This window comes from Capricornis sumatraensis, chromosome 7 (genome assembly GCF_032405125.1).
Source record: "Capricornis sumatraensis isolate serow.1 chromosome 7, serow.2, whole genome shotgun sequence".
In the NCBI taxonomy this organism is placed as follows: Eukaryota; Metazoa; Chordata; class Mammalia; order Artiodactyla; family Bovidae; genus Capricornis; species Capricornis sumatraensis.
Window position 1 is genome coordinate 75,196,786 of NC_091075.1, and position 288,358 is coordinate 75,485,143.

At 41.7% G+C, this 288,358-nt stretch overlaps 4 protein-coding genes and 2 pseudogenes across 4 annotated transcripts; 3 read left to right on the forward strand and 3 right to left on the reverse strand.

Annotated features, from left to right (window-relative positions):
- The first annotated feature begins 43,556 nt into the window (after nucleotides 1-43,556).
- On the forward strand, nucleotides 43,557-53,565 carry LOC138082134 (RE1-silencing transcription factor-like). Its single transcript, XM_068975419.1, has 3 exons — nucleotides 43,557-44,460; nucleotides 47,733-47,816; nucleotides 51,554-53,565. Exons 1-3 carry the CDS (start codon nucleotides 43,566-43,568, stop codon nucleotides 53,563-53,565), a joined length of 2,991 nt encoding a protein of 996 aa, XP_068831520.1. The 5' UTR covers nucleotides 43,557-43,565.
- A 14,816-nt stretch (nucleotides 53,566-68,381) lies between these two features.
- Nucleotides 68,382-78,983, reverse strand: LOC138082082 (nitric oxide-associated protein 1). Its single transcript, XM_068975322.1, has 7 exons — nucleotides 77,748-78,983; nucleotides 76,677-76,841; nucleotides 75,795-76,000; nucleotides 72,902-73,033; nucleotides 71,537-71,653; nucleotides 68,921-69,041; nucleotides 68,382-68,646 (listed from the first exon to the last, which is right to left on the reverse strand). The coding sequence occupies exons 1-7, from the start codon at nucleotides 78,892-78,894 to the stop codon at nucleotides 68,450-68,452; spliced, it is 2,085 nt and encodes a 694-aa protein (XP_068831423.1). The 5' UTR covers nucleotides 78,895-78,983; the 3' UTR covers nucleotides 68,382-68,449.
- A 1,006-nt stretch (nucleotides 78,984-79,989) lies between these two features.
- On the forward strand, nucleotides 79,990-129,478 carry POLR2B (RNA polymerase II subunit B). Its single transcript, XM_068975321.1, has 25 exons — nucleotides 79,990-80,071; nucleotides 83,237-83,309; nucleotides 86,985-87,135; nucleotides 92,378-92,490; nucleotides 92,617-92,836; nucleotides 93,186-93,344; nucleotides 100,814-100,978; nucleotides 102,719-102,915; nucleotides 103,067-103,186; nucleotides 103,951-104,137; nucleotides 107,575-107,718; nucleotides 107,958-108,097; nucleotides 108,192-108,303; nucleotides 111,650-111,804; nucleotides 112,908-113,106; nucleotides 113,403-113,571; nucleotides 120,472-120,568; nucleotides 121,708-121,802; nucleotides 122,799-123,049; nucleotides 123,130-123,219; nucleotides 123,691-123,798; nucleotides 124,837-124,950; nucleotides 125,363-125,523; nucleotides 128,345-128,540; nucleotides 129,045-129,478. The coding sequence occupies exons 1-25, from the start codon at nucleotides 80,053-80,055 to the stop codon at nucleotides 129,132-129,134; spliced, it is 3,525 nt and encodes a 1,174-aa protein (XP_068831422.1). The 5' UTR covers nucleotides 79,990-80,052; the 3' UTR covers nucleotides 129,135-129,478.
- LOC138082216 (vesicle transport protein SFT2A pseudogene) lies at nucleotides 80,256-81,556 on the forward strand (annotated as a pseudogene).
- LOC138082217 (coatomer subunit zeta-1 pseudogene) lies at nucleotides 91,104-91,602 on the reverse strand (annotated as a pseudogene).
- IGFBP7 (insulin like growth factor binding protein 7) lies at nucleotides 129,194-210,433 on the reverse strand. The gene is made up of 5 exons (XM_068975323.1): nucleotides 209,959-210,433; nucleotides 143,658-143,767; nucleotides 131,666-131,782; nucleotides 130,884-131,010; nucleotides 129,194-129,482 (listed from the first exon to the last, which is right to left on the reverse strand). Exons 1-5 carry the CDS (start codon nucleotides 210,431-210,433, stop codon nucleotides 129,463-129,465), a joined length of 849 nt encoding a protein of 282 aa, XP_068831424.1. The 3' UTR covers nucleotides 129,194-129,462.
- Nucleotides 210,434-288,358: the final 77,925 nt, after the last annotated feature.

Below are 288,358 nucleotides of genomic sequence, written 5' to 3' on the forward strand. Positions count from 1 at the left end.
ATGTATGGCAAAACCAATACAGTATTGTAAAGTAAAATAAAGTAAAAATAAAAAAAAAATAAATAAATAATAAAATGTCAGACAGTGAAAAAAAAATAAAAGGCATCCATAACTTAGAAAAAGGAAGTCTTGTTACACTAAAATTAACTCAAAATGGAATGTGAATTTAAATGTAAAAGTGAAACTTTAAAATTTTAGAGATACGTAGAAAATCTTCAGAACCTAAGCAAGGAGTTCATAGACTTGACGCAAAGGTATAGTTCATGAAAAGACAAACATAAATTGGACTTCATCAAAGGTAAAAAATTTTGCTCTGCAAAAAACCTTGTAAAGGGAATGAAAAGACAAACTACAGATTGGCCAAAAATATTTGCAAACCACGTATCCAACAAAGGACTTGTATCTAGAATATGTAAAGAGATCTCAAAAATCACAGATGCTTCTAGTTAGCTGGAAAACAGAGAGATATAGGGGTCAAAACTGAGAATTTATTGAAAACATTTTTGCGAGCTTATTACATGCATGGTTCTCAGAACTTTTAAAAACTATCAGTAAATGTAAATTGTACATCTTTGAAAAGAATTCTCAAGCACTTATGACTCTTACCACAAAGGTGTTTTTAGAGTCCCTACCCCGACCTTTTTAAAAGTAGATACTCTGCATAATCACATTTGGAAATTACAAAAAAGAAAAATTTAAGATAATTACTTTTGAATAAAACCATCCCTACTATCCAGAAGGAAGTACAGTCCTAGAAATATCACATTAATTTCGTTCATTCATTCATTCCACAAATATTTACAAAATATTTACATGTGTACTGTCCTAGGAACCAGATTTAGCAGTGGATAAAACATACATCAGAATCAATACCCCTACCCTCAAGGAGCTTACATTATAATGATTTTACTGTGATAAAAAGCCCAGTTAAAACAGCAACAAACTGTTCAAATACTGTTCACAATCAATGTATGCTGCTGCTGCTAAGTCGCTTCAGTCATGTCTGACTCTGTGCAACCCCATAGATGGCAGCCCACCAGGCTCCCCTGTCCCTGGAATTCTCCCGGCAAGAACACTGGAGTGGGTTGCCATTTCCTTCTCCAACGCATGAAAGTGAAAAGTGAAAGTGAAGTCACTCAGTCGTGTCTGACTCCTAGCGACCCCATGGACTGCAGCCCATCAGGCTCCTCCGTCCATGGGATTTGTCAGGTAAGAGTATTGGAGTGGGTTGCCATTGCCTTCTCCCAATCAATGTATACCTACTCTTAATCGATTACACAAGACCTATGGATCAGAGAACTCTTTTTTCTTTTAACTTTTTGGACATTTCCTATAGCATGTGGGATCCTAGTTCCCTGACCAGGGATTGAACCTGCAACCCTCTGAATTGGAAGGTGGAGCCTTAGTCATGGGACTACAGGGGAAGTCCCCTAGAGAATTAAAAAAAATTTTTTTTAATTTAATGAGGGACTTCTCTGGTGGTCTAGTGCCTAAGATTCTGTACTACCAATTCAGGGGGCCCAGGTTAAAGCCCTTGTCAGGTAACTAGATCCCACTTGCTGCAACTGGAAATCATGTAGGCTACCGATAAGAGCCGGCACAGCCAAATAAACAAATATTTTTTAAAAACATAAAGTAAAAATAAAAATTTAATCGGTGTAGTAAATCAGGCAATATAAATACCAAAATGTATATGATCACTCCTAGGCCCCTCTTGGACCACCATGTTATCAAATCTCATCTAAACAGAAGTTGCAGAAGCACCAAAGGCACTGTGGAAAACTTTAACTGGCTCCCCCTGAATCAAATCCAAACCTTTGTGGGGTTTTGGAATATGTAGTTCCTTTTCACAAAAATTTTGTTGTCTATATTAAATAATGAATATTATTATTCTAATGAGTTAATAAATATTTTCTAAATTCCTTAGTTTAATGCTAATAACACTAAATATTGATAGCCATAACAGGAAACACTCTTTAGGATCTTCAATAATTTTTTAAAATGTTAAAAATGTATTTGGACTCCAAGACCAAATTTTGAAGATCAGTTGCCAAATGAAATAAATGCTATTCCCAGTTTATATTTAATGTAAGTAGGGCCAAAATGGTCAGGAAGATGTAAAGGATAAGGCTAATTTGATCTTGTTTTCCTTTCTATTCAGCTCTAGAATGTAATAGATATTCATTTCATACTCTGAAACTAACATAAGTAGAATTCTACTGTATAAGTGAACTTTGGCAACCTAGCATGTATATTCCTATTGCCTCTGTTGTTCAGTCACTAAGTCATGTCTGACTCTTTGGGACCTTGTGGACTGCAGCATGCCAGGCTTCCCTGTCCTTCACTATCTCCTAGAGTTTGCTCAATCTCATGGCCATTGAGTTGGCGATGCCATCCAACCATTTCATCCTCGGTTGCCCCCTTCTCTTGCCCTCAATCTTTCCCAGCATCAGCCTCTTTTTTAATAAGTCGGCTCTTCGAATCAAGTGGCCAAAGTATTGGAGCTTCAGCTTCGGCATCAGTCCTTCCAATGAATATTCACTGTTGATTTCCTTTAGGACTGACTAGTTTGATCTCCTTGGATCCAAGAACTTAAGAGTTTTCTCCAGCACCGTCAAATTTAAACTTTTAAGAAAAATTATCCCAAATTTGGAAATAAAGCAAAATATTACTATCTGCTTTTGGTAAAGTCATACTAGAGCATTCTCTAAGAAGCCTGAAGGGGATCATCAGATTCTAGGGCTGTCATCTTATATGGCTTATTATTTACCCAGTAGAGCCTAGAGCCTGTAAAATTAGATCTTAACTTGTAGAAGATCAGTTATAAATGACTTTGTCAAGTAGGAAAGATTATGCTAAATGTTATTGTGTTCCTAATGTGTCAACAGTTAGTAGCAATAGTAGTGTCAATAGTGATTCCCTGGTAGCTCAGCTGGTAAAGAATCTGCCTGCAATGCAGGAGACCCTGGTTCGACTCCTGGGTCAGGAAGATCCCCTGGAGAAGAAATAGGCTATCCACTCCAGTATTCTTGGGCTTCCTTGGAGGCTCAGATGGTAAAGAATCTGTCTGCAATGCAGAAGACCTGTGTTTGATCCCTGGATTGGGAAAATCCCCTGGAGGAGGACATGACAACTCATTCCAGTATTCTTGCCTGGAGAATCCCAATGGACAGAGGAGCCTGGTGGGCTACAGTCCATGGGGTCACAAAGAGCTGGACATGACTGAGTGACTAAGCACAATGTGTCAATAAAATACAGTGTTGTATTTAATTTTCAATCTTACTCCAGCAATCTTTTTTCCATAGACTGTGTTTACCAGTCTCCTCCATCCTCCTTGAACTGGACTTACCATCTTGCTGGTTTCCCTCACTAATTATATAAGAAGACTAAATAAGACTCCAGTTTTCCTAGCATATGGGGAAGAGGGTCTTTCCCACTGGGGAAGACCAGCATGTGCAAAGGCTTCATGACTCCTTTAGAGAATTTTAAGAAGTTCAATGTGACTAGAACTATGCTTCTCAGACTTTGATATGCATGCAAATCACTTAGATACAATAAGTCAAGCTAAGGCCTAAGAGTCTACATTTCTACAGGCTTCCAGCTGAAGCTCTTGCTGCTGATGCACTAACCACAAGGGACTAGGCCAGAGCACAGGAGTATGTGAGAATCTCCAGAGCTGAATATGGAAACTGAAGATGCAAGTGGATCTAGAATAGGTGCTCTAATAAAAAATAATCTTTTTTTTTTTTACAATCTACATCAAACAAAAGACTCCTAAGGCCAAATAGGAAGTTCACTCATTTGAAATAATATATGTGCTCCAGCCCCATTTCAGTGTAATTACAGAAGTGGGACTAGGCCTAGTGAGTAACTGCATGAAAACTGTCCTATTTTTTTTGTTTATTGCTTTTTGTTTTGGCCACTCAACTTGTGGGCTCTTATCCTACTCCTGATCGAGAGTTGAGCCTAGCCTGTGGCAGTGAAGTGAAGTGAAAATCACTTAGTCGCTCAGTCGTGTCCAACTCTTTGTGACCCCATGGACTAGGATTGAACCCTGGTCTCCCGCATTGCAGGCGGATTCTTTACTAGCTGAGCCACAAGGGAAGCCCAACTATTGGACCACAAGGAATTCACAACTCCCTTAGCTCTTTGTTGAGTTGAGCTCAGCTGTATTTGCTGATGTCTACTGCCATCCTGGAAGGAAAGTTATGACCAACCTAGATAGCATATTAAAAAGCAGAGATATTACTTTGCCAACAAAGGTCCTTCTAGTCAAGGCTATGGTTTTTCCAGTGGTCATGTATGGATGTGATAGTTGGACTGTGAAGAAAGCTGAGCACTGAAGAATTGATGCTTTTGAACTGTGGTGTTGGAGAAGACTCTTGAGAGTCCCCTGGACTGCAAGGAGATCCAACCAGTCCATCCTAAAGGAGATCAGTCCTGAATGTTCCTTCCCTGGGTGTTCATTGGAAGGACTGATGCTGAAACTCCAATACTTTGGCCACCTCATGTGAAGAGTTGACTCATTGAAAAAGACCCTGATGCTGGGAGGGATTGGGGGCAGGAGGAGAAGGGGACGATCGAGGATGAGATGGCTGGATGGCATCATCGACTCGATGGACATGAGTTTGAGTGAACTCAGGAGTTGGTGATGGACAGGGAGGCCTGGCGTGCTGCAATTCATGGGGTCACAAGAAGTCGGACATGACTGAGTGACTGAACTGAACTGAACTGACTGCCATCTAGGGATTCCCTGGTAGCTCAGCTGGTAAAGAATCCGCCTGCAATGCAGGAAACCCTGGTTCGATTCCTGGGGTTGGAAGATCCCCTCGAGAATGGAAGGGCTACCCACTCCAGTATTCTGGCCTCCAGGTTGTAAAGAGTCAGCCACGACTGAGTGACTTTCAATAAGCAACTGCCATCTAGTGGAAATGAATTGGCATTTTAACTATGCTGTGCTGTGCTCAGTCGTGTCCCACTCTTTGCCACCCCATGGACTGTAGCCTGCCAGTCTCCTCTGTCCATAGGGATTCTCCAGGCAAGAATACTGTAGTAGATAGCTGTTCCCTTCTCTAGGGGATCTTCCCAACCCTGGGATTGAACCCAGGTCTCCCACATTGCAGGTAGATTCTTTACTGACTGAGCCACCAGGGAAGCCAGACATTTTTTTTTTTTTTGGCTGTGCACATAGGGTGCTTTATTCTCCTCAGAGTGATACACGCTAAGGTGGGTTGGGTTTGGGCCGATGTTCCCATATGTACGGAACTGAATAAAGTGAGTCTCTGAGAAGTCTGATTTGCCTTGATGTGGAGGGGAGCCAGGGAGGATGAAGGTGGATGTGACCACCAGAATGTGTTCAGTCTTGTACTGTTCCGTCCCTGCCTGGAATACAGGGAGGTAAGGCCGCTCTCAGGGTAGTCACTTCTAGGCAGGGGTGGCCTGCTGGCCTTGGAGGGCCTTCTGTACCACATCTTCCCACTGGGCATCTGATATCTCACGAGCCCAGGCCTGAACCCCTGGTGCAGGCAGGCGTAAGCCAGCCACCGTCCTTTTCACCAGCTCTGCGTGTTCTGGGTCCATGGGAACAGAGCTGTGGCTGTTCCGTGCGGTAGCTCCCTCCTCATTCATCCTCACTTTCTAATGGTGGGTCTGGCAAATGAAGCCCCAGGGCCTGGGTTTGATCCCAGGTGAGGAAACTAGATCCCACATGCCACAGCTAAAAACCCAGCACAGCCAAATGAATAAATATTTTTTTAAAAAAAGAAGAATTCAAACCCAGGAGAGGCAGTCATCATTGACACAAACTTTCTCCTCCTTCTCACCCTCCCCTTCCTCCTCCCTCACCATCATCCTCATTATCACAAACCATTATGATTATCTGCCAGGCATTTTCCTAAGCCCTTTACAGGTATTATATAATTTAATTCTCACAACTGCTGTGAGTTAAATATAATTATTATTCCTGTTTCATAGATGAAGAAATCAAGGCCCAGAGCAGTTAAGCAACTTATACAAAGTCATTAACTAGGGAAAGCATAGCCAGGATTGGGACTTGGAGAATTTGGGGTTTCGTTTTAATATTTTTAAAAATTTAAATAAAAATTTGTGTCTTTGAAGTCTATGAAGTGAATTTTTTTCTCATTTCTTATTTTTTTTTTACTTCCAATATTTTTTTTTAATTTTAAAATATTTAATTCTTACATGTGTTCCCAAACATGAACCCCCCTCCCACCTCCCTCCCCATAACATCTCAGTGGGTCATCCCCATGCACCAACCCCAAGCATGCTGTATCCTGCGTCAGACATGGACTGGCGATTCAATTCTTACATGATAGTATACATGATAGAATGCCATTCTCCAAAATCATCCCACCCTCTCCCTCTCCCTCTGAGTCCAAAAGTCCTTTATACACAGCTGTGTCTTTTTTCCTGTCTTGCATACAGGGTCGTCATTGCCATCTTTCTAGATTCCATATATATGTGTTAGTATACTGTATTGGTGTTTTTCTTTCTGGCTTACTTCACTCTGTATAATCGGCTCCAGTTTCATCCATCTCATCAGAACTGATTCAAATGAATTCTTTTTAACGGCTGAGTAATACTCCATTGTGTATATGTACCACAGCTTTCTTATCCATTCATCTGCTGATGGACATCTAGGTTGTTTCCATGTCCTGGCTATTATAAACAGTGCTGCGATGAACATTGGGGTACATGTGTCTCTTTCCATTCTGGTTTCCTCGGTGTGTATGCCCAGCAGTGGGTTTGCTGGGTCATAAGGTAGTTCTATTTGCAATTTTTTAAGGAATCTCCACACTGTTCTCCATAGCGGCTGTACTAGTTTGCATTCCCACCAACAGTGTAGGAGGGTTCCCTTTTCTCCACACCCTCTCCAGCATTTATTGCTTGCAGATTTTTGGATCGCTGCCATTCTGACTGGTGTGAAGTGGTACCTCATTGTGGTTTTGATTTGCATTTCTCTGATAATGAGTGATGTTGATCATCTTTTCATGTGTTTGTTAGCCATCTGTATGTCTTCTTTGGAGAAATGTCTATTTAGTTCTTTGGCCCATTTTTTGATTGGGTCATTTATTTTTCTGGAATTGAGCTGCATAAGTTGCTTGTATATTTTTGAGATTAGTTGTTTGTCAGTTGCTTCATTTGCTATTATTTTCTCCCATTCAGAAGGCTGTCTTTTCACCTTGCTTATAGTTTCCTTTGTTGTGCAGAAGCTTTTAATTTTAATTAGATCCCATTTGTTTATTTTTGCTTTTATTTCCAGAATTCTGGGAGGTGGATCATAGAGGATCCTGCTGTGATTTATGTCTGAGAGTGTTTTGCCTATGTTCTCCTCTAGGAGTTTTATAGTTTCTGGTCTTACATTTAGATCTTTAATCCATTTTGAGTTTATTTTTGTGTGCAGTGTTAGAAAGTGATCTAGTTTCATTCTTTTACAAGTGATTGACCAGTTTTCCCAGCACCACTTGTTAAAGAGATTGTCTTTACTCCATTGTATATTCTTGCCTCCTTTGTCAAAGATAAGGTGTCCATATGTGTGTGGATTTATCTCTGGGCTTTCTATTTTGTTCCATTGATCTATATGTCTGTCTTTGTGCCAGTACCATACTGTTTTGATGACTGTGGCTTTGTAGTAGAGCCTGAAGTCAGGCAAGTTGATTCCTCCAGTTCCATTCTTCTTTCTCAAGATTGCTTTGGCAATTTGAGGTTTTTTGTATTTGCATACAAATCTTGAAATTATTTGTTCTAGTTCTGTGAAAAATATGGCTGGTAGCTTGATAGGGATTGCATTGAATTTGTAAATTGCTTTGGGTAGTATACTCATTTTCACTATATTGATTCTTCCGATCCATGAACATGGTATATTTCTCCATCTATTAGTGTCCTCTTTGATTTCTTTCATCAGTGTTTTATAGTTTTCTATATATAGGTCTTTAGTTTCTTTGGGTAGATATATTCCTAAGTATTTTATTCTTTTCGTTGCAATGGTGAATGGAATTGTTTCCTTAATTTCTTTTTCTACTTTCTCATTATTAGTGTATAGGAATGCAAGGGATTTCTGTGTGTTGATTTTATATCCTGCAACTTTACTATATTCATTGATGAGCTCTAGTAATTTTCTGGTGGAGTCTTTAGGGTTTTCCATGTAGAGGATCATGTCGTCTGCAAACAGTGAGAGTTTTACTTCTTCTTTTCCAATTTGGATTCCTTTTATTTCTTTTTCTGCTCTGATTGCTGTGGCCAAAACTTCCAGAACTATGTTGAATAGTAGCGGTGAAAGTGGACACCCTTGTCTTGTTCCTGACTTTAGGGGAAATGCTTTCAATTTTTCACCATTGAGGATAATGTTTGCTGTGGGTTTGTCATATATAGCTTTTATTTCATTTCTTATTTTGTTCTCCAGATTTATTGAGATATTGCTGACATGTAACATTGTTAAAGTTTAAGTATACTATATGATGATTTAATACATAAAATATATGTAAAATTATTACCACAATAAGGCTAATTAACATATTCATCACCTCATGTAATCATAAATTGTGTATGTGTAGGATGAAAATATTTAAAATCTACTCTCTCAGAAATTTAAAAATACATAATACAGCATTATAGTCAGCATGCTGTTCCCCAGAACTTGCTGGTGCAGCTAAAAAAAAAAAAAAAGGTTTGTATATAATGGACTACTACTCAGCCCTAAAAAGAATGAAATAATGCCATTTGCAGCAACATGGATAGATTTAGAGATTATCAATGCTAAGTGAAGTAAGTCAGAAAGAAAGATACAAGTACTGTATGATATCACTTATATGTGAAATCTAAAATATGACACAAATGAACTTATTTATGAAACAGACTCAGAGACATAGAAAACAAACTTTGGTTACCAAAAGGGAAAGGGGATGGGGGAGGGATAAATTAGAATTTGGGATTAGCAGATACAAACTGCTATATATAAAATAGATAAGCAACAGGGTGCTACTGTATAGCACAGGGAACTATATTCTATGTCCTATAAAAATCAGTGATGGAAAAATATGAAAAAGAATGTATATATATATATATATATATATATAACTGAATTACTTTGCTGTACACCAGAAACTACACAACATTGTAAATCAACTATAATGTTTTTAAAGGTGTATAATTCTTTTCATGTATTGTTGAATTTGGTTAGCTAATATTTTGTTGAGGATTTTTGCACTTATACTCATCAATGACATTAGCCTGTTATTTTCTTTTTTTGTGTTGTTTTTGTCTGGTTTTGATATCAGGGTCATGCTGGCCTTATAGGATGATTTCAAGAGGTTTTTTGGGTTTCTTTTTCCGCTTTCATCTTTTGGAATAGCTTGAGAAGGATAGATATAAACTGTTCTTTAGATGTTTGGTAGAATACACCTATGAAGCTGTCTGGCAATGGACTTTTGCTTGTTGGGAGTTTTTTAAATTACTGATTCAGTTTCATTACAGGTAATGAGTCTGTTCACATTTTGAATTTCTGACTGAATCTTAGACAATTGTACGTTTCTAGGAATTTATTCATTTCTTCTAGGTTATCCATTTGGTTGATCTAATTGTTTATGCTGCTGCTAAGTTGCTTCAGTCATGTCCGACTCTGTGCCACCCCAGAGACGGCAGCCCACCAGGCTCCCCCGTCCCTGGGATTCTCCAGGCAAGAATACTGGAGTAGGTTGCCATTTCCTTCTCCAATGCATGAAAGTGAAAAGTGAAAGTGAAGTCGCTCAGTCGTGTCCGACTCTTAGCGACCCCATGGACTGCAGCCCACCAGGCTCCTCCATCCATGGGACTCTCCAGGCAAGAGTACTGGAGTGGGGTGCCATTGCCTTCTCTGTAATTGTTCATAGTAACCATTTATGTATCTGTAATGTTGATTATAACTTCTCTCATTTGGGATTTTATTTATTTGGGCCCACTCTTTTTTGCTTAATGAACATTGCTAAAAGCTTTATCAATTTTGTCTAATTTTCAAAGAACTCACATCTCCTGCATTGGAAGGCAGATTCTTTACCACTGAGCCTCCAGGGAAGCTCTATAATAAGGTATAGGGATCTCAATTTTAGGCATATGTAGGAGTACTACCAAAAAAAAGAAGTTGAGAAGTATATACAAGAAAATATAAGCATATAAAATACTAAAAAAAAATGTGGGATCTATTCCCCAATATTAAGATAAGGAAAATAAGGGGAGCTGAATTTTCTGGGGGTCTTCAAAACATTAGATTTATCAGATTTTATAGCCACCTGGAGAGGAAGTTTTCCTGGTGGCCTGGAGCCATTATTGGCAAAAATAATTGACAGGGTGATAATTTGTGTAAGATCTCTGGTTTGAATTAATGTGCCCATCTGCCCACCGCTATGGTCAAATTGTCATTTACCTGAAGCAATGCCTTGCACATAGTAGGTACTGCATAACTATTTGCTGCAAGCAAGAGAGGAGTATAAGAACTCACTGTGGAATGGAAAACAGATGTCACAACCTTGGAAATCTAATCTAACAGCTTCTGAGGTACAGGGAGGCATGCATTTGCAAATCAGGAAATATTCAACCCCAGGAAGCAGATGTGGTCAAAACTCCAGGGTCATATTTTTACTCTAGTGACTATCAAAACATTTAATCTGCCCAGGGAATTCATTTCCAAATGACATTCTGAGTGACTGCTTCCATTCACTACAAGCTGGGTTTTGCAATAATTGCCTTTGATGTCTGTTTTGTAGTCTTCCTTCCTCTCCTAACCCCTGCCACTGTCAATTACTCTGGGAGGCTGCCCACAACAATGGAGACTATTGCCTCAGTAAAGGTAGTGTCCATAGTGCCAGAGGTTACAGGCTCTGCTGAAAGCTATACTGAGAGCAAAGGGAACTTCTAAGGGTTTGTTTTTACTGATATATATTATTTTCCTTTCTAAAATGTATGCCCTTCATCACATGGGCAAAACGTGCCATTTGCAGCAGCAGTTTCATCTCAGATCTTCACTGGATTTACCGCCTCTGCTGTGGGCAAAGTGATTCTTAACATTGCAAGACTGTAGCTGGGGAATTCTGAGGGCAGGTAGAGAAAAGAGGAGATGCTTTCTAGGCCAATAACAGTACCTTAGTGCCCTAAGGGCTTCCATAAACTATTTCTACCTTCTACACCCAGCATTCTTGAAGGATTAAGACATTTCAGGCAATGCCATAGAAAGGAACTAACATTTCTTGGTTCATGATTATAGGTGAAAGTTTGTACAGATCCATCTTAGTCCTAGAATATTATCAGACCCAATTTACAGATGAGGAAAAATGAAGCTACCTTGGGATCTAAACTCAGATCCCTAGACTCTAAAATCATGTTCTTTCTCATACAGGCAAAGAGGGGAATGGGAGTGGGAGTCAAGATTACTGGCTTGTTTGGGACAGTATCTCAGTAAATACACCAGGACAGTGGCGTTCACAGGAATGGGCATAAAATAGTCTCATCCAATATATAAATTTAGTTATATTGGAACAAAATGCTCACCTTTAATTCATCCTGATTTGGGGGAAATAACTGAAAATTTAAGACTATTTAAAGTACCTGATTATAAATTATTTTAAGTTTAATAGGTCCTGATCCCTAGCCCATCATACCGCAACAGCTAATCAAGGACCAGACGCTCCTTTTTCAGATCCTAACTCTCCAGGTTTCCGCTGTTGGCCATTTCCTAGTCTAGATGCCTGTCATACTGGATAAAGTTGTACTTTGGGTTCCCACTACCTTCCACAATTCATTACATTTCAAATATGCCCAAGTAATATAAGCTACACTCATCATAAAATTCATAATGTCTTTTTGAGCTCACTCTTAACATTATTAAAAATTGACAATCTATACTTGCAAACATGGTGACTAGAGTTGCAAGTAGATGTGTTTAAAAAAAATCTTTGAAACTAAGAAGTTCACAGAAAGGAAATTTTAAAATTATCAAATTCTTCTGTGGAATAATACAAGAAACAAATTGTCATAGAGAACGCCGGGTTGTCTACAAGCAGTAAAATTTGAGTCCTTTAGAAATAGGAAAAGAAGATTTTTTAAAGTGGCTACCATTGACTCTGGAAGGGGAAAATAAAAAAGAAGCTATGGCAAAGAAACCCATTTGACCTCTTCTATTTGACTTATGTTCTTAGAGATGACTTTGTCCCAGGGCCAAGTCTAAAATAATGTGTCCTTTCTGTTATCATTATTTAAGTCCTACTTATCAATAAGAAAGGCCAACTCTCAAAAAAAGTTGAATACTTAACTTAAAAAGGAGTTTAAACATTCAGGTGTGGCAAGTCACTGGAATGAGTAGACAAAATGTCACAAGTCTTATTCTGAACTTGTACACCTGATTTTGGAAACATTTACATGGTAGGTTTAGTTTTAATTTGTCCTACTTCAGTGCAAACATTCTTGGATCCTGGAAGTCTTCCTAAGTTCCTTTTACCTCCTTTGTAACAGTGCCTCTTAAATTTTAATGTGCACAGACAGCTTGTCAAAATGCAAATTCTGATTCACTAGGTCTGGGTTGGGCTTCAGATTCTGCACTTTTACTAAGCTCTCAGGTGATGACAGTATTTCTGATTGATGGGCTACACTCTGTGAACTAAGACTTTAGATCAGAGAATTCTTAAAACTCACTGGAATAATATCTGAAAAGCAGGAACTAAATTGTTGTTGTTTAGTCACTAAGTCATGTCTGGCTCTTTTGCAACCTCATGGACTGTAGCCCACCAGGCTCCTCGGTCCATGGGATTTCCCAGGTAAGAATACTGGAGTGGGTTGCTGCTCCAGATCTTCTGGACCCGGGGATTAAACCCAAGTCTCCTGCATTGGCCAGTGGGTTCTTTACCACAGAGGCACCAGGGAAGCCCAAATGGATTAACAGAGGAAGAGTTTTTCTAAGGGGACATTTAAGAGTGAAAAGAATATGAATAGGACTTCCCTGGTGGCCCAGTGGTTAAGAATCCACCTGCCAGTGTAGGGGACACGGGTTCAATCCCTGGTCCAGGAAGATTCCACATGCCACAGGGCAACTAAACCCATGTGCCGCAACTACTAAGCCTGCATGCCTAGAGCCTGTACTCTGCAACAAGAGAAGACATCACAATGAGAGTAGCCCCGAGTTCACTGCAACTCGAGAAAGCCCACAAGCAGCAATGAAGACCCAGCATACCAAAAATAAAATTAAATTAAATTTGAAAAAAATATGAATAGAAACTATCTTAAACCAGACATGCTTTACTATGGAGAGATACTGGTAGATTTAAAACAAAAAGGAACTTGATCAGATTGACTTATTATTAAATATCACTCCTTTCTTCCTAAGTAGGGATCTATCAGCAAGAGATAGACAACACACAAGCCACTACTGAGGAAAATAGCTAGATAATTGCAACAAAGCCCTAACCAAGTCTTTATCTTATCTCGACCTCCCTCTGTCCTTCATGGCAGTTATGTGCAAATTGAGAGATTTTAAGCATAGGATGACAGACATGGTCTTTATTTAACATATTATCTCTATAAAGGAGTCATGAACCAGCGTCTACTAACTACCCTTTTTTCACAGATGAGGAAACCAAGACTCAGAGTTGTGGTAATTGCGGAACGTCATTGAGCCTAGTTAGTGAAATAGCTGGAATTGGAGCCCAGGTGGTCAGGGTCTAGAATCCACATTTGAAACTTCCTAAAGTATTGCTCTCAGTATTTCAATATCATAGCACGGTAGGGTGTGTACTAGGCATCCAAACTTGTAGGTGAAATCATCAGGATTCCTCTAGGAATGTAATTAATGTTTGTAGAGTATAAATCTCTTCCAGAAGTCTCAGGTGCTGCTAAGTCGCTTCAGTCGTGTCCGACTCTGTGCGACCCCAGAGACGGCAGCCCACCAGGCTCCTCCGTCCCTGGGATTCTCCAGGCAAGAACACTGGAGTGGGTTGCCATTTCCTTCTCCAATGCATGAAAGTGAAAAGTGAAAGTGAAGTTGCTCAGTCGTGTCTGACTCTAGCGACCCCATGGACTGCAGCCTACCAGGCTCCCCTGCCCATGGGGTTTTCCAGGCAAGAGTACTGGAGTGGGTTGCCATTGCCTTCTCCGAAGTCTCAGGTACATCTCCATTATAAGTTTTCTACTTTCACTATCTCCACATCTTTAACTTTCATTTACCCTTCAATCCATTCAGATTCAACCAGGTATCTGACTTCATCACTCACATGAAGTGACCTTTTTTTTGGCTGCAACATGCGGCATGCAGAATCTTACTTGCTGGGCCAGGGATCCAAGCCATGTTCCCTGCAGTGGAAGCACTGATTCCTAACCATTGGATCACAAAGTAAGTCCCCTAAGTGACCTTTTTAAAGCCCTGGCTGTCTCCTATGTTGCCAAATCTAATATATACCTTCCACTCCTAATCTGTCACTGCCTCTCAACAGCATTTGACACAGCCCTCTGGTTTCTCTGACACTGTACCATTTTGTTCTCTGATATCTCTGTTCCCTCTCCAGTCTCCTTTTGCTACCTCTTCATCCTCCATTCCAGCTTGATGTTGTATCACAACAAACTGTGGAAAATTCTTAAAAGAGCTAGGAATACCAGACTACCTTACCTGTCTGCAAAGAAACCTGAAAGCAGGTCAAGAAGCAACAGAACTGGACATGAAACAATGAACTTGTTCAAAATTGGGAAAGGAGTACATCAAGGCTGTATATTGTCACCCTGCTTATTTAATTTCTGTGCAGAGTACATCATGTGAAATGCCAGGCTGAATGAATCACAAGCTGGAATCAAGATTGCTGGGAGAAATATCAATAACCTCAGATATGCAAATGATACCACTCTAATAGCAGAAAGTGAAGAGGAACCAAAGAGCTTCTTGATGAGGATGAAAGAGGAGAGTGAAAAAGCTGGCTTAAAACTCAGCATTCAAGAAACTAAGATCATGGCACCCAGTCCCATCACTTCATGGCAAATAGATGGGGAAAAAGCTGAAACAGTAACAGACTTTATTTTCCTGGGCTCCAAAATGACTATGGACAGGGACTGCAGCCATGAAATTAAAAGACACTTGCTCCTTGAAAGAAAAACTATGACAAACCCAGACAGAGTAATAAAAAAGCAGAGACACTGCTTTGTGGACAAAGGTCCATATGTCAAAGTAATGGTTTTGCCTGTAGTCATGTCTGATCATTGGAGAAGGCAATGGCAACCCACTCTAGTACTCTTGCCTGGAAAATCCCATGGTCAGAGGAGCCTGGTAGGCTGCCGTCCATGGGATCACGAAGAGTCGGACAGGACTGAGTGACTTCACTTTCATTTTTCACTTTCATGCATTGGAGAAGGAAATGGCAACCCACTCTAGTGTTCTTGCCTGGAGAATCCCAGGGACAGAAGAGCCTGGTAGGCTGCTGTCTATGGGATTGCACAGAGTCAGACATGACTGAAGCTACTTAGCAGCAGCAGCAGCATGTCCGGCTGTGACAGTTGGATCGTAAAGAAGGCTTAGGGCTGAAGAATTGATATTTTCGGACTGAGGTACTAGGGAAGACTCTTGAGAGTCCCTTGGACTGCAAAGATATCAAACCAGTCAATCCTAAAGGAAATCAACCCTAAATATTATTGGAAGGACTGATGCTGAAGCTCCAATACTTTGGCCACCTGATGCAAAGAGCCAACTCATTGGAAAAGACCCTGATGCTGGGAAAGATTGCAAGCAGGAGAAGGAGGTGACAGAAGATGAGATGGTTGGATGGCATCACTGATTCAATGGACATGAGTTTGAGCAAACTCCGGGATACAGGGAAGGACAGGGAAGCCTGGCGTGCTGCAGTCCAATGCGATCACAAAGAGTCAGACATGACTTAAGGAATGAGGTCAATTAATCTCTGTTGGTCTTTATTTCTTCTCTCATCTTTTCCCTTCCTTCATCCCTCCCTGTTTATCCTCATGACTTTAAATATCTTCTTAATGATGCAAATGACTCCCAAATTTGCGTTGTCAGCCCAGGTCTCTTCCCTTAACTCTAAACATAGAACTTTTACTTTGACTTCTCCACTGGCTTGTTTCATGGGCATTTAAACTTGCATTCAAAGCTAAGTGTTTAGCAGAGCTTCACATACTGGTTATTGAGTACATGGTTCTTTGGTTTCAGGATAATTTTAAAAATTCTTAACCTGGTATCCAAGGCCAATTTGGGGCAGTCTTTGCCCAGGGACCTTTCTGTGGTCATACTAGGATTTCCCTGTTGGTCTAGTGGTTAAGACTCCATGATTCCAATGCAGGGGGTACAGGTTTGATTCCTGGTCAAGGAACTAAGACTCTACATGCTGCATGATTCGGTCAAAACGAAAAAAAAAGGCTTACCCAGTTCCCACTCATTTGCTAATTCAGCCTAACTTGGTACTGACCAATAGTTGCTCTGCTTACCACTCATTCTATAAGTGAGAAAAATGGATGGTACCTGACCACAGGGTATGTTAGTCTGGCAGGCTATCAATGTCAGTATCTGAATATTCCTGAAAGGTCATTGAGACAGTTCCCCTCCCTCAGTGAACCCCTTCCCACATATAAAACTGTGTGAGGCTTGTTGGATGGATTTCCTCCACAAAGTTGTTACCCAGAAACTGGGTTTGCCTTTTGGTGGGTGTCGAGCCAAAAGATTCAACCAAGCCAAAGATTGGAAGAAGTAAGGATTTGTGAAATAAAAGTCATATTTTTGTGGTAAAACAGGAGAAGTTTAAACAAGAAATCTTTTCAGCCCCTTGGACTCCTCTCTCCCTGCACTGTGCATTGCGTATCTGCATTATACATTACCAAACCTCCTCTCCTTCCTGCCTCTGTGAAGGGGGGAGGAGTACCTGCTCAACCTTAGAGAGCAACTTCTTCTAGCATCACAAAGAAGACTCCTTAAAAGATAACATTCTTTCTCGATGTTGTAAGGGGTCATATGACCTTCTACAGTGACTCATTCGATATCTAGCCCTCTGTCTCAAAAAAGCTTATATAACTATGCCTTTACTTCTAAAGGATGTAATAGTTCTTGGAGCTGAGATGCTCTTCCCAGGTTGTAATCCTCCAATTTGGCTCAGATAACATTTTCCATTTCTTTCTTAGATTAACTGATTAATTTTCCATCAACAACTTTATTACTTGTAGCAAGTAAGGAGAACACCAGAGAGCCTTCCCAAAGCAGTGTCTCCCCAGACAGCAAAATGTGGAAGTTTTAAGTGAAGGGTACATGTATACTCATGAAAGGGCTTGGGCGGTATGTGTATATTCATGAAGGGAGAATTGAGTAAGAGAGATTTCAGCCTAGAATTGATGCAAAATCGACAGAGTCCAAACTTTAGTGGAATGAAGTTGGAAAAGGTTGACATCATCATTTGATCCTCCACCTGGGTGGGGGCGTTAGTTCCTGCAGAACTCAAAGATATGTATCAGATTGCTATGTATACTCCCTGAGGAGGAACTAGAGTTCTGTTTTATTGCAGAACTGTTGTTTCCTGACTGCTTTTCCTTTGTTCCTTCATTCACTCACTTCCCTTAAAACCATTAATTACTGAGACCCATTCAAGGGCAGTTATTTTGGCCAGGCTTAGATTACAAAATGGCTTATACCAAAGATGACTTCTCTTATGTCAAGAAAACCATGCCTGGTTCTCTTTGGGGATCCCCACCCTTATCTGTTTACAGAGTCACTGTCTCCTTCAGTTACTCTGTCCTGGTCCAGATTAGGTTACGCATATCATTAATGGATGTCATTGGCTGCCATGCATAATTAAATAAATGATGCTTATGACCACGACATCCAAGTACCAGATGCTAACAGAGCTCATAGAGGCATAGTAAGACTTGATGTAATTCAGGTAAAGTTTTTCTGGAAGACATGACATCTAAGCAAATTCCTGAAATGAGGTCAAGCTACCCAAGTCAAGTGGGTCCCTGTTGGAATGCGGATAGGTTCCCAGAAGTACCATCCAGGTAGTTGGAACAGCATGTGGAGATGGTTTGAGATTGGAAATGGCCAATGTGGAGGAGCTGGTGGCAGGAGAGGTAGCAGCCTAGGCCAGGCAGCTCCTTCCTGAACTTGTTAAGCAGCTCAAACATTGCCCTAAAAGAAATGAGAAAGCTCGGAGGGGATTTTAGCACAGGAATGATGTGATCAGATGATCTGATTTGCATTTTTTAAAGCTGACCTTATAAAGTCTTCTAGGTGAAGAATGGAATGTAGAGAAGCAGGAATGGGCAAGGGACATTAATGAAGGCAAGAGATAATGGTGGCTTAATGCTTGTATATGGGCTTCCCCGGTGGCTCAGATGGAAAAAGAATCTGCCTGCAATGCAGGAGACCTGGGTTTGACCCCTGGGTTGGGGAGATCCCCTAGAGAAGAAAAAGGCAACCCACTCCAGTATTTGTGCCTGGAGAATCCTATGGACAGAGGAGCCTGGTGGGCTAGAGTCCATGGAGTTACAGAGAGTCGGATGCAACTGAGCAACGAACACACCAGTGCTTGTATACACAGTGAATGACAGAACTTTCTAATCAAAGAATAGGATACAAAGTCTGGAAAGTCCCCACATGTATCTTTCAGGTTCCAGGTTTTATATCTCAGTGAACAAGTCATCATGATTTTTTCAATACTAGCTTATTCATCCTAGCTTGCTCATTCAATACTAGCTTGCTCAAAATCCTCCTAGCCAGACTTCAACAGTATGTGAACCGTGAACTTCCAGATGTTCAAACTGGATTTAGAAAAGGCAGAGGAACCAGAGTTCAAATTGCCAACATCCGTTGGATCATTGATAAAGCGAGAGAGTTCCAGAAAAACATCTACTTCTGCTTTATTGACTATGCCAAAGCATTTGACTGTGTGGATCACAATAAACTGTGGAAAATTTTTAAAGAGATGGGAATACCAGACCACATTACCTGCCTCCTGAGAAATCTGTATGCAGGTCAGGAAGCAACAGTTAGAACTGGACATGGAACAACAGACTGGTTTCAAATTGGGAAAGGAGTATGTCAAGGCTGTATATTGTCACCCTGCTTATTTAACTTATATGCAGAGTACATCATGAGAAATGCCGGGCTGGATGAAGCACAAGCTAGAATCAAGATTGCTGGGAAAAATATCGATAACCTCAGATATGCAGATGACACTAGCCTTATGGCAGAAAACGAAGAACTAAAGAGCTTCTTGATGAAAGTGAAAGAGGAGAGTGAAAAAGTTGGCTTAAAGCTCAATATTCAGAAAACTAAGATCATGGCCTCTGGTCCCATCACTTCGTGGCAAATAGAAGGGGAAACAATGGAAACAGTGAGAGACTTTATTTTGGGGGGCTCCAAAATCACTGCAGATGGTGACTGCAGCCATGAAATTAAAGGACACTGATTCTTTGAAGAAAAGCTATGACCAACCTAGATAGCATATTAAAAAAGCAGAGACATTACTTTGCCAACAAAGGTCTGTCTAGTCAAAGCTGTAGTTTTTCCAGTAGTCACGTATGGATGTGAGAGTTGGACTATAAAGAAAGTTGAGCGCTGAAGAATTGATGCTTTTGAACTGTGGTGTTAGAGAAGACTCTTGAGAGTCCCTTGGACTGCAAAGAGAGCAAACCAGTCCATCCTAAAGGAAATCAGTCCTGAATATTCATTAGAAGGACTGATGCTGAAGCTGAAACTCCAATCCTTTGGCCACCTGATGTGAAGAACTGACTCATTGGAGAAGACCCTGATGATGAAAACCTTGAAAGATTGAAGGTGGGAGGAGATGGGTACAACAGAGGATTAGATGGTTGGATGGCATCACAGACTCAATGGACATGAGTTTGAGTAAGCTCTGGGAGTTGGTGATGGACAGGGAGGCCTGGTGTGCTGCAGTCCATGAGGTCACAAAGAGTCAGACCAACTGAGTGACTGAACTGAACTGAACTGAGCTTATTTATAGCAGAGCTAGGACTATAAACCAATTGTGTATTTTTCTCTTGCTACCTTTTATCATGGACCTCCTCATATGACTCAGTGAGTTTTCAAATTTTAAAAAAGCTGTGCCATACTAAATTACAGATATAGTCTCTCTACTTTGAGGTGTTTGAGAATGTTATAATAGACAGTTTTATTTAAACAGTACTTTAAAACTGTTGGCATACAGGTATGAATTCAAGGCCTTTGAAATCAGTTTAGCTATGGAAACCTGTCCAGAGCTTCCTGGGGCTCTCATACTCACACAACACCCTCTGGGTCCCAGCCTGGTAGACTCAGCAGGGTGGTATCTGGACTGATTGCTATAGTCATAGATAATGTCAGATTTCTGGATTCCATAGCATTTACCAAGGGCAAGACGTGGAACCTCCCTTTGAATCTTTTGTAAATTGGGAGTCCATACTGTCAAATGACAAAAATAATACAATTTAGTCATGAGCTTGACATCCCTTATCCATGAGAAAACCATCCACGGATTGAGGAGTACACTGCCTCATAGACAATAGAGCACTCTTCCTGAGGGAGTCTGGGCAAGAGCAAGTTTATAGACCTTCAAAGAGGAAACAGAAAAGAGGGCAAGATGACCTAGGAGGTCAGCCATTTCCTTATAAGCTTGTTTTTGTTGTTCAGTTGTTAAGTCGTGTCTGACTCTTTTGTGACCCTGTGGACTGCAGCATGCCAGGTTTCCCTGTCCTTCACCATCTCCCAGAGTTTGCTCAAACTCATGTCCATTGAGTCAGTGATGCCATCCAACCATCTCGGCCTCTGCCATCCCCTACTCCTCCTGCCCTCAGTCTTTCCAAGCACATCAGGGTTTTTTCCAATGAGTCGGCTCTTGGCATCAGGTGGCCACAGTATTGGAGCTTCAGCTTGTAAGCTTAGCAGGTCCTATTTTCCAGGGTGAGGTGAGCTGGCTAAAGCTGTGCTAGGGGATTGTGATGGGTGTAGGTTAGTTTTCCTCTACAGTGGGGCATTTTCTGGAAGTGCAGCCTGGCTTAGGTTTAGATTTGTGACCTTGGGCCGGCTGCTGCAGTGGCCTCCATTTTCTGGGTCCCATATATGAATTATATTTATCTATCTAGTTAAGGCTATGGTTTTTCCAGTGGTCATGTATGGATGTGAGAGTTGGACTGTGAAGAAGGCTGAGCGCTGAAGAATTGATGCTTTTGAACTGTGGTGTTGGAGAAGACTCTGGAGAGTTCCTTGGAAGGAGATCCAACTGCAAGGAGATCCAACCAGTCCATTCTGAAGATCAGCCCTGGGATTTCTTTGGAAGGAATGATGCTAAAGCTGAAACTCCAGTACTTTGGCCACCTTATGCGAAGAGTTGACTCATTGGAAAAGACTGTGATGCTGGGAGGGATTGGGGGCAGGAGGAGAAGGGGATGACAGAGGATGAGATGGCTGGATGGCATCACTGACTCGATGGATGTGAGTCTGAGTGAACTTCGGGAGTTGGTGATGGACAAGGAGGCCTGGCGTGCTGCGATTCATGGGGTCGTAAAGAGTCAGACACGACTGAGCGACTGAAATGAACTGAACTGAACTGATGCTTTTTATACAGGGGATGTTGTGAGAACAAAGTGAGTCTATTTGGTCCCACATTCCTGATCACTGATTGTTTCTTTTTTTCTTAACTCTTACTTGACATTGAGTCATCAATGTCACCACAGCTGTCTACATAAACTACCGAGTGGCCATATAGTGACCTATTTATGGTTTATATTACATGTGAAAATAAGCTTGAAGAAGGCCTGTGTTGGTTTATTTAAGCGGGGGACTGTTACTCATTTAATAGCTTCTAAATATAGAAAGCAAAGGTTATCATTTATATTCACTAAAACAATTATATGGAAGGTAGGCTGTGATCCTATACTGGTTAGTACTCTGCATTGTGGAAGGTGGGTGAGTGGTGAGGTAATTCTATTGATTTTCAGTCTGAGGTCTCTAGATCTTGGAGGGTGACAGTTGACGGTTAAAGGCATTAGCTCTAGCTATTAGTTTCTTTTCTGAAGCGACTGCTGTGGCAAGTGTTTCTTATGACTGTGATCAAGGAACTCTTCAAATAGCATCCTCTATTTTATCTTCTGGGCTTCCTTGGTGGCTCAATGGTAAAGAATCTACCTGCCAGTTCAGAAGATGCAGGATTCATCCCTGGGTCAGGAAGATCCCCTGGAGAAGGAAATGGCAGTAGTCTTGCCTGGGAAATCTCATGGACAGAGGAGCTTGGTGGGCTGCATTCTGTGGGGTCAGAAAAAAGTCAGATGTGATATAGCGACTAAACAACAACATTTAATCCTCTACCTAGACTTTCTGCATCAGGCAGATTCCTTGGTACAAGAAAGCATTCAGTTAGTCATCTGCTTATTTGCATTGATGAGGGAAGATTCAAAAGACACATCATAATTAATGAATAATTCTCAAATGAATGAAATAATTCATAAGCAAATTTGAGTCCTTTAGTTTAAATATAACATTATAAGCTGCATAAAAGAAATGTATATTGTAGAAAGTGAAAGTACCCTGCCATAAGCCTATTCCACAAAATAATCTTGGTTAATATTCCGACCACTAATTTTACTAAAAAAACTGGATTGAATATTCTTGTATATCAATGTACACTGTAGGAGGTTTTGTTGGGTCAGAAGCCTTGTGAGTTTATGTGTATGTGTGTGTTTATTTTGGCAGTGCCAACTTATTCTCTAAAAAAGTTGTAAGATTTTCACTCCCTCAAACATTCTGTTGTAAGAAATTCCAAGATTGTTTTATTTTACTTTAAAAATGTTTATTTTCCCAACTTTCCTGGTGGTGCAGTGGATAAAAAGCTGTCTGCCAGTGCAGAGGACATGGATTTGATCCCTAGTGTGGGAAGATTCCACATGCTGTGGGGCAACTAAGCCCATGTACCACAACTAGTCTAGACCCCACGAGCCACAGCTGCTGAGCCAGCAGCTGCAGCTACTGAAGCTTGTGTGCCTAGAGCCTGTGCTCTACAAGAGAAGCCGCCACAAGGAGAAGCCCGGGCACCGCAATGAAGAGTAGCCCCTGCTCACTGCAATGAGAGAAAGCCTGCACACAGCAGTGAAGACCCAGAGCAGCAAAAAACGAAAAGGAGAGAGAAGCCAATGAAATTATCTATCTGTTTAAAAAAATTCTTGTTTTCCATATTATAAAAGTATACATCCTTTTGAGACAAATTAGAACAACTCGGGAGCATACAAAGTAAGAAATTCTGGTATTTTCCACCCTCCATCCAATTTTTAGGGTTATTTTAGAACGAGATGATAATATGCTTTCAATATAGAAACATTTCAAAATCAATTTTAGTTTATTTGTTTCTTCTTTTTCCTCTAGCATATGTAAACATCCTGTGTCACTACTAAGGAATTCTGGGAGAGAACTGCCTAGGCTTCTGGAGCCTCAGGCACTTTTGTTTTTCAAGGCTCTTCCTTATATCCTACCAATCAACTTTGAATGCCCCCATATCAAATACTATATATATATATATATATATATATATATATATATACACACATATATATGTACACACACAAAATGGAAATAATTTAATATTTTTTCTCTTTAAAATATTTGGATTTTAAGTAACCGATTTAACCTATCAGCCATGATTTCCCAGTAATCATTCTGCATACTCAGCAGGATTTCTTGGAAAGTGAGAAAATGTAGTCTATAGTTTTAAAAAATACATAATATTTGGGACTTCCCTGGTGGTCCGGTGGCTAGGAATCTGCACTCTGAATGCAAGGGGACCAGATTTGATCCCTGGTCAGGCAACTAGATCCCACATGCTGCAAATAGGAATTCCCATGCTGCAACTAAAGATCCTGCATGCCAAACTAAGACCTGATGCAGCCAAACAAACAGAAAGTATGGTATAAAAAGTGTGGTATGTTAGTAGCTACTAAGTCACTTTGTGAGCACGGGGTTAATGTCAGAAGAAATAATTTTTATATCTAGGGACTTCCCTGATGACCCAGTGGTTAAGACTCCATCCTTCCAACACAGAGGGCATGGGTGCAAACCCTGGTTGAGGAACTAAGATCCCACATGCCGAGCAGCATATATGTGGATAATCTTTGCACCTATTCTGAGTCAAAAAAAATCCTATGCTTGTTCTAAGCCTAGATTATGCACCTCTGTCAGTTTGTGTCTCAGTGCTCTGTGGACAGTGTTAGGTAAATAGCCAATTTTCCCCCCTTCATTTTTCTCTTTTCTAGATTACTTGCAAACTAGTTTCTTCTGGAAACATTCTGTTTTCTGAGCACAATATGGGAATTTAGATTTCATTTTTGTCTAGATCAATACACTTGATTTAGTTAAGGTTTCATGGTGTTGATGCTGAAAACGTGTTCTCTATGCACCTAGTGCTGAATTGAATCTCAGAGGCAGAGTTTTGGATGAAGTAGAAAAGAATAGTTTTCTTGAATTGCCAGGCAAAGAGGAACATAGCAGGTTTCTGCTTCTGAAAACTATGTGTTCCAACTTAAGAGGATTTAATGAGGAGTTTTATAGCAGTAGTTCAAGGGTGGAGTTGTTAATAAGATCAAGGTGTGTGCAGGTTCTGCACTCCTCTAATCTGGTCTCAGGTAATCTTGTTGAGCCTTTCTGCTTTCTTTAATCTGGCCTCAGGTGATCTTCTCTGACACAATCCATTTGTTGGGTTTTATTCTATAGTGAAAGTGAAGTTGCACAGTCGTGTCCCACTCTTTGCAACCCATGGACTGTAGTCCACCAAACTCCTCCAAACTCCTCCGTCCATGGGATTCTCCAGACAAGAATACTGGAGTGGGTTGCCATTTCCTTCTCCAGGGGATATTCCTGACCCAGGGATTGAACCCAGATCTCCCACATTGGAGGCAGACGCTTTAACCTCTGCGCCACCAGGGAAACCATTAAATACAAGAATACAGTCTCTCAGAAAACCTCCTATAAAGACATAGAACTTCAGATCCAAGTACTAACATCAAAGATTTCAAGGGAGGAAAGGAAGCCATGTTGAAAGAAGAATGGGGAGGAGGCGGGAAGTGGGGGGGCGAAAGGGGTGGCCTTACAGATGTCTCCTGCCACCTACAGATACCCAGCATTATGGGACTTTTCCCCGGGCCTCTAGAGAAGGGAGGACTGGGAACTTGGCCCTACCAGAAATCAGACCAGACCAGAACCAGAATTCGAGTTCTCTGCCAAGAGGAGGTGATCGGTCTCCAATCCTCAGCTCAGGCTGAGGGCCCTTCGACCTCCTGCGTCCAGGACTGGGGGACTAGAAAAATGGGGAAGGATAGGAAGGGTTAAGGAGAGGAAAGAGAGGGGAAAGGGGAGAGAGGTCAATAAAGTCTCTTATTCCTTACCTGTCAGGGCACTCTGGCCAGTTGTCCGCGTCAGGAGGAGACCAGGGACAAAAGGGTCCCAGTTACGGCCGCTGGGTCTGATCCATTGGCAGGCAAGCTGGCCCCTGAGTACCCCCAGTGGTCAGGATGTCAGTCTCAGTGAAGGAGAGTCCCCGCCAGAGTCGCCATTTGTTGCAGGAAGAGGGACCCCTTCCAGGGCCCGAAACTGGGCTCTTGTCTAACACTTGGAAATGAATTGTCCGAGGAGACACGTGTGCTGACAAAGCAAAGATTTTGTTGGGAAAGGGCACCCAGGTGGAGAGCAGTAGGGTAAGGAAACCCAGGAGAACTGCTTTATTCTATATTCTATTCTCTATTCTATAAAGCGCTTAAATATATTGTTATATGTATTCCTTGAAGTGGAACCAGGACCCTGCCCCAAGGCTGCACTACTTACTGTTCCTTGACTGCTCCTCCTTTGTCTCTGCATCCGCTCCCTTTCCTGATTAGCAGCTGTTTGTACCTGCCCTTTGGAATTCAGGGAAACTGAAGCCTATTCCCTATAAACAAGAAACAGGGGACACAGAAAGGTTTCTAGTTCTACCAGTACCACTAGGTCCTGCCTGGTTTCATTACTGAAAGGGTCAGTAAAACCCACTCACTGTGACATAGAAAATTATGTTTATTAAAAGACATTTGAGTTTGTAAAATCTCGTATAGTCTTAAAAGCGGAACTAGGAACCAATCGTCATAAACCCCTCCACTAGAGGCGATCCCTGGAATCTACCAGGGATGACTGATTCTTATCATGAGCAAAGACAAGTCTTCACACCACATGTAAACAGACATTGTCACAAATCGATCCTATCTCCCATCTATTCTCCTGAGGCACATTTATCTTTCCAAAATGTCATTTGTTTTTGAATAAGCTCCCTTTTCCCTCCCCTTCCCTAATTGAGAACTCACTTATTTTCCCATTAGTGTCTTTCTCTTCCTCTTCTTCCCCTATAAAGATGTTATATAAGCCCTCCATATAAAAATTCTAACTGCCCTTGTGTCACATTCTTTCTGTGCACTCTATATACCTTAATGAAAATATGATGATTAAATGTTATCTTTTGTTAATCTGTCTTTTGTCAGTTGAATTCAAAAGACTCCAATCAAGAAAGTACAGGAAAAGTTTTTGTTGTGGTGGTTTTTAAAATTGAAGTATAGTTGATTTACAATGTTGTGTTAATTTTTGCTGTATAGCAAAGTGATTCCGTTATGGATATAAATATATATGTATATTTAAATATTTTTCCCATTATGGTTTATTATAGGATATTAAAGTTCCCTGTGCTATAGAGTAGGAAGGACCTTGCTGTTTATCAATTTTATATATGATAGCTTACATCTGCTAAACCCAATCTCCCACTCCATCCTTTCCCCAACCTCCTCCCCTTTAGCAAGTCTGTTCTCTATGTCTCTGAGTCTGTAACTGTTTTGCAGATAGGTTCATTCATGTCATATATGAAGGATATCATATGGCATGTTTTACTTTCTCTTTCTGACTTCATTTAGTATGCTAACCTCTAGATCCATTCATGTTGCTGTAAATGGCATTATTTTATTCTTTTTTAGGGCTGAGTAGTATTCCATTGTATATATGTACCACATCGTCTTTATCCATTTATCTGTCTAGGGACCATGTCTTGGCTATTGTGAATAGTGCTGCTATGAACATAGGGATACATGTATCTTTTTGAACTAGAGTTTTGTCTGGATATATGTCCAAGAGTGGGATTGCTGGATCATATGGTAATTCTATTCTTAGTTTTCTGAGGAGTTTCCATACTGTTTTCCATAGTGGCTGTGCTAACTAACATTCCCACCAACAGTGTAGGGCAGTTATCCAGGAAAAGTTTTAACTCCTGAACACTTTATTGTATGAGTGTATTAAAATTTGTTTATCCCTTCATCAGTTGGGTTTTAGGGTTGTTTCATTTTTTGGACAATAATCTCCAGGGTTTTTTGTTTTTGTTTTTAGCATGGCATAAGTTTTCAATTCTTCTCAGTTAATACCTAGAATTGGATACCTATATTATATTCTATGTGTCTCTATAAGAAACTTCAAGACTGTTTTCCAAAATGGTTGTTTTGAGAGATGTTGCACCAAAAGACACAAACCAAAGCTTGGGAGAAGTAAGGATTTATTACTTGCAGTAAGTAAGGAGAACACCTGGGGTCTTTTCCAAAGCAGTGTCTCCACAAACAGCAAAATGGGAAACTTTTAAGCTAAGGGTATATGCATATTCTTGAAGGGGTTAGAGCAGAAAATTCCACATAGAATTGGGGCAGAGGTAGACAGAGTCCAAGCTTTAGCTGATAGAATTCAGAAGAGGTAAAAATCATCATTTCATCCTCCACCTGGGTGGGGGGATTGGTTCCTACAGAACTCAAAGATGCATAACAGAGTGTTATGTATATTCCTCATTGCTTAGTTTCTAAGTCATGTTCAACTCTTTGTGACCTGCGTGGACTGTAGCCCACCAGGCTCCTCTGTCCATGGGATTTTCCAGGCAAGAATACAGGAATGGGTTGCCATTTCCTTCTCCTGGGGATCTTCCTGACCCTGGGATTGAACCCACAGCTCCTGCATTGACAGAAGGATACTTTACCACTCAGCCAACAAGGAACCCCAAGGGGCAGGAGCTAAAACTCTGTTTTATCTCTGAACTATTGTTTCTTGACTGCTTTTCCTTTGTTCCCGCTTCCCCTAACTTCCCTTAAGATCACTGATTATTGAGGCAAGCATGGGGCCAGCTTAGATGCAAAAAGCTTAGGGCAAATTGGTTTCTCTTATGTCAAGAAAACCATGCCTGGTTCTCTTTCTCTGAGGATCCCCTATCCTATTACTTGTACCAGTTTTCATTTTCATTATCAGTAGATGAGAGTTCTAGTTGCTCAGTGTCCTCATTAGCACCTTATATGGTTAGCTGTTTTACTTTCAGTTATTCTGGTGGATAAAGTGATTATTTGAAGACAAATAAGGAAATGTCCTTTGAAGAAACATTTATTTATAAGACCAGCACTGTGTGTTAGCTTTGACTAGGTTGATACACTCTGTGGCAAGTTTAATTTTACTGACCAGTGTCAGAAATAAGAACACAATTCCTTATCTCTTCAGGTCCTTGTAGTCAGGTCAGAAACAGGAATGAAAGCATGTACAACAGTATACCTTTCATGGTACTCTGGACGCTTTTGCCTCTTTCTGGAAGGAAGGAGAAGACTGCCACAAGTTGTATTTTGAATCAAGTCCCATTTCCCCTAAATTGACAATTAGCTCTATAGGTTAAAATGTCAATGCTGTGGCTGGAGTATTTTAAATCAATGGAGGAAAATAAGGGTTTCCCTTGCCAGGAGATAACTAATCTTAACCTTAAAATAGGGTCAAGAGTTAAGGAAATGTGGATCTGAAGAGTATTTTAACCTCAGATATATACTGTCTGTATATCCATTGAACATAGTAGCTCATCAGGTCCAAAAAAGTAAAAGATGTTTTAGGTAAGGGTGAGCTGCTGCCAGCGATTAGAGTTTAAGGCACACTGGAAGAGCACTGGGCCAGTTGGAAATCTGTGTCCCTGGGTCCAAGTTCTGGCTGTGACCTAACTAGGTGAGCAAACCTGGACAAGTCAAATGCTTGCAGGCCTGTCTTTTCTTCTATAAAACAGAGCCTGGATCCCTAAGATTTCTTTCAGGTGTGACATTTTGTGGCCTGCATATGACTTGGAGAATTCTGGGAACAAGGACAATAGGGAAGGCCAGAGCAAAGAGACAGAATGCAGGGGAGGGGCAGGGCTGTGCAGGGAGAGAGGTGTGGCTTATATGTAAAAAGTGAAAGCGAAAGTGAAGTCTCTCAGTCCTTTCCGACTCTTTGTGACCCCATGGACTGTAGCCTACCAGGCTCCTCTGTCCATGGGATTTTCCAGGCAATAGTCTTGGAGTGGATTGCCATTTCCTTCTCCAGGGGATCTTCCCAACCCAGGGATTGAACCTGGGTTTCCTGGATTGTCGATAGACGCTTTACCGTCTGAGCCACCAGGGAAGTTCATTTGTAGAAAGGGGCAGGGAATTCCCTGATGGCCCAGTGGTTAGGACTCCATGCTTTCACTGCTGGGAGGCTGGGTTCAGTCCCTGGTCTGGGAACTATGATCCTGCAAGCCAAATGGTGGTAAAGCTAAGAAAACAAACAAACAACAACAAAAACAGGGGCAAATAGAGGGGCCCTTGAGGCCCAAACAGACTCTTAAATTCTACCTAGGAAAATTCAAGCAAAGACTGGTATGTGGAACTAGGAGTGTGCTAGGAGTACCTACCATATGCAGAAGAGCAGGAATGGAGGTTTTCAACAGGAAGGCAGTGCAGAGGAACCAGTTACCTAAGAGCATTTTTTTACCCATTCAACAAATAGCTATTGAAAGGAAATATTTTAGGGGACAAAGAGCTAGGCCAGCATTCAGCATGAGGGAAGTCTGTGATGGGTGTTGAACTGGGGGTACGAGGGCCCCCACTGTGAGAAATTGTGACACCAAGCTGGGATCCTGTAAATTTAACAAACACATGTTGAGCAACTACCACGTTATAGGCATTGGAGATAAGGACTAATTTCTTTGTCTTTTTGGACGTTAAGTTCTGTTCCCAAAATCTTGGCTCCCTGTTCACCAGTGTTGAATAAAGAATATGGAAACAGAATTCAGAGGAAATAGGAAAATGACTCTATCTTTGCCTGGCACAGAGGAATACACAGCAGGCTAGCACCTCAAGAACTGAGCCCCTCTCCCCTGGGGAATAAGGAGATGTTTTATACCCTCATGAAGGTCTTGTGTGTGTGTGTGTGTGTGTATAATTTTTTTTTCTGCAAGTTTATAGCCAAAAGCTGGAGTCAGGCGGCTCAGCGACCTGATCTGTTATCCCTGAAGTTATAGGCCAAGAACTTCTTCCTTTTGAGATGCAGAATCCTACTAGAGAGTGTAGGGGGAGAAAAATGCCAGGTGCAGAGTATAATTTATGTGGAATCAGATAGTAATTAGCTTTGTGAAGGACAAATCCAGCTACAAGTATTTGTCAGTGGTAACACCTAAAGAATAACTAAGATTATTTAACTCTTGCAGACATGTTTGGCTGGTATGTGCCAAAGGCTGTCCACTCTTTTTTGTTTTTGCTGCAACAGTTTTAGTAAGGAAAGAGAAACAATAAATGGTAAATAAATAAAATACATGGCATGTTTGTTAGCAATAAATGCTAATAGCAGGGAAGGACAGTAGGATTGGGTGCAAAGGGAAGGAGCTGTAATTCTAAAGATTGTGGCTGCTGAGAAAAAGCTGCCATCTGACCCAGGAGGGGAGGGAATGAGCTTGCATGGACACAGACGTATTGGATAGTCTTTCAGATAAAGAACAGCAAGTTCTAGTAGCCAGGGTTCAGGAGGCCAGGGAGTTGAGGGGAAGAGGAACAAGGGGAGAGGAGTGCAAAATGTCATCTGGGCTGCCTGAGACAGCAGGAGGAGAAGCAGGAGGAGCCCACCTCCTTCCAGAGCTCCCTGGCTCACCTCCTTCCCTTCTCTCAGCATTTTTAGATACTGTCATGGATAAGACTATATTCTGATTACCAGAACCATAACAAAAGTTTGGGGCTCAACTGGCAGCAAGGGTAGATGAAGTTGCTGTCACCAGTGCTAGACCTGACCTTAAATCTGTCTTCAGACACCATTAGTCTTTTTTTTTTTTTTTTTCATTCTGGCTGTGCCACATGGCAAGTGACATCTTAGTTCCCTGACCAGGTGTCGAACCTGCATCGCTGTGGAATCTAACCACTGGACTGCCAGGGAAGTCCCTAGACATCAACAGTCTTAAAGCGAGTGTGGCTCAAGGCCTACACTGGTGGGTTTCCTCACAGAGTGCAAAAGAAGCTGCAGAGAAGAAACAAGGGCTGCGAGGTATATTGAACTGAAAAAAATATATATATATGATTGTTTTAGGAAATACCTGCACTAGATTCAAAATTTAACAGAATAAAAAGCATTTTAGGGATTTGCCTAGTGTTCCAGTGGTTAGAACTCTGTGCTGGTTCAATTCCTGATCAGGGAGTTAAGATCCTACATACTGTGAGTCAGCCAAAAAAATTTAAAAAACAACAACTCAGTCACAGTTCAAAGTCTCTTTTTTTTTTTTTTCCTCAAAAGATTTTAAATTTTGGATACAGCAAAGTAAAATACAGCCTCTTGAAAAGCAATTAGTAGGCTGATTCATGTCAATGTGTGGGAAAAACCACTACAATATTGTAATGTAATTAACCTCAAATTAAAATAAATAAATAATTTAAAAAAAAAAAGAAAAGCAATTAGTAATTAGTTTATAGAACCAGCTTCCCCCAAGGAGAATTCCTATTGATTTATAAATTTGGCCTTAAATTTGACCTGTGGCCTTCACGTCATGATGATTTGGGTCACTCTGAATATGACATCTCTGAAACAAGGACCTCTGCTAATTTTAAATGAATGCAGCTTCCTATTCGTCATTCATTTATTTGCATCACAATATGTTGGGATAAATTCCCAATTAATAAAATATTTCCAGTAAGCAGTCAGACTGAGGAAATGAAGGACATTTATCTAGTAAGTTTAAAAAGAAATGTTTCATTTTTGTCTTTTTTGGACATGAAAAAGGGAAAAAAGTTTATATTTTTGCAGGCTGTGACAGAGGCCAGATTTGTTCCCAGGGCTACAGCATCTAAAAAATCCATATAAGCTCAAATTAGATTTTAGTGAAAAAAAAATTTTTTTTTATTTTAAAGTGAATAAAGGTAGAAAAGTTTAGGGAATTCCCTGACTGTCCAGTGCTTCGAACCTGGCACTTTCACTGCCAGAGGCCGGGTTCGATCCCTGGATCTAGAGGCTGCGTGAAAGTGGTAGTCGTCGCTTGTGTCCGACTCTTTGTGACCCCATGGACTGGTGTTTACTAGGCTCTGCTGTCCATGGAATTCTCCAGGCAAGAGTACTGGAGTGGGTTGCCATGCCCTCCTCTACAGGATCTTCCCTACCCAGGGATCGAATCCAGGTCTCCAGAATCGCAGATTCTTTACCGTTAAAGCTACCCAAGAAGCCGCCTAGAGTGGCCAATGAAAAAAGCAAAGAAAGAAAAAGTTTGCACCAGGCCTACAAAGGTTTTTTTTCTTCCTACCCCAACTCTCTCTTTTTTCTTTTTCATCATTCCCTCCTGCATTTTTTTCTTTCTCTTTCGGATCAATGAAATGAATGTGTCTTAAGTTTGATTCATGGGGGGATTTTGCATTTGAACAGCAAGGAGATCAAACCAGTCAATCCTAAAGGAAATCAACCCTGCATATTCATTGGAAGGACTGATGCTGTAGCTGAAGTGCCAATACTGTGTCCATCTCATCCGAAGAGTCGACTCATTAGAAAAGACCCTTATGCTGGGAAAGACTGAAGGCAACGGAAGGGGATGACAGAGAATGAGATGGTTGGCACATCATTGACTCAATGGACTTGAGTTTGAGCAAACTCTGGAAGACAGTGGAGGACAGGGAGGGAAGTCTGGCATTCTGCAGTCCATGGGGTCGCAAAGATTTGGACACCACTGAGCGACTGAACAACAACAAATTAAAACCTTTGGTAGTTAAGCATGGAGGACCTTTATTCCATTTTCCATTTGATCCTGTATGTTATTTAATAATGTACTGTCAACAATTAGAGAGACAGGGCTCCTAAGGAGTAGACCAGGAACATAGAGTGTGGCAGCTCTCTCATAAAGAAAAAATTAAAGGAACTTGAAAGAGAAGGAACTGGGTAAACTGAGTAGGAGGTAGGGAAGTCTCAGGTGTTTTTTGAGCTTGCTGTTTTTACTGTGTATTATGTTCCTTCCCCTATTTTCCACCTGTTGAAATCTTCCCAATTCTCAAGAACAGATCAGATAATCATCTACTGTGACTGTTTCTAGATCCTATTAGAAACTAGCTAAAGCGTCTGCCTACAGTGTGGGAGACCTGGGTTTGATCCCTGGGTCAGGAAGATCCTCTGGAGAAGGAAATGGCAACCCACTCCAGTACTCTTGCCTGGAAAATCCTATGGACGGAGGAGCGAAGTAGACTACTGTCAATGGGGTCGCAAAGAGTTGGATACCACTGAGCGACTTCACTTCACTTCCTGCTCTAAACCCCCAAAGCACTTGCTGCTTCCTCCTTTATAACATTAGTGATAGTCCAACTTATCTTGATCTGGGTAGTCAGGGCTTTGAATGCCATACTAAGGAGTTTAAGAGAGTCATTAAATTTCTGAGGATAGCTGTGAATTACAATACTTAGGCATTTTGGGGGCAAAAAGAAACTTTTTTCTCTCTCTCTCCTTCCCTCCCTCTTTCTAGCCTATTACTGTGTGCCAAGTAGCAGGCTTGGTTACTCCACTTTATAAACATGGACGCAGGTTACTCTCCAAAACTGGCTCAGGAAGCTGCCTCGAAGTCCTCACCACCCTCTTTACCCTCTATAATCTGAGGGTAACTGCTACACTGAAACGGTGCTTTGAAGACTCCTCAATGACTTGATACCTTCCACGTCTAGGGACTTGTCCCCTCTGTCCTCATTCTCACAATTTTGAATCCACTTCCTTCCTGAAAGTACGTTTTCACAGCTTACTGCGTTTGTTGTTGTTGTTGTTGCTTTGTTTTCCTGGCTTATAGCTTAAAATTTGGAAAGCTTTTTTTTTTTTTTTTTAGTGTAGACTCAAAACGAAGCTTAATCAGTTAAGGGTGGCTATGGGTGGAGATTAGAAGAGATTCTGAAAAGTATTTTTCAAGCATTTTAGACTTGTAAGGGGGGTGACAAAGCCTAAAAGAGCGCTCCTTTTAAGAGCGCTAGTCTCTTGCGTGCATTCCAGAGCTGGGGGATAACTTTTCTGTTGTTAGTTTATGAAGGAAATCAACAAAGGAAGCGGGGCTGGCTTCTTTACTGACCTCAGAGCCCGAGTTCGAGACACTGGGGGAATTAGGTGCTGCTACGTCTAGGCGCTGCCCCATCCAAAGCCCGGGCCCCCAACAGACTCCTTCGCCCAGGGGCGGGGCGCGCCAGGCGGCTACGCGCGAGGGCAGCGGCGGGGGCGTGTCCGGCGGGCGCGCGCGGGCGGTGAGGGGGCGTGTCCCGGGAGTGGCGGCGGCGGCGCGGGTTGGGTGCGCGGCGCAGCCTCCTGTGTTGGAATGTGCGGCTCCCGCGAGCTCAGGGCGCAGGAGCAGAGTAAGCGCCACCGAGGCCTGGGGCCGCAGAGCCTGCTGTGGGTGGCGGCGGCGGCCCGGACCGCAGGGCGAGAGCCAGCGGCCTGAACACTCTGTGCAGCCCCGCTGGGTCTTCGCGGGCTTCGACGGGCCCAGCGTCCAACTTTTCCACCCTTACCCTCCCCTCCCCCGAAACTCCTGCAACAAAGAAAAGTAGTCCGTGAAGGAGCGGCGACGCGGGTCGTCGCCCCTCCTCGCCCAGGAAGGCCGGTAAGCGCGGCGCGGTCTGAGGCACGGTCGGGTGGGGGCGGCGGGTCGGCCGGGCGGCGGTGGCCACGAGAAGGGGAGGGCGCGGAAGGACGCGGAGCGAGGCGCTGTCCAGGGCTGATTTGCAGATACTGTGGCTCGGGCGGCGGCGACCGCCGCGTCGGGCGGGGGCGGGCGGCCGGGCGGGATCGGGTTACATCGTCGCTGCCGGGGGGCTGGGCCGGGGGCGTCGGGGAGGGGCGGCGCGGCGCCTGGACCCCCTCCCCAGTCGAGGCCGGGCCGCCGTTCGGGCGCAGGCGCCGGGGATGTCTTGTCCTGAGGCCAGGAGCGGAGCTGCTTGGGGCCCTAGTCCTGAAACTAACTTCCTCTCGTGCTCCTCCTGCTCCGGGTCCCGCCGCAGCCCCTCGCCTGCCGGAGGCCCTCGCGTCTTCCTCCCTCCCCGGCCTCTCCCTTTCGCCGGAAGGCGCCGTTGAGTGCGGCCGGGCTGGTTGAGTCAGCCCGGGACCCGGGCGGTTCCGCCAATGGGGCTGGACAGCGATTTCTGCGCTCGGGCCGCCAGGCCGCCCAGGCCCTGCGTGCGGGGTCGTCTGGCCGCCGGAGTCGGCGGGGCCGGGGCGCGCGTCCCGCGGGGCGCCGTGGCGGAGTGAGCCTCAGACTTCCGGGGCGCAGGGGGCCCCCTCTGGCGCTCGGGGCCGGGCGCCTCGGGAGGGCGCGCGGAGGCTCCCGGCCCCCTGCGGAGGGCGAGCCCTGGGCGGGCGAGGAGCGGGGACCACGACGACGCGGCAACTTTGCTCACTCTTCCCGGACTGGGGCGCGCGGGCCGGGAGGGGGCACCCTGGACTGAGAAGACTCAACGGCGCCCCGAATTTGCCCGTCTCTCCGTCTTCAGTGGTGGGGAGCCCAGGAAACGCTTCAGGACGACTTGGTGTGTCGGTGGTGTAGTGAGCGGGCCGAGGCGAGGGGAAGCGAGGGCGCCGGAGTTTGCGAAGAGCTGCTTTGTGTTTGGTACGTATTTTGAGAAAATGGCCGAATGCCTATTTCAGTCAGGAATGCCGCGGCCGAGGCCGGCGCTGGTGAAGGCAGCACGTAGGATCCGAGCTGCACGTTGGGCTTTCGGGCTGTGCGCCGACGGCCTTCCTGAGCAACCTGGAAATGCCTGTGGGGATGGTAGTTAGGGTTTGGGGAGAATTAGGAATTAGGAGTCGCCTGGGCTGTTTCGTTAAGGCCTTGGACAGCCTTTGCTGTGTGATGGCATTTGATTCCAACTTTCGTTGGTACCTATGACTCAACGAGTTTGTCTTTATGCGCTTGGGTGAAACTGATTACTTTCGGTATTTTGGGTGTAAAATTTTTTGAGTCTTTGCCACTTTGCTTTTTCTAATTCGCAAAAGAACATCTAATTTGAGAATTAACACCTTTTAGGCTGCCGTCTATGGGGTTGTACGGAGTCGGACACGACTGTAGCGACTTAGCAGCAGCAGCAGCAGCAGGTTGGAAAGTAATGAGGTTAAGACACTTTATTAAGCCCAACGTTTTTTCAAAGTGATTTTATTATGGCTCCTCGAGGCAGTTGAGTCAGATCAAACACAAGGCAAGAATGTTGCTGATTTGAGTTATTCAGTTATGGGTGTTTGAAAGCTCTTGTGTTTTCATTTGTGTATATTTGAATACACTAAACTTCCCTTTTCACAGGAAAAAAGATCTTTAATTTTTGTGTACTTTTAAACAGATCATCAAGAAAAGAAACTTAAGTAATACTTTAGGGGCATTATGTACTTTTCAAAGTACATTGGACCCTTGAACAACAGGAATTTGAACTGCGTGGGTTCACTTATATGTGAATTTTTTTCAAGAAATATATTGGAAAATTTCTCATAGATCTGCAACATTTTGCAGAAGTCTACAGATGATACACATAGCCTAGAAATATGAAAAATTTAGAAAAAGGTACATCATGAATGCATAAAGTATACATAGATAATAGTGTATTTTATCATTTACTACCATAAAATGTATACAAATCTAATAAAAGTTATCAACAATTACAGACCACGATGGCACCATTCCTGTCCAGAGAGATGTAAACAAATGTAAAGATCAATCATTCATCCATAACTGCATATTAACTGTGGTCCATACTATAGGTCTGTAATCATTTCATAGCTACTTGTTGCTATTTTGGTGAGCCTCAAGTGTTGGAGGTATCCACTTAAAACGTCTTGTAAGTCTAATCATATCTGGGTGAGCAGTTCTCTCCAGTAAATTGTGCTTACAGAAAAAAAGCCACCTCTCCCATTTCCTGAGTGTTTTTCATTGTGTTTAGTGGGATACCAGAAACCTTGAATGACTCCATGGGACCCATATGAAGTGCCATTGGTGATGCTGGAAATGCTCCCAAGCAGTAAAGTCATGACATTAGAAGAAAAAGTTAAATTGCTTGATATTGACCGTATCAAGTTCTGCAATTTCCATTACCCACCACTTCCAAGATCAGTGAATCTAGTGTAAGGGTTATTGCAAAAAAAAGAAAAGGAAATTTGGAGATTATCTCTGCATTTTTGCCAGCAGATATGAAAGCCTTATACTTTTTGTAAAATGCCTTCTGTCTGATATTAAAAATGCCTTTTTGGGAATTCCCTGGTTGTCCAGTAGTTGGGACACCTTTCACTGCTTGAGGGTTCAGGTTTAATCCCTGGTTGGGAAACTAAGATACCACAAGCCACCAAGCTTCGTGATGTAACCTTACAAAAAAAAAAAAAATTTTTTTATGTGGGTATAGTTGTGAAAGGCATACCTATGGAGTAAATTGATTAGAGAAAAAGTGAAGTTATTGTATGACAACTTAAAGCAAAAGGAACATGAAGTTTCTAAATCTAGAGACTTTAATGCTGGCAGAGAATGGTTTGGTAATTTTAAAAAGAGTTTTGGCTGAAAAAATATCAAGATAGCAGAACCAGCTTTGAGTTCCCAGATGCTGTTAACAAAATTATTGAAGAGAAAGGCTGTCTGCCTAAACAGGTTTTTAATACAGAGTAATGTGCCCTAGTCTGGAAGAAGTTGCAGAAAGCTCATTCATTACTAAAGAAGAGAAGTGAGCATTAATTCGAATTTAAGGCTGTTGAAGACTAACTTGTTTTGTGCAAATTGAGTTTTTGATCAGGACTGTTCTTATCTATAAAGCTGCCAAGCCCACTTTTTTTTTTTTTTAAATGGAATTGTTTTTCTTTCATTCTTTGTCTTCCTTTCTTTTTTTGGCTTGCACGATCTCAGTTCCCCCACCTCGGACTGAACCTTGGCCACTGCAGTGAAAGCCCAGAATCCTAACCATTAGGCCACCAGGGAACTTCATAAGCCCACTATCCTTAAAGATAAACACCAGTTACTATTCTTTTGGTTGTATAACAAGAAGGCCAGGGCAGTGAGAATACTTATCTAAATTGGGTCCACTGATGCTTTATCCCTGATTATGAAGTACTTCGCAGTAACGGGACTGCATTTGAAGGTTCTTTGGTATTGGACAGTGACCCTGGCCACCTTAACCCCATGAGTTCAACATTGAAGGTGTCAAAGTGGTATTCATGTATATGTGCTAAGTTGCTTCAGTTGTGTCCCACTCTTTGCGACCCTATGGACTGCAGTCTGTCAGGCTCTTCTGTCCATGGGATTCTTCAGGTAGAATACTGGACTGGTTTGCCGTTTCCTCTTCCAGGGGATCTTTCCAACCCAGGGATCGAACCCAGGTCTCTTATATCTACATTGGCAGGGAGGTTCTTTACCACTAGCACCACCTGGGAAGTCTGTCAAATTGGTTCCCAAACACAGTGTCTTTGAGTAAAGCCTATATTAAGGTATCATAAAGACCTTGAAGTCTCATTACACATGGTACTCTGTAGAAAGGATTGTTGGTGCTATGGAAGACAACCCCGATAGAACATCATGAAAGTCTAGAAGGACCATACTGTTGAAGATGTTATCATTGTGATAGAAAAAACTTTGAAGGTCATCAAGCCTAATAGAAATTTCTGCCCGAAGAGACTGTCCACGTGTTGTACATGAATTCACAGGATTTACAAGAGCCAATCAAGGAAGTCATGAAAGAGATAGTGGATATTGGAAAAAGGTTGCAGGTGGGGTGGATGAAAGGCTTCAAGATACATATTTTGGGAATATTCAAGAGTTAATAGATAGCATACCAGAGAAATTAATGGAAGTTAATTGGGAGGTGAGTCCTTTTGAACCAGTGCAAGACTGTAAGGAAAAAGACACGGAAGAAGCAGTGCCAGAAAACAAATTGACATTAGACAGTCTGGCAGCAAGGTTCCTTTTATTGAAGACTACTTTTGATTTCTTTTACAACTTGTCCCCTTGTATGATACAAACACTAAAACTAAAGCCCGTGATAGAAGGATTAGTACCAAATAGAAACATATTTAGAGAAGTAGAAAAGCCAAATTTGGACAGAAATTTAAGATATATTTCTCTCAAGTTACACCTCTTTCCACTTCCTCCACCTCTTCTCTCTCTGCACCTCCTTCTGCCTTCCCTTATACTTCCTCTGCCTCGTCTCACTGCTACTCCTGACTCAGCAAGAGCAACCCTTCCTCCCCCCACCCCCCTACTCAACAGAAGACAGGATGATGAAGACCTTGATGATGATCCACTTCTCTGCTTAATGAATGTTAATCACACCATTCAGTTAATAAACTTATCTGTCATGTATGTGTATGAATGTCTTGTGAAAATCTAGTAATCGTACACCAAGAGCTGGAAGACGTTGTGTCATCACCATTGTTACCTAAGAATTCATTGTGTACAAGACTTGAGAAAGGTTTAAAGTGATATTTAATATGAAATTTATAATGTATTAGTTTTTCTACTGTTGTATAATTTTCCTTTTAAATAATTACATTACCTGGAACTTCCTTGGTGGTCCAGTTGTTAAGAATCCATGTGCCATAGCAGGGGATATAAGTTCATTCCCTGGTCTGGGAGGATCCAACCCACATGCCGAGCAGCAATTAAGCCTATGGGCTTCAACTACTAAAGCCTGGGCTCTAGAGCCCCAGCACTGCAACAAGAGAAGCCACTGCAACTATAGAGCAGCCTCTGCTTGTCGAAACTAGAGAAAGTCAACACGCTGCAACGAAGACTCAGTATAGTCAAAAATAAATTTTCAGTCTAGTTCAGTCGCTCAGTCGTGTCCAACTCTGTGACCCCATGGACTGTAGCATGCCAGGCTTCCCTGTCCATCACCAACTCCTGGAGCTTACTCAAACCCATAGAATCGGTGATGCCATCCAACCATCTCAGGCTCTGTTGTCCCCTTCTCCTACTGCTTTCAATCCTTCCCAGCGTCAGGGTCTTTTCCAGTGAGTCAGTTCTTCACATAAGGTGGCCAGAGGATTGGAGTTTCAGCTTCAGCGTCAGTCTTTCCAATGACCATTCAGGACTGATTTCCTTTAGGATTCACTGGTTAGATCTCCTTGCAATACAAGGGGACTCTCAAGAGTCTTCTCCAACACCATTGTTCAAAAGCACCAATTCTTCAGCACTCAGCTTTCTTTATAGTCCAACTCTCACATCCATACATGACTACTGGAAAAACCATAGCCTTGACTAGAGGGACCTTTGTTGGCAAAGTAATGTTTCTGCTTTTTAATATGCTCTCTAGGTTGGTCATAGCTTTTCTTCCAAGGAGTAAGCGTCTTTGAATTTCATGGCTGCAGTCACCATCTGCAGTGATTTTGGAGCCCCCCAAAATATAAAGTCTGACACTGTTTCCACGTCTATTTGACATGAAGTGATGGGTCTGGATGCCATGATCTTAGTTTTCTGAATGTTGAGCGATAAGCCAACTTTTTCACTCTCCTCTCTCACTTTCATCAAGAGGCTCTTCCAGTTCTTCATTTTCTGCCATAAGGGTGGTGTCATCTGCCTATCTGAGGTTATTGATGTTTTTCCCGATTCCAGCTTGTGGTTCATCTAGCCTGGCATTTCTCATGATGTACTCTGCATATGTTAAATAAGCAGGGTGACATTATATAGCCTTGATGTATTCCTTTCCCGATTTGGAACCAGTCTGTTGTTCCATGTCCAGTTGTAACTGTTGTTTTCTGACCTACATACAGATTTCTCAGGAGGCAGGTCAGTTGGTCTGGTATTCCCATCTCTTTCAGAATCTTCCGCAATTTGTTGTGATCCACATAGTCAAAGGCTTTGGCATAGTCAATAAAGCAGTAGATGTTTTTCTGGAACTTTGCTTTTTCGATGATCCAGCAGATGTTAGCAATTTGATCTCTGGTTCCTCTGCCTTTTCTAAATCCAGTTTGAACATCAGGAAGTTCACGGTTCATGTACAGTTGAAGCCTGGCTTGGAGAATTTTGAGCATTACTTGACTAGCATGTGAGATGAGTGCAATTGTGCAGTAGTTTGAGCATTCTTTGGTATTGCCTTTCTTTTGGATTGAAATGAAAACTGACCTTTTCCAGTCCTGTGGCCACTGCTGAGTTTTCCAAATTTGCTGGCATATTGAGTGCAGCACTTTCACAGCATCATCTTTCAGGATTTGAAATAGCTCTACTGGAATTCCATCACCTCCACTAGCTTTGTTGGTAGTGATGCTTCCTAATAAGGCCTGCTTGACTTCGCACTCCAGGATTCACTCTAGGTGAGTGATCACATCGTCATTATCTGGGTCATGAAGATCTTTTTTGTATAATTCTTTGTATTCTTGCCAGCTCTTCTTAATATCTTTTGCTTCTGTTAGGTCCTTACCATTTCTGTCCTTTATTGTGCCCATCTTTGCTCGAAATGTTCCCTTGGTATCTAATTTTCTTGAAGAGATCTCTAGACCTCCCATTATATTGTTTTCCTCTATTTCTTTGCACTGATCACTGAAGAAGTCTTTCTTATCTCCTTGCTATCTTTGGAACTCTGCATTCAAATGGATGTATGTTTCCTTTTCTCCTTTGCCTTTGGCATATTTTCTTTCCTCAGCTATTTGTAAGGCCTCCTCAGACAATGACTTTGCTTTTTTGCATTTCCTTTTCTTGGAGGATAGTCTTGATCACTGCTTCCTATACAATGTTAGGAACCTCTGTCCATAGTTCTTCAGGCACTCTGTGTATCAGGTCGAATCCCTTGAATCTACTTCCACTGTATAATCATAAGGGATTTGATTTAGGTCATACCTGAATGGTCTAGTGGTTTTCCCTACTTTCTTCAATTTAAGTCTGAATTTGGCAATAAGGAGTTCATGATCTAAGCCACAGTCAGCTCCCAGTCTTGTTTTTGCTGACTGTATAAAGCTTCTCCATCTTTGGTTGCAAAGAATATAATCAGTCTGATTTTGGTGTTGGACATCTAATGATGTCCATGTGTAGAGTCTTCTCTTGTGTTGTTGAAAGAGGGTGTTTGCTATGACCAGTGCGTTCTCTTGGCAAATCTCCTGTTAGCCTTTGACCTGCTTCGTTTTGTACTCCAAGGCCAAATTTGCCTGTTACTCCAGGTATCTCTTGACTTGTAACTTTTGTATTCTAGTCCCCTATAATGAAAAGGACATCTTTTTTGTGTGTTAGTTCTAGAAGGTTTTGTAGGTCTTCATAGAAAAATAAATTTAAAAAAATATATAATAATTACATTACTATATGCTGTCTGAGAAACAGCATATCAGCCCATGATATATACATGCAGTTAAAAAAAAACTATTTCTAATACTGTGTTATGAAAATGCCGTATACTATATGCTAAATAAAAATTTTATGACTCATTTATTTGCATATCGGCTTGGCTACTGGGAAGCAGTCCTATCGATTGCAGTAGATTCTAGTAAAGCAGTCATATCGTTGCTTCAGTGTTACCAGTGCTTTGTTATAACTGTAAATGAGTATGAATTTCTTTTTCACAATATCTTTTCTCTGAATTCCAGGCAGACGCTTTAACCTCTGAGCCACCAGGGAAGCCCCTTCTAATGACTAGTGTTAGTAATATGTATAATATCTGCAGTATTTTATATCATACAGTATTGGTAAAGGTATGACAGGTGTAATTCATCTGGTACACAGGGGATGTATACTTACTGTATTTATGAATACAGTACTGGAAATGTAGTCCTTATGATTTTCACAACTTTTTTATGTATCTATTATATAAATGCGTGTAACATGCAAAATACATGTTTACTGACTTATCTTTAAGGCTTCTGGTCAACAGTAGACTATTGGTACTCTTAGTTTTTGTAGAGCCAAAAAGAAGCGATTTTTAACTGTACTGGGGGTTGGTGCCTCTAACCCATTTGTACAAAGGTATATTTAATTTTAATTAGCACTAAAAATGAAGGTTACATTTTTCCACCAGAAAAAGTAAAAGTGCTTGAGGGAAGGCACACCGTTGGCAGACTTAGTTGATGGATGAGTTGTGTCACACTTGATAGAATTTCTTATAGCAGATAGAGAAAATTTTTTGATAACTGCAGTAAAGAGAGTTTGGACTTAGAAAATGATTTTAAAGACTGACTTTCAGTAGTTAATGAAGCTGATTGAGTTAAAAGGTTATGTGGGAAAATGTATTAAGTTACAAAGAACCACAGTGATGTTTTAGTTTTACACTGGTAAATGTTGTGCTTAAACTGGTGCTTTTGTGTGTTTTTTGTTTTGTTTTGAATGCAGAGCACAGATATGGCCACCCAGGTAATGGGGCAGTCTTCCGGAGGAGGAGGGCTGTTCACCGGCAGTGGCACCATGGGCATGGCCTTGCCAAATGACATGTATGACTTGCCTGATCTCTCTCGAGCTGAACTGGCTGCGCCTCAGCTCATCATGTTGGCAAACGTGGCCTTAACTGGGGAGGTAAATGGCGGCTGCTGTGATTACGTGGTTGGCGAAGAAAGACAGATGGCAGAATTGATGCCTGTTGGGGATAGCAACTTCTCAGATAGTGATGGAGAAGCACTTGAGGAGTCTCCTGAGGTGAAAGGCCAACCCAATGGGCTGGAGAACATGGAACTGGAAAGTTTGGAACTCAACGTTGTGCAGCCACAGCCTGTGTTTGAGGTAGCAGCTGCCTCAGAAACGTACAGCTCAAATAAAGACCTTCCTCAGGAAACACCCGTAGCAGAGGACAAGTGCAAGAACTTGAAGACCAAACCCTTCCGCTGTAAACCATGCCAGTATGAAGCAGAATCTGAAGAGCAGTTTGTGCATCACATCCGAGTTCATAGCGCCAAGAAATTTTTTGTGGAAGAAAGTGCAGAGAAGCAAGCAAAAGCCAGGGAATCCGGCTCTTCTGCTGGGGAAGAGGGCGATTTCTCCAAGGGCCCCATCCGCTGTGACCGCTGTGGCTACAATACCAATCGCTATGATCACTATACTGCTCACCTGAAACATCACACCCGAGCCGGGGACAATGAGCGAGTCTACAAGTGTATCATATGCACGTACACCACAGTGAGTGAATATCACTGGAGGAAACACCTGAGAAACCATTTTCCAAGGAAAGTTTACACATGTGGGAAATGCAACTATTTTTCAGACAGAAAAAACAATTATGTTCAGCATGTTCGAACTCATACAGGTAAGAGTACCTTTCTTATTAAGTGTACTGTACACCCCAAAATGGAGTGGTCTTAAAAATGTGAAAAATTTCAAATATCTCAGAAGTAAAGAGAATTAAAGATGGGTAAATCTCATCTCAGAAGTAAATTACATCTCAAAAGTAAAAAGTAAACATGGGTACCCACAGGTACCCATCACCTCTACCCAACAGTTATTAGTTATTAATATTTTATCACATTTGACAATTCATATTTTAAAATAACTATACTCCACTTCCACACAGTTCATCCATTTAATGTTAGAATGCATTGGCTTTAGTATGTTTGCAGAATTGTGCAGCCCATACCACAGTCAATTTTAGGACATCTTCACCCCAAAGGAAGCACCTCTCATTGGTTGTTCCGAATACCCCTTATTTATTCACTTGTAAATTGACTTTCAAATCTTTGTAATTAACGGGTCTTATTTTTTGAAAGCAATGTTTATAATATTGATAGTTGCTGTACATTTTCCGGGTAAGAATTGGTACCTTTAAGGACTGATTGCTGGTCTGAATAATACGGATAGGGTAACTAATACTGTGCTCCTCCCATCAGCAGTGAGAAGGGCTCTGGAATGCTGTTTGCATCAGATCCCATTTGCAGTAGTTGTCACTCTGCAGCACTGAACCCTAGAGTGAGTCCTAGAGAGGAGAGGAATTGATGTTGAAGTGGTAGACATAAACAAGAAGACTTGCAGATGAAATTCCATTACAAGAAAGACATGTGTAGCAAGATTTATAAACTCCAACAGATGGCTTCTGTGTAATTTAAAGCTTAAAATCTAGTTATATAAAAGAATTTGAAATCTCTTTGGAATTTGTTATAATCTGTGATTGTCTCTAGGCTTTGCAACCATTTTATCTCAAAAGTAAAAAAGTCTCAAAGTCACATGGCATAGGAAATGACAGTAACTGGAGAATCCTACACCATTAATCACTTAAGAGTTTTAATTAAACAAACTGTTAGAAAACAAACTGTTAGACTGAGGTTAGACTAAACTAACCTCACTTGCAGTGTCATAAAACAAATCTCAAATACCATATACACTTTAGCCATAAGTACTTCATGTTCCTTTAACAGTCTTGTGAAAACTTTGGGGCCTAATTTATCATAGAATTGGCCATAAGCTGTAGAGCTTTTAGGTAATTAGTGTGATATTCAGTGAAGTGCATGACTTTTACATATATACATTTATGAATTTTTAAAAATTGAGGTATTATTGACAATGATGAATTTTTACAAATATATATACTTAACAACCGCCATGCAAGTCACCATAAAAAATAATACCAGTGTGTTTATCTTATTAAATTTTTTTGGGGTGTCAGTTATATGTTTGAAAAGGAAACAGTTAAGTGTTTATTGAAAGCCTAAAGTATTGTACCCAGGGTCACATACAGCTAAGATTGAAACTTCTATATCTTTTTTATAGATTCTTATTATGGTAAGGGGCTGAGGATTTTCATTTGAGTCTTCAGTAGATTTTTCATTTTGTGGTTTTGCTATCTAACCAGTTCACAAATTCTACTTTGAAAGATGACATTTTTGCCTATACGTGTGAATGAAAAATAATTAGTGTTTCTAGAGTATTTATGCCTATTTTGGTGAGTTGCACAGATAGATGCAATCTATTTTGTTAGGAAGAATTTAAAAGTAAAGTATCTGTAGTTGATCCTTCATGTTAATCTTCATGGTATTAAATTTTTCTTAGCTTTTTTGGTAACAACTTTACTGATACACAATTGATATACCATACAGTTCACTGTGAACTGAACTGTTCGGAACACTTCATATCAATGGAATCAGATAATACGTGGCCCTCAGTGGCTACCTTCTTTCACTTACGTTTTCAAGGTTCATCCACATCAAACGTACAGTACTTGTTTTCCTTTTGTTGCCAAATACTTCTCTAAAATGGGTAAGCAACATTTTGTTTTTCTATTAGTTAATGGATTTTTGGATTATTTCCACTTTTTGGCTATTGTGAGTAATGCTGCTATTGCCATTCTTCTGCAAGGTTTTGTGTAGACATACGTTTTTATTTTCCTTAGGTAAATATACACCTAGGAGTGGAATTGCTTAGCCATATGGTAATTATGTTTAATCATTTGAGGGACTGACAAGCTGTTTTCCAAAGTGGCTGCACTATTTTACAGTCCCACCAGCACTGTATTAGGGTTCTAAATTCTCCACAACCTAACAAATAAATGTTAATATCTGTTATTTTGATTATAGCCATCCTGGTGGGTGTGAAATCATCTCACTGTGGTTTTGATTTACATTTCTGTTGTGACTAATGATATTGTGCATCTTTTCAAGTGCTTGTTGGCAATTATGTATCTTTTTACATAAATACATTTCAGCATTTTTTAATCTCCGAATTCTTTTAGGCTAAAGTAGGCATCCTGTTGCCATGAGCTATTTATGTCTAATCTACAGGTATCGGCTAATAATAGCTGGATAGTTACTAGGAACACATTTCACACTTATCGCCACATTCTTTCTTCTTTTTTTCTCTTTGTCTTTCCTTTCCTTGTTCCATGGGTTTTTTGTTTTTGGCCAAGCCACATGACATGTGGGATCTTTAGTTCCCCTACCAGATATTGAACCTGTGCCCCCTGCAGTGGAAGTATGGAGTCTTAACCAATTGACTGCCGGGAAAGTCCCTCGTTGTCCCTTGTTATGAGGTACCTCTGCTGCTGTAATGCATAATATAGACAGAATAATAACGTATTTATTGAAGGCTCTATGTGTCAGGCACAGGGCTGAAGGCTATCCATATATTATCTTAATTTAAATTCTCACAATTCTAGAAAGTGGAGATACTGTTACTTTTATAGATGAGGACGCTTGCCTGAGGTCCTAATTGTTATGTGGCCCAAAAATAGACAAATGTCAAGATTTTTTTTAGTATATTTTGTGGTCGACAGCCCATGTCCAAAATGCACAAATTTTCTGCCTTTGAGGCTTAAATTCCTTAGTAGTAAATCACTGTTCCCTTGAGTTGCTGTCAGTCCCTGTAGCTTTATGTAGCTGGGACTTCCCTGGTGGTGGAGTGGTTAACTCCATGCTCCTAGTGCCAAGGGCATGGGTTCGATCCTTGGTCTGGGAACTAAGGTCTCACATGCTGAACTGAGCAGCCAAAAAACCCCCCCAAAACTCAGTATTAAATAATGTATGTATGTATTGTTAGTGAGAATTGTAATTGTCTTATTTTATCATTTGAACATTAATCACTGTATTTTTGTAGGTGAACGTCCATACAAATGTGAACTTTGTCCTTACTCAAGTTCTCAGAAGACTCATTTAACCAGGCATATGCGTACTCATTCAGGTTGGTAAGAAATGGGAACTTTTTAAATCATTTTTAGTAAACTACCATTATAAAGAAGTTGTTCTATACTTGGAACTGGATCATTACTTATGATTTATTTTTAATGTAATTTGGATATTTATGTATATTTTTAATATAATTTCAGTGTGTGGTTGCTGGGTTCCAGGGATTCCTTGTTAGTTGCTTAGTTCCTGACATTTGGTTTTGTTCTCTTGAGAATTGTTAAGGTTTCCAAAGACTGATTTACAAAAGCCAAACTTTAAAGAGTGATTGATAATCTATGATCCCAATTTATTCACTTATAATAAATAAAATATAGGACTATAACACCTGGGAGAATTGTCCACCCTAGAACTGAAATGACCATGATCACCATCCAGAATTGGCCCCCATTATGAAGGTATGAAGATGGCAAAGTTAAAAAGTCAGTATTTGTGTAGGTGGTCTTGAATGGATAATTGTTTCATTTTTGCCACACTGACCCTTTGGAGGTCCTGATATGATCCACAACTCTTCTCTTCTAATTCTCAGTAGATATGTTACCATTTCATCTTGGATGAAATGTTTAGAACTGGAGGGAATGCATCTGATTTACATGTCCCTTTGTAATATTTTTGTAGGTATCTTACTGGGTAGTTCTTCCATCCTGCTAGCATAGGAATGCATTTTGAATATTTTCCATTTATGAGCACAGTGACTGTTTGTTAAAGGGAATTAACATCTTACTGAATTCTGTCATGGACTACTTATGTTTAAGATGGAAAAATAATTTTTTCAGCATAAACTATTTTCCTTCCACTGAGTACTTGGTGATTATTATGGAGGCACTGTTTTTTTTTTTTTCTCTTGGCCAAGTGGCTTTCAGGATCTTAGTTCTCCAATCAGGGATCAAACCTGTGCCCACTGCAGTGGAAGCATGTAGTCCTAACCACTGGGCCACCAGTGAATTCCCTGAAGGCACTATTTTTAATAGCTGAGTCATTTGAAACATATTATGGTTTGAGAGTCTTTTTGTGAAGTTTGAATAATTTTTTTTAAGATTTATTGATTCATTTTATTTATTTATGTTTCTTGGCTGCGGTGGGTCTTTGTGGCTGCACTTGTGCTTTCCCTAGTTGCAGCGAGCAGGGGCTACTCTTTGTTATGGCGCATGGACTTCAGTAGTTGTGGCACATGAGCTGAGTAGCGCTGCGGCATGTGGGATCATCCCAGACCCGGGGATCAAACTGGTGTCCTTTGTGTGTTGCAAGACAGATTCTTAACCACTTGACCACCAGGGAAGCCCTAGAATAACTTTTTAAAAATATTTTATTAAGGTTTTATTTACCCACACGAAAATGCACGTGTTAGGCATATAGGTCAGTGATTTTATGTATGCTTTCTCTTGTTTGACTGCCATTTTGGTGTAGACATGAAATGTTTCTACTACCCTTAGAAAAATTCCCTCCTTACCCTTTCTAGTCAATACTGCCATATTCTTCCATCAAGTGATACTCTGATTTCTATTAAAGATTTAACATCTTTCTGTAAAATGTTTTTGAGAGTCATTCCATGCTGCGTTAACAGAATGTTGTGTTTATTGCTGAGTAGTACACCCTTATTACTCTTGAATTAGAAGTTCCTTTGTTATTCTGTCTGGACTCTACTTGATAAGAATGTATATAGCTTGTAAAACTCCCTTTTTGAATTTGCTTTACATTTATAAATTAATTTGGGAATGATAAAACAGATACCTGGCACATTTATAAAGATGAAAAACAGGTAAAAATTTTACTAGAACTGGAAAAGGAAGTTAAGTTAAAACTGTTGGTACAGGGCAAAAGAATTTTCATTCAGCTAGATATTAATAAACTAATCAACTTGATGAATTGATCTTCCAATGCAACAGAGTTAATGGCAGTAAAGCAAAAATATGTGTGGGGTAAATGAAGCAAATAAATGATGCCATTGGAGTTTAAAACAGAGTACTAGGAACTCCATTTCTTGATCATTTCACAGGTGGATGCTTGCATCTTGCTTGATGCTGGCTATGAAAATGCTCTCATTCATTAGGGCTTATAAAGTGGTGACATTTTCTTTATAATTCTTTGAAGAGCACAAATATTTTCCTAACGAGAGCGACTTCATTCATCAGCTCTTTGTTTACTCAAAGGTAAGGTTTATATAGTAAGGCAGGATAAGCCCCTGAAATCTTCCTTTGTGTTTACCTGTTCTATAATACACCAGTTCATTCCAAAAGTCATAAATTACAGGTAATATGTATTGACTGTTTGGCCATCTGTTCTACACTTAAGTGCTTTATATGGATTAGATTATTTATAGCTTACAACACATAAGAATAGTTTACACATGAAGAAATTGAGCCTTATTAGAGAGTTTTCAGTACCTTGCTCAAGACCTCACAGTAAGTTGCAGAGCCCGTACTTGATCTCTGTAGTATTCTTACTGTAGAACAAGTTCTTAATCGTTATGTCACATATCTTGTTTCCCCCATTCTGTTTCTGTATATATTAAGTAGATGTTTGTCTCCACTGAAGTCATTCAATGGAAAGGACAAAAAAGGGGCCAAGTGGAGAGTAATGTAGCATGTTGTTAGAAACCTCTCTTTATGAATCTGTTACTGGACTAATGTGGAAAAGAGCTTATAGTTTGACATACTTGGATAAGTTTTTGTTTTTGTGGTCAAGTATTCTGTAATCAGATATCTTCTGATCATGTAAAGCTTATTATCTATGGTTTTACTTAATGTCTGAGTAGTTTGGCTTTACGAAAAAATTTAAAAGATTTTATGTGAATTTGAGAATGTTGAGAGATGAATTTTCATAAATGTCAATTTCCATTTTTCTGCTATGCATTCCATTGGACCAGTGGGGTATGGATACCGTTTGGTAATATTTGCTAGAGTGTGATCTAGATGGGTATGTATTCAGGTAGAATGAGTTAAATCTTATGCCTTTAATTTGGGGGTGGGAGGGCTTCTGGTCTTGTATATGCCTGTGATTATAACTTGTGCTTATTTTATATGCCATATCTATTTGTATGCCCCTGGTTTGTTTGCTCATTTGTTAGAAGAAAGTGGGAGAAAATCTAGAAAGGATTTCTGACTTGTTATATTTTGCTGTAGAATAGCAGCTCTGGCAGTGGAAAAATTTGCTGAGTGAAATCTGATTCAACTCTGCTATGATAGACAAAGGGTCAAAGCATTGTTTTAACGCTTTCACATAAAGGTCTGGGAGTGTGGCCTAGAGTATGAAGTATTTCTTTTGAAGTCTCAAGGTTTATCTTAAATGTATGGGAATTTTATGTTCTGTCCCTTTTATACATTTGTTTTAACTACATAAAAACGTTAAAAGTATGTTACCTTTTTGAGTGCCTTTGCCCAAAAATTAGCATCAAGAGCCTAAGTCACCTTTTCAGTAATTGTATATTTCTTCATGTATCTGTGTTCTTTAAGAGTGTTTGAGAGCCCTAACTTGATGAACTTTTTAGAAGATGATTAAGATAATTATTCCTTTGTTTAGGATGAGAATCAGAAGTCAAGGGATAGAGGAAAGATATACAAATAAATACGAAAGATATACAAATAAATATGGTAAATTGCATGATCAAGTCTTCATGAAATAGTTTTGGTGGTTTTTGTTTTATATCTATCCACACTTCTTGATGAACATATTTGAATAAATCTTGAATTCATTTCTTAATGTGTGCCTTCTGTAACATCTCTTGTCTACCTTCAGGTGAGAAGCCATTTAAGTGTGACCAGTGCAGTTATGTGGCCTCTAATCAACATGAAGTGACCCGCCACGCGAGACAGGTTCACAACGGGCCTAAACCTCTTAACTGCCCACACTGTGACTACAAAACAGCAGACAGAAGTAACTTCAAAAAACACGTGGAGCTACATGTTAATCCACGGCAGTTCAACTGCCCTGTATGTGACTATGCAGCTTCCAAGAAGTGTAATCTGCAGTATCATTTCAAATCTAAGCATCCTACTTGTCCTAATAAAACCATGGATGTCTCAAAGGTGAAACTAAAGAAAACCAAGAAGCGAGAGGCTGACTTGCCTGATAACAAAATCACCAGTGAGAAAACAGAAACAGAGCAGACAAAGGTAAAGGGGGATGTGACTGGGAAGAAAAACGAGAGACCTGTAAAAGTGGAGAAGAAAGAGAATGTTTCAAAAGAGAAGAAGCCTTGTAGTAATGCCTCAAGCCAAGTGACCACCAGAACGCGCAAATCTGCCATGGAAGCTAAGGAAGTGGATGTGTCCCCGGGAAACAATTCAGAAAAAAGCTGCAAAAGCAAGAAAAGCAAAAGGAAGGTGGAAGCTGAAGCCCATTCCTTACAAGAGCCTGTTAATGATGAGGAACCTGTGACAAAAAAGAAAAAGAAGGCAGAAAGCAAATCCAGAAATAGTCAGGAAGTGCCAAAGGGTGACAGCAAAGTAGAGGAGAATAAAAAGCAAAACATTTGCTTGAAAAACAGTACAAAGAAGAAAACTGTGAGAAGTAAATCCTGTAAGAAAAGCAGCCAGCCTGCTCCGAGGAGGCCCACTCAGATGGAGTCTGCTCAGGTGGGGTGTGTTCAGACGGAGCCGCTGCCGCCTCCTTCTCCTCCCCCTCCCCCTCCCATGGGGTGTGGTGAAGTTGAGGCTGTCCAGAAGGGGCCTGTTCACATGGAGCCATCTCCTCCCATGGAGCCTGTTCAGGTGACCCCTGTTCAGATGGAGCCTTCTCTTCCTCCTCCTCCCCCAGAGCCTGCTCAGGTGGGGTCTGTTCAGATAGAGCCTCCTCCACCCCCTCCCCCTGTGGGGGATGCTGAGATCGAGGTTGTTCAGAAGGAGCCTGTTCAGACAGAGCCGCCTCCTCCCACAGAGCCGGTCCCCAGAAGGTCTCCTCGAAAAGATAACAGAAAGGAAAAGTCCAGCATGCTGAGTGAAATGGCACGGAAGGAGCAAGTGCTTATTGAGGTTGGCTTAGTGCCTGTTAAAGACAAGCAGCTTCTAGAAGAAAGTGCGAGTGCACAGGATCTCTTCCCACCATCACCACCCCTGCCAAAGGAAAAGTTAAAAGGGGAAGACTCGGAAGACCAAAATGTGTTCCCTGCAGGCGAAGGCAATAAGGAAGCCCCTCTTGAAAAAGTGGGAGCAGAAGAGGCAGATAAGAGTCTGGCTGGTGTTGCTGCTGTTATCAAGGAATCTGCCAACGCTTCATCCTCTGAACAAAACTTGAATATGCCAGAGGGTGAAACTTCAGAGGATAAACCTCAGGCTGAAGCTATGCTGTGTGCAATGGAGACGGACACTGATGAGAAGCAAGCAGAGAATTTCCCCAGCAGAGACTTGGCAGTTGAAGAACCAGTTTCACCCCCACTGCCTTCTCTACCGCTAGAAAAACATGAAGCCGTGTCCACAACTGCTGTGGCATCACCTCCTGTCACCGTGGCAGTAAATGAGTCTCAGGAAATGGATGAAGACGAAGGCATCCACAGTCATGATGGAAGTGACCTAAGTGACAACACGTCAGAGGATAGTGATGATTCTGGATTGAACGGGGCTCGGCCAGTTCCACAGGAGACCAGTGGGAAAGATGGAAAGGATGCCTTGGCTGTCAAAGTGGCCGAAGGAGATTTTGTTTGTATCTTCTGTGATCGTTCTTTTCGAAAGGAAAAAGATTACAGCAAACACCTCAATCGCCATTTGGTTAATGTATACTTCCTTGAAAAGGCAGCTCAAGGGCAGGAGTAATGAAACTCTGGTCAAGGCTTCAGTTCTTAGTGTATAAGGTCTCTGACATTTTATATTCATTTGGAGTAGTAGACAGCCTTTTGTTTTTAAAATTAATTACTGTCCAATCCTGATTTTTAAGTGGCACTCTTTTTCTTAGGACTCCGTGTACCTATTGATGTACACATTTTAGTAAATCCAAGGGAGTTACTGTAGCAGACATCTAAATCTGTAAGCTTTTTTCTTTTTTTATCTCTTTTGCTTTTAATTGAACTAAGGTGGCCAAGGTGGTATTAGAGCATTTTGTCTATTTGTTCAGCTATATAACTTACCAGTTTTTTTCTCATGTCTGTCTTCCTATTTCACTTTAGTTTATTCTTTGTTTATAGCCCTATAAAAATTGGCTTACTTAAACAGCAAATGACTGGAAGAATTTGCCTGCTTTATATAAAGTTAGCACTTTAAAATTGTTCTAGCGATAAGAAGACAGACATTGAATTTGAAGAGAAATTCTCCCAACAATGGATGTTCTATCATTCCAGGTATTTACCTTTCTGAATTTTGATCAGTATGTATGTTTATTTGTGTATGTGTTAATTGTCATAAAAACAATGATTTTGGTGGGTTTTTTGTTTTTGTTTTGGTGCTTTAATGCCTTAAGATGTTGCACATTGTTTTTTTTTAACCTATGCATTTAAGTTTTTTCTAGAAATAGCATTTGCATTGGAATACTTTATATATGCATGTTTATTTTGATCTCTCTGGAGGGATGCTTTTTAGTCTTGTTTGCAAAAGGAGCAGTTTTCTTTTTCCTGCCACAGTTGTCTTTTTTGCAGAATAGTAGTCTGTGCAAATTTGTGAGCAAATGAAAGATGCAGATTTAGTCCATTGATTTTGATTTTAACATCTATGCCAGAATCTGTATTTCATATAAGTTATTTATTTTAAATTGATGTAGTGAGTTCACACCTTTCAGTTTGAACTTTGCAGTAAATAAACCACTAGATCTATGTTGAATGGATTTTTATCTCAAATACCAACCATAAGTAAACTTTTTGGCCTGTCTTAGTACATCTACTTCCTCAATGTGTGGTGTTAAGTTGTATCTTATAGGAAACCGCTTTTCCTGTATGGTTGGTGTTTGTTTATATGCCTGCTCCGCTGAATAAAGAACTATAATTTTAATTTGGAAACTGCAAATCTGGAACTAGGAGGCATAATTACTCCTTCAAGTTATACAGAGTATCAGTTTGTGAGATTCCAAAGCCATAGCAATTACACAGAAAACCTAGGATGAGAAAGGTAGTATGAGTGCTGGTAAACCAGCTGCTACTTCCTGTGAATATAGTGATAAAGGCTGGCGAAAACTGAAGTTCAGTCCAGATTGAAAAATCACACTTTCTCAGGGATCTCCTCCAACTAGTGGATGTCCTGGCTGTTATTGGGACAGCCTTTTGCTACAGGTGAGGCCTCAAATGAATAGCTATTTTGGTGTTCCTACGGGACCACTTTGTATGGAAAAGAGTATGTGCCCCAAACTTGCTGGTAGGTTCTTTGGCCAGTCACCAAAGAATATGAAAGAATCTAACATAGGTTTTTTTTTTTTTCCTTGTAAAATAAAGTATGATTCCAGTAAGGAACCTTGATTCTTACCCTCCCAGGTTCTATTCTGAAGTAATCACTTTATATATTGTTTGTTTTCTTTTGTCTGGTGGATCTCTGAGGCAGGTTTCAGGGTTTGGCAATGCAACATGAAAAATTAGGAAAAAGTATTAAACTGTGTGTGGAAAACTAGTTATTCTGAGAGTGAGTGTTTAAGGTAAAGGACATTTGAACTTGGAATTGACTGGGAGGCCAAAGATTTAAAGAAGCAGAAAAATTTCTCAAGATATGAGTAAGTTGTGTATTTTTGTTGTGTGTTTTCTGTACATAATAGGGATTTGTAAATGATGTTGAATTCTAGGTGAATTCTCAGCTCCGACAATCACTGTCAAACAGATCAAGCTGCAGATATTTATGTTTTAAAACTTAAATTATAAAGCTAGTTAAACCTTTTTAACAACTAGATTTAATGTTCATGAGTACATTTTATATTAAAACGTTACCTTTTCCAGTACATACAAAAATATTCATATTAAGTACAAATTGGAGATTGGGAATCAGTTTGGATTCTTTGATACCTCAAAAGAAAAAAAAATTGACTTCTGGGGAATTGGATGTATTTTCTTATCTAGATTTTAAGACTACAATGCCAAAACTAAAAATATGAAAGAAATTAAAACCCCTCGTTAAAGTGATTTGTGAAAACATTGTACTGGAAATTGAATGGACTTGAGGCCTTTCTTCCAGAAAACAAGGACTTGTTTGTCAGGCCTATATTAGGTTCTGAACCTTAGTGCCATGTATTCTTATTAAAAATCGTTTGATTAAAAAAATTGTTTCATTGAAAAGTATACTAGTAATATGAACTTCTGGTCTAGTTCTTCCATTTGAAAAATGTGCTGTTTGCTTGGGACTATTTGAATCTTTTTTTTTTTCTCAGTTTCCCTTCCACTGGATAGGATTGAAGCTAGACTTTTCCCTTTTGATAAAGGAATAAAAAGTAAACATGTTGTTTGTAAACTGATGTTTAGTATTAAAGGTTGAAATATTTAGAATACCTTTATAAGCCTAATCCTAGGTAGCTTTGTAAAATATCTCTTAACTGTCTTCTGAACCTATGTTCACATTGCTTTTCAGGATATTTTAAGTTTTTTTCCTCTTTTGAGAGCTGCTTCATTGAGGCTTTTTTTTTTTTTTAATTGAAGTGTAATTCATAAAGAGCTACCCTTTTTTTTTTTTGTTTTTAATTAGGCTTCTTTTTAACTATTGCCGTATGTTTTGCTCTAGTCTTCCAAGAAAGGCCATTTTATTTTTTAGAGTCACTTCTAAAGTCACATGGTCTTTAACTTTGGGGACTCTTGCATTTGAGTGCTAATTCAGATTTAAGCCTAAGTAACCTCAATTGCCTCTACCCCCAAGAATGTTGACAATGGAAGAAATACTTTGCTGTAGTTCTGGACTAAAAAGCTGGGGAAGAAACTTCATTTTCTTTTTTGCACATATCAGAAAAACAGCTACTGTGCAGAGTTTTCTTTTTGACTTCAGCTGATGAACTGGATTGATAGCATTAATTCAGATTTAAGAGATTATCTGAATCTTGGTTTGAATAGATTTGGGGTCTGCATGTAATATTAATTAGATCAGATAGCTTTTTTATATTTTCACATGTATACATAGGCTCTCCCTACCCTTATCAACATCATTAGTTACTGAACTTTGTGAACTGGCATTGAAACATTACAGCAATGTTTTGTTGTACCAGTTGTATAAACTTTTACAGTGCAATACATGGTATTTTACAGAGACAAACCAAAGGTTTATTTCTCAAGGTTCCTGCTGTTTGCTTAAGCAGCATTTGATGGAGAATCTTTTATATACATTTTTAATAGATGAAAAACCAGATTGCAAATCCTTTTTATTGTTTTTGTTTTTTGAAGCAAACCATGTACCAGGTTTTTGGTCCCAATTGTGTAGGATAAGTTAAATTGCATTCTATTAACCCCATATGAGTGTATTTCTGTAAGCATAGTAATGTTGAAATAAAGTTTTAAAAAGCATGTTATGCCTTTGTTTATTTGTGGTACATCAGATGTCAAATTTATTTGGCTGGAACTAGAAGTAAATTAATAATTCTCAGAACATTTCACTCAGATAATCCAGGGTAAATAGAAAGGTACTGAAAATCTCTGGGGATAACCAGTCCGTGGGTAGAAGTCCAAAGCCTCTCTTCCTATAATCTGCTCTCTAGGAAGTGGATATGTAGTAGGTAGGGGAGAAACAACCTGAAGACAATTTATAGGAGATTATATACTTCCCAATCACAGGTCCCTTAACAGTCATCATCTACATGTCTGTTCTCAGTAGTAAGCCTGCTATTGGTAAATATTCACTCATTGGAAAAAGATGCATTGAACAGAAAATGAGATGAGTTACACTGAATGTTCACTGAGTGCTAGGACACTATTTTGACTCTAATTTTACTCTAATGGAAGTCTGAGAAGGAAATGAAGTCCAAGGGAAAATGATAAGCCATATTATGAGGTTCTGGTTCTTATGTTACTGGAAATGATTGTGCTTTATGTTGAAAAACGGTGTTGAAGACTTAGGTATTTCTTAGGTATTTCTGTGGACTTGAGAGAAAAGGGAGAACAAGTTGGAGAAACATCAGAACAACTGGATTGCATTCTGTCCTGATGGAGTAAGTGACCTCAAAGTTCATGATTCAGGAAGGGGTATTTAAACGTTATTGATGTGCAACTTGTTTGTTACCGTTAAGTGTGTTACCGCAGGTGTGTTTTTCCAGTCCCTTGCTATTCCCTTCTCAGAGGCTCACCCTGTTATGATTTTTACAAGTATCCGTTTTTCACTTAATCTTTGGCCGTCCTTGTATTCTGCCCAGGGGGAGTTACGTACGGTACAGTAGTGGGCCCCCCTCCAAGGGTATTCATTCTCAGCTCCATAAAGGTAGGTTTGTGGAGAGGCTAACAACAATGTACTGATCTGTAATCAGGGGAAGTTTCAGTGTAAACAAAATTGCTTATTTAAAGGATTATTATTGATGTTTGCTGTATCAAGTGCTCTGTGGCCCTTACAGTTAGAGCTGGGTTCACTGTGGGCCTCTCTTCCTTGCAACTATAATTTTGCAAATTACTTTTAACTGTTAAATCTGTTTCTTCATCCTGAAAATGAGGTCATATGGTACTTGTATCCATAGGGTGACTCTTAAGTGTTAAATGCTTTTGTTGGGTTTTTAAAATATTTTTTTGACTGTGCTACACCAAGCTTGGGGGAATCTTAGTTCCCCAATCAGAGACTGAACCTGGGCCACAGCATTGGAAGGGCTGAGTCCTAATTACTGGACCGCCAGGGAATTCCTGAGTGTTAAATATAATTCCAGCTGAGCTATTTCAAATCCTAAAAGATGATGCTGTTAAAGTGCTACACTCAATATGCCAGCAAATTTGGAAAACTCAGCAGTGGCCACAGAAGTGGAAAAGGTCAGTTTTCATTCCAATCCCAAAGAAGGGCAATGCCAAAGAATGTTCAAACTATCACACAGTTGCACTCATTTCACAGGCTAGCAAAATAATGCTCAGAATTCTCCAAGCTAGGCTTCCACAGTATGTGAATGAAGAACTCCCAGATGTTCAGGCTGGATTTAGAAAAGTCAGAGGAACCAGAGATGAAATTGCCAACATCCGTTGGATCATAGAAAAACATCTGCTTCATTGATTATGCTAAAGCCTTTGACTCTGTGGATCACAACAAACAGTGGAAAATTCTTCAACAGATGGAAATACAGACCACCTTACCTGCATCCTGTGAAACCTGTATGCAGGTCAAGAAGCAACAGTTAGAACTGGACATGAAACAATAGATGGGTTCCAATTTGGGAAAGGAGTACGTCAAGGCTGTATATTATCACGCTGTTTATTAACTTAATATGCAGAATGCTGGGCTGGATGAAGCACAAGCTGGAATCAAGATTGCTGGGAGATATAGCAGCAGCCTCAGATATGCAGATGACACCATCCTAATGGCAGCAAGTGAAGAGGAACTAAAGAGCATCCTGATGAAGGTGAAAGAGGAGAGTGAAAAAGCTCGCTTAAAATTCAGCATTCAAAAAACTTTAGATCATGGCATCTGGTCCCATTACTTCATGGCAAATAGATGGGGAAACAATGGAAACACGACAGACTTTATTTTCTTGGGCTCCAAAGTCACTGCAGACTGACTACAGCAATGAAATTAAATGACGCTTGCTCCTTGGAAGAAAAGCTATGACAAACCTAGACAGCATATTAAAAAAGCAGAGACATTACTTTGCTGACAGATCCATATAGTCAAAGCTATGATTTTTCCAGTAGTCATGTGTGGATGTGAGAGTTGGAAAAAGAAGGCTGAGCACTGAAGAATTGATGCTTTTGAACTGTGGTGTTGGAGAAGACTCTTGAGAGTCCCTTGGACTGCAAGGAGATCAAACCAGTCCATCCTAAAGGAAATCAGTCCTGAATATTCATTGGAAGGACTGATGTTGAAGCTGAAACTCCAATCCTTTGGCCACCTGATGGGAAGAACTGATTCATTTGAAAAGACCCTGATGCTGGGAAAGACTGAAGGCAGGAGAAGGGGACAACATGTAATTTGACATGTAATTTTAGTATTAAGTGCTTGACGTAATTTTAGTATTAAGACCTTTTTCCACTAATAACAAAGCAAGTAAGTATCCTTAAATATATAAAAGTGCTTCCTCTATTTGGCACGATTAAGGTGTATAATCCACCTGCCTCTCTTGCATGTCTTTTATAGTAGCTTTTAATGTTAAAATAGCATGTGGGCTTTTGTGTCAAATGATATAATTGCTCCTAGAGTCAGAATGATTTTGTTCTCACTGCTTAACCCAGGTACCTAAAACAGTATCTGGCCCTTGGAAGGGCAGATAGTTGTTGATTACCCAGGGCTACAGGTGTGTTGTGTGTGTAATGTTTTTCTGTGGGTGTGTTCTCCTTGATTTCAACCAATTCATATACAGTGGTCATTTTACTGTAATTTAAAAATTGTGATAAATATTGTTTCATAGACTGAGTATTGTCTGAACATATTAACAAGGCAAGGAGAGAGTTCACTCAGGTAGCAGAAAATAGCAAGTCTTGAGAAAGTGACTTTAAATGCTTAAGTTTACCGAGAAGATGTGGGAATGGTACCCTGAAATCTTCGGTACCCCTTATTTGGGATCCATCACTCAATGTTTGTTTTCTGCACATTATGTATATTTTGTGGTGGAAGCCCAGAAATTAAGTTGAAAGCATACCTCTTCATCTCTGAATATTTGTTTGTATTTAAGAGCACTCTCTTATACAACAACCATCCTGTAATAATTAAATTCATGATTGTAAAGATTGGTGTAGTCTGTATAGTCTTGAAGTTCAGATTGTGCCAAATATCTTAATAATTTTACATATTTCCCTGCTCCTAATTCCTTGTTGTATTTAGTTGTCACATATCTTTTAGTTTGGAACAACTCCTTAGCATTTGTGCTTCACAACATGAAGAATTTGAAATTGTTTAAAGAATGTTTCTTAATTTGAATTATAGTATCATAATTATTTTCTCATGCTTCAGTTCAGGTTATGTGTCTTGGCAGGAATAGTCAGTACTGGTACATTACATCAGTATATTACATCAGAAGGCACATGATCCTGTTATTGGTTGTGTTAACTTTTATTGTTTGGTTAACATGTTGTCTACTAGATTTCTCCACTGACATTATTTATTTCCCTTTGTAATTAATATTCCATGGGATGATATAGTGAAATTATCTTAATCCTTCAACAAACCTAGTGATTTTCTCATCTCTTGGTTCTTGCTTGAGTCAATTGTATCTTTCATGGTAACTGATATTCTTTATCAATAAGAGCTTCCTTTCCCTTTTACCCATAGACTCAGGGTCTTGTTTCCTGTGGTAAATGGCACTTTACCCCCATTCATACAGTGGAAGGGGGAGAGGGGATACCCTTTCAGGCTCTCTAAATGAGATTCTTAAGAGTGAGACTATTACACTGAACAATTTAAACTCATATATCACATTTCTCCTTGCTTATAACAGTACTATAAAATTTATGAAAGCTTGAAAGAGTGTCTTAAGGATGAAATTGTGGAAACTTACCGGTGGTCAGGATTCTACCAGCAGAAGGGGCAATTTTAGAGACCAGTATCCTAATTCTTACGTTGATTTTGAAATACTGCACCTTTGATTTCTTTTGCTGTGTGCTCTGCTGCTGCCGCTGTTGCTAAGTTGCTTCAGTCATGTCTGACTCTGTGCGACCCCGTAGACGGCAGCCCACTAGGCTCCTCTGTCCCTGGGATTCTCCAGGCAAGAACACTGGAGTGGGTTGCCATTTCCTTCTCCAATGCATGAAAGTGAAGTCGCTCAGTCGTGCCTGACTCTTAGCGACCCCATGGACTGCAGACTTCCAGGCTCCTCCATCCATGGAATTTTCCAGGCAAGAGTACTGGAGTGGGGTGCCATTGCCTTCTCCTTCTGTGTGCTCTAATTACTTTTTAAAGATCACATAATGCAGGTACAACAGCAAACTCATAACAAGTTAAAATCTATCTTGACTAGCTGTCTTCCTACTAATCCTCTTTGTCTCATTTGTTTCTTCTGCAGACTGTTAGTAGTTAATATTAACTCTACCTCCATATGTGTATGCATATTGAAATGTTTGATTTCTGGGCTGTTTACATAACTGGGATTATTCTGCAGTGAGTAGAATTTGGAGAGCACTAGTATTTAGGACTGTTTTCATTCTGTTGTACAGTGTTTTATTGTATGGATATATCTGGTTTTATCAAATTAATTATTGCCAAAACTGGTTGATAGTTTGGAAATACCTTGAGAGTGGATGGGCATGTGAAGTTAGTGATTCAAAGAACCCATGATACCTTATAATCTTACAAGTTATGGTTATATTTGTGTCCTTAAAATAGAACTTATTTCAGACTTGGCTAATAGTGATCAAGTCTGTCCTCTTGATTTTTTAACAGAAGATGTATATATTTGGGATGTTTAATTTACTGTGGCTTAAAATAACAACGATGGATAACATGTTCATGTAGCATTCAGCATTGATATGGTAAGGCAGAGGAGATAGCCTACATTTGCATTTTAAATTTACAGAAGTAATAGTGCACACCTTTCTTTAAAAACTTCTAAAAGATTTATGATGAAATCAAAATCATGCAACCTGTGTTCTCTCCTTTTTTCAATCACGTAACTATTCTATGTATCTGACTTCTGAGGTAAATTTAAGTCAGCATCAATTTTCTTTCATATTCATTTATTTATTTGGCTGCATCTGGTCAGAGTTGCGGCACACAGGATCTTCATTGTGGTGCATAGGGTCAGTTGCCCTGTGGCATGTGGGATCTTGGTTCCCCACCAGGGATCGAATCCATTTCCCCTGCATCGCAAGGCAGATTCTTAACCACTGGACCACCAGGAAGTCCCATCATCAAATTTCTTGTTTGATTAATTTACAGTGGGTTCTCTTCATACAGGTCAGAACGTACAGCATGATGTACTGCATTTGCCTCAGGGTGATGAACATACTGAAACTGTGTGGTGGATGAAAGTAGCCACAGATTTTTGGCAGCCCTTCTGAGTTTCTGCTGCCACTGCAACTTGCTTTGACCAGTAGAATACAGCAGAGTGACATTGTGTGATTTGGGAGCTTCAGCCTCCAGAGGCCTTGCAGCTTCTACTTGTGCTCTTTTTGAACACCATCACCTGTGAATGAGCCAGAACTGGCCTACTTGATGAGATCCTAGGTAGAGAGAGTGATCCCTAGTAAAAGACCCAGGTTTCTCAGCTGTTACAGCCATCCCAGCTGAAGTTCCTGACATGGAGTGAGGTCTGCAAATGCATGTCCCCAGTGGGCAGAAGAACCACTGAGCTGTCCTTCCTATGGTATAATTCTTTGGATGTTTGCATTCCAAATTTCCTGTGTATGCTATTTCCTATTAATCAGAATAGTGGGTTAGGATCTCCTTTTATGCTATGATCTGTCTATGGTACTTGGCAAAGATCACTAGCAATGTGTAAAGATTTTTAGCCAGCCGTGAAAGTACTTTCAATTTTTTTGTTTTTTAAAAATTTATTGAAGTACAGTTGACTTACAGTATGTTAACTTCTACTGTACAAGTGATTCAGTTATATTTATATATATAGATGCACCCCTGTATGAGGTGTTCCCCTTTCCAACCCCTCCTTCCTAACTCTCCCACTTTGATTTGAAAACCCTAGAATGCTTTAGCTCTTCCCACATATTTGTGCCCTTTTCTCGCTTTGTTCAGGTTATTAAGAGGTTTTCTTGAAAACCTGATTCTGCCCTCCTCCCAGGCTTGGGCTATTTCCAAATACACACATATAATGTGTATGTTATACATACATACACATTTTTCATATTCTTCCCCAATATGATTTATCTTAGTTCCCTGAAAGCACTTTTCATTTAAAACTACCTGATACGGTAAGACAGCATAGAAATCACAGAAGAACACTTGTATAGATTTGGGTAAGGGTATAGCCCAACACACATACACCCCCTACCTATGAAGAATATTCTTTTTTTTTTTTTTTTAATTAAAATGTGTGTGTGTGTATGTATTTTGGAGGAATATTCTTCTCAGACTGGAATTTTATATGGGAGGATTAAAATGAATCTAGGGAGTGTCTGTAACACAGGGTTTCCAAGGAAATTGTCATTACCTTTGAGGTCTTCAAGTGGGTTGATTTTCTTAGATGGTGCTAGTGGTAAAGAACCTGCCTGCCAGTGCTGGAGATGTAAGAGACTCTGTTTTGATCCCTGGTTGGGAAGATCCCCTGGTGAAGGGCATGGCAAACCACTCCGGTATTCTTGCCTAGAGAATCCCATGGACAGAGGAGCTTGGTGGGCTACAGTCCATAGGATCACAAAGACTCAGACATGACTGAAGTGACTTAGCACACATGCATGTATGTATGAAAATCCATAGAACTACGTTGAAAGGGAAAAAGTTTCACTGTATAAAGGTGCTGGAAGCTTGTGTTTGAATTTTGAATCACATCTCTCATTAGTTATGTGACCCTGGCTAGTTACTTTTGCGTCAGTTCCATCTCTAAATACAGATAATAGTAGTATATACCTCCTGCATGGGGTTGTTCTAAGGACTCAGTTAAGATATATATATATATATATAAAATGTCTAAAACTGTGCCTGGGTCACTGTCCTAAATAAGGGCCGCATGTGTGCTCAGTTCCTACAGTAGTGTCCGACTGCGACCTAATGGGCCATAGCCCTCCAGGCTCCTCTGTCCATGGGATTCTCCAGGCAAGAATACTGGAGTGGGTTGCCATTCCCTCTTCCAGGGGATCTTCCCAACAAAGGGATCAAACCTGAGTCTCATATGTCTCCTCCTTTGGCAGGTGGGTTCTTTACCACTAGCAGCACCTGGGAAGTCATCATATGATCACAGCAGCAATGAATACTCTCATATACTACTGCCTTTAGGCAGGACCGGAAGAAACCCTAGAAAAGTGTCAATGCTAAGTCAGCTTTCCATTTTTCAGAGAAGGGAAAAATCAACCCCTCAGAAAAGTCCCTTTGTTCTCCTAATTCATTCATACATTGAATCCATACAGCTATTTTCTGGAGACTTAGTGAAAAGTTAGAAAGGAACTTTGGCTGTCTCACATGTCCAAAATCCCCTGATAATGTGGTCTCTACTCCACATTAAGAAACAGATAATGTGTCTTTCTGTGGCCTCAGTTTTCTCAGATCTACCAATGCTCCTGGCCAGAGGTACTCAGTGTCTGTGATTAAGCATCATACCTATTGTACCTACCAGTGAGAATATTAAGACCAAAGAAATCTTTCCACTAGGTTTATTACTCAGAAGGCAAATTCTGAGAATTATATGAGAAACAAAAGGAAGCTTCTGAAAAACAGGAACCTGAAGCTCCAAGCCATAGTTAGGTATTTGCTCTAAAACTCTAGAACTTAGGAATTTTCAGATCATGAAACTCTTGTACTAAATGAGAGAATACCTATGGTCTTTGACATGATGGGGAAAAGTGAAGCATCATTCATACATGATGTTAAATTAATCTTAAGCCATTCCCACCCACTACAGGGCATCAGTGAGACAGACAACAGAACAAAGATTAAGAGCAGGCAGAGGTGCTATCTGTTGGATTCACATGAGTCTGAAGTCTTGTTTTTCTTGTTTAAGCATTACTCTGACATTTGAGAGAAAACAATCCCTCGGGGAAGAGGAGAGGAGCCAAGAGAAAATGGAGCAGTCTGAGAAAGAATGGAAGTGATTCTGTTGCTCCACAAGACACAGCCAGGTGGGAGGGAAGCCAGGGTGAATGATCAGAGGCTGTCTACAAAACAGCTCGCCTCAGCTGGAGCGTGAGGCAATAAGAGGTCTGCCATGTCTGGCATCCCTGGAGCTCCAAGTTAGTCATCTGCAGGAAACCTGCCTTGATTTCCATTTTGCAGAGAGGGATCAAGAAGCACAAGCACACGGGATTGCGTCTGTTCTCTTCTCCGTTGTCATGGTAAGTGTTGCAAGAGAGAGAGACAAATTAGACACTGGGGAACTACACAATGCCCCAATGATTGGTAGAACTTGCTGTTTATGGTGATTAGAAATAGAAAATACATTAAACTTCACTGAAACTTTGAAGAAAATGCTGCTATTTTAAAAGGGGAGAAAAAGAGAAGATGGAACTTCAACCCCTATTCTGTGGACATGAGAGGCTGTTCTGACACCTTGCCGTTAACTTCTCTTTCCTGATTTCCTGTATGCTGCCATGGTATAAATGATTAATGCTGGAAGGGTACTCTTCATACTGAGACCAGTGGATTAAGAAGTATTAGTAAACTGACATACTCAGAAACCAACACAGTAAGAGAACTTTATTAATAGCAAATCCACTGTGGATCAGTTGGATAGACCAGCAGTGATCTGGGCTGCACTAGGTCGGCAGAATGTGATTAATAACAAAACCTAGCACCAGTCTCTACTGTCTGTGCTCAGAGGGCTTTTTTCATCTGAGGTCTTGAAACCACCCTTTCTTGGCTTCCCTGCCTGTTTTTGCTGAGAATCCTATAAAGTTAGGACTCAGAAATATATAGTGTAGTTCCCTCATTTTATAGATGAGAAAATGAAGACCCAAAGAGATTAAAACCAGGGAAACCGAAACTTACTTAGTAAGTTGCACTGTTTAAAACTGCTAGCAAAGTACCTTGGAACATTTTTAGATATGCCTTAGTGAAAATATAACCGTTGAATTTTAAAGGTAAGAGAAACCTGAGTATAAACTCTGAACGTTTAAAAATGGAAGCTCTGCTAGAGATGTCTGAAAGCCTAAAGAAAAGATGAGGGAGAAATATTCAGCTCTCTAGAATACATAACTTTTCAGGGTAAATGCATCATCAGTTTTTGGGTTTATATTTTTCCATAAATGCAGGTTTACCATATTTTATTCTTTTTAATCTAAAGATTTCAGGCCTAAGCTCCAAACTGCAAACAGTACACAAATACAATGGTCACAGTTTTAAGTTGTGAAATTTACAGTATTTCATTTTCTCCAAAATAAACTAGAAATCAGCTACCATTTTCTTAACTTGGGGAGCTACCGCCCTCTAGAGGGTGGGTCTAGAAACGTCAGGGTTCTCCATTGTCACAGTGAGGAATGGGGCAGGGGTGCTGCTAGTGGCATTTGGTATTTGGGGATGAAGGATACACATATAGAACCACTTTGCCCAAGATGCCAATAGTATTCACTTTGAAACATAATGAAAGTGAGACCTACGGTTTTTACAGGTAGTTTTTTAAATTATTTTTGGCTGGGCTGGGTCTTTGTTGGTGAAGCTGGCTTTTCTCTAGTTGTGGGTAGCAGGGCCTACTCTCTAGTTGCAGTGCATGGGTGTCTCACTGTGGTGGCGTTTCTTATGGAACACAGGCTCTAGGGTGCGTGGGCTTCAGTAGTTGCTGCACAGTGTCTCTAGAGCACAGGCTCAGTAGTTGAGGCACACAGAATTAGTTGCTCCACAGCACGTGGGATCTTCCCGGATCAGGGATTGAACCCGTGTCTCTTGCATTGGAAGGCAGATTCTTTATCACTGAGCTACCAAAAAGCCCTACAAGTTGCATTTTAAAATACTGACCATTTATCCTATAATGACCTACTTAGTGGGGGAGAGGGGGCTCAAGTGTATATGTTGTCAGAGAATACAGGACTATTAAAAAGTTAATGCTAACCCTAAGTCTACAGGAAGTTCAGCGATCTGTTTCAGGCCAATTAACTTCACAGCATTCATCTCATCATGGGACCTGGGACTTGACTTGCCAATTCATTGTCCACAGCTATAGGGCCACTCACTCAACAAGGAATACTTGAAGGTAAAGATTTCTGACTGGTGTAATGTTTTATGTACAGTGTTTACAGACAAATGTTGATAAAATAATTGAAGTGCTCTGATCTTGCAGAATAGATCTCAGATTCCAAAAGGATATAACATAAATCCTTTTCTAAGATTTTCAGGCACTTTTAGATTATGTAAGGGAAATTTCTACTTGTTTTCCAGATTTCTTTCACTGCTGCTTCCCCTAAGTAATAAAAATCTGACTCCGCATTTCCGTTTACATCCTCCAGCTTCCTCATGGCAGGGTGTGGCCATGGAAACATTGACCACTGGACACTGTGATGTGGGCAACTTCCAGCTCTTCCTTCATTTCAGTATGGTAGCTGCATGCTCTTCACTCTCTTCTCTTCTTCCCATTGCTGTGAAAGGATGACAACTTGAGCAACCACCTTAGACCCAGAGATGGAAGCCATGGTGTGTTCCCCAGTTGGGTACTTGGCTGACTACATGAAGTGTAGCTGCTTACTCACCTCTCTCATTTAAGCCAGCATATTTTAGAGAAAACTTTCTGCCATTTTCTCTCAAGCCAACTGCTAAGCTGCTCTTTCAACTAGATTCTAAATGAGAAGTGCCATCTGGTCTCAATAACAAATACTAGCAGAACTCTCTTTTAGGTATGTTTGAATCACAGATACACACATGTTTGTACTCTACTAAAAAAAATAATGTGTTTACAAACTCAATTCATTAAAAAGAGGCATGGTCCTTGGTAGTTTAAAGAGGATGAGGGGGCTTTATTATAGCAGTATTTAATAAAATGCGGTGTGATGCACACAGAATGTTCTATATAGTTCATCTTCAATGTGAACAGGTCAGCTTCACGTATCTATCTTTTCTTCTTCAGGTTGTACACAAGAGCAGGAGGCCTTTTGGTTTTATACGCCACACTTCCCTTGATGCGCTTTCCTTTGATGTTAACTATATGTGGCAAGAGAGGGCGCCGGACTGTCAGAACTGTTCCTTGAGGTGTATAGCCTCGGAGGGTCAGTGTGTCCTTAAACTGTGGTGTTACTGCTACCCAACCTATGCGGCCACATGAAAAAACACAGACGGTGTTAGCAACCATCCTATTAAAAACACCAAACACAGCTCCAGATGGAGACCCAAGGGAGGCTACTGCTGCCTCACTCTTTTTTAAAAAGCATCCATGCGTTTGTGAAAATGCACAGATTCATTTTCAGAGCAGGTTGCATCTTATGGATGATCTAGCATGTATTTCTTAAAATATTTGGCTTATGTCAGTTAAGGCAGATCTGTATAAAAATAAGATAAACTCTTGTGCTTGGTGTAAAATTACCTGCAGAGGAGAACTTGATGTCAGCCACTGCTTCAGATTCCCCAAGTCCTTCATCTAATGTGATGTCTTCAGCAACAAGAGGAGGAAATCCTGCCATTCTTTCTTCTCCACCTATTGGTACCTTCCATTGGGAGAAGATAAAGTTATTTGGAAATTCAAATGAAACCCCTGATAACTTTAAAATTAAGTAAGGCAGTGATAAGATAATACCGTACAGGTATCAAAAATAAAACCATTAAACTATTACAGGCCTGTCTGGACACACAGGTTAATCCCTGCCTCATTAGAAATCAAGGGTACATGGATAATGGTTAATATCAGCTCTATCTTTACAGGTGTTTCCATGTATTGGAAATAAGTGGATAATAATTTACCTATTTATTAACGGATTTCTGTTTATCACTAAGAACACAAACATAGACGTTACAGTATGGTCCCTGCTCCCAAGGAGATCAGAAGGTGGAAATAGCAAGTAAACAAAAGGTAAGAAATGTAATGAGAGGCAATCTGTTAAGTACTGTGGTTGTGAAAGGAATAATGAATGTGGCTTGGTCAAGTAAAACCATTAATAAGCGGAATTTTGAAAAAGAGATTAGTTACTCAGTGTTGAAAGGTATTCTGAGTAACGTACAGACACAAAAATTGGAAAAAGGATGATGAGTTTAGAGAATTGTAGTTTAACTGTGCAGAGTGTGTTATGTGTGTGTATTAGTGACGAGGCTTTCAGTTTCGACTTCTCAGTAATGTGGAACTAACAAGGAATTATAAGCAGGAAAGAAAAAAGAATGGAAAAGAATACTGGGAGCTGCTTTATATTTTGGTAAAACCTGTATACTGCAGGATTTGTCAACCTCAGCACTATTGACCTTTTGAGCCAAATAATTTTTTGTTGGGGGAGGCTGTCTTGTGCATTGCACAATTTTTAGCAGCCTCTACCCAGTGTCCATCAGGTTGTGAAAACAAAACTGTCTCCAGGCTTTGCCAAATGTTGCCTTGAGGTAAGAGTCAAGCCTGGTTGAGAACTACAGCTGTAGTGGGGTGGGGGTGGGAGGAGACAGTAAAACTGGAGTCTAGATTATACCTCATAATCTCAGAAAGCAGGCTACAGTTTGGACTGAGGCTGGTCTCAGTGATGATTAGGAGGCAGGACTGACTTTGACTTGGGAGATGAATGAAAACCAGAAGGCAAGGCAGAAGCACAGAGCGGCCCAAGAAACTGTCTGTATGATGAGGGGAGAGAAGCCTGGGTGTTGCTTTGAGAAGTATCAGTGAGTCCACCCTGAAGACTACACAGATACACGAAGGTAGAGCCCTCCCCTCAAATCCTGCATGTGTCTGGAGCATCAACTTTAGGCCCGTTATTTCAGTGGAGTCTTAATTTCACTCTGGCTTTTTTAGTCCAGAGAGAAAGAAGCATTTATTTCTCAAGTCAGGTTGGTCTTATTCTGGTTGAAGGGCAGGTGTGCGTTTTGACTTATTTTTCATTGTATGAACATTCATTAATGTAAATCACATTGGATGCACCTGGTATTTTTGCAGGAGCTATGTCCCAACCCCCTCCTCATCACCACAAACACACAGCAGTGACAGCGGTGTCCTGGCACTGGATCTTCTCCACAACCTCATGGTGTGGTCACAACAGACGGAAGTAAAGGAAACTTGCCTAAAGTCACACAGCTTCACTAAGTGGTGGAGCAGAGTAGGATATGAACCCAGCCTAGCTCCAGTGATCTTAACCATCATACACTACAGGCTAGCCAACAGTGTGTACACAGGTCTGGTTAAAGAGCTGTAAACAGGCCCCAGTCTCCGGTGAACACGGAACAATTTCAGTGGCAAAGAAAGGGCACAGCAGGGACTGAAGAGGATGGGAGGTGAGGAGCAGGAATCAGCTTGATTGTAAAGAAGAGGAAGGAGTGGGACACTGAGTTTTGTTTTGTTTCTGAAAGAGAAATTTTCACACACTGCTTAACAGGTCAAAGGAAGGATCAAGTAAGCAGGAGAGAAGACGTACGATAGTCTCTAAGTGTCTGTTGAGTAAGAACCTGGGAGGAGAGCTTTTCTACCCAGACAAGGGCTTCTAAGCTCAGCACTACTCACACGAGGACCAGATAATTCCCTGTTGTGAGGGGCTTCCCTGTGCATGCATTCTGTTTAGCATCATCTCTGGCCTCCACCCACTACATGCCAGTAGCATCACCCAATTGTGAGAAAATCCAACGTCTCCTCACTCACATTATCCAGCGCAACTTTTTGAAATGATGTGACCACTGGGCAGTTGAAAAGTGGCTAGTGCAAGTAAAGAACTAAATTTTAAAGTTTATTTAATTTTAATTAACTTATTGAAATAGCCACATGTGGCTACCATACTGGACAGTGTCACCCAGAGAAAACCCAGCTCTGTCAGTATCCCGGGGTCAGTCCAATCCAACATCCCTTTTCTTATCAGAGCCCGTCTCACTTTATAGCCAAGATCCTCAAGGTGAACAAGGTCAGAGAGAGCTAGCTGATGGTGTAACAAAGATGGTTCTGTCCAACAAAGGCTTTTTATCAGGGCTGTGGGACTACCAGGGTGTATTAACCTAACTAGTCAACCATCAAATCATGTTGGCTCACCTTCAGTAGCGTATGACCTGCGTGCTTCTGATATATAGTATCCGCCTTGTCCAACGAAGTAATGTGAACAGGAAGGAAGTTGGAAGCCACAACTGTAAACCAAGCTGACTGATTTCCCTTAAGAAAGGAAGAAAGAACTTATCTGTACAATGAAAACTCGGAAAACCAGCACATTACAAGGTACATTTATAAAATCTGGGGAATTCCCTGGCAGTCCATTCCTGAGTGCTGTGTGATTCTACTGCAGTGGCCCTGGGTTCAAGCTCTGTTTGGGGAACCAAGGTCCTGCAAACTATGTGGTGTGGCCAAAAAAAAAAAAAAAGGGAAGGTAGGAAAAGCATGGCAGAAGCCATGCACTTACACCCATGTAAATAAACCTATGATACCTTATATATACTTCGTGGATACTTAAATGTCTATTTTTATGAAAAACAAATGAAAATACCATCTGCTTTAATCGTCCCTGTATAAAGTTTGGTTTAAAATGTTAACATTGAAAAAAAAAAGTTAACATCGTATGATCTCTAAAAATGTAGGTAAGGTTTAAAGTGTGAGAAGAGTTGATCATTGGAAAAAACTCTGATGCTGGGAGGGATTGGGGGCAGGAGGAGAAGCGGACGACTGAGGATGAGATGGCTGGATGACATCAGGGACTCGATGGATCTGAGTCTGAGTGAACTCTGGGAGATGGTGATGAACAGGGAGGCCTGGCGTACTGCGATTCATGGGGTCGCAAAGAGTCGGACACGACTGAGCGACTGAACTGAACTGAACTGAAGGCCAACTTTTCAACAAAGTATGAACAAACAGAAATCCAAGATGTGTGCTAAGGCAGTGGCCCACAGGTGGCACGGAGTGTTGTTGGACATACCCGGCTTTCATTTTCCATTTTTCTGCTCACTTTGGCAAAAATGGGGAGCAGTTCTATAGATGCTCTAAAGTCTCTAAATGATGCTATGTAAATGAATACCAAACCAAAAAAATACATGTATAAAAGTATACGTGTCATCGGATATAGAGTGTGGAATTAATTTAATGCCATATTAACCCTGCCCTTAAACGTATGCCCTCTGATTTCCACAGAAAAGAATACCACAGGAGAGGGAAACTACCTTTTAATGTCAAGCTATATGGGACATTCAGCTGTTTTGTGAAGACAATTTTTTTTAAGACCTATTACTTTTTCCCACCATTTCATTATCTCAGGTTTCTATTACAGACATTTTAAAACACACACTTAAAGGATCTCAACCCCAACACAGTCATGACTTAGTTATCAGCATTTTGCTAGTCTTGATAATATCTGCTTGCTTAAAGTAAATCCCCAAAATAAAGTCATTTTTCAATGGTACAGACTTTCCTTACCTTCAGAAAATCTATGCGGCCTAAGGCACCCAAAAATAGAACCATTCCTGGTTTTAGCATAAAAGTTCTTGGAATAATGGAATGTGTTGGCAATACAATATTTACTTCTTTTTCTGTTAGAAGACTTAAAATCTGTAAAGCAAAGTGCAGATTTTTTTTGAGAACTACTTTCAATGAACATATGCTATATCGTGCTTTACCCATAAGATAACAAGTTATATTCAAGGCTTCACAATACATCAAAGTATGTCTTCCAGAATTTGCTGCACATAAAATTCATAGCTTCTTTCTGTTTCATGGAATCAATTTATAGTTGGCTCTACTCTTGTTTCACAACTTAAGTAATGGCAGTATACAGGTGTATGAAACAACAGCATCCTCTGAATTCTGTCAAATTTGGTGTGATCTGAACACATTGATGATTCAGTCCCAGGATAGAAAAATATGTTCCCTTGTCAAGGCTTCTAGGGAGCAGCAATTCTCAGGTAATGCTAAGGTAATATGCTATGTTTTGTCCTCGTGGCAGCTATGCATGCATTAAATCAGAGTGATCACCCCATTCTAGGCTCAAGTAAAAAGCTTGAAGAACCTTTTCTAAATTCCAGTATTCACTTTCCTTATTTCCTACAAATATTCAGCAAAACAAAACAAAACAACAACAACAAAAACACAAAGGTATGGATCCTGTGATTTCTGAGGATGAAGATTCCTAAGTAGACTAGAGAAAATGGAAAAGAAAAGCCAGGAAGTACAAGATTCTGGTGAGACTAAAATCAAAATCTGACTAAAAAATTCAAGAAAGTAAAAAAATGGCTTTATGTGAACTTGTCTCTTAAAGAAAAGTAAGAAGAAAATTAAAAAAAAAATGTAATATCTAGGGAGACTTGAAAGAAAATACGTAAAGAGGTGGCAAGTAGTTTTCTTCAGTACTTGTGTTTAAAAAGCCCATTTAAAGCCCCTGGCAGGAGGGAATTACTTTAACCCTTTTAGCAAATACCCTCATACTTCCATTTTACAACAGAGTTCCTTGCTTTAGCTTGGGAAACACTGGTTCAAGGCATTAAATAAATATATCAATAAACAGACAGAATCAAACTGCCTGAGAGAACTTTTGTATCTAAAAACTTGAGGGTCTCACTGCTGGCTATAGGAGTTAGCAAATTCTTGCCTTTTTGACCAGTTGACAAGAGGGTATACCTGACTAAAGGAACTGCTATCCCTGACCTGCTGCTGCTGCTAAGTCGCTTCAGTCATGTCATTGCCCGTGTCTGACTCTGTGCAACCCCATAGACAGCAGTCCACCAGGCTCCTCCATCCCTGGGATTCTCCAGGCAAGAACACTGGAGTGGGTTGCCATTTCCTTCTCCAATGCATGAAAGTGAAAAGTGAAATTGAAGTCGCTTAGTCATGTCCAACTCTTAGCGACCCCATGGACTGCAGCCTACCAGGCTCCTCCGTCCATGGGATTTTCCAGGCAAGAGTACTGGAGTGGGGTGCCATTGCCTTCTCCATGTCATTGCCCTAATTGAGCCTAAAAGTTAAATATGAGTGGGTAAAGTTAAAGTGATAGAACATTACTAGGAAGCAGTAGTAATGTTTGGTAGTAGTAGGAGCCAGTTTCCTAAGCTGAAGCAAGGAACTCTGTTGTGAAATGGAAGTATTAGGGTCTCTGCTAAAAGGGTTAAAATATTTCTTTCCTACACGTGCTTTTTCAAACACAAATACTGAAGAAAACTACTTGCCACCCCCTTAACATTTTCTTTCGAATCTTCCGAGATATTACATTAAAAAAATTTTCCTTTTTATTTTTCTTTAAGAAACAGGTTTGCAAAAGATTTTTAGCCATTTTTTTTACTTTTTCAAATTTTTATTTATTTTTTATTTAAAAAATTTTTATTTTTACTTTATTTTACAATACTATATTGGTTTTGCCATACATTGACATGCATCCGCCACGGGTGTACATGAGTTCCCAATCATGGACCCCCCCTCCCTCGAATTTTTAAAATCAGATTTTAATTTAAATCTTAGCAAATTCTTATACTCCTTGGCTTTTTCTTTACTTTGTGAAGTTCTGAATTGCTAAGGGAGTAAAGATTGGACATAAACAATGAGTTGACCCTATTCTAAATTAGGTTCATCTGATCAGGCACCTACTTAAGAAATTTAGTACTTTGTGTCACTTTTTCAAGAACAAAAACAAATTAGAACTCATGCTGGAAAGTGTCCTGTGTTCATAGCCTATTCTCAGAATAGCTCCAGGAAATGAAGACAAATCATCCGGATTATGTCAGCACAGTCCCCATGTTTGCAGGATGAATTAATGAAAGAGAAGAAAAGCGTAGAGTAAGAAAGAGAGGACATTATACTTTAAAACATTTCGATGTCTGGCAAAGGGACCGAGGCATTACATTTATTCCATACACCTTTGGGGAACAATAAGTACAAAGTATGTACAGGGAGACTGCCCAGCTAAATATAAATAGCAGGTCAAAGATCAAATGGGTGACCTTGGGACATGAAGTGACACTGCTTTAGCTGAGGGTGAGTCCCTCCTTACTTCAGGTCAAGGTGGGTGCACCTCTTGGTGAATATGTTATAGAGGGAATTCAAGCATGGCACAGGTGGCTGGGACTGCAGTGATGTTTATGATTTCTTCCAACCTTAAAATCTAGGATTCTGTAAATATTTCTCTAAGGTAAAAACCACAAAGATAGAAATAGGTTGTCAGAAGTGACGCCTACCAAATGGCATATAGATTCACCAAGGAAACAGTTTGATGAATAAATCAGAACTGAGTCTAAAATGAAAGGATGCCTTTTTTTCTTTTGCTGATTAAAATAGTACTCCTGCACTTGAAAGTTAATGTTTCTAGAAGACATGAAATACATACACAATTTTCTTTTGTAATTCCAGGGGTGTCATAAAACCAGTGGGCATCTTTCACATCTTCTGGGGTCAGTTCTACTCGTTTGGTGGATTTATCTGCAGCCAGAACAGGTTCATTTCCCATGTCAAAGGCAAATGAATCTGCATCAAATTCAAAGGCAGCTTTATCCTTCTGTGCTTCTGAATATGAGAATGTTCTTCCAACCCTTCCTAGAACAAGTTATACTGAAGTTAGTAGTCACTCCTGTAAAGGTTTTGACTCATAGTTTTTATGTTTGCTTCAAACAAGTTACTAAGACTAACTGGTGTTTGGAAGGAAGTGAGACTACAATGATACTTTTGCTCTGTTTCTAAATGTAGCTGGAGTCAGACTCTTGTAATGATGAAATGCGAGTGGCTGGCTGTGCACATTAGGTGGAGGGGAAATCAGTTTTTTGTAAATTAAGGTTGGAAAGAGATAATAAGGAAAGGGGGACAATCCAATTTAAAACTGTTACAGTTCAACAACGTGTATGGTCTGCAAGGAGTGGGCTGGTATCTTAATGCAAATGGTTCTACTTCTAACAATAGCCAGATAGGCTGCTGCTGCTGCTAAGTCGCTTCAGTCGTGTCGGACTCTCTGCGACCCCATAGACGGCAGCCCCGTCCCTGGGATTCTCCAGGCAAGTTATTCACATTTCCTTTCCTGGATTTCTTCAAGTATCTACCATCTCAATTTTCCCATTGCAATGAATTCTGGACTTCCAAACAGTAGCCTTGCCTCTAAAAGGTTTCTATGTTCTAAAAAGAGGGAGTGTCTCTTCCCATAAAAAACTGGCTAGCCCTCGAGAACTGTATTTCAAGATGCTCAGCAAAAAATTCTAGTTTTCCTATAGAAGACACTTACCTACTAAATAACCATGCTTTTTTAAGAGATTCAGTTTATTTTGTTCTTGTTGACTAAGATCTTCTTCTGCTTCAGTTGCATCTCTTTTAAGCCTTTTTTGCCTTTGAAACATTCTGTAAGGAGTTGGGTTACAAATAGGAAACTTCAGAAGGTTTAACGTAGTACCTGAAATACCAAATACATACACTGTTATAAACATTGTACAGGAAAATGGAATAAAACATTTAAGAGGATCTGTACCATCTTGAGTACTGTGGTTATTAATCCTAACTTTCATGACAACCCTCTACAAAATTATTCTTACTTTACAGATAAGGCAATAGGCTCAAAGACTGGCTCACAGGCTCAACTAGGATCTGAATGCCAAATCTACAGGCCTGATCTCTTTCCATCTTCTGCATACTGCTAACCGGTATAAAAAGCATTTCTGTATATAAGTCTCCCAAAGTCCAGGACAGAGAATACAGTTTACCAAGCAAAGTTAAACACTGGTTTCAAAGGAACAAATGAACTAGTTCATTTTGCCAACTGTTACATAAAAACAGGTCACAGAAGGATTCATTCTGCAATTACTACAGATGTTTCTTGAAGCCACAAAGTTGACTTTTATTTTCAACGAAGCCACACATCATATTGCATCAGTGAATTATTCATAGGTTAAATCTATAGAATTCTCATGAGTAAACTCAAGATATGAAGAGTAAGACTGAGGGATGGAAGGAGGCTTTTCTCCACAAAGTAAAAGGACTTTCTGGAGAAACTTACAAAAGACTAAGGGAAATCTTCAAGAGAGCAAACACTGCTTTGTCCTCTGGTTCACCTACAGTGCTTAGGACGGTGGCTTGAACATAGGAATACTCCACTGAGTATTCTATTGAAAAGTTACTACAACATATACTGAATTTGCAAGCACTAAGCTGCCACGGAAGAGAAATGTGAACAAAGTAGGTAGAGAATTTTTAAAGGGAAGCCTCCCATTAGCCCCTGATGGACATTAAGGAAGAATACATGACTAGGAGGGTGAATCACGATCAGACTACCAGCTTCTCAGAAAACGAAGGGGTCGCTCACCAGGCCAAGGAGAGATGGTGGCCCTGTCGATAGCTTCAGCGCCCTTGGCGATGCAATAATCGGACTCCAGAAGCGTATTGAAAAGAGTGGACTTGCCAGCGTTGGTTGCGCCAACCAGGTAGACGTCGCCGCGGTAGCGCCAGGAGCGCTGGAGCGCGGAAATCAACTCCTCAACTCCATAACCAGTCTTGGCGCTGATGAGCCGCACGTCTCTGAGAACCGTGCTGGACTTCGACGGAAGATTCGCATTGTCCTCCCCGCCCCGTGGCCGGTTCCCACTGGGACGTTGAGCTCTTTGGTAGCCGCGGGGCGGCAGGAGCCCGGCGCCAATACATTCGTCCCACAGTCGCTCCCGGAGCCGCTGCCTGTAGTTGGGAGTGTCTTGGGGCAGCAGGTCCAGCTTGTTTCCCAGCACGATCAGTTGCTTGGGGCCCACCAGGGCGGGCAGGTGGGGCAGCAGGGTGTCGGGCAGATCCAGTAGGTCCACCATGTACAGTACAAGAGCTGGCTCGGGCCGCCGCAGCGCGGCGCTCACCAGCTCCAGGAACTGTCCCTGGCTCACCTGAAGGCGCAGGGCGCGCCGGTGATGCACCAGCAGCCAGCAGCGCTGGCATACAGTTCGCTCCAGCCCCCCTTCCTCCGCCAACGCGCTGTTAAACTTCTCGCTGGGTAGGTAGCCGGGAACGCCGGGGTCCTGGCAGTGCAGCTCCGCACCGCACCCGGAACAGTTCTGGCCGCTGGGCGGCACCGTCGGGTCCGGGTGCCCCACCACTTGGTGTACCCGCCGGCCGGCGCCTAACTTCTGCTGCCGCCTCACCTCTCGCTGCTGCTCTATCCGTCTCTTCTCCTCCTCCTGCCGCTGCTGCAGCTCCCGCAGCTGGTCCTGGAGGGTCGCTTCCGACTCTGAATCCAGGACGTACTCAGGGAACAGAAAACTCTCCTCCAGGTCAGCCCCTCCTGGGTTACCCCCAGTCGCCGTCGCGCCACGACGAAGGCCACGTCCCAGGCCCGCTGGGTGTCGGGAGGAGTAATCGGTAGCGCATCTCCTCTCGAGGAGCGTCTCCCGGACGCCGTTACGCGCTACAGCGGGAGTGGGTCCCCTCAAGAAGCCGCAGAGAAGCCTGCGAGCTAGGCGCGCGGGCAGCATGAGAAATGCAGGTGTGGGCAAAGGGGCGGAGCCACCTTTTCGCTTGCACTGTGGCCCCAGACGAACGTAAAACAGCAGAGACAAGCCGGGAGTACCTGAGAGCCGTCTTTCGTCAGCGTGAAGCTCCTCCTTCCACGTCTAATCTCGTGAGTTCTCGCGATGAAGGGTCTGTGGCCCAGAAACCTACTTAAAGTGATACCGGGGACTTAGATTAGAAAGTGAAAGCGAAGTCTGTCGGTCAGTCGTGTCTGACTCTTTGCGACCCCGTGGCCTGTAGCCTACCAGGCTTCTCCGTCCATGGGATTCTCCAGGCAAGAATACTGGAGTGGGTTACCCTTTCCTTCTCCAGGGGATCTTCCCGACCCAGGGATCGAACCCGGGTCTCCCGCATTGGGGGCAGACGCTTTAACCTTTGAGCCACCAGGGGAGCCCTAGTCGGTCGAATAGGCTAGTTAGTGAGGGTTTATCAACTTTCAGGCTTGTTTAACGCGCTGTCCCTGGCACCACCTGCTGTTAAAGGAATCACATTGTTAGGAGCTACGTGTTTGTCTTTAGAACTGGCAAATTAAAAATCGAATGTCGCAGACTTACAGCCACAATTAAAACCTTTTATTAATACATCTTGGCTTTTTTCGGGTATCATCATTCGTGCAACAGCATTAAAATCACATTTCTTAAACATTTAAAAAATATGACGCATAACTGATGTACACAAATCCTTGTTAAAAGTTTCGTGTTTTAAAATCTTTGGAACTGAAAAAAATAGAGCACGGCGACAATTAAACCTTTTATTATTAAATCTTTCTTTCTCTTTTTGGTGCCATTATTTGTGCAACAACACTAGAAAACAAAGCTTCATTGGCAGGAGCCAACTCGGAGACCGTAAGCAACGGTCCTCCCACTCCAAGAACAGGAAACCTCAACTCACAAACCGCGCATGTGCAATACTAACCCTTAACCACGTTTTCCCCCTTGCCCTTCGCGCAGGCGCAGACCTTAATTGGAGCCTTTGTGGGCGGGGCTTCGTGTGGGACGCAGAGTATTCTGGGAACGCCGGAGACGGAAATTACTTCGCCTCACTTTGCTGTGGTCGGTGGCAGCTACGCGTCTTTCTGTGTGTGATTTCTAGATTGACGGGTTCGGGAACCGTTTGCCAAGATGTACGACGCGGACGAGGGTAGGTGACCAGTCAGGGCACTCCTCGGCGACACATTTACGGGGGGGAAACGTGGGGAGTTGGACGAATGAAGGATTTACGGCCCCCTCCCCAGCCTCCCCCACCACGTCCCCAGTCGTTTCCCTACATCCCCAGGTCGGATCCGAGATTTTGAGAGGTGGAGGGTGCGGGGAACGTAGCCTTTATGATCTCGGTCAGGGGGACTCTTGTTCTCTTGGTTGAATCTGACACTCCCTTCCCGTATTGAAAGTAGCCTGAAGAACCATAGGACAGGTGTAGTTGTTTTGATTTCGTCTGAAGCAGAGCTCCTTTTCAAATTTACGTAAAGGCCAGAGCTAGTGGATTTGTTGCATAGTTTTTGAGCGTCGGCCTTTGCCAAACATGGTGCTGCTGCTGCTGCTGCTAAGTCGCTTCAGTCGTGTCCGACTGTGCGACCCCATAGACGGCAGCAGGTTCTGGTAATACCCCGCGGACAAAGAATATAGTTTCTCTCTCTTTCTGTGTGTGTGTGTGTGTGTGTGTTTACATGTAGAAATCTTAGTCATGAGTAGTGTATTTTCATTGTATATTTTTAATGCTCCCTCTTCTATTTTCCACAACTCCTTTTTCAGAGTTCATTTTCTTCTAGCTCCCAACCTCCTGGTTGCCCCTCACTCTTGCGTTCCTTCACTTACTTCATGGAGAAAATAGAAGCAGAAACTTAAGGTCTGCTGTTTAAACTTGTGTCCCATTTTTATCTTGCATCTAGAAATTTATTAGTATCATTGTATTCTTTTTCTTCTATTTGCGAAAAAATTCCCCAAAAAATCTTAGCTTAATTTTTTAGTAGGTGATATAGTCTTGTTCCTCACAAGCTAGAAGACATAAAAAATGTTAAAAGGGATAAATGATCAATAAATATAAAACTAACTTCATTATTACGGCTCCTTTTCCAGCTTTATTAGCTTCTCCTGTGTGCCTGTGATAATAACATCTAGTGTGTCATCAAAACTAGAAATCTCTAAGCTGATTTAGATACCTTAGTTTTTTTTACCCCGCCAGGACAAGGAGGAACAGGGCCTGACCCTACAGGTCCTTGATGCCTCATCCCTTAGTTTCAACACCAGGCTGAAGTGGTTTGCCATGTGTTTCGTCAGTGGCATCTTCTTCTTCATCCTTGGAACTGGATTGCTGTGTCTCCCTGGAGGCATAAAGCTTTTTGCAGTGTTTTATACCTTTGGAAATACTGCTGCCTTAGCCAGTACATGCTTTTTAATGGGACACGTGAAACAACTGAAGAAAATGTTTGAAACAATGAGATTGCTTGCAACAGTTATGCTTTTGTGTTTCGTGCTCACCCTGTGCACTGCTCTTTGGTGGCATGAGAAGGGACTGGCTGTATTATTCTGCAGATTGCAGTTCCTTTCGATGACCTGGTATAGTCTGTCATACATTCCATATGCAAGGGATGCAGTAATTAAATGCTGTTCTTCTCTCCTGAGCTGAAAACTCTTTGAAAAGAAGGAGACTGTTTGAAAAGACCTTTTGAAAGTCGATGTTCTGTTTTTGGTGAAGTGGCCTTTTCCTGTTACAGTGATCACTCCAGAACAACTGCACTGACCATCTAAGACCATTTTGTATACTGATAAAGTTACATACCCATTAAACTGTTAAGTGCTTGTGACAGTAAATTCATTATGTGCCATTTGTACGCTCTTTCAGAGACAAGGATATTTTAATCATTGCCAATTGCAAATGATTTTTAGCCAATTTTTAAATCTTTTCTAAACAGCATTTGAAATGTAAATATTTAAGGATTAAACCTTCACTGCAAGATATAATCAACTTTTTTGGTGGTTTTACATGTTTACATTAAAAAATATCTTTTTAAAATAAAAATGTTTTATTTAAAAAATAAATAAAAATACCTTTTTAAAATAAAACCTTTAAATGTGAAAGTTTTACTTTAAGCATTGCTTTATTGTATGTAACAAAAATAATGTAGAAATCTTCATAATTTCATAATAAACCCACACTTGGAAAAAATTAAAAAAAAAAAAGACGAGACTAATATTAGGACCAATGCACACTGATTTTTCAAATGCCCCGTTGCACACATGACTATTGCTGTATGACTACCCCAAAATTTGGGTGCTTAGAAATTATTTAACATGTTCATGAATTAAGTGGGCTAGGAATTTGGGCAGAACATAGTAGGAATGGCTTGACTGTTGACTGATGTCAGTGGTTGGCAGACAGAAAGGCTGAATATTGACAGCTGGGGATTGTGATCTGGAGTGTTTACTCACACTCTGCGTTCAGTGCATCTGGCATCTAGCCTAGGAAAATTCAAGGACTAGGATTGATGAATGGAACATCTCTGAGTGGCTTCTCTGTTTAGGCTTTCTCACCTAAGTATACCAGCCTTAGAGTAATAGGGCTTCTTAGTCACAGGTCCAAATGTAAGTATTTCAGCAAACAAGGTGGAATTGGGTTGCTTTTCCTGATCTAAAGCTTCTAAAATTGTGTAACATTGGTTCAACTGTATTCTCTTAGTTATGGGAGATTCAAAAACCCATCTAGAATCAAGGGGAAGAAGCATAGACCAACCTCCCCCACCCTTATATCTTGATGGTAGGAGTGTTAAAATCACTTTATAAAAGAACATGTAAAATGGAAGATACATGTGGCCATCTTTGGAAAATATAGGCTGTCATCCCTGTCCATGTATGAAATGTTGCTGTAATAGACACTGCACCTTAACGTATTGCCCAGCTGTTGGAATCCTTTGCTGACTCCTGCCTCTTAGCCTAATCTCTGACTTTGGATCAGAGGACTGTGAGCTAGCTGTTAGTTATTATAATATATTTAGCTGTTAATAAGAGTTGCATGAGCTTTCTGGAGAGGATGGAACAGTTATAAATTCTTATGACTATGACTTGTACTGAACCTTTCTCATGAGACCTCTTTGTGAATTGGGAGAATACCTATGTGACCTAGACTCATGTGTACGTACATACATACATTATTTCATTACAATTCAAGTAATGATTGAGATTTTACAGAAACGGGGTAAAGCAGTTGTTTTTTATTTAGTATAAATGTGTTTCTGCTACCTCACATGATAGGAGTGAGATGTGAACTAGTAGTATTTATTGCAAGTGAGAATGATTTTTTTTTTTGCAGATATGCAATATGATGAAGATGATGATGAAATCACCCCAGATTTATGGCAAGAAGCTTGCTGGATTGTAATTAGGTAATGTTTTAGACCAAACTGAAAAAGTTTTAAAAGGCACTGTAAAGCATACGGTGATTTCCTGCTTATTCTTTGCTTGAAAATTAGATGTTTTATGTGAATAGGCTTCATGAGTGCTGGCTTGTTATTTATTTAAGTATCTAACTTTAACTTGCAAGGTATTTTGATTTATAGAAAAATTATGCAAGAATTCATGTATATACTTCACCTAGATTCTGTAAAGGTTAACATTATGCTTTGTTTTCTTTGCCTTATTCTTTTATCTATCTGCGTTTTTTTCTGAAATATTTGAGACTTAGTGACTTACCTAGGAATATTCTTTCATATAGTCATAATCTAAGTTATTAAAATAAGGAAATTAATTAATACAGTAATCTTATTTAACCTAGAGACCTTACCCAGATTTTGCTGGTGTCCCACTAAAGTTGTCTGGAACAAAACAAAAATTTTCTGATCCTGAATCCAACCTAAGATCATATATTATATTTAGTTTTCATGACTTATTCTTTTGTCTCCTATAACCTAGTACCGTTCCTTAGTCTTCCTCTTTGTTTTTGTTTTTTTTGGTTCTGAAACCCGCTATCTCTTCAAAGCATCCCATGGCCTCACTTGTTTTTTGACCTTGACATTTTTGAAGAATACAGGCTAATTACTTTTTAGACTGCCCCTCATTTTGGGTTTGTCTGATGCCCATAGTTGGATGATTACTTTTGGTAACAATGATGTTCTGCTCTCAGTGCATTATATCAGATGGCGTATGTTGCCTGTTTGTTACATTACTGGTGCTGTTAATTTGATTCCTTGATTTTCTCACTGTTTTAAATGGATAAAGTCATAACAGGTTGTATTTCAACCCACATTCCCATCCAAGTCTAAGTGTAATTAAGCTGTTAATAAAACTGAGCAAGAAGCCTTACATACAGGTAAGAAAAATAACTTTTAAGTAGTTAAGTCACTTCTTGCTATGTTAGGATGTAAAGTGCTACAATTCTCCTCTCTTACCAAAGTGACAGTTGCTTTATATATAGTAATATGATAATGCCTCAGCCTCTTCCCTTTTGAAGAATACATGCTTCTGGATTCTGCTAGTTGTGTTTGGAGTAAAACTGAAGCTTTGCTGAAGATTGTTTTGTTAAAAATGTATTGAGTTTATGGGATGTAAGTATGTATTTGTTTTTCCTATTAAACGTGGACTATAAACTTCATACTGAGACATTTACATCTTCTATGATTTTTAGTATTAAACACCAAGAGACATTTTTACTAGGAAACAGTAACCAGCTAGATGTTTGGAAGGTGCCTGTATTTGGTGATTGCCAGGGAGAAAGAATGTTTTGATCTTAGCCAAAAAAATAGTTTTCAACTTATGTGGCAAATTGCTGAAGGATTAAATATACTATTTGACAAGTCCTTGCATTTAACGTTTCTTACAGAATAAAATGTTGTTTGATTTTTACATTTTAATTGATTATAGATACTTTAACTATGGTGAGATGATGTTTTGTTTTTCCACTATTTGATATCAAGTGATCTTTCCCAGGCATTGTGAATGTGATAATACTTAATATCATAGTGAGTTTAGTAAGATGACTTCTTGTACATCAGTCATGGTAGTTATTATTTAGGCACTGTGTCTGACTCTTTTGTGATCCCATGGACTATAGCTTGCCAGGTTCCTTCTGTACATGAGATTTCCCAGGCAAGAATACTGGAGTGGGTTGCCGTTTCTTCTCCAGAGTATCTTTTTGATCAAGGGAAGGAACCGACATCTCTTGCATTGGCAGGCGAATTCTTTACAACTGAATCTGGGAATTCAGGGAACCCCATCATAGTAGTAGATACCATAAATAAGAACTATTCAAAATAACTTCATAAATAAGAACTATAGTTTAGGTGTTTAAAGGGTGGCATTCTAATGAGGTACTGTTCTGATGATTTGGGGAAAAGTAGCTATGGTTCAGCTTCCTGGGAGGATGAAACTTGTCCTTAGTTTTTTAAAAGATTTTTAATTGTAAATTGTCCATAAAAACCGTTGTTTACTTTACAGCTAGTGCCTTCCATGTGTCTCTTATATACCAGTGGCTGACTCAAATCGTTGTGAGAAATTTCTTTCCTGTTAGCTCACAGTCTCTACTGAAGGAAGTTACCTTCACCATTCTATAAATATTTATTTACTTTTATTTATTTATTTGGCTGTACCAGGTCTTAGTTGTGGCAGGCGGGAATTTTTAATTTTGGCCCATGAACTCTTAGTTGTGGCATGTGGGACCTAGTGCCCTGATGGGGGATCAAAACTAGCCCCCTGCATTGGGAGCATGGAGTCTTAGCCACTGGACCACCAAGGACGTGTGTGCCTCCATCATTTTTGAAGCTGTACCTTATATACGGGTGATTATTACTCTTTCTCTGCCATAGAGAACTTCTGATATTGGTAGCCATGGGTGACTGAATCAGGGTGGGATGCAAAGCCAGCCAATCTGTAGGCTGGCCAGCAACCTGTGAGATGATCTCTTGATGTGGAAACGGGAAGCTGATGGTTTGTTGGGCTCTGCATGGCGCTCAGAAAGTTGGTGTGAGATGAGGGAGCTAGTTAATAAGCAAAAGGGGCTAGAAGCTAGGTCCAGCTATGTAGCTCTTCTTGTGTGGTGGTAAGGGGAAAGAGTCTTCTTGCAAATAATAAGTTGTTTCTTTTTGAGCCTCTGTCCTTCATTAGGGCTTTCACTGTTTGATTTTTGTGTCTATACCACTAGCTCTGATCTCTCAACCTTGCTCCATTTTTAATGATCAGTCATTTGCTGAGTATTTTCACTTAAATGACTTTGCCTCATATTACCTTTAACATATACAGAATAGGATAATCTTTAACCTAAAATTGAAATTCTTAACATGCTGTATTTTAGTCATTGACATCATCATCTTTTTTCTTATTAAAATTAATGTTCTTATTTTTATCTTTTTTTTCCATGCTTTTTTTTTGTTTTATAAGTTTCAGGTGTACAGCATTATAGTTCAACATCTGAATATACCACAGAGGGATCAACGCCACAGTCTAGTTATCATCCATCATTTGTATCACCTTACATTTTACCCCCATCACCCATTTCACCTATAAAACTAACCGCCTTCTCTCTCTGTTAACCTCTTATCTGTCCTCTATGTCGTGAGTTTTTTTTCTTTTGTTTGTCTGTTGTTTTGGGTTTGGGTTTTTTCCCTTTTTTTTTTTTTAAGATTCCATGTATGAGTGAAATCATGTGCTATCTGTTTTTCTCTTATTTATTTCTCTTAGCGTAATATTCTCATGGCCCATCCCTGTTAATGTTTTTCTCCTTGACTATACATTTTCTTTAGTTTCAAGAAATGTTTCAAAGAGATTGGATAAAGTGTATAAGGGATATTTATAAGTTAGGGCTTCCTTATAATTCTTACGTTGTGTTTTAGTAATTCTACCCACAAGTATAAGTCTCATTTCCACAGACTTCACAGTAAGTTCGACAAAGAAAGTGTTCCTAGTCTCATCACCTTTTTAGATACATGATAGTATTTTATATAGTGATGGGTACAGAGTGATTTCTATTTTATGATTAATATTTGTTGAATTTAATGATAGTGAAAATGGGGAAATATGCTAGAAAACATTAGTGAGTTGTAACTGATTGTAAACTCATATTTTCCCAGTTCCTATTTTGATGAGAAAGGTTTGGTGAGACAACAGCTGGATTCTTTTGATGAGTTTATTCAGATGTCTGTTCAAAGAATTGTGGAAGATGCTCCACCTATAGACCTACAAGCTGAAGCTCAGCATGCTAGTGGAGAAGTTGAAGAACCGGTAAGATGGTTATTTTAATAAAGTAACATAAATAAGGGTATTGATTTGAAATTTCAGTCCTTTTCTCACCTGGCTTAAAGGTTAAAAAAGAAAGGTGTACTTTCTGTAGTGTACTTACAACAGTTTCTATCAGCTCCTGATTTAGTCTTACTAGTGGAGAGATGCATTTTTGCAAGTAATGCAGAACTGTTAATTCCTATTCAGATAGTAGGTATTTAATAGTCAGGAAGAAGAATCTCAAGAGATATGATGAGATACTGAGAGAAGCAAGCCAGAAATAGTCATATTACTTCAGAAAATCCTCCTTTTGTCTTTCCAAGTATAAGTAATTGAAAGAAAAAGTAGGTGAAGAACCTCTGCCTTGATTATTTGTTGCATGAAATACATTATTATATCAATATAAGAGGTAAGGGAAAATCACCCAAATATATCAGCTCTTTTAATTTTTCTAAATTAGTTTGTAGTCTTTTTTTTTTTTTTAAACATGTGCATGTTTTCAGCATTGTTAAAATCATAGCAGGGCTATCATTTTAGAATCTAGTTTTAAGTGAGTGATTGTAAAGAAGTGTGTATGTAGTTGAAAACAATGACTGTCCCTAGTTTTTTTTTCTTAATTTATTTATTTTTAATTGGAGGATAATCGCTTTACAGTGTTCTTGGTTTCTGCCATACAGCAACATAAATCAGCCATAGGTATACATATTTCCCTCCCTCATGAACTTTCTTCCCACCCCAGTTTTTTTTTTTTAAGCACTATTTATTGCTGCATGGTTTGGGGGAATCTCAATTTCCCCCACCAGGGATCAAACCTAGGCCATGGCAGCAAAAGCCCAGAATCCTAGCCACTAAGCCACCAGGGAATTCCATGTTCCTAGTTTTTGAGTAGAGAGGCAGCTTGATCGGTCTTGAGGGACAGGGAAAACTAAAAACCAAAATGAGGTAGAAAAGAAGTAGAAGTAGACAGAGGGAAAGATTATTATTTCCTGCCAGATCAGTCCCTCTTCCGTAGCTTATCTCATAAGGGCTGGTGTATTATTCTGATTTTAGGTGGAGCTACTGCATAGACTTTGCTCTTGAGAACAAAAATAATTGACTCTTCAGGCACTGTGTTGGAAAAATGGGTATAAAATGTCTTTCTTTTTTTAATGTATGGCATTTTTTTCTATATGGTCTTTTCAAAATGAGAGACAACAATATAGCATATTCAGAGTTCCAAAATAAGCACTATGGAAGGAAGAGATCTCGCAAGCTTTGGTATCAGAGCTTAGTGAAAAAGATGGGAGGGACTTAAGCTGACCGTAAAGGGCATTTGTCTTAGTAGAGAAAAGATATTTAATCATTTCAGCAAGAGATACTTCATGAATTTGGCTTGTGGTTGGAATGGAGGGACCACTGTAGTCAGTGTATTGTTTTTGACTTGATCTCTTTTTGATAGTGGAAGATAAGATGGAACTAGGTTGTCACATGCTTGGATGTCATTGGCTGTCATGGGAAATTGTGGAAAGACTGTCAAAGAATGTATTAAAGTGTTATTTAAAAAGGTTGCTTTGGAAATGGTGTTTACTTGGAATGGCAAGAGACTGGAGTCAGATACAAATTTTGAAATAGCTTAGGTTTCAGATAATAATGTCCTAAACTAAGGTGATAGTGGAAATAAGTAGTTGGATGGCTGAATTCCTTTTGTTTCATTATTAACAGTAGTTCTTTTTGCTCTTTGCCTACTCCAGCTTGGGAAACTTGGGTATTCACAATTTTCCTTTAGTGATCTGCTTAGTTCCATCTTTTCCTTTTTTGAGGTTTGATTTAGAGAGAAATTCTGTATCCATTTAACTCTGGAAAGTTCTCTTGGATCTTGTTTTATTGGGTAGCAGATATTTAATTGAACATTTTTCTTTCTCTCTTTTTTAACTGTGAAATAAGCTATAGTCAGCCATGGTTGGAAATTCTCATTTCTTTATGTAGGACAGTAATTAGGATTTTCTGTTGTTGTTGTTGTTTCTTTTTTATTCCTCTTTGCACACAGTATTGAAAGAAGGTGGCTATCATACTGATTCCATACATCTCTTACACAGAAATGCCCCCTCAAGGATTCCCAGTTATCTGCCCATGGGAATTGGCAGTTAGTGAATGGGGCAGAATGCTAAGTTTCGGGAAGGTTTCTTGAGACTTTTTTGTGGGAAGTTTTGGGTCAAAAGGAGAGATGAAACCCAGCAATGAGCGTTCCATCCTTCATCTTCCTGGGGAAATTCTAATCCCAAAGGTTTTCTGAAGAAAGGCACCTCTTTCAGTGACCTCGGGATGGGTGGTGCCTGGATTAGGTTGGGGCAGAAGAGGACAGTGTTAAGCAGCAGAGTTCACAGACGCAAGGCAGAGAATTGAAATGCCTGTTGGGGAGAGAAGAGAGAAGGGGACTAAGAGAGCCCAGAGGTCCAAGTCCTGAATTCCACCCTGTCTCCAGTTCTGAGCAGAAACTCTTCTTCCCAAGACTCAAGTGGAGTTTTAATTCAGGGACTGTCTTTTCTCCAGGGCACAGAGAGAACAAGTCAGGTGGAGATCTGATGGTAGTGAAGGTGGAGAGTTAAGGTATCAGACACAGAGATGGACATTCCTACAACAAACACAGACCACAGCAGTTTTGAAGCTATAAGCCAGGATCAGGGTAAAAAGAAAATTCAGCTGTGTTGAAATACAGAATTTTATAGACCCTCTTCGATAAAATTTAAATCACTGTTTCCATGCTGTCCCTTCCTATGTTCCCAGTATTTTTTTCAAGACTAGAGGTCTGGGCAGTAAGAAGAAATAGGGGAAAATACCGAGACTTGAAATGCCACTCCCCACCCCCACTTATTCTATACAAAAGAATTCTCTCTCCCTCCCCTTGCTGTTGGGATGAAGGCTGTGTAAAGGCAAAAGGAGGAAAACCCTCAGCACGTTCCTTCTCCTGCTTTGAAGTGTAGTTGCACCACAGGGCACAGAAGCACAGAAGTAGAGGAGAAAATATAGGCTGTAGAAGAGCGTGGGAGCGCGATCCAGTCAAAGAAGGAGGGTGCTTCCCCTGCCCCGTGTCCAATGTGCTCAGAGCTTTCCTTCCAGTACTGACAGGAGTGAGAAGGAAGGGCAAGTGTGTACAGGTTGGGGTGAGTGTGGGGCACCTACAGACAAGATGGAGTCTCAATCTCTGTGACCTCAAGATGATCCTGCAAGCATCACTTGGGGGACTGGATGAGAAGTCACCCAGGAGCTCTTCTTGGATTTTTTGAGGAAGTGAAGAGCCAGCTCAACATTGAGAAAACTGAGATCACGGCATCCGGTCCCATCACTTCATGGCAAATAGATGGGGAAACAGTGGCTGACTTTATTTTTCTGGGCTCCAGAATCACCGCAGATGGTGACTGCAGCCATGAAATTTAAAGACGTTTACTCCTTGGAAGAAAAATTATGACCAACCTAGACAGTATATTAAAAAGCAGAGACATTACTTTGCCAACAAAGGTCCCATCTAGTCAAGGCTGTGGTTTTTCCAGTGGTCATGTATGGATGTGTGAGTTGGATTATAAAGAAAGCTGAGCGCAGAAGAATTGATGCTTTTGAACTGTGGTGTTGGAGAAGACTCTTGAGAGTCCCTTGGACTGCAAGGAGATCCAACCCATCCATCCTAAAGGAGATCAGTCCTGGGTGTTCATTTATTGAAAGGGCTGATGTTGAAGCTGAAACTCCAATACTTTGGCCACCTCATGCAAAGAGCTGACTCATTGGAAAAGACCCTGATGCTGGGAAAGATTGAGGGCAGGAGGAGAAGGGGACAACGGAGGATGAGATGGTTGGATGGCATCACCGACTAGACGGACATGGGTTTGGGTGGACTCCGGGAGTTGGTGATGGACAGGGAGGCCTGGCATGCTGCAGTTCATGGGGTCGCAAAGAGTTGGGCGTGACTGAACTGACTGAAAAGCCATGAATGGTGGTCTTCACTGGAGTGACTGCTGGATCTTTTCTTTGGCTGACTGCAGCACCTGATATTTGATCTGCTCCTTAATGCCACCGGGAGTACAACTTTATGGGAATTACTGTCTCGGATCACCCCTGCATCTGTGATTTCTTCCATAGCCGAGAAGAATATTCACCAGTAGAGCTTGCTTTTCTACATTTTCCCTCAGCATTTGTCTTGGTTAGTTGAAGAAGCAGTTCAAAACAGCCATGAACTTCAGTTCATTTTTATAGGAGCTGCCAATCATACAGAAATAGAGATTGATACAGCTTTTGTATACCACTTTCAGGCTTTCTAAAAGGGCAGCTTCACTGTCAATCCTAAGGGGCTTGTTGAAAATATTCTTCTCAAAGGCCTTTTGCTTCTTGATGCTGGTATAGGTGTCATTGTATGTGGCAAAAAGTTGATCTCCTTCATTGTCCAGAATAAGGATGGCTTTGACCAGTATACAGGAAGAGTTCCAAAATCAGCGCTTCCATTTTGCCCTGCGACTGGTGCTGACATCTTCTGTTATGTTTAATTGAAGAGTTAGGTTTACTTTTTCCCATGTCCTGTTGATTAGTTTAGAACACCTTTCTAATTGTATGAATGTATCTTTTCTTTGTTTTCCGGTAACTTTGTTAACTTAACCTCAGCTAAGGAGAGGGCACATGAAACAGCTGTACAGATCGTTAATGCAAATCCATTTTAGTTGTTTGACATGAATTCAGAGCATATGAGGAGAAGCAGTGGCACCCCACTCCAGTACTCTTGCCTGGAAAATCCCATGGATGGAGGAGCCTGGTGGGCTGCAGTCCATGGAGTCTCGAAGAGTCAGACACGACTGAGTGACTTCACTTTCACTTTTCACTTTCATGCATTGGAGAAGGAAATGGCAACCCACTCCAGTGTTCTTGGCTGGAGAATCCCAGGGACGGGGGAGCCTGGTGTGCTGCTGTCTATGGAGTCACACAGAGTCGGACACGACTGAAGTGACGTAGGAGCAGCAGCAGCAGAGCATATGATATATGCTTAGTCTTTACAGTCTCTTTTTGTCTTCCACCTTAAGAGAGTGATGAAGTATAAAACCTGATGTCTATGGAATATGGATAGTAACTGTGGAGAGTCACCATTTTAATAAAGTGGATTAACTTTGGCATTTTCTAGAGTAGAGCTGTTTCTACTCAAAATGTTAATGTTGATTAAAACTGAATCATTAAATCTTTTATGGAAAAAATTATTTACTTTTTTCCATGGTTTTTTGTTTCATTTTAGCCAAGATATTTGCTGAAGTTTGAGCAGATTTACTTGTCCAAGCCCACCCATTGGGAAAGAGATGGTGCTCCATCACCAATGATGCCAAATGAGGCCAGATTAAGAAATCTCACGTAAGAAACCATGTTTCTTTTTCAGTAGCTAATTTTGAAATAAAATTCAGAAAATAAAATTTTGGCCAGTTGAGAGTTTTAGCAAATACCTTACTATTAACTTGTGATCTACTTTTATTTTCAAAGGTACTCTGCTCCACTTTATGTTGACATAACAAAAACAGTCATTAAAGAAGGTGAAGAACAACTTCAGACGCAGCATCAGAAAACTTTTATAGGAAAAATTCCAATTATGTTGCGTTCAACTTACTGTCTATTGAATGGCTTAACTGATCGTGATCTTTGTGAGTTAAATGAATGCCCCTTGGATCCTGGTGGCTACTTCATTATTAATGGATCAGAAAAGGTATAATGGCATTATTTATAAAAAATAACATCATTAAGCTCATGAAAGTTGAAATTAAAAAATAAACTGTGTAATAATCTGGAAGTAGCAGTTGAATTCTTAGGGAGGTGACAGCGGAATTTATATTAAACCAAAACTTTGTTTAGTTATATATAATATACACTAGAAATTTCGTTAGTTTGAGCTTAATATGTTTCAGTTAAGTGTTTATGCAAAATGGAATATGTAAAGTTTAAGAATTGTTATTTCAGTGAGCTTGTACAGTCAGATTAAATTAAGATGCAGCTTTCACTGTTCTAATTCAAAGACCTTGTGTATTTTATGGCTATAACTTTTATTGTCCATGTAGGTTCTGATTGCTCAAGAGAAAATGGCAACAAACACAGTCTATGTGTTTGCCAAAAAGGATTCCAAATATGCCTACACAGGAGAGTGTAGATCATGTCTGGAGAATTCTTCTCGACCCACCAGCACTATCTGGGTTAGCATGCTGGCGAGAGGAGGACAGGTATGGAATATTACATGATATTGTTTGGGTTTATTCCTTCTGATCTAGTTCTGTAAGTTACCAGGCTGCATGCTTTGTCAAAAAATTTTTCTGGAACATATTATCAGTGTTGTAAGAAAGGCATTTTCAGTTCAGTTCAGTAGCTCAGTTGTGTCCGACTAGTCGTGACCCCATGAATTGCAGCACACCAGGCCTCCCTGTCCATCACCAACTCCCAGAGTTCACTGAAACTCATGTCCATCCAGTCGGTGATGTTATCCAGTCATCTCATCCTCTGTCGTCCCCTTCTCCTCCTGCCCTCAATCCCTCTGTCGTCCCCTTCTCCTCCTGCCCTCAATCCCTTCCAGCATCAGGGTCTTTTCCAATGAATCAACTCTTTGCATGAGGTGGCCAAAGTATTGGAGTTTCAGCTTCAGCATCATTCCTTCCAAAGAACACCCAGGACTGATCTCCTTTAGGATGGATGGGTTGGATCTCCTTGCAGTCCAAGGGACTCTCAAGAGTCTTCTCCAACACCACAGTTCAAAAGCATCAATTCTTCGGCGCTCAGCTTTCTTCACAGTCCAACTCTCACAGCCATACATGACCACTGGAAAAACCACAGCCTTGACTAATGTCTCTGCTTTTGAATATGCTGTCTAGGTTGGTCATAACTTTCCTTCCAAAGAGTAAATGTCTTTTAATTTCATGACTGCAGTCACCATCTGCAGTGATTTTGGAGCCCAAAAAAATAAAGTCTGACACTGTTTCCCCATCTATTTGCCATGAAGTGATGGGACCGGATGCCATGATCTTCGTTTTCTGAATGTTGAGCTTTCAGCCAACTTTTTCACTCTCCTGTTTCACTTTCATCAAGAGGCTTTTGAGTTCCTCTTCACTCTCTGCCATAAGGGTGGTGTCATCTACATATCTGAGGTTATTGCTATTTCTCCCAGCAATCTTGATTCCAGCTTGTGCTTCCAGTCCAGCATTTCTCATGATGTACTCTGCATGTAAGTTAAATAAGCAGGGTGACAATATACAGCCTTGATGTACTCCTTTTCCTATTTGGAACCAGTCTGTTGTTCCATGTCCAGTTCTAACTGTTGCTTCCTGACCTGTATACAGGTTTCTCAAGAGGCAGGTCAGGTGGTCTGGTATTCCCATCTCTTTCAGAATTTTCCACAGTTTATTGTTGACCACAACAGTCAAAGGCTTTGGCATAGTCAATAAAGCAGAAATAGATGTTTTTCTGGAACTCTCTTCCTTTTTCCATGATCCAACTTTGTTATTTATTAATACTTATTGCTGTGTAACAAATTACTCCAGTAGCAACATTTATCATGTCACAGTTTCTGGATGTAGATTAGCTGGGTCCCAGGTCAGTAGGTGTCCAATATGCTACTGGAGAACAGTGGAGAAATAACTCCAGAAAGAAAGAAGGGATGGAGCCAAAGCAAAAACAATACCCAGCTGTGGATGTGACTGGTGATAGAAACAAAGTCCGATGCTGTAAAGAACAATATTGCATAGGAACCTGAAATGTCAGGTCCATGAATCAAGGCAAATTGGAAGTGGTCAAACAAGAGATGGCAAGAGTGAACGTAGAGATTCTAGGAATCAGCGAACTAAAATGGACTGGAATGGGTGAATTTAACTCAGATGACCATTCTATCTACTACGGCAGGCAGGAATCCCTCAGAAGAAATGGAGTAGCCATCATGGTCAGCAAAAGAGTCTGAAATGCAGTACTTGGATGCAGTCTTAAAAACGACAGAATGATCTCTGTTCGTTTCCAAGGCAAACCATTCAGTATCACAGTTATCCAATTCTATGCCCCAGCCAGTAACGCTGAAGAAGCTGAAGTTGAACGGTTCTGTGAAGACTTACAAGACCTTTTAGAACTAACACCCAAAAAAGATGTCCTTTTCATTATAGGGGACTGGAATGCAAAAGTAGGAAGGCAAGAAACACCTAGAGTAACAGGCAGATTTGGCCTTGGAATGTGGAATGAAGCAGGGCAAAGACTAATAGAGTTTTGCCAAGAAAATGCACTGGTCATAGCAAACACCCTCTTCCAACAACACAAGAGAAGACTCTACACATGGACATCACCAGACGGTCAACACCGAAATCAAATTGATTATATTTGCAGCCAAAGATGGAGAAGCTCTATGCAGTCAGCAAAAACAAGACCGGGAGCTGACTGTGGCTCAGATCATGAACTCCTTATTGCCAAATTCAGACTTAAATTGAAGAAAATAGGGAAAACCGCTAGACCATTCAGGTATGACCTAAATCAAATCCCTTATGACTATACAGTGGAAGTGAGAAATAGATTTAAGGGCCTAGATCTGATAGAGTGCCTGATGAACTATGGACAGAGGTTCGTGACATTGTACAGGAGACAGGGATCAAGACCATCGCCATGGGAAAGAAATGCAAAAAAGCAAAATGGCTGTCTGGGGAGGCCTTACAAATTGCTGTGAAAAGAAGAGAAGCAAAAAGCAAAGGAGAGAAGGAAAGATATAAGCATCTGAATGCAGAGTTCCAAAGAATAGCAAGAAGAAAGAAAGCCTTCTTCAGTGATCAATGCAAAGAAACAGAGGAAAACAACAGAATGGGAAAGACTAGAGATCTCTTCAAGAAAATTAGAGATACCAAGGGAACATTTCATGCAAAGATGGGCTTGATAAAGGACAGAAATGGTATGGACCTAACAGAAGCAGAAGATATTAAGAAGAGGTGGCAAGAATACACAGAAAAACTGTATAAAAAAGATCTTCATGACTCAAATAATCATGATGGTGTGATCACTCATCTAGAGCCAGACATCCTGGAATGTGAAGTCAGGTGGGCCTTAGAAAACATCACTACGAACAGAGCTAGTGGAGGTGATGGAATTCCAGTTGAGCTGTTTAAAATCCTGAAAGATGATGCTGTGAAAGTGCTGCACTCAATATGCCAGTGGAAAACTCAGCAGTGGCCGCAGGACTGGAAAAGGTCAATTTTCATTCCAATCCCAAAGAAAGGCCATGCCAAAGAATGCTCAAACTATGGCACAATTGCACTCATCTCACATGCTAGTAAAGTAATGCTCAAAATTCTCCAAGCCAGGCTTCAGCAATACGTGAACCGTGAACTCCCTGATGTTCAAGCTGGTTTTAGAAAAGGCAGAGGAACCAGAGATCAAATTGCCAACATCCACTGGATCATGGAAAAAGCAAGAGAGTTCCAGAAAAACATCTATTTCTGCTTTATTGACTATGCCAAAGCCTTTGACTGTGTGGATCACAATACACTGTGGAAAATTCTTCAAGAGATGGGAATACCAGACCACCTGACCTGCCTCTTGAGAAATCTGTATGCAGGTCAGGAAGCAACAGTTAGAACTGGACATGGAACAACAGACTGGTTCCAAATAGGAAAAGGAGTGCATCAAGGCTGTATATTGTCACCCTGCTTATTTAACTTCTATGCAGAGTACATCATGAGAAACGCTGGACTGGAAGAAACACAAGCTGAAATCAAGATTGCTGGGAGAAATAGCAGTCACCTCAGATATGCAGATGACACCACCCTTATGGCAGAAAGTGAAGAGGAACTCAAAAGCCTCTTGATGAAAGTGAAAGAGGAGAGCGAAAAAGTTGGCTGAAGGCTCAACATTCAGAAAATGAGGATCATGGCATCTAGTCCCATCACTTCATGGCAAATAGATGGGGAAACGGTGTCAGCCTTTATTTTTTTGGGCTCCAAAATCACTGCAGATGGTGACTGCAGCCATGAAATTAAAAGACGCTTACTCCTTGGAAGGAAAGTTACGACCAACCTAGATAGCATATTCAAAAGCAGAGACATAACTTTGCCGACTAAGGTCCGTCTAGTCAAGGCTATGGTTTTTCCAGTGGTCATGTATGGATGTGAGAGTTGGACTCTGAAGAAGGCTAAGCGCAGAAAAATTGATGCTTTTGAACTGTGGTGTTGGAGAAGACTCTTGAGAGTCCCTTGGACTGCAAGGAGATCCAACCAGTCCATTCCGAAGGATTTCAAGCTGGGATTTCTTTGGAAGGACTAATGCTAAAGCTGAAACTCCAGTATTTTGGCCACCTCATGAGAAGAGTTGACTCACTGGAAAAGACTCTGATGCAGGGAGGGATTGGGGGCAGGAAGAGAAGGGAACAACCGAGGATGAGATGGCTGGATCACATCACTGACTCGATGGACGTGAGTCTGAGTGAACTCCGGGAGTTGGTGATAGACAGGGAGGCCTGGCGTGCTGCAATTTATGGGGTCGCAAAGAGTCGGACACGACTGAGCGCCTGAAGTGAACTAACTGGTCACAAGGCTGCCATCAAGGTTTTTGGGCCACAGTCATTGTAAGGCTTATTTTTGTGGTGATTGGCAAGATTCAGTTCCTTGCCACGTGGTGCCCCTCCCTATAGCCCCTAACAACATGGCAGCTTGTTTGTCAGAGTAATTGAGCAGAGCCATAGAGCATATGAACAAGATGGAAATTGCCGTCTTTTATGCCTTAGCCTTGAAAGCGACATCCTGTTGTTTTTGCCATGTTCGTTTTGTTAGGTGCAATTCAGCACATCCAGTCTCTTCTCCAGGGGAACTGCAGAAGGCAGTAATAGAGGCCGGGATCATTGAGTACCATCTTAGAAGCCACCCAGCATAGGCATGTTACATACGATAATGTAATCTAACAATAGCATTTCTTGACTATAGCTCTGTGCCAACTATGTTACTTAGGTTACTTGATTTAATTTTCCTGGTTCCCCTGGAAATTTGTTGTAACTAATTTCATGTGTATTTTTTTTTGTTAAAATTTTTAATGTAAGTCATGTATGCACATTAAAGTGGTTCAGAAAAGTACAAAAAGTAGTCTTCCTTTGACCTCCAGTTTCTTCCTTCAGAAGCATCTACTTTTGATAATTTCTCATGAGTCCATTCAGAAATAGTCTTAATTCAAAAACAATGTTTGCACCTTGCTGGTATCTTTTAAAAACAAGTTTAGATCAGCAGTTTTTCATTATTTCTGAGATGTGACACTCCATGTATGGATGTAGTGTAATTTATTGAGCCATTCCCTTGTGATGGACAGGGAGGCTTGGCGTGCTGTGGTTCATGGGGCCGCAGAGTCGGACACAACTGAGCAACTGAACTGAACTGAACTTGTGATGGATGTTTAGGTTTCCAGTCTTGTGCTCTTATAAACACTTCTGCAGAGTGTAATGTCACTTTGATGTTTTATAAAGAAGAACTTGAACATAGAGGTTTAAGGGCTTCAAGTTGAAAATCCCATGTAGAATAAGTGTTTTAAAGAATTAAAATGGTTGTTTCTTATGACTGGGGGTAGAATGGAGCCCAGCTACAAGTGTTTGAGAAAGATCCCCAGATGATTGTGATGTGGATTCTTAATTGATAAGTGTTGGCCTGGATTATGGAGGGCAGAAGTAATAGGAACACAGTATATTAGGGAGATTATCATGGAAGCTATGGCCAAAATCAATTAATCAGAGGCAGAGAAAGGAAAATCATCTAGACTTAGTGATAAAGTTTGATATAATATTAGGATGACTAGAGATCCTATGGTTCTTTCCAGAATTTTCATTTAATCAGTTGAGGAATGGGGCTTGGGGGCCCATGTTGTTGTATTTAATTCCTTGGAATATTCTCATGCAAAGCTAGAGTTGAAAATCGCTAAGCAGAAACATAAGGTCTTTGTCTTATAATCATGAAATAAAAGGATAACATTTTAAAGGGAATGAAATGAACAGTTTAGGTTTATGGTCTTTATTTTGTTGATGTTTCAATTTACATGTATATTTCTGTATAGTTATTTTTAGGGGATTTTGCTCCTGCTTTTTCTGACTGTGCCATGTGGCTTGCAAGATCTTAGTTCCCTAACCAGGGATTGAACCCAGGCCTCAGCAGTGAAAGGGCTAAGTCCTAACCACTGGACTAGCAGGCACCTCCCTCTATGTAGTGTTTTTAACTTTTTAAAATTCACAGATAGTTGTTCATAGTGATTGTGTCAACTTGGAAGTTGTGGCTTAAAGGTGTAGCCATCTGCCCATTCCCATACTCCGTATACTTTTGCCGTGCTCTGTAATCAAATCTGGCCAAGTGTGGGACACTTGGTATCTCACAACTCTTTGCATCAACCAAGCTTTGTATAATCATTGCCCAGGGCTTCACTGTTTCGCCTACTAGTGCCCACAGTAGCTATTTTATAACAATCTGAAACCTTCCCTCACCTCTCTTAACTTTACAAATTAGGAAATGGAGTTTAATTACTTACTTGCCTTGGGTCTTGAGGCTTGCTGACAAAGAGACTGAAATTAGTATTCTGAGCCATTGAATTCCCTGTACCTTATTAAGCTCCTCAAGTATGTGTGCCCCAAAAGAAGACTAGTCTGTCTGCCTGAAGTGGAAACACTGTGGTTATGAGTATCAATAGCCTATAGGCAGCCATGAAAAAAAAAAAAGATTGTATTGTTCTATCCTGAGGTTCAAGATAAAATAGAGGACTTCCATGAATTGATTTTTAGACAGAATGTAGTGATGCCAGCAGTACATGGTGTACACATTCTTTTAAAATGTTTTGCATATTCTGAAAAAGGTCTATGATGAAAGAGGTGGAATAATTGTTGAAACAACCAAATGGCAGTTGGAGCTGTGAGGATTGTGGATACAGGAAAAAGACCAGGATGAAGATTTAGATATCAGTTGTGAAAGTTGTTACTGAACACTCATGAGATGAAGTAAGGTTTCTAAGGAAGGAGGCCTGAAGTAGGAGGAAGACAACAGTTATTAAATGGACCATGATAATGTAGGATTATGAGGCCAAGAGAAGGTAGAGTTTGATAGTAAAGGAAAGAAATTTGATTAAAATTGAGAAACCAGGTCTTTGTATGCCAGTGAAGGCTAGTGACTTATTTCATTTCTGTGTGCAATTGAAGAGAGAAATTGTAAAAGAGAAGCCTATATGAAAGAGACTGTTTTTTAATATTGAATAATCATTCATATTTGGAGATATCTCACCGACCAACTCTCAGTTTATTTTTCGTTCTGTCCTTAGCTTTTCCCCACATTTGCCTGTCTGTTGTCTCTCTTATCTTCCCTTCATCTATTTCTTCCAGACTTCCTAATTTTTTTGGTTGGGGGAAAGGATGAAGGGTAGTCTGTTTATATTCTTTTGCGGTCAGAGTTTCCAGATACAGTCTTGAGGTATTCTAGAGAATCTTGGCAAACAGAGAGTAGAGAATGGAAATTCTCCAGCTCTGAATGACCAGCCTGTCCATCAAATAAGTAAACCTGTTGCAGTGGTTTTTGAAAAGCAGCCATAGGACATTCCTTAGAGTATGAGAGGGATGCTTTTTTTGAAATACATACAATGGACATTTATATGAAATGGTTCTTATGATGTTTATATATGGCTGTAATCTCTGTATTCTCATATTCTCATGATTTTTTTTTCCTAGGGTGCAAAGAAGAGTGCTATTGGTCAACGTATTGTGGCAACCCTACCGTATATCAAGCAAGAAGTTCCCATCATTATTGTGTTTAGAGCATTAGGTTTTGTGTCTGACAGAGATATTTTAGAGCATATTATTTATGATTTTGAAGATCCAGAGATGATGGAAATGGTAATGTGCAGGCAAAATGTATTCATAGTGTTTTTCAAGAGATTTGAAGTTACTGACTGTTGTTAATCCTAAAACACAAAAGAAAGCTGCTCTGAAGATCAATTTAGCTGTTGTAAACCCCATTCTATTTACCGTATAGCAAAAGCCTTCAGCCCTACCTTGACTTCTTTTCCTGACAATGCTATGTAAAATTGACCTGAAAACTAGAGGCAGCCAGAGTTCATTGATAGCAGAAAGGAAGAAATAATAATAAGGAAAATCATAAAGGCACACTAGTCTGATGCAGTTTAGTAAGGGGAAAAGAGTTGATATCTTTTAAAAAAAAAACAACTTTTTTTTAAAACATTTCAAAGTTACAGAAAGGTTACAAATAACTCTTATATAGTCTGTGCCTGTATTTGGCAGCTGTTACTTTTGCCACATTTGTTTTAAGATTCTTTTTATCTATATATATACATTGTTTTTTTCTGGATCATTTGAAAGTGAGTTTTAGGCATCATGCCCCTTTATTCCTAAATACTTCAGTGTATATTTCATAAGAATCAGGATAGTTACTCACATAATCATAGTGCAGTTTTTAAAATTGGTATTTTGGTGTTGTATATACTGTTAACCTGGAGATCTTACTCAAGTTTTTGCCAAAGATATTGATAATGTCCCGGCATTTTTTTTCCTGGTTCAAAATCCAGTCAATCATCTATTACATGTTGTTTTTAATGTTTGCTTAATGTCTTTTAATCTTCCCCTGTCTCTTTCTGTTGTTTCATAACACTGAAGTTTTTGGAGCGGGTAGGCCATTTATTTTATAGAATATCCTTCAACTTGGATTTTTCTGATATTTCCTCATGATTAGATTCAATTTATGCCATTTCTTAGCAGGACAAATCTAGAGATCATAATGTGTGCTTCCCAGGTCATCACATCAGGAGTCATGTGATGTCATTTTGTCCCATCATTGGAAAAGTTAATTTCACAGTGGCAGCTGTTAGGTTCCTCCACTGTAAAGTTACTACTTTTATGGGAAGGTTTGTTGAGTCTAGATAAATACGCATTTCCTCGTCAATCATCCTTGTCTGAGGAGTACTTGATATTCTTAAAGTTGTCCTGAATTATCCAAAGTCTTTAAGACTACAGAGAAATAAAGTAAAATGTAGTCTAAACATTGGTCACAAAGTTAGAAAGTGAAGTATATTTTAGTTACTAGAGTATTTATTGATATGATTACATGAGAAAATGGATTCTGTTTAGATTTTACTTTAAGCTTTTGGCAGTAGTTATGCTTTTTTTCTCCTTAATACTTAAAGATAATTATTTAAATAATTAAAAGAAAGGATAAACCTCTTAAACCAAGGCTGACAACATTATGACACATTTATTCATTTGAGCTTAGTTTGGGTGTTAAACTTCTCTAAATTGATTTTAGATATTTGAAAGGAACTTTTCTTAAGCTATTGTTTATTAAAATGTAAAAAAATACTCAAACCCACTGTGCTCTGTTATAATGGAATTATTTGTATTTTTCTGGAAAGTATGATTGTCCATGCTGATCATTTTTTTCAGAGTTCCCTAGGTCAATAAGGTGTTTTTTAAGTTCTAGGATGTTGTGTTTCCTTGAATTTCTAAAAATATTTGAATATTTAGTTAGGTGTTCATAGGGATATTTAACATATTATAAATTGACAGTTGCCTTATCTTAAAGATAATGAATTAAAAAATAATTTTATTTTAATGAACGGATAGGTTAAACCATCACTCGATGAAGCTTTTGTCATCCAAGAACAGAATGTTGCACTAAATTTCATTGGTTCAAGAGGGGCAAAGCCTGGTGTTACCAAAGAGAAAAGAATTAAATATGCCAAGGAAGTATTACAGAAGGAAATGCTCCCTCATGTTGGCGTCAGTGATTTTTGTGAGACCAAGAAAGCTTATTTCTTGGGGTACGTCAGATTTCTTTGTTTTAAGTTCTTTGCCAAGATGTGGTTGAGATGGTTTTTCTTAAAGCTGAAAATGTCAAAATTGATGTTTTTAATATATGTTTTTAAAAAAAGGAAAGCCAAAACCATGTGCTTTCTCTTTCTTTTTTTAAAGGTACATGGTTCATAGGTTGCTGCTAGCAGCTTTGGGTAGAAGAGAATTAGATGACAGAGATCACTATGGAAACAAAAGATTGGACCTTGCTGGACCACTACTTGCATTCTTATTTAGAGGGTAAGAAATTATAGAATGATACTGTTAAAAGTAGATAAATTTCACTTTAGATTGGTTATGGCACATGGAGGTGCTAAAAAACTATCTTGGCATGCATAATGGGTGCATGTGAAGTTTGCTACATTCTTTGCCAGTTGTGCAGTTTAGTTATGTTTCATATTAGAATTTCAAGATTGTGGGAACGTTTATCACTTGTTTACATTTTCTTTATTCCTCTCTACCATGGCAAAGCATTTACGAAAGCCCGATTATTGATTGACTTTCTGAGTGCTGATATTGGAATTTTTATAAGCTTTGCTTTGCAGTTTATAAAAACACAAAAGCTAGAGAAGAAGCAGTGGTTGTGTCAGAATTAAAGTTATATGTGATTTTTATTTTATTCTTAATATGTTTTTATATTTTCTATAATGAACATGTACTACTTCTATAATTGGAAAAACTTATTTGTAAAAATTATGTAGACAGTTTAGCACAAAAATGATATTAGCAATGTTTTGTGCATGTTCTGTGATTTATTGTGTTGTATGTTAGTGTTTTTCAACCTTGTTTTGGTACCACCCCACTAAGGAGCCTCTTTGAACTATTTTTTCCCTTACTGCTTTGCTTGTGTATGTTTTTGTACTGTATGTACATCTGTGCTTTTTATATAAAAAAGAATAACCCCCCTCCTCATCTCAACCACTTTTCACCTCCTTGTGGGCAACAGTGTCCTCTTTAGAATTCATATTACAGACCTTGACATATTTAAAACATTTTATTGGCAGAATGTTTAAGAATTTGCTTAAAGAAGTACGGATCTATGCCCAGAAGTTCATTGATCGTGGAAAGGATTTTAACTTGGAATTGGCAATTAAAACCAGGATTATATCTGATGGCCTAAAATATTCTTTAGCTACTGGAAACTGGGGTGACCAAAAGAAAGCTCATCAAGCCAGAGCTGGAGTATCTCAGGTAAGGGTGTCAGCTGTGACTACAGGTTTGGTAAGAAAACTTTACGAAACTAATAGAATCTTCATTTATTGAATGTAAATTGTTTTCCCTTTTTTTGTGTCTTGGTCAGATATAAAAGTACTTGGAGGCTTTTGAATTATGAAAGTGAAAATTTTCTTAAGTTAGCTGTTAGTATTACTAAGAGATTTTAAAGTTTTGACTCTCATCAAGATATTTAATAAATTTACATAGGTTCTTAGGAGGTGAAACAGTCTATGTTCATGAAATTTTTGTCTTAAAAGTTCCATATTAGAAACTGATAGCCAAGGAATAAATTATTTTGTGTAATGTAATACTTCTAACACTGATTTCTGTATGTTGCCCTGTTTTATGTACAATGATTACAGTAGGTACTCTTAGAATAATTAACGGAGGAAACATTTTACAAAAATGTCTCACCAGGTGTTTTTATTTATTTTTTGTAATTAGTTTTCATATGAGATTTAAAACTTACCATGTACATGTTTAGATTTATGGAAGGGATCTCCCCCTCATTTGCTTTTTTTTTTTAAAAAAAAAACAAGCATACACCAGTATCACCTGATTAATTTGGCATTCAGACACCAGCTTGAACCTCCTGATTCCTGGAAGTCTGAATATCTTAAGAATTATGGAAGGATGCTCATAACCCAGTTAAATTTCTAGTTTCTTTTAGTTTAGTAAGGATTTGTTGACTCTAGTTGATATTTGTGATGCTGGGTTCACAGGTTGATTCCAGCCTTCAAGGAGCTCACCATCTATTAGAGGAAACATTTGTCCTTGTATATCTCGCTGTGCCTTAAGCTGAATTATGATAAATGGCATCCTGCCAACTGAGTTCAGTTCCTGGGTTTTAAGATATGCCAAGAGCTCTGTCACACATTGGATCTGCAAAAAATGAGTGAAACATGATCCCTGATTTTCAGTAGCTTACAGTCTGTACTCAGATGTAAACATATTACAGCATGGTAGAGGGAGTATTAAATGAGAGCTATGCATGCTTGCTCTATGGGGATGCTGGAGAAAGGCATATAGCACTGCCTGAGAGTGTGAACAGAAATGTTTTCTTTAGGAGGTGGCACGTGAGCTGGGTCTTGAAGGGTAGTGGAGAAATTAGCGCAAGCCTTGGAGGAGGGTAGAACCAATAGCTCATAGGAAAACTGGAGAAAATTTCTTAATATCCTGAAAAAAGGGACAGAGGGAGAAAAGGGCACATGTATGTGGGAGGAGCTAGATCATTCTAGTGTTTTCAAATCAAAGGGGGAGAGTTAGAAAGGTGGGGTTGGAGAGAGGAGCTTGGGAACACCTTGTAGAGGGGCATTCATTTTTGCTTTTTAGGTTCAGTTCAGTTCAGTCGCTCAGTTGTGTCTGACTCTTTGCCACCCCATGAATTGCAGCACGCCAGGCCTCCCTGTCCATCACCATCTCCCGGAGTTCACTCAAACTCATGTCCATTGAGTCAGTGATGCCATCCAGCCATCTCATCCTCTGTCATCCCCTTCTCCTGCGCCCAATCCCTCCCAGCATCAGAGTCTTTTCCAATGAGTCAACTCTTCGCATGAGGTGACCAGAGTACTGGAGTTTCAGCTTTAGCATCATTCCTTCCAAAGAAATCCCAGGGCTGATCTCCTTCAGAATGGACTGGTTGGATCTCCTTGCAGTCCAAGGGACTCTCAAGAGCCTTCTCCAACACCACAGTTCAAAAGCATCAATTCTTCGGTGCTCAGCTTTCTTCACAGTCCAATTTTCACATCCATCCATGACCACAGGAAAAACCATAGCCTTGACTAGATGGACCTTAGTCGGCAAAGATAATGTCTCTGCTTTTGAATATTCTATCTAGGTTGGTCATAACTTTTAAGTAGCTTCACAGTAAATGTCATTGTGGAGAAAAATTTGAGAAGGGCATAGTTGGTGGCAGAAAGATTGTTGCAACAGGCTCAGTGAGAAATGGTTAGAGCCTGCAGTAGAACAGTTCTATGGAGGTAGAGAGTAGAGTCAGATTTGAGAAATATTAGGAAGTTTGGAAAGCTTTGTGACTAGTTGAATGATGGAAAACTCCATAGAACAGAGAGAAGAGAACAGTTCTTCCTGGAGGTGGTCAGATGTCTTCTATAGAAGTAGAATTTCACCAAGCAGAGCAGAATGGGGAGTGCATTCCATCCTGTGGCAGTTGTGGAGGTGAGAAATGTTCAGCAGTGTGGATGGAGTACAGGCATTCTAAAGACTATAGTAGGGGAAGGTTGTCTGGGACTTCATTGAAAAGAGCCTCAGTGTCATGCTCCTCTAGCTGGTGGGGAACTGTCTAATATTTTTTAATTCGGTTAGTGATATGAACTTACCTATATCTGTTTTTTAATAATTCTGATAACTGAGCAGAGTAGATTGGAGAGGACATTGCAGGGACTTACGAACTAATGATAGGTTAAGAGGTGAGGAGCTGGCTTTTTGCTGTGACGTTGGGAAATAAGAGTTTACAGGATATGTTTATTAATGTATGAAAGGAGGAAGTCAGAGACAAAGATATCATGAGATTTCTAGGTTGGGAGATAAAGGGAAGGGTGACACCATTAACCATGATAGGAGATTTAGGAAGGAGGATGGATTGTTGTAGGTGGGGGGAAAGAGGTGATGTGTTATTAGGTACGTTGAGATTGTGTTGATTGCTTTGTATGTCTCTAAATATTACTGTACTTAAACAAGTATTACCTTGCTTGAAGTGAAGTGAAGTTGCTCAGTCGTGTCCGACTCTTTGTGACCCCATGGACAGCAGCCTACCAGGCTCCGCCGTCAATGGGATTTTCCAGGCAAGAATACTGGAGTGGGCTGCCATTTCCTTCTCCATGGGATCTTTCCAACCCAGGGATTGAACTCGGGTCTCCTGCATTGCAGACAGATGCTTTACCGTCTGAGCCACCAGGGAAGCCCATTACCTCGCTTAGTGTTCTGTAAATATTGAATCTCTGTGTTGGGTTCAGAGGCCTCAACCTGGAAAAAGTTCTGGGGTGGGTTAGTGATATTTGCTATGGGCAAAGGAGTGAGAGTCGGTAGCATATGACACTTAGTGCCTGATGTTTGCTAAGTACTGTTCTAGGTACTGGGATACAATGGAGAACAAAATAAGTTAAAAAAAACCCCACTAACATCCAAATGCTTGGAGATAGGCCATAAAACATTTGTGTGGCATGTTAGAACTATATGTCATATATTTGCTATCCTTGCTGTAAGGGTCAATTAAGTTACAAGAGTGAGCGGAATTATCCAGGGCCGATTGGAGAAAGAAGGATGGAAACAGTTGTTTCCATCAACTGAGTGGTTTATATTTGAAAATACGACTTTGCCTCATTTTAGTATTTGCCAAAAAATGATAGTGTAACAGAAATGCCCAAGCTCTATAAAGATTTGTTATTGTTTTCTAGGTATTAAATCGCCTGACTTTTGCATCTACTCTTTCTCACCTGCGTCGTTTAAATTCTCCCATTGGTAGAGATGGCAAACTAGCAAAACCTAGACAATTGCATAATACATTATGGGGAATGGTGTGTCCTGCTGAGACCCCAGAGGTAATACATTAGAATTTATGTTCAAGACAAAAAGTACAAGAATTATCATGTAGAGTATAATTACTTTTGTAAGTAACTTTTAATTTTATTTAATTATCTAAGTGTAGTATAGAACTAAGTATTATAATTTTGTTTTTAGGAAGTAATATATTCTGAAATCAAATTGGAGGGGAAGTGTGGAAAAGAATTTTGAAAGGCATGTTATCAGTATGAGTAATATGTACTTTATTTATTCCAAGGGCCATGCTGTAGGACTTGTGAAGAATTTAGCCTTGATGGCTTATATTTCAGTTGGATCTCAGCCTTCTCCAATTTTGGAATTTTTAGAAGAATGGAGTATGGAAAATTTAGAAGAAATTTCTCCTGCAGCTATTGCTGAGTGTGTATAGATGCAATTAAAAAAATTGTTAATTTTCAGTTATAGCTTATTACAGAGTTACTATGTACAAAATACTTCTGGTTTTTTATTTTAGTGCAACCAAGATTTTTGTTAATGGCTGTTGGGTTGGAATACATAAAGATCCTGAACAACTTATGAACACACTACGGAAGTTGCGGCGTCAGATGGACATCATTGTGTCTGAAGTAAGAATCTTTAATTATTTAAGAGGACGTGATCTCTGGGATTTCTGAATGAGGCATAAGGCTAAATGAAAGCTATCTTTGCATTGATATCTTTCTTGAACTGGTGTCCTTTGAATTTTAAAGTATGTTGTCAAAAGTCTAGATGATGTTTTGATCTAGATTTAATAATAAAGTATTGTTTACTTTAATGCCTTAGATATATGCATCTAAAGTTTTGACATGTAATTTATTATTAAAATAAATTTTGGAATTCAGATTACATTTTAAAGTGTATTCTTTGAGAATCTTTTTTGAAGCTGACAATGCTTTTAAAAAGGGAATGATCATCTCTGATAACCTCCTTTGTTGGAATCCAGAGATTGGTTCTTGAAATGTGATACACCTCTATTAGATTCTTTTATGTTTAGGTGGATGTTGAAGTGCTCTGGGTATAGGATTTTTTTTTCTTTAATCATCAAAATACCAAATGAACTTTATTCCTCTCCAAAATATGGCTTTTGCTTTCAGTGTAATACGTTGAGGGCTGGGCTCAGGCTTTTTTTGATTTCCCCAACTCTGCACCTTTGGGTCTTTCTGAGTGAAAGTTGATTTGGAGAGAAACTAACACACTTTAGCTGGCCACCTGTCTACCTAGCAAAGCAGAGAATCAAGGTTTCGCTGCTCCAAGTCTTCCTCTAGCAGGCAGACTCTGCGTTTTGAGCCAGAGGTATTCAGAGCTTGAAGTCAGGAGCAGCTTGCTTCACTTGAGGGCAGCAGGCAGAGATAAGAGAAAGCCCAAGAACCAGCATTGTGTTTTTTATGATTGAGAATTTTGTTAATGCTGTGCTGTTTGTTTCTGCTGAGGTTTACTGTGTTCTCTAGGATAAAATTTAAGTTCTTCATGCTGTTTATGCCTCTTTACCTTCCCATGGGCCCGTTCCCTCAACCTGGAATGATTGTGCTCCCTGTCACCCATGCCTCCTCAAAAACGAGTAATAGGGAGAAGGTGTTTTTTACCTTTTTTAAAGATAAATCTCACTAATTCTGCAAAACTCTAGTATTAACTCTTGTCTTCTTCAGGATACTTTACCTGACCCCCCCCAGTTTGATTTAGATCAGAGGTTGGCAAACATTTTCTTTAAAGGACCAGATATTAAATATTTCAGTCTTTGCTCACCTTACAGTGTCTGTTGTGTATTCCGCTCTGCTGTTGTAGTGAAAAGTAGCCATAGACAGTACACATATCAGCATAACTTTATTTTTTAAAAAGTAGATGGCAGGTAAGGGCAGATTTGGTCTGTTGGGCTCTTCACTGAGCCCCTGATTTAGACCTATCTCTGTGACTATATAGCATATTTTCCTTGAATAAGTTACAAAAGAATGCATATACCAGATAATATCTATTGATTTATGTGCCTGCTTCTCTCACTTATACTGTTAACATCTCAGAGGCAAGGAATGTGTCTTAATATGACTTTATATTTTCAGCTTTGAGTGTGGTGCCTGATATGTAGTGTCTGACAGTGAGTGTTTGTTGAAGCTATAAATGGGCCCTGTGTCTTTGAACTGGGCTGTTTAATCTCCTATTGGAGAATGTTGTTAGGAGCCTCTTAGTAGGAGAATTGTATATATTTTTTAGGAGTCTAGTACTTTTTCTTTTTCTTTATGTTTTCTGATAACCAGAGTTTCTCAGCTTATCCATTTCTAACTTCAGCTTTGTGTTGGACCTGTTAGGCTTTCCTGTCAGTAGTCTTCTTGAGAACACCTATTTCCTTTGGAATACAAGATTCTGTTTGGCCTTTGAGGAGACACAGCTCAGTTTATGTCTTTCTGTTAAGACAAAAGAGCTATATTCTATTAGGAATTCTATTATATTCTATTAGGAATTCTCTAAGGATTCAAGGAAAGCATTTGAGAATGCTGTTCATAGTGTTTTTGTTCACACACACGGTTTCATCTCAGATTTTTTCTAAGGATAGGAAGTGGGCTAAGAATGTGGGACATTTTCTTTTTCTTGGCTTTTGACTCTTTACACTTTGGGAGAACTTAGTGTTTCTTGATTAAGCTTTAATGAATTACTGTTGTTTTAAAACTGAATAATCCAAACTTTTTCTTTAAATAAACCCAGTCTTTTTTTTTGTTTTCTATGGCTACGACACATGGATTGTGGGGTCTTAGTTCCCCCACCAGGTATTGAACCTGGGCCCCAGCAGTAAAAGCGCAGACCAACAGGGAACTCCCTACCCAATCTTTTCTTTAATAACAGTGTATCCAGTTGTGATTTCACCTTTTGAAAGTACTTTTATGTAGAAATACCAGTCTATTTTTCCATTTCCCAACTCATTAGCAATTCATTTCTTAGTTGACTTTTAAGATTATATATTAGATCTAGAAAATTCAATGGAAATTTTTATTTGTTTACTTCTTGACATTGGCACTTCAAATTCTGTAGTGCTTTTAATATTATGTTCTTTATTGTAAATTTTTCCAAAATATTTTTGATATTTTCCAGGAATATTTTTTCTAGCACTATCCAGTAGAAATGCAATGTAAGTTACGTAGACAATTACATTTTTCTAGTATTCATGTTAAAAAAAAAAAAAAAAAAAAGCGTATTTCCTGGTGGTCCAGTGGTAGGACTATATGCTTTCACTGCTGAGGGTATGAGTTTAGCCCCTGGTCGAGGAACTAAGATCCCATGAGCCACGTTGTGTGGCAGAAAAAAAGAAAAGAAAAAAAGAAATAGATGAAAATAAATGTGTTTTATTTAGCTTAATACATTAAAAATAGTACAATTTCAACATACAATCCATGGAGAATTATTAGTGATGTTTTATCATTGAAATTCAGTAAGTAGTTTATACTTACAGCATACCTCCTTTTAGAAAGGCCACATTTCAAGTGCTTAGTAGTGACCTGTGGCTAGTGACTGCTGTATTAGACATCTAGATTGTAAACCATTTGCTGATAGACTATCATGAGAAGTCAGGCTTACACCTGGGAAAGCTTGATTGAAGCAGTGACACAGGGCTGGATATTGAAAGGTTACACAGTGAAGTATATGTAATTATCAGAGACAAAAATAAGAAATTGTCACATACTAGTGTTTTGATATCCAAAATACATTTTCTTCATATTTTATTTTGCATGACATTACTACCAGATGTTGTTCAGCTCTGTAATTACCAAGGTTAAATATTTATCTTCTATAAAATTTTAAATTATATCTAGGTTTTTAGCATATTGAACAAGGATCAACTAAGATCTATTAGTTTTATCTGATAATTTATTAATGTTATTTTATCTCAGCCTTAATGATACAGAGAAAATATAAGTTCATGAGACTATTTTGTCTTCTTATGTGCAGGTTTCTATGATCAGAGATATTCGAGAGAGGGAGATTCGGATCTATACAGATGCAGGCCGTATTTGTAGACCACTTCTAATTGTGGAAAAACAAAAGCTGCTTTTGAAGAAGAGACACATTGATCAATTGAAAGAGAGAGAATATAACAATTACAGGTAAGAACATGGCAGTTAGAAAAAAAATGAGATATAATTAATATGACATAAAACATTTTAAAGTGTGTCATTCAGTGGTTTTTAGTATAGTCACAAGATTGTACAACCATTGCCACTATCTAATTCCAGAATATTTTCTTTGACCCAAAACAAAAAACGAAACTCTGTACTCATAAGCAATTACATTTGTTGTTCTTAATTTTTCTTAAGTAAGAGACTTGAGGCTTTCCTGGTGGCTCAGATGGTAAAGAATCTACCTGTAATTCAGGAGACCAGGTTCAGTCTTGGGTTGGAAAGATACCCTGGAGAAGGGAATGGCTACCCACTCCAGTATTCTTGCCTGGAAAATTCCATGGACAGAGGAGCCTGGAAGGCTACAGTCCAAGGGGTCGTTATCAGTTGGATACAATTGAGTGACTTAACTCTTTCAAGAGACTTGTATGGTCTTATTTAAGAATAAAAGTCTTTGTGACATGTAGACAGTAGACTATCTCTACTAATAAAAAGTGACCTACATAGGATTCTGAGCTTCCACTGCTTGGAGGGGACTCAGGTTTGATCCCTGGTCAGGGAACTGGAATCCGACATGCATGTGCTGTGGCCAAAGAAAAAGAAATAGCCTATGTGATGAAGTAATATATAACATAATATGAACAATATAATAAATTTAATAAAAAGAATCTTTTACAATTTATTATTAGTGATATATGAATATATATAGTTTTGTTATAAAAAATTTCAAAAAATAGATGTAATATAAAAGCCTCCAGTTCATACCTTCCTTTTTGAAAGTAAGTACTGTTACCACTTGGGGTATATATACCTCCAGACCTTATTCTTTGTTTTTATATACTTACCCTGTAGCCTCCAAGTAGGTTCTTTAGATGAGAGCAGATAAAAACAAACTAATAGTAGTTACAGAGCCATACTTTATGTGTATTGTTCAGTAACTTTTTTTTCCCCTACTGTTAACAATAATATATGTATTTTAGGACTCTTCCTGTATGAGTACATACAGATACAGGAATACTCTTTATTAAGTAGGGAGCTTAGTTAACTAACATAGTTGAGGAAGTAAGGAAATTAAATGAATTCTTTTTTAGTTGGCAGGATCTTGTGGCCAGTGGGGTGGTAGAATATATTGATACTCTTGAAGAAGAAACAGTGATGCTTGCAATGACCCCAGATGATTTACAGGAGAAAGAAGTAGCTTATTGTTCCACATATACACACTGTGAAATTCATCCATCAATGATTCTTGGTGTTTGTGCCTCTATTATTCCTTTTCCTGATCATAACCAGGTTGGTACCAGTTTTTAACTATGCTTTGTGAGGAATTGGGGGGAAGTAGAATAAAAATTAGAAACGAGTCTATAGTTTCTTCTGAAAGAAAAGCCTTGTAGTGTAAAGGCTATGGATTACAACATTTAATATGCTCATTCTTGTGTTTGACTCTTAAGAGCCATAATTGCTTATTCCAGAAGAAGTAGAAACTTTACCAATTGTATTTCTGATTTATGAAGTACTCTGTATAGTCTATGTATTTATTTAGAAGTAAATAAATTTTCATTGATTCTGCTTTTCATTTCTACTTTTAGTCCCCTAGAAACACATACCAGTCTGCTATGGGTAAGCAGGCTATGGGGGTTTATATCACCAACTTTCATGTTCGTATGGATACGTTGGCCCATGTTCTGTATTATCCTCAAAAACCACTTGTGACTACACGTTCTATGGAGTATCTGCGATTTAGAGAGCTGCCAGCAGGTATGTTCAGTTTTGTTCTACATTTTGTAAGATCCTGCCATGGTTAAGGCATTTTTGTGGGTGCTTTGAAGGATTAATAAAATGCATATGACACAGTGTCTGTTCTTGTAGAAGTTACAATGTGGCAGGAAAATATGAGCACAATTAAATAAAAAGGTAAATGTGTGAAAAGTGTTATGATGGAGATATAGATTCCTTTGGAAGCACAAAGTGAAAGAAATGATTGATTTCCTATTGGAGTCTAGTGCCAATTTCATGGGGGAGGTAGCATTTTGACCTAGAGTAAAGTTGATAGGTTAGTTGAATTTGAGAGCTGGTTTGAACCAGGGCCTGGATGTATGAAATCAACTGTTAGTACTTACGTCAGTTTAGTATGGCTGGAGTGTAAAGGCATGGGAATGAGACTTGATCTCCTGAGATGGAGACGGTGGGTTGAATTTTATTTTTATTTATTTATTATTATTATTATTTATTTATTTATTTTTACTTTACAATATTGGTTTTGCCTCATGTCAACATGAATCCGCCATGGGTGTACACGTGTTCCCAATCCTGAACCCCCCTCCAGGTCATCCCAGTGCACCAGCCCCAAGCATCCTGCCCCTGCATCAAACCTGGACTGGCGATTTGTTTCTTATATGATATACATGTTTCAGTGCCATTCTCCCAAATCATACCACCCTCTCCCTCTCCCGCAGAGTCCAAAAGACTGTTCTATACATCTGTGTCTCTTTTGCTATCTCGCATACAGGGTTATTGTTACTATCTTTCTAAATTCCATATATATGCATTAGTATACTGTATTGGTGTCTTTCTTTCTGGCTTATTTCACTCTGTATAATCAGTTCCAGTTTCATCCACCTCTTTAGAACTGATTTAAATGTATTCTTTTTAATGGCTGAGTAATACTCCATTGTGTATATGTACCACAGCTTTCTTATCCATTCATCTGCTGATAGACATCTAGGTTGCTTCCATGTCCTGGCTATTATAAACAGTGCTGCGATAAACATTTGAGAATGAAAATGTCTAGCCTTTTTGAACAAGGAAGTAATACAATTGGAAGTTTATTTTGAATGTCATTCTGGCTGCCACCTAAAAAATAGAGTCAGATATGGTATTAAGTAGGGAGATAACTTAGAGGTTCTTGCAGTGGTCTAAGTGAGAATTGGTACAGTTCTTACTAAGAAGTGAAAAAGTATAAGGGATTGGAATACATTTGATAGGACTTGATTACTATTTGGATGTGAAATTATGAAGAGAGGGAAGAAAGGAATTGGAAATATTATTGGTGTTCTTGGCTTGGGTGATCTAGCAGAGAGAGAGACTATTAATAATATTGGGAGCATGTTAGAAGAAAGGTTTTATTTTTAAAATTAATTTTTATTGGATTATAGTTGATGTACAGTATTGTGTTAAATTCTGCTGTACAGCACAGTGAGTCAGTTATACGTACATCCACTCTCTTTAGGTTAGAAGAAGAGGTTTTAGAGGTAACAGTTTTTGACATGTTGATTTTGAGTTGCTGCCACAACATCTCAGGAATGATCTTCCAACAGTGAGTTGCAAATATAGTTAGAAGAAATGTCAAATCAAGAGCTGTGAAGTTTTTGATATGTTAATGATAATTATAGATGACTGTGATATTTCTCAAGGAAAATAGAAAAAGTCAGAGACAGCCAGAACTTGGGGAAAAGAAATCAGGAGAAGAGATTTGAGATGAATCTGATAAGAAAACCATGGAATTTCCAGGAAGAGATTTCAGAACAACAGTTTCGTGAAATAGTGCAGAGAAGTCTGAAGGGTATGAGAGATTTGAATATAAAGGAGACAGCATGGTTCTTCCACACAATTGTCTTACCATATTATTAGCAGAATTTTGGCTTTGACTGTGGATAACATTATTTAGTAAAGTGTACCTTGTAAATAGTGGCTTTAAATCATTTACTGTAATATGGGATCTAGCATTTTGATAGATTCTCACAGCTTAGAATGATTTAAGAGTCCTCCACAAGGGGTTACTCTTGTCTAGAAAAAGAAACTAGAAAAACAGAATCTGTTACTTTGTCTGCAGTGTGCCGGTATCTTTGGTCTGTGTTTGCAGTGCCCCTGTTTTCTTTGACATTTAGATGATAGTTTCTTTATTGCTAGAGAAGAAAAGAAATATTGGTGAAGGATTGAATTTGAAATAGAATGTTCCTTTGGCACTGCTATGAAGTGGTAAGGGCATGGCTGTGGTAGGGACCACGTGCCTTTCAGTTTTGTTACTCCTTCATGCCTTAATCTTGTTAGCTATTTTAAAACTTTATTTTGAGATAATTTAAAGCTTGCAGAAAAGTTTCAAGACTGTTAAAAAGAACTGTATACTGTTCATCCAGATTTCTGGGTTCACATTTTACCACACTTGCAGTGTTCTTTCCCTTTCTTTTTCTTCCTAAACCATTTGAAAGTAAGTTGCAGGCCTGGAAGCCCCATCACTCTTTAATTTTTCAGTGTATATTTTCTAAAAACAAAGACATTCTGCACAGTACATCTGTCACCATCAAGGGGTCAACACTGATCCCCATCGAATCAGTAGTCTCCCAATTCAGATTTTGCCAGTTGTCCTCATAATGTCCTTTATGGGTCTAGGGTCTAATCCAGGATTCTGCATGTCTCTTTAGTCTGAAACAGTTCTTTGGTCTTTCCTTGTCTCTTACGACCTTCACATTTTTGAAGAGTTCAGGCAAGTTACTTTATACATTGTCTCTCAATTTCAATTTGACTGTTGTTTCCTGTGGTTTATATTTCAGGTTATGAATTCTTGGCAGGGCTAACAGAAGTGGTGCTTCATTCTCAGGGCATCGTGTCAGGAGGCATATGCTGTCTCTATGTACCATTGTTAGTGATTCTAACTTTTTTCATGTAATTAAGATAGTGACTGTCAGGCTTCTCCACATTTTATTAATTATAAGTATTGTGTACTTACTCAGTTCAATTCAGTCAGTCATGTCCGACTCTGCGACCCCATGGACTGCAGCATGCCAGGCTTCCCTATCACAAACTCCTGGAGTTTGCTAAAACTCATGTGCGTCAAGTTGGTGACGCTATCCAACCATCTCATCCTCTGTCGTCCCCTTCTCCTCCTGTCTTCAATCTTTCCCAGGATCAGGGTCTTTTCCAATGAGTCAGTTCTTCGCATCAGGTGGCCAAAGTATTGGAGTTTCAGCTTCAACATCAGTTCTTCCAATGAATATTCAGGACTGATTTCCTTTAGGATGGACTGATTGGATCTCCTCACAGTCCAAGGGACTCTCAAAAGTCTTCTCCAACACCACAGTTCAAAAGCATCAGTTCTTTAGTGCTCAACTTTCTTTATGGTCCAACTCTCACATCCATATATGACTATTGGAAAAACCATAGCTTTGACTAGACGGACCTTTGTTGGCAAAGTAATGTCTCTGCTTTTTAATATGCAGTCTAGGTTGGTCATAGCTTTTCTTCCAAGGAGCAAGCGTCTTTTAATTTCATGGCTGCAGTCACCACCTGCAGTGATTTTGGAGTGCTCCCCCACCCCCCACCGCCAAAAAAAACAAAAAACAAAAAACCAAAGTCTGTCACTGTTTCCATCATTTCCCCATCTATTTGCCATGAAGTGATGGGCCTGGATGCCATGATCTTAGTTTTCTGAATGTTGAGTTTTAGGCCAGCTTTTTCACTCTCCTCTTTCACTTTCATTAAGAGGCTGTTTAGTTCCTTTTTGCTTTCTGCCATAAGGGTGGTGTCATCTGCATATCTGAGGTTATTGATATTTCTTCCAGCAATCTTATTAAGTAAAAAGTCTCTGTTAGAAGATACTTTGAGAGGATGTAAATATCTCATTTTTTATCTCACTTTCAGCCATTAGTTTACTGTGTAAGTGTTGCCAAATGGTGATCTTCTAATTTTATCATTCTTTCCTTTTTGATGCTGAGATTGTCCCAGATTTTCCAGCGAGAACATCTTCAAGATGACTCCATTAAGTTCTCATCATTCTTTAAGCACTTCCTTACCTTTTGTCTCATCTTGTGCCTTTCTTCCCCTAAACTTGGACTTGGCCATTTCTTCTTTTAGTGAAGGATAGTGTGTGGAAACCAAAATCTGGGTGCTGGGCTTGGTCCTTGGTATTAGAATGTCATCATTTCTAGGTCCTCTCAGCTGCTGGTGCTAGGAAAAAATATATATGCATATACTCCTCTCACTTTTAACTATTTTTATATCTATATATACTAAAGAACCGTGAGTTTATACCATATCTCCCGGTACAACACTGTAGTGTTTTAGAACTCCATTCTCTGACAGGGAGAAACCTGGCTCCCATTGTCTCCAGTATGTTGAGTTATTTGCTACGTCTGTTGATGTAACCAATCTCCTGACCCTCCTGGCTAAATAATTAGCTCTGTCTCTGCCTAATATGCCAGCTGCATTGACCACATTCTGATCTCTAAGGGGAAAGGGCAGATTGGGTTATCTTAAGTGATCTTTTGATTAGTATCATTCCTATTTCTATAGGGTACTGTTACCTTGGATGGTATCTTCTGGGAGCAAAGATCCTTGTGACAGAGGTTCACCTTGATTTAAAGTGGGTCAGGCTACTTACAGCTTCCTTAGTGCTGAGCTGAGGTTTGAAGTGGTTGGGGAGGGCCTGACTGACAGATGAATTGTAATCCTAGATTTCACATGTTGATAAGTCTTTGAGATAACAGATAATGTTTTAAAAATTACTGGTATTTTTTGAGCAGTTTGTGAAATACCATCCAAAGTACTTTACACATATTATTTCTAAGCATCATAAAAGCTTTGTGATGTTTTTTCACCTACAAACTGCCTCAAAGCTTTTGTGATGATTAAATGGTTACATCCACTTAAAACTCATGGCTTTGTGCCTACCAGTTAATAAGGGAGAAATAAATGTTAGCTGATTAGTAATAGTGGTGGTTGTATCCTCTCTGTTTTACAATTGTGGAGACAGGATCAGAAAGGTTATCTGCCCCGAAGTTGTACAACTTATTTTGTAAACCCAGAATGCAAACTCTGGCTTTTTTTAAGACCAGAAATAGGTCTTCCCCCCATTTTCCTTTTTTGTTCTCTTTCCTCTTCACTGCACTGTTTTTTGATTTGGGGCTTTTAAGCTAAGAAGAATGTATTAGAAATAAAACTCAGAAGTTTACTGCTTTTAGCTAAATTTAGCTTATCTTTCAGACTTGCCTGCGTACCTTGGATCAAGGTTGTAGGATGGAGGGGGTTGCTTCCTGGGATGTAGTAGATATAGTGTGTGTGGGCTGTCAGGGGTTGTCACAGCAGAGGAGGAAAGTCCTGCAAGGGCCAAGACCATTTAGCACCTACAGGCTATGTCACCTGACGAGAGGGAGGGCCATAGGTAGCACTGTATGTTGTGAGGATGTGCAAGGGAAATCTTGCCCATTCCATGTATCACAAACGTCATGTGAATCCTGCTGCTGGCTTTCATAGCAGTAGGCGCACATCACATCTCCCAAGACCCTGGGATTTCTGCAAATTGTCATCTATCTTCAGATTCCCCCCTACCTTTAGGATCTGGCATCTTTATGTACTTTCTCTGCATTATACAGCTTGACCATGTTGATGGACACTTACGTTGCTTCCATACCTTAGCTATTATAGATAGTGCAGTTATGAACATTGGGGTGCATGTATTTTTTTGAATTCGCATTTTCATCTTTTCTGGATATATGCCCAGGAGTGGAATTGCTGGATTTTGTGGTAACTCTTGTTTTGTTTTGTTTTTTCTTTAGTTTGCTAGTATTCTGTTCAGGATTTTTGCGTCTGTATTCATCAGGCATACTGGCCTGTAATTTTCTCTTTTTGTGGTGTCTTTCTCTGGTTTTGATATCAGGGTCATGGTGATCTCATAGAATGAATGAGTTTAGGAGTGTTCTGTTCTCTGCAACTTTTTGGAATAGTTTCAGGAGGATAGGTCTTAATTCTTCTCTGAATGTTTGCCTCTGTAGCCATCTGGTCCTACTCTTTTGTCTGTCGGAAAATTTTAAATCACAGTTTCAATTTTAGTACTTGTGATTTGTCTGTTCATATTTTCTAGTTCTCCCTGGTTCAGTCTTTTTCTAAGAATTTGTCCATTCATTTTATTGGCATATAGTCATAGTAATCTCTTCTGACTCCTTATATTTGTGTGGTGTCAGTTGTAGCTTGTCTGTTTTCATCTGATTTTTGATTTGTGCCCTCACCCTTTTTTTCTTGATGAGTGTGGCTAAAGGTTTATCAGTTTTGTTTGTCAATACTTGATACTTTAAGTCTTAAGGTCTCATCAAAAATAGTTTTGGCGGTAGCAACTAAATACAATTGAGGTAGGAAAGGTAACACCACTTGTCTTTGTAGTATAGGGAGAGGATCTAGGAGCAGAGCAGGGCTGCGAGGAGAGGGATAGGGTGGTACCAGGTCAAACTCAAGGTCAGCAGACAAGAGCTGGGACGTGAATCTATTGCTTATTAACTTTGAGATCATGGATAAGTTTTATTTTGTTAGATCTTTCTAATACGCAAATAATAATAATAATGCCTTGTTTATGGCACAGGGTTGTGGTGAGAATCATGAAACCTGGTTGGGGGAGGGACTTTATAAATATACGGTTACATGTATATAATCACTGACTAGAAAGTGGATACAGTGGGAGTGACTACTATTAGGATTTGCGTATATTAAACATTTAACCATCAGAATAGTTTTCTCACAGATTGCTCTTCCAGGAGGAGTAGACTTTGGCAGTTACCATGGTGAAAACATCTGTGGTAAATGTAGTTAAATAGGATAGATTTAAAAGAAAGAGGTGATTTTTGTTTGTTTCTCATGTGATGCTTTAATGTTTGCTATTTGAATATACTACAGGTATCAACTCAATTGTAGCCATTGCATCATACACTGGATATAATCAAGAAGACTCTGTTATCATGAATCGTTCAGCTGTAGACAGAGGCTTTTTCAGGTCAGCTATTTATAACAGATTCCAAAATACAGATATAGTGGAAATACTAATATTTTAATTTTTTAGAAAAGTTTTTTAAAAATAGCTGTGGGAACTTCCCTGGTGGTCCAGTGGTTAAGACTCTGTACCTCCAATGCAGAGGGCATCGTTCCCCTGGTTGGGGAACTAACATCCCACATATCACGTGGTACAGCCAAAAAGAAGAAAAAAAGGTGTGACTTGTGTGTGTCCAAATTTTTTGGTGGTTTTGAATGTCAGGCAAGAAGAAATTTTGATCTGACAGCAGAGAAATTTTTCTGTTAAGATAGGTAATCTGTCTCCATTCATAAAACTTTGTGGATGCCTGTCAGACATAGGTTGTTGTATGGTTGCCTGTATAGGGGTTAAAATGGTGAAGTCAGTGTCCTGCTCCAGAAAGTGGAAGGCCTGACTGATGGTCCTGAACAGCTAAAGACATTGCTTCTTGTATCTGAGTATTTTCAGGTACTAATATTGTAGCGCCCCCCCCTCCAACTTTTTTTGTAAGCAAAAAAACTTGCATTTAGATAATATAGAAGTATCTAAAGAAGAAGTAAAGATAAACCTAAGAGTTTTAGAACCCTTAAATAACTACTGTTAAAATTATAGTATGTTTTCTTTTTCAGTCTAATTTTCTGTTATTCAGTTTGATTGTCAAACATTAATCACAAATCCATGGCATGTGAAAATTGGTTAAAAAACTGAGAATTTAGAAGAGAGGATAGATTTTTTTTCTGTATAGTTGTCAGAGAATATCAGACCAGAGTTGGACATTACAGCTTAATATCATAAATTTCTCAGTAGAAATACTGGGTCAGATCCTGGGTGACCATCTCTGAGGGTTGTTATGGGAGGGATTCTTATTTTAGGTCGAGGGTTGGACTTAGTATTCCTGTTCTCACAGTTCAAGCTGTGTTAAGGATCAAATGTTACATGGGTGACCTGTGTAATAGCTCTTAGGACTTAAGTTTGACCCTCATACAGTTAACTCCTGTCCTAGATTCATAGTTTAATTGCTGTGGTTAAAATTACCAGATATCAACTAAGTAAAAATTATTGGTGTGTTCTAAGTTGTATTATTAAAGGAAAATAAAGTTCACTTTAGAACCATGTATTTTTAGGTCTGTTTTCTATCGATCATACAAAGAACAGGAATCTAAAAAAGGGTTTGATCAAGAAGAAGTTTTTGAGAAGCCTACACGTGAAACTTGCCAGGGTAAGTGATACTGACAGTGAAATTATGGAATTCAAAGTTAACTCCTGATTAGTTTTTCTGGGTTTTGTCTTCCCACCCTTCTTTATGCAGTGTGGGAGTACGTTTGCTGGTCATTCTTAGAGCTTATATTTAAGGAAATAGATATATTTGCCAGAAGTCTTTACACCTGGAGTGGGCTTGCTATAGTCCTTCTATTCTGCTAGGTCCTGCATTGAGGAAAGGATTTAGGAAAGTAGAGAGGCCATATAATTGCATGGGACACACTCAGCCTCATTCTCACTTGTACCGTGTCCTGTCCCTTAGTTTATGTATTTTCATGGGAACTTCCTCCCCTCTTCACATTCTGATGTGACCATAGTGTTTGTCTGGCCACAGTATATGTATATATATAGCAGATAAATAATGAGAGAATGTCTGCAACTTTGTTTCTTTTGAAAAACTCAGATTTATTTTCTAGTTACTATTTTTACAGACATTTATAAGCTATATACAGCTTTTGGGATGGATGGGATGTCCTGGGGGAATATCTGCTACAATTTTGGCTTCTAATAGTATTGCATGAAGTAAAACGTTTTTGTACTCACATTTCCTCTGGGTGCTTCTATGTAGTAGTGAACTGATTTTTAGTGGAGTTAAGGTTACAGTTTAGATTTCAAGTATTCTGTGGGAGATTTTGTATAGAGGACATAGATAACTTTTTCTCATGTAATATAGGGAGCAAAAGATGGCAACACATTTATCCAAAGTCACTTAGCAAATGGAGAATCTTGATTTTCCAGTACTCAGTCCAATGCCTTTTTTTAAAGTTCAGAATCGTTTGTAATGTTTGGAATAAGGGCATGTTACTGTAATGTGTTAGATATTCCTATGAACTTCTCTCTGGTTAAAACTGATGTATATATTTGCTTTTTAATCTTTTTGAGAGAGGGAGTATGTGACATTTTAAATACTTTTCTTTATGGTATTACCATTTCAGAAAATTCTCTTTCTTCTCAGGTATGAGACATGCTATTTATGACAAGCTGGATGATGATGGTTTGATAGCTCCTGGAGTTCGTGTGTCAGGAGATGATGTTATTATAGGCAAAACAGTCACCTTGCCTGAAAATGAAGATGAATTGGAGGGCACTAATAGACGCTATACAAAGAGAGACTGTAGCACTTTTCTCAGGACTAGTGAGACTGGCATTGTGGATCAGGTTATGGTAACTCTCAACCAAGAAGGATATAAATTTTGTAAAATAAGGGTAAGTATAGCTTTGTCATATTGTTGTTTATATAAAGTAAACCAGAATGACCTAACTAACTTATTTTTATGTGAATTCAGGTACGCTCTGTTAGAATTCCACAGATTGGAGACAAATTTGCTAGTCGACATGGTCAAAAGGGTACTTGTGGTATTCAGTATAGACAGGAGGTAGGTATCTTTCATCACCTCTGACTCACAGTTCTATTGATCGTTTTATTAAAATTTGCTTTAACTTAAGAGCCTAGAGGCAGTAAAGGCTTGACTTTGAATTGTAGTGCCGAACAAGTAGGTGAACATCTATGCTGAGGGCTTCCCAGGCGCTAGTGGTAAAAAACCTGCCTGCCAGTGCAGGAGACATAAGAACTGCAGGTTTGATCCCTGGGTTGGGAAGATCCCCTGGAGGAGGGCATGGCAACCCACTTTAGTATTCTTGCTTGGAGAATCCCATGGACAGAGGAGCCTGGCAGGCTACAGTCCATAGAGTCGTAAAGAGTCAGACACGACTGAAGCAACTTAGCATGCATACTATGTTGAACAGAGTTTAGGACATAGCAAAGTTCAGATGAAAGGGAATCAGTTCTAGTTCTGTAGCTAAGAGATTTAAATTTTTCAAGTGTCTTTTAAAAAATTCCTTTATAGGATATGCCTTTCACCTGTGAAGGTATCACCCCCGATATCATCATAAATCCCCATGCCATCCCCTCTCGTATGACCATTGGTCACTTGATTGAATGTCTTCAAGGGAAGGTAAGAGATTTTCTTTACAGATATAGGTCTCAAATTGATGTTTCTTCCAAAGTGTTGGGTGATTTCTCTCATTCTGAGTCAGGGTACTGTGGAAAAAGCCAGTGTGACACTACTTTCCTGCTTTTAAATTGGTTTGATTATGTCTGTCTGTCTGTTCGCAAAAATTTGCAAAGTTATGACTAAAAATTCTTGCAAAATTTACTATATCCAGTCTTTGAATATGTGGTTATTCTTTTGACTGGTTCTTTTCTATAAGTGGTGGTTAGTTCATTGTGAACCTAATGGTTTTATAGCTGTAATATTAGCTATGCATGTGTCTTTCAGTGGAGGTTTTCTATTTTTAAGGATCTTATTAAGGTAGAGTAGCTACAGCTTTTATGCATTGGAGAAGGAAATAGCAACCCACTCCAGTATTCTTGCCTGGAGAATCCCAGGGACAGAGGAGCCTGGTGGGCTGCCGTCTATGGGGTCGCAGAGAGTCAGACATGACTGAAGCGACTTAGCAGCAGCAGCAGCTACAGCTTAACACATGGATGGCTTGGTTTTAAGGATTAAAATGTCATCTTCCTTGAGTCATAGGAAATATTTGAGAGTCTCATTCTTTTTGTATGTGGTCTCACAGAGAGCTTCCTATTTGAAGACTTAATAGGTAGTTTGTTCTATTTTATGTAAGATGCTAATAAAATGAACCTTATGATGTTATAGCTTTCCATAACAGATATTTAAGTTAATTTGTAATCTTAAGTTCAAAATCTCCCTTTTTTTTGCATTCTTGCACAATTTTAATTCAATTCTTGCAACACCCAAGTAGGGGAGTCAGTGACAGTGTTAACAGGACATATTCAAAGATATCCAGAAGCCAGGAGTAGAAGTGAGCTAGAATGCTCCTTACCATGGTGATCCCAATTCCATGACCCCAATCTTCCCTTTCTTAAAAAGGTTTTGTTTTTTTTTAAACTGACTATATTTGTATTAACATAGACTTCTAAAGAGAGACAGAAGGAAGCAACCTTTTAAACATTACTTTTCTTTTTAAAGGTATCAGCTAACAAGGGTGAAATTGGTGATGCCACTCCATTCAATGATGCTGTTAATGTGCAGAAGATTTCTAACCTTTTATCTGATTATGGCTACCATCTCAGAGGAAATGAGGTATGTTTGTGTTTACATTGGTAATTTGTTAAGTATATTCTTTTTTTGCATGTGTGTTATTTCATCCTTAAAAAAATAAGTCTTTCATTGAAGTATACCACATACTTCAAATATATACATAAACCATAAATGTTCAGGTTGATAAATTTTTACCAAGTGAACACAGGTGTGACTGGCACCCAGATCTTGAAAAGAAAATTATCAGAATCCTTTTATGCCTGATGCTCTCTTGTGTCTCCTTCCAGTCACTACCTTCATACCCCCACCCCAAGGTAATTACTCCTTTTACAGCATTGATTATTTTAGTCTGTTTTGATTTGTATAGAAATGGAATTGTATAGTATATGTACATACATTCTTTGAACTTGTTTATTAATTTTTAAGTCTGTATTTAAAAATCTGCTTGTTTCAGGTTTTATACAATGGATTCACTGGTCGAAAAATCACATCACAGATTTTTATTGGCCCCACTTACTACCAGCGTTTGAAGCATATGGTGGATGATAAGATTCATTCTCGTGCTCGGGGACCTATTCAGATTCTTAATAGACAGCCGATGGAGGGTAGATCTCGGTAAGAGAGCTGCATCATTGATCTTATATAAAAGAATGGTTCTAATATTTCTTGATTCCAGGATCCTAAAAGGCTTTTGTGTGGGAGTTGGTATCTTTTGATATTTATCATGTTAGAAATTAAAACCGAGAAAGGTTTAAAATATTTATTACTTGGTTTAAAAAATAACAGTAACAAATTCATTATACATTAACATAAATAACATTTTAAGTGAAAAGTATTTTCCAGATAAATTTAGTGATAAGTGACATTGGTTTATCTTTTTGCAAATCTTCTTAATGAACTGGTTCGTGAGAAGATAGCTGGATTCTTGATTCTTGTGTTTGCTTCTGGATTTAATCCATTGCAGGATTTTATCTTTTATAATTAACTATGTGACCTCACACAGATTTATGGTTGAAAGGGAAGAATATTACAGTAACTTTCAGGTGACTGGATGTTTTTTTTTGATGCTGCACTAGAGTGACAAGTTGTCCTTTCTGAAAGGTTAGTTGTGATGTAGAATCTGGAACCACTTAAATGAATCTTTTATATTGAAATCCATTGGCCTGTCTTATGCTTTGAGTGTATCTTTTATACTTATGTAGTTTCGTAGTCTCATAATTGGTTATTTGGAAAATATTTTCATTGAGTTGTGTAGATTTTTACATGTTGACACATTTCATTATATCAAAAGACAAATTTCACATTTGTGAATATCACCACCATGTCATCAGAAAGTTTTTAAGTATTGGGAAGTTATCAAGCTCAGAGTGTTGGGTAGAGGTTTTCTTTTTCTAAAATTCTCCTCTTAGATTGAAACACTGATTTTTAATCATTTACAACAAATCTTTAAAATTGTTTTCCTTGAGTGAAAAAAATGTCTGCCAAATATCTTAAGGCTGAATTAACATAGTTGGTGCTATTGTTGACAAATTAACATGATTGGTGTCAGCTGTTTTTTCAAGTATAAAAGATATTTCATGATAAAAGTGACTACTTCAGAATTGTGCAAGCACTTTACTTCAAGACCACCATCTTTAATATACAACTAAAGTACCTTATGAGAACTCTTTATCAGACTGTTAAAAACTATGTACTCAGGAGTCAAAGTTAAATAAAACTAATCATTTTTTTTATTGCTTCAATAATGACATACTTTATATAAAACTGGTTTTCTCACCTTTCAGATACACTGGCGAATATGATTGCTAGTAAAGTATGGTTCTACCCACCTGATGTGTTCGGGTGCCAGCAGTTTATTCAGTTACTTTGGCAACTGTCAGTGCAAATGTTAACACAGTGAAAGAAGCAAATGTGTCATTAGTATTATTATAAAAACAGTTTTTACCCTTAAGAGTCCACAGACCACACTCTCAGAACTCCTGCTTTAGAAGATAGGAAAGTTATAAAAGCAATCACAGTACCTCCTTAATATTATTAAATATCTAGTCTTTAGATTTTCTTGACAGTTGCATAGTTTTTAAAAAACATTTGTTGGTTTCAATTAGGATACAAATAAGGCCCATGGTTTGTAGTTGATTGATATGTCTCAAGTTTTTTTTCTTAATCTATCGGTTACCCTTTAACTTTTTTTCCTTGCACTTTATTTGTTGGATTGTTTGTCATGGAGGGTTTCTCACAGATTGGGTTTTTTGAATTGTGGGATCTTAGTTCTGCAACCAGAGGTTGAACCTGGGCACCAACAATGAAAGCGCCGAGTCCTAACCACTGGACTGCCAGGGAATTCCCTCTCACAGTCTGGATTTTTGTTGATTGCATTCCTGGGCTCTGTGTGCCTATTTCTTGTAAATAGCTAATTGGATTTAGAGCCTTGATGAGGTGAAGGGTTTGTGTTCTTTAATAGTAATACTTAAAAGGCACTATTCAAAATTGTATACTTTCCATATCTGGTTGTTTTTCTTTTGTGACTTTAGTAGCTATTAATGTTCAGTACCTAAAACCTTTAATTAAATAGGGATTGCAGACTGATGAGATTCTAATTTTATCATTCCTTCATTTATTAGCTGGAATACTTCCATAGAGAGAAATTTTGTTTCATCATCTGGTTACCTGGTGACATAGTTTTCATATAGTAAAAGACATGATAAATGCTCACTTCTTTCCTTTTATTTACCAGTTTTCAAAATGATGAGTCAGTTACTTAGAATCCTCTAAAGCTGACCAAGTGTTTTGTTTTTGGTAATATCATTAGAAGCTCTTTAATCATATGTATTTTATTAATATATATATGTGTGTGTGTGTGTGTATATGTATTCCCATGAAACCATTCTTTATCTTTTATATAGAAGAATATTAAGGAAGCCATCACCATCTACTTGCCTGGCCATCAGAACAATGCATTTCGTTTCACTTACTAAGCTGGGGAAACCTGTTACTGATTTCACCTCTTCTTTCCTTTAGTTGTGCCAATGTGCATTTATTGTTTCAGGTTTGATTGCTTGGGAGTCTCATTCATGGAGAAGCTACTTTATTTAGATTAACTTTTATTATTAAATTTTTAGCATACAGATGAATTCAAATAAGTTAAATGATAATGTTACAAGATTTTATTCTGTATGTCATTGTGTTTATTTGAAAAAGTATATTTACTATACTTAAGAAACTAATGGGTTTACTCTGTTTGGGGACCTTCTAGTGCACACCAAATAGTTGGTAGCCTTCTTAGCCTCCTAACCATGTTGACAGAATACAAGAGTAGAAAAATTGGAGTCTAGTTCTCATTTTTTACTAATGTTACTTTTTATACTTGCCATTAGTCAAAGTGGTATTGATAATAGAAAATCAGTACAAAATAGCCTTTTGTTTCTTCCCATAATAGTGATGGTGGCTTGCGTTTTGGAGAGATGGAACGAGACTGTCAGATCGCGCATGGAGCAGCCCAGTTTTTAAGGGAGAGGTTGTTTGAGGCGTCAGATCCGTATCAGGTTCACGTTTGCAATCTTTGTGGAATAATGGCAATTGCGAACACCAGGACCCATACATACGAATGCAGGGGCTGCCGAAATAAAACCCAGGTATGTACAGACATTCAGGATAGATATTCAGGATATAACCATATTTGCCTCATCATCCAGGCAGATTTAGTGTGGTGAACAGATTGGTGTTTTCACAATTTTGGTAGCATTTTTCTATAAGATTCCTGGTTTTAAATGAAGAAAAAGATATCAATTCTGTTTTTCTAAAAACTAATTTAAGTTTTAGCATGGTAATTTCTCTAGCTGTTCATTTTTTGGAAATAATAAGGTCTTGTACAAGGAATTTTAAACAATGAGTGTTTTTTTTTTTTAAAAACCTTTTCATTGAGAAGGGTGAATATATATCAAGTCTGACAGAAAGGGTAAAACACCAAAGCCTGTTAGGAGAAAGAGCCACCATAGGCCAAGGTGATAGGATGAGTGCTAGCAGCCCACTCATCTGTTCATCACCTCTAGTACCAAGTCTGTGGCTTTTCCTGGGGTAGGGAAGTGGGGTTGCTTCAATACAGCTTTGCTAATTACCTCTTTTTTCTCCTTCCCCAGATCTCTTTGGTTCGAATGCCTTATGCGTGCAAACTGTTGTTTCAGGAACTCATGTCCATGAGTATTGCACCTCGAATGATGAGTGTTTAGCTCTTTTAAAAAATCTTCGTGTCTTGTTTCTGTGATACAGCTTAAAAAAAAATTTTTTTTAAACAACAAAAATGTACTGCGCTGTGAGAAAACACATTTTATTTGTTTTGTTTAATGATATGCATGCTTTTCTTCTGTAAATAGACAATAAATTTTTGTAGATAGTCTTGGTGTGTTATCTTAATTTCGTATTTCACTGTGTAAAATCAGTGAATATAGCTAAAGTGTTAGTGGATTGGATGAAAAGAAACTGGTTACTAGGCAAGAACAGGAGGCTGTAGTTACCCATGACTACTTTTAGCTATGCAGACTAATATATTCTGCAGGTTTACAGCTCAGCACCTTCACCTGTTTAAAAAAAAAAAGATAAAAATTAGTTACACATATGGATATGGTTTTATTTTCTAATTTTGAGGTAGTGTAGTGTTTCCAAATAAATGAAGATGTTAAAATGTGGGGATAAAGAATGTTTGAGGATAAATTGATATGGTGGGCAGTGGGAGTGCTCTTTGAATGTGAACTACCTGTATATGATTTTTAGATGTGGAAGGTGATTTTGTTGTACTGGTCCATCAAGAGAGGGACCTTATTATGGAAGTGGGAGAAGCACATTTCATAGATGAGCAAGATAAGCTAGGGAGAGACTAAGGAACTTTCCTTCGTCTTCCAGTTCTTATTCAGAATTGAAAGTATTCTAGTTCTTATTCAGAATTGAAAGTGGAATAATCAGTGGCAGAGCTGAGGCTCAAACTCATGCCTCCGAACTACTGCTCTTTGTTCCATCATTTGGCTTTACACATCTTGGCTGAAAAGAATCTGACCAAACACATCTTTACTTCATATTTCTTCCTTTCATACCACAGCTGAGTGGTCCACACAATAGAATGGTTTTTACAAATGCTCACAATAAATTTTGTTTTTATTTTTAGCTTAAGAAAAAACCAGTTCAGACATCAGTCTAAGAGAACTATATAAATGGAAAGTAGCATGACTCTCATACCACCAGGATGGGTGCTTAAGAGGAAGATTTTGACAGTGAAGTGGATAGAGGCAGAACAGAATTGCATACCTGCCAATATACTCTTTCAGGTTTTTTCTTATAAAAGCTCAAAGTGAAGGACCAGAATTGTCTACAAATCATTTCCTTTTAAATGGGAATTTAATATAATAGTCACAACATCAAGGAAAATGCAGTGAAGATAGATAGAAAGTTATGGGAAATATAAACCATTCTAATCAGGTTTGAGTTTTGACTCTTACATGTAAGATAGAGTGAAAGCATCTAAGTCATAATAATAACATTCCATCAACCACTGAATGTTCTTTTGGAGCCATGCACTCTAAATTTTGATTACATACTTAATGCCATTCCCTTGTGGATTCCTAACATCAACAGAATTTCATTAAGAGCTGTCTGATACTTTTATACTTGGTTCTGTGCTTTATTAAACAGAAGCACTAAGTAAACAAATGTTAGCCGCTCAGTTGTATCTGACTCTTTTGCGACCACATGGACTGTAGCCCACCAGGCTCCTCTGTCCATGAGGTTCTCCAGGCAAGAATACTGGAATGGAAAAAAAAAAAGAATACTGGAATGGGTTGCCATTCCCTTCTCCAGGGGATCTTCCCAACCTGGAGATCGAACCCAGGTCTCCCACATTGCAGGCAGATTTTTTACTGCCTGAGCCATAGGGAAGCCCAAACAAAAACACTAGTCATTTTTAAATGCTTATGAGATTTATTACCTACCTTTTTTCACTGGTATTTCATGTAAGGCATCAACCACTGTAATTTTTGCTGATGCTGAAGCCTGTCCTTGGGAATTGGATGCATGGCACTCATATTCTCCAGCATCTTCCTTACTAAGAGGAGATACCTGTGAAAGAAAAAAAGATCTCCAGTTTCTCTGTGGTGGTCATCTTTTTCCAGTGGCCTCAATTAAGTCATTTCATAAGTTTCCTAACATGACCAAGAGGGTTCATGGCAAAGATACTGCTAGAAATAGTACTAGCCCTGTGCTAGGAGTAATTATGTAGCTATCAAATGCTCTGCCAGGAGGATCCTGCTATGAGAAAAAGCCATGGACAACTTTAGATCACACTGCATAGGTTAAAAACAGGATAGGTGCACATATCCTTGTTTAAGGGAGACCTTGGTATAGGGTATGTGATCTAAGAACTAGGGACAGTAGCCTTGCATGTCCATGGTTATCAAAGGTCAAGTAAAATAAACTAATAACTGATTAAAATAATGCTTGGGTCATTTAGTTCCCTTTTGCTTTGAACTCCTAGGGGGCAAAAATTGGTTCTCATTTATTTGGTTGTTTCCAAAACATCCTAATAAATTCCAGCTGCTTTTTTTTTTTTTTTTATGTTTCCTCTGGAAGAAACAGCCGCTCTGTGGTAAGACTGTTCTAAAGAGATGTGGAAGAGCATGCAAATACTCTGAGCCTGGCAGCACATTAGGCGCCTTCACCAGGTTTGCTGTGTTTAATTCTAAGAGTGAAATATTTGTCAGCTCTTGGTACTCACCAGCACCCAGCCAGTAACTTCATGCTTTTCTGGACCACCCCGAGTCTGAATGGCCAGGTTGTCTCGGTCACCAGGCAAGAGTTCTGTTCTTTGAACTCCATAGTGACCCCTTTTTACCTGCAAAAAAAGCAGGGAGGCGGGGGAACAGTCTGAGTTCTCTGCACTGAATCATCAACTTGGAAGTGGCCAATATTTCTAGAATTGCACAGGGTATACATCAGAATTTCTAACTGGATTAAGCCTAGCAGTTTCCATATTACTCTCTCCTAAATACTTACATAGAGTATACATTCTCTTTTATTCCTTCCTCTAAGCTTGTATATTTAAAATTAATATATTTTTTTGCATGCTTGGGGAATATAAACTCATACTTTCTTGCCACTGGCTACCATCATTCACTCATACCCTTGTAAATTCTGCTTGTCAGTGTTGGGCCTTGTTTGCCTTATGCCATTTTGACAAACTGTCACCATCTTAGGTTTGATACTTGGGACCTTGTGTAAGAGCCCAACTCCTGGAGCTCTTCCTCTAACAGCCTCATCAATAGAAAATAACAAGTCCAAAGCCAATACCATTACTTTGTTCAGAGGGCTAAGGGTTTGTTCATCAAATGATTTACTAAAAGGCCTGAGACCAAAAATGCCTGTCAAGTACAAGCTGTAATTGTTCTCTTAAAACAAGACTTGGTACGTATCCCTGTGCATGTCATGAGATTTAGAAAGATGAAGAAAAAACTCAGTTTCCTTGGCTTGAGGCCACTAGTGAATACTTCTACTTTCCTCCCCTCATTTAAAAAGGCAAACTATTAATATGTGTTCATTATATAAACTTTGGAAAATATTATATAAAGATTCACAAAACAATAAAATTTGCCCCTAACCTCTCCATATATATACATTTAGCATAAATTTCTAGAAGCAGAATTGTTGAGACACAGTATAAATATTTTAAGGCTTGTGATAACGATAGGTTTAAAAATATATTTCAAAGAATACACGAGGCAATGTTTATTTCCATCCCAGGCCATCTTTAAGAGTTAGGTTGATGTTTATTGCTATTAACCTTTGTAATTAGAAAGATGGATTTATATTCTCAAATAGGTAGTTTTCCTTTCCTCTTATAATTAAGCAAATCTTGAGTTAGACCATACTATCTAATTTTTTTTGACACTTTACATCTGAGTTGCTTCTCTTACTTGTGAGCCCACTGCCACCACACAGTTACTAAGCTGTTGTCTCAGCATCAAAACCACCCTTTTATTTTTTTATGCTTCATGACAACGGATTGGCACTCTGCAAACCATGTGGAATCTAGGCTAACTCCTACTCTTTTTAAAAAAAGACCCTAGACGTTACCGATCTGGAGCGGCTGGTTTTCACCTGTTTGCTTTTTTTCCCCTGAGAGTCCCCATTTTGCCACTATTAGAGAAAATTAGGTATCTTAGTATTTTTCTCAAATGAATTTTATAAAGGCAGATAAATTCAATAGGCCTCTTTTTCCCTTCCCTTCCCCAGGTAGCTGGCAGAAATGGTTTATACTAGTGCAGATTTTGAAGCAGTTACTTAAAAATGGTTTTAAATAATGGTTTTAAATATTAATTTGATTCAGTGGTTAAAGTAATATGTCTCTGGTCTTGATATTCAGAATTCTTTGAGGATTTTGTGTGTGACCAAAGCAGAAAAATACTACTGCATAAATAGTGAATCTTGGCAACTGAGCTGTTTCTCCTCAGCTCATGTAGCTCTCATTAAATAGCGTTCTCTGCCAATTAATGACTCGCTTTGTACCAAGAAACTTTCAAGTACTTGATTGGAAAATGAATACCCATATTCAAACTCATATTTAATTAACATTGTAAATGTTTTATACCATGTAGAAAACATACAGAAAGAGGTACAAAGAATTTTTACATGGAAAATTTTTATACAGCAAACTCCTTTACCGCATTACTTACGTAAGGGGAACTTGTTGATAAATACAGTTTTAGTTTGAGAAAAAGATGCAGGCTGGGTTCACAAAAGTTCTACATATGTGCATGGACTGGAGGTTTGTACAGCAGAAAAAACTGCCTAGAAGTCACTGCTCACCACAGACTCAACTAGGAGGAGAACCAGAGGAGAGGGAGACCCAGGGAAGTCATCTCAGCCCTCTCCAGTTGTATTTTAGCTGCAACAAGCAATAACTAAGAAAAAAGTGCCAATGACTGCAGAATGATGCATTAATCTGATTCCTACAGGTTGATGTTCAAGCATTCACTGACTTTCAGGGATCTTTTATGCAGCTTAGAACATATTTGCTGTGCCTTTCTGGTGAAGTTTCAGAACTTTATGATGAAATAGAATCTATATCACAGTTTTCAGCTCCACAGCTACTGTAAACAAAAGACAAAATGGTTGTCTAGGAAAAAAGTCTATAATACATGACAAAGGGTCATTATCCCGAATGTGCAAAAAAAGCACAAAATGATAATAAGAATCGACCCCATGGAGAAAAGAGTAAAGGCTACAAACATAATTCATACAAAAAGAAAATCTAAATATGAAAATATTTTCAATGTAGTCAAGGAAATAAAAGCAATAATGAAATGATACTTCTACTCATCATTAACAAAATCTAAAAAGGGGTAATATTCAGTGCTGGTGAGTATGCAGGGAAATGATACCCATACATTGCTGAGGGGGAGGGTGAACTGCTACAATGGATTTAGAAAGTAATCTGACACCACAGCAATCAGACAAGAAAAAGAAAAGATAACCCAAGAGGTAAAATTGTCATTATATTCAGATGGCATGATTCTGTATATAGAAAACCCTAACAATTCCATAAAACTACTAGCACTGATAAATGAATTCAGTAGGATACAAGAATAACATACAGAAGTCAGTTACATTTCTTGACATTAACAATGAAATACTGAAAGGGAATGTAAAAAAAAGATTTCAAAATTGCATCCCCCAAAATAAAACACTTAGAAATTAACCTGGGCAAGGATTTGAAAGATATATTCTGAGAACTGTAAAACAATAAAGAAAACTGAAGATGATTCAAGGGCATGGAAAGATCCCCTGGAGAAGGGAATGGTTACCCACTCCAGTATTCTTGCCTGGAGAACTCCATGGACAGAGGAGCCTAGCGGGCTGTATAGTCCATGAGGTGGAAAAGAGTCGGACGTGACTGAACAACTTTCACTCACTCACTCACTCATGTTCTTGGACTGGAGAAATTAATGTTAAAATGGCCATACTACCCAAAGCAATCTACAGATTGAATGCAATCCCTATCAAATTACCCATGACACAGAAAAATTACCTATTTTTCACAGAACTGGAACAAGTAATCCTCAAATTTATATGGAACCATAAAAGACCCAGAATTGTCAAAGCAGTCTTGAAGAAAAAACAAAGCAGGAGGCATAACCCTCCAAGCCTTCAGACAACACTACAAAGCTACAGTAATCAAAACAGCATGCTATTGACACAAAAACACATGGATCAATGGAACAGATAGCACAGAAATAAACCCACACACCTGTGGTTAGTTAATATTTGGCAAAGGAGGCAAAAATACACAATGTGAAAAACAGTCTCCTCAACAAGTGGTATTGGGAAAGTTGGATAGCCTCACGTAAATCAATGAATTTAGAATATACCCTCTCCCCATACACAAAAATAAAATACATACAAACAGCTCATACAACTTAACAACAACAACAAAACCCCCAATTCAATCAAAAAGTGGTAAGACCTAAATAGACATTTCTCCAAAGAAATACAAATGGTAATAGGCACATGAAAAGATACTCAACATTACTAATTATTAGAGAAATGCAAATCAAAACTACAATGGTAGGTATCCCCTCACACCAGTCAGAGTGGCCATCATTAAAAACTCTACAAATAACAAATGCTGCAGAGGATGTGGAGAAAAGGGAACACTCCTACATTGTTGGTGAGAATTAGTTGGTGCAGCCACTATGGAAAACAGTATGCAGTTTCCTCAGAAACCTAGAATGTTAATTTATGATTCAGCAATCCCACTCCTGGATATTTATCCAAAGAAAACTGTAATCCAAAAAGGTACATGCACCCCATGTTCATAGCATTATTTACAATATCCAAGACATGGAAACAATTAAATATCCATTGACAGATGAATGGATAAAGAAGATGTGGACTTGTATACAGTGGAATACTACTCAGCCATAAAAAGAACAAAATAATGCCATCTGCAGTAACACGGATGGATCTAGAGATTATCATACGAAGTGAAGTAAATCAGAAAGAGAAACACCATATGGTATCATTCATATGTGGAATCCAATATGGCAAGAATACACAGAAGAACTGTACAAAAAGGATCTTCACAACCCAGATAATCATGATGATGTGATCACTAATCTAGAGCCAGACATCTTGGAATGTGAAGTCAAGTGGGCCTTAAAAAGCATCACTACAAACAAAGCTGGTGGAGGTGATGGAATTCCAGTTGAGCTGTTTCAAATCCTGAAAGATGATGCTGTGAAAGTGCTGCATTCAATATGCCAGCAAATTTGGAAAACTCAGCAGTGGCCACAGGACTGGAAAAGGTCAGTTTTCATTCCAGTTCCAAAGAAAGGAAATGCAAAAGAATGCTCAAACTACCACACAATTGCACTCATCTCACATGCTAGTAAAGTAATGCTCAAAATTCTCCAAGCCAGACTTCAGCAATACGTGAACCGTGAACTCCCTGATGTTCAAGCTGGTTTTAGAAAAGGCAGAGGAACCAGAGATCAAATTGCCAACATCCGCTGGATCATGGAAAAAGCAAGAGAGTTCCAGAGAAACATCTATTTCTGCTTTATTGACTATGCCAAAGCCTTTGACTGTGTGGATCACAATGAACTGTGGAAAATTCTGAAAGAGATGGGAATACCAGACCACCTGACCTGCCTCTTGAGAAATCTGTATGCAGGTCAGGAAGCTACAGTTAGAACTGGACATGGAACAACAGACTGGTTCCAAATAGGAAAAGGAGTACATCAAGGCTGTATATTGTCACCCTGCTTATTTAACTTATATGCAGAATACATCATGAGAAATGCTGGACTGGAAGAAACACAAGCTGGAATCAAGATTGCTGGGAGAAATAGCAATCACCTCAGATATGCAGATGACACCACCCTTATGGCAGAAAGTGAAGAGGAACTCAAAAGCCTCTTGAAAGAGGAGAGTGAAAAAGTTGGCTGAAAGCTCAACATTCAGAAAATGAAGATCATGGCATCTGGTCCCATCACTTCATGGGAAATAGATGGGGAAAGAGTGGAAACAGTGTCAGACTTTATTTTTTTGGGCTCCAAAATCACTGCAGATGGTGACTGTAGCCATGAAATTAAAAGACGCTTACTCCTTGGAAGAAAAGTTATGACCAATCTAGACAGTATATTCAAAAGCAGAGACATAACTTTGCTGACTAAGGTCCGTCTAGTCAAGGCTATGGTTTTTCCTGTGGTCATGTATGGATGTGAGAGTTGAACTGTGAAGAAAGCTGAGCACCGAAGAATTAATGCTTTTGAACTGTGGTGTTGGAGAAGACTCCTGAGAGTCCCTTGGACTGCAAGGAGATCCAACCAGTCCATTCCGAAGGATTTCAAGCTGGGATTCCTTTGGAAGGAATGATGCTAAAGCTGAAACTCCAGTACTTTGGCCACCTCATGCGAAGAGTTGACTCATTGGAAAAGACTCTGATGCTGGGAGGGATTGGGGGCAGGAGGAGAAGGGGACAACCGAGGATGAGATGGCTGGATGGCATCACGGACTTGATGGACGTGAGTCTGACTGAACTCCAGGAGATGGTGATGGACAGGGAGGCCTGGCGTGCTGCGATTCATGGGGTCTCAAAGAGTTGGACATGACTGAGCGACTGAACTGAACTGCATATGGCACAAATGAACCTATCTATTAATACAAAAGAGAAATAGGCTGACAGACATAGAGAACAGACTTGCGGTTGTAAAGAGCGGAAGGGGTTTGTGGAGGTCTGGAGTGGGAAGTTGGGATGAGCAGATGTAAGCTATTAATGCATAGTGAATGGATAAACAACAAGGTCCTACTGTATAGCACAGATAATAATATTCAGTACCCTATGATAAACCGTAATGGAAAAGAATGTAAAAAAAAAAAGACTATATATCTATAAATGAATCACTTTGCTGTATAGCAGAAATTAACACAACATTGTAAATCAACTATACTTCAATTAAAAAGAAAAGAAACCGGACAGAATTCCTTGAAGACAGGAACCAATGAGACTAGCAGAATGCATAAGACATTGCAGATAAGAAATAACGTTTGTTGTATTGAGGGTACTAAGCAGTTCTCAAAAGGTACAGTGCCTCCAACAGGTTTAACATTTTCATAATTATTAAAATCAGGTGGTAAATTTTTTTAAAAGAAAATATTCTGACAATGTCTATTAAGACTAAAATAAATCTTTTGACCTAATCATGTATCTTTGGGGGAATCTATCCTATAGGGAAAAATGTCAGTTGCATGTGGGATATGTATACTCAAATATTTAAGGTGATATTTATTTAAGGTGATGAAAAGTTGGAAACACAGAAATTGTGTTTAATAATTATGGAACACCCACAGTTGGAATATTATGTAGTCCTTGAGAAGCAGGCCTGGAGGGATGCCCATGAAATATTTCTTAAAAAAAACAATTTCAGAGTGATTGCAAACTTTATTCCCATTTCAACCCATACTCTGGGAATATGTTTGTATACATATGGGCATGAATAGGGGTATAGAAAGATACAAAGTTCATATTGGTTATTTCAAGGAGTGGAAGGAGGTGGGAGGACATTATGAACATCTTTGGACAGTTTTTCCTTTAACAATCACTCTTTTTTTTTTTTAAACTGAAAAAAGAATATTCTTAGAGGTCATGAGCCCTAATCTGAAAAAATGTTCAGGCAGGAAAAGAATACAAAGCCTCTTCATCTTGGAAACATCTAAATGTTTGGAAAGAATTCTGGTCTCTCACCTTCCCTGTAAGCGTCCCTTTGACTTACCAGTTAAGGTAAATACAGCTTTTTCAGTTCATTTCCCCATTTCAAAATATGGCTCTTATAATCTTTGTAGGCTGGGGCTTTTTTTTTTAAATAAAAAAGTTTTTGTTAGAGTATAGCTGCTCACTATAGAGCAAACTCCAGGAGATTGTGGAGGACAGGGAAGCCTGGTGTGCGGTAGTCCATGGGGTTGCAGAGTCGAACACAACTTAGCCACTGAACAACAATAGTTGCTTTATGATGTTGTTAATTTTCAGTGTACAGCAAAGTGAATTAGCTATATGTATACATATATTCCCTCTTTTTAATATCTCCTTCCTATTTAGGTCACCACAGAGTACTGAGCAGAATTCCCTGTGCTATACAGTGGGAATTATATATATAGTTATTTATTTCATACACACTGTGCTGTGCTTAGTCACTCAGCCGTGTCCAACTCTTTTGCAACCCCATGGACTGTAGCCCGCCAGGCTCCTCTGTCCATGGGGATTCTCCAGGAAAGAATACTGGAGTGGGTTGCCACACCCTCCTCCAGGGGATCTTCCCAACCCAGGGATCGAACCCAGATCTCCTGCACTGCAGGTGGATTATTTACTGTCTGAGCCACCAGGGAAGCCCATTTTATACATAGTAGTATATATGCCAATCCCAGGAGTTTTGTTTAAAATATATATATATATATATATATATATATATATATATATATGTATGGGACTTGTTAAGGTCACACGATAAGTACTGGTCAGAATACCACAGGCCACTCACCAGGCTGGGCCTCCCATAGAACTGTCATTGTAGCCAGAAGAGTCTCAGAGAGAAGAGTCATCCTGTCAGTTCTGCTGCTGCTAAGAATCTTTGAGCAAGAAAGACACGCTACCTTCTTGGAACCTCAGTTTAACAAGGGAAGATTCTAAGATTCATTTATGTCCAAAAAGCAGTTCCATGCTTAAATCAGATTTGACAGGTGATCTTAAATATAAATCTGTATTTCTTAACAGGCCGGTTACAAGGGGAGTGGAGGAGAAAACAAATGGCCTGTTTAATTCTTTAGGTCAGTGACTTTCAAAGTGCTCTGACATGGCCCATAGTAAGAAACACGTTTTGCATTGCTGTCTGGGATATACAGAAGAAAAGTTTCATGAAATACCTTTACTTCCCTGGTGGTACAGTGGACAGGAATCCACCTGCCAGTGCAGGGAACATGGGTTGGATCCCTGATCCAGGAAGATCCCATATGCCTCAGAGCAACTGCAGTCCATGTGCCGCAAGCACTGCGCCTGCGTGCTGCAACTGCTGAAGCCTGTGCACGTAGACCCTGTGCTCCCCAACAAGAGAAGCCACCGCAAGAAGCCTGCGCATCTCAACAGAGTAACCCCCGACTCACTGCAACTGGAGGAAGCCTCTGTGCAGCAGCAAAGACTGTAACCAAACATAAATAAGTAAGAAACACCTTTACTAAATGTGCCTTTACCTAAGGTATTTTCTGTTCTACTTTTTAGTCTTTAAGAAAATACTGGTTGTGATCTCTACATTAAATTCAGGACTCACTGATGGGTCATGGTCTACAGTCTGAACAACACTGCTTTAGGTCATGCATGTGCAAATTACATTATGAAGATAGAAGAAAATCAGTAGAACCTAGAAGTAGGGTTTTTGTTTGTTTTGGAAGGTCTATAGAAAAAAAAATTTTTTTTTCTGTTTCTTTTTCCTCGCTCCCACTCCATCCATTCCTACCCTCCCCCAGAACTCCTCCAGTTGACAAGCCCTCAAGGGATCAATCCCAGAGGATCTCAAAGTTTAAAGGAAAAGATACCTCAGGCTAATTTGCTCCCTGTGTGTGGGTATGTTAGCTGCAAGGGTGGGTAGACAAAGGACTGAACTACTCTCCGCCAAGACCCGTCATGATGTTGGGTCTTGTCAAGATCTTTCATGACACCTGGGTCACCCTGGCTTCTCACTGTGTGATCCTTAGAGAGCTGCACAGAGCTTTTTATGGGAGTTCTTTGAAAAAGTTGTTCCTTACCTCTTCACCCCCTGGGACAAACCAGAAACCTCCAAATAAGCAATGAGGAGCACCAGCAGCTTTCACAGAAGGCCAAGAGGAATATATCCATCAGTTGAGTTTATGCTCTTCACTGCTCCTGCCTTCCCTTTAAAAAAGTAGTTTACTGAGGTAAAAATTTCATCCCTCCATTTAAAGAAATTTCAGCTGTAAAGGGCAGCTGTAGTACAGCTTCTGTCACCTCTGCCTACACCAACCCCAGTCACCCTTATTCTGCTCCGATGACAAGGCTCCATGACGGCTCCACACCCCTCTGGCCACACGGGGGAGCCAGAGGTTAGCAGGTGACCCAACCTGGGTCAGAGTCCTTCAGTGGGAATTTTAAAAAGTAGCACGGGTATACCCTCTTTTCTCTGAGGTCTTTGGAGTTGCTGGCGACAATTATTGCCTACAGCACGGAGGAATCTTTTTGAAGCACAAGGAGAAAATGAGATCCCCTACACTGAGAACAAAGAGCCAAGTGCCAGGAGCCAGCACGAGGGGTCTTGCCCGTGGCAAAGGTCATGAGGTTAAGGGGTCCAGCAGGCAAAGGCGAGTCAGGCCTTAAGGGAGCCTCGCTGAATTTTCTCATGCATCTGCCCCCAAACCAGAGTCTGCCTCTTACTGCATTGTGCTTTTCGCCTACTTTTCTGACATTAACAGGGGGCTGTCCCCCCACCACTTCTGGAAAAAGTTAATTTAGAGCTTTTAGATAATAAGTCTCCTGGGCATAATAAGAGTGTTTCAATCCAAAAACCCCTCTGATGGCTTTCTAGCCTGCCTACAGGACTCTTACAGCTGCTCCGAGGAGTCAAAATCATTAGAATAGGACTGATTAAGGGTTTCATTTGTTGAGCCAATACTTGCTGCCAAGTTTTCGTATCTTTTGTTGATATAGTTGGTATATAGAAAAAAAAAAGTAGCAACATAGATCTTTGAGTTAAGTACCTTCTTTGTTATAACCTACTGCACCTTTGTTCTATAGGGATGTAACTTTAGTGCTTTGAGGGTGATGCAGATTAAAGAAAAACACTTCAGGGGAAATGAGATTAACATTCATTAAGGAAGAGAGCCATAAAGTGTTAACAGGCCTCTTGGCCAGATAATATAAATCACCTGAGAGCTTTTGTATACAAATATACAGAAAGAGTCAGGACTGCTGCTCCTGCATGACTCTATCTTCCATTATGTAAAACTTAGGGTATATAAACACCTTTTAAAAATAAAGTTATGGGGTTTTTGCACAAGCTTGGCCTCCCCCGTGTCAACTCTCTCTCTCTCTTTCTCCCTCTCCCTCCCTCTCTTTTTCAGGCTGATCCCTTGGAAAGCGGAGGCTCTCCACGTCTACTTATTTGCCCGAGCTTCTAAGACCCACACGAGAGGGAGCCCAAGGTGGGGCACCCTCCACTATTCAAGGGGGCGCCTGTGGCCTACTGTAGACGGTGCAAGTTTCTTGTCTTGAGACTTTATTAGCTTTCCGTGTAAACCAAGGAACATCAGTCTCTTTTCTCCACTAAATTTCCTACTACACTATCCTTTCCTAATCTCCTCTTTATATCTCTAATTAAATAATTCTTTCCTAAGACGCCAACTCCGTCCCCGCTTTGAATTCCCTGGACCCACCGGGGCTGGACCCCGGCAGCCAAGAGTTGGAGTTCTGACAACACTGGGCACCTGGACTCAGTTGCCCTTGGGGCTAGAATCATTCCTCTCCTCCACCCCAGTTTTTGTTGTTGTTGTTCCCTGAACTAGTGTGAAGCGAGTTTCTACAACCTGCAACAGGAAGAGTTCTGACTATGGGAGCCACAGTCACTCCTGGAGTTCCAGAAGTTGCTCCTCTGTTCCGACACCAAGCAAATCAAATAATCGGGGCAGACGTCAGCCATCTCAGAGCTTGCTGGAGAAGCAAACCAGCTGAAAAGGTGCTTCTGGCTATGCCTCTCAACTGAAAAAAGGTTTCCCTTTTGTTAGCATGAGCTTGATGATATATACTCCACAGACTGCTGTGAGGTTTAAACAAGTCAAAAAGTATAAGAGCACTAATGTAAAGTAATGTACATTATGACTGTGAAGTGTTACAGTATCAAGTGATTTGGCCAATCTTTTCTCTTCCCTTCTACAGGCATGCAAGAAATTTGTTGTCTTTCATATGCGAAGACAACACTCATATACAAGATAACGCTCTTCAGAGGGAAATATTTTCAGGAAGAGTAGCTAACATCGCCTGAGCGCCAGTGATTTAGCTGGGCGACTTCCTATGTAATCTTTACAAGAATTCCAAGCTACATTCATCACACAGTGGAAAAATTGAGGTCTAGGGTGACCTCCTCCCCAGGGAACATTTGATAATGTCTAGAGGCATTTTTAACTGTCACAGTGGAGTGAGTGTGTGTGTGTGTGTGTGTGTGTGCGCATGTGCGCACATGTTAGAATGCACACCAGCTCCTGGCATCTAGCAGGTAGAAGCCAGGGACGCTGCAAAACTGCTTATAGTGCACAGGGCAGCCCCCGCAACAAAGAACCATCTGGCTCAAAATGCCAACAGTGCTGATGCCAAGAAACCCTGACTTAGAGAGAACTCAGCCAGCCCGTCTAAGGAACTCACAATCTCAACCACTGTGTTATACTGAGATACACACATATGCACTCAGAGCAGGGGATGTGTGCCCAGCATCACAGTGCCACCAGCCCCTAAGGCTTGGTGCTTGGGGACTGCTAACAAAAGCACAACAGGGACTATTCTAGAGGTCAGTGAAGTCATTTGCTAAGACACAGGACCGGTGTCCGGAAGACTGTGGGAAAGCCCTGACTGGCTGAGGATTTTAGGCCATTACTCTCCTCTGCAGGGTAACTACTCATTGGTCAGTCTAGGGTGTCTTCCCGAAGTCGCTGACACTGACCTTGTTCCAGATGAGGACAGGGGTGGGGATTCCGATGACCTCGCAGCTCAAATACACCTGGGCACCAGTGACATTCCAGATGTCCTTGGGGGGCGTCACGATGGAAGGACCTATGGGAGGGGGCACAAAGCCAAACCGTGTTTTTAAACAGTCTTTAACATCTGTCAGCATGCTAGAAATCCGTAAGTATTACTAGAACTAAATATTTGATTCTGTTTGGGAGACTGTCCCCTCCGTTCGTTATCTGAAGTTACTTTCAAAGACCAGACTAGCTTCCCCCAGCCACCAGCAGGATTTTAAGCTATACTTCAGTGATGCATACATCTTGACAGTCGGAAAACAATTAGGAAGAAAAATTTATTGCTTACAAAATTTTCTTCTGTGATTCATGCTTAAGTGAGTTTTAATTTACCAGCTGTTTTGCTTATGTGCAACTTTCCAATTAATATAGTGAACTCCCAAAATATTTAATGTTTTTCTTTTTTATGTACTAGTATTTCTGTTTGGAGAAGGGGGGGCAACAACCAATCTTTACTCTTTGGGTAATGGAAGAAAAAAAAGTCTCAGATTTTTGCAAATGCGCTCACTGTTAATTCACAGGGCACAGCCCCAGGCGCCTGAGAGAGTCCATGTCAGAGGGAAGGAGCCTGGAATCCTGGGATGACAGTACAGTACACTTCCAGAACCAAACATGGCCCAAAGTCAAAGCTCGAGGCCATTTCTTCAAAGAATGAGTTAATTATTCCCTCTGAATTTCAGCTCTCCACTGCTTTGGGTCTTGGAGCTGAATAAAGTATCTAACTGCAGGGACATCTTGCATCAGAGTCCTGGGAAAGGGACAACCTTCCCTTGGGGCCTGGAAAGTTTTCTGGCATAATAAGCATCCAAAGGGCATGAAGTCTCCCCTCTTGCAACAGGCTATTTCCAGCCCACAATTAATTTCTTGAAACAGAAAGGAAATGACAACAGCATGTAAGAGTTTTCCCACTCATCTCAAGTACTGAAAGCTGATTTTTACAAAATCCCTCAGGATAGTTTTATTTTTTCCCTTTGTAAGAATAGGCAAAACATAGTTTTGAAAGCTCTAAATATATTTCTTGCATCCTTCCCTCTAAAGCCTGGATCTGAAAGGAAGCATGTCTCTTGGCCAAGGGTCTTGGTCTTTTCTGTGGCAATCATGGACACAGTGAGCACAGTGGGGCTGTGTTTGTGTGTACTGCTGGCCCTGTTACTGATGCTTCCTCGTCTGTCCTCACCAACACAAGACCCCTCATTGCATCTTGGGCTCCCTCTAGGGCCCTGGGACCCAAAGAACTTGGACACCACACTTGGATCTGGCTCAAGCCTGAGGGCCCCGTGAGGCTCTGTCCTCCTTCCCACACAGACTTGGCGGGACAACCTCAAAGCTCAGGGGATCTCAAGGGAGTGCTCTGAGAAAAATGCACCAGTGTTCAGAGATTGGAGGGGCCCGGGAACAAAGCCGCCTCTCACGTAGCAAAACCACACGAGGAAAGTAAGATTCCTGTGAGATTCAAGTGCCTCAGCCTTGCAACAAGCCACTTATTTCAACCCGCAGCCATTTCTCTATAGATGGAGCAAGGAGCAGGGTCATGGGTCTTAGCCAAGGCAGTTTCTGGAGCCCACATGGAAGAACTCTAGACTGATTTTCTGTCACATGTCTTGAAGATTCTCTAACAGCCTAATTTTAAAACTAAGATCTCCTTAGTTTTAATATAGTCCAATGTATCAAATATTTCTATTATGATTGATGCTTTTTGTGTTCTGTTAGATTTTTTGTTTTTGGCCCAGACCAAGCCCATAAAGATCTCCTGTTTTCTTCTATAAGCTCCATAGGTTTACCTTTCATATTTAGGTTTTGGTCCATCTTTATTTAATTGTTGTGTACCAGACCACCTGACCTGCCTCTTGAGAAACCTATATGTGGGTCAGGAAGCAACAGTTAGAACTGGACATGGAACAACAGACTGGTTCCAAAAAGGAAAAGGAGTACATCAAGGCTGTATATTGTCACCCTGCTTATTTAACTTCTATGCAGAGTACATCATGAGAAATGCTGGGCTGCAGGAAGCACAAGCTGGAATCAAGATTGCTGGGAGAAACAGCAATAACCTCAGATATGCAGATGACACCACCCTTATGGCAGAAAGTGAAGAAGAACTAAAGAACCTTTTGATGAAAGTGAAAGAGGAGAGTGAAAAAGTTGGCTTAAAGCTCAACATTCAGAAAACTAAGATCATGACATCCGGTCCCATCACTTCATGGCAAATAAATGGGGAAACAGTGGAAACAGTGGCTGACTTTATTTTTCTGGGCTCCAAAATCACTGCAGATGGTGATTGTGGCCATGAAATTAAAAGACGCTTACTCCTTGGAAGGAAAGTTATGACCAATCTAGACAGCATATTAAAAAGCAGAGACATTATTTTGCCAACAAAGGTCTGTCTAGTTAAGGCTATGGTTTTTCCAGTGGTCATGTATGGATGTAAGAGTTGGGCTATAAAGAAAGCTGAGCACCAAAGAGTTGATGCTTTTGAACTGTGGTGTTGGAGAAGACTCTTGTGAGTCCCTTGGACTGCAAGGACGTCCAACCAGTCTGTCCTATAGGAGATCAGTCCTGGATGTTCATTGGAAGGACTGATGTTGAAGCTGAAACTCCAATACTTTGGCCACCTGATGAGAAGAGCTGACTCATTTGAAAGACCCTGATGCTGGGAAAGATTGAGGGCAGGAGGAGAAGTGGTTGACAGAGGATGAGATGGTTCGATGGCATCACTGACTCGATGGACATGGGTTTGGGTGGACTCCAGGAGTTGGTGATGGACAGGGAGGCCTGGCATGCTGCGGTTCATGGGGTCACAAAGAGTCAGACATGACTGAGCGACTGAACTGAACTGAACTGATGTTAGGAAGTAGAGGTCAAAGTTCATCACCCCTCCCCAGAAGACAACCAACTGCTTTGGCATCATTTGTTGAAAAGACTATCCTTTTCCTACTGTAAGTGGTGCCTTTGAAGTAAATCCATTGCTTATATATATGTGAGTCTATTTCTGGACTCTCTACTCAGTTCCATTGCATTTATCCTTGTACCAACAACCATGGTAAGACAGAAGGAAATGGCAACCCACTCCAGTATTCTTGCCTGGAAAATCCCATGATCGGAGAAGCCTGGTAGGCTACAGCCCATGCGTTTGCAAAGAGTTGGACGTGACTGAGCGATTTCACTGTCTTCACTGTTTCACTGTATTAAAACTAAAGCACTGAATGAAGGCTAGATCCATTATATCCATCTCCCTTTAATTGTGTCCTTATTCCAAGAGGCAGAACATTTCAGGAGGAGCAAAAAATTCTTTAACAACATCTTAAAGTGAAAGTTGCTCGGTTATGTCCAGCTCTTGGTCATCCCATGGACTACATAGTCCACAGAATTCTCTAGGCCAGAATACTGGAAAGGGTAGCTTTTCCTTCTCCAGGGTATCTTCCCAACCCAGGGACTGAACCCAGGTTTCCCGCATTGCTGGCAGATTCTTTACCAGTTGAGCCACAAGGGAAGCCCTACCCAGAAATACTTGGAATAAGAGCCATTCCCAGAGCATTCAGATGAAGACAAATCATGCTGTGAGTTCCCACCCCCTCTCTCTCCCAACTCTTTGAATATATATCCAACCTCAGGTGAATAGGCTGAGTGAATATTCAGACCAGAATTTGTCAATTCTGCTACCAGGCCATGCCTAGAATTCCACAAGAATTCTATACCATGAAAATCTGTATTACTCACTGACTTCTGTTGAGTTGATGGGGTGGAGAGGCAAAGGAGAAACCATTAGGACCAGTTCCCTGCACAACATTTATGGAAACCCTTGCTATTTCAAACATTCCTGAACAAATGTTGACCCACAGAGATACCAAGTGGACATAATTTGTATGGAAGTGAACAACGGTGAAAACATTCGGGGTTGATGTGGTGGCAGGTCCAACCCTGCACCCCTCCCCCACTTTAAAGAACCACCATCCCACATATTCCATTGACAAGCAGTTTCACTGCCTGAATTAGCTCGAATTGCACGTGCACCATGCCAGTTCATTTCCTGAAGGTTCTGTCCTACCTCACGAGAGCAGCTGACAACATGACTCTTTGCCAAATAACTTCTAACTCTTTCCATGTTGCCTTTTTTTTCCCCAGGAAGGCCAAAGCAGATCCAGAATTATTTCTGTTTTTAAGGATAAAGGAACTTCTAGTTCATTCTGAGCTTATTTTCAGGCAGAAAGCTCAAAATCAGTCCTCAAGGCCAAGCCAAGGGTAATAAAATTGCCATCTAAATCATGCTCGGTGTTTGGATTCCATTTTAAACGAGCCACAGACTATTTAAACACTGTAGGGACAAACACCCAGATAGGTTCAGGTTCGATTATTTATTTATCTTTGTCTTTGTTCCAGTAAAGACTTCAAACTACTCAAACATATGTCTAGCAGACATCCTGTGCAGAGTAACTGTCCACTGCCTCTCTCCTCCCCTTCCCCACCGTGGACAACTCCAGGCAGCAACCAAGCTGTAGCAGTGGTGCCTGGTGGCTGGAGTAGGGAAAAATCCATCCCAAGACTTTCCTCACTTCCAACTCTCCCTACTTTTCTGTTTCAGATGAGTGCCTCCAGCCAGGGTATTCCCTGTTTCTTTCTTACCTTTCTCAACTCAATTAGTTCTTATTCCATTTCATGTGATCTTTCTCAGCTCTCTAAATTTATTATATTGCTCCCTTATGTTTTATAATTCTTGCCTGGTAAGCTTAGGTGGTCTCTTCCTTTTAATCATTCCTTGAAGGGAAAGAGGAAGAAAAAGAAGGGAGGAAGGGAGGAGGCAGAGGAGAAGGAGAAGAAAGAGAAAATGAAGTACAGAGAGATCCAGATCTTAAAGTTATAAGGAAGAGGAAAGTTCTAAGTTTGGAAGAAAAGTAAAATTCAATTTAATGAGTCAGTGTCACCTTAAAAGTACCTGGAAAGAGTCAGATCCTCCCAGGGAATGTCCACCTAAGTCTGTGTCCTCTCCCTCAGACACTTGTTTTTTGGCTGTGCCACGTGCTCTGTGTGATCTTCGTTACCCGACTAGGGATTGAACCCACACCCTGTGCACTGGAAGCTTAGAGTCTTAACCACTGGGCTGCCAGGGAAATATCCAGGTAGAGACTTTTAATTAAGTTCTAGACAAATGACAGACAGACTACAGCTTACTTGCTGCTATAAATAGCAATGTTCTGAGAAATCACTAAAGACACAGAAAAGCAAGAACTGTTGACAGATTTAAATTTGGAATATTCCAATTTGATTCTAAAGAGTTAAAGAAGGGCTGCTGCTGCTGCTAAGTCACTTCAATCGTGTCCGACTCTGTGTGACCCCATAGACAGCAGCCCACCAGGCTCCCCCGTCCCTAGGATTCTCCAGGTAAGAACACTGGAGTAGGTTGCCATTTCCTTCTCCATTGCATGAAAGTGAAAAGTGAAAGTGAAGCCGCTCAGTCGTGTCTGACCCTCAGCGACCCCCAGCGACCCCCAGCGACCCCATGGACTGCAGCCTTGCAGGCTCCTCCATCCATGGGAGTTTCCAGGCAAGAGTACTGGAGTGGGGTGCCATTGCCTTCTCTGTAAAGAAGGGCAGTTCCCACAAAACACACAAATGTCATGAGGAAAAGATCCTGAAATAGGATTAACTTTGAACTTGACAAGCAATTCATTTAAGCCAATCTTATACAAAGCTGTAATAGAGAGGAGACAGTTAAAATTTGTTGTCCTATAAAAAGCATGGGAATACTATGAAAGAAATATGTGAACAATTTCCTAGTCTCTTACAGAACACAAAACACTCCCTAGACATGACCTGAGATGCCCTCACCATGTTATCATTAAAATAACAAACAAAACCCCCAGAACTCTTTTGGGGAGAGAACACTTGGCCCTGGATGCTTGTCTACCACTTATAGCTAGGAGACCTTAGACAAGCCACTTAACTCATTTGTACAGAAGAAACTGGGGCAGGTCTGAGAGTTTTCTTTTGGGTTGCAAGTGAGTGTACCCATCATGAATGTGCCCTAGAGCACATTCATATGGCATCTTTAACGTCCATGAAGTTTTGAGGTTCTACTGCCTGGTTCTGGGAGCTCTCATATCTCACAAAGCAGTCTAGTGCACCACCTCATCTACCTAAATGCACTGTACATGACTCATAACAAAGTTTATTCTCCCAGAGATCAAGAAAAATAGAGCTTTAATTATAAAAGTATCCATGGTTACCAAGATAACTAATTTATTAATCTGAAAAAGCCACATAGAAGATGTTAGGAGAGGTCATGTTTTGGAGCTAAATATATGTACTCCATTGAACCTGGGAAATGGTCAAAAGTCAAATTCTTCCTAATAGTCAATTTTTGTCCCATTTTGTTGATATACTATTCAACCACATTTTCCTCTTCACTGCTGTCTTCATTTCTTCCATCATCTCTCTGATGTTTATTCTACAAATTCACCCTTCTTTCTTATTCTCACCAAAACTCATTCTCTCCTCCTAGCATTCATGCCCACTCTCTCATTACACGCTTATTGCTACTTCTAGAACCTTTGCTTATGCTGATGCACTTGCCTGCTGGGAATGTCCTCCTTCGTCTCATCTATTATCTATATCTTATTCTTTATTTGGAGCTCTAAGGCTGAAATTTCATCTCCCTTTTGAATTTTTTTTTAACAGCTTCAGTTCCCTCCTAATTCTCTGAAATCTTGTTGGACTCAGAATTAGTGCCACGCAGCTTAGTCATCATTGTTGTCTAATGCTTTCCCCTGCAGGGCTAATTGAGAAATGCCAATCTCCTTATAGAATCATAACTGAGCCAGAAACTCTGGAATCAGATATACTTCCTGTTCATTGGTAGGAGGGACAGATAAGACTGTATATAGTGGGAAAAGGGCAGCAGAAAACTCAGAACATGACTAGTTACATGGAACTAAGAAGATAGCCATTATCTTGAAAATACACCAGTGTACACATTGCAAGGTACCTAACCAAAGTGGTTCTATAGTCACTTCCTATTTATCAGCTAGAAGATTATTCATTGTGATTTTCTTTAATCTTCCACTTGACTTCCTCTTCCTTCTTGGCTATTCTCCATTCACCAATGAATTTGCATATGATGAGGGATGCAAAATAATTTAAATCTATGTTAGCCAAGCAAGTCCCAATGAGAAGGGTAGATCTCCTGTGGGGAAAGATCATCAGTCACCCTCACATCAAAAAGAGGACTTCTACGATATGCAGGGTAATATCATTGACATTGTAACTCTCACTGAATATGGATAAATGTGGCTAAGAGAGTCAAGCATAAAGACTTCCCCAAGTTATAGTAGATTTGCAGACCACACTAATCTTGTCTCTTAATGATGCTGGGTCCTAAAATAGCTCACAGAAAGTATGTGCATTCATACCAAAAAAGGACGGTTTAAAAACGAAGTGAGATACCACATATGGAGATAAAATGTTCAGACAACTTGGCAAAAATCCCCAGATTGGATTCTGATAACACATTGAAGGGAAAAGCACCAAACAAAAGTACAAAATGGGAAAAGAATAGTAGGAAGGCACTATGTCCAAGAGGGGGAAGGGGATGAAACACATGGACACTTCCTGATATTAAATAAGGGGAAGCAGGATCTGAATGGCTAATTAAAGGGCAGAGCCATCTGCCAAGGCAAGCCATTTCAGGAACTTTCGGAGGTGGGGTGATGCAGTAGCTGACCCTCGGAGGGGAATCAGGCACACAGTCTCATGGGGGCAAGGGCAGCAAGGGCAGGGGAAGAAAGTGCTGTATCGTAAGCAGCACAGCCCAGATGTAATTTCAGGGTTTGGGCTTAAAGCAAAATCATCTGGTTATGGATGCTCCAGTTGGTTGTTTACATTTTAGAAGATGCTCATGCTCATGTTCAGTTGCTCAGTTTTGTCCAACTCTTTGCAACCCCATGGACTGCAGCCTGCCAGGCTCCTCTGTCCATGGGATTTCCCAGCAAGAATACTGGAGTAAGTAGCCATTTCCTTCTCCAGGGGTCTACTCGACCCAGGGATGGAACCCATGTCTCCTGTGTCTCTTGCATGGCAGGCGGATTCTTTACTGATGAGCCACTGGGGAAGCCCTTATCGTGACGGGGCTCTCTCAAACACTGCTGGGGCAAGAGTATATAAGAAGTGGTTTCTCTTCCTCAGATAACAATGTACTGAGGTGAGATGGGGGACGCTCAACACATACAGACAGATCAAAATGCTAGGGAGGCAATAGACTGTGATGAGCTTGCAGCATGGACTTTAGAATCAGGAATTCTGCTCTACCACTTCTGAGTTAAGTGACACTGAAGAAGTTATTTGACATTTCTCAGTTTATTCACCTGTGAAATGGGATAATAACTAAGTCATTAGATTATCAGAAAGATCAAACAAGATACAGCAATTAGCACAGGACCTGGCATGTGCTAGGTCAGTAAGCATTGCCATGCTGTGTTTAGTCACTCACAAGCATCAGACTCTTTGTGACCTCACGGATGGTAGCCTGTCAGCCTCCTCTGTCCCTGGGGATTCTCCAGGCAAGAATAGTAGAGTGGGTCACCATGCCCTCCTCCAGGGGATCTTCCCAACCCAGGGATTGAACCCAGGTCTCCCGCATTGCAGGCAGATTCTTTACCAGCTGAGCCACCAGGGAAGCCCCAATATTAGATACTGCTTTAATTTCAAAGCAAATTCTTATGACTGAAGCTGATATAAATTGCTTCTTCAGAGAATGGAGAGGACACATGACTGGGGCAGGGGGTGGCTGGGAAAGGAGCTGGCATTTGAGCAGGCCCTGAAGTTCAGAAGTCAGCCTCCTCTCAAGGAAAGGTTTCACTTTCAGAGACCTGCCTGAGCAGAGGTGTGCAGGCAGGAACACACAAACTGGCTGATGGCATAGCGAGCATCCCAGTCCAGCTGGGGAAGAGTAAGGGAGCAGAGCTGAGAATCAGGCGCCGGGCACAGTGGAAGGCAGAGGGGGTGGGGTCTGGGGTCCAGTGTGTTTCTGAATGTCAGAGAGATGAGATTCAAGTGGCGTTTGGGGAGTTGACTTCAGAGGCCTTGACAGCAGGACTAGGACGGGTTAGGGATTAGGAGCGTAAATCAAGGTGGTAGTAATGGGAATAGGTTACTAGAGCTCTGCCAAGAGAACGCACTGGCCATAGCAAACAGCCTCTTCCAACAACACAAGAGAACACTCTACACATGGACGTCACCAGATGGTCAACACCAAAATCAGACTGATTATATTCTTTGCAGCCAAAGATGGAGAAGCTCTATACAGTTGGCAAAAACAAGACTGGGAGCTGACTGTGGCTCAGGTCATGAACTCCTTTTTTGCCAAATTCAGACTTTAATTGAGGAAAGCAGGGAAAACCACTAGACCATTCAGGCATGACCTAAATCAAATCCCTAATGATTATACAGTGGAAGTGAGAAATAGATTTAAGGGACTAGATCTGATAGAGTACCTGATGAACTATGGATGGAGGTTTGTGACACTGTACAGGAGACAGGGATCAAGACCATCCCCATGGAAAAGAAATGCAAAAAAGCAAAATGACTGTCTGAGGAGGCTTTACAAACAGCTGTGAAAAGAAGAGAGGCGAAAAGCAAAGGAAGAAAGAAAAGATATAAACATCTGGATGCAGAGTTCAAAAGAATAGCAAGGAGAGATAAGAAAGCCTTCCTCAGGGAGCAGTGCAAAGAAACAGGGGAAAACAATAGAATGGGAAAGACTAGAGATCTCTTCAAGAAAACTAGAGATAACAAGGGAACATTTCACGCAAAGATGGGCTCAATAAAGGACAGAAATGGTATGGACCTACCAGAAGCAGAAGATATTAAGAGGTGGCAAGAATACACAGAAGAACTGTACAAAAAGGATCTTCATGAACCAGATAATCACAACGGTGTGATCACTCACCTAGAGCCAGACATCCTGGAATGTGAAGTCAGGTGGGCCTTAGAAAGCATCACTACGAACAAAGCTAGTGGAGGTGATGGAATTCCAGTGGAGCTATTTCAAATCCTGAAAGATGATGCTGTGAATGTGCTGCACTCAATATGCCAGCAAATTTGGAAAACTCAGCAGTGGCCACAGGACTGGAAAAGGTCAGTTTTCATTCCAATCTCAAAGAAAGGCAATGCCAAAGAATGCTTAAACTACTGCATAATTGCACTCATCTCACATGCTAGCAAAGGAATGTGCAAAATTCTCCAAGCCAGGTTTCAACAATACATGAACTGTGAACTTCCAGATGTTCAAGCTGGTTTTAGAAAAGGCATAGGAACCAGAGATCAGATTGCCAACATCTGCTGGATCATGGAAAAAGCAAGAGAGTTCCAGAAAAATATCTATTTCTGCTTTATTGACTATGCCAAAGCCTTTGACTGTGTAGATCACAATAAACTGTGGAAAATTCTGAGAGAGATGGGAATACCAGACCATCTGACCTGCCTCTTGAGAAATCTGTATGTGGGTCAGGAAGCAACAGTTAGAACTGGACATGGAACAACAGACTGGTTCCAAATAGGAAAAGGAGTACATCAAGCCTGTATATTGTTACTCTGCTTATTTAACTTATATGCAGAGTACATCATGAGAAACGCTGGGCTGGATGAAGCACAAGCTGGAATCAAGATTGCTGGGAGAAATATCAATAACCTCAGATATGCAGATGACACCACCCTTATGGCAGAAAGTGAAGAGGATCTAAAAAGCCTCTTGATGAAAGTGAAAGAGGAGAGTGAAAAAGTTGGCTTAAAGCTCAACATTCAGAAAACGAAGATCATGGCATCCAGACCTATCACTTCATGGCAAACAGATGGAGAAACAGTGGAAACAGTGGCAGACTTTATTGTTCTGGACTCCAAAATCACTGCAGATGGTGACTGCAGCCATGAAATAGAAAGACACTTACTCCTTGGAAGAAAAGTTATGACCAACCTAGATAGCATATTAAAAAGCAGAGACATTATTTTGCCAACAAAGGTCCGTCTAGTCAAGGCTATGGTTTTTCCAGTAGTCAAGTATGGATGTGAGAGTTGGACTATAAAGAAAGCTGAGCGCAGAAGAATTGATGCTTTTGAACTGTGGTGTTGGAGAAGACTCTTGTGAGTCCCTTGGACTGCAAGGAGATCCAATCACCCAAAGGAAATCAGTCCTGAATGGTCATTGGAAGGACTGATGTTGAAGCTGATACTCCAGTACTTTGGCCACCTGATGCAAAGAACTGACTCATTTGAAAAGACCCTGATGCTGGGAAAGATTGAAGGCAGGAGGAGAAGGGGATGACATAGGGTGTGATGGTTGGATGGCATCACTGACTCAATGGACATGAGTTTCAGTAAACTCCGGGAGTTGGTGATGGACAGGGAGGCCTGGCATGCTTGAGTCCCTGGGGTCGCAAAGAGTCGGACACGACTGAGCAGCTGAACTGAACTAATGGGAACAGAGAGGCAAGGGGCAGACTTGAGAGATTATTCAGGAAGAACCAACACTAGCCAGGAACTGACTGGATATGGGGAAGAGGGAATGAGTTAAAAGTTTTAAGAGGGGGCTGTGACACCATGAAGGGAAGCTGAATCTGAGGCATTACCCTGGGCAATGAGGAAGTACGAATGCCACAGAGAGAAAGGAAACATGCAGGCACCAGTGGTACTAAGGTAAACATGGTCTACTCTACACTTTGCCCTGGAAGGCTGGGTGCATTCCCTGGTATAGAAGGAAAACTGCTTTCCTGGCTCTTCCCTGGACAGCTTCTCTGGAGGGCATTCCATCTGCTCACTGCTGATACCTGGCCCATTCTCACCACACACCATCCCAGGTAAAGCAGGGGAGTAGACAGCCAAGACACTGCTTAGCAACCTGCCACTTCCCTGCAAGGGGAGTTCATCCGAGTGCAGACTGTCTGGTATGATACAACCCTAGAGATGGCAAACACAGATCCTGAGAATTGCATTTCCTGTCTGACAGCTAGTTACCTCTGGGTTAATGAGACACCCCATTTTGGTTCCAATCTTTGATGCTGAAAATCTTCTTAGTCTATTTTATCTGGAGTAGACATCATAGATTTCAGATGTCTCTCTATGACTGAATCTTGCAAGGTCTCAAAATTGTCACAGGTTTGAACTGACCATGGAATATAAACAGAAAGTTGCTTCTTAAAATCTGTTGCTTGCAAACCAATCTCTTATTTGATGATGTCTTCTTATTCTTCTCCCCTAACATGGAAGAGCTCATCACAAAATGAACAGAATAACGACTAAGGGTCTGACTCCAGGCTGAGATCTCCCATGCACAGGTGATTCTGGTAAATGAAGTCTGAGATTATCCTTGGATGAGTCCTGCATTAGGTAAAATAAATCCATGAAAGATTCAAAGCCAAGTTCAGACGTGTAAGGTGAAGAGATCACTCAGGCAACCATGTGGTGGCTGAGCTAACCTGGGGCTGTGTCAGCAACATTGCCTATGGGTGAGCTCATGTATTCGGAAGAGTTCCCACAGAAGCTGAAATAGCTAGACTGCCTGTATGACACTGGACTGACTGATGTCTGCACAAGTTAAATGAGCACGCTACATTTTTATTTGGTTTGAGCACAAGGAAGAACTGACTTCATACAGAGTACCTTTATGAGCGGAAACTCTCAAGTTATGTAAGTGTACCTTGTTCATGCTAATGGAACCTTGGAAATTTTCCCCCTGCATTTCATGGGCCTGTCCTATTTGGACTATGACTCACCTTAAACCCAACAAATTATAATTTTGGGTCAGTTTTTCCTATTCTGCCAGCACAGAACTGGGTGGGGAAGTTTCCACAGGAGGGCACTTATTGCCACCTGAATCTGGGCTTTCTAGAAACCCAGAGAGCGAGTTCCCCAAGGATACTTCATCTTTGCCTCCCTGTCTCCCAGTGCCTGGCACTGTCAAGCATCAGAAGTGTTTCCTGAACCAAGCTGTGAGCTGCAAGAGGAAGTCTTCCAGAAATTGGAGGCTACCTGCCCCCAGAACTTAGTCTCTGTCCACAGGCCCTAAGCTGACTGACAAGCATTGCAGTCTGGGCAGATCCAAAAAAAGAGATGTTCCTGAACCTCTGCCCCTGGAGGGAAGGATATGAGGGACTGTCAGGTGGCCTTCGACTTCAAAGAGGGTTGGACTGGCTAAGCCTACTGCCTAGAACACTTTAGAAAGCTGAAGAAGGTGAAGGCCTGAGCTCCCAGGAGGCCCTAGGAGGATACCACTATGGGGTTACTCCTGCTGTTTCTTGTCCACCGGATAGCCTGGCTTCCAGGAAGTTTCCTGCCAGGGTATTTCGCAGAAGACTAAAGTCATCAGCTCCTGGAGAACTAGGTAAGCCCTCAACTCCACCTTGTTCAAGTAGGAGACTTATATGGTGGGAAATCCTCAGGGCAGGTTGATGGCTCTGGAAGAAGCCTGTGGGAACTGACAGTGCAGTGCAGGGTCCCCCTTTAGATTAGGAATTATCAAAAAGAGGAGATGTGTTCAGCCTCTGGAGCTCATGCAGGCTGGAAGAGATCTCACAGAGGGGCGTCCGCAGGAATAACATGTGCCAGACACACAGCCAAAGGGGCAAGCCCCGGCCACCCGGGAACCGGCCTGTAAGAAGGATCCTATGCCGCCGTGCCTGCCAAGCCTGGCCGCTCACTGGGCTCCTCCGGGAATGTTTAACTGGACAAGCCCAGGCCTGGGCTGTACTCCCAGAGTTTCTCAGTCTGAATGTGGGGCCTGGCACTGGAATTATTTTTTTTCCACTCCCCAGGTAAAACCGCTCAACAAAAACATGGCTGCAGAGCAGGAGATGCTCAGATGCTGCAGACACAAAGGTGGAGAGTAGTAAGAGGGGAGGAGAGGAGGAGAGATTTGGAGAAACATCGCTCCCAAGTCTTCTTAGGGAGAGGCCGAGGACAGTGGAAGATGCCAAGATTCAAGGAGAAGAGAGGACAGTCCCCGGAACTGGGGTGAGGGGTGAAGCATGTAGAGACCCCATAACAATGCTCCTTAGTGTTACTATTACCGTTCTCTGGGGGGATGGTGGGCCATGTCTGACTTCCCCTCCTTTGTCAGGAGCTTGGAGCTGCCTGCTCTCAGAGTCTTAGCAGTTCTCCTTCTGTGCTGTTTTCCATTTTCCTAAAAATAAAGCGTTTGGCTCATAGCCCCAGCCCCGCCCCCGCCCCTCTCCTGCCCTTAATGGCAACACCAGAGTTGGGGCTCTGCACGCATTTGTGAGTCTCACTAGAGAGCTCACTGAATCTGGATCCTTTGCCCATTTAGAGTCAGGTCACCTCTCTGCTAAGACATGCTCAGCTTGGCTTTGCCAGGGCCTAGGACCAGAAAAAACACAAGGGAGGAACCCCCCCCCCCCAACCCATACCCACCCCCAGCCACAGGGCAAGTGTTGGGTGTGCAGTGCCAATCGAGTCTGGCGGGTTTTAACTTGGTGATGTCTGTGCCCATCAGGCCCCGGCCTCTAGAGCGCTTGTGGTTACAGGTGCCTCCTGGGCTGACAACCCCAGACGCTCATCAGCAGTGCCTAACAGCTCCTCCCTTCTCTTTCTCAGGGTTTTTTCTCTCCTTCTCTGGTGCCCTCTGGTTATTGTCTGTACTCCTCTGTGAGCTCCACAGACTTGAAAGCTCACAGTTATTTACTCAAGTCTCACTCTTTGTTCATCTCTGCTTTGCTGAGTGTTCTCAGATTTCCTCCCAGCTTTCTCGTAGGAGTCAGCGTTACTCCTCCCACGTTCTGCATTTTTCTAGCGCTGCCCTCCAGGCTCAGACTGGAGCGGAACACTTCTCTCATTTTGTGGGCTAGTTCTCAGGTGTGTCTCGAGTACTCGGACGGTATCTGCTACAGTGCACTCGCTTTGTGGACATGCTGTGTGCTCCCAGTATAACAAGACCTTCTTTCTGAGTGCTGAGGGGAAATTCATATTACAGAAGGTGCTAGATGTGGGCGCCGTAGACCACCTGAGCTGGGAAGGGCTGGATTGCTCAAGGAGCCTCAGAAGTGTCAGGAAACACAGCTCTGGAAACCAGCGAAATGGGCATGTCCCTCCGATCACGGGGGATGAAGGCCTCTCCCATAGGAACTGGGGGATTTGAATAAAGGTTTTGTATTTTCATTAGTGAGGCAAGTCTTGCTTGCTGTTATCTGCTGGAGGCAGACCTGGAGCCCACCCTACTGGGTGTGAGCTATGAAAAATGAAACCAGGTAAAGGAAAGCTATGTCACCGCATGGGTGAGTAGTTACCCTAGAAGGAGGGTCCCTGGGGGTATGTGAAGGCTCTTTGCTGCTCTTGTACTTCAGTGGTATCCAACTCCTTGTGACCCCTTGGACTGTAGCCTGCCAGGCTCCTCTGTCCATGGGATTCTCCAGGCAAGGATACTGGAATGGGTTGCCATGCCCTCCTCCAGGGGATCTTCCTGACCCAGGGACTGAACTTGTGATTCTATGTCTTCTGCACTGGCAGTTGGGTTCTTTACCACTAGCACCACCTGGAAACCCTCTTACTGGTATTTATAGGACCAGACAGCTTTACTTTGGCATTTTATTTTCAGACAGTGATTATTTTTCTATAATTAGTGGTACTTTCTCTTTTTATGAGTTTTGTTTTCCCTGAGTTATAAATTCCTTTTATAATGCAGGGGGGAAAAAAGGAGCTTTCATGGACTCAGTAGTAAACTGGGTTTTAAAGGGGAAGACATGGCATCTTTACGAGGACTGGGAGCAACTCCATGTGAGGAAACCCATGGGGCCTGTGGTTGAAACATCCTTTCCCTCTGCAGGTGTTCCTTCTAAAGCAGCCATCAGCTCCAGCCTTAGAAATTTTATTCTTTTGTTTAAGTGAAGAAAAATAATTTCCTCAGAGCAGCAGCTGGGATTTCAGACTTGGCACCTCTTCAGAGCAGCCATACATAAAAGTAGGAAACTCATTCTTGACAAATTTGGGGGAGAAAATGTTCTTGAGGTTCCTGAAACTGATGTAGAAGCTGTGCTTTTTGCCTCCTTAGTCCTTGCCTTTGGGTATATTCTCAGGAAATCTTTAGCAAATGTGTGGCCCCTTTAGGAAGCTGGGGGCTTCAAAGATGAGGCTGGTTTGTAAAAGAGCTGATGCCTGCTCTGCTTGCGAACACGGGGAAGAGCTGGAAAGCAGTCCAGACTTGTCTAGTCCATGGGAAATGATGATGGTCCCTGAGCTTGGAAATCAGTTAAACTGACACTTGAAGAGAAGAAAAGTCAAAGTCGACTCAAATAGATAACATACGACAAGACCCCTGGGACGAATATGATGTTGATAAGTATGACAGCTTGATAAGTTGACAAGTTTGACGTCATGTAACCTGCCTCCACTCACACACCCATGGGAGCTTGGCCTCTGGAAATTGAGGGTCATGGTCTCTGGAGCTGAGAAAGCTTAATCCCACTCACAGACAGTTCTGAATAATTTTTTGAAAAGTAAGTAAGCAGTATTTTAACCTACACAACAATAATGAGGAATAACAAATCCACAAATACTCTACAGTGTCAGCACTGGACAGCTTTCTCAAGGTCATAACATGCTCAGATGATTAAAGAATGGATCTTTCTGTAACATATCGGTCATCAGCTATAAAACTGGACTGCCCAGAGGTTTAATCCCTAATAAGAAAGACAAATGTCATCTATTCATCATTAATATTCATTTCCTGTAATGAGAACACTAATTTGTACTATTGCCTAGATGAATTTACTTACTGAAGGAAAATCTCTGTGGAAAAACGTATGAACGTTGAGAAAGATTCACAATGATACTAACTAAATCGAATTTCAGCATTGCATGGCACTAAGCAGGTATAAGCATGGAGTGGATCCATGAACTAAGTGCTGCTCTGGGTGACACCAGGGATGGAAAGACGTTGGGGTTGGACTCCTACCTGATGCGGATTTACAAAACAGGAAGTATAGACAAGTATACAAGTACAGAAGCAATTATAATATGGGAGGAGTGTGACTGCTGCTGCTGCTGCTGCTGCTAAGTCGCTTCAGTCGTGTCCGACTCTGCGCGACTCCATAGACGGCAGCCCACCAGGCTCCACCATTCCTGGGATTCTCCAGGCAAGTACACTGGAGTGGGTTGACATTTCCTTCTCCAATGCATGAAAGTGAAAAGTGAAAGTGAAGCCGCTCAGTCGTGTCCGACTCTTAGCGACCCCATGGACTGCAGCCTACCAGGCTTCTCCATCCATGGGATTTTCCAGGCAAGAGTAAACTGGAGTGCGGTGCCATTGCCTTCTCCGGAGTGTGACTAGTCCTATGATATAAATATAAAAAGCATCTGGGGACTTCCCTGGTAGTCCAGGGGTTAAGAATCCACCTTGCAAAGATGGGGATGCAGGTTCGATCCCTAGTTGGCAAACCAAGATCCCATGTGCCTCGGAGCAACTAAGCCCGCGTGCTTCAACTACTGAGCCTGCGTGCCACAACTAGAGAATCCTTGCGCTGCAAGGAAAGATCTCATATGACGCACCTAAGACCAGACACAGCCAAATAAATAAACTTTTTTTTTTTTAACGAGCATTCTGACCAATGGTGAACTGAATTCATGGAAGAGGAAAAGGGCTTTCAAAGTTAAAGCTAGTGGGTGGAGTTGGTGAGGAAATTCCAAGGAAAGGATCAGCCTGCTCAAAGAGGTGGAATGTGGCTTTATATTGGTATTAGGGTTTTCAGCCCACAGAGTTTTTATATCCATTACTTCATTTTGATTTTCCCCATCGTCTTGTGAGCTAAGCCAATCATTTTACAGATAAAGATACTGAGGTTCAGTAAGGTTAACTCTTTTGTGCTAAGTTCACAGCCTGGAAGTGGTATGCCTGGAACATGAATCTGTGTTTTCTTAAGTCCAAACCCCGGAGAAGGCAATGGCACCCCACTCCAGTACTCTTGCCTGGAAAATCCCATGGACGGAGGAGCCTGGCAGGCTGCAGTCCATGGGGTTGCGAAGAGTCGGACAGGACTGAGCAACTTCGCTTTCACTTTTTACTTTCATGCCTTGGAGAAGGCAATGGCACCCCTTCCCATTGTTCTTGCCTGGAGAATCCCAGGGACGGGGGAGCCTGGTGGGCTTACGTCTATGTGGTTGCACAGAGTTGGACACGACTGAAGAGACTTAGCAGCAGCAGCAAGTCCAAACCCAGAGCTTTCCTAGGCTCCTGTGGTGCTTCTCTACATAACCCAGGATGAGTGAAATGTTCTAACTTGCTTTGTTCTGTTAGAGATGAGGGATATAGGGGCTTTCCAGGTGGTGCAGTGGTAAAGAATCTGCCCACCCATGCAAAAGACTCAGGAGTCACAGGTTTGATCCCTGGGATAGGAAGATCCCCTGGAGAAGGAAATGACAACCCACTTCAGTATTCTTGCCTGGGAAATCTCATGGACAGAGGAGCCTGGTGGGCTGTAGTCCAGGGTTACAAAGAGTTGGACATGACTGAGCGTGCAGCATGAGGGGTTTGGGGAGAAGGAAAAGAAATCTTGAGAACTGGAGACCAGACATAATTGCAGAGGTTTTCAGTAACAAGCCAAGGAAATCATGAAGAAAAATAAGAGAATAAAAACATTCATGCATTTTGGAGAAAAGATTATACAATTATGAGACTCACAAACAGAGGTCATGGCTCACCATTCAAATTCTGGCCTAAACTATTTCACAGGTATTTTCCGAGTTGTTCTGGGTAAGTGGTTTGGACTGGCAACCCCAGATAGGTGAGAATTATCCTCCTTATACTGAATGCTGGGGCTTCCTAGGTGGTGCTAGTGGTAAAGAACCTGCCAGTCAACCCAAGAGATGCAGGAGGCTTGGGTTCCATCCCTGGGTCAGGGATGATCCCCTGGAGCAGGGCATGGCAACCCACTCCAGTCTTCTTGCCTGGAGAATCCCACAGAGGAGCCTGGAGTTCCAAGAGTCAGACATGGCTGAAGCGACTTAGCACAGCACATACTGAATCCTGAGTAGATGTTAACCCTACTGTGATCACATGCTTAGAGTCCCACCCATGTCTTATTAGAACAAAGCAATCTGGGAACTCCAGAACTTTTTGTTAGATTTTAATGGTTTCAATGAATGTTTATTGTGAACATCAGAATTTGAAAATACGCCTAATGTTTTGTTTCTCAAATCATTAAGAAGATGCCATCTTCTTAGAAAGCACCTTACATAGACAGCAATCCTATGAAAAATTTAAAAGTCAGTGTTAACAGTTAGTAAACATTCCTGGGCAGAACCAAGCAATTCCCATATTAGTGAAAATATTTCCTCTTTGGGATTGGATATGTTTCAGATTTACATTCTTATCTTGAGAAAAAATTTAACGGCCAGAAAGGGGATACATTTATCTAAAGTATAAAATCCAGAATAAATAAGATCTGGCCCTGAGTACACTCTCAGCCTAATTTCTTCCCTCATCCCTCTTGAACTCTGAGCTCGACCCCTAATGAACTTTTGTCTTCCTCAAATCTATCCTGCTCTCCCTGGCCCCAAGCCTTTGTGCATTTCATTCCTTTTCCTGGAAAATTCTCCCCCTTTCCCATTCTTCCCCATCTTTGCCTTTGGATCTCAGTGTAGTTATCTTTTTGCTTAACAAACCTCGCTTAACCCTTCTTTTCCTATCCTCCTCCCCAGACCCACTTAGAACAGGGGCCTCCTTCCGGGTTCTCCTATTTACCCTCATCCCAACACCTTCTGTAAAGGACTTCCCTGTAGCTCAAGTGGTAAAGAATCTGCCTGCAATGCAGGAGACATGGGTTCAATCCCTGAGTCAGGAAGATTTCCTCTGGAGAAGGGAATGGCAATCCACTCTAGTATTCTTGCCTGGAGAATTCCATGGACAGAGAAGCCTGGTGGGCTACAGTCCGTGGGGCTGCAGAGTCAGACGCGACTGGGCATTATGTGCCAGTCGTGCAGCATCTTCTGGTTCTCCTATGTACCTTCATTACAGCGTCTTCTCAGGGCTGTAACTGTGTTTGTGAACCCCACTATACTGTAGGATCAATGCTGGTAAGGACAGGCCAACTTCTCTCTAGTTCTTTTTTGTATCCCAGGGCCTGGAGCTAAGTAGATGATTAACAAACCTGAGTAGCTGAGTGAACGGATGCCAATACCTAAATATAACACCAGATTTTGTACTTACAATTCAAGGTTTTAGGAAGATTTTAGGAAGCACTCCAAGAGATTGGCTTCCTTTGTTGTGGATTTTGTGGGGCTAGCTAGCTATAACTACTCTTATTTCAGAATTTATACAAAGGTGTGTCATTGGGCAGAGATTTTGATTACTATGGCTATTCAAACATTGGTCCTCAGGTGTTCAAAGGAACAAACAGGCCAGTGTTTATGGAGGCCCTGCTTATGTTCCTAACCCAGCTACTCAGCTAGAGCAATAAGATGGCCAGAGGTGCTGAGGCTGTATTTTTACACTTACATTACATGGATCATATGTTAAAAATATCTACAAAAGTAGTAATCTAATTTAAAATTTAGATAAAATCCAGGAGACCAAAGATAAAGGCTGACCCTTTAGGAAAATGCTGCCTTATTAGTCAATTTATAAGATTTTAAAATTGAGGGTCATTGGTCAGACTTTTAGTAGGAGAAACCAGAGTGAAGTTGGGGGCAACTATTTAAAAGTACAAAAGTGCAAGTCTGTGTTGACAAGCAATAATATTATATTGGAAAAGATGGATTTAAAAGAAACAACCAGCAAAGCATAAACCCCAGTCCCCTAAAGATGTTAAAAACATTTATATGAGGTTTTAAGTACAAAAGGTCAACTTAAAAGTCTGTTTCCAAATGTGAAAGAAGAATTGTTGATTTCACATGCAGAGGAAAAGCTCCAGCTGACAGATAGGCCCTTCCCGGAGAACAGTTGCAGGAGACAGTGCTGGGATTCTCCTCTTGTGGTAAATAACTCCTACCTGATGAATACTTCCTCATTCTTAAATTATCGTATAGCCAGTGACCTTAGATGTAGGAGGACCTCAAGATCCATCTTGTCCAAATTCTCACTTTATAGATGAGGCTTGAGGGTGGGGAGACGGTGGTTAAACATTGCCTACTCACTCATCATTGCCAGGATGCTGGCAGAAATGGAACTAGAACTGTTTGAATTCATCTCCTTGTACTTTATTAATAAACAGAAAAAATTATCTGCTCTCAATCAGCTGGCCGCCGTTTAAACAGTGTGAAGCTGAGATTAGAAAGGCGCTGAGCAAAAGCATTAAGCATGAACAGATGTATTTCCCAAGCAGAAGGGCAGCACATAGTTTAGTTGTGGGAGGATGTCCAATTTGCATGAATGGAACATGGACAAGATAAAACCGGCTCCAGAAAAGTAATTCCCCCAATTCCCATGAGCCTTGGATTTGGCAAACTGCAGTCTGCTCAGGGATTCAGGGACATGACAAATGGTCCTGGGTAGACCTCCCCAGATGACCTCAGCCCACGCATGCATGGAGGCTTGTCAAGGTCCCAGGTGCTGGCTCACCCGCAGCTTGTGGTTGAGACAGAAAAACAAAGAAAAAAAGTCTCCCCCACACATGCACATAAGCAAAAACTATCTTCCCCGTGTTCTCTGCTAAGAGGAGTTCAAGACTCTGATTCATCCATCAAGACAAATCGACTCAGTCTAAGGAGGTTAGGAAGGCAATTTAGGAAGTAAACAAAAGTTGGGTTTCAGAAAGAAGCTTTAGAGAAAACAAAGAGACTATCCCTGGAATCCAACTCCATAATGAAAACAGAAAAGGGCTGCTATGGCAGGGAATTCTGAAAATGCCAACAGATGGACGCATTCAAAGGGGCAGCTCCAGAGGCAAACGGCATCAAGATGTCAGCCCTCCTCCCACGTGGAGTCTGGTTTCTGAGCCAGTGCCTTGCTGAGCTGAAGAAGCATCTCTAGTGAAGACGGCCTAATAGCACTGCTCAAGTTCAGCAACAGCAAAGCGAGATTGGTGAAAAGTGCTCCCCTTCCAGGAGTGCCAGGCTCCTGGGCTGGCATGGAGCATCTACCCTGTGCTTTCACCTCTATCACTTTCCTGGTTGCCTGCCCAGTTGTTCCCCTGTCTCCCCTCCCTCCCTCTTGGCCCCCATGCCAGCCACAGATGAGAGTTATGTCCACATGCTCTTTCTCTTTGCCTCCCAGGCATCACTAGAGTATCTGGTCTGGGCCCTGTTCATCCCTTCTGCAACATGACTTTCCCATTTCCTTATCAAATCCTCCCTTTTTAGGTGGAGCCGAATCCTGCTCCCCTTGAATGCGAGCTAGACTTAGTGACTCCCTTCTAACAAACAGAATGTGATGGAAGAGACAATGTGTGAATTCTGAGACTGGGCCATTAAAGGCACTGCAGCTTCCTTCTTGCTTCTTTTTAGATTATTTGCTCTGGGGGAAGACAGCCTCCATGTTGTTAGGATGCCCAGCAAGTGCAATAGAGATGTCCATGTGATGAGGAACTAAGTCCTCCTGACAACAGTCACGTGAGTGAGCCAAGCTGGAAACAGACCCTCCAGCCTCAAACCTTCAGATGAGTAGTACCCACTGACATCTTGACTGCAACTGCATGAGAGACCCCCCCCCAAGCCAAAGACCACCTATATAAGCTAGTCCCAAATTTCTGACCCACACAAACTGTATGAGATAACAGATATTCACAGTTGTTTTATTTAGGCTGCAAGTTTTAGACTAATTTATTGAGTAGCAGTAAATAACTAGAATGCAACATCTTTGAACTTTTTAGTTGAACCATCAACTAGAATTGTCCCTTGTTCATCATCTCTTTTTAGAGAAGAAGATTTTTTCTGTTTGTTTTGTTTTTGTTGTAAAGTCCTTTCCTCAAGAGTTAGGGCAAAAACACTCATATTTATACAGTCCTTGCCTGGAGAATCCCATGGACGGAGGAGCCTGGTGGGCTGCAGTCTATGGGGTCGCTAAGAGTTGGACATGACTGAGCAACTTCACTTTCATGCACTGGAGAAGGAAATGGCAACCCACTTCAGTGTTCTTGCCTGGAGAATCCCAGGGACAGGGGAGCCTGGTGGGCTGCTGTCTCTGGGGTTGCACAGAGTCGGACATGACTGAAGCGACTTAGCAGCAGCAGCAGCAGCATGGAGGGAATTTTACTGCTTTGGGGTCATTATGGCTCAGTCCTAAGGAGATGATTACAATAATGATCGTATGTATTTTCAAGAACTGTTCTTTGTACATGCTATGCTAGAATCTTTTATGTTACTTTATCATTATATTAAAAATATTGCACCTTATATCTCCCTGCTGCTGCTGCTGCTGCTGCTAAGTCGCTTCAGTCGTGTCCGACTCTGTGTGACCCCATAGACGACAGCCCACCAGGCTCCCCCGTCCCTGGGATTCTCCAGGCAAGAACACTGGAGTGGGTTGCCATTGCCTTCTCCAATGCATGAAAGTGAAAAGTGAAAGTGAAGTTGCTCAGTCGTGTCCGACTCCTAGTGACCCCATGGACTGCAGCCTGCCAGGCTCCTCCATCCATGGGATTTTCCAGGCAAGAGTACTGGAGTGGGTTGCTATTGCCTTCTCCAATATCTCCCTAGAATCCTCCAAACATAAGCCTTAACTGTGAGCATTTGTAACCTTAAACAGCCCATAGGAAATATACGGGACTTCTTTTCCTTAAGAGTCTTGTGTTTCCATTTTAGGAAACAGTGAGAAAGATTAAACTGCCATATACTACAACATGGATGAACCTTGAGGACACTATGCTAAGTGAAATAAGCCAGTCACAGAAGGACAAATGCTGCATGATTTCACTGACATGAGGGATCTAAAGTAGTCAAATTCACAGAAGCACAAAGTAGAAAGGTGGTCGCCATGGGTTAGGGGGAGGGGAAGTGGGGAGTTGCTGTTCAGTGTTCCTGCAAGATGAAAAAGTTGTAGAAATCTGTACACCAGTGCACACATATGTAAAAATACTGTATGTACACTTCATTTGTTAAGATGGTAGATTTTATGTTATGTGTTTTCACCCTTAATTTTTTAAAAAAGGAAACAGTGAGATTAAAATGACCTATTTATTAGTGATTCCTTTTTTGCAACATTCCATGCCTCTTTCAACACACCATTGAGTGTCATATGCTCCCCAAAACTCCTCAAGCCTAAGAAAGTTTTACTTGTTTTTAAATTAAAAACAGAAATGTTTCTCCCTTCTTCCTGCAGGATTCACAGGGTGGATAAGGAGGGGTATCTCATACAAATCATACATAAGGATGGGATCCTGCAATTCCCAGAAGTTTGGAAATCATGGATCTGAAGATATGTTGAGGTTTCAGAAGAAGTGGTCTTTAAAAACATCTGAGTGTTTGAAATGCTAAATTCTAAAGGATTGCTGTCACCAGTTCACTAATTATTCACAAGAGCCAAGACCTGTAGACACAATGCCCAAGAGATCAAGGCAAAACAGAAGACAGTGAAGACTCAGATAAGCAATGAGCTAATGCCCAGATGAGAGGAGCCTATTAATACATCAGTGATGGAAGAGAAAAATAAGAAGACTGAAATACTTTCTATTCATTAAGACATGATCGAGGGGTCAAAAATGAGGAACATACAGATAGAGAGATTCTGTTATATCATTTTCCATAAAAAGGAACGAAAATATCAAAAGAGAGGAAGTAGTACCCAAAGGGTTGATTATCGTTGCCAGGTCAACCAGGAATGGGGTTAGTGGAAGGTAGGGAGGAAGTAAAAGGAAACTTTGGGTGTTAAACAAACAAGGAGAAAGGGACACATTAATTTTAGAACATATACGAATGCTCTCAAAGTTGACTGATGTCTGGAGTGTGCTTTCTCTTTAGTCATTCCTTAGTTTGCTACCTTTTGCTTTTAAACATTAAAAGCTGATTCTGTGAAGCTTTTCGATTGCCACTCTGGGGTGCAAGATCCATCTGAAGGACATGAGAGAAAAGCCAAAGCTCTAAGGAGGCCTTTCTGGCCAAGACTAGAGACGTGTTCTGAGCCTCCTACTCAGACATATCAGAGGGTTCAGGGTGGGTGGCTTCTGCGAGGGGTGCTCCCAGGAGCCAGGGTGAAGGAGACTGTTATATCCTCTCCTTGTACAGTAAGTCCCCTACATACGAACCTTCAAGTTGTGAACTTTCAAAGATGCCAACAAGTCCCTGTATGGCGGCTGTCTTACTGTACTACGATACTTTTCAATGCATTGTACCTTAAGATTAAAAATGTTTTATTTTTTGTTTTTTAATATATTATTTATGTGAAAAGTATTATAAACCTATTACAGTACAGTGCTATATAGCCCATTGTGTTAGTTGGGTACCTAGGCTAACTTTGTTGGACTTATGAACAAATTGGATTTACAAGTGTGCTCTGGAACGGTGAAACTTGTTCATATGTAGATGACTTACTGTATTATTTCAGGACAGAATGTTACCATGAGACACATTGACCTGTCCAGGAGGAAAACTCACATTAATGTGTAAGCATTAAGGCTTCTCTGAGTCTCTTGGGCCATCTGCGAGGCTGGACGGAGTGGAAGAGAAGAATTGTTCTTCAGCTGCCCAGTTGTGTCTGACTCTTTGTGACCACATGGACTGCAGCACACCAGGCTTCCCTGTTGTCTACTATCTCCTGGAGTTTTCTCAAGTTCATGTCCATTGGGTGACACCAGCTAACCATCTTATCCTCTGCTGGCCCCTTATCCTTTTGCCTTCAATCTTTCCCTACATCAGGGTCTTTTCCAATGAGTCACCTCTTTGCATCAGATATCCAAAGTATTGGAGCTTCAGCTGCAGCATCAGTCCTTCCAATGAATATTCAGTTCTTTCATGAATATTCATTAGAAGAGAGGAAAAAGATGGTTAATGAGCAGAAGCTGGGGAGGACCCAGAGGCTGGGCCACAGGGGAAACCCCAGTTACTGGGCTCTCTCTCTTCAGGTTGTTTATGGTTCCTCACAACAAAAGCCAGACAGGAGGCCAGCCATCAGAAGGCTTCAGCACCAGGAGTTCTCTTTAGATCTCCTGCGGGAATCTTAGGTGAGTTTTCTTTCTTCTAACAGTCCTCCCAGAGCAAGACACTGTCTCTTCAAAATGCTGAGAACACTGTATAATGTCTTATTAAGAAATTAATTTTATAAAGAGGAGGCTGGCTTAAATAAAAATGAAAAGCAAGGAGACACTCATTTTATGTGTGACAGAGTTTTTTCTATCTTTATTTCCTCTGTTCTGTCCCCTCATCCCAAGTCTGATGAGCTTATTATATTCACACAGATTCTGTTTATCTATGCATTCCCATCATGGCTAACAAATTGAAAAAAGCGCATTTCCCACTGAAAATCACATTTAACGGATTCCTTTGGGGACAGAAAGACCATTTTAATCATTTAAAATGATTAGTTTATGGGAGGAAGAAGTCAGGCCCCAGTCACTCCTCTGTATTAAGCTCTAGTTAAAATGAGGTGGGTGCCCCAGGCCACATTTATAATGATGGAAGCCACTCAATCTCTGACTGCAGTACTGAACCTCTATGAGACCACAATCGTTCTCAACACTATGCAAAATGAACCACCAAAAGCTTACAGAAGAATGCTTCTCTCCTGAATGCCTAAGAACATTTGAGCCAGCTCACAAACTGCGGGGAGGAGTAATAAGCAATGAGCAAGGGATAGGGAGAGGGGCTCGGTGCATTTCTCTATTAGATTAAGATTACTTCCTCCTGAAAAACAAATGCAATTGATCTTGAAGATCAGTGTTAAACGGTACAACATAATGTATTAAAGAATTTATTGAGGGGACTTCCTTGGCAGTCCAGTGGTTAGAACTCTGGGCTTTCCCTCCCAAGGGCGTGCATTCAAACCCTAGTTGGGGTAAAAACCCTCAAATCATGCTGCGTGGCCAGAAAAAACAATTTTATTGAAATGAAACTACTAACTGAAAAGGGCAATTTTTCTGCATATGGGCTCTCCCTACATGTGTTCATTTTACACTACGTTCTATTTCCTCTGCTCTGAACACACCAGGCTTACCTGGTTAATGAAGCCCCTCAGTCTGTTTGCATATGGTGGCAGTGAAACCTGGCTGGAGGAAGTGTGTAAATGGGTACAAGATGCAGCACAAATATATTTAAGCCAAAAGTGATGCCGATCAGTACACAGCTCTAGGTCCTGCTGACGGTCCCATCTATACATCTGGGGTCTGAAACACTAGCTTAGAGTTTACAAAGAATATTCCTCCTGCTACAGCCTTTGGAAAGTCTCTTCTAGTCAAACGCTACATCCCAAGCTGCCATTAAGTACACACTGCTGCTGCTGCTGCTAAGTCGCTTCAGTCATGTCTGACTCTGTGCAACCCCATAGATGGCAGCCCACCAGGCTCCCCTGTCCCTGGGATTCCCCAGGCAAGAACACTGGAGTGGGTTGCCATTTCCTTCTCCAATGCATGAAAGTGAAAAGTGAAAGTGAAGTTGCTCAGTCATGTCCGACTCTTAGCAACCCCACAGACTGCAGCCTACCAGGCTCCTCCATCCATGGGATTTTCCAGGCAAGAGTACTGGAGTGGGGTGCCATTGCCTTCTCCCGCCATTGAGTACACACAGGTCTCATTAAATCAGGCAAGTTCTACATGGGCAAGAAGAGAAGAACTGGCCAGCCAGAGGCCTGCTGTGCCTCTCACATCAGCAGGTCTATTTCCCTCCTCCATCTGTGCTGACCAGCGGATGTTTGCCTTCCATCTGGTGCAGTCCCTGGTTCTTGATCATTCAGGCTTAGATTAAGCATCCCCAGATTCCAACACTGGTGGGTTCCAACACACACAAGGTAAGGGTTTTTCCTGGGTGGTCACTCCTTGGGCAGAGTCCCCCAATAGCAGGCACTGGGGCATCCTCCCAGCCCATAGTCCTGGTGCCCAGCCCAGGAGAAAGGGCTGGCCTCAGTCAATATCACGGCAGATCTAAGGGAGCCACGCTGCTGTAACGCGCATGGTCCTCCCTCAGTATCCATTGGGGGTTGGTACCAGGAGTCCTGTGGATATCAAAATCCACAGATGCTCAAGTCCCTTACATGGAATGATCCAATACAATGAATACAGGGAGCTCTTGGAATCTGAGAATGCAAAAATCTGTGGATACGGAGGGCCGACTGTGCTTGTGGAGGATATCTGGGTACTCAGGAAGGCAGGTCCACACTGGGTTTCAAAACTTTGAGTCTGCTTAGGAGGACTTCTCTCTTTTTTTTTTTTCCTTTAATTGCAATATTTGCTTTATTGTGGTGGTCTGGAACCAAACTTGCAGTATCTCTGAGGTGTGCCTATATATTCTTTGTTAACAGCTTTATTGAGATGCAATTTACACACCATTCAATTCACCTGTTTTAAGTGTATAATTCAGTGATTTTCAGTGTATTTAGAATTATGCAGCCATCATCACAATAGAATTTTAGAATATTTTCATCCTCCCCAAAAGAAACTCCACACCAAGTTTATTCCTTATCCCCACCATTTCTGGGCAACCACAAATCTACTTTCAGTCTCTGCAGACTTTCCTATTCTGGATATTCCATACAAATGGAATCATACATTTATACATTGCCATATATAAAATAGATAACCAATAAGAACCTACTGAATAGCACAGGGAACTACATATTTTATAATAACCTATAAGGGAATCACTGTGATGCATACTTAAAACTAATATAACATTGTAGATCAACTTCTTTAGTTAAAAAAATGGAGTTATATAACATGCGGTGCTTCCCGGTTGGCTCAGTGGTCAAGAATCTGCCTGGAATGCAGGAGGAGACTCAAGAGATGCAGGTTCGATCCCTGGGCTGGGACAATCCCCTGGAGAAGGAAATGGCAACCCACACTAGTATTCTTGCCTGGGAAATCACACGGACAGAGGAGCCTGGTGGGCTACGTACATGGGGTCGCAAAGAGTTGGACTCAACTCAGGAGAACTTGTCTTGAAGAGTTTTTCTCTGAGGATTGTGAACCCTTCCTTCAGGAAGAGAGGTGGCTATAAAGAAAGCCTCAGACTGTCTGGGATTACCAGGTCTCTGGATCTGCAGAGACAGTGGGATGGGCCTCCTGGGCAGCCCTATAAGCTTGCACAGCTGCAAGGGAACTGGCAAGGCTTTGCGTCAGGCTGGATACGCCACCACAGTCATAACCATTGCCTCCAATGTCCGTCACGTCACTGCCCACTGGTGGAGAACTTTCTAAAGTGTGTTATCTTACCTGCCCCACAGCGCAGTGCTTTGAAGTTGGTTGGGAGCCTCTGTGACCCTAATGCATGGAGGTGAGAAAACACAGGAGAGCGGGGGTGGGCCTAGGGGATGGGAGTGGGGGGTGATTGGGACTCAGGAACCTGCCCAGGCCAGCGGCTCACACAGCAGGTCCTGGTCTGAGCATGCAGACGTCCAAATGGCCTGCCCTGCTTTCTTCTTTGGAAAACGTACCTCAAACACCAAACTAAACCATTTTTATTGTCTCTGCCTTTCCATTCCTCTCTTCTACCTGCCTTGGAAGGTATTAAAAGGTAAAAGTGAGCCATTACTGGCGTCTAGGTTCTGCCTGTCAATCAGACACGTCTAAAAGCGCCACTGGCTTCTTTCATTTATGTCTGTCAGTGTTCGGGATGCTCCAGTTTCCTCTCCAGCCTGACTTTAGGGACTTAACATCACTCTCGCCAAAATGCTCCATTCCTTTCCCTTTATCTCTTGAAATTGAAGGAGGCCCTCCTTTCATACAACCACTTGCTTTCTGCCGTCTATATACCATTCTAATAACTGAACCCTCTTTTTTTTTTTTAACACTTTTTCAGACTGCTTGCATCAAGTCTTTCAATTAAAAGAAAAAATATACAGCTCCTAAAAAAACAGTTGCCAGCACCTAAGTATTGCCATGCTTTAGGAACTTGTACTTCATTTGGTATAATCTATGTTAAAACAATACAGCATTATCTACTTTGAATGTACTAGAAGCCCTCAAGGTAGTGTTTTTGTATGAGAGGTATTAAATCTGGTTGGAACTTGACAAGAAACAGTGTCATGTGGGGGAAATCCGTGCCCGTTGAACCCTTGACTGATCACATTTCAAAGCCTAGTGCTTTGCTAAAGGGCATCTTCCTTTAAAAAATAAAGCAATCCTATTACTCAGAGCTTTCTCTGCACACCATAGCTTTGAAGGAATTTGATAGTTTGCAAATTCAAAGTTGAAAATTAAAAACCCACGAATAAGACTTGAATCCATTTATTCATGGTAAAATGAATATTGCTTTGAAAAGTCTATCTTCATTAGGATCATTTCGATGTAATCTGTGATCTGGTGTGAGTCTGTTTAACTAGGCTCTTGCCACAGAAAGAGACTCATTTTCTAAAAAAACGAAGCACTGTCTTCAAAGGACTCAGGAGGTACCATAGAATAATATTAACTGAAGTGCAATTCGTTTTCAAGGATGTTTCATTGTTTTCTTAATCAGTGTTATTTTTATTTTGCCAGATTTAGCGTACCTCTTCCCCTTCCCCCTCAAAGGCATTAAAATAAATCCTGGCCCCTGCAGGAGAGATCAGAGCCTCCCAGTTCACACAGGAATGTCCGTCCCTCCAAGCTTGGGGAGGTTTCCTAACTAATGAACTAGAACACTGTCAGACGTCTCGTTGCCAAGTAATATATTAAAGTGCTTTTCTAATGAGATTTCTGCAAGGTAACTATAAAGCCATAAAAAGCACACTAAGCTTCAGTGAAGCAAAAACGTTAAGAAAATAATCAAATGCCTTTAAGGAAAAGAATTCAACACAGCAGTTAGAAAGCTGAAGAGAATTTGACAAGTGGAAAAAATAAAGCTTAACAATTTCACATCTGAGAAAAAGGGTGGACACAAAGCAGAGCAGCAGCGTAGGGGTGAGATCAAAAGAAGCTTCCTGGTGATCTCTGTACCTGCCTTTCAACATCTCCTTTCCATGCATCCCTGTCTATTTGTAACACGGACCTGTGATAAACACGTCAACAAATGTCCCCTTGTATGAAAAGAAGGAATAGCTCTTCATTTTTAGAACTTGTGCCTGAGAATTTAGGAACAAATCTCGAATACCAAGGATCTCTTTGTTAAAGCAGCATAGTAGGAACTCTCACTTGAAATACAAACAATAGCAATGACACTCAGCCTCTACCATGGACCACGCAGAAAGTCTTTGGGGAAAATCCTTCTGTTGGCTCCTGCTTATCACTTGCATGCATGCTCAGTCATGTCTGACTCTTTGCAACCCTATGGACTGTAGCCCGCCAGGCTCCTCTGTCCATGGGATTCTCCAGGCAAGAATACTGGAGTGGGTTGCCATTTCCTTCTCCAGGGGATCTTCCTGACCCAGGAATAGAACCGTGTCTCCTGCATTGGCAGGTGGATTCTTTGCCACTGAGCTATCTGGGAAGCCCCCATATCACCCTGCCTTTATAATTTAACCATGGAGCCCAGAATGACATAAATGAGTCTGGGAGGCTGGAGGTCAGTGTCTGGGTCTGCAATTGTGTGGCCCTGTGGCTCTAGTGTGTTCTGTACTGCTCTGTTCTGTTCTGTTCTGGCCAGTCCTGCAGCCCTGGGTCTTGTTCAAGAGGTTAAGAGTGGAAGCCATCCATCAAAGACTGGTGTGGGGTCTGAAAACCAACACAGAAGATGATGTGGGTGTTTAGCTTAAAGAAGAGATGCCTACGGTGGGGGACTACCTGTCAAATATCTTCTAACATCTGAAGGGATACCATGAGAAATCCTGATTTTAGTTACTCCTAAAGGAAGCACTAAGATCAAAGACACATCACATATTTAAGGTCAAGGTAACAAAGCATTCATCAGCAGTTAAAGATCTCTAAGAATAAACAGACTTGCTTAAAGTGCATTCATGCATGGATGAACAATGGCTGAGTTGCCAGAGATGAATTCTTTATTTTATTCACAATTGCAATCAAATCCAGTCAAATGATGAACTGATTCCAAAAGAAACTTTCTTATTATCTGATATTATCATTTCTTTGAAACAGTTAACATAGCACTGGGAAATAATTTACTCAAGTTTAATAGAATGAAAGTATTTTTCAAAATATGGTGCCCTGATTTATATAGAGCAAAAACCAAAGGAGGCATGTATTCATGGATATTAAATATCTGCTTCAAAGAGACCTTCAGTTCAGTTCAGTTCAGTTCAGTTCATTTCAGCCGCTCAGTTGTGCCTGACTCTTTGCGACCCCATGAATCACAGCACGCCAGGCCTCCCTGTCCATCACCAACTCCCGGAGTTCACTTAGACTCACATTCATCGAGTCAGTGATGCCATCCAGCCATTCATCCTCTGTCATCCCCTTCTCCTCCTGCCCCCAATCCCTCCCAGCATCAGAGTCTTTTCCAATGAGTCAACTCTTCGCATGAGGTGGCCAAAGTACTGGAGTTTCAGCTTTAGCATCATTCCTTCCAAAGAAATCCCAGGGCTGATCTCCTTCAGAATGGACTGGTTGGATCTCCTTGCAGTCCAAGGGACTCTCAAGAGTCTTCTCCAACACCACAGTTCAAAAGCATCAATTCTTCGACACTCAGCTTTCTTCACAGTCCAACTCTCACATCCATACATGACTACTGGAAAAACCATAGCCCTGACTAGACGTAGAACACAACCATCAGTCTTGCCTTTGCAGAGATTCTCCAAGGGAAGACTACTTTAAAAAGTCAAATAATTGACAGAACAATGACCCTGACCCTCCACGTCCAATGCAAATGCTAGGATGAATCCCTTCAGTTGAATTCTGTCCCAAAGCGTTAGTCTTGGGAAAGTCATAGAAAATAGAAAGCAAAGGGAACAGAACTTCTGTGTTATGAACATAATCTCTGGATTCAGACAGATCTAGGTGATGTTGGGTAAGTTATCTAACATTTTGAGCCTCAGTTTTCTCATCTACAAAATGGGGTAATAGTAAGTACCCAGGTCTCACAGGATTGCTGTTACAAGCACAGGGCTTCCCTGCTTTCTGGCACACGAGCACTCAATAAATGGTCACTGTTATTTATGATTTCAAAATAGTTATTTTAAAGTGGGATAGGATTTGTTTTCCTGGTTAAGGAGGAAGCTGGACCAAATGACTTTTATAGCGTCTACCCACCCTGTTCTATTATTATCCCATTTCATGTTAGCTGTTTCCCCTCTCAACTCAGTCATGCCCCTCACTTCCCCATCAATGGCATTAACAACAATATGTAGGCCTATTCATTGACTGCTCACCATGGGCATTCAGATGTGTGACTAATTTAACCTTCTCGACCACTCTGTGAGGTTGGGGCTGTCTCCCATCTTATAGAGCAGACAACCGAGGCACAGAAAAGTTGAGTGATTTGCCTAAAGTCACAAGGCTTATAAATGGAAGAGCCGGGATTCAAAACCAGGCAATTTGGTTCTAGAACGTAGGTTCCTAGCCAGCATCCCATATTATCTTATAAGTAACCTAAAACTCTGCCTCAACGTATGGACCAACAAAATACAGTCAACTGTGTGCTGCAGCTGATGAAACAGTGGTACAAGATCCAGTGCATGCTTTCAGTCTCGATCACAGATCTTCTAGCTTTACACCCCAGAGCTTCATTCCTAATCATCAATTTCTCTCCCTCCCTTCCCATAAAACACTCTTACCCTTGATGGACCAGTGATATAAATATGCATTCCCATTCACGTCTGGGTTTAGGGTTAAAAAAACCTTGACTCTACCAAGTTCCTCTGCTAGTGATACAGACCAGGTCCCTGGAGGGCTGGCTAACCCTGAGCTTAACAGAGCCCTGAGCACAGTCAGGCATCTCAGAAATGCACTTAGGTGATGACGAGGAGGTTACTCTAACAATGAAAAATCCCCAATAAAGCTGTCAGGACTTGAGAGGACCAGCTCCACCACCCCACCCCTGCTGGCCTGGGAGCTGCCAGTGGGGCACTGCTGGCTCCCCACCCACAGGGAACCCAATCCTCCTGGATCAACTAACTCCATGCCTCTGGCTGTGGCTGTTCGTTTCCTCTCATTCCACATGTTTCCTCCAGCACTGATGGCTAATGCCCTCTCTTTTAGAAAAATGACCTTGCTCTCCATGCAAGTAGGGGCCATTCATTCCATCCACAACAAAAGTACACAGCTACTTCATTCAGCCAGCACAAGAGTATCCTCTCTGTGGTCTTCCTGTCACTTTTTCAATCAAGGTATTACACTGTCTTGTGATTTCCTTTTTTTCTCTTAAAATGAAAACAAATTGTAGGTGATCCCTTGCATTTTGTATTGCTAAAATTCACTTTCTGCTGTACTTCATTAGTAAAAGCTCTTTCTCTCCCACCTTTCAACAAGGCTCTATGAGATGCAAATAGAACCATTTCAGTTTTCCAGTTGAACAGCCAGGGAAAAAAGCAGAAAAAAAGGAGCAGCACCCTGCTTATCTCCATGTTACACATTAACATGGTTCTCCTTTGCAGAGGTTCTTCAAGGTAAGCACACTTTAAAAGTCAAATAATTGACAGAATAATTACCTTAGCACTCTAACGTCCATGGAAATGCTGGGATGCAGTCTTCCAGTTGACTTCTGCACCAAAGCGTCAGTCTTCAGGAATGTAATAGAAAATGGAATGCAAAGGGAAAGGAATTTCCCAATCTCTCCACTAAGATGTGATTGAAAATTATAATAGGGCTCAAGGGAAAGAAAACCCACAAGTCATGTTTTCTATGAAATTTTCCGAAGGTCTCCGGTCCGACATTCTCTCCCCTGCTGAAACCTATCACTTCTGCTTTGCTCTCTCACTCCTGTGCTAGTGGTCACATTAATGATGATGATAATCAGTAATAATAAAAACTACTATTATTCTTACCATCACCACTAATACTGCCTCTACCACCATTTACTGAGCTTAATATATGCCAGGCATGGTGCAGGCTTTCCCATATTATTTCAGGAAACTCTTACAAGAATAGAATGTTCATTAGCCCCATTTTCAGGTGAGAAATCAGAGGCTCTGAGAGGTAAATAACTTGCACAGAGCCTATCAGTCACTACCAGGGCCAGGAGTCTACAGTAGGTTTACCTCCAGAACTTTCATCCTGATCATGATTCCCAGTTTTCTGAGTAATGGCCCTTTGACATGACCCTCCCACCACAGGGCTTGGAGGGCACTTGAATGAATGAATGACTACATGAAGGGAAGTGAAAGTGAAAGTGAAGTCGCTCAGTCGTGTCCGACTCTTTGCGACCCCATGGACTGAAGCCTACCAGGCTCCTCCGTCCGTGGGATTTTCCAGGCAAGAGTACTGGAGTGGGGTGCCATTTCCTTCTCCAGGAGATCTTCCCAACCCAGGGGTCGAACCCAGGTCTCCTGAATTGCAGGCAGACGCTTTACCATCTGAGCCATCAGGGAAGACTCACATGAAGGAACAAGCCAATAAACAAGTGAATGTGCTTTCTGAAGACTTTTTCAAGTAAAGTTCTCTCTCTGCCAGAACACCAAGAAATGCCTAAAACTGAGTATGGGAATTCTCATGACTTCAAGATGAGATCTTTCCTCCACATCTTTAAAATTCAGCAGGGAGGAACTGGCACGATTGCATTCTACCTCTGTTGGTTCTCGGTGCTCCTGGCCACAGGCATAATGGCTGAAATAACCGAAGCTGACATATTCAAAAGAACCTTGATTTCAGAGACATGAAGGTTTTCACCAAAGCTAACATCAATGTCTTTTCTTCCAATACTGAACTCCCTTCTTCCCTTAGAGGGAGCTTGCTGAGTAACGTTTCCTCTTCTTACTTTTTATTTAGTATTAGGGAGAGAGAATATCAATCTTTACCCACATCTCCTCCTGCCAACACACACCCAAATGATCCATGGGCACGAAAGTGCTCAAGCTGTTAGGTCAGCACTACCAATGAAAGTGCTCTGGGTCACAGAAACCGTGCTGCTTTCTTTCCCCCATGAAGGGGACATCTATGCTGGCTCCATGCTCTTCAATCTCTCCTCCTTGTCCTGGGCCAGCATTTCCAGAATTCCTTGGGTGGGCTGAGGATGCTGAGAGGTGCCATGTGGTCCACATCACCTTTCCTCCTATGAGAGGCAAGGCCAATTTCCTCTACAGAGCTTCCCCCTTTTGTCAGCATAGGAAGTGAGCATCCCAACTGGGGTACTTACATTGTGCCTTAGGAGGATGTCTTTTGGAGCACTCCTGGCCTCTGGGTGGGAACCAGGGAAACCTGAGCTAATTGCCTCGCTTAGCTCTAAACTTTCCTGGTAATCACTCTGGAGTTGTGGGATCTTCACAGATCCCGTTCCTCTCCTTTTTTTGGCAAGCACCCAGCTATGGGTTCTAAGTATAAAAGCCTGGTAGGCTATTAAAAATGGCTGCTGATGTTATGGGGAGGGAGGTGGGAGGGGGGTTCATGTTTGGGAACACATGTACACCTGTGGTGGATTCATGTCAATGTATGGCAAAACCAATACAGCACTGTAAAGTAAAATAAAGTAAAAATAAAAATTTAAAATAAATAAATAAATAAAACTTAAATCTAAAAAAAAATTTTTTTTTTATAACTAAAAAAAAAAATGGCTGCGGTTAAAATGCTAAAGAGTTTGGGAACACATGTAAGAATTAAAGATTTTAAAATTTAATAAAAAAAAAATGCTTAAGAATAATGGAAGGAGGAAGCTGCTGTTTGGATTTATTCCCCTCTCCTCCCTCCCACTCACACCACAGACTGCATCGTTTCCCCTCAGAAAGGAAAACATTCTTGACCTCTGTTTAAATGTTTATCAGAAGTTGTCTCGACTTGCAGAGTCTCTGAAGTCACATTCAGTGTTAGTCACATCCTTCTCGGTGTGTGGTGTAAACCTCCTATGAGGCCAGGAGAAATACTTGGACTTTCTGCAGAAACCATTTGGTGTTGGAAGCATCCATTCCCAACCAGGGCTTTTCACTTAGCCCAAACATAAGCAGAATCTCAGCAAAGAACCTGAGCTTCCTGATGGTGTCAGGGCTTCAGTTTTGAATAGGTATGAAAAAACATCCTGGGGGACCTTGATTTTAAAACAAAGCTCTAGCATAGAGCCTGGAACCAGTGGAGGTTCTAGGTCATCAGCACAAAATGGAAAACTCAGAGTTTTATCCTTGCTCCAAAACACTCCTGCTTTGGAGTAGGAAGGCAAATCGCTTTGCCTATTTTGTTCTTCAATATTGATAAATTAGTTTCTGCTTCAGAAGTTTTGTAAGTAGTATGTATGTATCTATCAGACCCTGTAGCTGACAGGCATTGTGTGTAAAATAAACTAGGTGATGCTGGTGTGTGTGTGAGAGAAAGTTATGACTAGGGCAACAGAAAGTGCACTGGTCTGGCAGGTATGATAAGTGAGTTTTGGTACCAGTTCTCATCAGAGGCAGGTTACATATCCCACTTGTCCTCAGTTTTTCCATCTTTAAAATGAGAGGTTTAAAGCAATTATCTTGGAGGTCCTTTGGGGGCCAAGAATAATTTCTGATTTTTGCCTCTAATATTTAAAGTTGAGAAAATAGGAATAAGCTTCAGTCCAAAGGACATAAGTCACAATAAGAAAGACCTTCCTGAGAACAATATGGATTTGCAAAGGACACTCTGGAATTTCGCCCTCTAGACTAGTATGGATCTTAAGCTGTTGTCCAAGAGGACTCTTCCAGGACAGATGGTTTGGAGCTGTCATGTTTGTGATCTCAAAGACTGGGCTGATACAGAGAAGTGGGTAGTGGATAGTTAATGGTGAACTTAAATATCACTTGAGAACCATTCTAGATCTATGAGTCTACACTTTAATTAGGTTTTTTAAGTAATTAAAGGAAGGGAAAGAAAATACCTTCACAACGTTAGCAGCTTTTATCATGTTACAAAGGGAACACCAATGCTGTAACGGTATAGTATTTTTTAAAATTTTGTTAGTATTTAACAAAACACAAAAGTACATGCTCATCAACATTATTTATGATAAAGACTCTCAACAAAGTGGCTATACATGGAACACATTTTAACATAATGAAGGCCACATATGATCAGCCCATAGCTAACATACTCAATGGTGAAAAGATAAAAGCTTTTCCTCAAAGATTATGAACCAGACAAAGATACCCTCTCTTGCCATTTGTATTTAACATAGCATTGGTAGTCCTATCCAGAGCAATTAGGCAAGAAAAATAAAAGCATCCAAATTAAAAAGGAAGCAGTAACACTGCCATTTTTGCAGACGGTATAATGTTACATAGAGCAAACCTAAAGACTCTACCAAAAAACTGTTTGAACTAATAAAAATATTCAGTAAAATTATAGAATGCAAAGTAAATATTAAAAAATCAGCTGCATTTCTATACGCCAACAATGAACTATCAGAAAGAGAAATTAAGAAAAGCAGTCCCATTTACAACAGCATTGAAAAGAATAACATTCTTAGGAATATATTTAGCCAAGGAGGGGAAAGATCCACACACTGAAAACTATAAGACTCTGATGAAAGGAACTGAAGGAAATAAAAATAAAAGAAAGGTATCTATTGTTCATGGGTTGGAAGCATTAATATTCTTAAAATGTCTATATTATCCAAAGCAATCTACAGATTCAATGTAATCCTTATGAAAATGGTATTTTTCATAGAAATAGGAAAAAATCCTAAAACTTGTAATAGAAGCACAAAAGACCCTGAATAGCCAAAGCAGTCTTGAGAAAGAAGAAGAGAGCTGGAGGCATCATGTGTCCTGACTTCAAACTATATTACAAAGCTGTAGTAATGAAAAGAACATGGTATTGGCATAAAAACAGACACACAGATCAATGGAACAGAACAGAGAGCCCAGAAATAGCCCAAACACTTATGGTTAATTAACTTATGACAAAAGAGCCAAGAATTCATACTGGGAAAAGAATAGTCTCTCTAACAGCTATGTTGGGGAAACTGGAGGGCCACATCAAAAGAATGAATCTGGACCACCATATTATACCACACACACACAAATTATCTCAAAATGAATAAAAGACTTGAAAATAAGACCTGGTACCATAAAGCTCCTAGAAAAAACATAGTGGGTAAGCTCCTTGACATTGATTTTGGCAGTGATTTTTCAAATCTGACAACAAAAATAAGTGAGACCACCTCAAATTAAAAAGCTTTTGCATAGCAAAGGAAATGATCAACAAAATAAAAAGGTAACCTACCAAATGAGAGAAAATATTTGCAAATCATGTTATCTCATAAGGGGTTAATAGCCAAAATATATAAAGAAATCATATTCAACAACAGCAACAAAAAAAACCCACAAAATCTGATTGAAAAACAGGCAGATGATCTGAAGAGACATTTTTTTCCAAAGAAGACATACAGATGGCCAACAGATACATGAAAAGGTGCTCAGTATCACTAATCATCAGGGAAATGCAAACCAAAACCACAATGAAATAACACCTCACACCTATTAGAATGGCTGCTATCAAAAAAGAAGAAATAACAAGTGTTGGTGAGGACATGGAGAAAAGGGAACCCTTGTGCACTGCTAGTGGCAATGTAAATTGGTGCAGTCACTACGGAAAAAGGTATGACGGTTCCTCAAAAAATTAAAAATAGAACCACCATATGATTCAGCAATTCCACATCTGGTTATTTGTCTGAAGGAAGCAAAAACACTAACTTGAAAATATATGCAGTCCTATGTTCACTGCAGCATTCTTTACACTAGCCAAGACATGGAAGTAACCTAAAGTCCACTGGTGGATGAATGGACAAAGAAGATGTGGTGTACATATACAATGGAATAATCCTGTCCATGTGCATGCTCAGTCATGTCCAACTCTTTGTGAACCCATGGAGTGTAGCTGCCAGAGTCCTCTGTCCATGGAATTTTCTAGGCAAGAATACTGGAGTGGGTTGCCATTTCCTCTTCCTGACCCAGGGATCGAACCCTTGTTTCTTGTGTCTCCTGCATTGGCAGCCGGATTGTTTACCACTGTGCCACCTGAGAAGGCCACAAAGGAATAATACTCAGCCGTAAAAAGGAAGTTTTGCCTTGCAACAACAGGGATGGATCTCGAAGGCATTATGCTAGGTGAAATAAGTCAGACAGAGAAAGACAAATACCATCATGATCTCACTTGTATGTAGAATTTAAGACAAACAAAAATGGAACTCATAGATACAGAGAACAGAGTGTGGTTACTAGAGGTACGGGTGAGGTGAAGGGGACAAAAATTTCTAGTTACAAAATAAATAAGTCACAAGGATGCAATAATGTACAGCATGGTGACTACATTGATAATACTATATTTGAAAGTTGCTAAAAGAGTAGATCTTGAAAGTTCTCATCACAAGAAAAAAGTATGACTATGTGTGATGATGGATATTAACTAGACTTTTTGTGGTAGCCATTTTGCAATATATACAAATATTGAAGCATTATGTGGTACACCTGAAACTAATATAATATTGTATGTCAATTATATCTCAATAAAAAGACCTTTAACAAAAATGATTATAAATCTCACTATATAATACTAAGCTATTATAAAACTTTTGAGGTTGGGGGAACTTCTCTGGTGGTCCAATGGTGGGGACTCCGAGCTTTCACTCCTGGGGGTATGGGTTCAATCCCTTGATAAGGAACTAATATCCCATATGTTGTGCGGCATGGACCAAAAAAATTAAAAAAAAACAACTGTTGGGGTTGGAAGCAATCTTGAGTCATTTAATCCAACCCTCAAACTGGATACAAAAGTCTGCTCTTTACCAGTTTATGGTTCTCTGCAGGAACACTTCCAGAGACCCTCCCACAAGGTTCTCAAATCCATCGCTGCATCACCATTGTTGTTAGAAAGTTTGCCCTTAGGTGAACTAAAATCAGCCTTCCTGCAACCTCCACCACTGATTACAGTTCCATTCTCCAAAACATCATGGAATAAATTGTTTTGCAAGATGATAAAAAAAGGAGTCCATGCTCATTGCAACAATTAAAACAATACACAGTACATAAAAGGCAATAAATTGTCTACTCTAATCTCATGATAATCCTAACACCACAATAACCTGTTGGAGGAGGAAATGGCAATCCACTCCAGTATCCTTGCCTGGGAAATCCCATGGACAGAGGAGCCTCGTGGGCTACAGGCCATGGGGTCACAAAGAGTCGGACATGACTGAGCAACTAACACGGTAACCTATGTTAACAGTTCATACATCCACATACTTTTTCAGTTTATTTTTTTAATTAAAATTTTCTTATTTAGCTGACACATCGTCTGTTGTCAGTGAACAATCAGTGTATCATATGATGATTTATTAGGTCAATATACACAAAACAACTTCATTCTTTTCAATAACTACAAAATGTTCCATAACATGGGTGTAGTTCTTTAAAAGCATTCAGGATGTTTCCATTTTTTTTTTCTGTATACAAACTATGATACAAGAAATATTCTTACACATATATCCTTACGTATTAGTCCTTTTGTTTCTGTGGGCTAGGCTCCAAGAAAAGTGCTTTCTGGTTAAAGGGTGTAGAATGCTTAGTTTTCATAGACATTCTTAGATTACGTTCAAAAAAGTTGTTAGGGATTCTTGTCCTTGGTGATAATAAACCAGAGTGCTCATTTCCTCACATATTTACCAGCAGTGGGAGGCAGGAATTTTTAAAAATTAGGCCCAGTTGAAGGGGAAATGCTGTACGTCACTGTTGTTCTAACTGCATTTTCAGGATTACTTGTGAAGTACAGCAACTTATCAGGGCAACTCTTCACATGTTTATTGGCCACTGGCAGTTGTTTTCATTTTAATTCACTATAACTTTTGCTTATTCATCTTTGGGTTTTTTAAAAAAATCATTGTATATGAACTCTTGTTTATTACAGATATTTACTCTTTGTCATATAGTTTGGAAATAATTCTGCTGTCCACAAATGCCTTTCAGGTTTGTTTTTGTTTTTTTCACCACCATTTATTTGTGGTGATGTTCGTGGTGGTTTAGTGGCTAAGTTGTGTTCGACTCTTGTGACTCCAAGGACAGCAGCCTGCCAGCCTCCTCTGTTCGTGCAGTTTCCCAGGCAAGAATACTGGAGTGTGTTGCCATTTCCTTCTTCAAGCGATCTTTCTGACCCAGGGATCAAATTCACATCTCAGGCATTGAAGACAAATTCTTTATGGCTGAGCCAGCCGAGAAGCCCCATTTATTTGTGGTACTGGTTGCCATGTAGCCTGCAAGCTCATTGAGAACAGTGAGCTGGTTTTTTAGCACACCACTATACCTTCAGCATCTAAAATAGTGCCCAGCACATAGTCGGTTCTCAATAAAAATGACTGAAGAATACATAAGCTTAAAACTTTTATGTAGCCAGATCTGTCAATCCTTTCCTTTATGATTTCTGGGTTATCAGAATAGTTTTATTACTTTTACTTTTTTTGCAATTAATCCTTTAATCCAGCTTGAATTTTTTGTTCAAAATTTTTTTTTTTTCCTATTTGGGGTTCAGGGTCAAACACTTTACCCTACTTCCTACCACATACAAATTCTCCATTAATACAGGAATATACCCTATCACTTTATGTGCTATTAAAATATCTTTGCTTAAGAGTAGTGGCCCTTGAATGGCTCACTCAACTATTATGTGGTCTCACAGTTAGAAATGTTTGGCAAAAGAGTAGGAAAAAGAGATGAGATACTATATGTAGAAGCATTTATACTATGGCATCAGGAGAAAAAGGAGTCAGAGGCCTTACCACCTTATGGTGTGGAGGTCTGAGAGAAAACCCAACAGGTTATCTAGACAAAAGAGCTTAAACAAAATTCAGAAGGTAAAACAGAAACCATCTGAGGATCCATCAGAGTTTCTAGAAAGGCTTCATCAAGCTTATACATGCTACACAGATAGAGACCCTGAGACCCGTGAGAATGTAAGGATGATAAATAAGACCCTCATCAGGCAAAGCACCCCAGAGATTACAAAATTATGGAAATTAGATTATTTGAAATGAACCCTTCTCAATTAGTAGATGTTTTTAAGAGTATTCAACCATAGACAACAACGTCAGAAGCAAGGAGATGCATCTTTTTCATGTAGAAGCACTGAAAGCAAGTAACCTAAAGGAGGGCTTCCCAGGTGGTTCAGTGGTTAAGAATCTGCCTGCCAATGCAGGAGACGTGGGTTCAATCCCTTGGTTGGAGAAGGGCATAGCAACCCACTCCAGTATTCTTGCCTGGAGAATTCCATGGACAGAGGAGCCTGGTTGGCTAGAGTCCATGGAGTTGCAAAGAATTGGACACAACTGAGTGACTGAGCATGCAAGCAATTAATTGTTAATTAATTTGGTTAATTCTATCTTTAATAGCACATAGAAATAACCAAATGAATTAATAATTAACCAAAAAATAATGTGTTTTGTGATTTCCTGTTATATTTTTCTCTCCAGCTCTTTTTTACCTCTCCACTGGAAAATTTTTAAAATTTTTATGTAATTGGTGCTGAGTTGAGCCCTAGGAGAATAACTTCACAAGCAACCCGGGTGCTTCTTGAGAATAATTCTACTTAGACAATAAAATTATGTCACAGGATTGAATGTGGTTGACTATACTTTATTATAGTCCAGGAACCTTAATGATAGAAATCAAACCTTATTCCTTCTATATCCTGCCATAATTCAAAGATCATTTTGATATATTGGTCAAGAAAATATATTTAAACCTCTTCCTTTTCTCTGGTTGTTGTTGGGTTGTCTTGCAATCACAAGGACCTAAATCACTCTCCAACTGGTTGTGTCTTTCTTTCATCTCTACTGTCTCTTTCCTGCTCACTTTTGTTTCTTCTTCCAGAAATTTCTCCTGGGTAAAGAACCTTGTCCTGAAAGGGAGACCTAGCCGGTCAGTTGTGAGGAGAATTCATGGGGCTCAGACCGCTCCAGCCCCACAGGGCCTTCCACAGTTCCCTTGCACTCATCGACTAATGGACTGGCTGCATCACACTCTCCAGGAGCGAGTGCTTGTGGCTATTCTGAAATTTTCTTGTTATCAGGTCTGTCATCACCTCATTATTTTCCTCTGCTTCCTTCTCCAAAGCTGCCGACATCATGCAGGTCTTCCAGCAGAGCTGGCTTGCTTTAACCCACTTACTTTACAGGGCTAGCTTGCTACCTTTTGTGTGGTTAAGTGTTGTCCAGGGGGGTTTGATTTTGGTTATCTAGTGGCTTTATTTTTACTTTAAAAAAACTGTAAAGTGAATTTGCTCAGTCATGTCCGACTCTTTGCGACCCCATGGACTGTAGCTTACAAGGCTCCTCTGTCCATGGAATTTTCCAGGCAAGAGTACAGGAGTGGGTTGCCATTTCCTTCTCCAGGGGATCTTCCTGTCCCAGGGATCGAACCCGGATCTCCCGCATTGCAGACGCTTTACCGCCTGAGCCACCAGGGAAGCCCTAGTAAAACACACATCATAAAACTTAGCATCTTAGCAATGTTTGAGCATATAGTTCATAGGGTTAGGCACATTCATATTGCTGTGAGATAGATCCTCAGAACTCTTTTCATCTTGCAAAACTGAAATTGTATCTATCCATAGCCACTCAACAACTCCCTTCTCCTCCTTTCCCCCAGCTCCTGGCAACCATCCTTCTCCTGGCTCTTTTTCTGAGGGAATTGAATTCAGAGAGATCAACAAACTCTGTTGCTGCCACCGCCCTGCTATTAAATCCTAACTCTTGGAGACTGGAGCCTATGTTCCATACCCACAGTGCCAGGGTAGCACCCGACAGAAAGAAAACACTCCCATACTTAACTGACGAAGGAGTCATTCTTAATTCCTGTTCCTTTTGGCAGGGTGATAGGATGCTTTCTTGTACTCATTAAAGTGATTGATGGTTAACATAAAAGTTGCCATCTTTATCTGGGCTAATGCCTTTCCAGGTCAATATGCAACAGAAGCTCCTGGACGGGAGAGCACTGCCAGCTCTTGATTACCCAGCTAATGGAGGGCGGGGAGAGGAGAGGCTAGCTCAAATGGATGCTGATTTTGAAGTACCTTTTATTTTGCTGTGTATGAGTTTGTTGTGGCAGATTTCCTTACTAATTACCTTTGGTTCAGGCTGACATTATAAAATTAGCAGTTCCCAGGCACTATTTGCTGGTAGTGATTTGAAGGGAAGGTATACACGGGGTGGCCTATTAAAAAGTAGACATTTGACACAGATGTACACAAGGTAGTTAATTGGGCATATTTGAGAGTTGTTGTTATAGTAATTGGTGAGATCAAAGGGAATACAATCTTGCATTCATATAGGGCTTTACAAAAAGCTTTCAAATCCATTACCTCATTTCTTTCCCTTGATTCTAACCCTTGAATACAGGCCTTGATAGCGTCACTTCACAGTGAGGAAATGGACAGGCCTGGGAGGTTAAGTAATATAATCACACATTTAGTCAATGTATAATCAGGGCTGCTTTCTACTCAGATTAGTTATTTAAAATTTTTAAAATAATTTAATAAAAATTTATCCTAAGTTTTACCCTGTCCTTTTTATTCTTAATATATGTATTCATATCCTCTCTTTACAAATTTTATTATTTTAAATTAAAGTTTAATTGACCTACTAACGTTATGTTAGTTCCACATGTTAAAGCAAATAAGGCACAGACTCACAAATCTGTCAGCCATAATTTCTGTTAAAGAGACTTAATGAGTGAAATATCGTTTCTTTCAAAATGGTCTCTACGAAGATCTTTGGCGCCTTTCATATACCACTTCTTCCCTCTTCCCACTGAGTTTTGGGAATGACATTTTTCTAGAAAGCTCTTTTTCTTTTCCAGTCATGATCTGTTTTATGACCTGCTTCTCAAAAGTGACTGGTGATTGATTACTTTTCAGTGAAATCTGATGGGGTCTGTGGACTCCGTGAAGTCATCCCTTAAGTGTGCCTCCAGCAACTGTTTCTGAAGTGTAAGACTAAAAACTGCTGCCCAGCTATGGCAGACACTTCAGGTAGGCCCTAATCGCCACCCTCCTCAGTCTTTCTTGCTGCTAGAGGTAGTCAAGTGACCCGCTTTCAGTCAATGAAATAGACATCTGCTGAGAGGAGAGTGTATGGGAACACTTTGCTCATTTGGTAAAATGGGACATATGACAGGCACTGCCTTGAATGAGGACTCAGTGATTGGAGGTAGCCTCCCTGTGACCATCAGGCATGAAGTCAAAAACCACACACAGAGGAAGGCACAGCACAAAGAATGAACCTGGGTCCTCCATGCTGTTATTGCTGAGTTGTTAAACCCACACCAACAGCTGTCTACACCTGGACTCTCTGTTCCGCAGGCAACTCAACCCCTTCTAAGGGAGCCACTGTAGCCAGGTTCTCTGTTACTCCCAGCTGAACGCATTCCTTACTGATGGACCAGCTGTTGCCCTTTCAGGTTATCATTCTTCTTCCCCTCTTCCCCAACTCCAAGCATCTCCTTAAACACTGCAGGAATTGGCATAGAATGGCACTTTCACATCAGGTACACATAACATAAAAGCACTTACAAACTGAAATATAATGCACACTCAGTTACACGACTGATTCTGAAAACCGCTGACAAGTGTTCACCTCTGCCTAAGAATTTCTTCAGTCTGAGATACATGTCACGCTTCCATGAGGCACCATTTCCCACTTTTTTGGGCAGTGTCAGAGGTCAAGATCTTCCAGTTCTCACAATGCACTCCGTTGGTTTTAGGGATCTCTCAGTGAGTCACATTCCACCGAGATATGAAGCAGATGCACACGAATGCACGCAACACAAGGCAAAAATATGAAATCTCTGAGACTCAATTTTATTCAACTCATTACAAATTTAATTTGTTCTTATGCTCTTCAGTGATATTGGTTTTATTTTTTCAGAAAACATCTGAAAGCAGAGATTTACCTGGTTACCTTTTCTAACTTATTTTGCATTTTCTTCAGAACACTGAATGGCACATTGGTTGGTTACTTCACTGAGCAAAGCTTATGGATCCAGGCAGTGTGCTTGCTTTGGGAATTGGATCACCTGTAATTAACCAAGTTAGTCACAAGCACTTGGGGAACAATCATATCATGCTATATTAGACAGATGCTACTGCCAAACCTTGAATTTCAGTTATTTACTAAAGCAACAGCTTTAGGATCTCTGGAGAGTGTTCTTCAAAAACACATATATGGTTTACCAAAACAAGCACAAGTATATGTATTTCCGTACTTTAGTAATAATCAGAGTAACTGAAAATTATGGAACCGTAGCATATTAGCAATACAGGCAGTTTAAAAGAGACACAAGTTTAGGAATGGAAACTGAAATTCACAGATTAAGAACTAGAATGAAATATTTCTTATGTTTAGCTGTCTCTGAAACTCAATTTTAGCTTCCTGTGGCTTTAAATGTGGGTACACGTGTGTGTCCATCGACACAACAGCTCACCTGAAACCCCTCCCACTTAATTAGGCTCTGCTTGGGCACTCAAACTGAATCATGGGTGCCTAATATATACATGCCACAGGGTTCTGGTGGGGATTAAAATGGTGTTATATGTGTGCATGTATGTGAAAATTCTTATAAACTGTACTGCACTATGTTGAGTTAAGGTCTTGTTAGTATTCCTCTCTCCCAGTCAAATAGGGGAAAAATTCCACCAGAACAATTACATACAGCCTCTCCATTTTATAAATATATTTTCTACACTGTTTAGTTACTCTTTTAGCTGGAATAACTGCCTTATAGAGGACTATTGTTGCTGAATGTACTGGAGATTAAAGGATTTAAGAAAAAAAGAAACGAGGCTTTGCCAGTCTCTAAGAACCCAAGGAGAGCTCCAAGGACACGTGTAGTAAAATGTTGTAAGTAGGTCCTTTTCCAGTTTTATGAAGTGCAGCAGGCCATAGGCTCTCCCGGAGAGGTGGAGAGTAACAGTGCATCTCACCCTGAGACAAAACAGGCGTCAAACCATGGTCTCAGTATTATGCACAGAACGTGTATTTAAAGAGATACTAAGAATCAACTATATGTGTATTTGACTGTATGTAGTTAGAGTTGTGAAGGCTATTTTTTCCTTCTGTGAAAAAATACTAAAGACAAACCTTCCAAATTTCACAGTTTTTTACTGTTTACATCTCACATAGATGGCTGCCACTGCAACATTTTTAAGCTACCCTGGCAGGGCTGCACGGACTTTTTATAAACCCCAGTTCAGTGATGGAAGCGAGTTCTAACTGATCTGATCTACTCTCAATGCCTGGAAGTCTTGGATGCAAACTAGGGCCCTTGGGTTTTTGGCCAGTCATTACAAATCTCATAAATAGGAACTGGGCTTAAGGAGCAACTCTCAATGGTCTCTAGGCCATCAGAGAGGGATGGTAACGAGTATAATCCAAATCTGAAGATAATTTAAAAGTAATTTCAATGGCATATTGAAATGTTTTGCTTTTGGCTTTTTGTTTTGAAAAAATGTGTTTAAATTATTTTGGAGAGACTAATTTTTAAACAAATCCATCAATATCAACATATATCAACATTTTAAAAGAATCTTCACACCTTTGAATAAGTAAGTCTAATTTGGGATCTATTCTAAAGAAACAATACAGAAGAAATAAGATCTATAAATCCAAAGATGTGAACTTAAAGTTTATTTTTGATATAGGAAAACAAATATATTATGGCTCATTCAAATGCTTATGCAACATCATAAATATTTATAAAACATCTTAAACATATGGAAAATAATTATAAATAAAAACAAGATGTAAAAAGTATTGTCAAAATGGTTATATAACATATGCCTAGAAAAACACTAGAATAAAATATAAAATATGAACTTGGTAGAATAAAAACATTAATGATTTCAATGAATTCTACAATTTTATTTAATGTTTTTCTTAAATAACAAAAAAGATCTTTATTGAAAATGAAATTTAATTCTGGGAATTAACATTCCCAGAACACACAGCTGAAATTAATTTAATTAACAAGGCTATTTAAGTCTAGAATTTATAACCCACTGTGGTTTGTCCAAAAAGCTAAACAACTGCAAAATACATCCTCCTGGTCTCAATAGGTCATTGCACCTGTTTAAAACTTAGCTTTTACACATTGCCAGGGCAAGGTGAATTTACTGCATATTTTTTCTTAGCATTACTGAAGTATTTAAACACCATCTTAAAGAATACATTTGAATCAGTTCTAATGAGGTGGATGAAACTGGAGCCTATTATACAGAGTGAAGTAAGCCAGAAAGAAAAACACCAATACAGTATACTAATGCATATATATGGAATTTAGAAAGATGGTAATGATAACCCTGTATGCGAGACAGCAAAAGAGACAGAGATGTATAGAACAGTCTTTTGGACTCTGTGGGAGAGGGAGAGGGTCGGATGATTTGGGGGAATGTCATGGAAACATGTATAATATCATATAAGAAACAAATCGCCAGTCCAGTTTCGATACAGGATCCTTGGGGTTGGTGCTCTGGGACAACCTGGAGGGATGGTATGGGGAGGGAGGTGGGAGGGGGGTTCAGGATGGGGAACACGTGTACGCCCATGGCAGATTCATGTTGATGTGTGGCAGAACCAATACAATATTGTAATTAGCCTCCAATCAAAATAAATAAATTTAAATTAAAAAAAAATGATTCTTTTGGATCAATATTCTATCCTTCAATTCTGAGCTGATGAAAACTAAATTCACTCATCTCTCCAGAATGTCACTTTGGGCAAAATAATAACTAACTTTATAGTATATCTTTAGGCCGAGTATATTATTTACAAGCCCTTAAGTCTGTAGTTATGATGTATTCTTAGGCCATAAACATGAATGTAACTTTGCTCATCTTTTCCCTTCCAGTACAAATTGCACAGAAAATAAATACTTCCAATGATAAACAGTTAAGATGAGTACATATATGTGTGTGTATCCTTTGCTCCCATGCATTCTTACTGACCAGATTTACAAGGAGCTCTTTTGTTTCAGCCTAACTGCCTCTTCTGCCTTGCCACACTTCACAAACCACCAGCTGGACCACAGGTTTGTGTGCTCCTTAGAGAAAGGGCATTATCTTTTTCCTTACTGCAAATTTCCTTGTGATGGCTCTTTGCACAGCATTTACAAAAAGCAGGCACTTGACATGACTGACAGGGAAATCATTATAATTTTCCACTTCTGATGACAGTGAAGATCAGGCAACCTTTGTTTCCTGAGCTAAGTGATGGGTGAGCTCAGTTAGGCCAGGGCAGAGTTTAACTGCTAAGCAGGAGGGGAGAGGCCTGGCTGCAGGCGAGGTGAGGGATGATACCCTGAGCCTGGCTCTGCATGAGGGGAGGAAGGGCATGAGGGAGGTCAGCTGGTGGGAAGGCTGGAGGGAGAATTGGGAGGGCCTTCCCGCCACCCTGTAAAGATTTAGTAAAATCTGCACTTCGCATTGGTGCCTGTGGAATGGGAGTCCTGCTTGCAGGGGGGTGCAGGGCAAAACTAGAGACTGGCCACGGGGGCAGTCAACACAAGGACAGCACGTGTGTTTGTTAACCTGGGTCAAGAGTCCAAGAAGAATCTGTTAAACAAGCACCTCTAGGCACCAGAACTAAGCAAAGGCGGCATAACCCCTATGTATGCTCTGATTTAAAAAACCCTGGCAGTGCCCTAACTCTTATCACTGATATGACCCTTCCCAACAGTGTTGACCATCATTATTCGTGAGTGCCGTATGTGCAAATCCACCTACTTGCTAAAATCTATTTATAACCTCCCTCCCCCTCCAAATAAGATCATCCTTGGACCTGCACAGAGTGGCAAAAACTGTGAGGTCCCAGCTGAGGTCAAACAAGACGACATTCCGCCTTCTTGATCCTGGTCTCCCACTGTGACTTTGCAGTCTAATACCACTGAGAATTCAACAAAACAGATTATAAAAAGCACTGAGCTCATGGAACTTAGGTTCTAGTGACACGATTGAAAGACTGGATTGTACAGATTTAGGTGAATACCTAAAGCACTGTGGTACTCAAACTTTCATTACTACCAACAATACTGATGGATGTAGAAATATTTTCATTCTGTAGATTCAGATTACGGCACTGAAATAGTCAAGGAGATAAAAAGCTGCCAAAGCATCAGCCTGCTTGTGCTGTATCCAGTAACCATTTTTTCTACGGCTTTCGCTTCCTACCATGTATCAGATAGCCTGAAAAGTCATCTCTGCTGTAAAACACTAGAAGCTGGATAAATTGAGCATAATTGGCCTCTTGTTATTATAATTATCCAAGGAAATGATGCTCCCTCAAAGACACAGTAAGTCTTTTTAGGACATTGGTTCTGAACCTAGCCTGGACCTTAAAATCATCTGGGGAGCTTTTAAAAGGCTCGCTGCCCAGATAACAAGAAAACCAGTGAAACCAGAATCTTGGCATTGGGACTCAGACATCAGCATTTTATAAAATTCCTTAGGTGATCTGGTGTCCAGCCGAGGCCCAGAACTACCACTGTAGAAGGTGACGGTGTACCCAGTGCATGGAGAGGCATTGGTCCCAGTGTTCTGTCAGCTTGTTATTCAAAATTACTAATGCTTGGGGAATCTGAAAAGTTACCCAGCTTCTTAAACCTCTTCTCCACACCCTCATTTCTTGTGCTCTCCCCTCTATACTGGGAGGTGGATGTTATCACTTTTCAGATGGCTACAAAGAACCAACCTGAGGCTAAACATGCCCATTGATAGTTAAACAGCTCATTTTTTCAAAATGAGCTCCTGCCAAGGCTACATGTGAAAGCCAAAGCAGAGATATATGAATCACAAGCAAAAGATTTTATTATTTCTACCAACGAGTCTCTAAACGTCAAGGATATAACACCCAAAATGTACATAATGGATACTGATCATACTTTTCCTCTGCCAATCTCTGTGATTCTGGTTCACCCTCCTCTTTGGAGACAGTACCTCCATTTCTAAAAAATGAACCAACCAACAAAACTGCGCAACATTTCGTATGTGCAGGGAAGAAACAGACCAGTAATTACTGAATTTGAGCGTCTCCTGAATCCAAAATGTCCTCTATGCATAAAAGATGTTATCAGAAAATACTGTGTGTGACCTGAGCTGGAACATGGAAATGTTCCATGCTGTGAAAACAAAGTGAACCCTCTGGCCAGCATCCTGGGGGGTTCCCACGTGATTGTCAGCCCTGGAATCCTTGAAGAACAAGGACAAAAGCTTGATGGACGTTTCCAGGGATTTGTTTATAAGAACATTATCCTGCCTTTTTGTTTGCAGAGATCTAAACACTGGTTTCAGATCTCACTTGAAGATAGTCTGGATTGGTTAAAGTGAGACATCACATGTCACAGTCAAGGCACTTATAAACTAACTCATACCAGGGTTTATGATGCTAATACCAATAAAAATTAAAATGAAACTGTATTTAATGAGATTTTACTATATGCCAAGTACCAGGGCTTTTAATGAATCTCACTTAAGCTCCCAATAACCCCAAGTGGCAAACGTTATTATTATATTTGTTTTGAAAGTAAGAAAACTCTGAATCGAGGAGGTTAGAGTCACACAGTTAAGTGGAAGAGAGGACTTTGACTCAGGTGGTCTGAGTCCCAAGTCCACACTCTTGACCACTCTGCTATCTTTCCTTACAAATAACCAGCCACGTTTTGGCTTCTGTGCGACCAGTACAGTCACAAGAGTTGAAGACAAGGGTCAGATCTGGGGTCAACCTTGAGTTAAACCCATGGTCATCAGGGGGTGTGCTTGTCCCTCCCATACCCTGGACTGGACCTGAGATGGGTCACAGGGTTTGGGGCTGATGCATGGAATGGATTAGGCTCCTAAAACATTGAGAAAGCTTCCTTCCAAAGGAGTGTCACGAAAAGAAGGGACAGCCATCTTCTGCATGACGTGGGCTGAGGTGGCTGCCTCTGGGGGTGGATGTCAAGTATTTGCTTATTGACCATCTTCTGCGAGAAGCCAGGAGATGGTTCATGAGTCTGGGGCTGGAGTTGAGGGAGAAGACGGAGCAGAGCTCACCATTTATAAAGTTGCTCGAGAGGCTGTGTAGCTAAGAAAGGGTTGAAAGGTGGAGAAAGAAAACCCCCTTTCTTTGCACTCCATCAAACAGGAAAAAGAGCAGCCTGTAACGACAGGCCAAGCAGACAGAGCAGGTGAAAAGAAAGAAGTCTCAGATGGGGCAGGACTGCAGGAGGCGGCTGCTAACTTGCCCACATCACAACTGAGTCCTGAACAGGCCCGCCCCGGCCCTGACAGTTCTCATCTCATGAACCCCAGGCTCAGTGGTGCAGCAAGAGCTAAGCTGGATCACCTTCTGCCTCCTGCCCTGAGACACACCTGAGCAGAGAGGGGCCTCCGGCTCCATAGTCCTGACCTGTCAAAACTCAGGCAACATTTTGATCTTTGTCCTGGCCCGGCCTCTCCAGCTGGGCTGAGCATCTCTAATAAGCGGCCTCACTGCAAGGATCCCTTGCTCCGACTCCTCTCACTCAGGGCTGCACTGCCACCCAAGCCCTTCATTCAGGATCACAGGCTCCACGGCTTCCTGAGGGGGGTTCTTTGGAAGCCAGGGCTGCAGCGTAATTGCTACAGCTGCTATTGAAATTCACTCTTGGATTTCTGTTCCCTGAGCAGAAAGTTCTGAAAGCTCCCACGGAGAAGAAGCGGGCTTTGCATCCTTCAGGCTTGGGCTGTTCCGACAGATTCCTAAAGCCTCATTTCTGTGTGGTCTCTTTCAAAACCTTCTGAAGGTGCCAGGAGATCTACTTCTTGATAAAAATTTTTCTCCCATGCTTGGGGTCAGGCCAGAAAATTGCTGAACAGATGTTAGATCTGAAGCTTTCTCAATTCAGCCACTTGACCGCCAGCCTGCTAATCTGCCCGGATGTAAATGAGATGTCTTTGAGCTTCTCTCACTCAGTGAAAAAGACAAGATTCCAAAAAAACTGGAGTCATCCCCTCCTCAAGAAAAACAACATGAAAGAACAGGGTGATTGGAGTCAGCTGCATTTATGCCTGTAAAGACTATTAAAGTGCTCTTTTTTTTTCCTTTCTCAGGAAGTCACAATGGATTATACTTAATTGAGTCCTCAGACTCCTACATGGATTTTTCTTCTTTGGTAAGTTGTCACTTGACTGACAAAAAATACACTCCAGTCCCTAAAAATGCAAATTCCCTACAGAGAGTATATGGACCTATATATGATGAACTACTGCTCAGATGTGGAGTAAATATTATTATCCCAGCCAGGAATATTGATGGTTCTGTGCTGGAGGGGGAGGCCTCAGTCAGCACTCGGGGCTGAAACCTCAGATGAAAGTCCACACTTGAGTGTGTTGGCAGTTTTCTTGGGGATCTTCTCCTGTACCCTCCTCAGAGTTACCAGAAAGGCCTGGCCAATGACCGAACACCACACACAAACGGTATCTCCCAAGAGGTCCTGCTTGGGAGAATCTTCATGCCAGCTGCCCCTAGCATACTGGACCTGTAAGAGCCTCTTGGTTGAGAAATCTCCCTGCTAGTCCAGTGGTTAAGAAAGAGCCTCCTGCTTGCAACTGAAGAGACTTGCTCTTAGATTCCCAATCTGACCCTGGAAGGGCCAACTCTAGGCTGGGCACTCAGGGACCTGTACAAAGTCCCCTTGGAAACATCCATTCACAGAAGGCATACCATCTTTTGCTGAATGTAACATATTTATTACAAGTTGCACCACACTACCACAAAAAGCCAGTTGAACCATGACATCAACTCTGTTATCATACAGAATTTCTCTTTTATGCTATTGAAAAAGCTCTTTCACAGCAGTTTAGACAAGAATGTATCTCATATCCCTTTTGTTAACTCATCAAAAGGAAAACAGAAGTAAGATAAATTCACTAAGGTCTTCCTAACACTTTTTCACACCCAGGAGTTTGACTTTTGTGAATCACTTTAAAGCTGTTAATTTTGAAATAATTTCAGGTTTACAGAAGAGAAGGACAATACATGCAGAAAGCCGATGCCACTGGTCTACATACCACACTGTGAATGGCAAGGCTGCAGAAGAATACCTAGATTGATGTCCTAGAACTGCTAGTTACTGGCTGTGTGACAGCTGACCTTCAGTTCCCTTATTTGGAAGCTGGGATAATAGCTCCCCTTACCTTCCAAGGCTGTTGTGTGGTTTCCGAGGAAACATCCACGGAAACCGTCAGTAAAGCATTACACAAACACCAGTTATCATTATCACACCCTACAAGGCACTCTGTAGAGTTTTGGCCCAAAGGAGTTTACAGATTAGTCAATAATAGTTCTTTACATTTTTTTGATGCTGCACAGTATTACAGAATGCTTTCATGTCCATTCTATAATCTGATCTTTGTGATAATTCTGTGAAGTAGGGAGAATACACTGTGCCTTCATTTATGCAATTTACATATAGTAATATATCTTAATTTATATATACTAATTTAAGTATATATAGTTAATATATATCTTAATTTATATATATATATATATAATGTTATTTGAGGTTTTCGAGGGGGTTGCTTTTTCATAGTGGTAAACTCTACTCTGAACATGTCAGCTCTCCCTGCCTTGCCAACACCCTTCTGTAAGTAACTTCATAGCATCTGAATGGGGCTTTGTCAACCCTGGGTTACTAGGTCTGTTTTACCTGGTCTGAACCTTTCTTACTTTTCAAACTTTGCAACCTGGACCTGCTTTCAGACCCAGGCAGTTTCATGCATGACTCTTCTCTCTGTAACCCATGGCTTGGTGGAGGCACTGAGAGGGGAGGGTCCTTGCTAGGCTTCAGCTATTTCTGATTAACCTCACCCAGCTTTCCTTTGCAGGATGGTTAAGTCAAACTCAACAAGTTAAATATTTAAAAAGCACTATTTAGAATAAGAAGAAATTCCTCGAGCCTTGGGAATCCATGTCCACTTATTCTGAGTTCCTTTATTTAATAAGTTATTTTTGGCTGCACTGGGTCTTTGTTGCTGCATGCGTGCTTTCTCGAGTTGCAGTGAGTGGGGGCTACTCTTTGTGGCAGTGCAAGGACTCCTCATTGCGGTGACTTCTCTTCTCACAGAGCACAGGCTCTATCTAGGTGTGCAGGCTTCAGTAGTAGTGGCACACAGGCTTAGTTGTCCGTGGCATGCGGGATCTTGGCATCTGGACCAGGGATTGAAACTGTGTCCCCCCAGGTGGACTCCCAACCACTAGCCCACCAGGGGAGCCCAAGTTAGTGTTTTCAAAGGCATCAGATCATTTGCCATTGATCTAACTTGGGACAAAACAAAATTCCACTATTTTACACATTAATTTTAAGTCATAAATAAACACTACCCCCCTCCCTAATATCAACCTTTTTTTCTTTTTCCTGACCTCCTCACTTTCTCTCAGAGATTTCATGGAGGTGATAGGATACTGGTGGGGTGGTGGTCTTAAATCAGCCTGAAAGAACCACACAGATCAGGCTTGGCAAAGTTTCCCTTGGGTATTTCTATAGTCTTTCCCATTCTCCTATGCCCCTCATAAAGAGTAAACGACTCACTGGGAAAACTTAAAAATTTCCTAACATAACCAGGCTCATTCATTTACGTATTCCTAAATCTTCTTCCAAAGTCTTCTTCCATCTCAAAGCTTTTTAACAGTGCCACTCCTGGATCTAAATTACAAAAAAAGGTTACACTCATATGCTCCCTGGCGTAAAAGTTCTTTTGACAATATTTCAAGGTTCTCTTTTTTCCCCCCAAACAGTTGGCTAAAAACAAAATGTTATTTGTCTTACAGTTAAAAACACAGACGAGGTGAGATCATTTGAGGGGCAGCTTAAAGTAAAGGAAGCACCATAATCTTATCCACTGGGGGAGGAATTTAGAATGAGGGAAGGCTGGCTGGCCTTGGATTCTATTCAAGGGAGTTCTGTCACTAAACTACACAAAAGAGAGCCTTATAAGGCAGTTTCTTCTAGAAGGCAAATCTATGACAAACCCAGAGGGCAAGCTCTAGAGAAAGATGGGAGAGCATATTTAAGGGCATTATATAAATGTCTTCCCAGCTCAATCACTCCATCTCATACGTCTAGACTGTAAGACGTCTTAAAAGACCTTTTATAACCTTATAACATCATCTCCCAGACACTTCCCCTCCTCTCTTAGGTTATCTCTGTTTCATAAAAAAGAATCTTTGAAACAGAATTCTCCTGACTCCCACAAGAGCATGTTACAGCATTCAACAGCTTTTGCTGCAAGTTCTTTCTTGTGTGTAATCTAAAAGCGCCTTGTGGCTATTTAATTCCAAGCCTGTTAATTTGTCTCCTGAAGAATTGTAGAACAGTAGGTTAGGCACCTTCCACTTAATAACTAATTCCTAAACCATGAAGAAACATTAACTTGCTCTTTGGATTACTTTCCTCTAAAAGAATCTTAAAGCAACATACGGAATGGGAGAAAATATTTGCAAGTGTTGCAACTAACAAGAGTTCAATTTCCAAAATAGACACACAGCTCATACAACTTAACAACAACAACAACAATGACTCAATCGAAAAGTGAACAGAAGACCTAAGCAGACATTTCTCCAAAGAATACATACAGATGGCCAAATAGGCACGTGATGCTCAACAAGGCTATTAGAGAAATATAAATTAAAATGACAGTGAGGTACTACCTCACACCAGTCAGAATGGCCATCATCAAAAAGTCTACAGACAATAAATGATGGAGAGTATGCGGAGAAAAGGGAACCCTCTTACACTGTTAGTGGAATATAAACTGTTAGAGACACCATGGAAAACATTATGGAAATTTCTTAAAAAATGAAAAATAGAGCTACCATATGATCTAGGAATCCCACTCTTGGGCAAACATCTAGAGAAAATCATAATTCAATAGATAGGCGCACCTCAATATTCATTGCTGCACTGTTTACAATAGCTAAGACACGAGGAAACCTAAGAGTCCATTGACATATTGAAGGATAAAGGAGATATAGTTCATGCTCAGTCACTCAGTCATGTCTGACTCTTTGTGACCCCATGGACTGCAGCCCGCTGGCCTCCTCAGTTCGTGGGATTTCCCAGGCAAGAATACTAGAATGGGTTGCCATGTCCTCCTCCAGGGGATCTTCCCAATCCAGCGATTGAACCAGTTTCTCCTGTGTTGGCAGGTGGATTCTTTACCACTGAGCTACCTGCTGCTGCTGCTGCTGCTGCTAAGACGCTGCAGTTGTGTCTGACTGTGCGACCCCATAGACGGCAGCCCATCAGGATCCCCTGTCCCTGGGATTCTCCAGGCAAGAACACTGGAGTGGGTTGCCATTTCCTTCTCCAACGCATGAAAGTGAAAAGTGAAAGTGAAGTCACTCAGTCGTGTCCGACTTTTAGCGACCCCATGGACTGGAGCCTACCAGGCTCCTCCATCCATGAGATTTTCCAGGCAAGGGTACTGGAGACGGAGCTACCTAGGAAGCCTCAAAAGAAGACGTGGTACATGTATACAGTTGAATACTACTTAGCCATAAAAAAGAACAAAATAATGCCATTTGCAGCAACATGGATGCAACTAGAGATTATCATATACATTAAATGAGAAAGAGAAAAGACATATGATATCACTGAAATGTGAAATCTATAATATGGCGCAAACTTATTTATGAAACAGAAATAGACTCAGTGACATAGAGAACCAACTTGTGGTTGTTGGGGAGGGGCAGTTGTCAAGATGGAGTCCCTCTTTTAGGATGCTCCCAGTCTAGTGGGGAAGACAGACATTCAAAGAGCCCTTTTCAGGCAGTGGAAGGTGCTACACTAACTAGAAGAGCTCCTTCTTCTCCCAGGAGCTCGCTCCATTGCTGAAATCCTCACAAGGGCCCTCCGCATGGCGTGGCCCACCCCCACTTAAAGCTGCTCATCCACCCCTAGTTTCTACCCTATTCCCTTGTGTACATTCTTCACAGTACATACTATGTGAAGCTACCTGTTTGCTTGTTTGTGTTTAAAGTTTTCGATAGATGCCATGAGAGGGGGGTCTTGTCTATCTTATTCAAGGCTGCTTACCCTGAGACTAGAAAGAGCACCTAAAAATTCATATACTCATTCATTCAACATATATTCAAAGCATTTACTAATGCCAGGCACTGATTTAGGCCCTCGAGGAGAGAACAGGGAGTGAAAATCCCCTTCCCTCATAGAGCTTGTTTTCAAGTTGAAAAATGACAACAATGGATATTCATTGAGTGCTTTCTATGGGTCATCTTATTGAATCTTCACAACAGTTCTATGAAATAGGTATGATTATAATTCTTATATTACAGGTGAGGAACCAAGGCCCAAAGAGGTCAAGGATCATGCTCAAAGCTAAGTAAGTGGCAGAGTTAAGATTTACACCAAAGAGTCTGGTTCTGGAGCTCAGCATCTTAACTATTCTGCTAGAATGCCTTGTGCTCACATACACGCAGTACATGTGCAATAAATACTAGCTAGAAAGCAGAGGAGCTGAATAGGTATTTTCCCCAAGAAGACATACAGAGGGCCAACAGGCACATGAAAAGATGTTCAGCATCACTAATTGTTAGGGAAATGCACATCATAACCTCAACGAAATATCACCTTTTCCCTGTCAGAATGGCTATTATCAAAAAGACAAGAAATAACAAGGGTTGGTGAGGATGTGCAGAAAAGGGAACCTTTGTACACTGTTGGTGGGAATGTAAATTGGAAACTATGGAAAACCATATGGATATTCCTCAAAAAATTAATAATAGAACTACCATATGATACAGTTATTCCACTTCTGGCTACTTACCCCAAGAATACAAAAACACTAATTTGAAAAGATAGATGACATGGTTAGATAGCATCACCAACTCAATGAACATGAATCTGAGCAAATTCTGGGGGATAGCAGAGAACAGAGGAGCCTGGGATACTGCAGTCCATGGAATTGCAAAGAGTCAGATACAACTGAACAACAAAGTCTGAAAAGATATATGCACCTTAACTTTATCATAGAATTATTTACAACGGTATAATAGCCAAGATAGGGAAACAGTGTTAAGTGCCCTGAGACAAATGAATGGATAAAGATGTGGTATACACACACACACACACACACACATATGTACAACGGAATATTATTCAGCCATAAAAAGATTAAATCTTATCATTGGTAACAACATGGAATGGATCTTGAGGGCACAGTGGTAAGTGAAATAAGCCAGAAGGAAAAAGACAAATACTGTATGATTTCACTTCTATGTGTAATTAAAAAAAAAAACCCAAGACCCAAAATAAATGAACAAACCAAGCCAAACAAAAACAAACATGTAGCTATAGAGAACAGAGCAGTGAGGACCAGAGTGGGTGGGGTGGGGTAGACAGCAAAATGAGTAAAGGGGCTCAACTGTATGGAGACAGATGGAAACAAAAATTTTGGTGGTGAGCACCCTGCTGGGTATATAGAAGTAGAAATATAATGCTGTCTACTTGAAATGTATCTAATGTTATAAACCAATGTTGCTGCTGCTGCTGCTGCTCAGTCGCTTCAGTTGTGTCCGACTCTGTGCGACCCCATAGACGGCAGCCCACCAGGCTCCCCCGTCCCTGGGATTCTCCAGGCAGGGACACTGGAGTGGGTTGCCATTTCCTTCTCCAACGCATGAAAGTGAAAAGTGAAAGCGAAGTTGCTCAGTCGTGCCCTACTCTTTGCGACCCCATGGACTGTAGCCTACCAGGCTCCTCCATCCATGGGATTTTCCAGGCAAGAGTACCGGAGTGGGGTTACCCCCCTAAAAAATAAAGTAACACTCTCCACCCCCCAAGGAGTGTATAAACAGACTCAGAACATTAAAAAAAAAAAAAAAGATGCCTGGAAGCCTACAGAGAGCTGAAGAAGGATAAGAACATAATTATGAGGGGTGGGGAGGGGAAGGAAGAGACAAGGGTTTTCATAAAGACAGTGATACCAGCTGATCCTTGAAGGCTAAGAGTTTCAAGAGTGGAAAGATAAGTGAAGGTGTGACTGCAAACAACAGCTAAGAGCAAACAATTACTGTGGCTGGACCATAAAGGTGGTTGGAAAGAAGAGGCCAAAATCAAAATAAGAGAGTTATTGTGAAGTTCTAGGTAGTTTTAACTTGGTCCTAGAGGTACTAGCTGAGCTATTCAAAATCCTTCAAGATGATGCTTTTAAAGTGCTGCACTCAATATGTCAGCAAATTTAGAAAACTCAGCAATGGCCACAGGACTATAAAGGTCAGTTTTCATTCCAATCCCAAAGAAGGGCAATGCCAAAGAATATTCAAGTGAAAGTGTTAGTCACTCAGTATAGTCTGACTCTGTGACCACATGGACTATAGTCTGCCAGGGCTCCTCTGTCCATGGAATTCTCTAGGCAAGAATATTGGAGTGGGAAGCCATTCCCTTCTCCAGGGGATCTTCTTGACTCAGGGATCGAACAGTAGTCTCTTGCATTGCAGGCAGATTCTTTACTGTCTGAGCCATCTGCTTATCTCACATGCTAGCAATGTTGTGCTCAAAATCCTTCAAGCTAGGCTTCAATAGTACGTGAACTGAGAAATTCCAGATGTACAAGCTGGGTTTAGAAAAAGCAGAGGAACCAGAGATCAAATTGCCAACACTTGTTGGATCATGGAGAAAGCAAGAGAAGAACATCTACTTCTGTTTCATTAACTCTGCTAAAGCCTTTGACTGTGTGGATCTCAACAAACTGGAAAATTCTTGGAGATGGGTGTACCAGACCACCTTACCTGTCTCCTGAGAAACCTGTATGCAGGTCAAAAAGTAACAGAGTTAGAACTGGGCATGGAACAACAGAACAACTTCAAATTGGGAAAGGAGTATGACAAGGCTGTATATTGTCACCCTGCTTATTTAACTTATACGTAAAGTATTACTTATTTGTAGTCACTCAGTATGTCTGACTCTTTGCGATCCCGTGATCTGTAGCCACCAGGTTTCTCTGTCCATGGAATTTTCAGCCAAAAACACTGGAGTGGGTTGCCATTCCCTTCTCCAGGGGATCTTCCCAACCCAAGAATAAAACCTGGTTCTCCTGCATTACAGGCAGATTCTTTACCGTCTGCGCCACCAGGGAAGCCTATATGCAAAATACATCATCTGAAGTGCTGGGCTGGATGAATCTCAAACTGCAATCTAGATTGCTGGGAGAAATATCAACAGCCTCAGTTATGTAGATGATACTACCCTAATGGCATAAAGTGAAGAGGAACCAAATGGCCTCTTGATGAGGTTGAAAGAGGAGAGTAAAAAGGTGCCTTGAAACTCAACATTCATAAAATTCATGGCATAAGATCATGGCATTCGATCCTATCACTTCATGGCAAATAGATGGGGAAAAAGTGGAAGCAGTGACAGATTTTATTTTCTTGGGCTCCAAAATCACTGCAGAAGGTGACTGCCAGCCATGAAACTAAAAGACACTTACTCCTTAGAAGGAAAGCTATGACAAACATAGAGAGTGCATATAAAAGCAGAGACATCACTTTGTCAGCGAAGGTCTGTATAGTCAAAACTATGGTTTTTCCAGCAGTCATGTACAGATGTGAGAGTTGGACCATAAAGAAGGCTGTGTGCCAAAGAATTGATGCTTTCAAATTGTAGTGCTGGAGAAGACTCCTGAGAGTCTCTTAGACAGCAAAGAGATCAAATCAGTCAATCCTAAAGGAAATCAATCCTGAATATTCACTGGAAGGACTGATGGTGAAGCTGAAGCTCCAGTACTTTGGTCATCTGATTTGAAGAGCTGACTCATGGGAAAAAGACCCTGATGCTGGAAAAGACTGAAGGCAAAAGGAGAAGGAGGCAGCAGAGAATGAGATGGTTGGATGGCATCACTGACTTAAGGGACACGAATCTGAGCAAACTCCAGGAGACGGTGAAGGACAGTGGAGTCTAGTGTGCCAAAGTCCATGGGGTCACAAAGAGTCGGAAACATGACTCAACGACGGAATAATAGCAAACAACAAAGGTACTAGCAAGAAAGTCTTTTAAGAATGAATTCTCATTCTACAAGTAAAAAATTAATTCCGAGGGAGAAGAGGGAATGAGACACAAGCACCAAGAGATTGCCAAGTAACTCAGATATAAAGGATTATGCACAAAAGGAGTAACCAAGACCTGGAATAAAGAGGCACGCTGTTCTTCCCTGTGAGATTTTATTACGCATCTTGGCATCTCTATTAACTTTTTTAAAAATTATTTTTATTTATTTGTTTGGCTGTGACAAGTCTTGGTTGTGGTATGTGGACTTTTATTTGCAGCAACCAGTCCATCCTAAAGGAGATCAGTCCTGGGTGTTCATTCGTAGGACTGATGTTGAAGCTGAAACTCCAATACTTTGGCCACCTGATGCAAAGAGCTGACTCATTTGAAAAGACCCTGATGCTGGGAAAGATTGAGGGCAGGAAGAGAAGGGGATGACAGAGGATGAGATGGTTGGATGGCATCACCGACTAGACGGACATGGGTTTGGGTGGACTCCGGGAGTTGGTGATGGACAGTGAGGCCTGGCGTGCTGCAGTTCATGGGGTCACAAAGAGTCAGACATGACTGAGCGACTGAACTGAACTGAACTGGGATCTAGTTCCCTGACCAGGGATCGAACCCAGACCCTCTGCATTGGGAGCACAGAGTCTTAGCCACTGGACCACTAGGAAAGTCCCTCTATTAACTTTTAATTAAACTGAATTTTCAAATCTTTTCTAGTTACTCATGACTTCAGGGACCTCAATAAGATCTAATGGCACTAAATTCATGATGACAGTCTTAGGTGAGATTACTAGGTCACCACTACCTTTTAGATCAGGGTTCTCCAGGGCTCCAGGGAAAGTGCTCTGGATGGCAGGTTTGTAACTCATGGATACTTTGTTAATCAGCAAGACCAGACTTCTTTTGTGCATCTTCAACTGTACAGCATCTAGCAAGAGTGCTGACACCTGCCACATGGTCTCAGTAAATGCAGGTTAAGTGAGACAAACACTGAGGCCCTGTCCATCTCAATACTTCAGGATGCATAACTGGAGTTTCTTCTGAGGGTAGAAGAAGAACCCTTTCTAGACTGGAAGAACCTAGAAATGCATTCCTATTCTTTGCAAAGTCTCAGTACTAAATGGCACAGAGGTTAAAGGCACTCTGATGGGTTTGCCTCTGTGATGTGTCAAAACACATTCAGGAATCAGGAGAAATAAATTAGATCTGGCTTTAGTCGCATTTATCTTTGCTGTGGAAACGTACTCAGGTGGACCTCACATTCTTTTCTGCTCTCCCTGGCTTTTTTCTATAAAATGGTCTCAGGCACCAGACTCCTTAACTCTAAATTTAGATTGGGTGGGGGGGCGGGGAGAACTAACTTATGACAAAGTTTCCAGTTTCAGAAGCTATCTCTCTTAACATTGTCCCAAACATAAAGGAAAACTAGGTCTGTATCCTCATGACGTTTGCAGTCTGGAGAGATGCTGAGGATCTTGGTTTACATGACAATGAGCTTACATGCCTACTTCTCCATGACTATCAGTCTCAATATTTTATAACTGCACTGTGTGAGTGTTTAGAGATGTAAATAGCAACGAGAGAAGATGAATAAAACTAGCTACAGGCTAGAAGTGACCATAATGCTTAAATAATCTCCAAGCTAACCTTCTGCTCTGATAAGGCAAATTCCGTTGATTTGGAGACTGTGGGGAAAAATTCCCCTTGGAATGTGTAAGAAAAATGTCAATATTTGGAATGAATTCTTCAACTATGCACATTTCTCTTTTCATGGTATGACTGATAAGTTAGATCCAAAGGAACAAATGACTGTTTCTGTTGGAAGAGCATGTGGATTACTTTGCATTGTGGTTTTTCTAAGTTTAAGGTGATGATAATATAAATAGTTAACAGTAAGTTGGTTACACTATTTAAAGCTTTCAATCAGTGACAGATGACCTATTTGCCATTTGGACTTCTGGGAAAAACTCTAACAAAAGAATTGGTTGGGGAGCTTGGAGAAAGCCTGAGCTGTGTTAAAGGAGCAACTGCTTCTGTCATTTCAGGAGAACTGCCTCCTCTCTCCCTTTCTCTGCCTTGGCTGGGACCAGGAATGGGGCTGCCAAAGTTGGATTTCTAACTTTCCCCTGAAATTGCTTTCTATGGAAAATGTTATTTAGAATTAAAAGCCCCCTCGTTTTATTTTGCAAGTCCAGACTCTTTATATTTTCCCCTTTCATTTATGGCAAGCTTGGACTTGTCTGGAATAAAATAAACGACCAAACATAACCTCAAAGGCATTTCTGCTGAAAAGTGCATCCTGGGGACAAATTATTCAAAAAAAAGAAGAAGAAGAAGAAGAAGAAGAAGAATAAAGAAAGAAAAGAAGGAAGAAGAAAGAAAAACAAAATGGTCATAAGGTTCACAATATATATGACATCTTTAAAGAGGTATTTTTTTTCTCCCCACAAATAACTAGCTAGTTTAAATTACTGTTTGAGAATCTGTAAAGTCCAGTAAGTGAATTATTTATTTCCCTTAACATTAAGAAACCATGAAATCTAATTTTTAAAATTCTTACAATCTAGTCCATCAAACACGAGACAACTTCTCTCTGAAAGTCCTTATTCTGTATTTGACTGTCAAACTCCTTTTCCCTATCTCTTGCCTTCATCTCTATCTAGACTCTCAAGCCAAGAAAGAAAGAGGCGAAAATGTATTTCTGGGTTCCCCAAAGAGTGGGGGCAGCTTTCGTGAATCGATTTGCCAGTTGTTAGTATGAGCTGGGTGGGCTCTGGGGACGGGAAGAGTCTATGGTATCGGGAAATCTTTTCTATAATTCGTTTGCTCCACGAGTCCTCACTTTCTTGGCACACGCACCGAACTCTCAAAATAAAATCACCAAAAAAAAAAAAAAAAAGAGAGAGAGAGAAAGAGAGAGAAGAGGAGGCGTCGCCCATCCCTCCCTCCCGGCATCCCACGACCGCCAACTCCCCCAGCTCTTGTCTCCTGGGATGCCCACGGGAGGAGCCGCGGGAATCAGCCGGGCGCGCAGGCCGCAGACATCCTGCCGGCTCTGCGCCGGGAGGGGGCGCCAGGCTCTCTCAGCGGGGCGGGGCGGGATCCAAGGGGAAAGCGCCGGTGCCCACCTTGCTCGCAGGTGCCCTTGCTGACCTGGGTGATGGCCTTCTCTCCGCGGCTCTCGGCCCTGAGGCTGGCGGCGCGCAGCTGGCAGCCGCTGGAGTAGGTGACGCCGTCGCTGCCGCACACGGGGTAGCGGCTCTTGCACACACACACACCGCTCACAACCGGGCCGCCTGCTGCTGCCCCGGCTTTACCCTTCCGCCTCTTGCGGCTCTTCACGCACTCCATGCCCGGCGCGCAGTGCCCCCTGCCGGCGCCGCCGCCCCCGCACGGCTCGCCCTCGCCGCGGGCGCACACGGGGCAGCAGCCGCACGCGTCGCGGGTCTCGCCCAGCTGGCAGCCCCGCGGGGGCAGGGGCGGGCAGGCGGCCGGCTCGCAGGGGCCGCAGGCGTCCGAAGAGGAGGAAGAGGAGAGGGGCAGGAGCAGGAGCAGCAGCCCGGCGGCGCCGAGGAGCAGGGCGGGCAGCGGCGGCCGCTCCATGGCGGGGCGCGGTGGCGGCGGCGGGAGCGCGAGTGAGCCGGACCCCGCGGGCCAGCGTTTTAAACCCGGCCGCGGGAACCACACCCCGGGGCGGCGAGAGCGGGGCCGCCTGGCCCGCGCCGCCCCGCCCGCAACGGCGGGGCTCGAGCGCGCCCCTGCTGGCGGGGCCGGGCGGGGCGGCGCGGGCCCGGGGATGCTCGGCCTCAGGCCCCTTGACTTTGGGTTTTAGCTCCGAGCGCACCCCGCCTGGTCCTGCTCGGCCCCCTGCTCCCCAGGGCTGCGTGCACCCCATCCTTGGGGAATCGCCCTCAGTGAAAACAGCTCCCTCACACCCTTGTTCCTCTGCTCTCGTAGTCCGAGTATTTATACTTCATAACAACTTTGAGATGGTCTCCTGTGTAATCCATTATATTCTCGTGGGTCTGGGGGACCTGAGTATTGATCGTTCTGCGGTTTGTGAAGCTCTTTAAAGAACAATTCGTTTTCCAAACCCCACTTGGAGATTTTGTGTCTCGGTTGGCCACAGGCCCGGTGTGGTCTTGGGTGGCAAGCTTAAAGGACAAATCGTTGCCAACTGCTCCTCTTTCTGGACCCTCATAACTGCCTGCTCCCTCTGTGCTTTCTCATGTCAAGTTTCATCTGTGAGTACTGGAACCCATGCGAGAGCTGGTTGTGTCCTCAGTTTATAATATGTGGTGCTGGACAGCCATCAAACCCCTCTGGAGGCCTGAGCACGACTTGGGGGTGTGCGTGCGGCCACTGAGGCCGCTAGAGCGCCCCAATTTTCACCAGTCATTCTGTTGAGGTTTTTATTTTTATATAAACGACTGACGACTCCCCCTCAGTCTTCCTGAAAAGTGCTCTGGAAACTCAACTTCAAAGCTTTTTTCCGAGACAAAGGGGTCCATAAATCCCTCTTACTAAGCAGACTTTTAAGTTGTTTCCATGTTTATGAAACTGAAAGCACTGCAGTTTGTGTCATTCTACACATTGCATTTGAATTCTTTGAATTCTTTTTTCTTAGCATAAATCCAAGGGTTAGGATTGCTCACTCAAAGTGTGCGGTTCACCATACCACCAGCAGTCTCTAGATGTCACTCTCACCAGAGTCTTCCTAGGATAATTATTGTACATTTTTTTTTGAAAATTAGTCACAAAATTCAGAGAATAAAATATCAAGGGCCCTCCTATCAGGAAAACTTAGCACTTATTCTCTGGCTTCTCCTTAGCATATTCTAGAAAAGTGGCACTTTTTTCTTTTAAAGGTCTATGTTGACAAGAAAATTGTTTATAAAACAATGAAAAGTCTTTAGAGCAGATTTTTCGTAAGTGTTCTTACCCAGTTATAGAGTTTACACAGCTCAGTCTACTGTCCCAAATTGAACCAGATGCAGACAGGGCACTCTGATACTGCCTGTTCTATTTCAGTTTTATGAATTCCCTGGTCAAGGTCCACTAAATTGACTTCATGACCCGCTGTGACTATTGTAGTTTTCAGATCTCCAGAACCTAAAACAAGGATTCCTGTGCAAGTCATTTACCTGAGGTCAGTTCAGTTCAGTCACTCAGTCGTGTTCAACTCTTTGCGACCCCATGAATCGCAGCACGCCAGGCCTCCCTGTCCATCACCAACTCCCGGAGTTCACTCAGACTCACATCCATCGAGTCAGTGATGCCATCCAACTATCTCATCCTCTGTCGTCCCCTTCTCCTCCTGCCCCCAATCCCTCCCAGCATCAGAGTCTTTTCCAATGAGTCAACTCTTCGCATGAGGTGGCCAAAGTACTGGAGTTTCAGCTTTAGCATCATTCCTTCCAAAGAAATCCCAGGGCTGATCTCCTTCAGAATGGACTGGTTGGATCTCCTTGCAGTCCAAGGGACTCTCAAGAGTCTTCTCCAACACCACAGTTCAAAAGCATCAATTCTTCGGCGCTCAGCCTTCTTCACAGTCCAACTCTCACATCCATACAAGACCACAGGAAAAACCATAGCCTTGACTAGACGGACCTTAGTTGGCAAAGTAATGTCTCTGCTTTTGAATATACTGTCTAGATTGGTCATAACTTTTCTTCCAAGGAGTAAGCATCTTTTAATTTCATGACTGCAGTCACCATCTGCAGTGATTTTGGAGCTCCCCAAAATAGAGTCTGACACTGTTTCCACTGTTTCCCCATCTATTTCCCATGAAGTGATGGGACTGGATGCCATGATCTTCGTTTTCTGAATGCTGAGCTTTAGGCCAACTTTTTCACTCTCCACTTTCATTTTCATCAAGAGGCTTTTTAGTTCCTCTTCACTTTCTGCCAGGATGCATCAACTAAGGGGAGGGGCAGAGGCAGGAGGAGGTGAGCAGGAGGGAAGACAGCCAATAAGGTGATCGATTATCAAGTTGGTTCTGGGCAGGGTGGGCTCAGTGACCAGATTCGTCTGCCCTCAGACTGTATAAAGTTTTGTGTAGGGAGGGTTTGGGGAGTGGGGACAGGAACTGACAGAAGCTGCACCACTAAGGGCTGTACCTCACAGGGTTTTCCACACCCTGAGTGGAGTCAGAGGTAAGAACGCAAACACATGGCACTGTACTGTCTCTTCGGTGGGGGGACCTCATTGCCCAGCAAGTAGAAGAGCAAGCAGGGTTTCTATCACTGAAGGGGGTGCCTCGGCTCTGTGTCATGACACCGATCTGGAGGACTTGAAAACAGAGCCATGTGGCTATTCAGAAGGAGGGGAAAAGGCAGGAATGGGGAGTCTTTACAAGGAAGCTTGACAACTCCTGCCTTCCAAGAAGGGAGATACTGTTTCCCATTCAGCTTCAGTTCTGGTGAGACAGACAGCCTAGATATGTAGATGAAATATGTTCTCTGCAAATAGAAGAATTTTCCTTCTTCTTGTTTTATCTGGATGCCCTGTATCTCTTTTTCCTGCTTAAATGCCCTGGTTAGAACCTCTAGCATTACATTATATATATAATATATAATATTATATAATAGAAGTGGTGAGAGTAGGCATCCTTTTCTAGTTCCTGATCTCAGAGGGAAAGCTTTCAGTCTTTTGCCATTAAGTAAGATGTTAGCTGTGGGGTTTTCATAGATGTTCTTGTTACATTGAGGAAATTGCCTTCTATTTTCAATATGTGGAGTGCTTTTATCATGAAGGGGTATTGCATTTTGTCAAATCCCTTTTTTGCATCTATTGAAATGATCAATAAAGATGTATTTTATTCTATGATATAATATATTACATTAATTGATTTTTGAATGTTGAACCAAAATTGCCTTCCTGGAATAAATTTCACTTGGCCATGATATGTAGCCCCCTTTTTAAAATGTTTCTAGATGGGATTTGCTAATATTTTGCTGAGGATTTTTGCATCTGTTTTCGTAGGAGATATTGGATTATAATTTTCTTTTTGTGTGATGTCTTTGGTTTTGATATTAGGATAATAGTGGTTTTTGTAGGATGAATCAGAAAGTATTTCTTTATCTTCTGCTTTTTTTGGAAGTTTGTGAAGAATTGGTACAATTCTTCTTTAAATGGTCAGTAAAATTCATTGAAAGACTTCCCAAAGAAAGGCAATGCCAAAGAATGCTCAAACTACCACACAATTGCACTCATCTCACACGCTAGTAAAGTAGTGCTCAAAATTCTCCAAGCCAGGCTTCAGCAATATGTGAACTGTGAAATTCCAGATGTTCAAGCTGGTTTTAGAAAAGGCAGAGGAACCAGAGATCAAATTGCCAACATCCGCTGGATCATGGAAAAAGTGAGAGTTCCAGAAAAACATCTATTTCTGCTTTATTGACTATGCCAAAGCCTTTGACTGTGTGGATCACAATAAACTGTGGAAAATTCTGAAAGAGATGGGAATACCAGACCACCTCACCTGCCTCTTGAGAAACCTGTATCCAGGTCAGGAAGCAATAGTTAGAACTGGGCATGGAACAACAGACTGGTTCCAAATAGGGAAAGGAGTACATCAAGCTGTATATTGTCACCTTGCTTATTTAACTTATATGCAGAGTACATCATGAGAAACGCTGGGCTGGATGAAGCATAAGCTGGAATCAAGATTGTTGGGAGAAATATCAATAACCACAGATATGCAGATGACACCACCCTTATGGCAGAAAGTGAAGAGGAACTAAAAAGCCTCTTGATGAAAATGAAAGTGGAGAGTGAAAAAGTTGGCTTAAAGCTCAGCATTCAGAAAACTAAGATCATGGCATCTGGTCCCATCACTTCATGGCAAATAGATGGGGAAACAGTGGAAACAGTGGCTGACTTTATTTTTCTGGGCTCCAAAATCACTGCAGATGGTGACTGCAGCCATAAAATAGAAAGAAACATACTCCTTGGCAGGAAAGTTATGACCAACCTAGACAGCATATTAAAAAGCAGAGACATTACTTTGTCAACAAAGGTCCATCTAGTCAAGGCTATGGTTTTTCCAGTGGTCACGTATGGATGTGAGAGTTGGACTGTGAAGAAAGCTGAGTGCCGAAAAATTGATGCTTTTGAACTGTGGTGTTGGAGAAGACTCTTGAGAGTCCCTTGGACTGCAAGGAGATCCAACCATTCTGTCCTAAAGGAAATCAGTCCTGAATGGTCATTGGAAGGACTGATGCTGAAGCTGAAACTCCAATACTTTGGCCACAGCTGACTCCATTTGAAAAGACACTGATGCTGGGAAAGATTGAAAATGGGAGAAGGGGATTACAGAGGATGAGATGGTTGGATGGCATCACCAACTCAATGGACATGAGTTTGAGTAAACTCCGGGAGTTGGTGATGGACAGAGAGGCCTGGCATGGTGCAGTCCATGGGGTCGCAAAGAGTCAGACATGACTGAGCAACTGAACTGAAAATTCAGTGAAGCCATCTGGACCTGGGCTTTTTCTTCACTGGAAGTGTTTGGTTATTATTTCAGTCTCTTTACTTGTTACAGGCCTGTGTTAGTTTGCTATGGCTACCATAACACAGTACCACAGACTGGGTGGTTTGTACCACAGAGGCTGATTTTTTTTCCCACAGTTTTGGAGGCTAGCAGTCCAAGATCAAGGTGCCAGCAGGGCTGGTTTCTTCTGAGAGTCATAAAGGTAAGATCTTCCCCACTTCAGACAAGTTGCCACTCATAAAATACTAAGAACCTTCATCTCTTCACTGAACAAGATTGTTACTTTACCAATTATAGCTTTATATTGCTCGTCTTCCTTCCTTATAGATATGATGTATTGAGATACTCAGTCACTGAATTATTTCTATCTAGGGCCAGCTCCGGCTTCTTTGAACCTTTCCCAACCAACACCAAATCCCATAATAGTTTTTTTTTCTAACTCCCTCTTACTGGGACTCCCAGCAGTTCTGTTTGGAGTCTATTCTCTTTTGCTATGATGAGTAATAAACCCACCTTACTTGACTACAGGTATTTTCCTGGTGGTCTTTGGATGAAAGGCAATGACACATAAGCTATCTCCTTTTAGCCTCTTCTCTTCTATCCAACTTCAGCAAAAATTTCTCCACCGCAATCCATGTATGCTTAGTGGCTCAGTTGTGTCTGACTCTTTGTGACCCCATAGACAGTAGCCCACCAGGATCCTCTGTCAATGGAGTTTCTCCAGGCAAGGATACTGGAGAGGGTTGACATGCTCTCCCTCGAAGCATCTTCCCAACTCAGGGATCGAACCCAGGTCTTCAGCATTGCAGGCAGATTCTTTACCATCTGAGCCACCAGATAAGCCCAAGAATACTGAAATGGGTAGCCTACCCCTTCTCCAGGGGAACTTCCTGACCCAGGAATTGAACCAGGGTTTTCTGCATTGCAGGCAGATTCTTAACCAGTTGAACTTTAGCCCCAATCCATAGTACACTCTAATACCCTTCACTGATGGGTCCTCATACCTGGCAAGCATCCTTCTTGGTGGGGCATCTTTGAGACTTCTCTGGCCAGCAAACTTCAGTGGCATTTGTAGAAAACCCATGGTGCCATGCAGCCTACCCTGCTGTGTTTCTCTGTGCCCATCCTTCTCACCAAATGTCTAATTGGAAAATGGAATGCTTGTCTCCCTGTATTGCAATCATCACAGATACATTGGCTTCCCACTCTCCTTACTTGGCTTCTTTGGGTGTGTGTGTGGGGGAAGAGGCATGGAAGAGGAGGAGAAGCCCCTTGTATCCTCCAATAGGCTTTTACCCCCCAACCTGCTTGTGTAGAGTGGAGGTTAGTGTGCTGCTGGGTTGATTGAGGTAGGGCTGTTTAGGAAAAATTCAAGGAATAGTCTGCTCCAGTTCTTGGTGGCCCTTTTTCAGAATGTGGGGACACATTGTTTTGGGTTATGGATCCTAGTGGCATTTTCAGGCAAGAGAAAAGTTGTTCTTTTCAACAGTCTGTTATAGTAATTATCAATCATCTTTATCATCATCTCACTTTTTCCCCTCTCCTTCCTCCTCCTTCATCATCATCAGTAAGATTTTCAGATGATGGGGTGGGATATAGGTGACCATCCTAGTCCAGATAAACAGTACCTAAAAAGGAATGAAGGCAGTGGAAACCATTTGCACATTCCAGCAATCAGAAAATGTCCAGCGCAGCTGAAGGAAGGTGTGCATTGGGAGAAATGGGGGGAAATGAGTCTGGAAAGAGGGGAGATGTTAGATGACCTAGGACTTTGCAGATCATGCCCAGGACTTTGAATTGCGACTTCTAGCTGAGAGTGAGTTGCTGAAGGATGTAGGGAAGAGGCAAGACCAGGTTTGCAATGTAGGAAGATCAATACAGAGGAGGGAAATGGATTCAAATGGAGATGGACTTGAAGAAGGAGTGTAGTGTCCACAGTGCAGAGGCTCCCTGAAGCCTATGCAGTGGCTTCCTGGGAATTAGGAAACAGCACCCCAAATGAGCAGCTGCAGGACTGAGGGTACAGATTGGTCAGCAGCTGGCACCAAGAACAAGGAACATCTTTCTCCTGAGAAGAGGACCAAGCTCCACCAAGGTGTGTGGCCTGGCAGGTGGAGGGAAGGCTGAACTTTAGCCTCACTTGTTTCCTGGGCTGGGCACCCTTGTGCAGTGTGCAAAGCCTTATAGGGAAGTTTGCTCTGGTGCCAACACTGTCTGGTTCAGAATTGGCACTCAATTAAAAAGCTTGGGAAGTAAATGGATGAAAGGGAAGATCAGCTGGACAGCCTCAACCACCCACTACTGCCAACTACTACTGCCATCCAGGCAGAAATCAATGAGAGCTTGGAGCAAGTTGTGGCCGTGGGACTGCAGGGAATGGACCATATCATTTCTTATCCTTCCTGGACACATTTGTGAGCATGAGGGGGGCACTGTTCATAATTACACTGGACAACAGGCATAAATCAAGATCATCCTGGACACCAGGAACATATGGTCCTCCTAAGCAGAGACGAAGGGATGGTTGAGGGGTCTTTAAGAGGTAGAATCTATCAGGTCTCAGGAAGCATCTGACTGGGAAGCAACTCAAGAGAAACATTGACATTTCTTGCATGGAAGATGAGATAATAGCTGCTGTGGAAGCAGGTTTGTGTTGGGGGAAGGAGATAGCCATTTATAGGTGTTAATAGCCTATATGAAACTGCAGCTCCAATAATTTGGCCATCTGATGCAAAGAACTGACTTATTGGAAAAGACCTTGATGCTGGGAAAGATTGAAGGCGGGAGGAGAAGGGGATGACAGAGAATGAGATGGTTGGATGGCATCACCAATTCAATGAACATGAGTTTAAGTAAACTCCGGGAGCTGATGATGGACCAGAAGCCTGGCATGCTGCAATCCATGGGGTCGCAAAGAGTTGGACACGACTGAGTGACTGAACTGTACTGAATAGCCTATAAAATTCAGTATTAGAGACAGAATTTGGAGGACTCTTTTGAGGTCCCTGATTTTGGACATGCTGATTCTTTTTATATTAATTAGTTAATTTGGTCATATCGAGTCCTAGTTGTGGCATGTGGGGTCTTTCCTTGAAGTGCATGGAGTCTCTAGTTGCGGGGCATGGGCCCAGCAGTTGTAGTGCACGGGCTTAGTTGCACCAAGGCATGCGGGGGTCTTAGTTCCCCAACCAGGGATTGAACCTGCATCCCTTGCATTGCAAAGCAGATTCTCAGGGAAGTTCCTGGCCATGCTAATTCTTTACAAAAGCAGGTCTGTCCTTTTTGGGCAGTTCTAGAAAGGGAAGCAAGAGAAGTTCTCTAATAATTATATCACATTGCTCTAGGGGTGCTTCAGAGCCCCGACTAAGAGTCAGCCCTTAAAGTTTGTTTTCTCTGTATGTGAAGTCTCTCGATGATAAAATCTTATTGTTTAATAAAGGACAGAAACTGATTTCTTATCAGCTTTCTATATCTGACCTCTTAAAAGACCTATCGCTATGCAGGGAAATAGCTAATGATATAATTGAAAAGGCGATAATAGCCTATAAAATTCAATATTAGAGACAGAACTTGGAGGACTTCTCTGGAGGTCATTGAAAGCTAGCTGACGCTGGTGTGCTGTTAGCCCTGATCGTAGGTCATCAGGGGCACAGAGATAACCGAGAACTCTAAAAGATCATTGAGGAAGATGCTCTTGTTTGTATTCTGCTCTGTTATTTGACAGTCTTTCAAGATTTAAGAAAGTCACTGAATAATAAGCCAACTTCCAAATATACAGAGTTGCAAAGAAAATGTAGGTTTAAGTTCTGGAGCTTTATTTACCGGCTTACTGTAGTAGATATATCACGTGAGGATCTGAAACCTCTAGGAGTTTCATTTCCCGGCTTAAAATTCATTATTTTGCACCTTAACTTTGAATTGACGTAGACTTTTGCAGTTACATTCCTGTATAAAATAAATTAGAGAGCATTGCTTTTGGTGACAACAAGTAGGAAGAAATCTCTTTGGGTTATTCCGTAATTAGGCTCCATTCTTTTTTGTTGTGGGGGAAATGATATGATCATTTGCTAGTAAATGATGCGGTGCCCTCACATTAATCTTCCGGTTGCCTGATTCCATAATTCACCTTGGCAAAGTAGGAGAATGACAAATAAAAAATGGCTCCTCAAGGTAAGTGGTGTGGCAGAACGTGAAACCAGGAGGGAAAAATCATTTTCAGGGGATAGGGGTTCAGTCACAAACTTCACTGTGAGTACAACTGTGCTCATAAAGGGGTTACATGGGTGTCTTTGAAAATTTGTGAGGATGTTTATCCTGAGTGCCTGGATCCCTTTCCTTCTGAACAGATCATCGGCTACAATGTTAAGAAGTTGAGTAACACATTTTCTTTCACTGATGCTGGTTTTTTCCTAAGCTTGTTAAGGGATTAGAATAGCAACATTCCTTTCAGTGATGCTAAAGATTGACTTTTTGAAAAGGTGATTACCCAAAGGACATGATTGTTGCTTTATTATATTCCTGCCATGGAGCTACCTCGCTGGGATGTCTGCCTCTTAGAGAAATAACAAGCTAATTCCAGTATCTTCAAACTCCATAACTATCAAATTTCAAATTCAAATCCCTTCATGCCTAGCCACTTCCCTCATTAGTACCTCCTCATAGTTTCATATAAATGCTTGCTTTTTAAGAGACATGGTGATGGGCCAGAACAGAGGGAATCCTGGAAAAGTGTAAGACCTTCTCCTTTTTGATTCTTGTTGAGTGGAATTATCTCAGGTCATTTGAGTATATTCCTGATGCCTTCTTGAGAAGTAACATTTTAAAGCTTTCTCCAAGGTTCAAAGGTGGAAAGTTTGTGCTGGAAACTATCCTGAAAGCCCATGAGATACATTGGTGGGTCAGCTTGAAAGTCAAAGCTTTCAGGGGTGGGGGAGGTTTCCCAGTGATCTTACCGCAGAAAAAGTAATTTGGGGATGAGATAGTCAAGAGAGGGGAGAGAGGATATAACTTTAAGAGAAAGGAACTCCTTGGTCCTCAGGGTAGTCCCTGTGTGTGGTCCCAGGTCTCGGGAATCCACCTGGCAGGTTAGCACATAGCAGGGAGCTCTAGTGGAGGGGTGACCCGCCTCAGGGGTGGGAAGTAGAGCTGCTGAGTTGTCCTGGTAGGTGTGCAGTGAGTGGCAGGAGGGCTTTGTAGTGGCAATGACGTAGGTGTGGGAAAACCTTCCACTTCTTTAGCCATGGCAGTGAGGTGATGGCCATTCCAGAACCCAGGAAATGGACTTACTGTGGGAAACTGACACCTTCATGTGCCTCTCAGAAACCATCTTGCTAAATCTCTTTGGGTTGCATTCTTTTTTAAAAATTATGGCTTTGCTGGGTCTTCGTGGATGTGTGGGCTTCTCACTGTGATGGCTTCTCTTGTTGCAGAGCACAGGGGCTCTTGGGTTTCAGTGTTTGTGGCACGTGGGTTCAGTAGTTGCAGCTACCAGTCTCTAGAGCACAAGCTTAGGGAAGTAGTTGTGGAGAGGCGCACAGGCTTAGTTGCTCTTCGACATGTGGAATCTTCCTGGATCAGGGATGGAACCTGTTTCTCCTTCATTGGTAGGTAGATTCTTTACCAGTGAACCACCAGGAAAGCCCCCCTGGGTCATATTGTTAATGTGATTCTAATGCACTAGCATTTGCAAGAAGAGATCTTTGGGGACTTATTTAGAGCTCTTCTCCGGAGAGGACAATGGCAACCCACTCCAATACTCTTGCCAGGAAAATCCCATGGGCGGAGGAGCCTGGTAGGCTGCAGTCCGTGGGGTCACTAAGAGTCGGACATGACTGAGCATCTTCACTTTCACTTTTCACTTTCACGCATTGGAGAAGGAAATGGCAACCCACTCCAGTGTTCTTGCCTGGAGAATCCCAGGGATGGGGGAGCCTGGTGGGCTGCCGTCTTTGGGGTCGCATAGTCGGACACGACTAAAGTGACTTAGCAGCAGCAGCAGCAGGTATAGCTGCATCAACCATTTAGAACATATAAATTCTTTACCTGGGTTCTCTTGAGGCAGCTCTGGTTAGTTGAGGTTTTATTCTCAAATAAATACTGTTGATTTAACAGCCCCAGTTGATAGAAAAAATGCAATACTTCCTACAATTTTCTTTCTTTCTTTCCCCACTAAAGATTGAACCCTTAACCCCTGTAGTGTGGAAGTGTGGAGTCCTGACCACTGAACCACCAGGGAATTTCTTGGTGGAAGTTTTATTTATAAGGTACTTAAAACCTGTCCTTCAGTTGCATCCCTCCACCCTTCTCCTTTGACCCCCCTGATTTGCCAAACCGAAAGCCTTCTGGTTTCTTGGACTGGTTTCATCTTCTCTAGACTTCTCATGTGCTATTTCTGCTTTATGTTGTTCCCTGGATAAATTGAACGTTCATCTCCTTCCCATGACCCTGCTTTCTCTGTCTGCCTCCTTTGTCTGTTTCCCTTCAGGGAGTGGTCTTTCTGAACTCCAGCCATGTATAAACTCCCATGGTTTGTTGGCAGGCCTGTCTGATGCCCGCCTGCCCACATGCTCTCTGTGTTGTCCACTCCACAAGTTCAGTCCCTTCCTTCTGAGAGCTCCCTTGAACTACTTGTTACCTATGTGCATCATATTCTCCATGTACATGTATACAGCTCAGGCTATGTCCTCCCACGTCCTCTGAGTTAGTTTGCCCCCAAGGGCTTCCTTCCTTTCAGTAAGCACAGCACATCCCAGCTTCCATGCTTTCCAAATCCACCCATCCTGCCTTCACCAAGGATTTTCTCTTTCCGTGGGGGCTTTGAAGGTAGGAGGAAAAATAAACTCTGACTGGAATTTGCTTGTCAGAATCTTCTTTTCTTTTGGAGTCTATTTTTAAGACATTCAGGGCTTTGGGGTGGGGGGAATGGGTGGCTGTGTGAAAACCATTCTCAAAGGGTTAAGGTATTCTGCTCTGATCCCTTAGAGCCTCCTTGCCTCTCCCTTGGGTCTCAGCTCAGACATTGCTCTCCATGGGAAGAACATCCTCTAACCCTCAGGTCTGGTGGAGTGGCCTCTCCTGACCATATTCTACCCCTTAGCTTCATTGCCCTGCATCCAGCCAACAGACTGTGCAATCTCAAGGATGATGACTGGCTTTAAAAACTGATTTACTATGAATGCTCTAGCAGTCAGCCCAATAGGAGCATGCATGCCTGTGTGAGTGAATGCAGGAATGAATGGCTGCTCTATATACCTTCCACCGGTGAGCTCTCTGTTGTCAAAGACATCTCAGTCACCATACATTCTTTAGACTGTGTGTGTGTGTCTGAGGGGGTTCCTTTCTTCTCTTATTCCAGTTTCCAGTCATTTCTAACTGTATGATCTTGAGTAAGGAACTTAACCTCTCTGTGCTTCAGATTTTTCGTCTATAACGTGAGGATAAGAGTAGCACTTACTTCACGAGGTTGTAGGGACATCAAGTGAGCTAATACCCATAGAACACTTAGAATAGTACTTGGGATCTAATTAACCACCAATAAATGTTATTTTTCAATCATTTCCTGTACATTCCTTGCTGTTTTCAAAGGGTTGCTAAATCAATGATTTTTTTCAAAATTGATGGAATAAAACGTTGGACATTTTCCTCTCACTAGGTTGGGGAGAGTTATGTGAACACAGCTTTATTTTCCTGTTTCTTTGCGTCTGCATTTGACTCCTCCAGTGTTTTTTGGAGGGACTCGGGGTACTGAGGAGGGTGGGTGGATAGCTCTGTTGGTAGCCCTTAGGGCTAAAAGGCTTTGCAAGCCACATTTAGGATTTTAGTGATACCTGAGGTTTGAGACTTAAGTTTGAAAATGTTTTAACAGTTTTACAATGACCTCCCCATTAAAAAACAAAACAAAACAACAAGCCAACAGAAAAACACAACCTTACACGAATGCTAATAAAATGGTGCCTGGGACAAGATGAAAACTTATTTGTGTAGGGCTGGTCTTCTTAGCCTGACTTGCAAGACTTACAGGCTGGATCTCTGAGCCACTGCTGATGGAAAGTCCTCTGGAGAATAGTCTGCATTTCTTGAAAAGCACTGCTTCCTCCGTGCCCATGGAGTTCGTCAGTCTCAGGGTTGCTGCTTTAGGACCTACTGAAGTTCGTGGATCCTGCTTCCCCATTCTTTTAAAAGAAACAAAAAGGCCAAGGTTCCAAGGCATCAAAGGGCTTTCCTATTGTTCTTTAATTCTCAAAGAGTAGGAAATGACATTTGAATAGTCCCCACACCGATTTCAGCCCCCTACTGGAGAGATACCTTTTTTCCCCACAAGGCTAAATAGCTCGTCTTTCACTTTTAAGGGCACCGTGGACACAGAGAGTTCTGCTCACAAACAGAGGCTGATTCAAAGGGGTTGGGGCGGGGCTGTTTTTATACCTTTTTATTATCTCCTACGTGGCAGAAGTGATGATTAGTGTCAATATCCAATTTGAATTTAATTACATCACTGGGAGCCCCTTCATAGATAAGTCCACTTCTGCTCTGTAGTAGCAGCATTGAACAGTAAACTGACACAACTTTGTGGACAGGTGTCTCCCAGGAATCAGAGAAGCATTACATGTTCCACCTGTTGCACTATTTGCCTTTTTGGAAAAGGTGATGGCATATCTGAGATCAACTTTCTTAATAGTCATAGATTCTCAGTTCCATCTTCTCTTCCAGAGAGAGGAAACATTGTTAATTTTATAGTGAGTGTTGGGGGGATGGTGTCTTAGGAATTTGATGAAGCAGAACCTTGATTAGAAAAGCCAGTAGATACTTTGAAAATGTCCTGTCAATCTGTCCTGAATAATGGAGGGGGTGGTGGTTGTATTAGCTTTCTATTGTTGCCTAACAAATTAACACAAGTTTAGCAGCTTGCGTGATTAATTGGGTTCTCTGCCTAGGCTGAAATGAGTGTGGGTTGGTTTGGGTTCTTATCTGGAGAGTTAGGGGCAAGAATCCAAGATCATTCAGGTTGTGGCAGAATCTAGTTCCTGTGGTTGTAGGACTAAAGTCCCCACTTTCTTGCTGGTTCTTGGGTGGTCAGCTTTCTGGTCCTTGCCTGTGGCTTTTTCCATCTTCAAAGCCATTACTTGTCAAATCCCTCTAGTGCTTCAAATCTCTCTGATTTCCTCTTCTGCCACCAATCACAGTATACTCTCTGCCTTTAAAGGGCTCATGTGGTTGCACTAGGCTCATCCGAACAGTCTCCTTTTGATTAACTCAAAGCCAATTGTTTGGAAATGATTAAATTATATCTGTAAAATCTCTTGCCAGATAATATAATCAGGGACATGATATCTTATCCTATTTACAGTCCTGGAGATTTAGGTGGGAAATCTTCGATGGTCAGTTTAGAATTGTGCCTATAACAGTAATCAAGTATTATTTTCTCTAATTAACTCTTCACTGAAGCCAAGCTTCTGTGGTTTCCCTTTACTCCTTTTATGTGCCTGTGAACTTTGTAGTTTGTTGCTTGTGCTCTGTCTTATCAATGGCATTTTTCCATTGGTTCAAAGTGGGTGCCAGTCTCCCAGGGCACTGATTCCGGGCACTCATCTGTTGGTTTTGGACTTTGAGGTTTGATGTTCCAAGTGCCCATCTTGGTTTGGACCACACAGGAAGAGCCATGGGAAGCAGATAGCAGTCAACAGAACCAGAGCTAACCTTCAAACCTGTGTGTTTTTAGTGTTAGAGGGAAAAAAGAAATCGCAGCTGTATTCACAGACTGATCATTATCGCATTAAATAACTTCTCAGACCTTGATTTAGCCATTATGAAAGATGTTTTGATCAAGAACATCTGGTGTTGTTTTCAATTAAATATTGTACCACTAAACTTTGATTAAAAACTGATTTAAAATTTTAATAGCCCCTTCTTTAGAAGATGGCTAAATGCAAAAAAGAAAAATGTCGCTTATTTAAATTGCTTTCCTCCCTTCTTTGTTGCTCTGTTTTAGCCAGATTCCCATTAATGACTGTTTAAAACCCACACAGTTTTGGATGCCGTAAATCCAGAGGCATAAATAAGATTACCATACCAATACTGCTGTTCTTACTCTTTTACTATTGATACCTCATTTTATTTTTATGCTTTAATTAAATTGAGTATATTTTATGTTTCAGTTTGCTTTAAAACAACTGCAGTGCATGTAATTGACACTATTTCATCCTTGTTAGAAAGTGCTGAGTTGAATTAAACATACCAGTTCCATTTCCTTACATTTAATCTGTGGAAAAACTAAGACAGAAATAATATGAACTATATTTCTTTTCCAAGTTGCCTTGATAGGTGAAAATAATTAACCACTTAGTAATTACTAATAAAGACTGAAATGAAATCTTTACTGTTATCATAACTCCTACCTATATAAAAATACTTAGTGGTATAAGGTAGTTTTACTTAGTAATTTTTCTCAGCTAATATGTAGCAAATAAATATATTATTGCTACTTGATGTACTCCATATAAAGCATAAATCTTCAAGCACATATTTTAATATATTTTTACTTAAGATATCATGTCTAACCTAAGTATTTTGGGTGGGGAAATGACATTATGCTATGCTTGTGAAGAGCAGGCTTGGTAAACTTTTTGGTTAAGGGCTGCATAGGAAATAGGGCTTCCCGGGTGGCACTAGTGATAAAGAACCCACCAGCTAGAACAGGAGAGGCAAGAGATGCAGGTTTGATCCCGGAGGCAGGAAGATTCCTTGGAGGAGGGCATGGTAACCCACTTCAGTATTCATGCCTAGAGCATCCTGATGGACAGAGCAGCGTGGCAGGCTACAGTCCATAGGGTAGCAAAGAGTCAGACATGACTGAAGCAACTTAGCACGCATGCCCATAGGAAATATTTTCAACTTTGTGGGCAGTATAATCTTGAAACTATACAGATCTGTTGTTGTAGCATGAAAGCAGCCAGACATGACAGGTAAACAAATGAATGTGGCTGGGTTCCAACAAAACCTTATTTACGGAAACAGGTGGTGAGTCCGGGGTTTGACCCATGGGCTGTAGTTTGCTGAGTCTACTATCGGTGATAATAACCGAGCACTGGCTAACGTCCACAGTTGAGAAAAATCAAATGTTCGATTGATGGGTTAGGGTCTGATTGGGGTCCTAATTTTTGTTATCATAGATTTTTTTTTTTTTTGCTTACCATTTGCAATAGTTTGTCTTAACTTAATCGACTGAGTCTCACATTGGAATTTCCTCCCACATCTTGCATTTTAAAATGGGCATCTACGATACTTTTAGACCATCAAATTTTTGCACCTGGTCTTATATCCCTGGATGTAAGTGTCTCCTAGTTTACAGTCTAGGAATTTGAATAGAATTTGTATACTACTCCAGTACTCTTGCCTGGAAAATCCCATGGATGGAGGAGCCTGGTAGGCTGCAGTTCATGGGGTTGCGAAGAGTCGGACATGACTGAGCGACTTCACTTTCACTTTTCACTTTCCGGCATTGGAGAAGGAAATGGCAACCCACTCCAGTGTTCTTGCCTGGAGAATCCCAGGGACAGGAGCCTGGTGGGCTGCCATCTATGGGGTCGCACAGAGTCGGACATGACTGACGTGACTTAGCAGTAGCAGTTGTGTGAAAACTGTGTAAATCTTAATTATGTTGAAGTGGTTCATAGCGCTTTTCAAATCTACTATATCCTTCTGTGTGTGTGCTTGCTCAGGCTCTTCAGCCATGTCCGACTCTTTGCGACTCTATGGACTGTAGCCTGCCAGGCTCCTCTGTCCATGGGATTCTCCAGGCAAGAATGCTGGAGTGGGTTGCCATGCCCTCTTCCAGGGGATCTTTCCAGCCCAAAGACTGAAACTGCATCTCTTATGTCTCCTGCATTGGCAGGTGGGTTCTTTACCACTATTGCCACCCGAGAAGCCCACTATATCCTTCTACTTCTCTGTATATTCTACTAACTTTTGAGAGTTTGATAGTGAAACTCCAGCTAAAAATCTTAATTTATCTACTTAAAAAAGAATTGTCCTATATAATGGAACTATATGTAACCTTGTTCTATATTTTCCAAGTCTCTCATTATCATATCTTCATAATTAAAAAAAGAGAAAGTGGGAGTCTAGGGAATTTCCTTGTGGTCCAGTGGTTAGGACTCTGTGCTTTCACTGCCAAAGTTCAATCCCTGGTTGGGGAACTAAGATTCTACAAACAAGCCTCACTGTGTAAGCAATAAATAAATAAGTGAAAAAAAAAATAAATTGGGAGTTCAGGCTCATCATTTCCACAAGTCTAAATGAAGTCCACAAATAATTATCCTGATTAAAATATTCTCTTTGATGGTTCAGACTATAATGACAACATATTTATTTCACACACAGAGTTGTCCAAAGTCAGGCTGGAATTTGCGAGTCTCAGTTCATGCGATTGTGTTTTAGATTTAGTGCCAGTTTGAGGTGGGAAGAGGATCAAGCCCAGTGACGAAGCCAGAAAGCATTTCTTGAATGGAACCTGGGAACTGAATATTGTTATTTTGCTGGTGAAAACACAAGAAGGATATTTCTCCTTACCTTTGATTCATGCCAGTGGATTTCCCCACATATACAAATGTGCCTGTTAAATGCAATAGGCGCCTGGCCCACGCTCACGGTGCGTTCCCATAGTGCTGCCTGGTGCTTTCTGTGGGCACAGCACTCTCATTCAAGAGCAGTCACTGACACCTACGTCAGTTGCTTTGTGGCAGAATAGCTGTGCCCTGGTCTGGAGTTGCTGACACAAATGTTATTTATTAAGGGCATATCACCTCAATGAAAAGGCAGATTCTGGACAATGTTAACTTTCAGAAAAGTGTGCATCTAGCCTGACAAACAGTTTTCCCATATGCCTGGGCTGAGGTGGGCTACACAGAAACAAAACTGCCTTTAAGACACTAACATTTTGTCATGTCGGTAACATTGCCTTACATGTTTAAACCATACAGTGTTAAATATCAATCTGCAACAGATTGGGGGAGGCATTAATAATACTTATACTCACCATTTCATGAAGGGTCCATTATGCTCTAGGAATTTTGAACGTGTTTTCTTTAATCCTTACAATAATCATATGAGACAGGAACTATCAGCACCATCTCACCTATATGGAGGCGTAGAGATTTTAAGTGACTTGCCAAAGATGGCAAAGCTGGTAAATGGTGGAGCTGGAATTCATGCTTGTCTTTCTCTTATGATAGGTGTTTTGACATGGATTCAGGCCAGTGCTTCTCCATGACCATGCCTTACCTCAGAGCAGTTAAGTCACAGTCTCTAGATTGGGGTCTGGACTTGGGCAGCTTTCAAAAGTACTCAAGGTGACATTCATCACTGGTCTCAGGGGAGTGGTCTAGTGACAACTGCATTTGGGTAAAGGCTGGGCTTATCCTGGTTGTTAAATGCACAATTAATCTATGTCACCCTTGAAGATCCCTTGGAGGAGGGCACAACAACCCAGTCCAGTACTCTTGCCTGGGAAATCTCATGGACAGAGGAGCCTGGTGGGCTACAGTTTGGGTTTGTAAAGAGCTGGCCACAACTTAGTGAGTGACTAGACAGCAGCAGTAGCTCACTGCCTCTGTCCATGTCCTATGAGCTGCTGCAGCAATCTCCAGTAGCCTCTTGGGAATCCGTGCCCTCTCCAAGAACACACTCATGGTGCATCCTCTTGCACCTGGCATGGATGTCACATTTCCTCTCTAGCTTACTGTGAGTCTTTGGGTTACCAACTTTGGGGTCTTTGTGTGGCATTTTACTACCTGATTCTTGTCTTTCTCTTAGAAAGAAGCCTGGAATAAGTCCCAAAATTTATTGAGCCAGGTGTCTGCATGGTACTTGGCCCATGTGAATGGGATGGAGAATGGGTTGCACACACACTTGTGTACATATGTGTGTAGTAGGAGGTAACTGCAAAGTGTCCAGCCCCCTCTGAGACAGGTGTCAGTATCTTCTCCATCCAGAGATCCCTCTAGAGACCCAGTACCTCCCATTCTTTTGGGAAGGGTGGTCTCTGACCCCTCCTCCATTACCTGGCTGATTGGACCAAGGGCAGATGTCAAAATTAAAGGCACAAGTCTATTGGTTGGCTAGAGCACCAAATGGATGATCTCTCTTGGGAATTTGAACCAATGATCACAGAGATTTCACAGCAGAGGGCTCTGGGTATGAAAGACCATGAGTTTACAGAGTGCTACCCCCTCATGCTGTTTTAGGGCCTAAGGCTACAGCAATGCACACGAGAAAGTCCTGTTCTCATCAAGCTTATGTTAAAGTGGGGAAACAGCCAGACAAATAAGAAAATGTCAGTGGTCACTGTCCTAGTCAGTTTGGGCTGCTATAACTAAGTACCGTAGACTGAGTGGTTTAGAAACTACAGAACCTTGTTTTTCTCAGTTCCAGAGGCTGGGAGTCTGAGATTAGAGTGCCAGAGTGGTCAGGTTCTGGTGAGGACCTGCTTCTTGATTTGCAGACAGCTCTCTTTTAGCTATACCCTCACACGATGAAAAGAGGGCTATGTATCTCTTTGGCCTTGTGTTCTAAGGGCACTAATCCCATTTTTGAGGGCTCCACCCTCATGGTCCAATTACCAAAGGCCCCACCCTAAATAACATCACGGTGGGGATTCAATTTCAACATGTGAGTTGTGTGAGGGGGAGGGGACACAAACATTTGATACATTGCAGTGATAAAGGAAATGGAATGATAGAACAGGGTCATCTGATGGAGTATAATTGGGTGAGATAGATATCACCATATGCGGAGGTCAAGGAAGGCCTTTCCAAAAGGTGACAGAAGCAAGTGGGCAGAGGGCCCATGGCCACAAGCAGGAAAGTAGTACACACACACACACACACACACACACACACACACACACACACCCCTCTTTTGAGCTAGCTAGACTGGGCCTCCCATTCTGCAAGCCAAAATGCTTCAACTAAGAACAGGGATAAATGGGGGAAGATTCTGGATGGCAGTCTGCAGGTTTGGACTTCGCTCTGTCTCTGAAAGGGCTTTTGAGCAGTGTAGAGCGTGTCTTCATGGGAAAACATTCCTTTTTGAGAGTGGAAAGCTACTGATTGTACTGAAGCACGCCTTCCTCTGCCAACTGCTGGAACAAGAAAAACCACCACCGCCATCCTGACTGCCAGCAATCTGGCCAGCCACCACCTGTTCTCAATGCCTGTGTGCTGTGTTTAGCTTAGCTGGGCAGCTCCAACAGCACCTGGGATGCAAAAACATCCTGAATATCTCGAAACACTGCAGTGGGGCTGTTTAAACAGCACGATATTCAGGAAATAGTCATTATCTCCGTATCTCCTGCATCCAGTGGAGTGGATTACTGGATGAGCTTCAGAGGGCAGCTCCAGTGAGTGCCAGGTCTTACCCACCTAGATCTTTCGTCCACGGGGCTATGCTGCCACTGGGGAATTGGGGGCAATGGAGCCAGGCTGCTCCTCAGGATGCTGGAGAGGAATATGGGCTTGATTCTTACCTCTGGGTGGGGTCGTCTCTGCACATCAAATGAAATGTCTGCATCAGCACAAACAATGGGTGCAGATTTTCGAGGGAAGGGAAGAAACTGCTGCTTCTGCATATATTTTCCACAGGGGCTACTTTGGCTGGCAACAGGGGGGGGAAGGTGGAGGTAGGCAGAAGAGTCTCGTTTCTCTTCACTTCCCTGGGGAAGAGAGAGGATACACTATCAGCCTTCGCCTGGTGTCTTATTCCCTTCATTGCCTCTTTCCCTTCCACACCTGGCAGTAATCAAAGCTGACCTCAGAGGGAAAGCAATTGCTATCAGCTTGGGCTGGATGAGGTTCTCATCAGAGACACAGAGGTTGGTAGTCAATAACTCTGGGAGACTTTAAAATACTCTTCACTTTACAGCCACGTTCTGTCTCCCTCTGGTGTACTCTGATGTGCACGCCGATGCTTTTGTGGTTGTTAAACTTTACTTAAAAGTCAAACCCTTTATTCATGTGAATTTTATAGAGCTGGATTAGGAAGCAGGTCAGCTGAGCTACTTCCTAGGGAGGCAACTATAATGGATTCTGGAATAAATCAGAAATAGGGTACTTTTAAACTCAGGTTTCCACTTGCTGTTATCTTCAGAAGCTTCAAAATGTTCATTGTTCCTAATCCTAGTGAAGTGGAGGCCTTCATGTGGAAACAAAAACAAAAGCACAAAAACACTTTTGGATGGTGATGGCCAATTTTGTTTTTGTGACCTCAGCACACATGAGATTCACTCTGCCCCCACCAAGCCTGGCTGGCCAGCCAGCAACTGGCCAAAATTCTGAAACCCAACGACATGTCGCTGAGTCTTGCTTACTTAGGACAAATGCTTTATTTTATCACATGAATTTTAAGCCCTTGAATGTCTCCTAAAATATGACTGACTTGGCTGCATCCAGATTTGCATCCTAAATAAGAAACAAACATTTCAGAAAAATAGAACGTTTTGTTAACAGAATGACAAAACAAAACAGGATAAAAGCTCACTGAAAAAGCCACATAAGCTGCTTTTATCCCAGTGAGTCTGAAGGGCTGAGTCTGAGGGCACAATACTTTAGCAATTAGAAATAATGGGAAATCAGTGAAAGGAAAGACAACTGCAAATAAGTCGAAGTCTGTTAATGATAAGTATATGGGCTCATCTGTTGTTCTGAACATATATAATTTTTATCAACAGAAGTCAGTTCATTTCTTTTTATTCTGACTATATACTTTCACTCAATATTTAAAGAACTGGCATGAACCATTCACCAGACCAGAGAGCCCATCTGTCCTCGAGTAGCCTGACTAGGTGGAATCCTCGTATGTGTAGAATGAGGGTAAGTTCTCTCTGGTTGAAGTGGGAGCCGGAAGACCCACAGCCAACTTTCTCCTCCTGGCCTGAGGCTGCTCTGTTTGGTCATTGTCTGATGGTTCCTAATCTTCTTCTCTTTCTCTATACTCTTTAGTCTATACCAACTCCATTCTTGTACTTTCCACCACTTCTTAGCTGGTGGTCCCCAAATCCCAGTACTCAGAGCAGCCCTGGACCCCAACAAAGTCCATACTACATGGCACGTGGTGAGAGAAAACATGAATCACCCTGCAGTGAGTTTTTGCAAAGCCAAATTAATTAATAATACAAACCATTTTTTTTCATCATGGGATATCTATCCTACTTGTATAGTTGTTAAAAAATTCTTCCTTTTATGAAATAGTGAGGATAGCCGATTAAATAAATCTTTTGGGAGGCTAAATATAAAATTATTAACCCTGTGTTAGTTCTCAAGATTTTCATTAAAATTGTACTTGATTGTAAAATTCTAAAATTTGGGCATCACTGTCTTAAAGTACATCTTAAAGACACTCTGTGATTTATCGGAAAAAAGAAATCTGTTTATTAAAAAAATTTAGAAAAAAACAGATATGATAGAATTGGTGACACCAAAAATATCAATGTGTCAGTAATCACAGGTTTCCCCTCTCCCTCCCTCCTTTTCTGAGAAGGCTGGGCTCTAGAGTTTTGCTGTGCTAACTGAGGAAACGTGAGGCTGCAGAACTGATTAGTAATAGAAACTGGAGGAATAAAATAGATACATATGAAACAGGTGCGATGGAAGTGCCTGCACATTTGGCACCACCTCTATCTGTAAAGTTCCCTGGAGAAGGAAATGGCAACCCACTCCAGTACCCTTGCCTAGAAAATCCCGTGGACGGAGGAGCCTGGTGTCCATGGGGTTGCAAAGAGTTGGACACGACTGAGCGACTTCACTTCATTATCTATAAAATAAAAGAAACAGTGAATTTGGAAGCTTGGGGGCAATTATTGGACCCATTTAGTGTAGAGTAGTTTCTGTCATAGAGACCTTGCTGAAGAGAGATGATAAAGAGGCCTTCATCTAAGTCTCAGCTGAGTTGGGGGAACTGACTCTGCTCTTACCTGGGGGAAAGAGAAAGATGATTAAGTCATTAGTTAGACAAAGTAAGAGCTGACAACAATGATAAAGCATTGATATATCTAAAGGGATATTTTGTGTGTGTGTGTGTGTGTGCTGCTCTAACAGCAGTATTTTACGCTTTAAAAAAAAGAAAGTGACATCAACTGATCTGTCTTGCTGACTATATAAAGCATTAAAAATGTTTTCACCAACACTGGAAGATATTGACTGGCATGGTATGTTTCTCCTCTTCCTGTCCTCCATACTTCAAGTCTGTCTGCCCCTGGTCCTGTCTCCTTCATTAGGTACCTGGAAGCACCCCCATGAAATGAGCTACAAGACTGGGAAGGCATGAAGAACCTCTTCGCAGACTTAGTGAGGCTCCAGCAGTGTCCTGTGGCGTTTTACTTCTGTCCACAGAACCTCTCACTGGGACGGATTTTCTTTGTGAACTGGACTGGTGTTTTACCTGCACTGACCCTGGAAGGTAGGTATCTGCAGTGTCTTCCTGCATTTCTTTTCTGAGACTCTCTTCCTGTTCTCGGGTCTGTCCCCACTTGGGATGTTTCATATTCTCATAAAGCCTTGTGCCCAGTGCCTATTTAGAGGACATCTCTGCTAAGGTGATATTTAGCCCTCCCCGTGGTACTAGAATTTCATAGGGGCCATCGAGGAAACCCAGTTTAACTGAAGTGTAATGAAACACATTTTTAATGGTAAAGTTTTAGGTCCAATAGGCTCCCAGGGAAGGGTTTTAAGGGTAAACATTAGGAGCCCTTGAACTCTCTCCTGTGAGAAACTTCATTCTTAAAATCCCTGAGCTCACTGGACTCAGATGTCCTAGGATTGTGAACAGAATGGGGCTGATGCTCAGGCAGACAGACCATTCTCATCTGCTGTTGGCCTAACTACCTTCTGCAGCATTTAAATTATTCTGGTAGCTAAATTAGCCAGTAATTCTTAATTCATCAGAAAGTGATAAAAATGATTGGTGCATTTGAGCAGCAAGGATGAAGTTTGGTCTGGCCTGGGGAAGGGGGAGGTGATGACATCTGGTATATATGCTGTCTTCCATTTGGTCCCGTTCTCAGTTAAGCAGAAACTGTGTAAAACCTGCGGTAGGTCAGGACATCAGAGATTTAAGTTGGTAAATGGTGGCTGGGCCTGGAATATGGAGTGACTTCTGAGGAACTCAGTTCTACAAAAGTTTAAAGAGTATGAGGACGCCTTTATCTTGGTCAAATGCAGACAATCAATCTGCTCTTTGCCTGTGATAAATCGGGACCTTCCAAGGGAAGGTCAAACAATCCAGGATGGAAAATTGGCTGCAGAGCATCCAGCCTGACCTGGATGTAGAAATTTCTCCTGCCTTGTCTTGTCTCTTGCTGCAAATCATCCTGCGAGCAACAGGCAACAGCAACTTCAAGTCACACACATTTGAAGGATGGTGACTTGCGCATTATCCATGGTGAAAATCACAGCCAACAATCAATATGTATTTTCAGGCAAAGAACCATCATTCATTTCTGTTATCGGACAATCTCAGGCAGAAATCATATCTTTTGTGACTCGAATGCTCAACATTCTCAACTGCTTTTATTACTGTGACTGAGAATAGGGCTTTGCTTGGATTGGCATTGAGCTGCTGCAGTTTTCTGAACTGCCATTTCTATTGGGGTGTCCAGCATCAGTATGAGTTTTGGGAGAAGTGAAGGGGAAGAGAAGAAAAGAAAAGTTGCCCTTAGGGAACAAGCTGTTTTTGCTAGCTTGAAGCAGCTTAATTTGTTATCACTGATACTGAGTGTAATGTTGATTTAACTTTTGCATTTGAGGGTATTGGTTTTACAGTGAAAAGCCAAACACCAGCCATTGTCTAACAATGACCAGCATGGTTAGAATTTCAGACCCAGTGTGACACAGAGGACTAATGGCTGCCAGAAGATAAAGGGTCTTGTCCTGGCTCTTTGAGGTTAGCTCAAGTGACAGTTTGTTGTTCAGTCACTCAGTTGTGTCTGACTCTTTGTAACCCCATGGACTGCAGCACGCCAGGCCTCCCTGTCCTTCACTATCTTCTGGAGTTTGCTCAGACTCATGTCCATTGAGTCAATGATGCCATCCAACCATCTCATCCTCTGTCGCCCCCTCCTCCTCCTGCCTTCAGTCTTTCCCAGCCTCAGGGTCTCTTCCAATGAATCGGCTCTTTGCATCAGTGGCCAAAATATTGGCGCTTCAGCTTCAGCATCAGTCCTTCCAATGAATATTCAGGGTTGATTTCCTTTATGATTGACCGGTTTGGTCTCCTTGCTGTCCAAGGGACTCTCAAGAGTCTTCTCCAGCACCACAGTTTGAGAACGTCAATTCTTCGGTGCTCAGTGAAGCATCGATGCTTCAGCTTGAGTGACGCTAGCCAAGTCACTCTCCCTCTGTGGGCTTCAGAATTTGTCTCTCAGGAGACGGATGTGGAACACTTGATTTAAGATGCGTCCTTGACCCTATCATCAGGCTTGTTTTAGTCTTCATTAACATCATCAGTTCAGTTAAAGCAGGTTTCTATTGAAGGACAGCAGGCTGTTTCCAACTCTTTGCTGTGACAATGCTTCAGTGGACTTCAGGATCATACATATACACATTCTTATACTTGTGAGAGCATTTCTGATATTTTTGGAATTAGACTTGCTAGAATAAGAGGTATTACACAGAAAAATTTTTAAAAATAGATATTGACAAGTTACCTAACAAAAGCTGTAATGATATATGCTCTGTTACCCATTAAGATAGTTTTGGTGTCATGTGATAGAAAAGTCAATCCAAACTGGAGAAAGAAAATTTAATGGACCTTGTACCAAAGGTCGAGAGGAAATCTGGTTTTGGGCATGGTTCGATACAGGCTCGAAACTGATGTCATCTGACATCAGTTTCTCTCTCTTGGCCTCTCAGCTCTACTTCCTCAGGCAAGTTTCCCTTCATGGAATTAAAACAGCTTCATCATTTCAGCTTCTGGTCTAGTGAGGAATATCACACATTTCTATCCCTGAAGTTTTAGTCAATGTCTCTTTGGCTTTAATGGGTCACGTGCCCATCTCTGAATCAGTGAGAGTGCCCAGGGTCATGAAGGCTTTTACTGGCCAAACCTGGAGCTGGATGTGTACTCAGCTTACCAGAACATCATGATCTGAGGGTAGGACAAGATGGCTCACCAATTAGAGCTGGCAGCTATTTCTGGAAGTAGGGCCAATAGGTGGACTGTGAAATCAATAAAGGTGTATGGAGTCCTACTTACAGAGACAGACTCTCCCATCTGGATTTAGAAGTTTGTAGAGGGTGTTCCATCCTGAGAGCTGGCTTTCAGAAGAGCTGGCATAGAGGATCAGTGCAGTGGTATGATTTAAATGACATTCTTTGCACTGCTGGCTGGGACTGTAATTATGTACTACTGAAATGTTTTTAAGAGCTATCCTTAGATAAGATTGGCTTTATAACTGGAAAAGGAACACAAGTTTCTGTAAAAGAAAGGAGCAGATGTATTAAAGAACAAAAGCATCATAATGGTTTTGTTAAGGTTGCTATGGAAATGAATGAAAGCAAATTTTATTTTAAGTCCCTTGAAGTTAGTCATCTGCATAGAGGAGAGAGGTTTGGAGCAGGTGTTCATTTTTTCATTTGTTTTGTTTTGTTTTGAGAGAAAGAGATACCCTAAGGTTGGAGCAAAAAGAATTTGAGATATTTATCCTCCCTCAGGTTATGTAAACACTTTAAAAATTTTAAATTTTTATACAGTTTTTAAAGGTTACTTTCCATTTACAATTATTACAAAATATTGGTTATATTCCCCATGTTGTATAATACATCTTTCCTCCTCACACTGGTTGCCCCTAGTTTGTTCTTTATTTCTGTGAGTATGCTTTCTTTTCTGTTATAATCTCTCACTTGTTGTATTTTCTAGACTTCACATGTAAGTGATATCATATAATATTTGTCTTTCTCTGTCTGACTCGAGTTTGAGGTTTTTAATCTGGAAGAGACCTGATTATTTAGGCCACTGGTTCTCATATTTGTGGGAGAATCATCTGGAAATTCTGTTAGAATAGATTTCTGGGCTGCATCCTAGAGACTCGGATTTAATGGTTCTGGCCATTTAGTAGTTCTGACACATGGCCCATGTGTCTGCCTTCCTAATAAATTCCCAGTCATCTTGGTGTGGAGGATTACACCTTGGGAAGCACTGCTCTAGGCAGCTTCCCTTTCTCTTAGTTTAAAACTTGGAGAGGTGAGGGGCTGGCTCAAGGTGACTCTGAGAGTAAGCAGAAGAATTGGGGTTAGAATCAACTCCGTCTTCTCCCTTTCCTGCATCCCCTCCGTAAGGAAATTGAGCCCCAGGTTGGTTAGTGCCAAGGTCATAGAGCAGAGTTAGCAAAGAACCCAAATCTTTTGACTTTTAGGCTTGTCCTTTCTTCATGTGTCTCCAAGGTTTCCTCTCCTGGAGAAGTATAGTCCCAGGGGTTTGCAAATTTGCCCTTTCAGTAGCCAGGTTATCCAGAAAATGTTTGCCTTCAGAGCAGAGAACAAGGAGTTTGCACTGTTCAGTAAAATGAATCTTGAGCCTCATGATAGGGAAAGTCAATAGTAATCAAAAGCCTCTCTGGCCTGGAATAAAAGGTTGTAGCTGGTGTTGGGGAGGAAAGACTTTCCCCTACCCTCTTAAGTTCAGTATCTGGAGTATGCAAATTAAACTAACAAAAGACCAAATGGCAGGAGAGACTAGTACAATCTTATGAATATTTTATTTGCGCACAAGTTCAGAGAAAAGAAGTGAAACTCAAAGACATAGTGAGACTAGGGAGTTTATATGCCATTTTAACAAAGGAAATTGGGTTTGGGCTTCAAGGGATGCAAATCATGGGGAAGAGACCAGGAAACATACCAGGGGAACTACTGGAAGACCCAGGTTATTTAGTAAGGTCTGTTTCTGCAAACTCTTCTCAGTGTGATGAGAATGCTCTTCCCTTCCTGGTATGGGATGGGAAGGGAAATATTTTCACGAAGGGAAATGTGTGCTCTGCTTGTAAGTGGGTAAGAGGAAGGCAGAAAACTCTTTCTGCATCTAATGACTCTCAACTGCCTTTAGCTCAAAACAATCCTTATGTTGGCATATTCAGAGGGTGGCATATTCTGGATGCCTTCACTGGATTCAGAGACTTGCCAGCATCAAGGGTGATGGAACTCAGATGTCTGTTAGTACATTGTCATAGGGTTTAGGGTGAGAGTCAGGGTGACAGTCATCCAGCCCAAGGGAAGATATGCTTAGATTAAGAATTACTGAAAGGACTAATAAAATTAGATTTCAAATGATTTTATTTATATTTATGAAAAAATCTCCCCTTAATTGTGTGTTATGTTTTAGAGACTAGTAGTACTTAATGCCTGGAGAATCCCAGGGACGGGGAAGCTTGATGGGCTGCTGTCTATGGGGTTGCACAGAGTCGGACACGACTGAAGCGACTTAGCAGCAGCAGCAGCAGCAGCAGTACTTAATGATGCAGCTTAATGAAGAATTCTATTTTGGCTTTTAGAAAATATCTATGTTAACCAGGCCCAGGTAAAGAAGAGCGATTTTTACCACCAGACAATTACTAAAGGACCATTATCTACCTTATCTCAATTATGGGCAACATCAGAAGGAAGAAATAAACAGCTGTAGGAGTGTTGGACCTGCAAACGCAAACCTATTAAGTGAAAGCAAATCTCACGATCCTCTTGCTTTAAAATATCTTCCCAACCTAGAGTCCCTGTGCTTGGATTAGGCACTCACCGCTCCCTGAGTTATCCTGCAAAATGTACACACGTTTGCATGTCATTCTGAAGGAGTTCATTTATCAGCTCACTTCTCTTGAGGACAGGATAGGAATAGGAGGCAAAGCAGAAAATGACAGGCGCACAGAAAGGGGTGCCTGGGGGCCTGCAGACCTAGCCATACAAATACATTTATGTAAATTCAGTACTCTTCTCAGGATTATGTATGAATTTTTCCTCTCCAATTTAGGGACTGTAGTTAGCAGTTGGCCGGTGGGAGGAGTATTTTGGGAACAGGGGACCATCTAAGAAACCCTGAAATCTCTCCCAATGGTGAGTCTGAAGTTTTTCTCCACCTCTGCTCTTCCTTTAAAGGGACTCATGCCTTCCCAGACTTTCTGGTGCACTGTGCGTGTGTGTGTGCTAAGTTGCTTCAGTCCTGTCTGACTCTTTGCGACCCTGTGGACTGTGGCCCACTAGGTGCTTCTGTCCATGGGATTCTCCAGGCAAGAATACTGGAGTGAGTTGTCATGCCCACCTCCAGGAGATCTTCCCCACCCAGGGCTCGAACCTGAGTCTCTTAAGCCCTCCTGCATTGGCAGGCAGATTCTTTACCACTAGCGCCTGGGAAGCCCTGGTGGGCTTAATTGTGTGTTAAGCCACCTGGGAAGCCCTCCGGTGCGCTGTAGGTCATCGGAATTAATCTGGAGGCTCTTTTCATCTGCAAGCCCCTGGCGGTAGCATATACTGGTGCTGGATAGGGTGAGTTCAACCTCAATTCTGCCAGCATGTGAGCCGTGGGCAAGTTACCAAACCTCCTAGAGCCTTGCTGTCCTCACTTGTAACAGGCAAATGATCTATTTTCGCTGTCTATCTCTATCTATCTACTCTATCACCCTCTTTCACACAATAGTGCAGATCAAGAGGAGGCATTATCAAATCTAGACGACTGCAGACTGAGTTTTTCAGAAGCAGATGCTGAGATGGAGATTGGGGTACATGCCCTCTCTAGGGGTCCTCTCTTGTGAGTGGCAAGGGGAGGAGGCAAGCCTGGGCAGAAGGAGAGCTGGGCTGGAGGGCAGGCCCCCCAAAGACCCGGAGTGACTCCTGCCCATCAGAGTGGCCCCATGAGGGGCTGAGATGGCTAGCTCGCTCCGTCCCTGCCTCACTCAGCCACCAGACGAGGCTGCCTTGAGAAAGGCACACCCTGGGGCGAGGCCGCTCCTTCATCAGAGGCAAGCCCTGAGCTAACGTCTGGAGTTGTTTGCTGGTCACAATCCTGGAGCAGAGCAGCCAGGCCCTCCCTTAAGGCTGGGTTGGGGGCGCTTATCTTCACATCTACCAGGTAGGCACCCAACAAAATGCCTCCTCTGGCCACTGGAACCATCCTCTTTTTTTCGCTTTTTTCCCATCTTCTTTCCATCCTCCATCCATCTGCTTCTCTTCCACCTTCCACCTCAGCTCCTTCTGGAACTCCCATTCACCCCCACAGTCCTGAGAGCCCACAGATCCCCTGAAGTGTGTGCCTCAGCTGTTGTCTGCACAGTTCTATGTAAGCAGGAAGTTTAACATTTTGTTTTTTTAATCTCATTCAGATAATTTGCCAGTTACTCATGACTCCTCTTTTACTTTGGTAGAGAGGAAAACCAGCCAGCTCTATTCTGCTGAATAGAACAACACAGATGCTGGTGAATGCACTGTGGGCCCACGGCCCGCCAGCTGGTACTAACAATAGGGAGGAGGCTTGCATGCTTTGCTAACAGATTTCCAAGAACACCGTGGGCCGGCAAAAAAGCCATTTGGGCTGGTTTCTTTCCCCTCTGTTGCCTCTCCAAGAGATAGAGAGGCTGATGGATCACGAATGGGAACATGGTTGTGATAACATTTGGGGGGAGGTGAACGTCAAGGGTGCTGGGAAGCCAATGCACGATATAGAGACTAGGAGAAGACGGTAGATTTCTAATGCCTTTGGGATGCAGAAGCTGCTCTTGTCGGAAATTTGAAAATGTGTGGGCAATAGGAAGCCTGATTACGAGCAGAGGGTGGGAAACAGCTGGGAGGGCCCCCAGCTGGCTTGGTGCCGGTCTTCCTCTGATTTGGGCACCACTCCCTGGAGACACCCGTGTTTGTGGGTGTTCTGGCCCGCTTCTCTCTGAGCCTCTGGATCATTCTAAAGTTGGCAGAGAGTGAGCGCATGTGCACCACTTGGCCACGTGACAGAGAGGGCCACTGACTCTGTCTTCTGGTGATTGACGTGCTCTACATGGAATCTCCTTCATCTGGGCTAGAAGCCCATGTAAGGGGCTGGAAGAGACCACCAGCTTCCTCCATAGAGGGCAACCATGAAATCCACCCAGTGGGGGCCTCTCGTGCACTAGCTTCCTTCAGGAGTCCCATGAAGGGGACTAGGGGAGTCCTAGGGAAGTGGGAAGTCCCTTTCAAAAACCATATCAAGTTCTTGGCCATTCTTTTTTAAAACATTTTTACTTTGGTAAAAATACTTAACATGAGATCCATCCCCTTAACAAATCTGAAATGCATACATTATTGTTGATTAGAGGTGCAATGTTGTACAGCAAGTCTCTAGAGCTTGTGTGCATGCATGCTAAGTCGCTCAGTTGTGTCCAACTCTTTGTGACCTTATGGACCATAGCCTGCCAGGCTCCTCTGTCCATGGGATTCTCCAGGCAAGAATACTGGAGTGGGTTGTGATGCCCTCTTCCAGGGGATCTTCCCAACCCAGGGATTGAACCCTTTCTCTTATGTCTCCTGCATTGGCAGGCAAGTTCTTTACCACTAGCGCCACTTGGGAAGCCCCTCTAGAGCTTACTCATCTTATTTAACTGAAACGTTATGCCAGTTGGTTAATAACTCTGCATCTGTCCCTATCATTCCAGGCTTTGAGTTTATGAACCTGTTTTGGATATCTCATGTAAGTGGAAACATGCAGCACTTGTCTTTCTGTGTCTGGCATAATGTCCTCATGGTGCATCCACATTACTACTTATTTTTTTTCTTTTTTAGACATTCAGTGGAAGAAGCCAACAGCAGGAACCCCCATTTAGTTCCATGTTTGGGGAGGTTAGCCTGGAATCCTGCCATGTCTTGTGCAGGAAGAGAAGTATGAGGTTTGGGTTGTTGAAACTTGATTCTTGCAGTGATGCTCCACGTCATTTGCGAGGACATGGGCACCTCGAGAGGTTGAGGCACTCACCCCAGGTCTCACTGATCATGAGCCTTGGGGCAGGTCCTGAGTTTTGGCCCCATGTGGCTCCGCAGCCTTTAGGTCTGTGCTGATTCTGCTTCTGATTTTCCTCCAATCAGAGAAGACGTGGGGACATGGACATCTAACCCCCTGGAGACTCAAGTCAGGCTGACTAAATACCCAGGGCTTCAGAGGATGCTGTCATCCCCACATGTAAGTGGTCAGACGTCCGCCGTGCTCTGCACTTGCTGGCCGCCAGCATGTGTGGACACTGAGCCCTTGAAATGTGGCTCATCCAAATTGAGACATGCTGTGTCAGTTTTAAAGGCTTAGTATCAAAGAAGAAGGAAAACTACCTCCTTCACGATTTCTAGATGGATTATATGCCAAAATGATATTTTAGATAAACTGAGTGCAATAATTATATTTAAAACTATACTTTGCATTTATAACAATATGAAATATTACAATTAATTTCACTTGGTTCTTCTTTTTTAAAATTGTGGCTGCTTGAAAATTTAGAATACCCAAGTGGTTCACATGACATTTCTTTTTTAAATTTTTTAAACTTATTCTTTTGTACTGGGGTATAGCCAATTAACAAACAATGTTGTGACAGTTTCAGGTGAACAGTGAAGGGACCTAACCATACATCCACATTACATTCTTACTGGATTACTCTAGATTCACCCACGTCCCTGAACGCCTTTACTCTATCTTTAGCTTCTACTTCTTCATCTGATATCACTGTTATTGGTGGTTACTGAGTTCATCATCTGCTTTGGACCTTGAAATTTAAGAGGCAGTCCACAGCATGGTGGTACTTTGTACTCAGGTATGCATGGCTGGGGCTTCCCAGGTAGCTCAGTGGAAAAGAATCCGCCTGCCAACGCAGGAGACATGGGTTTGATCCGTGGGTCGGGAAGATCCCCTGGAGGAGGGCATAGCAACCTGTTGCAGTATTCTTGCCTGGAGAATCCCATGGACAGAGGAGCCTGGTGGGCTACAGTCCATGGGATGGCAAAAAGTTGGACACAACTGAACATACACACACACACACACACACACACACACACACACGCACATTGTTATAATCAGGTGTTCATAGGGGTCGTGGCAGTTTAATGTCAATGAAGAAGTCTCCTGGGATTATTCACTCAACAGATATGTATGTAACATCTTATTAATGAACTATTATGCCAGGTTCTGGAACAAGAAAAAATTGTCTCTGGGCTCAGAAGAAATTGTCTCTGGGAGCTTATAGTGGCGGGGCAATGGACATTATGATGGTTAGTGTTATGTGTCAAAAGACCTGGTCTATGGGCTGCCCATATATTTAGTCTAACATTATTCTGGGTGTTTGGGGATGTGATTAACATTCGAATCTATAGACTGAGTAAAGCAGGTTGCCACCCTCAATGTGAGTGGGCCTCATCCAATCAATGGAAGGTCTGAATAGAACAAAAGGGCTGAATGAGAAGGAATTTCAGCAGCGACCCCTTGAATGGACAGCAATCTGTTCCTGTCTTTGGGCTTGTACTGGAATTTACACTGTTTGCTCTCTTGGGTTTTTAGCTTGCTGGCTGCAAATCTTGAGACCCTTTTTTAGCTCCCATAGTCATATGTGCCAACTCTCTGTAATAAATCTCTTTATCTCTCTCTGGAGAATCCTGACGAATCCAGACACTAAACGATGTACATACTGGATAATTATATAACTGCTTAGGGATGTGGCATGTGGTGAGCTGATATGGAAATATCTAGGGGCATAGTCTATTCCACCATCTTCAGGGTTACCCTAGGCTCTCGCCTTTCCCCAGAGCATCCTGGTCCACTGGGTAATCTCCCCCAGTCTGGCCACCTCCTTGTGTCCACAGGGCAGGACATGAGCAGCCAAGTCTCTACCTTAAGTCTGGGTCAGAGCAAACAGGCTCTTTCTGTGCCTTTACCACTCTCTACCCCAGGCAGGGGAGGTCGGCTCTGCTTTTCTGTTCCCCTCATTTCCTTTTTATTATTTAAATTTCTTTTGATAAGATGAATGAGTGAAAATGAACACCTTGAACACTTCTGCCACTTGGCATCATGTATGTTTTATGAAGTTTTGACAGTGAAACAAAAAGTGTCATCCTTCTTTATATAACTCAATACCACATTTGCAGTTTTAGAAATGTCTTGCATTCCTGGTGGAGAGCCTGGGAGTGGGTCAGGGGTGGGTATCACACTGTGGATGTCAGCATGTGGGGTTTGGATGCAGTGTGGTCAGATTAATGTGGATGTCAGTCCTAGCTGTCTACTGTGTGCGTGACCCTGGGCAAGTCATTCAGAGTTGCCAGACCTCAGCTGTCTTGTCTGTAAGATGGGCTCATACTGTGTACTAGGAGGGTTCCCAGGAGGATCAACGATAAAGCATGGAAAATGCCTGGCACCGGTCTAGCATACAACAGACGTCCAGTTAGTGCTTTCTGTTGCCAGGGTGAATGCTTTTCATGGGGAGGTTCCTATGTTCTCTTGCCCCTTTGTCCCAGTAAATCAGGTTGGCAGGGGGTCAGAGCCTGAGCACTTAGGTTAGAACTGTTCTGCGCACTGTGCATGGATCCTGTGGGTTAGGGGTTTGGACAACACATGCAGGAGTAGCTTGTCTGCTCCACCGTGGCTGAGTGGGAAGACTTGGATGGCTGGGGGGCTGGAATCATCCACAGGCTTCTTCACACACATCTGGCTGGGGGTGAGGTGGGTTCTCTGATGGCTAATGACACTGATGACCTTTTCATAGGATTATTGGCCATTATCTTCTTTGGAGAAATGTCTAGTCAAATTCTTTGCCCATTTTAACATTGGGTAATCTTCTAAATTATTGATGTATATGAGTTCTTTATATATTCTAGATACAATTTCCTTATCAGATATTTATTTGCAAATACTTCATCCCATTTTATAAGGCATCTTTTCACTTTCTTGACAGTGTCCTTTGAAGTACCAGTTTCAAATTTTAAGTCCAATTTATTAGTTTTTATCCTGGTCAAAAATCAGTTGACCATAGTGTTAAGGTTTATTTTTGACTCCAGTTTTATCCCATTAATCCATATGTCAATCCTTTTGCCCATAATAAACTTATGCCGTGATTACTGTAGCTTGCAAATAAGTTTTGAAGTCAGGAAATGTGAGCCCTTCAACTCTGATCTTTTTCAGTATGTGATGTTTTGGCGTCAAAAACATATCCTATTAACAAAGCCAAAACTCTAGGTAAAACAGTGAAATAGACAATTTTGGGCAAACTGCCTCCCTTTCTATACCCCTTTTCTTTTTTATTCCCTGCAAGCATTTAGACTCTACATGCTTTCCATCCAAGTCTTTATCCAAAGCTGCTCTCTGGGGATGAATATAATAAACTTTTTCTTACTTAGGTAAAATGACTAAAGAAGCTTAAAGTCATTACCATTCTCAGGAGAACTTGCTTTTTAAAAAAGGGAACAAAAATGTCTTAAACCTGAGGAATTACTGTCTAATGGTAACATTTTCTCTGTAAGCAGGCATAGAAAGTGCTTTTTTAAGTCAGGGAAGTCATCATATTGCATTCAAAAAGATCTGATGGATGGGTCCTTATCCTGCCTATGCCCATGGCCAACTTTGTTCAAAGTTTATTGATTCTTTCTTCCCCCACTGTGAGTTTTACACCCATTGCTTACTTGCTTCATGACCTTGGGCAAATTAACCTCTGTGAAGCTCAGTTTTCTCTTATGCAGTATGGAGAAAATCATTCTCATTGCAAAAAAATACCAGGCATTTGTTCTGTTTAGCTATGAAAAATAAGACTGAAACACATTTGAACTTAACAAGTACAACTCCAAAAACCAAATGACCTCATCGCGATCTCTTCAGGAACAAAGACAAGCTTTCTATTTAGGCAATTTAATTTTTCCTTTCGAAATCCCTAGGGATGGTATCTGAGAACCATTTAGGAAAGTCAGATTTTATTGAAAACAATATCTGGAAAAATGGAATAGAGATACTCAATCTCTCTCCTCCTTCCTAGCAACTGCTGAATGTGGGACACCTTGCTCAGTCATATTTGATTTGGAATAAGAATTTTTGTTTTTCACACCTAGTGAGGATCTGTTTTATACTTTCTACGCTCTTCCGAAGGATCAGCATATCTGATCCTCCAGGCATTCCTTCGAGACCAACTTTACTGCCATGTTACAGATGAAGTGGTTGAAACTCAGAGAAGTAACAGACTTAATCCCCCAACCCTCTTTCTGTGCACTTCACAGATTTGTAAGGCTGAGTGAGAATGATCTTGGCCCTTAAGACTGTCACCTACGCCATTCCAGACCCAGAGATGCATCTGTCTTTTGTTTCATACACTTTTTGGAGATTTTATCTCATTTGGCCAATGGGAGCGCTTCTGTTCCTAGAAGCCTCTTTGTCGATGTTTAAAGCAGAGTTCCAAAGAATAGCAAGGAGAGATAAGAAAGTCTTCCTCAGTATTCAGTGCAAAGAAATAGAGGAAAACAATAGAATGGGAAAGACTAGAGATCTCTTCAAGAAAATTAGAGATACCGAGGGAACATTTTCATGCAAAGATGGGCTCAGTAAAGGACAGAAATGGTATGGACCTAACAAAAGCAGAAGATATTAAGAAGAGGTGGCAAGAATATACAGAAGAACTGTACCAAAAAGATCTTCATGACCCAGATAATCACGATGGTGTGATCATTCACCTAGAGCCAGACATCCTGGAATGTGAAATCAAGGAAGATCCCCTGGAGAAGGAAATGGCAACCCACTCTAGTACTCTTGCCTGGAGAATCCATGGTCAGAGGAGCTTGGTAGGCTACAGTCCACGGGGTCACAAAGAGTCGGACATGACTGAGTGACTTCACTTTCACTTTTCACTTTAGGAAGCATCACTACGAACAAAGCTAGTGAAGGTGATGAGATTCCAGTTGAGCTGTTTCAAATCCTGAAAGATGATGCTGTGAATGTGCTGCACTCAATATGCCAGCAAATTTGGAAAACTCAGCAGTGGCCGCAGGACTGGAAAAGGTCAGTTTTCATTCCAATCCCAAAGAAAGGCAATGCCAAAGAATGCTCAAACTACCACACAATTGCACTCATCTCACATGCTAGTAAAGTAATGCTTAAAATTCTCTAAGCCAGGCTTCAGCAATACGTGAACTGTGAATTTCCAGATGTTCAAGCTGGTTTTAGAAAAGGCAGAGGAACCAGAGATCAAATTGCCAACATCCTCTGGATCATAGAAAAAGCAAGAGAGTTCCAGAAAAACATCTATTTCTGCTTTATTGACTATGCCAAAGCCTTTGACTGTGTGGAACACAATAAAGTGTGGAAAATTCTGAAAGAGATGGGAATACCAGACCACCTGACCTGCCTCTTGAGAAATCTGTATGCAGGTGAGGAAGCTACAGTTAGAACTGGACATGGAACAACAGACTGGTTCCAAGTAGGAAAAGGAGTACGTCAAGGCTGTATATTGTCACCTTGCTTATTTAACTTATATGCAGAGTACATCATGAGAAATGCTGGGCTGGAGGAAGCACAAGCTGAAATCAAGATTGCCAGGAAAAATAGCAATAACCTCAGGTATGCAGATGACACCACCCTTATGGCAGAAAGTGAAGAGGAACTAAAAAGCCTCTTGATGAAAGTGAAAGAGGAGAGTGAAAAAGTTGGCTTAAAGCTCAACATTCAGAAAACGAAGATCATGGCATCCGGTCCCATCACTTCATGGCAAATAAATGGGGAAACAGTGGAAACACTGGCTGACTATTTTTCTGGGCTCCAAAATCACTGCAGATGGTGATTGCAGTCATGAAATTAAAAGACACTTACCACTTGGAAGGAAAGTTATGACCAGCCAGCATATTAAAAAGCAGAGACATTACTTCATCAACAAAGGTCTGTCTATGGTTTTGGCTATGGTTTTTCCAGTGGTCATGTATGGGTGTGAGAGATGGATTATAAAGAAAGCTGAGCACAGAAGAATTGATGCTTTTGAACTGTGGTGTTGGAGAAGACTCTTGAGAGTCCCTTGGACTGCAAGGAGACCCAACCAGTCCATCCTAAAGGAGATCAGTCCTGAGTGTTCATTGGAAGAATTGATGTTAAAGCTGAAACTCCAATACTCTGGCCACCTGATGCGAAGAGCTGACTCATTTGAAAAGACCCTGATGCTGGGAAAGATTGAGGGCAGGAGAAGGGGACGACAGAGGATGAGATGGTTGGATGGCATCACCGACTAGACGGACATGGGTTTGGGTGGACTCTGGGAGTTGGTGATGGACAGGGAGTCCTGGCGTGCTGTGGTTCATGGGGTCTCAAAGAGTCAGACACGACTGAGCGACTGAACCGAAAGATGAGAAATGCAAAACCTATGACCCTCTAACATAAAACACCTGCATATTTTCCCGAGATGCTTTGTGAGCGGGTGAGTTTTAGTGTAGCTGAGCTTGAAAACCACTCCCTAAGAGGATCCTGGTGCGACTGTAGAGCCAGACGCGGCTCCCTTGGCATTGAATTGCGGGCCCCCCGCCCGCGTGGCCCTTCCTGCCCTCCGGCCGCGGGCTGGCCGAGCATTCCCAGACTTGCCCGGTAGATGGCAGCATTGTGCAGCCGATGGCCCCTCTCCTCTGCACCGGCCCCACCTCCCCCGTCCCCGACTTCTCAGTGCTTGGCTGCGAGGCGCAGGTAACAGCTCCTCCAGACTCCCGGATGTCCGCCGTGCCGCACCATCTACAGTTGGTCGGTTCCTGGCGGGCCACAATAGATCTGAATCAACAGCATGGGTTTCACTCAGGTGTTTTTGTGGCTTCAGGCACAACCGTTGCTTTGGCTCACTAATTGGCCCAGATCGTTACCCTTCCTCCGCCCCCTAACACACACAAAGAAGTGCAGGAAAGGCGGATAAACGTACCCTATCGAAATGCTTTCCTCCCCAACTCCTTTTGTGCCGTGAACTTTATCCTTGGCGACCCCCGTGTCCCCAGTCGCACGGGTCCAGCTTCTCTCGCCGGCAGGGACTCCGCTTGCCCTACGATTCCGACTACCGCCGCTAGAGGGCACCGACGTCACGTGCTGTGCAGGAGCCCGGCCGGGACAGAGGCCGGCTGGTCCCGCGCCGCCCGCGTCCTCGGCTTGACCTTGGGACCCTCATCTGCCGGGGACGGCTGCCATTTCCTCTTCCCCGCTCTGTGGGCTCCTTCAGGGGTGCTCTGGGTTCTTTATCCTCAGAAATCTCTTTCCACCCATCCCCCCCCCCCGCCCCGCCCAACTTGCTTCTCGTGCTGGGGAGGGAGGTGGGAGGGGGGTTCATGTTTGGGAACACATGTAAGAATTAAAGATTTTAAAATTAAAAAAAATAAGTGGAACTATTAAAAAAAAAAAAACAACAACTTCTGTCTTCGAGTAAACCTCAGGTAGGAGGGAAGGAGGGAGGGAATCTTGTGATGCTAAGCTCCTCCCTGCTGTCTACCTGCGTCTCTCAAGACACCTTCCCCCTACCACCAAGCTTTAGGTTGGCCAACTTCCTCAGTCCCCCTCACCACTCTTCCACCCACTCCCCTCCACTTCTCAGAAGCTCATCCTTAATTTCTGCATCTCCTTAGAACTGGCACCTTCTCCTTGCCTCCAAGATCTAGCTCACTTCCACAGTTCTGGCAGTTCCTTTCTCTATTCTCAGAAATTTGCTTTCCTTTGCCAACCCTTTAAATGTCCCTGGTCCCGGAATTCTATCTTTGGCACCTTCTCAACTTCCCTGGCGGCTCAGCTGGTAAAGAATCCGCCTGCAATGTGGGAGACCTGGGTTCGATCCCTGGGTTGGGAAGATCCCCTGGAGAAGGGAAAGGCTACCCACTCCAGTATTCCGGCCTGGAGAATTCCATGGACCTCAGTATAGTCCATGGGGTCCCAAAGAGTCGGACACGACTGAGCGACTTTCACTTTCACTCTCCCCACCTTCCCTGAGAACCTGATTATGTGCCTGGAGCCCAAACCCACCACCACCTTCTCAACAACCACAAGCATTTGCTGATCACTAACCTGATGACAGTCATGTTTTTATCTGCCGCTCAAATTCCTCTTCTGAGCTATGGACCCATTTCTTCATTTTGCAGGGCCAACAGGGGCTGCTTGGAAACTATGTTTAGCAAGTAGTCTTTGGGCTGTTACACTGAGGGTGGTGGGCAGCCTTTGTATCTTGTTTAGCAATGCTTTGAGCTGACAACGCTTCACCCAAACAGCTGGGGTTTCTCTTTCAAGGCTTATCCAAGATTGGAGAATGTCCTTACCCAGTGCTTAACTGGAGATGCAGTGACTGAATCTAACCACTCCTTGCTCTGCCACCTCCTTCACCCCTGTGATGTGGGAAGCACATCTGGCCACATGATCCTAGTCTCCATCCCAGCCCTGGATGACTGGAGCTGGGTACGATGCCTGACCTGAAGCTATAGAACTGGGGTGGCAGTGGGATGATCCGAGTCTTCTCTTGTGACTTTGGGACTGGAATACTGAAAAGGTTGGTCTAGTCAGGAGATGGAGAAGGCAATGGCACCCCACTCCAGTACTCTTGCCTGGAAAATCCCATGGATGGAGGAGCCTGGTGGGCTGCATTCCATGGGGTCACTACGAGTCTGACACGACTGAGCGACTTCACTTTCAATTTTCACTTTCCACTTTCTTGCATTGGAGAAGGAAATGGCAACCCACTCCAGTGTTCTTGCCTGGAGAATCCCAGGGACGGGGGAACCTGGTGGGCTGCCGTCTGTGGGGTCGCACAGAGTCGGACACGACTGAAGCGACTTAGCAGCAGTAGCAGCAGCAGTCAGAAGATGGAGAGCTGAGCTGAAAAGTCACCTAAGTTGGGGCAGGGGTATGTGAAAGATGAGTGAACAGAGGCAGCCAGCTGAATCAAGGGAGGAAGAAAGAGGGGAATGTTCCAGAATATCTTCATTTCCAGTTGCTCAAGAAACCCAGCGGTGCTCTCTGCCCTTGGTTCTTGAAGGTTTTTCTGTATCCTTTCAGTGGCCTCTTCATTCTGAGCCAGTCCAGAATTATAGCTATTTCATGAAGTGGAGGTGGTAAAAGCAAAGAAAGAAAAGACAGGCTGCAGAGAGGACCAGCAGCACTGAGTGGGCATCTCCGGGGGACTGACAGAAGCCGAGAGGAAGCGGAGAGACTCAAGCCCCGCCCCCTACCGGAAGTTACCGCCTTTGTTACTGAGACTCCCTGCATCTCACATATCACTGGATCTTAGTTTGGAGTTGGTCAGCTATGCTCCAAAAGTAATGTGTTTGAAAGGGTCACAAGACTTGCAGAATAATACCCAAAGACGAAGTGATATGAAGCATTTGTTAAATACTTGTTTTATGTCAGGAACTGAGTTTCTGGGGACACAGAGGTGATTAAGTCATGGTCCTTAACCCAAGGAGCTCGGATTCCTTCAGAGATCACACATACACCTAAATATAACACAGGGTTAAAGTAGAATTATGTCCGAAATGCTACAGGAGTATAAGCAGGGCATGGGGAACTAAGATCCTGCATGCCACATAGCATGGCCCCTCCGAAAAAGTGATAGAATTCAATAAATATAAAGTTGTATATTTAGGGTAACATCTTAAGTTGATTTTCAACATTTAAGTTGATTGATCAACATTTAAGTTGATTTTCAAAGATTTATGTTCAGGGATGTTTATGGTCAAGGATAGTTATGTCTCCATATTTGTAAAAATATTAAGTGAAAAAATAGGGAAAATGAAATATCCAACTATTGGAAAATGATCAAATATCCTGTGTATTCAAAACTGGGTCCAAATCCCCACTTCTCCATTTACTACCCGTTATTAACAAGTTACATTATCTCTGTATGCCTCTTTCTAGAATGTGTGTATGTGTGTGTATGTGGGCGAGTCGCTCAGTCGTGTCCGACTCTTTGTGACCCCATGGATTGTAGCTTGCCAGGCTCCTCTGTCCATAGAATTCTCCAGGCAAGAAATACTAGAGCAGGTTGCCATTCCCTTCTACAGGGGATCTTCCCAACCCAGCAATCGAATCCAGGTCTCCTGAGTTGCAGGCAAATTCTTTACCATCTGAGCCACCAGGGAAGCTTTCCGTTTAGAATATAGGGTTACTAATACTACCTCATGGTGAAATATAGGCTTACTAACACTGCCTTACATGGTAAATGCTACGCTCCTCCGTCCATGGGATTTTCCAGGCAAGAGGACTGGAGTGGGGTGCCATTGCCTTCTCCGCTGCATTATATTATTGCCTATTAATATTACATTTTTAAATATGCTTAATGTCATCTGCAAGTTTTCAGTGTATAATGGTAAGTGGGGAAAAAAGTCTACATTATGCAGTTTGATCTTATTTTGTTACACATTATGTGCATTTGTGTTTGTCTGTAGGTTGGATCTTCTGTGTGGTTAGCTTGGGATATACATGCGGTCGCATGTGTCCAGTGAGCTAAGGAGAGGCCCCGTCTCACTGCACATGAAAATTCCTTTCTCTGTCCCAGTGATCCCCATCCTGTGAGACGTTGAAGGCTCCTCTGTTCCATTTATTAAGCATCAGTGATGCTCCCACTTGCCTTGTGCAGACAACCTGGGAGACTCTGACTGGTCCCCCACGGCCTGCGTTTGCTGCTCCCAGCACTGGGGTCTGGTGGAAGCAGCTGGCCACCACCTCCTTGGGCCCTGCTGTCACCACTGGTCAGGGCGCGGTTCTCATAGCTCTGGGAGGAGGGTGTGTCTCCTCATTGTTCTGTGTGCACAATGGCCTGGGCTCCCAGTGTTTCAGTTTCCTAGTTTACTCTTGCACACATTTTCCCCAGACTTTCCCTTGGTGCTTCAGGGACTGCTGCAGTAGAGGCCTTCTGCGTTGGCCTCGTGCTGTGTGAAATCACCTCCCCTCCACACTGAGAATTCACTAGTCCAGGCTCTTGCGTGAGACCTGTTGAACTCATCAGAGACATTTGAAAACAAGTGAACCTCAGGAGAAGTTGTTGGGGGTCTTGATTCCTTTTCTCCTATGAAGCTTCTGGGCTCTCTCAAATTGGCTCGCTGATTCCCCAGTGGCATCTGGCCTCTGTAATGGGGCACATGATGGACAGCCTTTGCTAAGGAAAGCATTGCCTGTGACTGGCATTCTTGCTTCTGGTTGGTAGGTCTTTGCCTTACATCCGCAAAACTGAAAGAAACTGCCTGTGTGATGGTTTCCAGAACAAAAATGTGTCCCCAGATGACTTGTTAGACATGGAAGTGGCTGGCAACTTTTAACTTGCAGATTTTCTTGCTAACGAAAAATTTTGTAAAGATTCTGTCTCATCAGGGACACTGCTGCATATTCATGAAAAAGAAATTGACTGGAAAAAACTGTACCACAGTATTAGCCATGCTTACCTCTGGGATGCGGGATTCCAGTGGGCTATATATATATTTTTTTTAGTATATTTTGCTATGTTTTCCAGATTTTCAACTATGAATATGTATCGCTTGCACAATTAGAACCATAGATCCTGCTAACAAACTTATTTAAAAAACCAGTCACATAGAAGAAGACCAGATGGGGATATCTGTGTGAATTTTTGCCCCTGTCCTGGATCCACCCCATTTATGGCAAGTTACAACCCTATTTTCTGTAGGCAGATATGCCTATCCCCAGCTACCAGTGAGAGGCCACATAAGTGTTCCATATGGTCGCCAAGAGGGAGGTTTAGAATTAGTCTTTGTGTTGGGGTCTACGTCTGAGTTCTAAGCCTTCTAACAAGGCTGCTGATCACAGCCACCCCCTCACAAAGTCTGCCATTGGGATGTCTGTGTGAGGTCCATAAGGTTACCCTCTGGCTTGACAATTTGTTAGAAGTACTCACAGACCTAAGAAAACTGCTTTCTGCTTTCACAGTTGTGGTTTACTATAGTGAAAGGATGCAGATTAAAACTGGCAAAGGGGATATCGAGTGGAGTCCAGGAGAAACCAGGCATGAGCTTCCAGGTGGCCCCACCCCAGTGGAGTTACATAATTCCCCGAGCAATGATGCCTGCTGGCACACATGAAGGGTTGCCAAATTGAATCTCGGTATGTAGGGTTTGGGGGTTCCCTGGTGGCTCAGATGGTAAATAATCCGCCTGCAGTGTGGGAGACCTGGGTTTGATCCCTGGGTTGGGAAGATCCCCTGGAGGAGGGCATGGCGACCCATTCCAGTATTCTTGCCTGGAGGATCCCCATGGACAGAGGAGCCTGATAGGTTACAGTGGGTGGGTTTCAAAGAGTTGGACATGACTGAGCAGCTAAGAAGGGCACACAGCATGTAGCGTTTGCATGAGGGATCAGTTCTGTAGGCATATAGTGATTGGCCTTAGCTATGCAGTCTCTGGCCTCTCCAGAGGTCAAAATGATAGAGTCTGGCCCAGATGAACCAAAATAAGCATTTCCCAGATATCACAGTAGCATAAATTATCTGTCTTGGCCCTCTGCCTCTGGTATACAAGATAGTCTTCTCAGGTAGGATGTTCCAGTAGATGACAGGCTATCACCCAGAGCCGCTCAAGGCCCTGCCTTCCTTTGCAAAGTGCAGAGTTTGGGCTCCCAAGCCTTGTGGGTTAGCCCTTTACTGCCCAAGAGGTCAGGCTTTACAAGTTTGGGCCTAACCTCTTTCTGTTTAGATCTTAGAGGTTTCTTATTGTTCATCCCTTTTTAGACCATGGGGCCTGAGCCAGATGGACAAAGCCCTGCTTTATCCTCCTTGTGGCTTTTACACTGTTCTCTAAGTCTCTGTTGGCCTCCTGGCAGCTCAGTTGGTAAAGAATCTGCCTGCAATGCAGGAGACCCCAGTTCCATTCCTGGGTTGGGAAGATCCCCTGGAGAAGTGATTGGTTACCCACTCCAGTATTCTTGGGCACCCCTGGTGGCTCAGATAGTAAAGAATCTACCTGCAATGTGGGAGACCTAGGTTCTCCCTAGATCCATGGGTTGGGAAGATCCCCTGGAGGAGGGCATGGCAACCCACTCCAGTATCCTTGCCTGGAGGATCCCATGGACAGAGGAGCCTGTCAGAGGAGCCTGTACAGTATCCTGTACCTGGTGGGCTACAGTATAGCCCAGAGGATCACAAAGAGTCAGACACGACTGAGTGACTTTCACTAAGGCTCTGCTGGAGGTAGATTTCTGTGTGGGAACTTGAGTTGGCTCGACATTCTCATAGTTACTATTTTATACCTCTGAAGCTGTGTCTCTGCTCTGGTCTCCCCACAGGTCTTTCTGAGACCCATGGAAATAGGCTGTGTTGGCTATGTATGAGTTAGAGTTTGGATGGTTGATGGCCTGTACTGAGGCCACACAGCCCTGCAGCCCTCCCAGGCTGGGCCCAGCTTCCTTCTCCTAGCATGTCTTGCAGTGAATGCCAGTAGCTTACAAAGTAACTTACTTCCTGCTGGGTGCAAATCCTTAAAATAGGTGAAGGTCAAATACATCTGGAGATTGTAGTTTACCAGAAGTTCTAATGAAAAAACAGGGAGGTAGTCATTAAGAAAATATTAGGCAGTGACAGAGAAACTGACAGCCTTGGAGTCAAACAGAGCTGGATTTGAGTCATTGCTTAATTATTTTCTAGTTCTGTGAACCTGAGTAAGTTACTTGCTGTCTGAGTTTCAATTTTTTTTCATCCTTAAAATGGGAATATTAAAACTGGCTGTAATTCTGATTAGAAAAGAATTATATACATAGAGGCTAGCCCAGTATGTGACATGTGATGGGCTACAATGAGTGGTAGTTACTACTAATGTTCTTTGGCTGTATTAATACAATAGGTTTTTCTAGATCAAAGGAGGTAGTTGACACACTCTCAGCTTCATCTGGGGACACATGTTCAGTCTGAGACACTCTGCTCTAGAATATGTGGGTGCATGACTGAACATTTGGAGTTTTTCCAAGGATGGTGGCCAGGAAGGCAGAGTCTAGAAAACATGTCATATGAAGGAAATGGGGATATTTAGCTTGGAAAAGAGAAAGCTTAGTTTGCTCTGCCTTTAAATGTTTGCTGGGTAACCATGTAGACACATGTGGTGTAGCTCCAAATGATATACTAGAGCCCAAGGGGAAACTAGGGAGGCCAGAGTCATCAGAAACAATTCCAGCTAACAAAACTGCCTATAGTAGAAAAACTTAAAAAAAAAATAGAGAATGATACAGTAGCACATTAGACTCCCCATGATTTGTCCTGGTCCTGGAATCATGCATTGGAAGATATATAACAGGTATGAACTTGGAGATTTCAATTTAGGATGGAAGCCTGGCTGAGGTCAAACTCCAAGGCTCCATATCTTAGTGTCTGTCTTGTCTGTTTCTCTTGTTAAGATTTGGTGGGAGGCACTATGCATAAAGATCCCTTGATACTAAACACTGTTATAACTTTGAAGAAGCTGTAGATACCCACGGAATGTGGAAAGTGAAATCCTGTTCTCTTCTACACAGTTATCTTTCTAGAATGAAATTGCAGCTTGGTTTGCGAGAGAGTGTCCCAGCAAGTGTTTCTCTTCAGGATGATTAAAGTCATTGGGCCCATCTGGACTCATTCATTTTAACTATTCCATTTCCCAAGAATATCATCTCATTACTTTTTCAATGACCCAATATTTTCAGCACAAGTGAAATGAATCCAGAAAGTCATTTCAGCCATTGATTATTTTTGGTAACCTTCTGATCCGTTCTGAATCCCTTTTCTTTTAATTTCCATTTATGTCCTCCTGTCTTGTCATCTGTTCAGAGCTGAAAATAGTAACTTGACTTGACCTTATTATCTACCATTTAAGACTTTTAGTCTTTGGTTAAATCTCATCTTAATAAGTGTAGCTAGGATGTAGATTGTAGTTTCTTTCTTTTTTTTTGAGGTAGCTCTTTGTAGCTCATATCTGTTATCACAGGACAAACTTTACTATCCTCCTCTAGGTATGCCAAAATCTCACTTTATCTTTTTGATAAGAGGTGGCTTCAAAGCCAGCCTTATAAAAGATATACCTCTTTGCTTAGAAACCAAAAAAAAAAAAAAAAAAAATCACCGCTTTAGCTTGAACTCCCTCCCAGATCTGTTTGTGAACATACAAAAAAATTCTACCTACATGGGATTTCAAATGCCACTGGGCAGGACAACATACTAAGTGGTGTTAGTTAGAATTGATGGATTGATCAGCTCCTTTGCTAGGAATAAAATTTGATGCTGGATAAAGGCTAGGGCAATAGGAGAACTCTGGGCATTGATTTGGGCAAACAATATTCTTTAAGCCAACATGTTGTGATTCAGTAGTAGGATATGGAAATAAACATGAAATAGACACCTCAAGGACCCCACCAGGCAAGCGTGTGGCAGGACGGTGGGTTAAGACATGTATGAGAAGATAGACAGGCAAATTTCAGAGCCTCTTAGAAGACACCCTTCATATTTTGAGAACAAGATCTGGGTGGCCTAAGCTAGTTTTCATACTAAGAAGTGGGGAGAAATGAGACAAAGAGTGGTAGGAAAGAATAATTTTCTTCCAGCTCTCTGGGATGTGTTTTCATTGAGGAAGAGAATCTCTTTAAAATTTTAATGATCTTTCTAGTGTGTCCTGCCTGGCTGAGCATTATTAAAACCCATCCAGTTCTTTGAGATTTGGACAGACCTCTGATACATGTCCTCAGGGCCTGTCTTTGGTAGCAACTCCAATTTAAGAGGAAGCAGGAAAGGAAAAGACACCTCTTTCTTCATGTCTAGAGCCATCCTCCTTCCTCTGTATGACACCAAGTTGTCTTCATGTCCCCAGGCCCAGGTCGCATTCTGCTTCCCCTGGGACACCTTCTCTGAGCCCTCGTTGGGTTGGAGCTCTGCTGAGCTGCAATGCATCCAGCCATCATTCTCCAGAACTCTCTGGTGGTGCTCACCATTCCCTGGCTGGCCTCTCAAGCTGTCCTTCCTTGTTAGGGTGGGAGGGTGACCAAAGTAATTTCATCATCATCCCTCTCAAATAGTGGGAGAAAGGCTGCCAGGTCAAGGCGCTGAGGATTCTTGCCGGATAGCACTCAGACTTGCCCTCTGTCAAGGGCTCACAGTCTATTCCAGTCTCTCTCAAAATAAGATTTACTGGCATTATCTAAGGTAAGTGAATTCTATGAGAATTTTAAAACATTGTTTCTCTTTCAATAATAAAAATATTTTTATCAGTTATAAGGATTGAAATTATATTTTTTTACAATGATTTGCTGAGAGACATGTTCAAATAAGAATGAGCTATGTTATTTAAATTAGGGTTTTGTAGACAATCTCTGGGGTCAAGCGACTATTATTTCTGCAAAAGAAGTCCCTCATATTGCTCAAATTTGAGAGATGTTAGTTTAGTTGATTTCATTCATTCATTGACTCCATAAATATTTATTATATGTCTACACATCACATGGCTTGTCCCTGGTGGCTCAGATGGCAAAGAATCTGCCTGCAATGCAAGAGACCCAAGTTCGATCCCTGGGTTGGGGAGGTTCCTGGGAGAAGAGAATGGTTATCTACTCCAGTATTCTTGCCTGGAGAATTCCATGGAAAGAGGAGCCTGGTGGGCTATACTCCATGGGGTCGCTAAGTCGGCCGAGTGATTAAAACTTTCACCTTCACCTTCACCTTCAAACGTCATGTGCTGGGCACGGTGTCAGGCCCATGAGCAAGTGGCCATTCATGTTCTAGGCTCCAACCTAGGCTCAACCCTAAGTGTTGTTACTGACTTACATGTGGGAGGCAGCACCTCCCACGTGGACCAGGTTGTTGATTTTTCTATGCTTTGTTTTCTCCATTAATAAAGGTCACAGTGTCTTATCTATTCCTGTCCTCTCAGAGGCGTAGGAAAACAAACCCCAAGATTAAAAAAAAAAAATCCCGTGACAAATTACTTGTATCCAAATTTGGTGTCTCTAAGTCAGCTGCAGGTGCTAACACCACATCTCTTCCACCTCCTGCTAGTCTCAGGGGCAGGGGTCTGGGGCCCATGGAGGGCCAAAACCAGTTTTAGCAGAAATGGGTTCTACACTGCAGAGCAAAAGATTTTTCACAAGAGCTATTTTCAGATTTGTTTACGCTGCCATCGACCTCCAATTTCACATTTCACAAACTCCCGTGGGGCTGAGGAGTTACTCCCTGGGAATCTTCTCTGCTTAGCAGGAACTCAAGGGCAGAGTTGCCAATGAGTCTGGTGTTTAAAGAACAATCTGTCACAAAGCTAAGGGGCTTATTACTCATTCTAACGCTGAGCACTAAATAAACACCAGACTAGATGGAGACATAACCTGGGACCTTTTAACACGGAGCTAATATGAATAGCCATTAAAGTAGCACATTTGCAAACCCACCAACCCACTGAAACATCTCTTGTTAACAATGCTTAACCATCCGGCAACTAGTTGCAGCACAGTCAGCAAGAACCACGGCGTGCTGCTTACACGTGCCAGAGTAAATCTCTAACAGGCCCACTGCCTTGGTATTCCACTACTGCTGGAGTATAGGTGGGATACCCTTTGTGTTAAGGGAGAAATTCCTTTCAAACTATGCTAACAGGCAAATGTGGACCCAGAATCTTTCAGTCTGGCTGGGAAAGTTTTCCTGATCCTGAACACCGTATCCAGTAGGGCAAGGTTTGTTTCCAAAGCTTCCGGCCTTGAGCCAGACTTCCCTGGGTACCTGCAATTCAACCTGTGTGGGCATTTTAGGAGACATAGTATAGTCCTATCCGTGTGCCACATTATTATTTACCAGGGCCTGCTGTCTCTGTGTATGGAGCAAGAACTACTAAGAACTTTGTGGAGGGCACGATGCCTTCCTTCATTCTGCCACTGTCTGTTGAGTGTCTGCTTTGTGCCAGAGCTGACACTGGACACAGGTGGGTAGGACATGATCCCTGCCTTACAGATGCTTATAGTCTAGGTGGAGATACAAGTAAGGAGGCGATTCTAATACAGAGCAATCAGTGAAACTGGCTGCCTTGACCTAGTCTTGGAGGTTTGGAAAAGGCTTGTTGGAAGTTCAAACTGAGACCAGAGGATGAATAGGATGAAGCAGGTCAGTTTGAGGGGATGGGAATACTAGACTACCTGAACTGCCTCCTGAGAAACCTGTATGCAGGTCAAGAAGCAACAGTTAGAACTGGACATGGAACAACAGACTGGTTCCAAATAGGGAAAGGAGTACGTCAAGGCTATATATTGTCACCCTGCTTATTTAACTTACATGCAGAGTACATCATGAAAAATGCTGGACTGGATGAAGCACAAGATGGAATCGAGATTGCCAGGAGAAATATCAGTAACCTCAGATGTGCAGATGACACCACCCTTATGGCAGAAAGTGAAGAGGAACTAAAAAGCCTCTTGATGAAAGTGAAAGAGGAGAGTGAAAAAGTTGGCTTAAAACTCAACATTCAGAAAACTAAGATCATGACATTTGGTCCCATCACTTCATGGCAAATAGATGGGGAAACAGTGACAGACTTTATTTTGGGGGGTTCCAAAATCACTGCAGATGGTGACTGCAGCCATGAAATTAAAAGACACTTGTTCCTTGGAAGAAAAGTTATGACCAACCTAGACAGCATATTAAAAAGATGAGACATTACTTTGCCACCAAAGGTCTATCTGCTGCTGCTGCTGCTGCTGCTAAGTCGCTTCAGTCGTGTCCAACTCTGTGCGACCCTATAGACGGCAGCCCATCAGGCTCTGCCATCCCTGGGATTCTCCAGGCAAGAACACTGGAGTGGGTTGCCATTTCCTTCTCCAGTGTGTGAAAGTGAAAATTGAAAGTGAAGTCGCTCAGTCATGTCAGACTCGTAGTGACCCCATGGACTACAGCCCACCAGGCTCCTCCATCCATGGGATTTTCCAGGCAAGAGTACTGGAGTGGGGTGCCATTGCCTTCTCTGAAAGGTCCAACTAGCTATGGTTTTTCCAGTAGTCATGTGTGGATGTGAGAGATGGACTCTAAAGAAAGCTAAGTGCCAAAGAATTGATGCTTTTGAACTGTGGTGTTGGAGAAGACTCTTGAGAGTCCCTTGGACTGCAAGGAGATCCAACCAGTCCATCCTAAAGGAAATCAGCCCTGAATATTCATTGGAAGGACTGATGTGGAAGCTGAAACTCCAATACTTTGGCCACCTGATGTGAAGAATTGACTCATTTGAAAAGACCCTGATGCTGGGAAAGATTGAAGGTGAGAGACAGGGATGACAGAGGATGAGATGGTTGGATGGCATCACTGACTCGATGGACTTGAGTTTGAGTAAGCTCCAGGGGTTGGTGATGGACTGGGAAGCCTGGTGTGCTTCAGTCCATGGGGTCACAGAGTCAGATGCGACTGAGCAACTGAACTGAATTGAACTGAACTTGAGGGGATGGTAAAGAGTACAAGTCTCAAGGCGCAGAATAGCACGTCAGTTTGGAAATTACATGTATTTCCAGATGGCTGGTCATAGAATGCAAGATGGTATGATGAGAAGTGAGATGGGAGATGTGAACATCCTGGATGAAATTGCCTTTTAGTTATTTCCCCTGCATTCTTTCCCTGAGGCAGACATGGCAGGGTATATTGCTCTGTGCATTAAACAAAACAAAAAAAATAAAAAAACAACAAAACCCCAAACCCAACCCATGAGTAACCTTTCCAACTGCTTGGTTGATGGCTATTTAGAAGTAAAGTGATGATTTCTGCTTGCTCCAAGTCAGGTTGGGAAAAACAACACATGTGAGGCTAGTTATTACAGGGGCTGTGACCTGGTATTTGCCAGCCTTGCAAGTGCTCAACTGAAAATTCATTTTTTAAGAAAGAAAGTTACTGGGGGCTTGGCATAGAAACAGAAGGAACTGCGCCAGAGGGGTGCTAGGGGCAACTCTCACATGTGAATGCAAGACATCTGAATGTCTCATTGTGCAGCCTTCGAGAACTGCAGAGGCAGAAATTGTAGTCCTGTGAGTAAGAAGGTGACTGCTTTGTGACAACTCTGGTTGTCAAATCAAGATAGCAGATGTAATTAACAATAAGAACAATATCAAGTCTTGGCATAACGGCTTATGTATTCAAAGGATGTTGCAATAATTAAGATACTGGCTCAGTTGCTATATCAGAGAATAAAATAACAGTGGGTTTAACAGTATAAGAGGATTATTTCTTTCTCCCATGGAAATATGAGCTGGTAGGTAGGCCAGGGGTGGTAGGCAGTTCTGCTTCATGAGATTGTACAACTTCTGTTTTGTTCATCCATTATCCTCTAGGGTAAATCCTCTAGACCCACCACCATCACATCTAACTTCCAATGTGCAGAAAGGAGAGGAGAAAGTAGGGCAAATGGCTCCTTTTTAAAGGTGCGCTCTGAAAATATCTATTCTCTTTAAGTTGCCTTGGCCAGCAGTTGGTTGCTTGGCCACACCTAGCTGCAGTGAAGCCTGGAAACTGTAGTCTCTGAGTGGGCAGTGTGTGTTTAGCTGGAACTTGGGGTATTATTGCTGAGGAAACAGATGGGAATGGATAGTGGTGGGCAGCTGGCAGTCTCTGCCATAGATGTTAATCTCCATCATGTCATCTGAGCCTCTCAACAACCTTGTTAGAAAGGTGCTCAGTTGCTCAGTTGTGTCTGACTCTCTGCAACCCCATGGACCACAGTCCACCAGGCTCCCCTGTCCATGGAATCCTCCAGGCAAGAACACTGGAGTGGGTTTCTGTTACCTTCTCCATGTTAGAAAGGAGGCAGAGACTATTTATTCTCCTGTTTGCAGACGAGGAAACTGAGACAGATCAGTCAGGATCATGGCATAGTAGGACAACCAAAATGGCTTGCTCATGAGGTGCCCTGGTAGGGCTCACTATTAATCTATAAGGTTTCTAAAACACAGTCTTCAGCCTGGGAATTGTGTTTCCATGATATAACTCCTTTCAAGAAAATCTTCAATGTAAACACAAGTTAGAGGCTCAAAGAACACAAATTCAAGGGCATCTTGAACATGGCTCCAAGTCTGGGCTGACCATGTCACACTGTGCCTCCTATCCAAGCAAGGACCTGGGCAAACAGGACAATGGGGCTTAATGGAAAGAACACTGAGTTAGGGGTCAGGAAGTAGGGTTCCAGTTCTGTGACCCATTTAGCCATCTTTCACGACAGCAATGGCCTGCCTAGGAAATCATGGACCCTGAGGCTGACACCAGCACGGCTTCCCATGTAACCTCAGAGCAACACTGTGAGCTGGATATTATTGTACACAGTTTACACAAGATGCACCAAGGCCCACAGAGCTGAGCTGGATTCCAGCCCAGGCCCTGTGACCCTAAACCCCGCACTCCTCCTACTAAAGCATGCCATCCTATACACCAAGCAGCTGCTGGGCAAACCGGATCTGAAATCAGATCCATGACCCATGGCATGCCCGACCAGCAGCACTTCTGCTTGGGACCCACAGACTTAGGTTGTGCCCTTGTGACTCTGCCGTTTTGTGGAAGAAGCCCCTGTACTGGAGGGCAGATCTAAACCCACCTTCCTTGCACAGGCAGTTTACTGGACAGGCTCTCCCTGAGCAACTCTTGTTTATTTATTAATTTTCTTCTTTCAAAATTACCAAAGGAAAACATGCTCACAAAATTCAAATACCGTGCGAGGGTCTAAGATAGATTGTGACGGTTTCCCTGGCCTCCTCACATTCCCTTCTAGTCCTTTTTCCCAGAGGTAACTACTGTTGGAAATCTGGTGAGAATCTTCAGGTGTTCTGTCCATGCATTTATTTTTGTCTAGATTTCTAAAAAGTGACGGTGGGAATGTGTAGATTGTTCTGCAATTTTCTTTTTTTCACTTAAATGAAAGACATGTCGCATTTATCGTTCTATCCTGGGACACAACAATTGGACTCATTCTTGCTGGTGGTTGTCTATTAGACCAGCCATGGAGCTGACTTTGGATCCTGTTCACATTTTGTTATTGTATGATGTGTTGTTAATAGTGTGGACTTTAGATCCATACCATTTCCCTCCTGAATCAATCCTGGATCCATCACATTTTAGCTGAGTGATGGTGGGAACTTAACTGCCGGTTCCAGGGAGACTTAACTGCTCCGTGCTACTGTTTCTTTGCCTGTAAAATGAGGTTAGTAACAGTAACCTTCCTCATAGAATACTTGAAGGATTAAATGAGCTAACAATGTAACATACTTAGATCCTGGCATATATATTGTATGAGTGCTACATGAGGGTTAGCTGGTCTCTTTATTCCTTGATAATATTTCATATTATGTCTAGTTTCCTATTACTTGACATTAAAATTGTGATCTCTCTCTTTTTTTTTTTGCTAAAGAAAATGTTGTTGTGATCAATATGTTTTTACAAATGCTTTCGTACACATGAAGTATTTCTGTAGAATAAATTTCTTGGAATAGTGTTAATGAGTCAAAAGTTATGGGTGTTTCCAACAGTGATATAAGCTGGTGGACTTTGCCTGATCATGTTTTTCTTGGTCCTTTCACATCAGCTCACCCAGTAGCAGCTATTTGGCATCACGCCATCATCTTGTCCTTCACATGGCCAACGGCTGGAAGAGCTACAGGGCAGCAAGCGGTCCTCTTTATCTTCCCATGTCCTGGCGCTTTGTGAATATACAGTGGACTGGATGGCTTCCTGGTGATCCTGATAGGGATTCTGAATTGCCACTTTATGTTAAGTGGATGCCCAGGGGGCAGGTGACCCTGGCCAAGAGCCCTGATCAGATCCCCTATACCCATTGTTAAGCTGAGACTGAGATGGCCCAGGTGGTCAAGAGACCAGACATGCGGTTTTCCTCTTGAGTCTGCCCAGCTTCATCAAGGGCTTGATGACTTGGGACTTTTTTTTGGCCTTCATGTCTTTGCTGAGTGACATGGGGGGAATGAATATGGCAGTGTGGATGTGATGATTCATAGGATGTAGGTGCCAAATGCACTCCTGGAAACATCAGAAGAGGAACAAGACAGTGCTGTGCATGGTTGCTGTGCATTTCTCCTGATCTAATTAATACAATGGGCTTCCCCAGGTAGCTCAGTGGGAAAGCATTTGCCAGCCAAGCAGGAGACGCGGGGTCGATCCCTGGGCCAGGAAGATTCCCTGGAGAAGGAGATGGCAACCCATTCCAGTATTCGTTTTCTTTTTTGATTTAAATTTATTTATTTTAATTGGAGGCTAATTACTTTACAATATTGTATTGGTTCTGCCACACATCAACATGAATCTGCCACAGGCGTACACATGTTCCCCGTCCTGAACCCCCTCCCACCTCCCTCCCCTTACCATCCCTCTGGGTCATCCCAGTGCACAAGCCCCAAGCATCCTGTATTGAACCTGGACTGGCGATTCGTTTCTTATATGACAGCAAAAGAGACACAGATGTACAGAACAGTCTTTTGGACTCTGTGGGAGAGGGAGAGGGTCGGATGATTTGGGGGAATGGCATTCCAGTATTCTTGCCTGGAAAATCCCATGGACAAAAGAGTCTGGAGGGCTACAATCCGTGGGATTGCACAGAGTCAGACATGACTTGGTGACTAAACAATAAGAACAATAATTAAATGTAACATGGACTAAGGAATAAATGTGATAATCTGACTTGGGGAATAAAAGGTTGGTGATTTATCTAATTTATGAACACTGAGTAGTTACTTTATGTTGGGCACTATGCTTGTGATTCACTGGCTATATGGAAATGACTAAGACATGATTTCACCCTATGAATATACCATAGATATTCTAAGAGTCCTTGGAAAGAAAAATTTTGAAGGACGATGGGATTGATGATAATAATAATGCAGGTGGGACCCGAGTTCTATCAATAACATAGATCTGAGGCTTGGGTGTAGGTATGAATGGACATTTTGGGGTCCCTTTACAAAGAAATGATTAGTGGAGAAGACTTCCTGTACAAATATTATAAAATAAAATTACATTCTATCTTCTTTTCCTTTGATTAGAAAACATACAATTGTATAGTCACTTAGAAAAATGTAAAGGAAATTAAAGATCACCCATAACTTTCATCCAGAGACAGCCATTGTTAACAGTAAGTTTATTTATGTTTGACCATGTTTAAAAGTAAGTATATGTCCACATGCACAAACACAGCCTTTAAAAATTATTGAGAAATGCACACACTTACACACTCTCAGCTGATCCAAGAACAGTAAAGGGCACAGGGATTTCAGCCTTTGTTGATGATGTACTCTGGGGAGGTGGCAAGGCCTCATTGATCGACTATCATTTCTTGATGACTCTTGTTTTTTGCTTTTATTGTTATTTTTTAAAAGATAAAAACCCCTAGAATCCTCAGTGTTGAATTCCCATCTTTTGCAAACATGGCTCACAGGCACACCAAACATCATATCAGTGTCTACATTCATGTTAGTATTTAAAGACACCATTGAGGGAAGATTCTGCACTCCTAATGCAGGGGGCCTGGGTTCGATCCTGAGGGAATTAGATTCCATATGACTCTGCTAAGAGTTCACATGCAAGAACTAAAAAGATCCCTGTGCCGCAACTAAGACCTGGCATAGCCAAAGGCATTATCTTTTGAAAGAATCGTTAAAGAAAATATAGGCCATTACTGAAAAATTTCTTCCTAGAACTTGATTTGGACCTGTGACCTGATCAAAGCTCACGGCTCAAACTCACCGCCTTTCCCCTTTTCCGTCCACTCACCTGGTGCTGTTACCCTTTCCTTTCCACACACCTCAACGGCAGCTAACTCCAGAAACGATTTTCTGCTTTCAGCCTGCTCCACAGGCTACCCTCTTCCCCTCACCATTTCTCGTTTCTCACCTTGGAAATCTCTCCTTTCTCTCTTAATGGGTTCCTGAGGCCTGAAAATAGAGGTAATTTAAATTTGGCGAGTGTGACGGCAATGAAAGAACTTTTGTGAAAAGCAGAGTTTAAAATTCAGGAGTTTCCTGCTGTTGAAACCTAACTCTCTCTTTGCCTTCCTTCTGTGGATACCTCTGGGAAGGGAGTGTCTCTGAGCTCACCCCACACTCAGTTGCCCAGCCCTAGAGGATGAGACGGAGAAGGCAGTGGCAGCCTACTCCAGTACTCTTGCCTGGAAAATCCTATGGACGGAGGAGCCTGGTGGGATACAGCCCATGGGGTCGCGAAGAGTCGGACACGACTGAGCGACTTCACTTTCACGTTTCACTTTCACGCATTGGAGAAGGAAATGGCAACCCACTCCAGTGTTCTTGCCTGGAGAATCCCAGGGACGGGGGCGCCTGGTGGGCTGCAGTCTATGGAGTCACACAGAGTCGGACACGACTGACGTGACTTAGCAGTAGCAGCAGCAGCAGCAAAGGATGAGAAACAGCGACCATGCTCAGGCAGGTGATTCCTACCCACCTGGAGGGGTGGGGTGGGAGTGGAGTCAATGGAAGTCATCGGGTTCAGCCTGGCCTTTTCAACCTGGAATGACCTTCCTGACCCCTGTGTGGAATTTCTGCCCTGGGATTGTCCCATGCCCCAGTCCTGGGGTGGCAATAGGTAGCTGAAGTCACAGAGTCGGGGCTGACAAGGGTGCCGCTTCCTCTCTGCCAATATCTACAATAATCACCTCCTTCCGGGTGCTCGTGGCACCCTTTGCCTCCATCCCAGAAGCGAGGCCTTTTGAAGACTTCACCTTTTCCATTAGGAAGTGTTTTGAACTTTCCAAAGTTAGCTGCAAACGTATTAGTGTGTATTAACATCCCACTCCCTGGCACTCATCTAGGTTACCACTTAAACAACGGGCTCCAATTCTCTGTATAAAAAAAAAAAAAAGATCTGCCAAAATCTCGTTTCAGAAAGAGGACACGGGAGACACAGAACATGGAGCCCATCTCCCGACGAGAGCCATCTGTTCTCATTAGAGAGATCTCGCAGCCTCAGCTTGGGAGGGAGGGGCCTCCAGGTGCTCCGAAGGAAGCCTGCCTGCCAGTGATCCTTTCGGAGACTTTGCTTTTTTTGTTTTGTTTAGTTTTGTTTTTTGTCTGGCAGGCTCAAAGAGAGACTGTCCTACTTTCCAAGAGAACGAAAGCTCCAACACTTTAAGAAATTAAGTCCCTGGGAAAAAAGAAATCTAGTTTGAGAGGGCTTGTAATGCCTCCTTGACTGTATACTGTGCTGTCCAATTTATAAGGGAGAAATATCACAGAGGTTGGGAGCCAAAGTCGGTGTGCACAGCCATTGCTTAAAAAGGGACGGATGCTTCCCGGGAACTGTGAACCTCCCCCCCAGACCCCCAGCATTTATTCAATCTGGAGAGAATCTGTCTGCCAGGCTCCCACTCCTACATTCCAGGAAGAGCCAGGCCGGTTCATTGTCCTCTGTGTTTGGAAAGTGATAATAATTCCTCTGAGACCTAACGGGGCTCAGGAGGATGTGATCAGAGTCCTGCTGGTGATGGGAACTGCCTGTGGCAGGGGGTTTATACATTTTGCAGGTGTTTTTCTATTGCAAGCCTGTGGGGATGCCCCCTGAGTCAAAAATATATTACCATGAAAATATTCCTTTTGGGGGTATCCTATATCACATTGTAGGGAAAGGCAGATAAAATAACAAGAGCTTTTGGCCTCAAATTGAAAATGACTTTTCCTGGATTTTATATTAGTGGCTTTGCCTGCAAGATTGGCCTGAGGTCTAAAATGTGACTCTGGGTTTCCTGCATATTTGGAATAACTTTCTCCTCCCTTGGGGTCTCCCTCCTTCCTGGCCCCCAGCACCCCTTTCCAAGCTGCTGTTCTGCCTTCCATCAAGTGCTTGGCTTGTGTAACATGTCCTGTCAGTCCATTTCTGCTAAAATATTAGCGGATGTTAGGATGTTTTCAAGCAGGGATATTTGCATTTTAATAGATGGCTTGAATATGGAAGAGCTTCAGCCTGAAGCTGGGAGGCCTCACTGGGAAAGAGGTGAGCAATTTTGGATGGGGGCTAGGGTGTATGAGATCTGAGACATTATCAAATCCTACAGTGTGATTCCATGGAACTAGCCCTTCTTTTCTCTTTTGTCCCCAGAGTATACGGCATCTTACACACTCTTGTAGGGCAGAAAGGAAGGCTTTTATAGGTTGGTGGAAAGTAAGACAGCAACTTTTCCAAGAGTACTAGAATCCCATGGACGGAGAAGACTAGTAAGTTACAGTCCACGGGGTCGCAAAGAGTCGGACACGACTGAGCGACTTCACCACCACCACCACCACCACCACCACCACCACCACCACTGGAACTCAACAAGTCCGAGCCTGAAAGCAGTGGGAAAAGCCCTCTGCACCTGCTCCTATATGAGGGAGACGATTTAAGCTATTTTTGTAAAGCACTAAGTAAAATTTTGCTCTGAAATTTGGTGAGAAGGTGCACTGATGCATCTGAGCAGAAAGGTGCTTCTTTCTATCCCTGACCCTGGGAGCAGATAGGGGCTGAGGGGGCAGCACAGTCAGCTTCCCAGCTTCCCACTCATAGACTGTAAGATTTAGCAAATGAAATACAGATGGCCAGTTAAGTTTGAATTTTTAATAAACATTGATTTTTTTTTAAACTGGGAATATGTTCCATGTGATATTTGGGATATATTTAAACAAAAACATTCTTGCTTATCTGAATTCAAACTTAACTGCATATCTTGTTAGCTGGTAACCCACTACCACACTAGCTTTTTGCATTTCCTTGCTGACAAAGGTCTGTATAATCAAGGCTATGGTTTTTCCAGTAGTCATGTATGGATGTGAGAGCTGGACTGTAAAGAAGTCTGAGCACCAAAGAAATAGTAGTTTTGAACTAGTGCTGGAGAAGACTCTTGAGAGTCCCTTGGACAGCAAGGAGATCAAATCTGTCAATCCTAAAAGAAATCAACTCCAAATATTTATTCATTGGAAGGACTGATGATGAAGTTGAAGCTCCACTACTTTGGCCAACTGATGCGAAGAGCTGACTCACTGGAAAAGACCTTGAGGCTGGAGAAGGTTGAGGAAAGGAGGAAAAGGGGATGACAGAGAATGAGATGGTTGCATGACATCACCAACTCAATGGATATGAGTTTGAGCAAGCTCTGAGATATAGTGAAGGGTAGGGAAGCCTGGTGTGCTGTTATTCATGGAGTCGCAAAGAGTTGGACACAACTTAGTGGCTGAAAACAACAACAACAGTATAATTGTTAAAAGTAATTTCTTAAAAAGGTAAAATCGTAACTCATACAAACATATAATAAGCATTTGTCAAAGACTTTTTCACTCAACGATCAGTGAGAGAACCAGTAAGATGTCACTACTGGCTCAAAAAATATCTCAGTACAAACACACAGAGACATCACAAAATACTGAAATGAAATTAATAGATGTAAAACTAGCCATATTCATGGAGCAACAATTAATTGCATTCCATCAGACAAAATTAGTTTGCATTTCTATGGACATTACTATAAGTTTTTTACAATTTGCAATGGTTGTAAAAACAGGCTAACAATAATAAAAGGCATGGATAACCAGGAAGGATATGGTAGACAGAATATCCAGTAATCATTTTTCGCCTAGCTTCAAGTCTTTCATCATCATTTTTCCTGACAGTGTCATGCTTGCTCCTGTCTCAGAGCCTTTGCGAATGATGATTCCCCCGCCTCCTTTGTTATTGTACTTATTGTTGAGGTCGTTGTTCAGTTGCTAAGTCGTGTGTGACTCTTTGCAGCCCCATGGACTGCAGCATGCCAGGTTTCCCTGTCCTCCACTACCTCCTGGAGCTTGCTAAAATTCATGTCCATTGACATGAATCACTGACATAGCATAGTCAGTGATGCTATCTAACCGTTTCATTCTCTGCCACCCTCTTCTCCTTTTGCCTTCAATCTTTCCCAGCATCAGGGTCTTACTATGGATATCTTGTCTCAAACATCATTACCTCTGGGAATGCCTCCTTGACCTTAATTGAAGTCAGATTCATGTGTTACATGCTCTCACAGGAGCATATTTCTTTCTTTAGAACATGTAAGTAGTTTATAATTTCTGCTCCTTACTGAGGTCTCTGATTCCTTGATCAATCAAGCCCCTGTTCTCCCTAGCTTCCCTTCAATAATTATGCTCTGGTCATACTTTTCTCCTTTCTGTTCTTTGACTATAGTGAATTCTCCCCTGCTTCAGGGACTTTGCATCTGCTGTTCCCTCTGCCTGGAATTTTCTTGTCTCTTGGCTTTTGCATGGCATGTTTCTCTTCATTTCTCCAGTCTCTCTTTGAATGTCAGTAAGGCCTCTCCTGATCATCTTTTCTAAAGATGCTCTCCTCCCCACCTTGCTTTCCAACCAGGTGGTTCTTAAACCTTTAAGCACAAATCAGAGTCCCCTGGCAAGCTTGTTAAAAACACAGATTGCTGGGGCTCATGCCAAAGTGTTTGATTCAGCAGGTCTGGGGAGGGGTGTGAGGAGCTGTGTTTTAACAAATTCTTGGGTGATGCTGCTGCTGCTGGTTTGGGCACCACTCTTGGAGAAACAAGATTACTTTCTTTCCAAACATAACATTTTATTTTCCCTCTTTACGGATTTCCTTTCTGTCCCCTATATGACTGAAAATTCTAGGTGGGGAGGGACAATGATGCCTCTATTCTCTGTTTTGCCCACAGTACCAAGGGCAGTGCCTGCTTTATGGTGAAAGTCACTTAGTCGTGTCTGACTCTTTGAGACCCCATGGACTATACAGTCCATGGAATTCTCCAGGCCACAATACTGGAGTGGGTAGCCATTCCCTTCACCAGAGGATCTTCCTGACCCAGTAACTGAACCAGGGTCTCCTGCATTGCAGGCGGATTGTTTACTAGGTAGGTTCTACCAGAAAGGTGCTCCATAAATATTTATTGAATGAATGAATGAATCATTTTCTCTCTTCTTGTTCTGTAGTGATTAAAGGTTTTTTTTTTTTTTTTCTTCTTCTCCAAAGCACTGCTGAATTCAATTGCTGAGACTAAGCCAGATTGGCTTTTGTTGCCAAAATGAGTTTATGAAGGAGACCAATGTCTGATCTGTAGTTTGGATGAAGTCCTGTGATTGCTGGGGCCTGTGCTGTCCCATGAGTGTGCCCTCCTCCCCAGGGCCAGTGTCTACAGTTAGTTAGATGATATCAGGGCTTTGGGTACTGTTGGCAGGTGGTGGGCTGCAACCTGCAAGCCTACAAGTCCTGTACTCACTCAGCATCGAGACTGAAGAAGGAGCCTAGGGTCAGTGACAGAAACATGAATGACCTAATGTATGGGGAGGCTTATGTGTTTGAAGCAAGGTCCTGGAGTGACACCCCACCATGTGAGGCAGACGGTGGGCAGGAGAGGGCAGCAGTCTTCACTTTCAGGGGGACCGGGAGATTGCCAGTTACAGGAGGAACTGACATCTGGTTGGCTCACTTGGTTACCAGGAGAACCAGCAGAAGGGAACGCCCCTCCCCACACCTTTGATAAGAGCAATCAATAGCTGGGACCTGGTGCAGGTTCATAGGAAGGTCAGGCATGCAAGTAGAGTGTAGATAAAGCAGGCACTAGTCAAGCAGGGACTGAACAGAGAGCAAGAGAACAGCTGCCTTGAGTGGACTGACCACCAAGCAGGGCACAGGCTGACCTGGCTTTTGCTAAGACCAGCATCTATGAAGAGCTTGCAGAAGATGTAGGCAGGTATGGGGAGGAGGGGCTTATGCTGAGGCCTCAGGTGTGCTACCTGGATGAGGCAGCGTGGGTAAAGGAGCAAGTGGGAGTAGGAAGCAGGGGGAGCCCTCCCTCTGAGCTAGGCTCTAGGTAGTGCTCTCACATCTTCTGGCATCTTCTTGAATGTCTTAAGGGTCCTTTGCTCTTCTGCTCTTAACTCTTGGCCTCCTGATGCCAATACTGTGTTCTGTTCAGAAGTACGCAGTCCAGGACTTAGAGTACATCCTCAGGCCTTCCTCCCCAGTAGTCCTCCAGGTTCTAGCTCTTTCTCATTGACTCTCTTCTGTACCATTCCTCTAGGCTTTCCTCTTACCAGTTTATGAAGTAAACTAATACAGCACATTGTGAAGTCAGCCTTAGATTTTGATCATATTCCTGCTAAATTCTGTGTGTCCTTGAGAAAGTTACTTAACCATTCTGTACATCAGATTGTGGAGATAATGATAGCACTAAATCTTAGGGTTGTCACAGGTATAAACGAGATGATACCTGTGAAGAGTCTAGTTTGTGTGCTTTGTATTGATGGCTCCAGGATAGTGGCCGAGTACTCCTTATGGAAAGAGGTTTCCATTTTAACAAGAGACTTCGGTAGGCACTACTTTGCTGAGTCTTGGCAAGTCGGATATTGGGGGTCCTTTACATGACAATATGTGAGCAGATGCCTCTTCCGTGTGCATTTTAGAGGAACCTCTGCAGACCTTTCTGGGGACAGAGCACTAGGTGACTCGGCTATTGCCTCCTAGCTTAAGAAAGAAGCCCTGCTCAGACCCTGGCAATGGAGGATAAGACAATAATAGCAATGTGGTATTCAGGAGCGTTGCTTTAAATAATCCTTTTCCTTAATAGCTTTGCCCTGGCATGTGACAGGTGTTTCCATTATTAAGTAAAAGCATTTAAACAGCGACCTCCTTCGTATGATGGTGAAGGAGATTAAAATCCAAGCAGTGCTCCAGCCATTTAAATCAATGAGACTTGTCAGATCGGTAACACATGAGCCACTTAGAGGGCACAGGCACCTATTGTTTCTGAGCTTCAAGTAATGTCTCAATATGCTTATTCCTTCAAAGTCTGCCTGGACCCTGGGATGCTTGCTCAAGGCTGATCTGGCCATGGCCTCTTTCTCTTTGGAACCAGAATTATTTAATAAACAATAGCATTATTTAGCTGCAAAATGTGCATCAAGTAGTTCTGTTATTAGGGAAGATCAGATCTTGGGTTGATTCCTTTTTAGAGAAATGACCTTCCAAGGAATCCCAATGGTCAAGTCCCTTAGCTAATCAGAAGCAGGGACCATGAGTGCGACTCTTATTCTCCACTAGGGGTGGTACATCAGGCTTCTTGAGTTGACTCTCAGTCACCCGTTCTTGAATTGTGTCATCCTTGTCTTTAGGCACAATACCGGCATATCTTACGTCTACCAGCAGCACTGAAGAACAGAGTTTTTGAGACTTATATTATTTTTTGTGCGATCTCATGGACTGCAGCACACCAGGCTTCCCTGTCCATCACCAACTCCCAGAGCTTGCTCAAACTCACATCCATCGAGTTGGTGATGCCATCCAACCATCTCATTCTCTGTCATCCCCTTTTCCTCCTGCCTTCAATCTTTCCCAGCATCAGGGTCTTTTCCAAGGAGTCAGTTCTTCGCATCAGGTGGCCAAAATATTGGAGTTTCAGCTTCAGCATCAGTCCTTCCAATGAATATTCAGGACTGATTTCCTTTAGGATTGACTGGTTTGATCTCCTTGCAGTTTGATCTCCTTCTTGAGAGAAGACTCTCAAGAGTCTTCTCCAACACCACAGTTCAAAAGCATAAATTCTTTGCTGCTCAGCTTTCTTTACAGTCCAACTCTCACATTCATACACGACTATTAGAAAAACCATAATTTGACTAAGTGGACCTTTGTTGGAAAAATAATGTCTCTGTTTTTAATATTCTTTCTTCCTTAATGATCAAACCTAGATTTTCTGTATTTGGCAATGGGGAGGGAAATCTGCATGTAAGAATTGCAGCTGAGACTTAAAGATGCAGCTCTTACTCCTCAAGCTTTATCTTTCTCTTGGATGTCTCTAAGCTAATTCCTTTTCTTTCTAAAATAGTATTTATTTATTTGGCTGTGTTGGGTCTTATGTAATTGCAGCATGTGAGGTTTTTAGTTGTGACTATGTGAACTCTTTGTTGTAGCATGTGGGATCTAGTTCCGGACCAGGGATCAAACCTGGGCCCTATGCTTTGGGAGCATGCAGTTTTAGCCACTGAACCACCAGGAAGTCCTTGTGTAGCTAGTTTCTGAGGTCCCACCAAGCTGGTTTCAGGGTGTTGATTCATTATTACTGCATGTGTGCTAAGTTGCTTCAGTCATATCTAACTCTTTGCAACCACATGGACCATAATCTGCCAGACTCCTCTGTCCATGGGATTCTCCAGACAAGAGTACTGGAATGGGTTGCCATGCCCTCCTTCATGGGATATTCCCAACCCAGGGATCGAGCCCAAGTCTCTTACATCTCCTGCATTGGCAGGTGAGTTCTTTACCACTAGTGCCACCTGGGAAGCCCCAGTATTACTGTTCCAGTTCTGAAGGAAACATCTGACTCTCCTTTTAATCCCTAGGATACACAATCGAATTAGCCTGGCCACCAAAGGGATTGCATACAGGTGGGGTTACAAGGCAGATTTCGTTTTTCTTCTAGTTGCGGCCTCATATGCGGGCCTGCTGTGGGGAGTGGGCTGGACCCTGATCATCACTCAGGCCTTGGTTTGCAGATGGTGAGGAATTTCACTGTCTTGAGGCAAATTTACACAGTTTATTGTGATCCACACAGTCAAAGGCTTTGACATAGTCAAGAAAGCAGAAATAGATGTTTTTTTGGAACTCTCTTGCTTTTTCTATGATCCAGTGGATGCTGGCAATTTGATCTCTGGTTCCTCTGCTTTTTCTAAAACCAGCTTGAACATCTGGAAGTTCACGGTTCATGCATTGATGAAGCCTGGCTTGGAGAATTTTGAGCATTACTTTACTAGTGTGTGAGATGAGTGCAATTGTGCAGTAGTTTGAGCATTCTTTGGCATTGCCTTTCTTTGGGATTGGATTGAAAACTGACCTTTTCCAGTCCTGTGGCCACTGCTGAGTTTTCCAAATTTGCTGGGCATATTGAATGCAGCACTTTCACAGCATCATCTTTCAGGATTTGAAATAGCTCCACTGGAATTCCATCACCTCCACTAGCTTTGTTTGTAGTGATGCTTCCTAAGGCTCACTTGGCTTCACATTCCAGGATGTCTGGCTCTAGATGAGTGATCACACCATCGTGATTATCTGGGTTGTGAAGATCTTTTTTGTACAGTTCTTCTGTGTGTTCTTGCCACCTCTTCTTAATGTCTTCTGCTTTTGTTCGGTCCATACCATTTCTGTCCTTTATTGTGCCCATCTTTGCGTGAAATGTTCCCTTGGTATCTCTAATTGTCTTGAAGAGATCTCTAGTCTTTCCCATCCTATTGTTTTCCTCTATTTCTTTGCACTGATCACTGAGGAAGGCTTTCTTATCTCTCCTTGCTATTCTTTGGAACTCTGCCCCAGTCCAGCAGAGAGTGAGGAATTTCCTCTTCCAATGGTCTGAAGGGCTCATTCAAGGAGACTGACGTGTGCAACAGTCTTTGCTTCCGAGGAAATCTCTCCTTCTCTTGTCTCCACTGAACTTTTTTTGTCAAAATGCAGCATTGAGGGCTTCACACTGGAGGAGAGATAAGCATAAATAATTCTGGTCACTCATAGGTTCGGGACCTTGGCAGGGCACCCCCTCAGGCCCTCAGGGGCTTCCCTGGTGGCTCAGTGGTAAAGAATCTGCCTGCTAATTCAGGAGACTCAGGTTTGATCCCCAGGTTGGGAAGATCCTCCGGAGAGGGAAATGGCAACCCACTCCAGTATTACTGCCTGGAGAATCCCATGGACAGAGGAGCCTGGAGGTCTAGAGTCCATGAGGTTGCAAAGAGTCAGACACGACTTAACAACTCAACAACAGGCCCCCAGACCTGCTGCAAGAGGATCCGCATTTTAACAAGCTCCCTGGTGATTTGTGTGTTTGTAGAAGCCTGAGAAGCACTCGTACAGCACAGAAATGGCTGTATTGTCTGTGCCATCTTCTTCTATCACAGGGAACAACTCTGTTTAAGTCTAGCTCAGGGAAGAAAGTTCCAAGACATCCCTGCCCCTTGGAGCTGAGACATCAGTGTGGGTTCTGTAGGGCTTTTCTGGATTAGGGCAGAATGACTGGGGACTCTTATAGTTCTGAGATGGTTGAACTGAGAAGGAATGTTAAGGACCTTCCGCATAGAACAAGGGGATAAGACAGTGCATTACGGGTGGGGTTCTGCTGAACAAGTGGATTTGTTTATTTCCACAAGCCTGGTCAATACCTCCAACAGTGTTTGACCAGTGGTGTGCAGGTCCCCGGGGGCCTGGAGCAAGCAGGCAGCAGCCTCCTGTGAAAAAGCCCTATTCAAAGCACCAGGAAGCCTCCCAGGCAAAGGAACACTCATTCAATTTCAATCAATTCTGTCAGAAACTCATTGGAAAACACTACCTCCTGGGTGTCCCACTGCTCAGTCAGTTGAGTCTCCATCATAGCTCAGAAGCTTCTGATAATTGCGGTCTTAAGGTATTGAAGGAATTCAGGTACTTATTCACAGAGGCAGTGGAAAACCCTTATCCCCCACTTGCTAATTCTGTGACTGGGTGCAAGCATTTAACCTCCCTGTCTTTAGTTTCTCCATTTTAAAATCAATTATCAGAATGGTACTCATGGGGTACTAAATACTAAGCTTAGTATCCACCCTGTATAACACTCTGTACCACACATTTAAAGTCATATCTACAGGAGGTAAGAATTTTTATTTCAGGAGTGGAAGGAATCTTGAAGTCACCTGATGGAAAAGAGATGAGAAACAATAACCACAAAGATGAAAAAGGCTTCTGTTTTCATTTTGCCAGAGCCCGGGGTTCCAATTCTATGTCTTTGTGTTAAGGAGATCCAAATAAGCCTAACTTCCCAGGGGCTGTGAGGGACTCTGGGCAAAATATGAGCTAGGAGGAGAGGTGGGGCTGCTTCAGGTCAGCTGGAGGCCATCAGGCTAGTTAACTGGGAAGATAGAGGAATCTATTTGTTATGGCAAAAGATCAGAAGGTCTGAGGTATATCCAAGTGTTGGAAAAGAACATGATGTTTTATTCTTGATGATTAATATTGTGGCAAAGCAGAAAGACGTGGCCAAATACCATGCTGTGTGTTTAAAAGGTGGTTAAGGACTCTGCACTCCCAGTGCAGAGGGGCCCAGGTTCGATCCTTGGTTGGGGAACTAGCTCCCTCATGACTCAGAGAGGACTGAATATTCCACATGCCTCAATTAATATTTTTTAAGAGCTCACATGCACCCCTGTGGGCTCTGCTCCTCTCCTGCTTGACCCCCCTCTTCACTTCCCATGGCTGGCTGGGTGTGGGAAGGAGGAGATCCCAGCACTGGAGAGGATTTTCCAGAGCCATCAACAAGCCTGCGAAGGCTTGGTGCTTTCTAAGAACATTCATTCTTGCCGTGGGATTCCTGGGGCTTGAATAGTGGGCTACTTTCCACAGATAAATGATCTCAGGTTGGGAGATCTGTGACCTTGTAAATATGGCACATACATTTGAATTTTTCCTTCTGGAAGCCAACTACTGAAAGCAAGAGTTTTTTTAAAAAATGATCTTCCTGTGTGATCTCTGGCAGAAGCTAAAAACACGGAGAGGGGTTTTCGTTTGGCAGTGGGGGCTGGGCTCCCACCTTCAGACCGTCATCTCTTTGATCTGTTCTCTGTGTTCAGGAGTCCCTTTGTGCTCACCTGAATCATGTGAAACAAATCATCTTAATTACCTCAGGTCTGGCTTCTTCCTCTGGTTCTCGTTTTTTGAAATTCCTGCAATGGTTACCAAATAAATCTACGTCGAGCTCTACTTCTTGGAAACAGCGTGGAAGCACCTGCAGCGGGGTGAGGAATTTCAAAGTTAGTTAAAAGGCACAGGAGGAGTGAGGGAATTGAATGAGAACCCCCCTGGTTTGCAGCCTGGGGTTGTAATGCTGACTGTATACATCAAGTCGGTGTTCATTGCAGGGCACAGCCCTCACACCTTTCTTGTAGAAGAGAGAATACTTCATGCTGGGGCTCCTGGGTGGAGGTAGGAGAGCTCTGCCCCCATCAGCCGTGCCTTAGCTGCTGTAGGAACCGACAAGGTGAGGAAGCCCAGGTGGGCAGAGGAGGAGGGAGGAGATGATGGTGTATTCTCACCTGCGGGGGCTCCGGGGTTTAACCACTAGGACGCTCCAAGCAAGGCAGAGGGTCACGGGAACGCCGGCCAACTCCTGAGACCTGTCACTGAGTTGGAGCGCGGTTGCGAGGGGTTGCATTTTAAGTGGGCCGTTCTGAAGGAAGAACCTTTCGGCGGAGCGGTGCTGAGGCAGGCCAGGCTCTGATCCCCTACGCCAGCCGGGCGGTCCAAGGGGAGGTAATTAGGAGCAACGAGCTGAAACTGCGGAAAGGAAAAAGTAAGCTGAGCAGCATAAAAACCTTCCCGACAGTGGTGTCTATTAGCCGTTGGCAGGCTCTCCTCAGGGGAAGCTCCGAAAGCCCCATTACCGGAGGCTTTAAGGGGGCCCTGGTAACCTCTGGGGCGGGGGTGGGTAGGGGAGGGGCTGCTGGGAATTGCATCGCTTCCTCTCAGGACCCAGCCCTACCAGCGCCGGCTTGGGGCTAACTGCTTGGACCCCCACCCTTCCTGTGCTGTAGCAACGAGCACTTAGCACAAGTTCCTCCACAAAGGCATCATTTCCTTTTGGAGTGATTTCTGCCTCTGTAAAAGGAAGGTGCTAGGTAGGCACATCTGTAAATACAGACAGCACACTTCACAGCCCCTCAGGGGTGGAAGGGACAGTCAGATCCCATAAGAGAAATTCTGAAAACAAGCTTTTCACTGGTTGGGTGATGGTTTGCAAAATACTTTTGAGGGAGTCTTGTCTGAGGTGGATAGGTTAACTCAGCTAGCGTGCTTAATTTTTAAAACATGGTGATAAGTCAGGTCAAGGTCCACCAAACCCCTCTCCCTGAGGGCCCCCAGTGTTCTGGACACAAGTGACCAGGAAGTGGCTTCTCTTGAGATAACCATCATTGTCCCTTCTCTCTACTTGTTTCTGTTCACAAAACTGCATGGCAGCTTGGGCAGACAAAATGAAGTAGATTTGGGCCCCACCAGGGCTTTGTACTCTCTTCCCTTATTCCCTTCTTTCCCCTCCTTCAAAGGGGCTTTTGGTGGTTACTGGTCAGGCAGCCGTTTAGGATGCAAAGCTGGACTAAGTCAGTGTCTTGGACCTGTAGTTGCTCTGGGCTCCGGCTCACCCTGTATTTGGGCTTCCCTGGTGGCTCAGGTGGTAGAGGATCTGCCTGCGATGCAGGAGACATGGGTGTGATCCCTGGGTGGGGAACATCTCCTGGAGGAGGGAATGGTTACCCACGCCAGTATTCTTCCCTGGAGAACTCCATGGACAGAGGAGCCTGGTGGGCAATATAGTTCATGGGGTTGTTGCAGAGTCAGACACGAATGAGCAACTAACACTTTCACTTCACTTTCACCCTGTATTTTCCTAGGCCATCAGTCCTGTAGCCCTGTTGATAGCTTTTCATGGTATTGCTCATGTTCACAATCTCCATCTCATGTTAGATGACCAAGGGCTCGTGCATTCCTGGATGACTGCATGACTTCCTGGTCTTTATATCTGTTCCTTTAAATCCATCCTTCCACCCTAGCCAGGTCTGTCTCTGGAAACCACCTTTTCATCATGACATGCGCTCTTGAAAAACTTGTCAATGCCTCCCCATGGCTTCTAGGACAAGAACTGGGCTGGAATGATGGTCTTTTTCTACATACAAAAATAGTTGGTTCTGGTAATATTTTGAGAGATTCAGACCTATTCATTTTAGAAAATGATGAGGATTGACATTAAGAACTGTTTATTTCCTATTTATGATTTTAAAGTATATCTAAACTTTGGCTATCAAGGTACATTCTGAATCTTTTACCTTTCAAGCTCACCCTCTTCTGTAAGATGATGGGGGTAGTGACAGACCAGTAGTCCTCAGCCCTGACCCCATGTCAGATTCATCTGAGAAATATTGAAAATTATGGATGCTTAGATCAAAATCTTTGCAAGTGAGGTCTGGGTATTGGAAGTTTTAGAGTTCCCCAGGTGATTCAAATGTGCAGCCATTGTCAGAAGTAATATATTAGGATTATTTCTAAGACCTCTGTCATCTTATTTCAGATATTTTTTGGTTCCTATAATTCTTGCACTGTTCTAGTTCAACTCAGAAATTCTTAGCTTACATTGTAGTAGGATCCTTTTAGTTATGTACAGTCTTAGATCCAAACTGATACTGCTTTTTCATGGTCACTATAACCCCAAACAAGATTCTGTTTTCCTCCTATTCAAAACATAGTCACCCCTGAGATCATCCTCTTTGCCAGTTCACCCAGTCCACAAGTGTGTATTGAGCACCTGCTGTATGCCAGAAACCCCATTCTAGATACTGGGAAAACATACAGTGGTGAGCAGGTCAGACAAGGAGCCTGTTTTTCATGGAACTTATATTCTAGAATCACATCCAGATTAATATGAATCTCATCTTGATCTTGTTTGAATCAGTTTCTCAAGTTTTCAACCATATTTTTCTGGTTGCTTATTCCTGCTTTGTCCCAGGGCATCAACATAAAGTCCACGTTTTATACTTGACTGTCTTTCATCTATCAGTTCAGTTCAGTTCAGTCTCTCAGTCATGTCTGACTCTTTGTGACCCCATGAATTGCAGCACGCCAGGCCTCCCTGCCCATCACCAACTCCCAGAGTTCACTCAGACTTACATCCATCAAGTCGGTGATGCCATCCAGCCATCTCATCCTCTGTCGTCCCTCCTCCTGCCCTCAATCCCTCTCAGCGTGAGTCTTTTCCAATGAGTCAGCTCTTCACATGAGGTGGCCAAAGTATTGGGGTTTCAGCTTTAGCATCAGTCCTTCCAATGAACACCCAGGACTGATCTCCTTTAGGATGGACTAGTTGGATCTCCTTGTAGTCCAAGGGACTCTCAAGAGTCTTCTCCAATATCATAGTTCAAAAGCATCAGTTCTTCAGCGCTCAGCTTTCTTCACAGTCCAACTCTCACATCCATACATGACCACTGGAAAACCATAGCCTTGACTAGACGGATCTTTCATCTATAGATAAACACCAAATCAGATAAGAGGTAACAACAATTGTGAAGAACAGTATCTAAAGGGTATTATGGTGCTTCCATAGCAGGTGGGATTAATATCCTTTTATAACTAAAAGGGTTTAGGAATCTAACTATCCTGGTGTATATATTTCACTCTGTGTTTTTAAGAATAAGTCTTTTTTTTTTTTGGTAGTGGACATCTCTATTTGCTATCACCATTCATTCACTCTTGTTAAATATTGGGAGGAGACATTTACTCCTCATTCCTCCATTGTTGTGTGTAGGAGCTTCTTCGGAGCAATAATCCAAGCTTCTTTAACCCCTGTGCCCACCGTCTCCCTTTGCTGCAAGGAAGGAAGAGTGACTTACCCGATGGATGAGTTTTGGTGCAGTGACGAGGCACATTAAACTCAGCCCTCTTTTCTGTAATTTTTCTTCATCACCTACAATTTGCAGAGTGTTCTCTGCTGCTCCATGCCATAAATCTGACAAGAGCAGTCCCCAGTGGGAGAATGAATGTCTATGATGTGGCAGGTCCATCTAATTCAGGAGTTAGCAAGCCAACTTGGTTAACAGATATGAAGACATATCATAAAGGTGACATTTTTGTAGCTCTCTACCTAGCCCCTGGATCCTTCAATTAGTTCCAAGTGTGGAGCATTGAGACTTCTCCAATCCCTACAGCATCTTTACCCTAATTCCCCTATTTAGAACCACCTTCTCCAACTCATAATTTGGATTACATGAAACTGATTCCATACATGAGGCCCACAATTAGTTCCCCCTGGCTATAATAAGTTTCAAGGTGAACATATGGCCCAATCGGATCCAATGAGCAGCAGTGATGTTTTCCTCATTGAAGAACTCTTGATCTTCTCTGCTGGATACCTAAGAGGGTATAAGAGTTACAACCATTGCTGCCATTCCACTTCGTCATGAAGCTGAGAGATGGAGAGAAACAGTCCTGATGGTATAGCTTGAGCTCAGATTTCAACCATGACTGAAGCTTAGTATGCCTCTGGACTTTTCATCTTAAGTGAAACAATAAGTTGTTTTTGCTTAAGTCTGTACTCAGTTTGTGCTACTTGCAACAGTAAAGGAGCCTCTCCTCATTTTATTTTCACAGTTTTATTTTTATTTAGTTTTAATTGATTTTAGAAGCTCACAGATCACCTTTATAACTCACTCCAGCTCCCAGGAATCAGTGATGACTTCAGAAAAATTAATTCACCACAAGGAATGTAGGTAGGTTATAATGTTGCATTATTAATTATTTTAGGCATGTTTCATGGCATTTTTCCTTTGTCTATTTATTTGGAAAGATAATTTGATGTGATACTTGACTCAAGTCTTTAATCAAAAACATTCAAAATGCGAACAGCTTATATTTTCCCTTGATTAACTGAAGAAGAATGACCATTGTTCTTTAAAGTTATAATGATGATAATAAATATCCTCAAGGAAACAATAAGCTCTTTGGAAGAAAGTTACTTTATCTACTTACCAAGATAAAATACTGGAATTTTTTTTATTTGGAATGCTGGTGGAAGTGAAATAATAACCAGAAGGATGTTGAGGTTTGGCTGGACAACAGGAAGGGAGAAGAGCCTTCTGGTAATGGGGAAGGAAGTTAGCAGAGGAAGAGAAAGCCATATTTATGGCTGCTGCAGTGGAGATGTCCACAACAAAATGTGGTCTCCTTTCTAGTTTGTGGAATTAGGAAGTGAGTGTCCTGTCAGGGACCATATTTCTCAGCATCTTATGCATCTAGGTATGACCATGTGATTAGTTTTCACCAATGAGATGTGAGTGGAAGGGATATGTAACACTTCTATGCCAAAGCTTTTAGAAAGTGTTTTGGTTTCTGGATATCTTTCCCCTTTCTATCTATATAGATGGTCCTAGTGGTCAGTAGAGATGTTAAAGGTTAAAGTAACTTGGGTCCCTGAACACTGAATGAAAGAAAATTTGCTTTGGATTGTTTTGTGAAAGAGAAATAAACTTTTATTGTGTTTGGCCACTATTACATTTACAGATATATTTGATCCATGAAACTTGGTGATGCTCAAAGTATGGTCACCAGATCAGGAATATCTGCGTCACTGGCACTTGTTAGAAATGCATATTCTCACACACCATTCTAGATCTGCTGAACCAGAAACTCAAATCTGGAAATCTGTGCTTTAACAAAATTTCCAGGTGATTCTAATATATGCTGCAGTTTGAGGACCACTGCCTTCTTTACTGACTTCACTGCCACCCTAGCTGATCATTAGATACGAGTTATTGCCTCAGTTTTTAATTACTGGCTTTAGTTCGGAATGGTGACTGAAAGTTAAGAATAAATTTATAAAAACTTGTGCAGTTGGGAAGACATTAGGTGAGTTTGAAATTTCACTGAATTTTGAGGAGAAACATCTTTGCTTTAAAATAACTTTTGTTCAGTTCTATATATTTTCATTATTTAAAGAGCATATATCCTGGAACATGGGTCACAACCCAAATGCCTACTAGGTGGTCTAATCAGGGGAAGTGAGCTGAGGAGAGTGAAGTAAACTACGCAGCTACAGCTGATCATTGAGAATGTGGGCCCAGGGTTTTCAAGCCTAAATATTTTAAAGAGAATTGGAAATTTGGATTTTCAGGTCAAATCTTCTGGTTTGTACATCTTGGCTTATATTAAAAGAAAAATTACAAACAAAACCAAAGTTTTTGTTTGGTCAAACAAGCCCAAGTATTGAATTTGGCCCCTGGGCTGCCAATTTTATAACATTTATCTGGAAGAACCAGGGAACCAGTCAGGCTGGCTAATGTCTTGTCTTAGTCATTAGGAGGCAAAGCAACTCTTACACAAATGATGAGCTTCAAAGGAGGGAGGAGTAAGAGCTGTACAAAGTAGTTGCCAAGGTAACATCTTGCTGATCAGAAAGGGACCGCAGTTGGGTTTTATGTAGACGCAGTGGAAGAATGAAACATAATCTTTCTCTGTATTCTTTCTGTTTAAGATCAGTGAGAAAATGGATGTGGATGCAGTGCAGCTGCCTGAGATTAGCAGGAAGCAATTCTCCCATTTGAAGAGACCCCAGTGAGACCAGTAACCCACTAGCAACACAGGGAAGTCACACCTTTAACCTTCCAATTTGCTAGCAACAAATCAATGAACTCCGAGAGCTGCTTCCCTAAGCTAGTACCCAGGGGACTATGGACGAGCTATTTGAATTTTAGTGAAGGAAAGTTCAAGCTTTTTCTTAAAGCAAGGGAAAAATTTTTACTATGCAATGAGAGGGAAGGGTTGAAGTTTTGTGAAAGACAGTTGCTTTAAACTATCTTTACTTAAAAGATATTGGAAAACTATTCCTAAGTAGTGTTTTGTTGTTTATCTATACTAACATATTAGTTAGAAATATTTCTATATTTAATTTCATTGAAGCTTATCTTAATTTTTTATTATGGAAATAAGACACTGTTGTAGGGCCAGCCAAATTTAGGCAGTCTCTTCTCTCTGAGAAAAATTAGACTTTGGTATATTTTCAGCACAGTAAGATGGAAATTTGAGGACACCAAGAGATAGATACTTTCCTGAGGAGTTTTACTTGCTCTTTAATCTTTATCAAATATCCAGATATTACCTTTACTGCCTTGACATGCTGCCTGGAGGTGGGATTCTTCAACTGCATCAAAGAGTTCTGAGCCCAAAGTTTAGTTCAGTTCATTCGCTCAGTTGTGTCCAACTCTTTGGAACCCCATGAACTGCAGCACACCAGGCCTCCTTGTCCGTCACCAACTCCCAGAGTTCACTCAAACCCATGTCCATTGAGTCGGTGATGTCATCCAACCATCTCATCTTCTGTTGTCCCCTTCTCCTCCTGCCCTCAATCTTTTCCAACATCAGGGTCTTTTCAAATGAGTCAGCTCTTCACATCAGGTGGCCAAAGTACTGGAGTTTCAGCTTTAGCATCAGTCCTACCAATGAACACCCAGGACTGATCTCCTTTACGATGGACTGGTTGGATCTCCTTGCAGTCCAAGGGACTCTTAAGAGTCTTCTCCCAATACCACAGTTCAAAAGCATCCATTCTTCAGCGCTCAGCTTTCTTTATAGTCCAACTCTCACATCCATACATGACAAAGTTAGAGGTGGTCTAACTTTGTACTGGGGACAAATAACAGGGTGTTGTTTGTGACATTGTCAAGCCTTTTTTTTCACATAACACCCTACATTGGATGTCTTTTGGAAGAGATCTACTTCATTCCTTTTAATAACTGGGTAGAATCTTGGATGGTTGTCATTTGCGGTGGATGCTGTTTTTGTTGGGGCTTCCCTTGTGGCTCAGATGGTAAAGAATCTGCCTGCAATGCAGGTTTGATTCCTAGACTGGGAAGATCATCTGGAGGAGGGAATTGCTGCCCACTCCATGTTCTTGTCTGAAGAATTCTGTGGACAGAGGAGCCTGGCAGCTTCTGTTTTTGTTATTATGATGATATTCCACTAAGTGTCCTAGCAACCAATTTTTACTTTCATGTAATATAGCATTTTTAGAGAAATTATTAAATGTGAAAGTAAAGTGTCAAATATATATAGATTTGAAATTCAGTAGTTATTATACCTAATTGCCCTACAATGGGATTATAACAAGTATATTTCTATCAATAGTTCATGAAACTTCTGATTTCCTCTCTGCCTTACTATATATATACATATATATATGTATATATATATATATATGGTGCTGCTAAGTCACTTCAGTCATGTCCAACTCTGTGTGATCCCATGGACAGCAGCCCACCAGGCTCCCCCATCCCTGGGATATATATATATAATAAAAATTCTAATCTTTTTCTACCAGGTTAAAAAACAGGCAAAAAAAATCCCAGTGTTTTCTACCAGGCAAAAAAACAGTGTTTCATTATTCTAACTTGTTTTTCTTTCATTATGAGAGAGTTGAACACCCTCTCATGTTTTAAAGATTCTTGCATTTCTTTTTCAGTTGAATGTCTCTTCATATATTTGCTTTTCTAAAAACTGTTGGGAATTTTTTTTATGAACTATGAAAGTTTTTCATATGTTAAGAAATTTAGCCTTTTAGGTAGGTTTGAAAAGAATAAATGTTCTAAGTATCTACATTCTCAGTCTAAGTTACCTGGGGAAAGTCAAGACAATGGTTATACACAGCTAGTTGCCCAGTGAAAATTGCACGAATCTCAGAGGATATAACCTAGAAAGACCTAATCTGAACACATAAATCTATAAGGGAAGACAAAGTCTTAAGACCATCTGGAGGTAGTTACTGAGTACTTAGTTCAATGTTGTGGGCACAGATGATGGTTGGAGGTGGTGGGATAAAGCTGTGGTGGGAGGGGTAGTCTGGGCTAGGTGAGGTGGGAGTAATGAGAATGATGTGTATGTGAGCACCTCAGAGCTAGAAGTCTCATGGCAGAAGCTCTTGTTATTTCTTGCTTGTGCATGGAGGGCATTCATTTCCTTTTTTGCTGCCAATGCTTTTCCAGGCCAGGGCTTTGCTTTCAGTCAGAGGGATGCTCGTTTAGCCAGCACCAGATTCTCTTGGGCATAATAGACATATTTCCTTTTGAATACCCTATGTGGTCCCCACATGACACTTTCCCTCATTTTGGCTCCCAGGCTGGTGTAAATCTCTCCATTAAAGCTAATGGTAAAACCACAATTAGACTTAACCCCATTTTCCTTCTTTGGTACTTCTAAAAAGCAATACTTAAAACCTTAAAATTTACTTAACTAACAAAAAACCATTGCCCTATTAATGCTTTCCTGGAGATGGTTCTTTCTTCTTAAATAGGTTACTTTTCAGACTGGAAATCGCCCCAAATCCTCAAATAGCCCCCTGTTTTTCACGTGTGATTCCTGCAAATTGCTGTTTGCCTGATGCCTTAGTGGGGGACTCACTTAACAGTTAGATTTGTTACTGTATTTACTGACATTTTAACATGACATTTTTAGCTGCCTAAATAATTGTAGTGTTTACCAGAAAAAAAGAAATCAAAGTAATGAAAGGTATTAAAATTATTCATATCTCAACATTACAAGCCTTAATTTCCTG

Coding starts and splice junctions, on each gene's coding strand:
- LOC138082134 (XM_068975419.1), top strand. CDS start 43,566: ATGGCCACCCAGGTAATGGGGCAGTCTTCCGGAGGAGGAGGGCTGTTC. Junction 44,461..47,732: donor GCATGTTCGAACTCATACAG/GTAAGAGTACCT, acceptor GTATTTTTGTAG/GTGAACGTCCATACAAATGT. Junction 47,817..51,553: donor GCATATGCGTACTCATTCAG/GTTGGTAAGAAA, acceptor GTCTACCTTCAG/GTGAGAAGCCATTTAAGTGT.
- LOC138082082 (XM_068975322.1), bottom strand. CDS start 78,894: ATGCTGCCCGCGCGCCTAGCTCGCAGGCTTCTCTGCGGCTTCTTGAGG. Junction 71,654..72,901: donor GCCGCATAGATTTTCTGAAG/GTAAGGAAAGTC, acceptor TCCTTTCTTAAG/GGAAATCAGTCAGCTTGGTT. Junction 68,647..68,920: donor CATCAAGTTCTCCTCTGCAG/GTAATTTTACAC, acceptor GTGGCCGCATAG/GTTGGGTAGCAGTAACACCA.
- POLR2B (XM_068975321.1), top strand. Junction 107,719..107,957: donor GTCCTGCTGAGACCCCAGAG/GTAATACATTAG, acceptor ATTTATTCCAAG/GGCCATGCTGTAGGACTTGT. Junction 123,050..123,129: donor ATAAATTTTGTAAAATAAGG/GTAAGTATAGCT, acceptor ATGTGAATTCAG/GTACGCTCTGTTAGAATTCC.
- IGFBP7 (XM_068975323.1), bottom strand. CDS start 210,433: ATGGAGCGGCCGCCGCTGCCCGCCCTGCTCCTCGGCGCCGCCGGGCTG. Junction 143,768..209,958: donor CAAGGGCACCTGCGAGCAAG/GTGGGCACCGGC, acceptor CCCCTCCCATAG/GTCCTTCCATCGTGACGCCC. Junction 131,011..131,665: donor AAGTTACTGGCTGGGTGCTG/GTGAGTACCAAG, acceptor TTTCTTTCACAG/GTATCTCCTCTTAGTAAGGA.